The sequence below is a fragment of the Ambystoma mexicanum genome, chromosome 1q, assembly GCF_040938575.1.
Source record: "Ambystoma mexicanum isolate Mex_15411 chromosome 1q, UKY_AmexF1_1, whole genome shotgun sequence".
Classification (NCBI taxonomy): Eukaryota; Metazoa; Chordata; class Amphibia; order Caudata; family Ambystomatidae; genus Ambystoma; species Ambystoma mexicanum.
Genome location: NC_090922.1, coordinates 83,232,226 through 83,520,583, shown reverse-complemented (window position 1 = coordinate 83,520,583; position 288,358 = coordinate 83,232,226). Strand labels below are relative to the sequence as shown.

The window sequence follows — 288,358 nt, the reverse complement described above, 5'->3', positions numbered from 1 at the left end:
ATCATCTCTGTAAGAAAATGCAATCGAAACCCCACCTCTCCCTCGTCCAGCACTGTTTCAAGGCACAAAGCGCAGAATGTGTGGGTCAGTGTGACTGGATTTCTTCCTACCTTCCCCTGGGCACCAAACCACAAGCCTACCGGGTACATTCCATGGTGATGTAGTAGTATGAAAGACCTGACCTTCACTCCATGGAGAGATCAGCCCAGCTGACCCACATGGGAATGGGGACAAACGAGAAACAAACCAATTGTAGCCTGGCATCCCCTATGGAGCAGGATCATGTATACTGTTTTAGCACCTGAGGCAGCCCCTGAGGCAGCCTATCTTCCTTCATGCGAGACAGGTGACATTGCGTGCCCATAATAAATAAAGTTGCATTCATGCTCCGACTTGTGCCAAGCGGCCGTGCTAGTGCATAGGTTAAGGAAGGAGGAGCCTATGGGTGTACAAGTGCTGGAGGAGGGTGTTAAGATGCATTTCTAAACTCTTACCTGAGGTTCCAAAGTTTAGGACGTCACTCTTGCTTGAGTGAAACAGGGGAACTCTTTGGCCAAGTCAGGAGAATGTCGGTAGCTTGGCAGGCGCTCAAGACTAAGTCTCCGGAGGGGTGATGGTGATCGGAAGCCCACAATGAGCACACACACTAAAGAAGCACAAATGACTCTTAGACAAGTGTAGATGAAAGATATCTATACATTTATTGTAAACTTTAGTTATGCGAAAACAAGTTACCCCAAACAATGCTATACAGCATGTATTCAATAAGTTTCATAATGCGACAAATGAGGAAAACGCAGCCACAACCAGTAACATGGTATAATGCTGTACCACCTTGTTAGGCAGAATTCTCAAAAATGTGCTAATTCCCTTCACCTTAGAGACCCCCAGCAACTTTGCTGGATTTTGAGGTCTTGATTTTTTACATGGGAAGAGTGAGCCTTTTTTCCAACTCTTTGTGTTTTGATGTGTGTTTTACACTTGTGTTCTTTACATGTGTGTTACACAGCACCTTCAATGCAGTGACACGGGGATGTCTTTTAGACTCCCCAAATGTTTAAAAACCTTCTCTGGGATAAACTACTGTTTCCCAGAGAATGTAAAGTGAAATTGACTTTAGTAGTCTTTTCAAATTCATAGACCCAGCACACACCATCTTACAATGAAGTGGTGGAGGGGTTGCATAGTATTCCCTGTGTCTAAATACTCATGTAGCAGTCAAATGCTACCCTTTTCTATTGAAAAGGCTGGTGGCAGTGGTTTTACAACGAACTACCATGATTTTTCCCGACAATCGCAAACACCGGTAGCTAAAAATCACAGGATCCATGTTTTTCAAGATGGCGCCTTAAGCCCCTTTTGTTTAAACAGGTCCCAGTCTTCTTTTTTCACTTTCTTTTTCGAAAGGTCCTTCTAGTGTTTCTCTGCGCACCAAATCAGGTTTGGTCCCTTTGTGTGCCTTTGGCGGGCTTCAGGAGTGAAGACTGCCTCTGGCGTCTGAGTGTCTGGGGTGGGTAGGGAGTGAGGGAGGTGACCGAAAACTCCCTGTGCTTAATGTCCTAGGAGATCCAAATGCACTCTGGCGTGATTGGCTGACTGTCCGGCAAGGACAGCCACCCTGCTGGGTGAGTGAAAACTAGGCTGGAAGGAAAGGGAGAGAACTGTTTAAAAGGCGAGTCTCTTGGACTGGAAAGCAGAGTTGACCACTGGAACGAAAGAACCGAAGACCAGCTGGAAGAGGACAGCTGCTGCAACTCCTGGACCATTGGTTTGCCCAGTGAAGCCCTGCTGCAGGTCCAAATTGCCAAAGCTCAATTCGACACAGAAGCTCCTTAAAGGACAGCTTCTTCCTTTGAGTTGGTGGGACCAATCAACTCGTAAGACACCTGGATACCATTCTCAAGGCTGGTTAGGATTAACCAGGGTGAGGGACACCAGCTTGTGTTCTTGAATCTACAGCTACTGGAAACTGAAGTGACTCCCATCTTGTTGCTTTCTTCGATCCTTTGCAGTGCAGGAGTCCTCCGACGTCCTCCCTCTTGTCCCCATGACTGAGGCTCAGGGACAGTGAGATCTGCAGGAACTGCCAGGAAGCCACAACTTCAGCAGCATTGGTTTCTTTATAATAAGGTACTGTGCCCATTCGATTTGAGAAAACCTCTTTGATGGTTAAAGTTTGTGAAACTTTCCCAACTTACAGGCCTAATCAGCTTGTGACCCGACATATGATTCTTTTTTGCCAAAACTACTTCTAAGAACTTTGATACCAGAACTGCTCTTTCCTATCCAGAACACTAGCCCATTGACTTTGGCCTGGCCTATTGATTTGAACTATTCTGGTGAACTGAAACTATTTGCACTATCTGCCAAGTATTTGTGATCTATTCTGCTAATTTATGCCTTTGTATTCCTTTTGAAAGTTACTGAAGTGCCATTTTGCTCCCACGTCAGGGGAGCCTAACTTGTTCAGAAACTTATTGGTTTAGTACTGAAGTATATCTGTGTATATTAAGTTGCGTAACACTAGTGAATGTTTTATACATGATTGTGTAAATAAATTAATAAGTGTTCTACCAAGAAACCTTGAGTAGAAGTGTCTACTTGAGCCACTGTGATTGAAGTCCTCTCTGTAATATCTTGTACTGCTCACATTCACTCTTGAGATTAAGCCTGGTTGCTCAGCCCTGCTACCACTAAACTGTGTAGTACAGACTTATACCAAAGGTTGGTTTTGCTTACACCTGTAGTCCTAATTGTATGTGGTGGTCCCATAGGGTACTGCATGCAATTCTGCCTAACAGACCTGAGTTCAGGGTAGCGTACACTGAGCAGCCAGGCCTGTCTTAGGTGGTAGAGAGGGCTGTAGAATCAGTACAAATGAAATTGTAAAATATAGTCCAAAGAAACACTCAAACACTATGTATTGTCAAAATAAATGGTTTATTTAAATGTGAGTAGGCACAGATAAATCTTGTGGAAAATAAGTACTATCACATTATTTATAACCATATTTATAATAAAACCACCCTGTGCTTGAAGGTAGACCGACCACAGCATCTAACCTTATTTGGGACACCAAAAGGAGTTCTTGGGGGGAAGTCCAAACCAATAGTTACTTTTAGATTACTTTCAGTAATGCCAGGTTAGCAGACCCAGTCAGTTGTACTTTGATGCTCAGCAAGAAATCACATAGTATAATCAAAATCACATGGTCTAATCAACTGGCAGGTGTAACCTAAGATACTTTTTGTATCTGTCTAAAACGGACCAGGGAAAGCAAAACCCAGTGTTACGTTTTATGAATGACCCAAAGTTATTCTAGGTAGGTAAAACCTAAGGCAGACTTCTTCTGAACAGGCAAACAGCAAGACCGGGAAGCATAACCCGGTTGGGGGACACTTGTACAATTATCATAACAGGAACAATAAAGTGAAACCAACAGCCTTACTTGTGTACAAGAGGCACAATTAATTCACTGATGGGTGCAATAACCATATTTCGAGGGGATTGGGTCCTCCGACGTATTCCATATCTATGACATGTAATCACCACAGCTGTGCTGCTTCGGAAACTTTTTCTGCGTCCTGCGTCGATGACCTCGATGCGCCGTCGTCTAGGACCTCCTCCGATGTCCGACGTCATCCGATGTGATAAGTAGGACGCACGACGCCCATAGCCTCAGTTCCGTTTTTTCCGCGAACGTGTTGCTTCGTGTTTCTCGGTTCAAACGCCTCGACTCTTGGAGTTCTGTTCTTCTCGGTTCTTCGAACCTGTTCGTTTGTGTAATTCCTTCTGAAGATGTCTACTTCGTCTTCGACCCCGCGTCCGGGTTTCAAGAAGTGCGGGCAGTGTGGGTCCAAGATGTCGGTGACGGACTCGCACGACGCCTGCCTCTGGTGCCTCGGGGAGGCCCACGACACGGATGACTGTATCGACTGCCAGTCGCTCACGTCCAAAGCCTTACGCGAACGTAAGAAGAAGTTGTCGGTAGGTCGGGTGTCCAAGCCCCGGAAGTCGAAGTCTGCGGGGCTTTCGACGGATGATTCGAGGGGTGAATCTCCGTGTCATCGTCGGAAGTCTCGTGGGTCTCCTTCTAGGAGTCGGTCTCGCCACTCCTCAGCCTCTTCGAGGCATTCTCGGAAGCGCCGACACCGGTCGTCTTCCAGGTCCTCTTCGGAGGGCTCTGCCTGGCACGTCGCTTACCCCTCCAGCCATGCGACGCCGGAGGAATGGGCTTCCTTCGGGAAGAAGATGTTGGCGATTCTTGAGTCGCAGGGTACTCAGCCGTCCGCGCCCCCGAGTGGGGTCGGTCGTGTGAGGTCGTGAGACACCGCTCGCAGGAGTGGTCGGCACGAGTCACGGGAGAGGTCCCGTTCGGACAAGGGGACTCGTTCTCGACATACCCGTTCCAGGTCCCGGTCCTCGACGCGTTAGAGACCGTGTGCACCTGTGAGGTCTTCAAAGAAGGCATCGACGTCTGTGGCGTCGATGGGCTTTCTCGAGGCTCTGGCTCTGAGGAAGTCGTCGATGCCGTCGACGCTCAGGTCGTCGAGGGACACGCTCGGGGCTCCGGCCTCGAGGGCTGTGTCGACGGCGCCGATTCTGGAGGCGCTGCATCTGACGTCGACGCCGATTTCCTCGACGCCGATGCCCTCGACGATTCGCTCGACGCCATCGACGCCTTTTGTGTCGGAGGTACCACAGGGCACGGGTGGACCCCCTAGGAAGGCTCTGGTTAAGAGCAAGCACTCTCGGGTGCCTTCTTTTCGCCTCCTGGACTATATTTCAGAGGCGGATGAGGATTCTGATGGCCTGGTTCCTAGTCAGGTTCCGGATGACATTGTCTCGGGCCATAGTCAGTTTGACGAGTTGAGACAGTCACTGCATGATGCCAGTGGACTGGACACCTCTCCGGAGGTGGAGTTTTGTAGGCCTGAGCCTGGCTCTCATGCTGATTCCTCGTACCGGCGCCTTATGGCTAGGGTTTCTGAGTACTTGGGATGGTCTGCTCCCCCAGGGGAGTTTGTGCAGGATGATCTGACAGACATCCTTGATGTTGGTCCCCCAACTGACCCGGTTCTGCCGTTCCATATGGCTTTACAGAGAAGGGTGGCGGCGGCTTGGACTGCTCCGGAGAGTCTCCCGGCGGTGGGCAGATCCTTGTCGCGAAAATACCGTCCAGCCAGTGGCGACCCCTGCTACTTGACCAGGCACCCCACTCCGGAGAGTTTGGTGGTGCAGGCGGCCACGGCCCCGGCAAAGCAGGCGTCGTACCCTACCATCCCTCCTGATAGGGACGACAAACGTTTTGATGGCTGGGCGAAGAAAGTGTTTTCTTCTGGTGGTATGGCGCTTCAGGCGGCCAACTCCATTTGTGCCTTGTCGCGTTTCACACACACTCTCTGGAACTGTGTTGCGTTAGCGGCTGAACATGTTCCCGAAGGGGATGAACGGGATGGTTTCCTTGCTTTGGTCCAGGATGGTAAGGATGCCATGTGTGAGTCCGTTCAGTCGGGTTTGGACTTAGCTGAATGCGTCAGTAGGTCCATGGCGGCGAGCACCGTGATACGCAGGTTTGCGTGGTTGCGGAAGTCGGGGTTTGCGCCTGATGTGCAGTCCCGGCTCCTCAACATGCCCTTTGATGGTGAACACCTTTTTGGCAGCAAGGCTGACGAGAGCCTTGAGAGGTTGCAGACCTCAAAAGCTGCAGCAAAGTCGTTGGGCGCTGCAGTTCGCCAACCTCCGCCTTTTCGTCCTAGGGGACAGCAGTGGAGGGGTGGTTCCTTTCGTTATTACTCCTCCTTCAGTAAAGCGAGAGGAGCTGGTAGTCAAAGAGGCCATCGCAGGGGTACCAGAGATGGACGACAGGGTACCCGTGGTGCCAAGGCCGCTCGGGCAGTTGCCTCTTTGCCCTCAGGTAACGCCGCAGCTGCTCCCACTCAGTCATGAGGCCATGTCCCATGGTTCGCCGGTTGGGGGAAGGCTGGCGCAGCATCTTGTAGAGTGGCAAGCCATTACTTCAGATGTGTGGGTTCTGGAGATCATAACCCACGGCTACTGTCTTCCTTTTCGGCACAGGCCTCGCGACAATCCACCGGGGAACCTCTCTTTGCAGAGTCCGGATCCGCTCCTTGCGCAGGAAATTCAAGCCCTGCTGGAGAAAGGCGCCATAGAACTGGTGCCTGTAGCGGAGAGGAACAAGGGATGGTATTCCCCTTATTTTTTGGTTTCGAAGAAAGACGGGGGATTGAGACCCATCATGGACTTGCGCGGTTTGAACAAACTCCTCAGGAAGGACAAGTTCAAGATGGTTACTCTCTCTCAAGTCCTCCAGGCCCTTCAGCTTCAGGACTGGTTGGTGTCACTCGACCTCAAGGATGCTTACTTCCATGTGCCGATCCATCCCAAGCACAAGAAGTACCTGAGGTTCGCGGTTGGCGACTCGCACTTTCAGTTTCGGGTCCTGCCGTTCGGATTGACCTCCGCCCCGAGGGTTTTCACCAAGCTCATGGTGGTGGTGGCAGCGCATCTCAGGCAAGGGGGGATTCACGTCTACCCCTACCTGGACGATTGGTTGATCAGGGGGAGCTCTCCCGAGCAAGTCCTGGATCATCTATCGATCACCTGTCGCTCCCTTCACAGGCTGGGCTTCTCCCTCAATTTAAAGAAGTCCCATTTGACGCCAACACAGCGGCTCCAGTACATCGGAGCAGTGCTCGACACTTCCCTGGGGCAGTGTTTTCCTCCCCAGGTGAGGGCTCTTCACATTCAGCAGATGGTGCACAAGTTTCAGCATGCCCAGACGCTCCCAGCGTTCAAGTTCTTGAGGTTGCTCGGCCTCATGGCATCCTGCATTCTTCTGGTGCCAGAGGCTCGCCTGCGGACGAGATCTTTGCAGTGGGCACTCAAGATGCAATGGTCGCAGTCCTCCGGCAGGATGTCGGACTCGATTCAGGTGCCGTCCTCGGTCGCCCGGGACCTTCTGTGGTGGGCCGTCGAAGGCAACTTGATGAAGGGGGCTCCATTTTGGCTTCCCTGGCCGGAGGTGACGATCGTGACGGATGCATCCCTCACGGGATGGGGAGCTCATGCCAACGGGCTGACAGTCAGCGGTCGTTGGTCTCCGTCGGAGTCCAGACTCCATATCAATCTGTTGGAGCTGAGGGCCGTCAGGCTAGCCCTGAAGGCTTTTCTGCCGTCTGTGCGAGGGAAGAATGTCCTGATCCTGACGGACAACACAGTGGCCATGCACTACCTCAACAAAAAGGGGGGGGCAGGGTCACTTCCTCTGTGCAGAGAGGCGATGCAGCTCGAGTTCTGGGCCATCCAGCAGGAAGTTTCGATCTCGGCAGTTCATCTGGCCGGAGCCGAAAACGTGACGGCGGACGCTCTGAGCAGGCAGAGCGCGATCTCTCACGAGTGGGAGTTGGCTCAGGAGATTCTCCTGGAGATCTTCGCCCTTTGGGGGACCCCTCAAGTGGATCTCTTCGCCTCCAGTGTCAACCGGAAGTGCGAAAGGTTTTGCTCGTGGGAATTTCCTCCAGAAGGAGCCTTAGGAGACGCGTTTGTGGTGGAGTGGTCATTCCCGCTGCTGTATGCGTTTCCTCCAGTCCCCGTCATCCCGCAAGTGCTGCGGAGGTTACGGAAGTTCGGTTCCTGGATGATCCTCATTGCCCCGGCGTGGGCTCGGAGGACGTGGTACCCGGACCTTCTCGACTTATCCATCTGCCCTCCACGTCGTCTTCCCTACCGAGACGATCTGCTCTCACGGGAGGGGGGGGTCAGGTTCTCCATCCAGAGGTCAGATCCCTCAACCTTCACGCTTGGCTTCTGAAAGGTTGAGGTATAAGGATTGGGACCTCCCTGAGGACGTGATGGAGGTGTTGCTTTCGGCCCGAAGACCGGCAACAAAGTCTCTGTACCGTTGCCGTTGGCGTAAGTTCTGCGACTGGTGCAGGGTTCAGAATGTGGATCCTTTTGCATGTGACATCCCCATGGTTCTGTCCTTTTTACTTTCTTTGGCCCACAGGGGCTTGCAAGTGGGTACCGTTAAGGGTTACCTGGCGGCGCTGTCCATCTTTAAGCGCTCGTCTGAAGAGTGTTCTTACTTTAAAATCCCTTTGATTTCACAGTTCCTGAAAGGGCTCACTAATGTGTTCCCTCCGTCACCTTTCCTGGTGCCCGGTTGGGATTTAAACCTGGTTCTTAAGTTTCTTATGGGTGCTCCGTTTGAGCCTTTACATTCTTGCCCTTTGAGGCTGTTAACTCTGAAAACTGTGTTTTTAGTTGCGGTTACTTCCGCTCGCAGAGTGAGTGAGTTACAGGCACTTTCAGTTAAGCCTCCCTTCACTGTATTTCACAAGGACAGGGTTGTCCTTAGAGTTCGTCCTTCTTTTCTTCCGAAGGTAGTGACGGAATTTCATTTGGCCCAGAAGGTTGTTCTTCCGCCATTCTATCCTCCTCCGCATCCTGGTAAGGAAGAGGAGAGGCTCCATAGGCTTGATCCTAGGAGAGCTTTAAGCTTTTATGTTTCACGCATGTCCCGGGTCAGAGTGGATGATCAACTCTTTATTGGTTACGCTGGAAAGCGTTTGGGGCAAGCTGTGACGAAACAGACTTTGTCTCGCTGGATTATTTTGGCCATCTCGGAGTGTTACCGTTTGGCGGGTAAGGACCCACCGGCTGGCTTGCGGGCCCATTCTACCAGGGGTATGGCTGCGTCTACTGCCCTGCAGAGGGGTGTTCCTATTCGCAACATCTGTGATGCAGCCACCTGGGCTTCAGTTCATACATTTGTACGTCACTATTCCCTTGATTCCATCCGAGCGCAGGATCTGGCCTTTGGCAAGGCGGTCCTTTGCTCTGCTATTTGATTGGCTATTCTACATTTTGATTCTAAATTCTTTCCCTCCTCCTTGCTTTGGTACTGCTTTGGGAGTCTGTCATAGATATGGAATACGTCGGAGGACCCAATCCCCTCGAAGAACAAGTTACTTTCTTACCTGGTAACGTTCTTTCGATGGGATGGTCCTCCGACGTATTCCATATCGCTCCCGCCCTGCCTTCCCCGCTACAGAATTTCTTTTGCGATTGCAGCTTACGTTCCGCAAGGCTTTGTGTCTGACTGGCAGTTGACTTCTGTCACACGTTCTGGGGGAAAAAACTACAACTGAGGCTATGGGCGTCGTGCGTCCTACTTATCACATCGGATGACGTCGGACGTCGGAGGAGGTCCTCGACGACGGCGCATCGACGCAGGACGCAGACGCCGAGAAAGTTTCCGAAGCAGCACAGCTGTGGTGATTACATGTCATAGATATGGAATACGTCGTCGGACCATCCCATCGAAAGAACGTTACCAGGTAAGAAAGTAACTTGTTCTTCTCCAGCATTTGATCTTTCATGGATTCACATGCTTAGAATATTCCCCGTCGACAGACTGGGAATATTCTAAGCCTGTGAATCCATGAAAGATACCAATGCTGGAGAAATGGAGTTACAGGTGAGAAACTATTCCCATCTACTTTCCAGAAAGGTACAGCATTTCTAAGGTAATCGTGTTCCCTTTCTGCATAACGCGGAACAGTGTACCCTGTAGCAGCAACAGCTACATAGCCTACCAGAATGGCCTGGTTAAACTAGGGTGCACTAGACACCACCCCATCCCCTGCCCCCACGCCGTTCCTACCCTCCGCATCCCCCTTCCCTCCCACTCACCACCACCCTCATACTTCCCATGTCAACCTAGGCCCCCCAGCCAACACAACTCACAGCCACCCCAACCCTATCGCTAAGTCCAACAAAACTAAACTGAATACCAAACATACCGCCTGTTCCAAGCCCCCCGGCCTAACCTCCCCTCCCTCACTCCCGACCCGCAACGACAGACTAGGCACCAGGCTTCCCACTACAACTACTAGGCCCAACTCCAAACCTAACACCAAAACCACTACGAAGCACAATGCGCCAAATAAGCCCATACCTCCCCCACTAAAAGGCGCCATACTCCATGTCGGATCCCTGGCTGCCCACCCCACAGAAATTGCAGACAACATTCTTACCAACGACCTAGAGGTGGAGGTGCAGCAATCATTTCCAAATCCTCCCTAGACCTCAGATTAGCCTCTACAGTCTCAATCACATCCTGCGAGATACTCGCAGCCAAACTGCAAACCTCTCCCACAACCACCCTCCACCTCATATACAGACCCCCCGGGGTCTTTGAAGAAGACATCACATCTATCATCACTGAAAATCCCAAACCATCAGCACAAATCATGATCCTCGGGGACTTCAACCTCAGTTACCAGGACCCGCACAATGCACATGCCGCATCCCTAGCCAATGTCCTAACAGATCATGACTTCACACAACTTGTTGTACTACCCACCCACCCACCTAAAGGACAGAACCCTCGACTGGGTAGCAACTTACAATTGCAATACAACCTGCAAGGACCCCCAACCTTTGGCATGGACTGATCACATGAGCCCTCTTGAGATCAACACTAAGCAGGTACTGCCCAATAAATACTACCCGGCAGCAGCCTGCCCCACTAGGAATAAACATAACATCACTGCTGAAGCCCTACTACCACTGATCCTACCCACCCTCAATGCTCTCCCAGCCAACGCTGATTTAAACCTGCTGATTGACACCTTCAATAATTCCATGGCTAGGGCAATGGATACCGTTGCCCCCCTGAAACTAACCCAAAGCTCATCTGAACTTGTGGTACACCCCTGAGCTCAAATTACTCAGAAAAAAGAAAGCCAAGGCACAACACACCTGGAAAACACTGCGGAAAACAAATACAACCTCTCAAACCTATCCTCACTTTACAAAAGCGAGATAATTCGCACCAAAAAAGATGTATACAACACCAGGATTGCTCAGGCAGGATCCTCCACCAAAGAATTATTTCACATTCTGAAGGAACTAGAAAACCCTATTTCACCTCGAGACACCTGTCTGAAAGACCAATCCCGGTGCACCAGCATCCGAAACGCCCTCAACAACAAAATCTCAGGACTCCAAACCAAAATTGAGGACAAGCGCCGACAACGCTCCAATAACAAGATCACCAACCCCAGCCCACCCACGCCCAACTACACCAATTCGGGCTTCATGTTTAAGGAGGTTACCACTATGGAAATTCAAAAAATCATCACCTCCTGAAAACCTTCAAACTGTAAAGGAGACAGCTGCCCTGCCCAGATCATAAAAGATGCAGCTAGAGAGCTTTCCTCCATCACCAAACCTATTAACCTATCCTTCACCAATAATTCTATACCCAGCAACCTAAAACAATCATGGGTTTTCCCACTCTTGAAAAAACAATCCCTTGATCCAGCCATACCCACCAACTACAGGCCCATCACCACAGTCCCATTCCTCCTAAAAATCCTGGACAGTCGCCTACATCCAAATTCAGGAATACCTGGAATCCAACCAATTGCTAGGAATACGTCTATCTGGCTTCAGACCTCAACACGGAACAGAAACTGCCCTTGTTGATCTCAAAAGCCAGATTGTTGAAATTAAAGAATTCTACTCCTCCTAGACCTCTCAGCGGCCTTTGACCTGGTCAGCCACGAAATCCTCTGTAATCACCTAGCCACCGCAGCCCACTTCTCCTCTTCTGCCATCACATGGATACAATCCTTCCTGGCAAACAGAACCAAACGGGTGTTCTCAACAAAATCTGCAGCAGACCCCATCCCCATCACATGCAGAGTCCCACAGGGACCCTGTGTATCCCCCACTTTGTACAATATATTTACAAAGCCTCTATTTGACCAACTCGACCATCTGGGTGTCACCTACACAAATTACGCAGATGACACCCAGATACTCCTCAACATCACAGGCAATTACCAAGCAGACGTCACCCGGATCAACAAAATATTCTCCATTATTCAGGCATGGATGGCCTTGCATGAACGATGAGAAGACAGAGCTCCTTATCGTCGGCTCCCCTAACTAAACTCAATCCCAGCTACAACATCATCACGATCGATGGTCACACCATCCCTATTGCCAAAAGCGTGAAAACCCTCGGCTTCTATCTGGATGCCAACACCAACCTTTCCAAACAAACCAATATGATCGCCTCAGCCTCTGCCTACACCGGCAAGCTCATTAGGGCCAGCAGACCTTTCCTATCGCCCAACAGCTGCCTCACCCTCGCCAGAGCCCTCATAGAATCCAGACTGGACTACTGCAACAGCCTGTACCTAGGTGCCAACCAATCCGTACTCAACAAATTACAGGTACTACAAAATAACGCTCTGCGCGCAGCCCTCAACATTCCCAGATGAGAGCATATTTCCACTACTAGGAAAGCCTGCAAATGGCTCTCCATATGTCAGAAAATTGATTTAAAAACTATCTGCCTCACGTACAAGTCCCTCAATCACCTAGCACCACCTATCTAGCTAACAAATGTACCATGAAACCTGCTACCAGAACCACCGGATCTTCCAACACTCTTTTTGACAGTGCCCAGATTCCACCTAAAGAGAGCTGGAGGGGCCAGCTTCACAGTACTTGCCTCCCAACTCTGGAACACCCTACCTCTCAACATGAAAACTATCGAGTCCTTCCAGATCTTCAGGAAGCAGGTCATCAGTTGGCTCCTAAACAAAGAGTAGCTCCACTAACACCCTGCTCGGTAACTGGCTCATGTATTGTATATGACTGCACTTTGAAACTGTATATTGATATTTGTATTCTATTCAAACTGTAAACTGTACTCCATTTTATTATATATGTATTATAAGTATGTATGTATGTATGTATGAAGTCTGCAACTCCAAGATACTTCTCAATGTTGTAACCATCTTCTTAAGCGCCCTTCTACCCCTGGGTCTGGAGCGCTATACAAATAAAATAAATAAACAAATAAAACAAAACAATGTTCCCTCTAAGATGTGCGCTCGCCTAGCTCCCTTCTTGGTGCCGCTCAGAAGATTTTTAGCAGCGCACACAGGCAATTCTCACCTATGCAAAAAGATGAGGCACAAGCACGGCAATTACCTGACATTTGCTTTCTCCTAAAATAACTAAATAGTCATGATGTTCTAGTTTAGCTCATTTAAATTACCCTACTATGCAAGCGTGACATTAAAAACCTAAAAACAGAATGCAGCCCCAAGAGGTAAAAACTTAATATGAAAAAGTGGCTCCATGAACAGAAAAATCTAACTAAGATATGCTTGCATACATTAACCAACTACTGTTCTCTCTCTCTACCCATGAATCCTATGATTCAGTCTGTCAACCCCAAAACATAATTAGATATTACCAGATAACTTTGACTCTTCCTCTCTTGGCTCTGCGAAAGGTTATCAGACAAGTACCTACATCCACTTATTTTATGTTTGTTGTAATTTGAATAGCGTTCAAGTACCAGAACTTCTGTTATTCAACGTGCCTTATGAAAAGTTTTTTTGGAAGGCCTTCCAGCGACTACCCTTGCACCCCTGAGATGTGTCCTGCATGCTGCAGCACGACTCTTGAAAGAACTCTGTAAATTCAACCCTGAACCTCCTCTAACTGCACTGGCTCCCGCTGCAAGCCTGTATCATCTTCACATCCTGTTGCATCATCTACAAGGCTGTCACCCTGAAGTCCCCAAGCTTACCTCACTGAGAAACTCAGCATCTCCAGAGGCCTACAATCCACCAGAAGGAAGGAAATGTGTCGGCTTGAACTCTGATGGTGCAGGAAGGAAAAAATTAGAACAGCCTTCTCTGACTATGCTCCAAGACTCTGGAACCTTCTACAATCACCATCAGACTTACCCCATTGCTGCTACAGTTCAGAAAAGAGCTCAAGACCTTACACTTCAAAGAATGACTCCTCCATAACACTTAGGTCCACACACCCTCCTTCCCATCGTACCCGAGACTCTGATCTGCCCCCCACTGTCTCTTCCCCTGGTTGCTTGTAGATCGCTTGCTGTAAATTGGCTGCCGTTGTCCTCCCCTGTTAGCTCCCACTCCCTTGTCTCTGTTTCCCTCAATGTGTTCTTCCCCTCTACGGTTGCAAAGCACTCTGGTGATAGTCGAAGCCAGGGCTGTGCTCAATAAATACACTAATAATATTAATAATAAAAGCATCACCCACACTATGTAACCTAATTTTTCGAATGGATTGTGTCCTCCCACGTATTCCTCATCTTAGATATATCCTTACCTTCAGCTTGCTGATTCGGTTCCGTTGGCTTCAGTTTCGTTTTTCCGTTAGCTTTGCTTCGGATCGTTTCAAACGGTGCTTCAATCTTTTGTGGAAAAAAAGCTATGTCGGATTCTTCGAACCCTTCCCCAACGAAGACAGGATTTAAAAAATGCCTGAAATGTGGAAAGAAAATGTCTTTGACTGATCCACACAAGAATTGTCTTTGGTGCCTCGGTTCCGACCACCTAATTGAAGACGGTGGTTCGTGCCAGTCGATGACCCATAAGGCCTTAAAAGAACGTTGAGGTAAACTGGCGATGGGGGAGGGTTCATTGAAGTCTACTTCGAAGGGGAAAGACTTGGCCGAGTCTTTGAAAAAATACCATAAAAAAATCGATCCTCAACGTCTTCGGAGGAGGTGATAGCATAGCCATCAAAGCATGACTCCCTGAGTATATGGGAAGCCTTTTGAGTATCCATGCTAAAAAAGTTTGAGAACGCGGCTCAGACCCCCTCAAAAAAGGCTATAGAAAAACATGACAGAGGAAGGTCCAAAACAAGAAAAGCTGATAAAAGGTCGCCGAGGAGGTCATTGAAGGACTCTTCTCAATCACCTCGTGAAAAAGACCTTTCGGTGCATAAATCGAAGATAGAAGGAAACAAAATGGTGTCGAAACATCATAAACCATCGAAGTCGACATTGACGCCATCGAAGACGTCGAAGGCCCTGAGTCGACCACTCCTTCGAAGGAAGCTACGTCGAGTGCACGATCGATAACTTCGAAAGCTCCTTTGACAGTTTCCACAACTTCCTCGACGATTACATTGAGGTCTTCGAAGGTTCCCTCGATGACATCGAAGGCTGTGATTACGGCATAGGTTTACGTCGACGCCCAAGCCTTTAATAAGGGGAAAACCCACATCACCAGAAAAGGTTTTTCAACCTAAGTACACATGATTTTTTCAGGACCATGTCATCCATCTATGAGGGAGAATCATCAGAAGAGGAAGAAGTCACCTCTGCTGGTGTTATATTTGGCACAAGATCTGTTCCAGAGGAATTAATCCTCAATCAAAAATTCAAGATCTACAAGAATGTCTACAAACAGCAAGTGGTCTGGACACTTCTCCAGAGTAAGAATTTGACAAGCCAGACCCATCAGAGCAGGCTAATGGGGGGGTTACAGAAAACTCATGAATAGAGTTACAGAATTGATGGGGTGGGGTAGAAGTTCACCAGTCTGTCAGGATGATGACATGACTGATATACTATCAGGAACACCTCAACAAGACCCCATTCTCCCTTTTCACATTGCCTTGCAGAAAAGGGTTAATTCTGCATGGGAACACCCTGAAGCCATACCTGCAGTAAATAAAAAAATGTGTGTGAAAATATAGACCCTGCAATTCTGATCCAGAATACATGAGCAAACATCCAACTCCAGAAAGTCTGGTAGTACAAGCATCTACTTCCACAAGAAATGATGCATACCCTACAATCCCACCAGATAGGGACAATAAAAAGGTGGATGCATGGTTTAAGAAGATTTTTACATCCGGCAGTATGGCTGTGAAGTCTACTAACGTAACCTGTACCTTGGCAAGGTTCACATATACCCTGTGGGACTGCATGTCAGCGGCAGCTGAACACATTCCAGAAGGTGAAGAGCGTGATGGCTTTCTGGCCATTATAAGGGATTGAAAGGAGGCTTCGGGAGAATGCCTTCAATCAGGTTTGGACACAACTGACAGTATCAGAAGGTCCATGGCAACTAGCATGGCGCTATGTAGTTTTGCATGGCTAAGAAAGTCCTGGTTTTTCTCTGGATGTGCAATCCAGGCTTCTTAATATGCCCTTTGATGGCTCAAGGTTGTTTGGCAGCAAGGCGGATGAAAGATGGGAGAAGCTGCAGACCTCCAAAGTGGCGGCAAAGTCTCTCAGTGCCGCTATAAGACAACCTCAGCAACGCCCCTACACAGGCTCATCTTCCTGGAGGGGTTGTCCTTTTCGTTATTATTCTTCAATTGGAAGAGGGCAGGCCAGTCAGAGAGGTCAAAGAAAATGTCCTCGGGGGCGAGGAAAAAGGTGCTAGATCTGCCCCAGCAGCGGCATCTGTCCCTTCAGCCGCTGCTGTTGCTGCCGCAAAACCACTCTGAGGTTTTGATCCACAAGACCCCGGTGGGAGGCAGGATCTCACAGCATTTAGAAGAATGGCGGGGCATTACTTCAGATGCTTGGGCACTGGAAACAGTATCCCAAGGTTACTGCCTTCTTTTTTTAAAGAAACCTCAGAATCACCCCCCGGGATACAACTGTCAAACATCCGGATCCGCTCCTGTTGCAGGAAGTCTTAACCCTGCTACAGAAAGGTGCAATAGAACATGTACCTGTAGCGGAGAGGAACAAGGGTTGGTATTCCCCATATTTCCTCATCCCAAAGACAGACGGAGGGCTGAGACCCATCTTGGACTTGAGAAACTTGAACAAGTTCCTAAGGAAGGACAAGTTCAAGATGGTCACACTTTATCAGATCCTTCAGGCTCTCCAACTCCAGGATTGGTTGCTATCATTGGACCTTAGGATGATTACTTTCATGTGCCAATCCATCTCAAGCACAGAAAGTACCTAAGGTTTGTGATTGGCAATTCTCACCATCAGTTTCGAGTTCTGCCATTCGGGTTACCCTCCGCCCCAAGAGTTTTCACCAAGTTGATGGCGGTGGTGGCAGCGAGTCTCAGGAGAGGGGGAATTCATGTCTACCCCTATCTGGACGATGGGATGATCAGAGCACGTTCCCCAGAACAAGCCCAGGATCATCTGTCCAAGACTTGTCACTTCCTTCACAAACTATGGTTTTCTCTGAATTTTAAAAAAGTCAAACATGATACATCACAGAAACTCCAGTTTATCGGAGCAGTCCTGGCAAAGCCTCGCCTCCCGAAGAGGGAGTTCACCACATTCTGCAGATGGTAACAAGATTCCAGAATGCCCAGTATCTTCCGGCCTTCGATTTTCTCGTGTTGCTCCGTCTGATGGCACCCTGCATTTTTCTGGCAACAGAAGCCAGATTGAGACTGAGATCTCTTCAATGGGCTCTCAGAACTCAATGGTCCCAATTCTCAGGGGAAATGTCAGATCTGTTGCAGGTTCCAGCCAACGCAGCACATGATCTACAATGGTGGCTTGCAGACGACATATCCTCGGAGGAGAATCTTTTTGGCAACCATGGCCGGAGATAACAGTAGTGACGTACGCCTCACTCAGGGATGGGGAGCCCATACCAACGATCTGACAATCAGCGGTCGTTGGTCTCCATCAGAGTCCAAACTACACATCAACCTTTTGGAGTGGAGGGCAATCAGATTAGCGCTGAAGGCCTTCCTGCCCTCTGTACCGGGAAAGAATGTTCCGATAATGACGGACAACACAGTGGCCATGTACTACCTCAACAAGAGAAGAGTGGGGGGGGGGGGTCACTGTTGCTGTGCAGAGAAGCGATGCAACTCTGGTTCTGGGCAATACGAGAAGGGATCTCTCTATCGGCAATTCATCTAGCCGGAGAGCAAAACACAGCAGCAGGCAGAGCACAGTCTCCCACGAGTGAGAGATAGCTCAGGAAGTCATTCAAGAGATCTTCGCCCTTTGGGGAACCCCTCAAGTGTATCTGTTCGTGACCGGTACCAACCGGGAGTGCAAACTGTACTGCTCAAGGGAATTTCCCCGAAAGGGGCTCTAGGGGACGCGTTTGTGGTAGACTGGGAGTTTCCACTCCTGTATGCGTTCCCTCCAGTCCCTGTGATCCCTCAAGTAATCAGGAGGTTGAGAAAGTTCAGGAAAACCATGATCCTAATTGCCTCGGATTGGGCCTTTAGAACGTGGTACCCGGACCTTCTGGATATGTCCATCTGCCCTCCAATATGTCTTCCAAGAAGAGAGGATCTTCTCTCGCGAGAGGAAGGTCATGTTCTCCATCCGGAGGTCAACACACTCAACCTTCACACATGGCTTCTGAGAGGTTGAGAAATAAGGATTGGGATCTTCCGGATGACGTGATGGAAATTTTGCTTTCGGCCAGAAGGCCAGCAACCAAATCTCTGCATCGATGTCGTTGGAACAAGTTCAGTAACTGGTGCAGAGAAAAGAATGTGGATCCGTTTCAATGTAATATCCCCACAATTTTATCTTTTCTGTTACATTTAGCTAATCTGGGACTCCAGGTTGGTACGATAAAGGGATACTTAGTGCTATCTGTTTTTAAGCGCTCTTAAGAAGAAGAATCTTACTTCAAGATACCTTTTTAATAATTCAATTCTTAAAAGGTTTAAATAATGTATTTCAACCAATACCTTTCCAGTTTCCAGTGTGGGATCTGAACTTGGTTCTAAAATTTCTCACATGTATTCCATTTGAGCCTTTACACTCTTGTCCGCTAAGGCTTCTTACTTTGAAAACAATACTCCTTGTAGCTGTGACATCAGCCCGCAGGGTAAGTGAGTTGCAGGCGCTTTCTAGCGGTCCTCCTGTCACCATCATTTATAAGGACAAGAGTTAAACCATCTTTTTTGCCAAAAAATTGTTTCGGATTTTCATCTGTTACAGAAAATAACTTTACCTACTTTTTACCCTCCTCCTCCTGCAAGCAAAGAGGAGCGGCTACATGGACTAGATCCCAGAAGAGCTCTTAGTTTCTACATTTCACGATTGGCAAAAGTACGTCAGTGTGATCAACTTTTTGTGGGGTACACTGGACGCAAACTGGGACTTGCAGTAACTAAACAAACATTTATATGGATAATTTTGGCTATAACAGAATGTTATAGATTGGCTGGGAAAGAACCACCTGATGTACTGAGAGCTCATTCAACCAGGGGCATGGAAACTTCAACAGCAATAAAAAGGGGTGTCCCTGTAGAAGATATTTGTGCATCAGCCACATGGTCATCCATGCATACTTTTATAAAATATTATGCTCTGGACTCGACTTCTTCTCAAGGAAGTCTGTTTGCTAAATCTGTACTCCATTCTGTACACGGTTAGAAAAATTCTGTACTCCCACCTCTGAGACAGAACTGCTTTGCGAGTCTATCTAAGATGAGGAATACGTGGGAGGACACAATCCATTCGAAGAACAAGTTACTTTGCAACTATAACGTTCTTTCGACCCTCCCAACCAACCCCACCGTACAGTTTACGTGAATTACACTCTACATTTTTTTAAGGGTTGGGTCAAAAGAGGCACGCCATTAAATAAAAAATCCACGGGCTACAATATACGAAAAAACAGAATTGAAGCCAACGGGCGCGCTCGAGGTTCTTATACAGTGGATGACGTCGGTGCTCGACGGATGCCGCAGAGGGACATCGACGCCGCAGCCTCAAGAGCGAGCGCCTTCTGGTGGAGAGAAGAACATTTTTTTCCGAAGCAGCAAGCTGAAGGTAAGGATGTATCTAAGATGAAGAATATGTGGGAGGAACATCCAATCGAAAGAACGTTACAGTTGGTAAGTAACTTGTTCATCTCAAATATCAGATACTGACTGTAGGTAAACATGCTACTTGGATGTGTAACCTCATCCCATGCTTCTTATTCTTTGTACATAAGTCACGCAAGCGCTTTGAAGTGGTCCCTTGCATGTTACCACATTATACAACTCAAATATTAATTTGCTCTCCAAGAATTTTGAGTAGACCAATGTCCTGCTCATTGTCTCCTACTTTACCATTGCTAACATTACCCTAGAAGTGGAGAGCAACATTGCAATATCACTTACTTGGCCTGCAAGGGATAATGGTTCTGAGCCATGCCAGGTATACCTCGTATATAGTATTAGGGCAACAGATATTTAGACAGCATTTCACACAATCTGCATCCTTTAAGTGTTCAGAACTGTATTGGGAATAGACCTTAACAAATCATATTGGAACACGATGCTAAACAAAAATGATTTCACTTATCAGTTGTATAAACATACCCAACAATATAAGGGTGGAATAAGTTGCAAATGATCTTGTATGCTCTTCAAAATAATTGTGTACCTGCAGATTCATGACATTTTCTTAAAATGCATATAAGATCATGGTGAGACACTAAATATGTTTTGCTAGCAAAGTAGTATGGGTATGTAAATATCCCAGTGAGTGTTTCACTGCTACATGTTTTAAAGTGCCCTGTCAACTATTATTGGCTGTGAGCACAGGAGCTGGGGAAGGGTAATGGTAGAAAGGCACATGAGAACACTCCTTGCGGGTGATGAACAAATCCGTAACTTTCAAAAACCAAGTCAGTTGTTTTGCCAGTACAGTACAGTGTATAAAATGTTTGTTTTCTGAAGGAAAGGAAACTCTAGTAACAGTCTGGAGGACTGCACTTTCTGTTTCTTTCTATGCTTAGCTGCTGAGGGCATTACAATGTAAACATGTGTTTACAGACTGTAGTATCCACCTGCATCTTGTTAAATTGATGACAATTAAGTACAGAGGGATTCCTAGTTACAGAAGAAGGCTCTCAAGCTGTTGTACCTCTGAGCATTGATACTATTAACCTAGACGGCATATATATGTGATTTACTTCAAAAGGGCTCTATAAGAAACCTCAGTAAGTCTCTTGTTGAATTGTCTAGGCTGTGGTGAGGAATGGTGGGCAAAACTATGGTTATATGTGCGCAGTCATTTTACTTTGTATGTCAGGGTTACAAGCAAGGCTCTGATAAGAATTTGATTCCTACTTGGAGTGAAATTATTTTTCAGGGAGTAAAAAAGTAATTCGCTTTGCCAACACGAATACGTTATGCTTATTAAAAGATTGCCCTTAAAATTCATCTCGAGATCGGTCAAATATTGTTAGAGTTCCTTCCTATGCCACTGCTCTGCTGATCACTGATTCATGGGCAGAAGCCAGGGGTTGGTTCCTATGTGTTTATTGCTTCCCCTTTTTTTGGGCACATTATTCTGTTTTTAGGGATTAAAAATGTATCGTGTATGTCTCTAAGCTGTAAGGCTGTGTTTGAGTAACTCACAGGGCAACATAATGTGAATAGTAAGTAGAAGCTAGGGAATTTTGATAATCATATTCTGTTGTGCAGTTATTCTGATGCAATTATCATCCTTATAAAAATTATGAGGCATGTTCTCATGAGGCCCTTGAATTACTTCATCAAAGTTGCACATGAACTCCTATTGGCATGTTTTCTGACACAATTATTTTAGTTGCCTTGATTCCATCTGCAAATATTGTATCTGGTCTGGTATTTGATAGCCACATCAGATATGAAAAGCAATATTTTTTTTTTTGTAGTACACATGAGGTTTCCAGTGACATAAAGCACACATTTCTCTCTGCAAAGGAGTACTTTTGCTAGCTACTGTGGCACATCTTGAGGTCTTAAACTGGTTGATGAGTTCTCTTTATAATCACATATAAAATACAAAGCATAAAATAAACTATTGCATCGCAGTTTGCGATATAATACTCCCGATTTGCTTTTCATTTCAATAATGTCGCATAAACTGCAACATGATTTCTAGAATAAGTGTTACAGGTTTAGTTTGCCTGGCCTGTGCTTCTGGTGCAGAGCGCACAGGCAAGGCAGAGGGGGAGGCTCCATTATCCATTTTTCATGTGCCCAGCCGGCGCGTCTCAGAAAGAAATGCACACATGTACAGAGGCCAGAGCACGGAAGGGACAGCTTGAGTCACAGCTCGGCTGCCCAGCCATTGTGAATGCCGTGGGTAAGTACTCGTTAATTAACGCATATGCCTGCAGGCTTTGTGATCAGTGCAGGGGGCTTTATAAGCCCCCTCACTGATAAAACTGCCTGCAGGCATATGGTCTTCTTAATGTTCTTTGAAACGGGGACTCCAGTGATTTGCTGCCATCCCGCGCTTCAAAGAACATTTTAGAACGTCTTATCAGGCTGTTTTATCAGTGCAGGGCTCACACAGACCCTGCACTGATGAAACAGCCTGCAGGCATATTGCCTTCTCAATGTTCTTTGGAGCACGGTACTGCAGTCATTTCCTGCTGTGTTGCGTTTCAAAAAACATTTAGAAAGCTTTGGGCTGTGTTATTAGTGCGGGGCTCACCCTGCCACAGCACTGATAACAAGGGGCGCTGAGTATGTGGGTGCTCTGGGGCCTGGGCACCCGCCTGCAGAATGAAGTCGGAGCTGAGCCCACCCCCGTGCCGGAGAGAAGAGACGCAGTATGTATCGCCCTTTGTTCCATCGATACTGTCTCTCTGGCGGCCCGGGTGAAAGCCGGGTCAAAAACGATGTTTAAAAATTGAGGGACGGATGCAAAGCAAGAGGCTCTTGTTTTGCATCTGTCCCTCAATTTCTAAAAATCGTTTTGGTTTGGGTGTACTTCTACATCTGTGCACCCGGTTGCACGGATGTAGAGGTACACCCAACCCGAAACGATTTTTAGAAATTGAGGGCAGATGCAAAGCAAGTCTGTCCCTCAATTTCTAAAAAAACTTTTTTTCTGTGCACCCCTCTTGCATTGCATCAGGGAGAGGGCAAATGAGACTGTTTGCATGTCTCTGAGTGTGTATGTGGTGAGGGTGAATGCTATGGGTGGAGAATGGAGGTGTTGAGGGAGGTAACTCCCCTGGATTCTAAGGAAGGTAACAGCGTGGGAGAAGGGTAGGAGTGTGGGGTGAGGTGGGATCACCTTCTTGGGGTGGGGGGGGGGGTTTATTAGGGTGTGGGGCAGTAGAATGTGATAATTCGGCCTTTTAAAGACCACTCAATTCGGCCGAAATAAATCAGTCTTTTTTTTGTATTTGTTCTTCAAAATGCAGATTTATCTCACAGAACCCAGTATGGACCTTGCCATACTCTTGACCTTGTTCAATGTAATAGCATTCAATGGGACAGTACTTGCAGGGCCTAATGTTGCAGAGCTAATGGGATTCTATATTTTTTAAGAGACACTAACAGCACTTCTCAGCAAGGCTGTGTAATCAATGTTCTACTAGAGCTGCCATATTTGAAATGGGGCAATGCTGGTACTCCTCAGTTAGCTCGCTAAACAAGGCTTCTATAATTGTAATACTATGCTTTTGTTGAGGCGCAAAGCTAGTTCATCTTAGTGGGGCTGCTATACTTTTGATGCGACAACATCAGCACTTCTCAGTTGAGCTGCTACACTCTTATTGACAAGGCCCCAGTACTTCTCAGCAGATTTTTTTATTTTTATTTTAATTGGTCATTTATAATGCACGTAATACCCAGAGAGGTTTCTAAGCGTGGACCGAGGGCTTGAACCTGCATTGCGCAGACCGAGGGATCAAACCTGTGTTGTTCCATGTCGTCTTGCTTTCAAGGCGAGCACGTTGCCCCTGAGCTATCCTCCCGAACTCTGAAGATCTGAAGTACATTTAATGATAAAGAACTATTGCGAAAGACTAACATCATCTTCATCATAAGAATAACTCAACACTGTTGTGGTTATACAAGAGCTGTTATATTTAAAGGGATGGAATTACTCAATGTAGCAGCACTATTCAATAACCCAAGGTGCCTAAGCATAGTTAATGTGAACATACTACACTTCTCACCATTGGGACAGCACTGCCACTTCTCACAGAGGCTTCTACACCTTTTATGGGGCAGCACTGATCCAGTGTACTGGACAGCTTCACTTTTAATGGCACCTCTCAATAGGACTGCTATGCTTCATGACCAACACTACCCCGCAGGGAATTGCATACTCTTGATGCCACCGAAGCAGCACTTCCACCCACCACAGCGGCTTTATTTTTAATGGCACAATGCGTGTACTTCTCAACCACTCTGCTTTACATTTAAACAGACCGAATTGTCATTTCTCAGCAGGACTGCAACACTATACCATTGTGTTCTGTATGTTGATTGCTTCTTCACCACCAATGTAGGTTCATGGCACTCTCCCAGTGTCTAAATAGTAGATCTGGCTACATTCAATTGGCAACAGGCATGTTCCGAGCTGCCTGCTGTACATAAGCTGCCGCTCTGCGATGGGGCAAAGGATAGAAGGCTCAAGCCTGTAGGATAGCAGATAGTCTTAAAACCTGCTCATTCATTCTGGAGTGAGGGGCCATGGGGCAAAATGAGCCTAATCCCACATACAGGGGGTTGTTACCCCTTTATCTCTCCTGAATGAAAGAATGAGCTCTCAGACACAAGTTATCACCCCCTGCACACACAATGAATGAATATGGTATGGATCTATAGATCGAGAAAACTGGGTTGAGCATTCATTGTTTTAACAGAAATATAATGGTCTTCCCAGATGAGAGACTGACTCCATTAATATACATGGGGTCACTGAAATGCCCAAGAGTTAAACTGTATGTTCAGTTGTGAGATTACCAGCAATGGGTATACTATGCTCCAAGGATTAAGATGCCCACTCAATATATCACACTGTTTAAAGGTGTGAGACCCATCCTGAATGCTTGCCCAAAGAGCCTTGGCCAGAGTTTCACACTGAAGAAGTGAGCATGTGGTCTGGGGTCTGCAGCCCACACACACGCATGGGATTCCCATGCACCCACTTGCGAGATTTGCACGAAATTAGTGAGATTGTGCTCCAAGGTAGGAGACACACGCACAGTCTTTGCTCTGAGGTTTGACACACTCACAGGATGGGATGGCATTTCGTTCTCACATCCTAGTTGTGTTGCTCTGCCTTTTGAGGGCTACTACAACCTGGATGATTATAAAGGGGTGGAGTAGGGGCAGTGTTGGCCAACTGGAAGGCTTAAACCTCCTTACGTGACTGTAGTATATGCAGTACATGCTAGCCAATGTTTCCACTGTTCTGCGCCCCCCCAACTCCCTCGCACCAAGTTGGCGACTATGTGCAAATGCGGTCATATAACTGCTGGTGATGTCCCTTCCTATATTTGGGCACCCCCCGGGAAATTCATGAGTCTGCTCCCCTGCTGATAACACTGCCTGTATGCAGGGAAGTATCTAGCATTGTAAGAGTTATGGTAGGAGGGAGAGGGTTTGGGGGGAAGCGAGCAGCGAAAAATGTCCTGCTACTTTCCCCACAAATGCACTGCATGCAATTCCATATAGTCTCATTCGCGCCCACAAACTGCCCACCCCTGCCCCAATCTTCTTTTTTGGTTGGTAACATTAGTGATGGATGCCATTTTAACACACAACCAAAATAAATAGAACTGCAGAATCATTACAGATGCAGGAAACTCATAGATTAGAGCTCTGTCCAGGCGCTCTGGGACAAAATGCATACAAACCTCCTAATTTGCATATGAATTGCACAAACAGAAATGACTTCACAGAAAAGGAAATCGCAAGGAGCATCATCAGTCTTTGATACTTGGAGACACCATGGAAGCGACTTTAGAGTAAGTTGTCATAAGTAAGCCAAGTGGCAAATAACTTTATGGTGCACAATACCTAAATTGCACTACAGTTATTTATGTAGCAACGCTATAGTCGGTCTTTTTTTTTAAATAACAGCAGGATATATTAACATAAGTTCTGAATTGAATCACAGAGCGCCAGATAAGAGACGGTGTGATGAAATGATCTGCCCAGGATCACACACTTTGGTTAAATGTGAAACCGGGATGTGGACAATTTAAGCAACTGAGCACATCGTCACAGGTGTAGTTGATATAGATATTTATTAAGGTATCCCTTTGGATTTCATGTGCTTAAATAATACTTTATTTAAAGCAATGACTTGGAAGCAAAGCACATTACATAAAAAATGTCCCTTTCATAGGTAACTTTACACTATATACATCATTATAGAAATATATTGACATATAAGCGGATGGCTTTGGTTGTAGTCTCCCCATCCTTCATGCAAAGTCACAATAGCATCATGCAGATTAATGTTAGCCTAACAAATCCACCCTGGGTAAAGCTTGCAGTATTATGTACCCTTATCAATGCTGATCACTCGCTCCCGTGCACATTACAAAAGGGACCAAGGTCCCAGCAAATAGCCACCCCTTCCCTCCATCACTGCCTAATGGCTCGCATTAGCTCACAGACCTTGGGATTTTGTCCTCCCAGCAGGACACCTTTCCCGTTGGGCACCCTCATTGAGGTACCGAAAAGGAGAGTTGCCCCAGTGACCACATTCCCAGTCAGGCTGTTGAAAGAGCCTGTGGGGGGCAGCTTGCGCCTTCATCCAAATTTCACGATGGGAGGGGGGCAGAAATTCCCATACTGCAAAGCGAGGGGGCTGGATCCATCCACCTTTTTAAAACCCATTTACCAGCAGGAATTTGGGTGGGGGGGGCACGGCATTTATAGGCAGGTCTAAACCTATAACAACTCGGCAGCAGTCGCCTAAACTGCTGGCTGTCTTTGCAATATTCTGCTTTTGTAATTCCTGCTTCCGCGACAGCTCGGCCACAAACAGTTTGGCCTGTCCATCACCGACCCCCATCAAGGCTGAACACAATACAGCAGTCGTATCCCCTTTGAAGTGAGAAGCACTTGATAATTTTGCAAGATGCACGTTAGCGCTTCACTAAGCAAAAGCCAACCGGAGAGGAGACCAGCCGGAGTGATTCAGATTAGCATGTCAATCAATTGGGATTATTTATGGATGCAAAATGACACTCCTGCCCCCAGCTGGTCTCCTCTCCTGTTGGCTTAAAAGGCAACAAGGTGATAACCCTTCTAGATACCTAGAAAGCCCAAGGAAGGTGACGGCTTGATGGACTCCAGCAAATGCAGCTTGTTATGTGTAATGTGTGCACTGCAAAGTACACATTTAAAGTATGGAATATAAGAAGTATGTTGCAATGTCATAAAATTCCTGACTGCCAACATGGGGACAGTTGCTGGTGGACCCTCCCAGGCTGGGGCCCCTTTCAACTGAAAAGGTTGAAAAGCCCTGACACCTCCCATGGACTGTAGGGATTTGCTGCTGTCCAACACTTAGAAGGCATATACCAGCAGACCGTATTCTCAGTGCGGGGCTGCGTGCTATGAGGATTCTGAGACTAATATGTCTCCTTCCCGATTAGAAGTTGTCCCACACGAACAACAACCTGCATGCATGAGGCCTTCTAAACGTTGTTTGAATATCCATGTGATAAATTTAATTGTGCCTGCGCTGCACGGTTAAAAAAGGCCCAGAGATTACCTCTGTAAAACATTTTATTGTTAGTTGCAACTCCGCCTTATTTAGTCTTTTGCCATGTTGCAATTAACTGCTCATGCCTTTAAAAACAAAGATATAAAAATTGCTAATCATTTAGGTTGGATTGCTATTCAGTTGTTTTTACTTAGCAATTTCAGCTAATCAATTTTGCAAAACTAATTTATGCCTTGAAATATATATTTTTTAACCTATGTGTTTGGGAAAAAGTGTTGTAAGATTCACCTTTTTTATGCAGATTACTAAAGAAATGCAGTGGTTTGGAAGGGGCAGTTCCTTTCCAAACTCTATTCAGAGATGGTAGCTCACTAACTACGCATGCTCACAAAGTGGCTTACTTCGTGAGTCAATTGCGCACATGGAAAATAAAGTGCGCACGAAAGGCAAACAGTTCCGCACTTAGAGAAAAATAATTAGAGGAACATTGTCCAACCCTCTAAAGTATCACTTCGTGCAAGTCGGTAGGGTTCACCGTTGGGATACAAGACCTGTTGGTGGTTTCGTTGCTGGCGAGGGTCTGTGCTTCCATCGGTGTGCTCTACTAAAGGATATGTCAACCAACACATTTCAAAAACATTATGCAATTGATTTATTTATTTCCTTTTTCTTGAGGGCACTGTGGAAGTTTTGGGTCACATTTCACTGATTTATTAGAGGCTCCTGAAAGCAGAGGATAAAGTATACTAAAGTGAAACCTTTTAAAATTCTGGTGAATCGAGTATCTATGGAAACTTGAATAATACAAAATTGCTGGAAATAAACACCAAAAACTCTACAACAATAATGGAGTTACTTTTTCAATACGCTATTTTAAGTAAATTGAGAGATAATAGAGAATACCCATTTATGCAGACCACTGTCCCACATACCAACAAACATAAATTCATCGTCCGCTACTCAACTGAGCCAACGTGTGCCGTAATGGAGTCTGAATTGCATTTGGAAGCAATTGACGAAGAATTCTGGATGAACGCATTTTTTTGTACTTTGATTGTTCGTACATATCGTCGGTAAAGTGCAGGCTGCAGGAGGCGGAATCGATTGGCCCTCATGTCTCGCAAGACAGCCTGGGATATACTTTCAATCTCGTCCACTGGAAAACCGCAATTTGTAATCCATCTTCTTAATAAATGAATATCCTTTGGGAATGTATGCAGGACTGTGCCCTGAGTTTTGGCATGGCTCACAGAAGGGCAACCGATAATGATACATGAAGGCATTCTTGAATAGTCTGTAAGATCTGTATAACACATTTTATTTAATGATTGCAAATAATACAGTATGAATGTGAGTAAATGAATTATAACACAGCTTTGTCTTGAAAATGTGTTTTTAAACTAAAAGAAAACCTGTGTAACCTAGTCAAATGAACACAGCTTTAATTTTCTTACATAATCGATTGATATACCACCAATCGGAACATGTTACTCGTCCGTTGAATGAACTTTCAAGCATCAAAAGAAAACATGCTTGCAAACATGGACCATGAAACATTGCATTCTATTACAATGCACAGTAATGCAATGTGCTATTTATCGAGATCAAAATGCACCAAACATTCCATAATGGTGACATTTTTCAGATAAATGAACTTTAGAATACTTGGTACTTTAGGTGGAAATCGATCTAAACTTTCAGAGCAGCGATCGATTAGCATAGAGAAGCAAATAGGTGACCTACCTTTACGTGGACGAACAAATGAGCCGATTCAGCAAGCAGTGGAACAAGTAACCGTGGAATACGTATATGGGGAACTGGTAGCTCAGTGACGATATACCTTGTAGGGATGTTCTCCTGTTAAATTTCAAGGTGTTTATAAAGTCTCTAGAAAAGTGGATGTGTATGTGAATGTTTGACGTGTTCATTGGACCCAAAAGTCAAAAAGCAAACTCCATTTAAAAACAGATTCACATCCTGTTGGGAGCAGTCTACTCTGATCCAGAGCGTTTCCAGGAAAATGGAACACACCTATCAGTAAGTGGGAAGGAATGAATTCCATGCAGGGATTTTAAACATACCAGCAACAAGTGTGTGTGAATAGGGCTTTAGGAGAGCAAGGTTCTTTTGGGTGAACTCAAGTGGCCTGGGACCCACCGAGGTGTGGCGGCATGTGCCTGGAACGAAGCTACCTGCAAGTGCAAGAGTGCTCACCAGACAAGATGCAAGACACATGGATCTGAGAGCCCACAATGGGGGCAGTCTGTGAGCTAAGGAGGGCCAGTTCCTGTTCAAAGGTCCAAGTGCCCAAAAAGTCCTGAACTATGATAACGCTGCACACCTGGTGAATTGTGACATAAACACAGTAATCTTGTTTGGTTTATTATTGTTATATTCAGTAAAACCCACAGTCTTTTATTGCCAACACAAAAACGAAGAGTCTGCAAGATTTTGTATGAAGCGTAATGTATATTTTCAACGCTACACATAGGCTAGCTATTCTATAGCTTGTGACGCCTTGAACGTCCACCCAGCTGCCTTACGAACGTATGATCTTAGGTGTGAATTGCCATTAATACTTTGGAGGGAGGGAGGGAGGTGGGTGGACGGACATGAAGAGGGGAGTCTCTAGACACTGCGTCTTGGGAGGCCATGTGAACAATGGTCACCGTGCGATGGATCCCTTTTGAAGAGTACATGGTGTTTTGCAAGTTGAGTGACACCCAGCCACCTTTGGCGCGCACGGTCATAGGTGTGAACTGCCATTGATACTGGAGAGGGGCTGGATGGCTGTGAGGCGAGCGCAAATGCCACGAACACTGCAGAAGGGAAACAAACTTCTGTTGATTGCTGGGGTGGGGTCTTGGAAGAGGGGAGTCTGGAGGATCCCTTTGAGGTGTACATGGTATTTTGGCACCTTAAGCATTCCTACCGACCCACTACTGGAGGAGGGAGTGGATGGGGGGACTAGGCGAGCGCAAAAGGGCTCCAACCATTCTTTCATGACCCTCGTAGACGATTGAGCATGTTCTTGACTCACTGAAAAATTCAAGCTGTTCGTATATGCTCCTTTGTATTTTATTTAGTTTGGTGATGTTGATGGCACAAACCAGCTACAAATTGTATACTTGTTGGTGCAGAATATTGTGTGAATCCTCTGTACTGTCTGTTGTCGCTGGGGAATTTGGCACGAATGGCTTGAACGATACAGGTGGGTATTACTCGTCGAACGCGGAAATCCAAATCTCCCATAAAGCTACCATGTAAACGAACGGTAGGACGCCAGCCTGTTCCACCTATGAAAGAGAAACATCCACATTTTAATTGAATGAACCCAATAAATCAACCTGATAAGTGATACCACCTTACTTGAAAATGCATCCAAAATTCTATGGCATAGTTGCCCTTGAAAAACTAACTTTCTGGAAAAATGTAGTTGGGCTTTCCAAGATTGACACATCACAAAAGTGAACACCCATTAAAGCCTGAACGGTTTGGGCCATAGAGAAATATTGTTGAAAGTGAAAAACACGTAAGCGATGAACACTCTGATTTCTAATAAGCCAGAGCAATGTATTCAATTTTCAGACTAAATTAATTTGTCAGTGATCGATCAAAGTTACGACAATGTAGGAGAAAAACATGAAATGTTGTTCGTATCAGTGGTAAAAAATTACATCACGCCTAGAGTATACTTACTCGTTACTTGGATTGCGAGGGTGAAATGTGTGCATAAGCACCATCATAATCCTCAACACAGACTTTGTGAGGCAGGCTGCCCTGAAGTCATGCAGCTCAGTAACGCATAGCGGTGGTGTTTGTTCTTCTGCTATGTAGGCTGAGCATCCCGAGCTCTCACGGCAGCAGCAGTTCGCCACCTAGGTTCGCATGACCTCGCAACAATTGCAGATACACCAGGTGGAAATGTCTTCCATGTGACTAGGCTCATGCTCAGGTGATTCCTCTTCCCAACTATGGTCCGATTTCCCCATCGTTTCTGCTTCTTTCTCTTTCCATTAGTTCCTCCTCGGAATACTCAGGCTGGTACTGGTAGGGCTGTATTGCTGCCATTATATGACAAAAACTTAAATAAAATGCAAGTAACAAGTTAAATCAGGTCTGCTAGTGTGAGTACCTGCTCGCAGGGGCTTCGTACTAGGAAAATAGGTGAACAGAGCAGAAACGAGTCACGGGCGATCTAAACTCAATACAGTGAAACGTTTGAAAAAACAACTGCAATGTTGTCTGCTCAGAAAGGGTTTGTTAACACTTGTCGAAAGAGGCGTCCTGGCATTTCCATGATATATGATATGGCATTTATAACGCGCATATACACAAGTGTATGGAGACTCGTTAATAGCTTGCGCACAGAGAACGGTGGCATAAGACATGCATTGGGGTTGTGAAAAGGGGCGTAAGTGTATAGTAATAAGATTAGCACAAGATGGCCGCTCCCATCCTGTTATTTTCACATGTGTAAAAGTGAGGAAAACGAAGGTAAGATGCATAGGAATTTTTTGAAAGATCTATTACAGTATGCTTAAAAATACATGGCCGAACGATCGGGACAATAACATTTTTGAGCGAACTTCCGCTTTACTAGTTAAGAAGTTCTTCATAGAAATGCAAGTTATATCCTACTAAAACAATTTTCTGATGCTTGTTAATCTACTTAGAATCACATGCTGTGCATATAGTCTGCCATCCAGTGGTAACTGCAGAGTATTGCATCTCGTCTTTCGGGGACCGAAAGGGGATGTTGGCATAGGCATGTCTGTAACACTATCCCTATCGTGACTTGTGTAGTACCCAAAATCCCTTAAGCGCTAAGGTCCCTCAGATTGTTTTTTTCCGCCCAGATAACTGGTTGCCCTATAGCGCAGCTCTTACTGGAGACATTGTTTATCTTTACCGAATTGTCGGTTTATTCCCTGTTAAGTCACTTTGCCCAATAAGAACATCTTCGACAAAGACTACGGGGAATAGTCTACGGCTGTGGATTTCGGCGCCTAAAATCCGGCAGCTGGATTTTGCATGTGGTTGGGCCCTCTGGCCAACCTATACAGTAGGGAGAGTGGGGTCGGGGTGGCCATATTGTTTAGTATGCCTTTCCTCTTTTCCCTGTCGGTCTGGTCATCCTTCCCTTTTGCTATGGAAAGGACTCCTTTTAGATTCTGCCCTAAGTGTAGGGTCAGATATCCTTGGAAGGACGAACACAGGATGTGTAACGCCAGTCTCCCCCTAGAGCATGAGGAGAAGCGGTGTGCGGCGTGCAAACTCCTTCGGCCCAAGACCCTTAAGGAGCACCGTGTAAATTGGTGGGCCGCGTCCGTTATGTCATGCGTGTAGCCCCCCTCCCCACCGCCACGTCAGCTGAAAGTGACGGGGGTACTTCGGATGACCAAACGTCCAATGCAGATGTTTTAGACCTTGAGGCAAACACTTCTAGGTCTGCCACGCCCGTCCCCAAACATTCTAGGCTGGACTCTGGTCTTGCTACAGGGAATGCACCCAGCGACAGGGGCATACAAGTGCATCGCACTAAGCACACAACCCCTACACCAATTTCGACATCGAAAGCGCCAACGGGGCTTCCGAAACCTTCGCCGGTTCCCTTGGATCATTCAGATCCAAAGCCTTCCCTGTATCCGCAGCAGCGCATTGCGACCGGGCAGTTGAAACAGACCAAGGGCGCTACTCCAAAACCTACACGCGTCGAAGCTCGGGAGTTCGACGCTTTGGCGATTTCCAAGGCCTCAGTAGGCCCGAAAACTACAGCTAGGCCTCTACCCGGAAAACAAAGCACTAGGCCTTCTAGTGCCACGGACGGTATCTCTACTGTTGACAAATCATCGGGCCGTTGTATCACGATGATTCGGCGACTATCCAGAGTAGCATCGGAAGAATCGCAGCGGCGGTGGGCCTTACTCCGGTTCCACCTAAGGTTATGGGCCAGGCTGCGGAAAAGATTTCAGCGGATTTGGTTCCTGATTCTGATGAGACTTGCGTAGATAGTCAAGAGCCCCTCTGCGACACCCTGAGAGGTTCCTTTCGATGCCACAGTGCGGAGAACGTCGTTTCTCCTTGCGTAGGCCCATTTGGGTCCTCTAAATGGACTACAGAAAAATTTGAGGGTTGTATGGATCGGCTGGAGCAGATTATCAGTTCTTCTGATCATCCTCCCCCGAAAAGGGCTCGGGTAGACCCTAACCTCCAAATTCAATAAGGAGACCTCTATAATGAAGAAGAAGCTTCTTTTCTAAAACTATGGGGAAGATCAACAGGATACAACGGAGAACTGGGAGGAAACCCAGCAGGAAGTTCAAGACCCTTGGACACAGCAAGATCAGGACTCTGATATTTTGTGCCTAGACTCTCCTCCGTCCACCCCAGCTCGCCAGGCCTCCCCTGTGGATGACCAGATGGCTTTCAACTCCATGTTGAAGAAAGCAGCAGAATACTTCAAAATTGCCACTCAAAAGGCGGTACCCGAGAAGGATTTCATTAAGGAAAAACCTCTGACGAGTCAATCCATCCCCCTCCTTAACTCTGTTAAGAGACTGGTAGCTCCCTCATTGGTCTCACCTGCTCAGACACGGGCAGTGAACCCGAGAGTTGAAAAATTATTTCGACCTTCTCATTCCGACTCTGTATTTCAAAGGGCACGCCATCCCAGACTCACTGGTAGTGACTACCACTCGAAAGAGGGCAGAGGTACCCCTTGCCACGGGAGAATCGCCACCGGACAAGGAGTCAAGTTGTATGCCCTGGGCAAACATGTCACATCAGCAGCTGCATACACCATTCGGGTTGCTAATAATACTACGCTATTAGCAAGCTACGCTGATGCCCAATGGAACTTGCTGCAGGAAGGCCTCCAGGAGGTTCCTGAACCCGCCAGGACAAAGCTTCTCGCCATTGTTTCGGAGGGAAGACTGGTTAACCAGAATCTGGTGAGCACCCTAGACACTGCAGAAACAGCAGGCAGGTCTCTTGCACAAGGGACTCTTCTGAAAAGACACGCATGGCTGCGTACATCAGGATTTAGACCTGAGACTCGAGCCTCCCTCATTAATAAACCCATTGATAAGACTAACCTCTTCGGGAAAGCAGTGGATGAAGCGTTGGAGACAGCCAAGAAGGAGCATGAGACTATTAGGGCCTTGCACCAAATTACACAGAAACCCTCCTCCCAGAGGGGTAATAATTCTCGGCGGTCCTTTCGAGGGCAAGCCCGTACTGGTCAAAACAACTACGGCACGGGTAACTTCACAAATCAAACATCTGGAAGCCCCACTTACTACCCCTCAAGGGGTCAGAAACGCGGCAAAGGTAGAGGCAGAGGCCCCAATCCCAGAGGAGCCACAGCCTCTGGCCAGAAATGACCAAAAAGTCCAGGTCCCCTACCATGTCTCCCCGGTCAGTGGGCGATTACCATCTTTCCTCAAGGCATGGGAGGGGATAACTTCCGACCAGTGGGTCTTAAAGACGATCGCCCACGGTTATTGCGTGGAATTCGCCCGACCTCCACAGTTCAGACTGCCGCGCTCCCGTCGCCTTTCACCGGACCATCTGGAGATCCTAATCCAAGAAGTGGAAGCACTTCTGGGAAAGGATGCCATAGAAGCCGTCCCTGCTCTTCAGGTAAACAAGGGTATTTATTCAGTGTACTTCCTTGTACTCAAAAAGGATCTCACTATGCGCCCTGTTCTAGATCTGCGCCCAGCGAACAAGTTTATAAAACCCAAGAAGTTTTGCATGGTAACACTGCAGGAGGTGATCCCTTTGCTGAAACAGGGGGACTTCATGGCAACATAGGACATGAAAGATGCATACTTTCATATTTCAATGTTGCCAGCGCACAGAAAATACCTAAGGTTCATGATCCAGGACAAACACTACCAATTCAAGGTACTCCCCTTCAACATCTCCTCAGCGCAAAGGGTGTTTACCAAAGTCCTGGCAGTGGCAGCAGTACACCTGCACAGACTATCAGTCCCAGTTTACCCTTAGCCCGACGACTGGCTCATTACGGGGGACTCGTTCGACGCTTGTTTTTCGAACACCCAAAAAACAGTAGATCTCCTCTTCAGCCTGGATTTTTCAATCAACGAAAAGAAATCCAGCTTAGTCCCCAGCCAAGTAAAACAATTTTTGGGAGCGCTAATTCGGACGGAAGACTGTCTTGTCTTCCCCTCCAGCGAGACGGTTCAGAACATGCTCTGTCAGATTCCACAATATGTAGCCAGTCGGGAGGTGACGGTACGCAAGGCCATGCATTTGTTAGGGATGATGGTGTCATGTATATACTTGGTTCCCCACGCGCGGCTGCGCATGTGTCCCATGCAAGAGTGGCTCAACAGCCAGTGATGTCAGGCCAGCGGACAATGGGAAGATCTGTTAGTTGTCTCGCCAGCCCTCATTTTCTCGCTGCAGTGGTGGTCAAGAGAAAACTTCTTGAAGGGGAAGACCTTCACCACCCCTGCAGTGGAAGCCACTCTCACGACAGACCAATCTCTCACGGGGTGGGGGGCTCACCTGCTTCAGCAGATGGCACACGGAGTGTGGTCCCCTCAAGTAGCGTCCAATCATATAAACTTACTGGAGCTATTAGTGGTGTTCAAAGCATTGAAAGCCTTTCCGATGCAGCTGCAAGGACAAGCTGTCCCAAAACATTTAGATATGGGCTCTCAAACACAAGATGTTTTTGTTGTCCCAACATGTTACAGGGGAACTCAATCTTCGGGCAAACATACTCAGCAGAGATTTTCCTCTGCCAGAAGAATACGAATGGCAACTGCACAAAGACATTGTGTCCAACATCTTCGCAGAATGGGGTTTCCCAGAGATCGACCTGTTCGCTACTCAGGAGAACGCTCAATGCCAAGATTACGCCTCCAGGTACCCCCAGAACCGATCCAAGGGGAACAGTCTCTGGATAACTTGGTCGGGGAAATATGTCTACGCTTCCCCCCCCCCGACTCCCCTTCTCAACAAGATGGTGCACAAGATGCACCACAACAAGATAGTGCACAAGATGCACCAGGAACCAGTTACCATGTAACTGATGGCCCCCATGTGGGCCCGCCAACCCTGGTTCGCTCACCAGATGGAAATGTCCCTCTCCCCACCAGTCAAGCTGCCCTGCCCGTACAACATGTTGTCTCAGGACAAGGGGGAGACCCTACACCCATGCCCACAGACTCTGAACTTAGCAGCCTGGCTCCTGAGGTCATAGCGTTTGGACACCTGCAACTCCCTCAGAGGTGCATGGACAGAATCAGGGAAGCGAGGAAACCTAATACACATTATTGCTATGCCAGCAAATGGAAACGTTTTGTCATCTGGTGCAATTCCAATGGCATCAATCCCATCGATTGCTCACCCTCACACATTGTGTTGTATCTAACCCACCTGTTGGACTCTGGGTTAGTCTTCAATTCCCTAAAGGTACATCTGGCTGCTCCGTCAGCCTACACCACATCACAACAAAAGGTATCATGGTGGAAAATACTGTTGATTAAAGCCTTTATGGAAGGGGTTAAGAGGATTTATCCTTCCATCTCTCACCCAGCCCCTGGATGAGATCTGAATGTGGTTTTTACGGCTCATGGGAGCTCCCTTCGAGCCTATGCATAAAGCAAGTCTGAAAGACCTGATTTATAAGACAGCCTTCTTAGTGGCTATCACTTCTATCGGAAGGGTTAGCGAACTACAGGCTCTTTCTGTTTTAGACCCCTTTGTCACAGTCCACAAAGATAAGGTAGTTCTGCGCACACATCTCACATTTGCGCCTAAATTCATCTCGGAGGTTCTATGTGAACAAGTCAGTCGAACTACCCACTTTCTTCCAGAACCCTACTAACATGGCCAAAAGGAGACTTCACAATCTAGATGTGCGCAGGGCAATCATGTGTTACCTGGAAAGAACTAAACCACTAAGGAAGACTAAACGATTCTTTGTTTCAGTGGTTCAGTGGCAGCTGGTAGAGAAGGGGACCCTGTCTCTAAATCGGCTATCTCAAGGTGGATTGTCAAATGCATCACACTGTTTCTCTCTTGCTAAGAGAGAACTGCCCTTCAAGCCTAGAGCACACACTACTCGAGGCACTGGGGCATCCATAGCATTCATTGCAAATGTTCCTCTTGAGTCCATTTGCAAAGCGGCAACCTGGAGTTCTGTACACACCTTTACAAAACACTATTGCCTAGACAAGCATTCTAGGTCTGATTCTCAGATGGGACAAGCAGTACTAAGACATCTTTTCTCTACTGTTACTTCTCACAACCCACCTCCAACTCTGGGTACTGCTCGCTAGTCTATTCACAGCATGTGATTCGAAGCAGATTAACAAGAATCAGAAGACATGCATTACTTACCATAATAGCATTTCCGATGATTGTATCTGCTTAGATTCACATGCGCCCTTCCTACCTCCCCGCTCGGGGTGGAAGGAACATGGACGTCTTACTACTTTCTCTATTTACGTACTCACTCACTATAGCCTTGGGCTCCCTCATGCCAGCAGAAATACAATCGGAGGGACCTCGGCGCGTGATGGATTTTGGGTGCTACACACGTCACGATAGGGATAGTGTTACAGACATGCCTATGCCGACGTCCCCTTTAGGTCCCCGAAAGACCAGATGCAATACTCCACGGTTACCACTGGATGTCGGACCATATGCACAGCATGTGAATCTAAGCAGATACAATCATCAGAAATGCTATCACGGTAAGTAATTCATGTCATGTCAGACTTGCTGTAAAATACTGTGCTGTGATATATTTTATTTGTATCACACTCATACACAGGTGTTTCAGAGCGCAACCAGGCAAAGGGAAGAGGAACAGGTGAGAAAACAATAACAAGCGATCTTACTAGGCCCAGTGATATTGAGAACGGGCAAGTGCATGGGGAAGGGAAAAAGGGATAGTGCATGGGAGGGGGGAGAAGTGGAAAGTGCAGAGCATAGGAGAGAAACAAGATAATAAATTAATAAATAAGGTGATCACAAACAGTGGTAGTGCAGCCTGTGAGTGGCAAAGTGCAAGGTAAGTCAGATAGGGTGTATCTGATCAGTGCAGAGATCTGATCAATGCAGAGGAAGAATGGGGGGAACTGTATTGGTACTGATACAGGCCCCAGTGCAACGGATGGCCAAAAGGCAGTGCGGGAGGTTGGCAGGGTAAGCAGGTACCTGGGCCCGAGGACCGGGGACGGCCAGGTGCGATAGTGCCGAGAGAGAAAACAGATCAGCAGGGGAGAAGAGGGGCATAGGCAGAGGCGAAGAGGAAGGTCTTGAGGAGCTTCTGAAATCGTAGATGGTTCTCCTCAAGTTTCAGGGCGGCAGGGGGGCAGTTCCAGAGGGAGGCCTCAGCCAAAGACCGTGATCTGCCCCTGCTCGTTTCCTTGAGAAGCGACTGACCCTGAGAGGAGGGAGGAGAGGAGTGAAGGGCTCGAGAGGGGAGGTATTTACGGAGGGATAGTTGAAGGTATTTTGGACCCAGACCCCAGAAAGCCTTGTGGACAATGCAAAGGGTTTTAAATGTAATCCTTGCATCCACTGGGAGCCAATGAAATGATTTCGGAGCTGGATAGATACGATCCCAGGGCTTGAGGCCAAGGACAAGTCTTGCACTCCTGTTCTGGATTAGTTGTAAAGGGCGGAGAGTGGAGGCAGGTAGACTTAGAAAGAGGCTGTTAAAGTAGTCCAACCTAGAGAGAATCAGAGCTTGGGAGACAGTGAGCTTCTGAGGAGAGGAAAGGCAGAGTACCTCTAAGGAGGTGGAGTAAGAAGTTAGACTTTTAGAGACGTCGGAGACGTGAGCAGAGGAGGAAAGTGTGGAGTCAAAGATGACCCAGAGGTTCTTAGCTTCGCAGGTTAGGGGCTGGAGGAGGGCCAAGGAGTGCACTTTATTATAGCAGCCCACTCCTGTGCTAATACCCCAAAGTCGCTGAGATTGGTGGCCTGGGAAGTCTCCTTCCTGGTCCCAGCCTTCCGCCCTATCCCAGCACTGGCCTTCGGTCACCACTGGCTTATGTTCTCACAGGCCTGCACTTATTATTGGCAGGTGATCACTCTGTACCATGCGAGCTCTGCCAGGCACACTGTTGCACACAGCGTACTCCTTGCCACTTCCCTCCGTGGAACTCGCAGCACTTAACCCCTTACCTGTCCCTTACCTCTCTGCCATGTTCTGAATTCCCACAAGGCCTAGTAGGACCGCCCCTTTGCTTTTCATCTGTTTATTCTATTTGCTTTTGTTCCCATGTTTTCTCCCTTTTGCCCTGTGGGCGCTTTGAAACACAATTTCTTGATGAATAAGCGCCTAAAAAATGGACAATAAATAAAATAAAATGTTAGATCTGGCCCCACTTAATCTGGAGCAGGTCTGCTGAGAAGTTATGGCACCGTTTAAGGAAATGCATGGCACTTTTGTGGGGAATGTTGGCACTTTACTACTATAAGTATAGTACAGATGCTAAGAACTATTGCCATAAAAATATATGGCAGCCTTGATGAAAACATGGTCTGGCACTGTCATTAAAATATTATTAGCCCTACAGAGAAGTTCTTGTACTGTAGCCATAAAAGTTTACTAGCACCGCCGAATAGTGCCCACCCATATTTTTTCTATATGCAATCAATTTCTGCCCACTATCCTGAGAATACCAAAAATTGCCTGTTTGTTCATACAATACACACACACACAAAACTTTAGACGACATAACATGTTCCTACTCAACACACATACCATTTGCAATATTAAGAAACATAGGTTGGCTTTTGTGAATGATGGTTACATCGAGGCATAATAAGAAAAAATAATATAGCCATGTTATTGCACTCTGCTCCAGGCCTCAAACTGTGTGCCTCTACTAGTAGGGTCAAAAAGCACAATGACCTCACTTTACTGACAGAAGAATCTGCAGGGAAAGAGTTTGGCGCTGTTAGTCCAGTTTTTTAAAATCAAACCAAATCATGTCATACATTTTATTGGACTCACTGGAAATATGATGCTGCAATGCCTTCCAAATTCCCAGAGACTTCTCCATCAGATAATGGTCACACGCTAAACGAGCCACGCGATAATTGAGTAACCAGGAACATCTCACACATACCTGGACATTGCTTTTACGTAGAAATAAATAAGACAAGGGATTCTCCCACTTTAAATTCCATTGACTGCAGGAACAAGTGTGTAAGGAATTCAGTCCTGCATGTGCATGGCCCCTTTGTCTAAAGGGCCATACAATTAGAGTAACACATACTCAAGCACTGAGAAGTTCTCATTGCTCAGAAAAGACATTTCAAGCAGCAGTAAATATGTCCCACAAATATGGCAGAGTGACCAAGCATATCGATGGAAACTGAAACAACAAAGGGGGGTTTGGTGGAGTCCTCTGTCCCTACCACCAAACCCAGCCAACACCCCAACCCTCCTCCACCCCCCCCCCCTCCAACACCCTGATTTTCCCCCCCAAAACATTTTTTTAAATATCGGGTTTAAGATGGTACATTCTACAGCACAATTTCGTTGATTAAAGGCCAGTTTGTTATTCGTTTTGTAGGGCAAGTCCAATCCAAAAATGCAATGGATGCAAGTCACCATCAGTGCACAAGAGCGTTTCCATGTTGCCTTCACCCACAATATATGCCAGTTGATAACATGTTCACACTGGCTGTGCCCAAACATTTCCAATATGGGCCAGAATTCCTATATAGTAACATGCTCCTGTTTGATTTGTACATAATGCCAGTATTACTATAAAAAAAGGTCCATACTGGATCTTCCAATTTTTATAGCAGTATCACCACACAGGGCCTTACTGATGTTGGCTTTGCTTTTAAAAACGCCATGCCACAATAAGAAAACATATCTAAACTGGCTGCACTATGTAATCCAGTATAGAAACATAACACACGTTTGTTTTATCCTTGATGCCCATAACAAAATGCTATTTTACAGTAAGAAATGGCTAGACTGGTAATACCACATATGCTTGGCTTTTCGTAGCTGTCCAGTGAAACACTTCATGCCATAGTTAAAAAGGGCTAGTCTGGCTACCCCAAAAATGCCGGTATAGTCAGGTAATAACACATGCCATGCTTGGTTTATCATATATGCCTAGAAAATAGTCATGCCACTGTAAGATTTGACTAGATGGCGGCCCCAAAACGCCAGTCTAGCCAGATAATAACACTTAACATGCTTGCTTTATCATGGGTATCCTGTAAAAACATGTTTAGAAATTGGTAAGGCAGACGCTCTGTTGCCAGTCGAGTTTAGTTTCTCCTCCAAACGCACGTTTTCATGAATCCATCAATCTTCATGGAGGCTGTGTTACTTTGATTTTTCAGGCGTGTCTTCATTTCCTTTTCAGATGAGGCAGGTTAATTGACTCTAAGGATTCTGGTACTTGTATTTTTTGCACTTTATTCTACTTGCAGGTGACTGGAAACAACTCCCTCCATAGCACAAATCTTCCCCTTGGTGGGGGCAGGGGGAAAGCCATGGTTGTGTCTCTCCGTTGTAAGGCATGATGGCCCTGCTGCTGATGCCACACTTGAAGAAAATGTAGACACGCCTGAAACAGCAAAGAAACTTGGCCTCCCTGAAGATTGATGGAGTCATGAAAACGTGCGTTTGGAGGAGAAGCTAATGACTGGTAACAGAGTGCCTGCCTTACCAATTTTTAAACATTGTTCCAGGGGTCCCGTGCTGAAAGGCAGCAGCAGGGCCATCATGCCTTACAATGGAGAGCCACAACCATAGTTTTCCCCCTCCCTCCCATCAAGGGGAACATTTGTGCTATGGAGGGAGTTGTTTCCAGTCACCTGCCAGTAAAATCAAGTGCAGAAAATACAAGTACCAGAATCCTCAGTCAATTAACTTGCCACACCTGAAAAAGAAATGTAGACACGCCTGAAACAGCAAAGAAACTCAGCCTCCCGGAAGATTGATAGTCATGAAAACATGCGTTTGGAGGAGAAGCTAATGACTGCTAACGGAGCGCCTGCCTTACCAATTTTTAAACCAAATCCTGTAAAAACATGTCATGCCACATGAAGAAATGGCTAGGCTGGCTTCCCCAAAATGCTATTCTAGCCACGTAATAACCCCTCTCTATATATAAAATGGAATATGTGTATGTTTGTCCGGCTATAGTTATCCACACCATTGAACCCACGTCTACCACACTTTACATGGATTCCTCTTTTGTCTGGGGCAAGATCAGTCTGTTTGGATGCAACACTTGCCGACAAGAGCAACATCCTCCAGGGCACATGAGACACCACTTGATCAGGACATGGGCAATGCCGGGTACCCCAGCTAGTCTATTATAGATGCCTAATAAGAAATGCGTTGTTGCCGCGCCCTGAACGCCACCCCAACCGCCCAACATCCCTCCGGACCAACACAAACGTACATACCTGCCTGCGTTCACATAACATACACACACAGCATTCACTCATTCATTTGAAACGCGCACCCGTACATCATACACCCACTCATCCACACATATGTTACATAATAAAAGCAAATCTTATCTGCACTCTGCTCCGGTCTGCATTTGGCTCTGCTGCAGCCTTCTCTCCTGGCCCAGAGCACTGGTGACGTGCTACCCAGCTGTGTTTGTATGTGAAGGCAGGGGCAAGAGCGCCCCCTTGCACATACAAACGTGCAGTACCCCAGCTTGCATTTCCATTGGCCATGCAAGGCTGGGAAACCCAAACATCCAAGCCTTGTATGGTTCATTGCACATGCACGGCTGGGGTGGGATCTGTCATGGGGATATGGCGTTTCCCCTTGACAGTTCAAGCCAGCCCAGGAGCGCACAGTGGGTGAGTGTTTTGATGGGTTGACGCTCCCTCACCCATTATGGGCGAGCCGCCCCTTATTTCAAGCAAAGCTGCGTTATTCATCCAATGCATAATGTTCCAAGTACTTGAGCACGAGTGTGCAACTAGTATGAAAAAGTAGCGATGCTATTGTAGAGGATTTACAAAATATCTGTCAAAGGAACACAATTTGAGAAAGAAAGGGAATGCTTTTTCGCACCTTCCCAGCCTAGTCTAAGGTTTTTCACATGTCCAGGGGTGTTACCTTTCTAACCTTTTAACCAGCCAACCATTTTTCCAACTACAATGTGTACTGGCATCGTACAAGCAGCCACAGACAAATAGTTTCCCGCAGTGATTGTAATGCCCAACAAGACTAAGAGGCACCCTGCACCAGTGTTCAGGACCTAAACATTGTCAGAGGTTAGTGCATGTTTTGTAGCCCCCATGCTGTGCTAGGGTAGCACAGTAGGTCAACCTGAGTTACTTAGGCCTAATTGTATGGGTATGATCGAACCAATACAGAAATATTCCCTAAGCTTGTAAGGTAACGTGTATTCTAGGTGTGCCTCATGTTTGACAGTGCCTTACTAAATCTCATGCAAAGTGGCGAATGCAAAAAATGCGTTACCACTGTTCGAATGGTCAAGTTTCCACTGTTGGCTGGGCATGCCTCTTGTACGATAATGGGTAAAAATCACTTGTGCTCAGACATCCAAAATCACCATAGATGATGGCTGTGTCCTTACTCATTCGAGGTTTTAAAACATTGCGTCCAACAGTCGTATGCAAGAGGGGTAAATGGCAGCTTATCTTCTGGTACTGTTGATGTGGTTACCTTGAAGGTCCCAAGCTCAAAGTAGTCTATTGGTGTGCCATAAGTCATGTGTCTGTGTTCAGACCAGCATTTTTCAGGGTGAGGATCTTCAAGTACTTGAGCTCCTATGTTGTTCTTAGTTTGTTCACTTTTCAAAACCATCACTGATGGGTCCTTTGGTATGTGCAGTCCTGTGTGACGTGCTGATCAACTTGGTTTCTGGGGACATTTCTTGCAATAAATGAGGTATACCACATTGGACAATTTGGAATTGTATGTCCTTTGTATGAGTAATGTTTGGTTCTCTGGAGCTGTTACAGTTGATTTGGTGCAGATATGTTATCAGGTTTTGCATCTCCTACTTGCATGCGGATGTTCCCTGAATTTTCAGTTGTTGTGTGTACTTAAAGGGGTTTCCTTGAAAGTGTCCTTCAGCTCCTTATCTATGTAAACGTGGAGGTCCTTATCAGTTCTATTTAGTTGCTGCTGGATGATACTTGATGACCAAGGGTATGCTTTCTGTGTTTTCACTGTGTCTATATTGAAACAGGTCGTGTTTAGCTATTCTAAATGGCTGATCAAATTCCCTGTCAATTTTTGTGGCTGATTGTACATGGGACAACGTGTGGCAAGTTAGTTAGTTGTCCCTGGTCTTCCTTTTGGAGCATATATGCTTGCATTGGACGGCCTGGATGTAGATAATAGATTGTTTTGTGTGTCTTGGGTGGAAACTTACCCTGTGAAGGTATTTGTCCCCGTGAGTTGGTTTCTTTTCTACAGATGTTTCCAGATGGACATTCTTGCCAATAGAAATGAAGGTGCCAGAAAGTGTATGCTCTCCTTGGAGTATTTCACGATGAGCATAATGCGGTGGTAGAAGCCATTTAGGGATTCATAGAATTGTTTCAGGGAATCCTTGCCTTCTGTCCAAATCAATACAATGGCATCAGTGTGCCACAAATATGTCCATGGTTTCTGGGACTGTTGCTGGTAAAACTGCTGCTTGAGTTCTGCCATGACATGGTTTGCATCCTGGGGTGCCATTTCTGTGCCCATGTCCAGTCTGTAGGAAATGGCTTACAATGAACAGAAATTGTTGGGTGCAAGTATGAACCATATGAGACCTCATATTGCTCTAACTGGGTTTCCCTGCTTTGCTGGTTGGGGTTTGCAGAAAACCCTTGCATGCTGCTATTCCATCTTCATGTGGAATGTTGGAATTAAGTTGGGTGACATCCAGTAGTGCAATCTGGTGGTACATAATGTACCGCTTGAATCTTCCGGAGGAAATTTGTTGTCCTGTACAAAGCTTTTTACTGATACTGTTCGTCGGAGGCGGCTGCCAGTGATTGACGGAGGCAGTGCGGCTTGACGAATCAGACGGAATCCGCAGAGCACGTAGAGCACGCTGACTCTCGCTGATACTCGCGAAAACGATGGGTTCCTTACTCTAATCCTGGCGTGACGAATAATTGAGCAACGAGCGAACGAGAGAGCAAGCAGGGAGTGGGGTCAGGTCCTGTTGGAACCAGTGTCTGGACCAGTGCCCGGAGTTGCCTATATCGAAGCTACCGGCACCACCTCCCGCGAACCCTCACTCCTGGCTGAGCAACACAGGAGAAGCATCGAAGGGGGTTGGAAGAGTGGCATTTGGGTACGAAGAGATTGGGTGCACACCGGGTGAGTTTGAGGCTGGTATTCCTGGGTGGGCTTTGCTTAGCTCAGTGCTGTGTTTGGGCCCTGGAAACATTGAGAATTACGCCTAGTAGCCTTCGGCGCAGAGCTGTGGCAGTAAATAGAGCAGGGGGAGTGTGCAAGCCCGTTTGGGTTAAATCTATTTGCTCGAGTGCTGCACCCAACACTTTTTCCAAATAATGTTGTCCTACTACCTTCCCTCCCCCCATCTTCTCATGGCCTCTTACTCTTTACCGGTAATGCCAGGAAAGGCCTCCAACCGCTGCAAAGCAGCGGGCACCAGGGGGAAAAAACCCTACGCACTGCGTTCATCTAAACAGACTGATGCAACTAGCACTGAGCTGCTGAAAGGTGGCAAGGCCGGGGATACAGGGTCGAAAGTGCCCGAGGAGTTAAACCAAAAAAAAGGCCCCTTGGATGCGTTTTTCCCTGTGAAAACCTTCACCCAGACAACTTTGGCCCAGACAACTTCTCCACCAGCGCCAGATATGATTCCACCCTTGGCTGAGGTGGACAACAGCTATTTACCCTTGGACTTGGGTAATGACTCCTTATTACAGCTATGCTATGCTTTGCAAGACCGCTCCTCCCCTGATACAAGGAGGAGGACTGAAGAGTCTGTAGAAACACGGCCGCAGACCTCCATGTCGGCCCCTCTATCTCCTAAGGAGATTCAAGCAAACCTGCTGTCAAGGGAGGTGATCACACTGGGAACCATGCCCTCTAAGAGTGTGGCAGTGGGTGTTCCAGTGGCTGGGGACACACAGGAGGCCCCTTATCCTCCACGGTCCAACAAAGGGGAGGCAGCCAGGCTATCCGCCAGTCCTAATATGTTTTATGGCACCGCTTTGCCTTCGAGCCCACTTACTGGAGAGGAGTATAGTACCCATGAGACCTCTGCAAACCACAATAACAACATTTTAAATTTTGCGGTAAAAATACTGCTAAAACTTTGTGGTACCATTCATGAAAAGTTGAAATTGCAGGGGGTTGCAATTGCAAGTATATGTGAACGCCTACCAATACAAAGTCATCTTAAAGAAAGGGCAAGTACTGAACCGTGGAAATCTCTACCAAGAATTCCTCTGCAGTGAAGAGCATGACACAAGATTGCGCTATTGTGGAACTGTGTATAGTAAACCTGGATGCTACCCTATCTCCGTCTCTGGCAGACTTAATAAGGGGCGCATCTGATTTGGGGTCTGCTACTAAACATCAGGGGATGCAGACAAAACAGAAAGCCCCAATGATAAAAAAGTTCATTGCTGAGCTGCTGGATAACCAGGATGTGAATCAACCTGTATTAAATTCTACAATAAAGCTTGGTAGTGCCAATATGTCAAAAAAACAACGCAAAAGAGCTGCAAGACGTAAAAGACGATCAGCGCAAACAGTGGGTACTCTCGATCTCACTAGCTGGCTGATAGAGGAAGGTGTGGCATGTGCTACGCCTCACCAGGAGGAGGATATTGCCATAAAACAGGTCCATGTAGATTTTAATCTAGTTGCTCGATCTAATGCTTCCCCTCATGTGACTCAGAACTTACTGACCACTACTAACACGGTACACAGTAATACTGCTATACCTTCCGTTGACCCTTCGGCGGGGCTCTCATTTCTTACTACCCCAGTGACACTACCCCAGAGAAGTTTAACTATTGCACCTAAGACAGTCATAGAGGGGCGGCCGTTGAACCGAGCCGCTCTTTTGTCCCAGTTCAATAAGGTCCCCTCTCTTAGGATACTCAACAGCAGTGACTTTGATTTTGTAGAGCCTTTGAGACCTTTGAACACTATGACCACCAAAGTTCACTGCAGCTTTAATCAGATTACATTCAGTATCCTTGGGATATTTGGGATATGTTTTAGACATACAGCCAAAAACGGACGCACCGGAAGGTTGTACCAAATGCAATTGTCTAAAGCTCCAAACAATAGACACTAAAGTTGAACTGAAGACAACTGCTAAATGTAATGACAAGCAAGGCTGGGAATGGTTAAAGAACATGATTTCCACTAAAAGCCATTTAGATTGAACTTGGTCAGTGGTGAGCTGGAATACTAGGGGGTTTAGTCATTGGCTGACGGGGGGCAGTGCCCAGGAAGTGCTGTTCTCTCATGAAATTTTTGTGTTACAGGAGACCTGGGTCACATTCAAGGTAGAATATGATGGGTACATGACTTTCCAAGCAGAGGCCACTAAGGGGGAAAGTGGTTGACCCAAGGACGGCCTGTTAATAGGTGTAAAGTCGGCATATAGCCCTCGGCTTGTAAACGATCCCAAACTTGGTAGTAATGTGTTAGCTGTAGCAGTGACTATAAAAGAGAAAGAAGGAAAACATCAAGACTTATTAATTATTGACATATATGATCCTCCCGGTACATCGAACACTGAGTCTATTCTCGAGCAATTGGACTCCATTTTAGTGAATTAGGTCGCTGACCATGAAAACAACCCGATCATATTATGTGGTGATCTGAATGCGAGATGTGTGGACTTAGAAGGTTGTGGTGATCATGATAATGTATCTGATTATAGTCAAATGCCACTAGCTACATCTAACAACAAAGGCAAAGTATGGGTCGATTACTTAAATGAATGGAGGTGTATAATCTTGAATGGTCGCTCAAGTGGTGACACACCCGGTCAATATACCTGGAACATGGGTTCAAAGAGGGCAGTCCTGGATTACTTGATGGCCTCTGAAGGTGTTTTGGGAAATGTCATGGGCATCCGCATTGTACCCAACACTTATAGTGACCACACCCCAGTTATTTTGACTCTGAATGGGGGAAAGGCCTAGGGAATGTTTGTAGTGATGTAATCGTAACAAATCAAGGGAAGCGGATCCGCTGGTCCCAAAATTAATATTGAAAGAATGAGGACCCTGATTTTCCCTGAGGGTAGTTGTTTGCAGAGTGCATTAAGCGGGAAATCCCCTGAGGAGATAGAGGTATGGATACAATCCCTCACACTATCCCTGTTTAAGTACACTCGGGTTCCTAAAATCCAATGGAAAGCCGCTGAAAGGGGTAAGTTTGATGCCAAGATTCGGGATCGCAAAAGGCTTATGAGGCAAGAAATTCTAACCTGTAGACTCTCATCTATTAATACCGGGAGCCTGCAGGAGAGGCTGACTGCGATTAAGTACATAAAGCGACAGTACCACATATGGCTCTATCAATATCGCAAGTTCCAAAAACGTGAAAAATGGGAGGGCTTTATACAGACCCTCTTGAGCAGAAATTCCCATAGAATCTGGCAACTATTAGGTGAGGCAGGAGGGGACCAGGGACTAGGAATAGTTAATCCTATTGGTGAGGAACAGTGGGTAGTACATATTAAGCATAAGTATTTTAATGTAAATATACCCACCTCCAATATGGTATTAGATAAATCTCCCTGGCCCTTGCCTTTAAGCCATAAAGTGATAAAGCAGATCATCATAGCACTTAAACCCTCTAAAGCCCCTGGACCAAATGGCTTAGCAAACGTTGTACTAAAAAGTGACCCGGATAACTGGGCTCATGTACTACTATCACTATTTACACGTATTTGTAGGGCGACTGTAATCCCGATTTCATGGAGTAGATCGGTGCTCATTCCAGTGCATAAAAAGGGAGATCGAGGTAATGCTGGTAACTACCGACTTCTCTCCATGCTTGACGTAACTAGTAAAATATTCATGACACTTGTCCTCAAAGAACTTGAAGTTTGGGTCACTAAAAACGACATCTTGAATTATGCACAGACGGGGTTCAGACCTGGCTCTGGGACAGCCCATAATATCAGGGTCTTGGACCTTCTGATCAACAACACCCAGAGTAATAAAAACGCTACCCTGTAGATACTTTTTGTTGATTTTTGCAGTGCATTTGACCAGGTCAAGAGGGAGACCCTGTGGGACAAGTTAAAGAACTCGAAGTGCCCCGGCTGGATTCTACAAGTATTGGTGAGCCTACATAGTAATAACAGCGCCAGGGTCAGACTTAACAACAAGGGAGAGGCCACTGATCCTATTTGTATCAACATGGGAGTAAAACAGGGCTGTGTTGGTGCACCTATGTGTTATAACTTATACATAGCTGATCTGTTACCCCGGATGGCCGCCAAAGCAAATTGCCCACCAAAATTAGGGGTTACCCCTATTGTAGGGATGCTTTATGCGGACGATCTAATTTTGTTTGATCGTACGTTGACAGGGGTAAAGAGCATGTTAGAAGAGCTTTCTCTCTACTCAGCGGAGCTGGGACTCACCATTAATCTTAGGAAAACCAAGATCTTGGTAATAGCCAAAAGCGGCCCTCGTCGGTCAGGAGTTGAGACTAGGTTAGGGAGTGTAAGTATCGATCAATCATATCCATACCTGGGTTTGGACTTTGATACCCAACCCAATTATAATTTGATTATCTCACAAAAAGAGGCGGGCAAAACTCCTCACATTACAGGCCTGTACATTTGCCAAAAGTACAGCAGGGTTTAGTATTGCAGGGGTTATTAAACTATATCAACAGTGTTTCGTCCCCGCTATCTTGTATGGTTTGGAGGCATTAGCTATATAGGATATGAATTGGCTTAATATACTTGAGGGCCAGTATTGGCGAGCAGTTTTTGGCTTGGGCCCGGCCTGTTCTGTCCAGTACATTAGGCTAGAACTGGGTTTAACATCCCTAAAAGGTATGGCACTGAGAGCCCGAGGTGTTTTCTACTTGAAAGCAATCTCCTCCCCTCCTTGTAAATTGTTAAGCCTGGCCGGTATTAATTTTGACACTGAAAGATCACCTCAAGGAAACAGTTATAAACAACTAAATGAATCCCTCTTTGCCGATATAGACTGGTCCCATGACAAGAAGCGGCTTATGCCATTTATTCACCAGAAAAAATCTTTCATACAAAAAATGAATAGATGGGACTGGACTCAGAATTATATACATCTGTCAACTTTGAAGGGGTACGAAGCTGTAACTCATGTAATCCACAGATATAGAAAGCCTCAAAAAATACTTGCTACTGTGTCCAGACCCTGAGGTACGTCAGTTTATGTTAAGACTGCGGACGAATCAGCTTCAGGTCCTAGCGGTCATTGGGCCACGGTTGGGTATTCCACCTAAGGACTGGAACTGTTGTATCTGTGAAAAGGGAGAACATTTAGAAACGTCTAGGCACGTTTTGACCTCTTGCCCTCGTTTGGGCCCATTGTACATGAGCATGTTGGGAAAACTAGTTAACAATTATGAGACCATTAAGGGAGAGTCCTTTTGGGATTATTGTTTAAACTCGGTCTCAATTAGGACTCAACTAGCTTTATACAGGGTTTGGTTTGAAGTCAAAAGTTTACTTCCCACTCTGCCGGCCCTGGCGGACACATGTGGGGATTCTTAGTAATCCCAGGTACTAGTTATTATGCTCGACGCCTGAAACTGAGGCTGGATTATTTGGTTGATACCTGGTTCCTAATTGTCAGTGATCATTTGTGCAAGGTATTTAGTTTCGCAGAGGAACATGACGTCATATACGGAGTGGGCCACACACACACTTTATCTACTGCACTTTACCTATTGCATCCCCGTATCCAATTCCTGCATTGCATTGTAGCATTATCCTTATCTTTGTATTGTATTGCATTCTTGTACTGTATTGTATCTGTTTATATGTATAACTTGATTTAATTTTATATCATTTTTTACTTTTATATAATTTTTATCCATTTGTAATTAAGGTATAACATGTTTGTATTAAGTTTTTTACGTATTTGCATGTTTTGTAAAGTTCAAATTGAACTAAATCACAATAAATTAATAATAATAAGTACAAAGCTGTTTATGCCCATCAGCAGAGGTTTTAGTATTGATTCAATATATCTAGATGGGACATTGGTTAATGTGTTGACCCCAGAGATTATTGTATCACGCGGATTTCTTGGTTTGTGGATCTTTGGAAGCATATAGAATGTCCCAGAGTCGGATAGCTTGGTATCCAATGCTGAAGGTGTTCCTCCACACTGCTTGATGATTTGTTAGAGGGTTTTTTGTACTCTGTGGTCTAGTTATCACTCAGTTCGTGCTAAGACTCTGGGTCAAGAAGTTGTCTGTATTCCTCTGCTTTATATATTCTGACTATCCAGGACAACAGCACCACCCTTTTCTCCAGGTTGTATTATGATTTCATTGTTTGGAGTGTTCTAATTCCCTTTTTTACTTGGGAGGTAAGTTTCTGTTTAGTTGCATGTTGTCAGATCTTGTATGTTTTCAGAGACAGCCCATGTTTGTCTCAGGTTTTGGCTATGGCCATATGAAGGTGTCCAATTTGAGCATTCTTGTGTTCCATCATAGTCTGGGCCAGCCCTTTGTGCAGTGTTCTACCCATAGAAATACCCCTTGAGACCAAAGTCTTGTACAATTTCCCCACAAAGTTGAGTTTTGACTGGTTTCTGCCTGGGGCAGAAGGTCAGTCTCTTGGAAAGTACAGATTGTTCAGCATGTGTACGTGTGTGCCTGGTGAGGTTGATCACTGATAGTTGATTAATGGTAGGATCGATCATTGGGTTTTTAGTGTTGGTTCTGTGTGGCGTGTGGACCACTCTTTCAGCGAGTGCCTTTAAACTTCCCCACCCCATGTCGGGGTTGTCATTAAAATCACTGCAACCAATTATTTGGCTCTGGCCACCATGAAGATGCTAGTACACATTCTAGTTGGAAAAACATGAGGCGAGTTGAAACATTGGGAATTTAAGACCACTTTATACATGAAAAACTGCAGGGAAGATGTGCAAAGCATAACCTTTCTTTCTCAACTGATGTGCTTTTGAAACTAATATTTCGGAATTCCTCTACAATGGCATCACTGTTTGTTCATACTGGGTCCCACTTAGTAGGCTTGTTGTGCTTTGGATGCATTACACATAGCTTGGAAAACATTGGGTAAATATCATTGGTTTACATAAAATGTGATTTCTGAGCAATGAAAACTGCTCTGTGTTCCAGTATGCGTCTGTTTCTTTACAATTTAGATAAAGGACTATGCAGGACTGAATTCCTTGCATATTTCTTCCAGCACCCCATAAAGATTAAAGCGAGAGAAACCCTTGTCTGTTTGTTTCTAATGGATTGTGTCCTCCAACAGATTCTTCATCTTAGATCTTTTCTGCTGCAGCAGCAGCAACATTTCGGAAACTTTTTGTCCACAAGGGCGCACCATGCAGCGTCAGTGTCGAGGGCCCTTGGACATCCTCGACCCTGGGTCCGGACATGATGTTGACATCAATACAAATAGCCATCACTGCACCCACCGTTCCTTTTTTCGCATGCAACTATCATAACTTCACACCTCAGAATAACTATTTCTGAGGTACTACAAAAATTTGGCATCATGTCGACTCCAAAACCTTTAGGCTTTAAGCGTTGTAAAGACTGCGACTATGAAATCTTGATAACCATTCCTCACGGGCTATGTCTGTGGTGGCGTGGTGTTGATCATGAGATGGCGGATTCAGGCTAATCCATGATGCCGAAGACCTTGAAGGAGAGGCGTTCAAAATTGAAACTCTGATGAAACTCCTCAAAGTTGCTCAGCATTATGGGCTTAAAAACACCTCTGTCCGAGAATAAGAGGCTGAGTGAGCGACTTCCAGAAGAGTCTAGGAGGCATAAGAGATCTCACTCCCAAAGTAATTCCCATGACTCTTCTTTGAAGAAAAAGAGAAGGAGACACTCGTCATCTGATTCCTTCCCAGAAAAGGTAAGGTTTCTCATCAAAATCCGAGTGGAGGAGTGGTGACAGTTCAAACTTAAAATGCTGGACATATTTTTAAAAAAGCAGCCTCATCAACTGCTTCTTAGATGTCAAAGGTAAAGAAAGGGTCTGGGCCTGGGCACACCCCGTGAGATAAAGCAGCATGTACTCAAGCAAAGGCTCATCAAGTGTGCCAAAAGGTCCGGGCACAATGCCTCACAGACCTGAGAAAGCCCCGTCGTTGTTGACGGCCATTATTTAAACGTTTTTCAAAGCCAATACGGCCCCCTCATTAAGAGGCCCATCAGCATCGAAATTCAAGGAACCATCGATGCAGCATTATGCAGAAGGTCGAAGAAGGACTTCATGTGCAACTTCGAAAAAATGTGTGACAAGGGTGATGTGGTCGCTTTTGGGTTGGAATTCATAATTCACCCTATCGGCTGTTATCAGAGGAGGCAATGTTAGGGGACCTGGCTGCAGATCTCCAAGGGGCAAGTGGGCTAGACACTTCCCCGTGAGGTTGATTTGTACTACCAGGACCCCCATGCACACCCCAATACAGAAAACGGGATCGGTCATGGGCAAGGTCTCAGAGGCTTTTGGGTGGAGACCCCCATCCAAGGTCATTACAGAATGTCCTAAAGATATTCTGGTAAGGGTCCAGGGTCTGGTGAAAAACCCCATATTACCTTTCCCTGCAGCCGTAAGAGATCCCTTTATGGAGCTTTGGCAGAAGCCCTGCATGCTGTCTGCAGTAAGGGGGTGGGATTTATCCAAGAAATACAGGCCTGCTTCTTCGGACCCTGACTTCCTAACAAAAAACCCTAGCCCGCAGAGCCTAGTGGTCCAGGCTGCCACTTTCAGGGATAAAAGCTTATGCATCCCCATCCTTGCCCCCAGATAGAGACAGCAATAGGGGTAGATGCTCTGGCAAATTAGAACTTTCCCTCGGGAACTATGGCCCTCAAGGCAGTAAACTCCTCCTGTGCTCTAGCCAAGTGCACTCATGCTTTGTCAGTGATGAACAGGCCACTCAGAAAAGGGAGAGCTTCCTTTAATATTATCACAGATGGCAAAGAGGCAGTGTGCCAAGCACTGCAATCTTGCTTGTACCTTTTGGATTGTCTAAGGAGAACAATGGGTACCAGTTTGTTGAGACGTTTCTCAGGGTTGTGAAAATATGGATTTGCACCAGATGTGGAAACAAAACTACTCGAAATGCCCTTCAACAGCCACAACCTCTTTGCAGCTTCTGCAAACTCATCAACTTTCGAGCCAATATTCTAAGGTGGCTGCTAAGTCCCTCAGTACAGCAATTCAACAACAACCATCACAGGCACCCACCTCAACATGGAATAAAGGCCCTTTCGTTACTATGGGTCTTTCAATCAAAGAGGAAGAGTTCCATCCTCTAGACACATATGATTCCCCAAATCTTTGAGAGGAAGAGGTGAGAAGGCAGATCAGTCCTTCTATTGCTTCAGTCCCATCAGGGGCAACAATGGCAACAAAACCCTTCTAATCTAATCCCACACATCACTCCAGTGGGCAGGCTTCGCACCCACTACTACAAAGAATGGCAAGTCATTAATTTGAATGTGTGTGTCAAACAGATTGTCTTGCAATGGTACTGTCTGCCTTTCATCCGACACTCCCTCCCTGTCCCTCGCTTACCCCGATACCAAAATATACAGATTCGCTACTTCAGCAGGAGATTTCTTCCCTGCTAGAGAAATGGGCGTCGGCGGGAGTACCTTTAGCAGAAGGGAATCTGAAGAAAGACTGAGGGCTGCGACCCATCTTGAACCTGGGGCACTTGAAAGTTCCTTAAAAGGGACAAATTCAGGCCTTTCGCAGATCCTGCAGGCTCTAGAACTTCAGGATTGGCTGGTATCATTGGTGCCCCATGATGGAGAAAGTTTCTGAAATTGTGCTGCTGCCACAGAATATATCTAAAATGAGGAATCTGTGGGTGGCACAACAAATCCGTGGGTGGCACAACAATCAGAAACCCAGTTGTAAGTACTGTGGTGGTCTATGTAAAATCCTTGTCCAACTCTTAGTGTGATTTTCTTTGTTGCTCAGTTATCGTGCAACCGTCATCTGAAGAAGAAATCTATGGGGCATAGAGAGCTAATAAAGCTACCATCTCAGCATGATCGTTTTAGTTAGTCCAATAGGTGGTATCAAAACTTGGATTTTGTCTGAGAGAAAAAGAAAACCTAGATTGGTACGGTAAAAAGAATGAAATGTTGTGTCTGGACACCGTCTAGTTCTGCCTGAACATTTATAACCCTGAAGCATGCAGATGTTTCAAGAAAAAACACGTTTGGGACAAGACTGACTCATCTCTCATACTGAACTCCCTACAGGGGTTCTGGGGTTCCTGTAGCATTCCGTGCACTCCCTACTTCCAGAGCCACCGGCCTGGGCCAGCCCAGAAGGATAGTCCAGCACAGAATTGCTAGGCAGTTCTCTTCTGAGCAAGACTACCAACAGCAACCCCAGATACAAGTTTTAGCTTTGTTGGGCATCTGCAGTGCAGTGCCTGTCGAAAGCGGAGTGAACAAGGAGACAACGTCTGGATTACCCTTAGTACCCTAAGGCTTAATCCCAAATTCTTCAAAATATACAAAAATGGCAGAGCCCTCAACTGAGAATGAGATTAGCCAACCTATGCATTGATTCCCACAAATGAGTGTCTACACGTTTCAGGACACTATACCTTTCACAGCTGTGAAATATGCATGTGCATATCATTCTGGTCCCTCCGACAAGGACAGTCGAGCGCCAAAATGCTAGATAATTCTCCTCTGAACAAGAGTATCAACCACAAACCCACACATCTTTCAGCCTTGTTATCGTAAGTGAGGTGAAGCCGTGTCTCTAAGAACAGTGATCAAGGGGTCCGTGTATGGATTGCTATTGGTGACCAAGGGTTAAACCCCAAGTTTTCAAAATATATAAAAATGTTAGTCCCTTGAATGAGAACAAGCACTTCAAATAACCTCTTCTATGGGTTGGGCCCCACTCAGAAAGGTCCCCAACCACGTTTGACTTTGATGTATGTCTATTTATCATGATGCATTTCACCCAGGCACCATAGAAACAATGCCTGCTGTTAATCCTCTGTTAATGACCCTTCTTCAAATTGGGATATTCTGGGGGGTGAGGAGGAGTGGATGGTTTGACCAGCTGCTGGCGTCCCTTGGAGCTCTATGATCTTGGAGTAAGTTGTGGATGAGCACCAACAAAATGAAATGTAGATCCCTTCTCTCAAGCATGACCTCTACCACCAGATCCATTGCTGTTTGGAATGACATGAAAAAGGTGTCCTCCTGAGGTGACATTATGATTTCATCTGGTAGACTAAGCCATAACATATTGATTCTCCCTACCTTGCCCATATAGTGGCCCACACAGGCCTTTTTGACCACTTTACATCGTTGGCGGGTTATTCGAGGGAGTCGTTTGAGGAGGTTCACTTTGTATGATTTTTGCGCACCTTACCATACAAGTCATGCGCTGAGAGTTAATGTGTCATCCTATTCTTTCCAAATCTATGTCCTGAGCCTCTGCTTGATTTTCCCTGGCACCATAAACTTCCTCTCCACTCATATGTCAATGCTTGGTCCACCTCTCTGCATGCCTCATGCAAAACGGGGGGTACTATTCCATGTAGCTTGAGGGTTTCACAAGAATTGTTGGTCTGGATAACTTTCAGTAACACTGAACTAAATAAACCAAATCAAAGATTCTGGCCTTGGCCCTGTCTCCCAGTTCTGACAGGGAAGATTTATAAACTATTCTGTTAACAAGGTGTGTGATTTGGGATGGCTTAACTCTGCAAGGCTCCCCAATTTGGCCTGCACAGGGACTCCTCGTCCCCTTTTATGAAAGATTTGAAAACCTCTTCTGATTATCCCTGTTTTCGGGTCACCCTCTTTGGGCTTGGCTGATAGACTTGGTATTACCCACTTGTAGGAGAAAAAGAAGTCATGGTGTAGTTAGTGGGCTTGGCAGTTTGTCTGGTGTTTTGAAGTGATGCATAAATACTGGACACAACAACAGTGGCACATTCTCTTTGATTTCTAAATCGTTGTCACATTAAGAAGATATAGAAGATGCATTGCTGCCTGCAAAAAGCAGTTTTATGAAGGTTATTGGTTATTTGCAGCTATTACGCTTATCCCGGTGGAGAACTTTTTTTTTCCTTTTTTTTTTAACCAACTGTCTCTTTCAGCTACCTATTTATATGCGCTACTAGTCTAGAGCGACCAGCACAGAGCCCTCAATTCCAATTAACTTGGGGTTAAGGCAATTACTCCGGATTATGCCGCACCTGTTGAATCGTAACACATATACCACCAATCACTCCTTTGCTTAGATCTGGCAAGTTAATTGTGCAGAAAACTCATTCTAACTGGAGATACCGTGCTTTGCCACTGTCTCACAATACATTTTACCAAACTTTGCCATCGACTGTGACTTTCAGTTACACGCCAACAGTTTTGCCTGTGGTATAGGCTGTACAAAGTAGACAGTGTTTTATGTATGCTTTCTTTTCGCTATGTATGTCTAAATCATTCAGTCTTTCCAAACCGAGGGCGCTTCGGGTACAAAAATTCCTATCCAAACATACATAGCGTGCGTATGGTGGGTTGCTTGCGCCTCGCTCTTTAGTTAAAGCAGGAGTTACCACAAGTGCGATTTAAAAGTAGTATTTTTATTGGTTTTAAACCAAAGTGAATTTCAATGGTTTTTGAGGTGCCAGCATACGCCATTTGGAGGCACGTGCAATTGTTTCGCACTTGACCGGGCATTCTCAAGGCACAGTTACAGTATGGTTGTATATGTTACAGTATCGTGCGCGTGACTCAAATAGTACAATCCTGTACCATATACACAATATGCATATATCCAGTAAAATGAACGTTTCATCGCATAGTATTTATGCATACAATTTTTATACATATGTGTGCATGCTAGTCTGAGCAACTGACGTTCAATGTCTAAACTCAATACCTCTATATAAATCAGAGCAGGATATGTACTTTTATAAATCTTAACCCTTTATATTTTTCATATCATATGTAAATCGCACTTGTAGGAACTCCTGCTTTAAATAAAGAGCTAGGTGCCACATACCCGCTCTGTACTTTACTCACCGACTGACTAATGGCTAGCAGTCATTACTGGGGTCTGCGGCCAGGCTAGACCATCTTATCAAAAACAAAAGTGAACACCTTCACAATTATTAAACACTGAGGGGTAAGCTCACTGAATATTGTTCACTCCCATTTTTCAGTTTTTCGTATCCAAACATACTTTAACGATGTAAAAATGTGAATGCTCTCACTGTTATCGAATAAACAATACATTTACTTCTAAAATAGCCCATTTTACTTGGCAGTTCCATTTACTAGCTTATATGCAACTTTGCTTCACGGATTGCTTAGACGTATTGTTCCATGAGAAGAGTCTCCAGGAAGACAGCACGGGTCTCTGCAGCAACAGTGAACAAATCTTATTCTTGGTCCCACTCCAGGCAAAGATGGCGGACGCCTTGCATTTCTTTCTTGAATATCTCGTCGAAACGCGTGGTCTGTTCTGATGTAAAGTGTTCTTTCCAATCTCCAACTATACCTGAAAAGAAGGAACATGTCACCGTGAGATTTAGAGCCCAGACGCCTAGGCTTCAGCCTCTCGAGTCGCCAATTGCAAAAGTTAAAATGATTATTTGTTAGCTTAGACAAGAGCTTAATTGCCCATTTGAAAGTGTCAATTCTTTTAATAAAATGCTAAGGGCGCGTATGCTCAGCTGTTGCGATTAATAAAAGTGTGGGTTTCAGCAAGAGGGGCAACACTTGGCCCAGCCAACCGGGTGGACCAGGTTCTGAACAGCCATGAGTACAACAATGTTCAAATCTTCTATGTCAAACAGTAAAACACAACTTGATTGGATTTTTAATTGAAAAATGTGTGAAATACATCAAGATATCTCCCCAGCAGATTGACAAATGGTTCCATGTAATAAAGTCGCAGTGAAAAGGGTCATTTAAAAATTTATCATGGCAAAAAGGCTGTGGTGTGGCCCCCGCTATCCATGTAATGGATGTGGGGGACACCCGCAACCCCGGACCCATTATACCTCACAAGGCATAGCTCTCAACTCACCCGCTTTTGGTGGGTGTCACCCGCCAAGTCCCTCATACGCCCATTCACTTCTATGGGCCCCTCACCTGCCAAAAAGAAAATCTGGTGTTTTCACCCGCCTTGGTGACAAAAAAGGTTGGGAGCTATGTCACAAGGGGAGCAGGGGACACCCCTGAAATCCCTGCTCCCCTTGTGTGGAATAATGGAAACACTTTTACCAGGTCACACCACCATTTTTTTGCTGCGATTTTTTTTTTTTTTTTTTTTTTTTTTTTTTTTTTTTTTTCAGCGACCATATTACTTGATACCGGACAAGTGAAATTTCACATCTGTTTTCTAAGTGGAAACCTAGCTCCTTAGTGTCAGCACACAAACCTGATTCCATTCTGCTCTTGAAAACCACTAGTGATTTGGGACACAAATGTATTTTTTTTAATATGGTCCTGAAGAGGCGGGGAGGTTACTGAATTCATGTAATTTTTGTCGAGTTCAGTCACTTGAAAAACCTCAGATGCCATTGCGATGCTGGACAGTTGGCCATTTATGGTCGAAAGATCTTTATAAGAGCGTCTCTTGAGATGTTAGTACTCTGGTCTATTTTTTTATTTTGTATTTAAGAAAACTTAATTTCGAAGGGATTGTGTCCTCTGACGTATTCCTTATCTTGATCGGTTACTTCCAGCTTGCTGGCCTCAGAATTTTTTTTCAGTAGAGGGCGCTGCACGTCGACGTCCCTCGAGTTGGTGTCCCTCGACAGCCTCCGTTTCGGCACCGACGTCATCATGCGTATAAATAGACACGCGCAGCGTCCGTTGCTCAGTTCTGTTTTTCCGCGCTTCGTGGGCCTCGGAATCGTGTTGCTCAGTTCGTTCTTCAAGTAGATTCTACTTATTCCTCGAATATATCTTAGTCTTTACGATGGCTTCCTCATCTGAACCGTCGACCCCACGGTCCGGCTTCAGAAAGTGTCGAGATTGTGGAAAGAAAATGTCATTGACGGATCCTCACAGGATCTGTTTGTGGTGCCTGGGATTGGAGCACCATTGTTCAGAATGCGAGGACTGCATGATGGCGAAAGCCATGAAGGAGCGTAAGGGGAAGCTCGAAAGAGGCAAGACTCTTAAAACTTCTACTCCTTCGAAAGTTTCCTCGGCAGAGTCGAGACATTCTTCTCCTCGCCGTCACAGGAAACATTCCCGTTCGAGGTCTCGAAGCGGTTCCCATCATTCTTAGAGATCCAAACACTCGAAAGAGGCATCGTAGATCACCCTCTTCTTCGTCTTCTGATTCCCCGGAAAGGGTCACCTGCCCCACAAAACACAGCTCTCCAGCTAAGTGGGAGGAATTCCGTAAAAAGATGCTTAGCGTCTTCGAGAAAGCGGCCTCGACCCCCTCGGAGACGGCTAAAGGTGATACCCTGGGTGAAAGACCCGAAAAATCGAAACGCTGCGAGTCGTTGCACCCGGCAAAAGAAACTGGCCAAGAGCACCATGAACCCTCGAGCAAAGGCAGTAAAACCGCGTCATCGACGCCATCATTGAAGGTCCCTTCGACTCAAATCTGCGTCATCGATGCCATTATCGAGGGGCCCATCAACACACAGATCGGTCGAATCAACGCCGTCTTAGACGCCGTTGTCGACGCCGATAAAGGACAAACCTACGGCCGTCACTACTTCTCAGTCAGTAGTCATACCGAGGGCTTCCACCATGACCTCGAATGTCTGCGATAACCTCGACGACTCTGAGTAGGATTCCTATCCTCTCGAGTTCTTCGAGGTCTCTTCATACCTTTTCGACACCTTTTTCCGGTTTCTTCGAAGCCTTTGACTTCCGCGTTGACAACTTCAACGTTTTCTCAACCGGTTACTACAAGCTTGGCCCCTTCTGCTTTAGAAATGGGTTTTAAGACATTTCCAAGGTCAGATTATTTCAGAGCCTTGCCCTCTATTTATGAGGAAGGGGAGGATTCTGATCATGAAAGACCTTTTGGGTTGCAGAGGACTACAACACCTGTACCAGAGGAATTTATCTCTGAAGAAAATAGGTTGAAGGATCTTCAAGAATCCTTGCATGATGCAAGTGGGTTAGGTACTTCCCCAGAAGTAGGATTTGCCAAACCAGACCCAGGGGAACATGCTGAAACCCCTTACAGAACTTTAATGGCCAGAATAATAGAATTCATGGGTTGGTCTACACCTTCACCTTCCTTTCAACAAGATGATTTTACAGACATTTTAATAAAATTCCCACAGGAAGATCCTGTGGTTCCATTTCATACTGTATTGCAGAGGAAAATATCAGCCAACTGGGAAACACCTGAGGTTATACAGGCAGTTAACAAAAAACTATCTGCCAAATATAGGGTATCTGCTTCTGACCCTGAGTATTTGGCCAAACATCCAACTCCAGAGAGTCTTGTTGTTCAAGCAGCAACTTCATCGAACAGTAGATCTTCATACCCTACTGTTCCTCAAGACAGGGATGATAAGAGATTTGACGCTATGTCAAAAAGGTCTTTTCTGTGTGTAGCATGACGCTTAAATCCATTAATGCTACTTGTACGCTTGCAAAATTCAGCCATGGCAGACTGCCTCCCAGAAGGAGAAGAAATGGAAGCTTTTCTGAACATCATTAAAGATGGTAAAGAAGCAATGTGCGAATCCCTTCAAACTGGCATTGATTCTGCTGACAGTATCAGCAGGGCCATGGCGGCAAGTACTACAATCCGCAGATTTGCGTGGTTGCGAAAGTCTGGTTTTGCTCCAGATGGTACAGGCCAGACTTTTGAATATGCCCTTTGACGACTCTTCTTTATTTGGTAAGAAGGCTGATGACAGCCTAGAGAAGTTAAAAACATCCAAAGCAGCAGCCCTTGGAACTGCAATCCGTCAAACTCCCTATCGCCCCTCAGGAACCTCTTGGAGAGGTAGGTCCTTTTGTTTTCATTCCGCATTCGGAAAAGGCAGACAGCCGGCTCAAAGAGGCCAAAAAAGATTCACCCGCGGTGGACGGGTTAAAAGTACAAAAGCCACAGCCAGCAGCAGGTGCCTCTTTACCCTCGGCATCTGCATCAGCATCAGCTGCCTCTAAACCACTCTGAGGACTCTCCTCACAAGACACCAGTAGGGGGCAGGTTAACTCAACATCTGACGGAATGGCAGGCTATTACGTCAGATGCTTGGGCATTGGAGACAGTTGCCCAAGGTTACTGCCTGCCTTTTCTACGCACCCCTCAGAGTCATCCACCGGGGAACAACTCTTTGAAGTTTCCAGATCCGCTACTTTTGGCAGAGATTCTAGACCTGCTGGAGAAAGGTGCCATAGAACCGGTACCTGTAGTGGAGAGGAACAAGGGTTGGTACTCCCCCCTACTTCCTGATACCGAAGGAGGAGGCAAGACTGAGACCTATCTTGGACTTACGAGAATTTAACAAGTTCCTCAGGAAGGACAAGTTCAAGATGGTAACTCTCTCTCGGATCCTTCAGGCCCTCCAGCTTCAGGAGTGGCTGTCATCTCTGGACCTTCAGGATGCTTATTTCCATGTGCCAATCCATCTCAAACACAGTAAATACCTGAGGTTCGCAATTGGCAACTCTCATCAATTTCGAGTTCTGCCATTTGGGCTGACCTCCGCCCCGGGGGTCTTCACCAAGCTAATGTCGGTAGTGGCTGCAAGTCTAAGGAGGGAAGGGATTCGCATCTACCCTTACCTAGACGATTGGTTGATCAGAGCTGTATCTTCGGAACAATCTCAGATTCATCTCGATTATGTCTGCCACTTCCTTCACAAACTGGGCTTCTCCCTCAATTTAAAGAAGTCACAGATGATACCATCACAGAGACTCCAGTTCATCGGAGCGGTCCTGGACACTTCCCTGCGGAAAGCCTTGTCACCAGAGGTGAGGGCTCAAGATATTCTGCAGATGGTCACCAAGTTTCAAAATGCCCAACGTCTCCCAGCCTTCGACTTTTTGAGGTTGCTAGGGCTCATGGCATCCTGCATCTTCCTTGTGCCAGAGGCTCGTCTGAGAATGAGATCTCTCCATTGGGCACTAAGAACTCAGTGGTCGCAATTCTCAGGAAGAATGACAGATCTCCTTCAGGTTCCGGACAAAGTGGCTCGAGACCTTCAGTGGTGGGCCTGTCGGGAGAACATTCTGAAAGGAGAACTGTTTTGGCAACCATGGCCGGAGAGAACAGTAGTCACGGATGCCTCACTCACGGGGTGGGGAGCCCATGCCAACGACTTGACCATCAGCGGTCGTTGGTCTCCATCGGAGTCCAGACTACATATCAACCTGTTGGAGCTGAGAGCTATCAGACTAGCACTGAAGGCTTTTCTGCCATCTCTACAAGGGAAAAATGTCCTAATAATGACGGACAATACAGTGGCCATGCACTACCTCAACAAAGGAGGAGGCGTAGGATCACTGCCACTGTGCAGAGAGACAATGCAGCTCTGGTTCTGGGCAATTCAAGAAGGAATCTCTCTATTGGAAGCTCACTTAGCCGGAGAGAAGAACTTGACAGCGGATGCTCTGAGCAGGCAGGGCACAGTCTCTCACGAGTGGGAGATATCTCAGGAAGTCCTTCAAGAGATCTTCGCCCTTTGGGGAATCCCTCAAGTGGATCTGTTCGCCACCAGTATCAACAGGAAGTGCGATCAGTTTTGTTCAAGGGAATTTCCCCCGAGAGGAGCTGTAGGGGACGCGTTCGTAGTAGACTGGGAGTTTCCACTTCTGTACGCGTTTCCTCCAGGCCCGGTCATTCCTCAGATGATCAGGAGGTTGAGAAGATTCCGGAAGATTATGATCCTAATTGCCCCAGACTGGTCCAGGAGAACGTGGTACCCGGACCTTCTGGACATGTCCATCTGCCCTCCGATTCGTCTTCCACACAGGGAGGATCTTCTCTCGCAGAAGGGAGGTCAGGTCCTCCATCCAGACATCAGAACCATCAACCTTCACGGTTTCTGAAAGGTTGAGATACAAGGATTGGGACCTCCCAGATGACGTCATGGAGGTGTTGCTTTCAGCCAGAAGGCCAGCAACAAAGACTTTATACCGCTGCCGTTGGAACACATTTTGCAGCTGGTGTAGAGAAAAGAATATTGAACCCTTTTCATGTGGTACACCAATGGTGTTATTCTTTCTACTCTATTTGGCAAATTCAGGTCTTCAAGTTGGTGCGATCAAGGGCTACCTCGCAGCGCTGTCGATCTTCAAGCACACTGCCGAGGAGCCATCATATTTCAAATTACCCTTAGTAATGCAATTTCTGAAGGGTTTAACTAATGTCTATCCCCTGAGACTGTTCCAAGTTCCCTTATGGGACTTCAATTTAGTCTTAAATTTCCTGATGGCTACTCCTTTTGAACCACTCCACTCTTGTTCGTTAGGATTTCTCACCCTTAAAACTGCCTTATTAGTGGCTTTGACATCTGCCAGGAGGATGAGCGAATTACAAGCCCTATCTTGTAAACCCTCTCATACAATTTTTCACAAAGACAAAGTTGTCCTACAAGTGAAGGCTAATTTCCTCCCAAAGGTGGTTTCTGAATTCCACATCACTCAGAAGATAACCTTACCCTCATTCTATTCTCCTCCCCATCCTGAGAAAGAGGAAGAGAGGCTACATAGGCTGGATCCAAGGCGAGCCTTGAGTTTTTATATCAGCAGACTTGCTAGGATTAGGCAAGCAGACCAACTGTTCATAGCTTACAAAGGGCACAAATTAGGATTGCCAATCACAGAACAGACCATTTCCAGATGGATTATTTTAGCCATTTAGGAATGTTACAAATTGGCAGGGAAAGAGCCTCCTCAAAATCTTAGGGCTCATTCAACCAGGGGTATCGCAGCCTCTTCGGCCCCCCAGAGATGGGTCCCGATTCGAGAAATATGCGCGGCTGCCACATGGTCGTCCGCACATACCTTTACAAAATTCTACAATCTGGATTCCTCCTCTAGCCAAGACTCTATCTTTGGCAAAGCTGTGTTACACTCTGTTCATTCTTAAAGGGGAATATGGCAATTTTACTCCCACCTCCGTTTACACACCACTGCTATGGGAGTCTATCAAGATAAGGAATACGTCGGAGGACACAATCCCTTCGAAGAACAAGTTACTTCTTACCTGGTAACGTTCTTTCGATGGGATGTTCCTCCGACGTATTCCTTATTGCCCCTCCCATCCATCCCATCAGTAAAACTTCCCCTGTGGTTGCAGCTTACGCTCCTTCAAGGTCAATAACCAATTCATACACATTCATACTTAAGCTTCAAAACGGAACTGAGCAATGGACGCTGCGTTTATCTATACGCATGATGACGTCGGGCCCAATACGGAGGCTGTCGAGGGACACCAACTCGAGGGACGCCGACGCGCAGCGCCCTCTACTGAAAAAATTTCCGAGGCCAGCAAGCTGGAAGTAATCTATCAAGATAAGGTATACGTCGGAGGAACATCCCATCGAAAGAACGTTACCAGGTAAGAAGTAACGTGTTCTATGGTTTTGCAGATGCAAAAGAAACTTTCTTGCGTGCAAAACACATTAAATGCAGCAATACTGTTTTTCGATTGTCCCAGGGCCATTTAGGTCAGGGAGTTAGTTGAACACGCGTTTTGCTTATTTTTCTGTAGTCTAATTTCTTTGCTTTTTCTGGAGTGGATCACTCCAATCCTATTTGCTGCATGCAAGCAGACAGGTGGGTACATTGGCGGGTTTGGAATTGAGGGCTGTGAACTGTAAAGTTACTGAAATGACACCCAGCCTTTTTTCTTGTGTGCAACTCGGGTGGCGTGTGAGACAGAGTTCTTTATATGTAGCAAGACTATTTACAGATGGAATTGATTTTAGTATCCGAAGCTTCTGAGGCGGCCGGGGGATGGCATCTCTGCTGAGGCATCTGAGGCTGCCAGGGCATAGGATCTCTACTGAGGCATATGAGACTGCATCGGGTAGTTATGAGGTGCAGCCTGCACCACACTGGGTGGCATGTGGCAGAGTATACCTGGACCTGGCTATTAAAGTACACAGCTTTCCTAGGCGGTATCACCCCATGATTTCCTGCTAAAAAATACAGAATCCCAAAATACTTAATTTCAAATGACCCATTTCACCGGAAATATATGTTGGAGGGTGGAGGGGTGAAGTTAATAAAAAAAATGTGGAGGGTATTGGAGGAGGCTGCGAGGTGTCTCTCCTGAATATATGGGATGAAAACAAAATTGGAAACTAAGAGTGTGTATTTTGAAGTGTATTTGTGTGTTGCTATAATATTGCTCCCTTCTGAGGAAGGCTTATTCAACCGACTGGTAAATAAATTGTTTTATCAAGAAACCTTGATTATCAGTGTGTATATGAATACTTGTCACTGTGAATCTGTGTAACTACCCTAGTGCTCACATTGACCCCTCTTGAGATAAGCATGGCTGCTCATCCCCGATACCAACCTGTGTAGTTCAGACTTATACCAAAGGTTGGGTCCCTATTGCGAGAAGGCTAAGGTTATTGTAGTGCACCCAAAGGGTACTACCCCAAATCTTACCCAACATACTCAGATTGCATTGTTGGGAGTAGGCCTCTTTCCCACTATTCAGGACTCTGAAATCGAGTTGGGTTTAGCCTTCTACTCAAACATCACTGTGTTTAGCCTTCTACTTAAATTGAATTGTTAGAAGTAGGCCTCTCTCCCACTATACAGGGCTCTCAAATCTAGCTGCGTTTAGCCTTGTACATAAATTGCATTGTTAGGAGTAGGCCTCTCTCCCACTATACAGGACTCAAAAATCTAGCTGCGTTTAGCCTTGTACTTAAATTTTATTGTTAGCAGTAGGCCTCTCTCCCGCTATACAGGACTCTCAAATATAGGTGTATTTATTTAGCCTTGTACTCAGACATCACTGTGTTTAGCCTTGTACTCAAATCTCACTGTGTTTAGCATTGTACTTAAATTGCATTGTTAGGAGTAGGCCTCTCTCCCACTATACAGGACTCTCAAATCTAGCTGTGTTTAGCCATGTACTCAAATCTCACTGTGTCATACTGCAGGGTGATTCCTAGGCTTCGCTCCCACTATACAGAATACTCAAATCCAGACATAGCCTCAGTCTGTTTACCATATGCTTAAACCTACAGCACTGTGAAACATAGGCTTTTATTCCCACTAATCTAAGTTTTGGCCCCATCTCTGTTTATATACGCTGAAACATAGGCCCATTGCTACAGGACTCTCTATTCTAGACCCGGACAAATAAGCAATCTTGCAGCCTACGGTACGTATAGCTCACACCACTAGTGTGGGCACAGGCCGCAGACACGGCCAAACATCCATGCATGATAGAACAAGTCTATGGCTAAGCACATCCAGCCTAGTTTCACACATAGTCGTCCAGACTGAAACACCTGACGTACCTCAACACCTCTGTCACTAGCATACAGCGACCACCACCCGAAAGGAACCCGGTATAGCTGGCCTCACATAGACTCTCTCAACAATAGCAATCCACCCACGTGTCTGACCTTTACTGGGCTGCTTAATCAAGGCTTGCCAGTCACTCAAGTCTTAGAACGCCAATGCACACATGCATCTAAGCTGAACTCCCTAGAATCACCAACACATCGACTACGGTCACCAAGGGTGTTCCAACCAAGGAAAAAGCGCATTGAGGCCACACAAGTGTGGAAAGAGTGCTATATAAATAACCAAATACAATAAAATGAGTTTTTGTTTCTCAAAAATATCACCTAGTTCCGTCTTAGGCTTATGAGACTATGCTATGGCAAACGAGGTAGTGACTTCAATATGATCCTTGTACAGGACATATGAAGAGGCAACTCATTTGTGCGCTGCTTGGTATACACCTTTGCACCTGTGCATATGACACTGTGAAACGGAAGCCAAGCCTATGCCTGCTTGTATGATGATTTACCTGTGTACTTTAGGGTGACCAGACCTCCTGTTTTTGCCAGGAATGTCCCAGAATTGGGCCCTCTGTGCCTAGGTCTAGAGTGTTATTTTAAAAATGCCTAAACCCGTCCAGATTTTGGGGAAAGGAAAGATGACAACTGGCAGAATCACAGCTGTGGCTGCATAAATTGCACACATGTTTTTCACCAACAATTACAAATCAAATAAAGGTTATTAGAGTTTGGTCATCTGACATCAAGAGTAAAGCCACCCAGGATTGGGCTGGACCCCGAGCCTTTCATGCAGATGCATTAACTGATTGTGCCACAGAGACTACTTAGGGAAGGACTTGTTAGAAACTGGTAATAGCAATCAGAACATAAGTTCCTTTGTTTTAAACCTGCTTCCAGCCAAATCTGAACAGTTTATATCAAGGGGAATAGCTGCAAGCCCCCATCCACATAATTGCCCCCCCACCCCCCGCTTACCACTATAGAAGGGTAGTCATGAAATTGTAGTGCCTAGTTTTATGTCGATGGCCTGTGCCATTTTTTAAATTTTTAAAATCTAGTCACCCTACATATTATGCCTGTACAAATGCTATGAAGCTGCCCTGTATGTATGATATTGTGACCATTGTAAGATGAGTGCACCTAGGCATATGAGGCTGCATCTAGGCATAAAAAGGTTGTACCTGTACATGGAAATGTGCCCTGGGTATGACATGGCTGCATATTGCCATAAGGTGAACTCATTTGGCATATGTTATTTGGCATTTATATAGCACTCTATATATAATTGGTATGATCTCAAAGCGCTTGTGGGTTGAACGCCCTTGGGGACCATAGTCCAGGTCACTCGAGAGAGTAGGTTAGTATAGGGTGCTTGGGTGAACTCTATATGTGTGCAGCTAGTGTGATTTGCCTGATGATAGCTGCATCCTAACATTAGGTGTGGTGCTAGTGAGAGATCAGTTGAATGTGTGCAGTCAGGTGAATGGTCTCAGACTGCATTCTGGCGGCATTAGGCCTGTGAGGGACGTTTATGTATGCAGCTAGGCCGATTTTATTTTAACTGTATTTGTTTCAGTGGGGTATAACTGCGTTCTAGCAGGATGTTGAGGTGTTCATGGAGTATTGTTTGTATGTGCGCAGCTAGGCCGAAATTGATCGGGGAGTATAGCTGGGCTCTATTGTGTGTTGGTGTAAATTAGATAGTGAGCATAGCGATAGAAGAGGCGAGTGTCTGGAGAGAATGGTTTACTCTTAGGAGCCCACTGTTCTTGGATTACATTCTGGATCTCGATGAGCTGGCAGTGTGGTCATGAATCGGGGGCATCGATGGTCACTATGGTGACGTTGGAGGCACGTTTCATCAGTGTCCATGTTCCAACCCACAATGGCGGCTAGCAGTGTATGCAGCGTTCCAGTCAGCCGGCTGCCTTGCATCCATTGGACTCCGCCCCCTAGCACTGAAAGATTACATACGGAGCTGCCTCGTGCAAGCCGATGCGTAGCTTCTCTCTCTAGCAAGCGCACCGCAAGTTTGCAGCTGTCATTCTGACACTATTAACTTTTGCGCTACATTCTATCCTTTCTAACCTGAGCTTTCTCCCATCAGATCACGTTTGCTAGTGAGATACTGCTCCCGTTCTCCCTACTGAATTCCACAGAGGCCTTAGTTGTGGGTACGTGTATGCGTCTCGGTTCCCTAGGTAACCCGCTCAGCTCCGGCTTCCATGATTCACTCTTCTCTCATTCTCCCCCTAATAGACACCGCTTACACACACGGACATTATTCAGTCAAGTCAGAGTTTATACTCGGCAATCCTTTGAAACTCGAAGCAGCCTCCATTTGTACTGTCAACAACCGCCAAGCTTGCACGTCCGATCCGTCTCCCTGGCAACTGGTAGGCATTACGCATTACTCCTTCCGCCACATACGGCTTTCCCCTCATCCCCCTGAGTCTCAACATAATTTCTGACAACCTGCTTCTCCATAGCATCTCAGAAGCCAAACTCTAGATCTCCCTTGGAGCTCCTGATCTTTCACACTACACATAAAGGAAGCACGGGTAATCACATACTCTACAATTCTCATACTTAGAAGGGGTTTAGGCTATCATTACTAATCCTCTTCCCTATTGTAGTACCCCGACTCCATCAGCCCACTAGAGAACACTTCTGGATAGACGTACACCCTGAATGCCGTAGACCAGACAGACATCGACAGACGCCACAGGGTTTTATTCCCCAGAGGGTTTCCCTGGAAGTCCTGTCCATTCTGTGCCTTATCGGCAGAGGGGGCAAGGTGACCAGGAGGATTCTCCTATCGTCCACTGCTGTATCAGCCCAGGTCAGTGCAATCCCCTGTTACTATTCACTTATGTCCATTTATCACAAGTGGTTGTCCTCTTATTTCGCGGTAGCGGGACTCTGAGGTAGATTGATAGGTAGGACCGGAGAAAGTTCTGTTTTGCTCGGTCAAATGGTCATTCTTGGGCTCAGCACAATGTGTCTTGGGAGCCCATTTTCCGGGTGTCTGGTTGTAGTTTATGGTGCATTGCAGGGTAGACCTAAGCAGGATACTTGGTTATAGGACAGGAGATATCTTGCGCCAGCGTAGTCACACCAAGGCAGTGATGGTAAAGGACAGGCTGGACATTTGTCAGCCGGCTGTTATTACTCTCCAATATAATGTCATTGAAGTCATGATTCCTGATGTTGGTGGGTTTCTACGGCCCTAGATGGTCCTAATCATATGTTGTCTTCCTCATGGCTGCACCTTTGATAGCAGTGCTAAGGTCTAAAATGACAGTATAACAAGCATGTCCTAATTGCACCTCTCATATGGCAGAACTGCACCCTCCTTTTGATAATTAAGTGGGCCTTTATTTGAGTTTATTTATTTTGTGATCATAGTACATATATTGTACTTTTGCCTACTTTATAACCTCATTACCAGTCATGTCAATGGAGTCAAAGATCGTGCAATTTCACTTCCTTGACATTTTAAATCTATAACTGTTACACCATCCACTGGTCACCTTACGCACACGAATACCCGTGCAGTCACTAAGCCCTCCATCTCAGGTCCTGTTGTGCCTTCCCCTTCTGACCTCATGTCCTCACTCCTTCAAGCAGCACGGCAGCGGCGCACACGAGGGCATCTAACGCGCTATGGTCATATTCACCCATTGCAACGTTGGCAGCTGCCCTGGCGTCTTGGAGACAGTCGACGGAGACGCCGGCTTTTTCCTTTGCTTCGTCACGCCCTCAGGAAGACCCGGCAGCGTTTTGAAAACTTGGGTCATGTGACAAGCAAACGTGCTACAACACCGGTCACGTGATGGGTCATGTGACACTCCTAGGCCCTTTTAAAACCGGAGAGGGAACGCTCATTCAGTGCTTCACAGCTGACCCAATTAGGCACTGTTCGGCGTCTTCCTGTCTCCACATCTTGAACCTGGACTACGGACTGTTCTTCTTGGATTCCTCTGTCAAGCCCTTGGATACTGTTTTGCTCTCCTGTTTCAGGACCTTTGAACTGTATTTTTGGATTCCTTTGGATTACCCCCCTGGTTACGACGAACCTGGCTGGCTTTTGACCTTGGAACTCTTAACGGACTGTTTTCGGATTTCCTCTTCTGTTACCTTTTGGAGTACCATTTCCATACAGGTCTTGCAGTGCCTATTTCTACAACAATGTAAGCCTACCCGCTGCCCCTTGCTACATTCTGCAGCCACACGGAAGACCTCCATTCTCATCTTTGTTCTTCCTGTCCCCAGACCATTGGTAAGCCCCTTGATATTTGTTACCTCGCTATTCAGTGTATTGTTTGCCATTGTACTGACCCATTGCTTGCTTTACAGCGGTCGAGGGGTCACCGGTGTTCCTGGTTCCTGGCGTTCTTCGCCACTCAACCTGTGGCCTCAAGGATTGCTCAGGAAGTTATTTGTATCTTTCTGAGTGGAACTTGTGGACAGAGGCCCCATAATCTTCACGACCATCAAGTCATAACAAAAACCCTATGTATCTGCCAAATTTTGGACCCTTATGTGAAAATACAATACTACATTAGAAGGGTCATTTTAAGTGGGATGGAGCAGTAAATTTGGCCCCAAAAGCAAGGCGTAATGCAAGTTCACCTCGCATTACTCCTTTCTTTTACCCGCCGCCTTGTGTATTTTTCAAATTGCATGCAGGGGACCAAACAGCACATACTGCTGGGAACATACAGTTTGATTCTGGTTTCCAGGGATTTGGTGCCTTGTGATTAATATATAGATGCGTAGACTGGCAACCTTATGTTTGAACCCTGCCTGAATATGAAGCCGTGTGGGTGGCACAAGATAGTACTAACATGATATATATTGTAATAATCATTGCCACATTTTTCTACAGTTCTTGTATTTTCTGAATCTGGGACTTTGTGGCTCCCATATAAAGGGTGTTAAGGTACCCCAACTTAGCCCTTACAATTCCTCTGGCTACCATACACAGATGGGACACATCTAAATATGGCCAGATGCACTTAAAAGACGGAAGTAGTAGATCCTTGAGCTCACCAGCGCATTGACTAGGTTGTCATTTGAAGTCTGGAATTTAATGTAACACCCAGGGCCTGATTGACAGAGCGTTTTCCTTTGGGATTGCACCATTATAATTCACTTCTGTGAATCCAGGTCCAAGGTGTCTTAGCTAAGGTTTAGTGCTCAGACTCAATCTTAAAAATAGAGGATGTTGTGGAATTTTAATGGCATTATGTCGAGTGCTAATATTAGCCAACTCTGTTACAATGAAGACTCAGCCACATTTGCTGCAGCCAGCCTTTTATGGTATTGTGGACAGTTTCATATTGCATCCGGTGGATTCTCCAGTCATTTCAAAATAAAACTGACTATCATCTGCATTGCTTTGAAACACTAAAAACTGTGGAGGTCATGAAAGGGCCTAGTGTAGATGTAAATTAATAAGGCAGACAAGGCCAAACCTTGGGACACCCCCACCTGACCACAGTTGGGCGTGTTTCTGCACCTGCTGGACTGACACAATTCACACAATCTATGCCAAATGGCCTAAACCATTTTACAGCCTGATCTGACACTGTGGCCATGGAATCAAGTCTGTAGGGTATGTCCCATAGTCCAAGGTGTTGAAAGCAACTGCCCATCCCACATAATGATGAAAGTGGGCCTCATTAGGAGTATGCCGGTCCGGTAACAACGGTGAGCACAATCTGAGTTCTGTGGGCAAATACCATCTAACCTGGCAGGCGGAACGGCACCCGCCCGCAGTCTTTGAGGGAAGCACCAGTACTGTTGCACACAGTGCATTCCTATGGGACTCAAACGGGAATGGGAGTAACATTTTCTGGCGTCTGGCTTCAGGTACCGCTGGGGCTGTAATTCCCTGGATATTCCCTAAAGCCAGGCCCTGTTAAAAAAAACACAAATCTGGCAGCAGCCTGCCGTTTTTACCTGCACGGCTACTGCCAGAGTCGTAATGAGGCCCAATCTCTTGGTGATTGTCCCTATTCCAAAGAAGCTCTTCTCCGATATCAAGGAGAGCCATCTCAGTCCACCGGCCTGAAACAAATCCATATCGTGTGTCTCATGACGAGGGTTTGCTTTGACAAGGCACTAGATGAACCGTCACAACCGTCTACAAGATTGTGATCCATGAAGGAGTGTTAGCAATGGGTATATACATCTCGGGAGGTCAGGGTCCAACATGGAACTTTTCAAGAAGGGAGTAACCTGCGTTTCTTTAGATTCAGATGTATGCAGCCATGACTTCAGTCATTTACAAAAGCTGGTACGCAAGAGATCAGGTTATCAAAACAGTCTTTTACTACACATGTAGTACACAGATTCCCAGGGCACAATATCATTTTTAAATTATCAATAAGAAATCTAATCTCCTCTGAAGTTACTTCTTTGAAGTATCATAAGATGTATGGGTTTAATATCTGGTCATTATGTTCAAGGTTCAATAGAGGACTACAATTTGCACCAGATATTTGAACATGAATGCCTTGACACGTTTAAAAAATGTCAATTGTCAACAAAATTATCGATTGCCTGTAACTGAGTTGCTAGCACAGGGGGAGAATTGTTTTCGTTTTAATGTTCCAAAATGTGCATGCTGCACTTTGAATTGCGTTAGCTATTAACTAGATCCATGTTAAGGATTTCCAACAATCTAAAAATCATAGTATATTAGCAGGAGTTGTGTGACCAGTACCTCTGGGCCTTCCTCAAGGCAATATACATGGTGCTGAAGCTTTGGGGTATACCATCTTTGAGACGTTGACTTGCCATGTTTTATACTTTTTAATGGGGTGACTATTCAATGTGTTAGTTAAAATGGAATTATACATGTATTGTTGAATAGTTAGAACCGGTTGGCATATCAGTAGATGCATAGCCTTCTCTTATTAGGTGATAAATAAGGAAAGTTGTAGCCGTTTTAGCGGCCATCAAAACTACATTTGGTCTAGGTTAATCTGGTATAATTAAAAGATATTGACTAGATCTGACCAATCCAATTGTGTAATGATAAATCGTTATTAGTAATATCCCTGACTAGAATCCATTCCAATATGTGACTCTTTGCATGCACCGGTTATGTCTCAATCAGGGAGAAACCAGTCGCCTTCAACTGAGGGTAAAGCTCTCTAGTACATGGATCATTCTAGATTGTTTTCTACCCATATAGTTACAATTCCCAGCACCATACATTGGTTCACCAAGGTAGACAAAGATTCTAATATATTGCTTAATTTATTCTGTCCAATCAATTTGCATTCTGGACACAAGTATGTTCTGGCAAGGTGCCCTTCATCTTTTATCTGCTCCCCTGATGATGTAATGTTTAGTTGTTCCTACTAATACATAGCTACATTTGCTTCCTATCAGCATGCCCCTCCCGCTGATGAGCTTCAGCTGTTCCTTACCTTTCCTCATGAATTTTCCTTGGTTCTGGTCCAGGATCTCAGGAGGGACTGTGGTGTAGTTGGCCATAGAGCTCTTGCTCATGGTGGAGAAGTCGCAGTGCCGCTCAATGTCCTCCAACTCTTTGGGATACATCGGGCATCCCAGGAACTTGCACAATCCTTTGATGGCCCCCCGCAGGTCCTGAAAGCATAGAGTGGTAAATTACATCTTTTCTTTTCTTGTTATCAGGATCAGCTTGGAGAGGTTGCTGTGTGGGAGCCACATGCCAGTCCTAACCTTTATAGAGTATGGATCGATGTGGTCTGAAGATCCCATATGCACAGTTGACTGAAATTTGTTACATCGAGGAACCTAATTATTTGGTCAACATGCACATAGTGACAAATCTATATGAAAAATATACTGTTTGTAGAGTGTATAATTTGCCATATTTTTTTTGTGTGTTTGGTTATAATTTGTATATGATAAATTTGGACAACATACAGTTTGTGTATGTTGACCAAATAATGTGGTCACTCCAAAGTGTGTGTTTGTGTACACACACAGGTGTTAAGTGCAAAAGGAGGGGTAACCAGTTTCCCATTAGTTTTACATGTGTTACCCTTGCCACAGTGAAATTGGTCCCCGGTTAACATTTATTGGGAAGAACCCATTGTTCAATATAGATCGAGGGACCTACAGGTATTTCCTTGTGCGGCACAGCAACTAAATGCTGCCCGTAACACATAAATGCTGTACCTTTTTGATATTGATATTTTATTTGTATCGCGCTCGTACACAAGTGTTTCAGAGTGCGACAAGTCAAGGGAGGGGAACAAGAGAGAACAAAACAACCACCTTACTAGGCCCAGTGACATTGGGAAGGCCTTGCACAGATGCGTGATTCCAGTATAGCGTATTTTTTTGTGAAGCATCCCATAGTTTATTTTGACACATGTTTATTTTGTTGCAACGTGTTTACTAACAAGCCTAGAGCACCCATAAACAACCAAATAAATAGTGGCACACATTCAGCATGAAAACACAAACATTCACAAAACCAATAGTTTTGTCTTTCGCTGGTTGCTCACTGTTTGCTAGTTATTGGTATCATATACTCACATCATTGGCCATGTATTGTCTTGACAGCAGATCAACTCCACCCTATGTGCTTCAAAGTCACACACTGCTCTACCCTGCCTCGGGTAGCATGCACGCAGAGCCTTTTTATGTTTGGGAAATCATTGTGCAATGCACTGCTTTGCATGCATAAAGATACACACATAATGGAATGTTTGAAAATAATTACTTAGCCAAGTCAATCTTCTCAGCCCTCGACCACCTACATCAGTGGTAAGCGTAAAATAAAGGTAGAGTGAGCAAGACAGCTCTATTCTTTTCCTGATTATTAGTGCTCTGGAGTTCGAAAATGTTGTGTCCCGCCATGAATTGAAACTCAGGATGGCTACTTGTTTCCCCGGTTGGAGCCCTGACCTGTAATAATGGCGTGCTCTACCTTCTTCATGTTCTCATAGCTCACGCACAAGAGCTTGAGTTCATCCTTGTGGCCAAGCCAGCCCTTCACGTGGTCAAACCAGGAGCCGTAATGCACTGAAACAGCAAAGGAGAAAGGTTATTTTTGAATGTTCTATACCCAGAAGGTGCAGCAAGAGAAGTTTTCAATGAGCAGGTTGCTTAAAAAAAAAGTGGTTTGTAGGATTCTTTAGCAAAAATAGACACAATTAGTACTTAATTGGCATGGAGTGTCGGGCTAGTGTTGCTAAATTAAGCACATGAATCGCACACAACAAATTCAGGAATTATGCATGCGGCTATTGCAGTATCCACACTGTTTTGAGGGCAGTGGCGTTGTACGCGCTGTGCCTCACCTGGCGACGCATACTTTGCAGGCCGTTTCTGTTACTTGCCAATGCAGGCCCACTTTTATGGCTTTTCAAGTGTAGGGGCACGCTGAAAGGAGACACACGGTGGACCATGCAAAGAGCAACATTCCCCCATGCCAGGGGATTGGGAGAGTTCAAGGGCAAATGCAACTAAAATTGTCAAGATCGTTTCTCACACCTGTACCTGATTCCGTTTTACCCCAGGGTGGCTTTGGTCCTCAAAGTACGAGGATGAAGAAAGTTTCCCAAATGTCCTTGAAAATGTGTATTTATTTGAAGAACAAGGGATGTCAATTTCCAAAGGGCGTCTGTACAGTAAAATAAAGGGGAGAACAAGTAGTGAGCCAGTTTGAGGGTGTACAAAATTGGGACATACCAGGGACAAGAAAAAACACCAGAAACAAAACGTATGTAAGAAAGCAGGTGACTTACAATGGTAGCAGTAACCTAGGGCGGCAAGTGCTTGAAACCAAAGAGTAGTACTATTTAAATATTCAAAATTACATTTGTAAACAGTACTGGGGAAGATGGGGAAAGGGCAAGTGGAGCTCCCTCTTTAGCAAGTAAGTGAAGTTTAAGCTAAGATTTGAAGGCGTCACTAGTTGATCTGGCTTTGATTGCTATGGGCAGCGGGTTCCAATGGAGTGGGGTTGAGTAGGGAGCAAGAACATAAACGAGGGGAGGCACAGGGCGGTAAGTGACTGTGAGGTTGTATGCAGAGGATGATCAAAGGGAATAAGATGGTGAGTAAACTGAGATACAATCAGACAGGAACCAAGGAGCAAGACGATTGATAGCTTTGTAGACTTGGAGAAGGAACTTGAAAAGAGAGCATTTCTGCAAGGAGAGACAGCCAGTATGTTGTCGGTAGGTAGAAGTGGCAGAGGACCTGGGTAGCTTGTACAGAGTGCTGGTAGAAAAGGTAAGGACGTTGGCCCTCATTATGAGTTTGATGGTATACCGCCAAATGGAATTACTGTTACTGCCACTTGGTTCGGGGGATTTCTGCTAGATTACAAGTGGTAGTAGAAAGTGTTATTCCCCATTTTTTGAAGCCCATGTGACTCCATTGGGATTTCGGTGGAATTACCACTGGTGGTAATTCGGCTGGTGGTATTTACACTGATTTTGACGATATTTTTCAGCAGATAGTTGGCGGGTTTACCTCCAGCCTCAGGTAATTCCTCCACTCCAAGGCCAAACCTGGAGTTTGGCAGAGCAGGAAAAGTGGCGGTAATTTCATTACCACCACTTTTCTACTGCTCTACCACACTTGGTAATGAGGCCCTTAGTCTAAAGCCAGGAATGAGTAGACAGGAAGGCCAAAGAGTAGGCTTGAGCACAAGTCCAGTTTGCGGAGCACAAAAGTGAAGATTAGAGTTTTGTAGCGTCATTATTAAGAAAAGGATACATTTTCCAAATGTTGAGGCGGTTAATACAAGCAGCAGGGGCAGTGTTTGTGATGAATTGTTGAAGTCATAGGTTGCTATCAAAGAGGACCCCAAGATTGTCAGCAGTGGGTGAGGGAGCAAGAAGGTCAGGTGGGAAGGAAATAGGAGAGGGGAGGGAAGGGATGGTCTAGAGGAGCAACTGTGCACATCCGCAGGTGATCCCGCCCCCTAGCCCCCTACCTCCTGTGTATTGGATACATGAGATTGTACCGTGCCTAACAATGGCCATAATACCAATACTGCAACGAGTGTTTGAAAGAAGATACCCATTGAAACAACCCTACCAAATGTACCCTTGACGTGATGATAACCTACAGGAGGAAAACCCTCAAGAAGTATAAAGAGAAGCTGAAAAGGTGAATTGATGATGTCATAAAGAAGTGTGCACGAGTATGACAAGGTGTGAGTCCTAAATGACAAACTACGTAGGAGATCAAGTGAACTATTGACGTAGACCGGAAAAAGACTTGGAAGTAAATAAGATGTTGCAGAAAACAGAAGTTTAACACGTGTACAGATGCTGTAATGCAAGGTAGATTAAGTCATCATAGATGCCAGCTATGATTAGTAAATAGAATGCAGGCGAAGCCGCCATTGTACAGAAACTGGACATCGGGGTCATGAATTAAGTAAGCCAAAACCTGTGAAGCGGGAAAGGAAAAACTGTTGCAGCAAGAATAATACACTCATGGAGCTGCACGGTGGGGCTGCCTGGCCTGGAGTCAAGATTCAAGAAGTGAGGTCATTTTTCTATTCTGAAGGACAAATGTGCGGAGGGTGAACCTTCTCATGTTAAGATGCAAGAAAGAACACAAAGGATGCAAAGCTGTAATTCATTTAGAACATTTAAAAGCTGCAAAATGGACCAAATTGTGGTCTCCTGTCACGTGAGCCAAGGCTAGAAATAGAGCTTGAACTTGGAGTTCGAGACACGATAGTGAGTGCCCTCACTCCTGTACATTCTAAAAGACAAGGAATACTTTGCAAGGCCAAGTACAAAGACAATTTTGTGGCAGAAGGCATGGGTGATAAGAGATGCAGGGCTGATTGTGTGGTGAGGTAGTATCCTGCACCTGGGTCTGGGCTTACCTGTTGATAAATGAACCGAATGTTCCAGACATGGCACAAGCTTGCCAACCAATTATATTAGTCCCTATAACAAAGGACCTTATAGTTTGTAGGAGCAATGAGAAACTATGTATCTAATGTTTCTGAAATTACACGTTTTTAAAGGTACGCATACGTTGTCCACCTAATAACGGGCAGCAAATAACAATCCTATCTCCTACAGAAATGTATACTTGGATGTTTCCCTTAACCATTCCTGACCCTTTATAGGTTTTCTCACTATTGCCACGTAGTATGATGTTACTTTGACGCATTATCACTATAAAACTTGTTTTTTGTGTGGAGATCATTGAGAGACTGAGCATACGTCTGTTGTTCATTGTAACCTCCCTGTTTTAGATACTTGTTAATAAAACAGTACTTTACCATCTTCCTGAGTTGGTTACCTTATTTGGACTCAAAATTACTCTGGTTTAATCCCATCCATTCCATATGCACGTTCCTAAGGGCCATAAACTCAATGGCATTGGAAGTTGGGAGACTGATGACTTCTCTTTTGAAGAGTTGAGCATGACGCAGCAGACAGCCATCCAGTGATGAACTGCAGTGAGACAGTTCGTTATCTGTTTCGAGATGGCTGGGGTGAAGAAGGGAAAGGAGAAAAATATTTGAGTGTCATCAGCAAAAAGGTGATGGTGAAAGCCAAAGGATGAGATACATCTTCCCAGGGCAGAAGATAAAGAGGGTGAAGAGCAAGGGTCCAAGGACTGTTCCTTGGTAGACACTGACAGGGGAGGAGGAGGGGTGTCAGAGGTTTGAGAGTTTGTAAAGATTTTGAAGGATCCAGGTATGAGGCAATCCAGACAAGAGTAGATTTGTGACCCCAAGTCCAGGCCCAGAAGAGTGAGAAGGAGAGAGGAATGGTCAACAGTGTCAAAAGTGACAGAAGGGTCCAAAAGAATGAACATAGAAGAGACTTTGGAGCTGTGAGTATTTGAATTGAAGTTCAAGACTTACATGAGTGCAGTTTCGGTGGAGTGTTTCGTATGGAAGCCAGAGTGAAGTGGATCTCAAAGGCCATTATCCACAAGGTACTTAGTGATATGGGTGAAGACCACCCACTCAATGTCTTTTGAGTAATGGGGAAGGAGAGAAACTGGGCAATTGCTTACCGGGATGTTTGGGTCAGCAGAGGGTTTCTTCAGTAGGGGTAAGACAGTTGCTGATTTGAAGGAGGAAGGGAAGAGTCCAGAGAACAGGGAGAAGTGAAAGAGCTCAGAGGGATAAGGGCAGCTGATTGAAACTACATCTTTGACCATTTGTGGAGCAAAACGATCAAGAGGAGCACAATATGGGTTGGCACATTGAAGTATGGGTGCTAATTCAAAAAGAAGTTTGGGAGAAGTAGCCTAGAGAAGAATTGGTAGGTGGACAGAAGGAGAGAGAGGAGGGCTGTGAGTGTCTCACGAATTGTTGAGGAAAAGTAGTGCGTAAAGTCATTCACAGAAAGAGAGGAGGCAGTGGATATTATCTTGGGAGGTGTGTGAGAAACCAGAAGGTGTCTCGCCCACTAGTCCCAGAGGATCTGTCATCCAGGTGGCCAGGACACAGCCGTCACTTTTGGATCCCGTTCCTCGTGGTGGACCAATGCGGGAGGATCACCTGGGTGAAGGGGACTTGTGGTCTTTACCCCATCCTACCAGGTACGATATTTAGGTGCTCTACTCCCCCTCCCCTTTTACAACACAAACACTTTCTCACAAAAAGCCCCCTATGAGAGAAAACGGACTAACACCCGAGCAATATACCGGGCGTGTCCCAATACAATGGTCAGGCAATTACTGACCACCACACACACACCTGACTTCCATTAAGCTTCCCCACACGGATAAAAGGCGTAGCACAAGAGCACGCTCTGAGCGAGGCAAAGCACGCAAGGAAACTGCAGTTTTGAGACAGTGGCTGAAAGAGCGAAAAAGACGGCAAAACCCAAGGGGATCGCAAGGAGGGAAGTTCCCTTGACCTTTTCGACAAGGAACCATTACTTATCCATACACCTGGTGAGTAGAAAGTGTAAGGCCAGGAAACCAGGCTGAAGAATCCTGCATTGTGTTGTGATACCCGGGCCCCTCCTGCGTCAATAATCAAGGCAGCGTGAAGCACAAGCTGCCATGGTACCGAACTTGGCTCCAAGAACAAAGCAGCATCAGTGAAATCAACACAGCCGGTGAGTTGGGGAGACCCATAAAATATCGGTCTGTGTTGATGCCATGATTTCAAGCAGAAACATTTTATGGCGAGTGCTTGAACTAACATTGTTAAAACACATGTGATAAGACGCAAGTAAAGTTGAACTGCTGATGAGTGATTGAACTTTCAAAGCAAGATATAATACCTTTGACAGAGTGGTCCGGCACCACGTGGGTGCTCAATCGAAGGTCTCAAAGTGGCAAAAGTGAAAGTGAGAAAGAGGATATATCGAGAATAGAGTGGGTAATTGTGAATCAAAGTTGTCCTGCAACGGGTTGAGCAAAATCCTGCACACAGTTGAAAGTCTTTGATATTTCAAGTAAAGAAAACTTGACAAAGTACACCAAGTTGGTCCGAGCCCAGCAGAGGAAGATCAATTGAAAGCTTTGTGTTAAAGTGGGTCAGAACCCAGTAGAGTGGGACCTGGGGTGAAGCGAAAATTCCCAGCGAAGGTTTTGTGTTAGTGGGTCTGAGCCTGGCGGAGGGGGATCCGGGAGAACAGAAAATCACCTGAGAATTTGTACATGTGAAATCCTAAGAAGAAAGGAACTTTGATGTTTGTCGTGTTGCATCAGGCCCTCTAAATTGAGAGACTTTGAATGGAAAATAGATTTATGTGCAGAAGGCCCTGATGTTGAAGTTTTGAACTGCATCCTCGTGTTTGAAAAGCCAGAGACTGTGCTGAGCTCGAGTGTGCCGTCTTGTCCTATGCTGAAAACTTGGGGAAAGGAAGCCAACGGCTTGAATATCCTGTCATATCATTTCTTGAACACTTTTCTTTTGCATAGCATTGTTTCCCACACTATTTGTATTTAGAAGTAAGGATTGGCAATAGGTTTATTAGTATAGGCCCTTTTATTTTGACATAATCGACTAGAACTGCGTTTTATTATTTGATGGTCTTAGCTGGCTCCAATCTTTAGGATTAGATGGATGTTTTTCAAACACAATTGAAGTTCAATTAACACCCTTGAACTGTGATCACGTGTGGCTGTCTTTGTTTGATATCATGCATTCCTTATAGGTGTGAGCAACGATTTGAGGGTAGAAGAAAGTTTGCGGGGTGATTGCGAAAGGAGGAGATTAGCTATGTGAAATGGCAGAATATGGCAGAGATCAGCTAAGGAGAAAGTGCACTACAGTATCTGCGATGTCACACATTTGATAGATTATAGCTCCAATATGTTTATGGCATGACACGTGTCAGTCAGTTTCACACAGACAGTAGTTGCTCAGTCTGTCAGTGTTAGGTTGGCTGATGCTGGTCCCACTTTCCACATTAGGGAATATTAAGTAGGCATTTGTTAGATTTGCTGGTAACCTATGTTTTAGAGTAACAGAAGTGTTGTTACATTCAAACCAACAACTTCTTTTTGAACATGTATAGTGGCCTGCGGTTGTTGTGGCACCAGTGTGGTAGATTATGCCTACTGTAGTGAAGGTTTTCTTGCCAATAGATATTTGGCTGTCTGTGAAGCTAATAAGCTTACAGTTGTTTTTGGCATTATCTGCATTGTACCTCAAAAGCATTAATAGCAGATATTGGCTATGTGAGTGTAATTGTATGGTGGAACGATTGTCTGAATTGCAAAAAGTGCATAATATGCCATGATTTGCATTTTGCGGAAACTAATGAAATGGATCGGATTCACAATTTAGTATGAATACATACACACATCGTTCATTAGGGATGACCTCTTGTGAAACATGGTTGAAAAGACTGCATGTATGTTTCCATGTGTATGAAATCTGGAAGATTTCATTTATAGGTAGGTTTTTGGTCTCTAGTACTTGTAGTAAGTACATTCGAAATTCTTGTGGCTCTTCCTCTGAATTTCACCATTCCTATACAAAAGTCCAGTTCTTGCCTTATACCCAAGACACTGTAAGTGTTGTCAGGGTTCTTTGTGGCATTTCTATGAAGGACGAGCATTTGTAAACTCAACTGGTCTGAGCTGTTTAAGTAAATGTTTTGAACAATTGGTGGTAATTGGAAGAGAAGATTGCTACATTTGCATAGCAATTTGCTCCAGTTGTGTTGCTACATTTAAATGCACAGGAGAGTTGTGTAGCAGGGTTATTTCATGGACCTGCACTTGTTTTCTGAGAAGAAATATGTATTTTTGTCTTCTGATGGAGTAGCAGTTGTTTTTTGTTTCTTTTGTGGTATTATTGGGAGATCTCTTATATGTTCTGTTTGTATTAGGTTTTGTTTTTTAGGTACATATCTGTGTAGGCGGTGAACAGTCCACGTTGCCTGTTCTATTCTAGGATGCAAGGAATGTTAGCGAGCATTGACTTGGTTTGCATTAAAGTTGACTAGGAATAAGCCTTCAAGTATATGTAGATGTGAAAGTGCTACGTAACTCATACATTCCTTAAAGACTGTGCTGTCAATATCAATCAATACGTGATCTAGGGTTAGACCTTGTGATTTGTGAATAGTGACAGCATATGCAAGAGACAGAGAGAATTGTTCTCTGCATACGTACATTTCCTTGAAAAGAAGGAATTGTAATATTGTGCAGCCCATTTTTTTAACCTCTGCAAGTTTGTCAAAGCAGATGTTGACAAACTGAATGTTTGTCATGTGGATATATTTGGAAGCCAACAACTGTACCAATTGCTCCACTGACTAAACCTTGTTCTACGTCAAGGTTACGTTTTAGAATTACTCTGCAGTTTAGACAATGTTAATATTTTCTCCAATCCAGCTGTGTTGGAGGTAGATTTTTCTATGCTATTTAGTCGTGCTGACACATAAGGAGTGTCGGTCCATGCGCTTCTAATTTGTCTGGAGCCAATATGCAGTATGGGTTGCATTTAATATTGTCTCGTTGAACTGACTGCAGCTTGCTGGGGTTGGCATTAAGGAAATGCATTTTATATTTTGTTGAGTTAATTGTTCTATTACATCAGGAGCAGATGTGTTTTGCCGATACAGCTCATGGATTAGTCTACTATTTAAGATGGATTTTGTATCTTTAGTAAGCATACCAGTTCTAATGCTTTTTAAAATGTTAGCGTAGGTGAGGTCTGCAGACCAACCCTTGTTTTGAGTTAGTTCTCTGTACTGAAAATGTTGCCAGGGGTTTACATTTCCTATGCTGGCTTGTTTGTGTCCTCATGTTTTGAAAATAAGTTGACCTTTCACTGGTGTTCTGTAGGAGGTCTCTGAAAACAATAGCCTGTTTTCCCCCAAACGGTTCTTCACAGTGAGGTTTTAGGACTTCTTGCTTTCTGAGGTGAATTAAAGCCAACTTGAGGTTGGAAACCATGCTTACTTTGAGGAACACTTTCATTTGATTTAGAATTCTGCATACTTCAATAGCTGCTGATAATTTGTAGTATTCTAATTTGCTTTGTTGTTCTACTGGAAGGAGCAGAAGTTGGTGTAAAGGAACACCTCCTATGTTGTAAGCAGCTAAACCTTTGGTGGTGGTTACAACAGCCGAAAAGTTGATGTTTAAGTTTTGTAGAAATGTGCAGATTATTTTTAATGTTTTTCCAGAACCAGCTTTACCACTTACATACAGGAGCAGAGGTTTATCATTTTTAGAGCTACAATGTTTAGTTTCACGTTTAAAACCATGTTCAATTTCTTCAATGACTTCTAGATGAATGGTGAGTTGCTCATCATTTGACTGTGATTGGAGCACGGACAAGTCGTCTTCAGATTGTTTATATTGATAAATGGTGTTTTCTACTTCAGTCATGGCTATTTCTGTTTCAGTTAAAATGAGTGGGTCTCCAAGTGGTTCTTGGCTTCCTTTAAGCAAAAGTTGGCTGCCCTCAGGAGTGTCTTTATCTAGTTGAGCTTCAACTTCTTCCTCTTGTTGGTGTTCCTTGTCCCAACATTTCTTTTCCTTGCTTGAAATTGACATTTGTTTGCTTTCATTTGCATTGAAAGCAGCTTTAAATGAACCATGGTTACCTAATAATTACTCTTCTTTACTCCATGGTTTAAAAATTTGCAGTAGGGCCATGTAATAAAGTTCCCTAAGTTGCAGAGATTTAATCTGCCGCCAACTAACACTGTATCGGGGGCTCCCTTGCCCCCCGGCAGCCCCTCCCGCACTGGCTCCCTTCTGAACCTGGTCTGCAGGCTCTCCCTCTGTCCTAGCTCTTCGCTCGCGCTGGCCACCTTCTATCAGCCACCTGGTCAGCCCTCCCTCTTCCTCGCTCAATGGACTGACCTGGCCTCCTTTCTCCTTTCCTCCTCTTCTCAACTCCTTCTACTGGCTGATCTCAGTTTCCATCTCGACTCACCCGTTTCCTCAGGACGTTTCCGGAATCTTTGCAACTTTCTCTCTTTCCATTTTACCATCTGACCCAATGCACACACCGCTGGCCACACCTTGGGTACTCTCATCTCAACTTTACATTCCTCTATCTATCCCTCCCTCTATCTATCCCTCTCACTACTTATCTCTCCTGGACTGATTACTCTCTCCTCTCACTTGAAGCTCTCTTCTCCTCTTGCATCGGTAAGCCCAGCATTGCGTCCTGTCTACAAGGTCATCTGACAAATGAAAAAAGTATCAGTAGCTGCCTTTGCCTCTGCCTACTCTGCTCCTTCTACTCCTGCAGCTGACTCCCACCCTGACACAGCCCTCTCTAACTTTAACCTCTCAGTTTCCAACTTTCTTGATTTTCTTGCCCCGATCATAAGAGTATTACTGAAGCCTATCAAAAAGGTGAAACTCTTGGTACGACTCAAACTGGCTACCCTTAAATGCAAGTGTAGGGCAGCCGAATGGCAATGGGATTCCTCGGGCGCACCCTCTGACAAACTGGCCTGCCGCCTCCTTCAAAGGCATTATAGACTCTACATTCGCTCCAAGAAAAGAGTCTTTATTCAAGCCTGCATCTCTGCAGCATCCAATAACACAGGCAAACTTTTCAAAGCCTGCAAGGAACTAGCCAATCCTACAACAGCCTCCTCAACCATTGCACCCACCCAGGCCCTGGCTGCACACTTCACCTCAAAAACTCATGATATCCTCTCTCTCTTCCTCACCACATTATGCTCCAACATCTCTTCTACCGCCCTTGGCCAACCCCACCCCTCCCCTTCTCTCTCCCCTGTCACACCTAAGGAGGTCACTAGACAAATCCGATCTATGAAAGCCTGCTCCAACCCGGTGGACCCCTGTCCTTCCAAAACCATCAAGGACAACATTGACTCTCTCGCCCCAGCTTTGCTCGACCTCTGCAACCTCTCCTTCACCACTGGTGTTTTCCCCCACTCCTCTCACACACTCCCTTGTGCACGCTCTCCTAAAATAAAACTTCTACTGACCCTTCCATTCCAGCAAACTATCGCTCGGTCTCGATTGCTCCTTTCCTGGGCAAACTCCTGGAGAAGTTGGCTGTTTCTCAGCTACCCCTCCACACTGAATCTGCTGGTTGCTTCCATGACCACCAGTCTTGCTTTAGAGCATCCAGAGGCACGGAAACTGCTTTCAAATCTTGATTCTAACTCTCCCTCTTTCCTCATTCTACTCGTCCTCTCCTATGCCTTCGATACAGTGAACCACAACACCCTGATCGCACGTCTCTGTGATACTCTGGGCATCACTGACCAGGCCATGGCGAGGCTTACCTCCTTTCTCACTGACCGCCCATCCCAGGTGGAATTGGGTCCTTCCTCTCCCCTATCACTCTCTATGTGCAGGGTCCCCCATGGATCTAACCTATCTCCCTGGTTTTTAAAAGGCTACATGCCCCCCTGGCCAGTATGATAGCAACCTGCACCTCCAACTTTCATTGTTACGTGGATGACATGCAGCTCTCCTTTAGGCTACCCTTGGCCTCTTCCTCACTCATACCTGACTGTATGTTCACAATTCAGTCCTGGTGTGCTGCAAACGGCCTCTGCCTCAATGCCAGTAAGACAGGTTGTCCTCATTGGGACCCCTGCTCCCACCTTCCCTCTTTCTCTCTGGCCAGCCTCCCTTGGCCCTGTGCCTCCACCTACCAAAGAGGCACAAAATTTGGGGGACATCTTTGACTCCACTCTCTTTCTCGTCTCACATTGCGGACATCTCTAAAAAGTTAAACTGCCAACTGCACCTTCTCCGAGGTATTCTACCTTTTCTGACCTTCCCAAAGAGGCACACCATCTCCAGAGCCCTGGTCCTCTCTAAGCTGGACTATTGCAACATCCTCTTTCTCAACCGGTCCTCTTCTGAATGAGTTGAAGAGGACGTAGGGTAGAACAGAACCGCAAGACTTATCCTTGGCCTCAAACCCAGGGACCGCACCTCTCCGGCACTGAAATCCTAAGAAGAAAGGAACTTTGATGTTTGTCGTGTTGCATCAGGCCCTCTAAATTGAGAGACTTTGAATGGAAAATAGATTTATGTGCAGAAGGCCCTGATGTTGAAGTTTTGAACTGCATCCTCGTGTTTGAAAAGCCAGAGACTGTGCTGAGCTCGAGTGTGCCGTCTTGTCCTATGCTGAAAACTTGGGGAAAGGAAGCCAACGGCTTGAATATCCTGTCATATCATTTCTTGAACACTTTTCTTTTGCATAGCATTGTTTCCCACACTATTTGTATTTAGAAGTAAGGATTGGCAATAGGTTTATTAGTATAGGCCCTTTTATTTTGACATAATCGACTAGAACTGCGTTTTATTATTTGATGGTCTTAGCTGGCTCCAATCTTTAGGATTAGATGGATGTTTTTCAAACACAATTGAAGTTCAATTAACACCCTTGAACTGTGATCACGTGTGGCTGTCTTTGTTTGATATCATGCATTCCTTATAGGTGTGAGCAACGATTTGAGGGTAGAAGAAAGTTTGCGGGGTGATTGCGAAAGGAGGAGATTAGCTATGTGAAATGGCAGAATATGGCAGAGATCAGCTAAGGAGAAAGTGCACTACAGTATCTGCGATGTCACACATTTGATAGATTATAGCTCCAATATGTTTATGGCATGACACGTGTCAGTCAGTTTCACACAGACAGTAGTTGCTCAGTCTGTCAGTGTTAGGTTGGCTGATGCTGGTCCCACTTTCCACATTAGGGAATATTAAGTAGGCATTTGTTAGATTTGCTGGTAACCTATGTTTTAGAGTAACAGAAGTGTTGTTACATTCAAACCAACAACTTCTTTTTGAACATGTATAGTGGCCTGCGGTTGTTGTGGCACCAGTGTGGTAGATTATGCCTACTGTAGTGAAGGTTTTCTTGCCAATAGATATTTGGCTGTCTGTGAAGCTAATAAGCTTACAGTTGTTTTTGGCATTATCTGCATTGTACCTCAAAAGCATTAATAGCAGATATTGGCTATGTGAGTGTAATTGTATGGTGGAACGATTGTCTGAATTGCAAAAAGTGCATAATATGCCATGATTTGCATTTTGCGGAAACTAATGAAATGGATCGGATTCACAATTTAGTATGAATACATACACACATCGTTCATTAGGGATGACCTCTTGTGAAACATGGTTGAAAAGACTGCATGTATGTTTCCATGTGTATGAAATCTGGAAGATTTCATTTATAGGTAGGTTTTTGGTCTCTAGTACTTGTAGTAAGTACATTCGAAATTCTTGTGGCTCTTCCTCTGAATTTCACCATTCCTATACAAAAGTCCAGTTCTTGCCTTATACCCAAGACACTGTAAGTGTTGTCAGGGTTCTTTGTGGCATTTCTATGAAGGACGAGCATTTGTAAACTCAACTGGTCTGAGCTGTTTAAGTAAATGTTTTGAACAATTGGTGGTAATTGGAAGAGAAGATTGCTACATTTGCATAGCAATTTGCTCCAGTTGTGTTGCTACATTTAAATGCACAGGAGAGTTGTGTAGCAGGGTTATTTCATGGACCTGCACTTGTTTTCTGAGAAGAAATATGTATTTTTGTCTTCTGATGGAGTAGCAGTTGTTTTTTGTTTCTTTTGTGGTATTATTGGGAGATCTCTTATATGTTCTGTTTGTATTAGGTTTTGTTTTTTAGGTACATGGTACATATCTGTGTAGGCGGTGAACAGTCCACGTTGCCTGTTCTATTCTAGGATGCAAGGAATGTTAGCGAGCATTGACTTGGTTTGCATTAAAGTTGACTAGGAATAAGCCTTCAAGTATATGTAGATGTGAAAGTGCTACGTAACTCATACATTCCTTAAAGACTGTGCTGTCAATATCAATCAATACGTGATCTAGGGTTAGACCTTGTGATTTGTGAATAGTGACAGCATATGCAAGAGACAGAGAGAATTGTTCTCTGCATACGTACATTTCCTTGAAAAGAAGGAATTGTAATATTGTGCAGCCCATTTTTTTAACCTCTGCAAGTTTGTCAAAGCAGATGTTGACAAACTGAATGTTTGTCATGTGGATATATTTGGAAGCCAACAACTGTACCAATTGCTCCACTGACTAAACCTTGTTCTACGTCAAGGTTACGTTTTAGAATTACTCTGCAGTTTAGACAATGTTAATATTTTCTCCAATCCAGCTGTGTTGGAGGTAGATTTTTCTATGCTATTTAGTCGTGCTGACACATAAGGAGTGTCGGTCCATGCGCTTCTAATTTGTCTGGAGCCAATATGCAGTATGGGTTGCATTTAATATTGTCTCGTTGAACTGACTGCAGCTTGCTGGGGTTGGCATTAAGGAAATGCATTTTATATTTTGTTGAGTTAATTGTTCTATTACATTAGGAGCAGATGTGTTTTGCCGATACAGCTCATGGATTAGTCTACTATTTAAGATGGATTTTGTATCTTTAGTAAGCATACCAGTTCTAATGCTTTTTAAAATGTTAGCGTAGGTGAGGTCTGCAGACCAACCCTTGTTTTGAGTTAGTTCTCTGTACTGAAAATGTTGCCAGGGGTTTATATTTCCTATGCTGGCTTGTTTGTGTCCTCATGTTTTGAAAATAAGTTGACCTTTCACTGGTGTTCTGTAGGAGGTCTCTGAAAACAATAGCCTGTTTTCCCCCAAACGGTTCTTCACAGTGAGGTTTTAGGACTTCTTGCTTTCTGAGGTGAATTAAAGCCAACTTGAGGTTGGAAACCATGCTTACTTTGAGGAACACTTTCATTTGATTTAGAATTCTGCATACTTCAATAGCTGCTGATAATTTGTAGTATTCTAATTTGCTTTGTTGTTCTACTGGAAGGAGCAGAAGTTGGTGTAAAGGAACACCTCCTATGTTGTAAGCAGCTAAACCTTTGGTGGTGGTTACAACAGCCGAAAAGTTGATGTTTAAGTTTTGTAGAAATGTGCAGATTATTTTTAATGTTTTTCCAGAACCAGCTTTACCACTTACATACAGGAGCAGAGGTTTATCATTTTTAGAGCTACAATGTTTAGTTTCACGTTTAAAACCATGTTCAATTTCTTCAATGACTTCTAGATGAATGGTGAGTTGCTCATCATTTGACTGTGATTGGAGCACGGACAAGTCGTCTTCAGATTGTTTATATTGATAAATGGTGTTTTCTACTTCAGTCATGGCTATTTCGGTTTCAGTTAAATGAGTGGGTCTCCAAGTGGTTCTTGGCTTCCTTTAAGCAAAAGTTGGCTGCCCTCAGGAGTGTCTTTATCTAGTTGAGCTTCAACTTCTTCCTCTTGTTGGTGTTCCTTGTCCCAACATTTCTTTTCCTTGCTTGAAATTGACATTTGTTTGCTTTCATTTGCATTGAAAGCAGCTTTAAATGAACCATGGTTACCTAATAATTACTCTTCTTTACTCCATGGTTTAAAAATTTGCAGTAGGGCCATGTAATAAAGTTCCCTAAGTTGCAGAGATTTAATCTGCCGCCAACTAACACTGTATCGGGGGCTCCCTTGCCCCCCGGCAGCCCCTCCCGCACTGGCTCCCTTCTGAACCTGGTCTGCAGGCTCTCCCTCTGTCCTAGCTCTTCGCTCGCGCTGGCCACCTTCTATCAGCCACCTGGTCAGCCCTCCCTCTTCCTCGCTCAATGGACTGACCTGGCCTCCTTTCTCCTTTCCTCCTCTTCTCAACTCCTTCTACTGGCTGATCTCAGTTTCCATCTCGACTCACCCGTTTCCTCAGGACGTTTCCGGAATCTTTGCAACTTTCTCTCTTTCCATTTTACCATCTGACCCAATGCACACACCGCTGGCCACACCTTGGGTACTCTCATCTCAACTTTACATTCCTCTATCTATCCCTCCCTCTATCTATCCCTCTCACTACTTATCTCTCCTGGACTGATTACTCTCTCCTCTCACTTGAAGCTCTCTTCTCCTCTTGCATCGGTAAGCCCAGCATTGCGTCCTGTCTACAAGGTCATCTGACAAATGAAAAAAGTATCAGTAGCTGCCTTTGCCTCTGCCTACTCTGCTCCTTCTACTCCTGCAGCTGACTCCCACCCTGACACAGCCCTCTCTAACTTTAACCTCTCAGTTTCCAACTTTCTTGATTTTCTTGCCCCGATCATAAGAGTATTACTGAAGCCTATCAAAAAGGTGAAACTCTTGGTACGACTCAAACTGGCTACCCTTAAATGCAAGTGTAGGGCAGCCGAATGGCAATGGGATTCCTCGGGCGCACCCTCTGACAAACTGGCCTGCCGCCTCCTTCAAAGGCATTATAGACTCTACATTCGCTCCAAGAAAAGAGTCTTTATTCAAGCCTGCATCTCTGCAGCATCCAATAACACAGGCAAACTTTTCAAAGCCTGCAAGGAACTAGCCAATCCTACAACAGCCTCCTCAACCATTGCACCCACCCAGGCCCTGGCTGCACACTTCACCTCAAAAACTCATGATATCCTCTCTCTCTTCCTCACCATATTATGCTCCAACATCTCTTCTACCGCCCTTGGCCACCCCCACCCCTCCCCTTCTCTCTCCCCTGTCACACCTAAGGAGGTCACTAGACAAATCCGATCTATGAAAGCCTGCTCCAACCCGGTGGACCCCTGTCCTTCCAAAACCATCAAGGACAACATTGACTCTCTCGCCCCAGCTTTGCTCGACCTCTGCAACCTCTCCTTCACCACTGGTGTTTTCCCCCACTCCTCTCACACACTCCCTTGTGCACGCTCTCCTAAAATAAAACTTCTACTGACCCTTCCATTCCAGCAAACTATCGCTCGGTCTCGATTGCTCCTTTCCTGGGCAAACTCCTGGAGAAGTTGGCTGTTTCTCAGCTACCCCTCCACACTGAATCTGCTGGTTGCTTCCATGACCACCAGTCTTGCTTTAGAGCATCCAGAGGCACGGAAACTGCTTTCAAATCTTGATTCTAACTCTCCCTCTTTCCTCATTCTACTCGTCCTCTCCTATGCCTTCGATACAGTGAACCACAACACCCTGATCGCACGTCTCTGTGATACTCTGGGCATCACTGACCAGGCCATGGCGTGGCTTACCTCCTTTCTCACTGACCGCCCATCCCAGGTGGAATTGGGTCCTTCCTCTCCCCTATCACTCTCTATGTGCAGGGTCCCCCATGGATCTAACCTATCTCCCTGGTTTTTAAAAGGCTACATGCCCCCCTGGCCAGTATGATAGCAACCTGCACCTCCAACTTTCATTGTTACGTGGATGACATGCAGCTCTCCTTTAGGCTACCCTTGGCCTCTTCCTCACTCATACCTGACTGTATGTTCACAATTCAGTCCTGGTGTGCTGCAAACGGCCTCTGCCTCAATGCCAGTAAGACAGGTTGTCCTCATTGGGACCCCTGCTCCCACCTTCCCTCTTTCTCTCTGGCCAGCCTCCCTTGGCCCTGTGCCTCCACCTACCAAAGAGGCACAAAATTTGGGGGACATCTTTGACTCCACTCTCTTTCTCGTCTCACATTGCGGACATCTCTAAAAAGTTAAACTGCCAACTGCACCTTCTCCGAGGTATTCTACCTTTTCTGACCTTCCCAAAGAGGCACACCATCTCCAGAGCCCTGGTCCTCTCTAAGCTGGACTATTGCAACATCCTCTTTCTCAACCGGTCCTCTTCTGAATGAGTTGAAGAGGACGTAGGGTAGAACAGAACCGCAAGACTTATCCTTGGCCTCAAACCCAGGGACCGCACCTCTCCGGCACTGAAATCCCTTTACTGGCTCCTTGCGGCTGGAAGGATTAAGTTCAAGACCCTTTGCATTGTCCACAAGGCTTTCTGGGGCCTGGTCCCACTCTATCTGCAACACACTCTTCCTAAATACTCTCCTTCCCGGGCCCTCCACTCATCTTCCTCTAACTCTCTGCGGGTGAGCGGATTCTCCAAACAGAGACTTGAAGGGGAGATCTTTATCCTCTGTAGGTGCCTCACTCTGGAACAGTCTCCTTACCTCTCTCCATCTTGAGTCGGATCTCCTTAAGTTCTTGAAACTCCTTAAGACTTTCCTCTTTGCCGCCTCCTTCTCTTTCCCTCTCCCCTGCTAACGACCTCTTTCTGCTCTCTCTCTCTCCTCTACTACTCGGTTTTGCTGACTGGTTGCCTGTTGTACCTTCATAGCCTCACAGGTCTGAAGCTTTCCTCGCCAGTCTCCTGCACCTGCCCCCGGGCTTTGCACTTGCTGCAGCACTTCTACGGTTCAGTTATGACCCATGAGAGTGGCATCTCTCTGCACTTAATCCATGTTCTGACAGGACTGGGTGCACTGGGTCCCTATTACCCCCGCCCCCACACACTTCCTGTTCTGTTCACCTGTATGATCTGAATGCACAATGCCTATTAAGATCGTGTCTTGTCTTCCACTCCCATGCATGGTTGCACTTTGAAACTTTTGTGTATAAGAACATAATAAATAATCAATTTTATATGATTAGGCTGGGTTTGGTAAGTTTGATTAATCTTTCTTTCACAAGTTGAGACTAGATATTTGCCAGTTGTCTCATCTGGTGTGATATTTTTGTAGTAGTAGTTTTGGGCTATGTGGTACAGGCACATGTTTTGTAAAGCAGGTCTTCTGTTTGCGTAGTATGTGTCTATTAAATCATTTTTTTAAATGTCCGGACTGTTGGGATCATTTGTGGCTATAGTTTCTACCTCTTGGTAGGATTTCAGTTCTTTTTTTGGGATGCATCTGGACCAAGGTTTAGCCGGAAAATGTGTTCAGATTTGCTATATAAGGCTGTACCTTTAAACGGTCTGCAGCTTTGTAGCACCCGCATTCTCTATGGGAGAGCATTTTTATACCGAAGCTGTACAATTTTTGTGACAGTGTTTTGTCAGATGATATGTCATCCCAGAGATATTTTAGCTCTGTTTTCTCAGCTTTGGTGAGATAGGCTGTAACATATCTTGCAACAGCAGTGGAATTGTCTGCAATATATTTTATATCTATGTTTGCATTCCATAAGAGTGCAATGATTTCATTGCAATCATTGATGCACTTTTACACTGCGTCTAACAGAAGACCTCAAGCTATTACTTGCCCTTTTGCCACAACTGGTCTAGGGAAGCCAAAGCGACCTTTGGTATAGTATTTACCTTGGTTTTGCTATATCAACATTGGCAGTATTTGCCACACTTATATTTTTGGAAGTGCAAGATTTGTTTACGTAGGTCAGTAGGTGTGGTGTCCGAAGGGATGTTGCAGGTAATGTATTATTTAATAAACTGTAAAACGGTGGAATCCCCATCATGGCCAAATTTGGGAGCATCTTTTATCCACAAAAGCATGAGGATGTGTGGTGCTCCTCCGGATTAATATTTTTTTTCTCCAAAAGAAGTGTTCCACTTCTCAGAGTGGAGGGCTAGTGTTATTGCAGATGATGTTCAGCATGGCAATAAAGTGATGGTGAAAGTACCTTGATACAATCATAGGATCAAGAGAACAGAGTTCTCCTAGTGTTTTCATGTCTATTCCTTCTTTAGTTTGGTTTGCTGTGCGTAAGAAGTCGTGCAAGTCATCCCATGTGTATTATGTACAACTTAAAGTAACAAATCATGTGGGTGGGCTTAGGTTCCTTAGCATACAACGTACATCAGCGTGACATCGGAACCAGTATACATTTGTACCAAGCATGTTTGTCAAGAGATTTGCGATACTTGACTGCAAAACTTAATCTTTGTCTTTTATCTTTTGAAGCAGTTGGGTAGCGGACATGTTTAAAAAATTAGAGCCTGTTTTTAATGTGTGTGTAACTCTGTTATGGAGTTGCTAGTTCACTTTTGAACCGGTGGTGGAAAATGTATTCTCCATTTTTTCTAAATCTGGGGTCTTCAGAATACATTTGTGAAGAGCGATATTCTGATGCAGTTATTTGTGTGGATCTTTAATCATATCTTCCTTCTTTTCCTGTAGGAAAGAGTAGAGGAAAGGAACATGTTTATACATTTTTCTCCCATATGTTCTTGGCTTGTCGCATTTGATATGTTTCTAATGCATTTTCTATGGTGTCTTTGGAGTGTAGTCAGCAAATTATATACTGGTCCAAAATGTTGGCTGCAGTGATAGGATCTATGTGTTCAAATTGGTCAGTTGGTGGTGTATCCTCAATTATTTGGGTGGTTTCTCTTAAGGTCTCCTCTGTTTTTCTTTGAAATATTCATTGTTTTCTTTTAGATATTGTAGGGCTTGTCTAACCTTGTTCAAGTCGACTAGTTGTTGGCAAAATATTTTGGGCCTCATCAGGAGTTGGGCGGTAGCCCTTAAATCTGGCAGAAACGGTATTTGTGCCGCCAATACTGCTCGGCTGGGTCACGACTGTAAATCCTGCCAGCGCTATTACAGCTGACAGTAATACAGCCAGCTGTAATTGCGCTGGCAACCAAATGTGCTATTACAGACCCATCACAAGTACAGCGTTGACGCTCCTAGTGCCGTAAAACCAGAGGTAATACCGCCAAAAATACCCCTGGCCAAATGCTGGAGGTAAAGGAACATGTTCCTTAGTTCAGTTTACAAAACCAAAAATAAACAAAATATAAAAGCCAAAACACACAAAAAAGGTTATTTTAAGAGCCACCATTTTTTTTGGCGTAAAACAAAATTATTTTAATCCTCCCACCCCATGCTTGGAATGTTTTCAGATGTTTGCAGACCACCACGCTGTCCGCACACTATGAACGGTGCACAGGGGCCTGTGAATTATTTGCTCACTTCTATTTTTTAACTGTGAAAGGTGGCTCCCAAAGGAGACATTTTTTTGTGGGTTTTGTTTGGTTGTGTATTTATTTTTGGGTTTTTTGTGGGTTTTTTCCAGGAGAGGTAAGGTAAGATGAGGGCGGGAAGGGGCACCAACTAGAGAGACGAAGGGACAGGTGGACAGAGGAAGATGTTGCGCGTGCCTTAATCAAGGTAGGTGGCAGTGTTTCTCGTGCTCCTTGACAGCGACCTCGAAAGCACTCCAAAACTGCTCCCTTCGACAGATTGGCGCTTCACAGTACAAAAATAGGACTGGGACCCTTGAAAGGTAAGGGTCAACAGTATTTTGTATGGCCTGTGAAGCCGCCACTTGGATCCTCTGCCCCAAAGGTGTATCCTTCGTGGTAACGCGAGCAGCTGAAGATGATTGAGTGGAGGACGTCAACCTACTCTTACCTGAGAAAGGTATCGCCTTCCTCAGAGCATTCGGGTGGCTAGATTTGGTGTGGCGCCTCATTGGGATACAAGCCAGGTTTCCTGTGACTGAGTACACTCATTGCATCGAACCTTGCTTGCGCGAGCCTTTGGGACATTTCCAACGGTTGTAAAAAAATGGCCACACCCAGCACTCACTCCGAGTACTGAAGATAGGGGGTTCCTCCACCTCATCCTCTTCTTCCTCTTGATCATCATCTTCTGTATGTCTGCACCTGTTCCCCTGTCCAGGCCCTCCAGGTTGTTGAGGTGGTGGTGGGGGTGGTTGGGAAGCAGAGATGGCCAAAGCAGATGCCATCTAAGCAGGTTTTCAAAAATCTGCATAGCAGGTGTTTCCCAAATGCTCTATCCTGGACAGCCAGATTGAGAATGAGGAAAACTAATCGGTCGGTCCCCCCAGTGGAGCTGGAATGCGTGACTGTCTGCAGACTACCAAGTCAAAGGTAGGCCTTGAAAAAGTTGCCAGATCAATGAAGAATGGGTCTGGGGCTATGGAAGGGTAAGGTTTCTGATTGAAACACACTAGATTGGCTGAAAATGCACTTTTAATCTGTCCACGGCCGCAGAGACTGTTGGCGAACAGGCCGTCACGCGGCGTGTGTGCGATCACATGACAACGTCCACGGCGTTCCGTGGGCATTCCGCTGACTAATTAAAAGTGCATCATGCGAAACGGGACATGTCCGGAGACTGCACCTGTCTGGGGGCACCTTCATTTAAGTGCTGACATCCTCCATCACCCGGCACCGCATGCATCCTGGAATACCATAACCTGGAAAGCGGAGAAAGAAAAACCGCATTAGTAAGCGTTTACTCACGTTTCCTCCCGAATGAAGAAAGCACACAATTCTTACCTGGGTAGTCATCTCCTGGTCAGTATCATCGCTGGAACATTACGGCGCTGGGCAAGGAACAACGCAACCTGCAAGGAGAGAAAAGACATAGGTTAGCAATATAAAGGCGAAACAGCGCCGCACACCATTCATTAATCACTGTACAGCATCGCGCACACCACGCTTTCGCCTACCGGCTCATGCTCCTCTTCAAACTGCATGACAACACCAAAATACCTTTCCATATCTACAAGGAAAGAAGCAAGACAACATTATTCGAACTAAGAGGAACATCAGAACTGCATCTAAAGGCTGTAAAGCAGCAAACCTACGGAGTCGCAGCAGGCCTGAATTCCCAGAGGGGGGCTTGCACCAGTGAAGTAACTTGGTCGCTGCTCGCCCCCCACATCTATGCGCCCCTGCCACGAGGAGCAGGACGGAGAATCCACCTTTTACAATATTAAGGTCAGGAGAAGGCCCAAGGAGGCCAAGGGAGGTGGGAAAACATAAAGACAATCTGGTATTGAATCCAGCTCTCCTATATTGCAGACCCATCTTTAACCAGAGGCCTTACCAAGGGACCGGGAGAGGGTTCGAGAGTGCAAATCATCCAAACAGGGCTGGGTGGTGTCCCCGTGGATACCAGGTGAGCGTAACAGGAAACCGACAGACTCCAACATAATACTCGATGCCATGAGTAGTCATCCTAAGAACTTGGTATGGAGTATCCCATATGGGGAATTGATCACCCTTGGATGAATTTGATAAAGTGAGCAGGGTCACTGCATGGGGTTTTCAACAACAAGCTTATCCCAAAAGCATGATCGAATGACCATATGTCAAAGCCTGTATGAGCAATAGAGACTTATTCTTGTTGGATGACAATGCTGAAAAACATGGCAACTTTGAGGATAATGCCACTAGACTCATTCTTATTTCCGGGAGCCATGCTAAGTGTAATAGGGACATTTTACAATGCTATTGGAAAATTCTCAAACTTGACAAGCATCTGAATTCCATCTTTGGTATGAGGCCTAATATTAGCTTTTGCAGATCAATTTCCTTTAAAGGTACTCTGGTTATGAGCTTCATGGAGTGGCAAGATATGACTTCTAGGGTGTGACTCATGAAATGTGGAAAGTTCTTCTATAAGTTCACCAGATGCAAGGTTTGTACATTTGCTATAAATTGTACCAAATACTGACATCCGATATTTGGTCATTCCATTAAGATAACCACAAGGATTACCTGAGACACTGAGGGTCATTACGACCCTGGCGGTAGAGGTTTAACAGGGCCAGTAGAGCTGCCGGCCCTGTTAACCCTCTACCGCCTCATTATGAGGTCTCCTCGTGGGACCCACTAAGGATGTCTGGTAAAACCAGGCGTCCTTAGCGGGTCCTGCGAGCAAACCAGGATGCAAACAACTGGCCCATCATTAACGGGCCTGTTTGCATCCTCCCCATTCCCATTGAGCCCTATGGGGGCTCGAATGGGAATGGGGATGTAACAGGTCCGGGTTCCCGGACCGTGGAATTACTGGGCCCCCCAAGGTAGGAATGCCCCGGTACTTCCCCATTCCGGGAACCCGGTCCTGGTAACCGGTATGGGTGTAGCCATGCCACTACTAGCTGCATGACTACCTCCATACTTGTAATGAGGCCCAAGTTCGTGGGATATGCTCTCACATGCCCATGTGATAAGTGGTACGTGAAGCATGATATGCAAACTGAAGTTGCAGCTCTTTCAACATTTGAGAGCCATAAAAAACCACGATGAAGCACAACTATTGCAAAACTCTTCCGCAAGGTAGATGGAGAAGAATTGGAAGGTTTGGGATTTTTTGATCTCCAAAGAATAGAAAGTGGACCAAGAGGTGGTAACAGAGAGCTGTTACTTTGTCAACAAGAGACCAGATATATCCTTGATTTTGAAACAAACCCCAGTGGGACATAATGTTGACAAAGAGGTTTATACCTTTTTGGGCACATAGCTTATTTTGTATTCTTCTGGTATGATTAATGTTTGATTTCTGCTTCATTTGTATTATGTATAATTTCGGTTTAGATTAGTGCCAACGATTGTTTCACAGCAACTTAGCTCATTCACATTTTTTATTTTGATTATTGTTTTTAATGTCTGATATTTCATTTTACTTTATGTGATGGTCTTCGTGCAGGACATGTTTTCTTTGTATTTCCTTTTTTTTTCTTCTTGGGTGTTTTCTGACTAGATTCAATTTTTTATTATTTTTTGAAGAAATTATTTATTCTTGCTTTCTCTTTTTTTGTTTATTACATATGGGCTTGATATAAGCTAAGTATTTTGGATTGTGATTGTTGTCTCTTCACTGATTTGAGTTGGCCCAATAGGGTGTTTAGTGTGGCTTTTTTTGCTGTGGTTGCATATCATTTTTGATGTTGCATCATCCATATTGATGAAGGATGAGTAAAACAAATATATTTTAGTGAGGTCTATACAAATTACATTATTTGTTTACGGATGAGTAAAAAAAATATATTTTAGTGAGGTCTATACAAATTACATTATTTGTTTACATTAAACATGTATTGTATACCATTAGAGATGTTATCATCACTCATTTCTGCTTTTGAAAGTTCTCCTCCAACCATTCAAGTTTGTATTCCATTTCTGTCAAAATTAAAAAATAGTGCTTTTTGTTTGTAATAATAATAATAATAATACTTTAATGTGATATAGATTGAAAATTCAAACTTTACACATATTACTTTTACATAATCAAAATACAAAAATTAAATTATACAATTTATACAATTATATAAGTATAAAAAGATAAGAAAAATCAGGTATATACAAAAGGGAACTTCATAATAAAAATAAAAACATTTTAAATCATTTCAGTCATTTAAATCAGGATGTCCATCACTTTTTCAATCTGGAGCCATACATTATATAATGCAATAAAAAGATGCATGTTTGCTGTATTGGTACAGTATAACCAAAATTGATTTTCCGGTATGGATTCCAGATTATGGGCAAATTCTCCTAAGTATTTAACAATTGTGGGTCTCATTATAGTGCATTCAGTTAATAGATGCTTGGCTGTCTCCAGACTTTCAGGTAGGTTACATATACGACATATTCGTTCAACAATTGAGATCTTTTCCCTAGGTCCCACATTACACAGGGTCGGAAGTTGCTCCAGACGGAAGAGAATAATAAACCGTCTTAGCCTTGTGGAAGGGCATAGGTACAAATATGCCTGAGGTTTCATAAAGTTGTAGAGTCGATACTTTACAAAGGCACAAGACTTTAGACACCCTAGATGAGAAAAGTTCTCTAACCAATCCCAGAGATCTATCTTTTTCCCCAGTGCTGTCATGACCTCTTGGGAAATAGATGTCCCTCTGTCTGTCCAGCCAATATCTCTCAGGAATTGAGTCATACTTTTCTGAAGAGGAGAGGTAGTATCTTTTTTACTTATTTCTATCTGCATGGTAACCAATATAGGGTTCAGATAACTATTCTTCATCTTGAGATAAAGGCCCGCCCTCTTTTTCAGTACCATTGCTTTAAGTGAGGGTAAACCCAACTCCAGCCTTATGAGGGCCATAGGAACACTAGGGGATAACCCCAGAATGCGTCGCCAAAATTTTCCCTCCACCACTTGCAGCCAGGCTAAATCAGAAGAGGTTAGTGCTTCCAGGCCATACGTAATCATAGGCGCAAACACCTGTATATACAGGTGTCTCGTCCCCCATAATGTAAAACCAGCTTGCCTCCTGGTAAATGACGCAATTAATGCTGTAACTTGCTGCACCCTAGTTCTCCTATTTTGTCTACACAGAGAGTAATCACCCCATGGTTCAATTTCAACTCCTAAATATCGATAGGAAGGGGAATAGAGTATATTATTATTCTGCACCCAAAGCTCAACACGAGAGACTTTTTTCTTCGTGAATCTAATCACTTTGGTCTTGTCTAAGTTAACAGCTAACCCATTGATCTTTGCGTACTCCCATAGTGCTACCGCTGAGCACCTAATACCAGCAATAGTGTTGTCGAAAATGACCAGATCATCTGCATATGCCAGTACTGCACATGTTGTATCTCCTACTTTAGGTGGGCAGTTATTCACTTCGGCCAGCACTATTGGGATATCGTATACGTACAGATTGTATACCAGTGGAGCAGTTACACATCCCTGTTTTACCCCCCTATCTTGTCTCACTTGTCTAGTCAAGGATCCTTCTTGATTTAGTCTGAGGCACACCATGGTGTTATAGTGCAGCTGTCTTAAGTAGTACAGCAGACTAGGCGGGCAGCCCATAACTTCCAGCTTTTTCCACAGCCTGGCTCTAGGTATAGAATCGAATGCTGCCTTAAAGTCAATATATAGGGCGTATAACGGGGGCCATCCTTCGGTAAGTGCCCGAGTTCGTAATGTGTCCATCACCCACAGATTATGCGTGGTAGAGAATCCACGCCGGAATCCACATTGGAACCTACTAAGAATATTAGTCTGTTCAGCCCAATTCTGTAATTCCGTGAGCAATAAAGCCGCAAAAAGTTTTCCCGTGGTGTCCAGCATGGAAAGAAGCCTGTAATTATTTGGATCCATACGGCATCCCTTCTTAAACACCGGCACCAATATCGCCTTTTGCCATGAAAGTGGAATCATCCCCTGAGCTAATACCTTTTTAAAAAGTGTTGACATGAGAGAAGCCCAAAACGCCGGGTGGTTCTTAATGACTATATTGGCTAGTCCATTCGGGCCAGGAGCTCTAGAGGCTTTCAAGGATGCTATTTTATTCAGTATGGCCTCTTCCGAGGTCTCAAAAGGCGGAGGGAAGGGATTCTTCCCTCTAGATATTATGGGTACATCTGCCTCTCCAGAGTTACGGTCCAGAAGAAATCTTACCCAAGTTTCCTCTCCTATAGGATTATCCAGCTGACCCTTGGCCTTCTCTCTGTTATCTTTCAGAAGCTGCCATATATTACGCGAATTTCCAGCGCAGATAGTGTAAACCAACCTCTGATTTCTAATATTCCTCTCTGTATTTCTGATGGTTCTTATACTGGCTCTATATTTGTTTTTAGCTTTTCTAACTTTGTCATAGTAAAAGGAACCCGCTATATTCAGTCTCCTATACCCCCGCAATTCTGCTCTTAACCTTCTCTTAGCATCACGAATATCCTTATTATACGGCTGAATAGTACCTCCGGGATTTGTCATAACGTTTTTCCTTGAGGTCGCATGTAGTCCTGAGAATTCCAGGATCCATTCCTCTATTTCATTTACGGTCAGCTGTTCAAAATGGGGTAGGGGAACCTGGGCCTGAGATGAGAGTGCTTCCGTAGCCTTTTTAATATTTCTCTCTGACCAAATAATTCTAGTGCCTGTGCAATTGGTTTGTATATTGCCTATATTACACTTAGTTACAGGAGAGAGAGAAAGTTGAAGGGAGCACTCGAGAGCCGCATGGTCACTCCATTCATTGGGTATGATTCTCATATCATTTACTATAGGCAACATTTCAGGACACATAAATATGTAGTCTAGGGTGCTGTATGATGTGCCATTGGACCATGTCTGTTTCCCCGGCCTGTCACCCATTGTTCTACCGTTAATCATATATAAATCCCATGTCTCAAAGAATTGCAGCCATCCCAACCCTTCACTCTCTCTTTTGTCATGAATCATAAGACATTTTTCACTCAGGGCAGGGTATTTGGCAACCAATTGATCATCCTTCATATGGCAATTAAAATCACCCATCACCACCACCGCTAAATTGCCAGATCTTTGAGTCCATAACGTCAATAACTCATGAATGGCTTCTTGTAGCGATTCCCTTATTAATGCTCCCGGGGGATTATAGAGGTTAATCAGTAAGAATCTACTGTGCCCATTGTCCTTGGGATAGTCAACCTCAACTGCCAGATGGTAATCAGTGGCGTTGTCCAGGATCTTCCGCGAGTTGACCGTATTAACCACCCCTATAATAAGTCCCCCGTATGGGCGACCCTTATCCCCTCTTTTGGCAAATGTCTGATGTACTACAAAACCGTCCAATAATAGAGAGTTCAATGCCCATGTTTCCTGGAGACATATACAACTATGCTTCAGCAATAAATCCATAGACCCTTCTGATCTCAGGAGATGGGCAAAACACCGACAGTTCCAAGAAACAAAGGAAAAGCTTCAGCGGTTCTGTATCATTCGCGGTAGAGCTTCCAACAATGTTTTAAGGGCTTGTTGTATTTCAGACATCGCCATATTTTCTGATGCCTCTTGATTGACCACATTATCTGGCACCACTCGCTTGTCCGATGAAGTTTGTAGCTCCTTGATCATATAATCCTTAGTTTCATCAGTAAGATCTCTCTCCTGTGGATCTACATCAATAGCAATATCTACTGTTATTAGTTCGTTTTTAAATTTTCTGATCAGCTGCGCTGAGGCTAGGAAGGTCCAATGGATGGCGGAAACATGTGGATTAGGGACCTGCAAGGGTTCGATGAAAAAGAAGTCGTCAGATTTCATGACTCTCAACTGCGGAATATAATGTAGTCGGGTTAGAAATTCTGATCTTGCCAGCCAGGGATTTTTACCACTAGGGTAAAGGTTCTTAATGTAGCAAATACGACTCACATTACATTCCTCATCCGTGCTAATTTGCACGGGCCGTACCGGCTCTGGTGTTTCATCTGTACCAGCTGAGCTGATTCGGTCCTCCAGTTCGACTGTGGCACTCTCATCTTGGACATTGTCTTCATCAGAGAGGCCATCTAGATCTGCCTCCTTAAATTTTTCTCCTGGTACTAACCAATCGGCCAATGACCCCTTAGCTTCTGCGGCTCGAGCTACTGCTCTCGCCTTTCTTTTTCTAGCTTTTTTGGAACGTGTTTCCATGGCTGCTTTAGATCTCACACTGGGGGATATAGGATTCGCTGCTACTTTCTTACTTTTTAGAGCCCTTTTGGCCAATCTTCGTTGTTTCGTCGTAAGAAAAATCCCAGGGCTGTGCACGATTTCTAGATCCTCTACAGTTATTTTCGAAAGATCTTCTGCAGGGGGATTGCCCTCCAAGTCCTTATCCAGGATCGTCTCTTCCGCCCCTTCTTCCATTCTCTCCTCTGCTGCTTTCATCTCCTCCATGGTATGAATAACATCCGAGAGGTTCGCTTCTATCCCACCCTGCTGGTAGTCCTTCTGTTCTAGTGCCCTCGTAATATTATTCATGTTTGTCAGTATACTCCCCGTCATTTGCAACAGTATTTTGAGTGCAAATTGTACTGACGCTACAGATGATTGGAGCTCCATAATGGCCGTGTTGTTAATGTGCAGATTTGAATCTTCGTTATCCTCCTTCTCCGGATCATCTTCAATGGAAGCCATCACTAAATTAGGAGATGCCGAGAGACGTCCACAGCTAGACACAGGATTGGCTTCCTGTGTTATATCATTACTTTCTTTATGGTGAATAGCATTATTAGATAGCTTTGCTGAATTCTGCGTTCCCATCCCTCTCTGAATACTCAAGCAGAGGTCAAGTAGTGAGTTGTTATCAATATCCTCATAATTTGAGGAATTTAGCAAGATACTCTCCTTATTCCCTGGCTCAGCCATTGCCTCATTTATTGTTGAGTTAATCTCTGGAGGTGGATTTACTCCAAAAAAGTCTGTAATGGCTCCTTGTGCCACAGGCGTTGTGTTAAGTTTCTTTTTACTTTTACTGCCTTTCTTTCTATTTTCCTTGCTATCATTCAATGGCATAGTCTTGCCTTTCCGCAGATTGTAGTTTGACTGTGGTGCTTTTTCCCCTTGCTGCATTTCCTCAGCGTAACACTTCAATCCGTGGGAAAATACTGAATTGGAATCCCACTATTTATTTTATCCTATAATAGTCACCACAATTCTGGGCCTGAGAAGACCAGCCACCTCAATAAGTCACGGGCCCCAGGCAACCTAGTGGTTAGTGGGTAGCTCACGGAGGAATATAAATGATGATGGCAGGGAGAAAGGGCAGGGGGGGAGAGAGGGGGGACAAAGGTGTGTGTGTGTGTGTGTGTATACTGCAAAGTTCCCAGTGGGCCCGTTAATCTGGGGCCTACACAAGGCACACCACACCTTAGCAGTTGTCCAGGTCTAACTGTATTCCCCTACTCCAACCCCAATCTCCCCCGCCAAAGCACAGCCCACACCACTGCCACTCCCGTGGGGGACAATCACGTATGCCAGCGCACTGGGGGTACTCGGGTCAGGTCAGGTAACCGGCTATACAAGCAAAACCGTTCCTGTCACCCAGTACTCACCCAGTACTCTACCACCTACTTGTGAGGTGTCGCCACGTCTCGGTACACAGCAGGCTCTTGTGTGGGCTGCCTCCGTCCTGCTTCTGAGCTTCTGAGCCCGTGCCTCCTGTGCTTCCCGCACTGCCAGCGCCGTCACCGACCCGCAGCACACAGCACACAACAGCGCCGTCACCGACCCGCAGCACACAGCACACAACAGCCCGTAGCCGCCCGCCGCCGCAACCGCAGCCGCCGTCGCAGTGATGGCGGGATAGAAAAAAGGACCTTCCAACCACAGAGTCAAGCCGCACTGTCGTACTGCCTCAAACCGAGACGCAGCCGCTTCCGACTCTCCTCAATCAATGTTTGTAATACATGTTTACATAATGAATGCTAAATAATATTGAAATAAATAGTGTGCTTATTTTGTTGAGAGATTATTTTAGAATAAAAGCTTGGTGTATGTCAGTCAAGGTGGCTTTGCATACCATCATATGGACTTCATGTGATGTTTTGGCCTCCATAAGATTCACCATTGGGTTACATATGATAGTATCAGGTAATTCTTCAATTGCGTCAGGTATTTCGTGTTTTGCTTGTGGCCTACTTAATGAGTTTAGCCTGTTACTAGGATTGCATGATACACTAAGCACTTTACATCTCATACTGCAGGATGTCAGGAATAAACATGCAGCAAGTGTTATAACAACCCCAACACGAAGAGTACGTCATGGCAGAAGCCATAGCTGCATTAACTGCAGACGTGGCAGCACATCAGCAGCAACTAATATCCAAAAACTGCAAAACCTACAAAGAACTACTTTTGTGGCATCACGAGCTCTAATATATGCCCAGGACACATCCAAGTCATTGTGCATGCGTGCAGCTGCCGGGAGGCTCCGCTTGTGCTACTGAACAGTAAACAGGTTGGACATGTTTCTTCGAAGCTCCAGCAGGCAAGCCTTAGCAGGGCCCAGCCCACGCCTGTATCTGCCCAGTCCCCTCTTCACAGAAAAATAAGTGTAATGTGGTCAGCCGCTCCAACTGCTTCTTTATTTTTCTCGTTTTGCTAACGCCTTCCATTTGGCAGCCCTGGTCCACACCACATGTCCTTCCAGCTCCGCATTGCCATCCTGGAGCTTACGAACTCCAGACAACCTCTAGCATGTTTACAAGCTAACGGCAAAGATTACCGCACTAGTCCTATTTACCAGACAGCTCCGCTCACATTTCCGATTGCAATACTGAGATTAGCTTTTGTTTCTGTAGTTCTCTTAACACAGACTTCAGCAAGAACGCTTAACAGGACAGCCAGACGAAGCCAGAGCGAAGTAGCTTTATTTTCTTGTTATCTTTGTTCAGTTTCACAACAGAGTGTTTCTGTTGTACAAGGTGCACAAGCTTTTCTCAGCACACAATGTCCCTTACATGAAGTAATGCAAGGCTTCTCCGACTTGGGCCATAAGAATCTCGTAACACACCAATATACCTTTGCATGAGGTAATGCAAGATTATTGTCCTACACGCCAATGTATCTTTGGGTTCTAGCACACCGATGTATCTTTGCATGGGGTAATGCAAAGTTCTTTTTCTAGCACAATGTACTGAGGTAATGCAAAATTCTTGTCCTACACGACAATGTATCTTTGCATGTGGTATCTTGTTCTAGCACGCCAATGTACCTTTGCATGAGGTAATGCAAAATTCTTTTTCTAGCACAACAATGTATCTTTGCATGAGGTAATGCAAAATTCTTGTCATACACGCCAATGTATCTTTGCATGGGGTATCTTGTTCTAGCACAAAAATGTATCTTTGCATGGTGCAATGCAAAGTTCTTATTCCAGCACACTAATGTATCTTTGCATGGAGTAATTCAAGGTTCTATTCATGTATATGCCATCCAGTAATGCGAGTGTGAAATAGCAGTGTGTGGAAAAGTGCACATCAGGACGAATGAGGGTGTGCATGCAAAGTGTTCTGCAATCTTGGAGGCACTGATGGAGGCGAGAAGCATTTACCCCAACATCCCCATACCCATCCATCACCTCTCCCTAAACCTCTTTCCGGTTATCCTAACTCCCCGTACCCATCCAATCCAGTTGACCCTAACCCTCTTTCCCTGGTGGGCTGTACTATTGAGGTGCAGACCCCAAGACCTTATGGGGAGGCAGGAGTTCATGCTACTTCCACGCAGGAACATCAGGAACCATGACACAGAATGTGAAGGCATGACATTTGTATCCAGACTTATTCAATCATGTTTAGGAGCCAATACTCTAGTCGCATTAGATTTTTATTGTATGCTGCATTAGACCGTTCATCTTTTATACGACCTTATGGTCTAGGTCTGCATGCCATGATTACACATAGCTCTTTGTACTTTATATTGGGTGATTTGGAATGCACAGCCACCATGCATATACTGATACCCATGTATTTGGCATCTGTAATGTTCAAGTATGACATGATGAGCTCAGCCCGTGTTGTATGATTCCACCATGCATTAGGCAGCAGATTTTTTAAATTCCGAAATGGGGAGTCTATATATTAGCACCCATTTATGTCTGACCAGAGACTATATTGCATGAGGTACTTTATTGTACATTGCACTAGGTATTCCATCTCTTATGTACTGTATTAGGGACGAAGTCCTCATGCCATGTTTGCACATTGCAGTGTGCACTTTAGGTTTGGTATTCTAGAATGTTAAGTTATCGTATTTATTTTTCTGATCAGAAAATATACTGCATCAGGCACTTTACTGTACATTGTACTGGGCATTCCATCTTGCAGGTACCGGATTATGGCTCCAGTGCTCATGTCATGATCACGTATAGCGCTGTGCACTTTAGTTTTGATATCCCAGAATGGGCATTTACGATATGCATTTTGTAAGTTAATACATCATGTGCAATAGTGGATGGGGATCATATGGAGTAGGCATCCCAACGATTTCAGTGGTTTATATAAGATTCAGACCTTCTTTGGCTGGCGTGCATTATAGATATTTTCACTATTTGGAAATTGCAGCTGAGAGAAAGAAATTTGAGCTATTACTTACATACACCTCCAGGTAAACAGGTTACTAATATCCCTTCTAAGATGGCCGCTGGCAAAGCATTAACCAGTCCCTATATTAGCTGATGATGACTTCAGTGTTAACCCTAAGCTAGGACGATAGAATCACTGTGAACTTGTTTCCTTTTAAAATCTGCGCTATCTCACTGTAGATCTTATGTAAACAAGCAACGCGTTCGTTTGCAAAATTTGTCATGCTGCCCATCCTTATAGTCCCGGGATGAGGATTTGGAAAATAAAGAATGTTTTGATCGTTTACGAACTCCAGAGCAATTTACTGGAAGACTTCACTGGGGTGTTTGAGTGACTCAGGGCTACTTCGGTACCTTTCTTTGGATGTTTTTGATCGTGTGTATATATATATCTATATATATATATATATATATATATTTCTGATGTTTGTTAATCTGCTTAGAATCACGTGCTGCACATAGTCTGACATCCAGTGGTCACTGCGGAGTATTGCAACTTGTTTTTCGAAAGTCGAAAAGGGGACGTCGACATAGATGTGTCTGTAATACTATCCCTATAGTGACGTGTAGTGTACCCAAAATCCCTCACGCGTCGAGGTCCCTCAGATTGTTTTTTTCCGCCCAGAATACTGGTCGCACTTATGTGGATCTCGTAAGAGACATTGTCATTACCATTTATTCGATCCTTGGACATTTTTTGTCAATTATAGTTAATCCAAACGCCTCCAGCCCTCTTTCGATGGCTAGCAACTTCCACGGCGAGTCAAGATCTTCGGCGTCGATGGTTTCGACGGAGGCAATCCTATCGGCGCTGCCGAACACGTGGCCAGGCCTTGCCGGCCTACACAGTAGGGAGAGTGGGGGTTGTTGTGGACATTTCTGTTTTCTTCTAGAATGCCTTGCTGTCACGACCCTCGCCCAAAACCCCCTCTGGCAAACTCATTGGTCAGGTAGAGTCAGGACTCGGGCCTCTAGAGCCTGGCATCCTCTTCAAAAGCCCTCATGGGGCCAGTCCTGGCGCCTATGGCACCAGGCTCATACACCATGAAAAACAATGCTTGGGAACTACTTTATTGTATTGTCAGCCAACGTGGAGGCATCCACATAGCTTGGTTCCTAAGAACCAAGCTATGCGGTCTAGTGTTTTGGGTGTGGTAGCCTAGGGACTACTTTACCTGGACTATTTTGTTGGGGCTATTTAAACCACACCCGAGCAAGACAACACGGTTCGCGTTACTTTGCAGCTTGCAACGTGACGCTCACCGTATCCAGCTATTCCCTCGAACCTCGGAGAAGCAGAACCTGCAAGGAGACAAAAGGAACATCATTAGCAGCAGCATTTTACCTGCAGTCTTCATCTTCAAACACTCGCAGCAACTGAGAACAGCTTTCTCGAATCTCCACGCCTCCTGGACAGAACGACCTGAAAGAGGAAGATCGAGGCAACATTAAAGAAAGCAGTAGACATATTTACAAATTACGAACTGCTCAAAAGGCTTACCTGGCTGGTCGCTTCTCGGCTGGTACCACTCCGGACATTCCACTCCCGCTGAAGAACACCGCGACCTACAAGGAAGGAAAACACAGGTTAGCAAAGGCAAGACTTTGCAGCGCTGCGCATAGCACTTACTTACCGCATCATAGCGCTCTTAATGCGCCATCATTTACCATCTGGGTTCAACCAAGCCAGTTCGCTGTGCTGAAGCTCTGCATACCTAAGGGAGAAAAAAGACATTTTAAACAAAGAAAGGCATGCAGGATAGCAACAAAACTAAAGAACAGCAATAAGACCTACCTGAACAATATCAAACGGGCCGGTGTCAGTGAAGTAACTGGACCGCACTCGCCCATGAAAGACAACGCGCCCCTACAAAGAAGGCAGGACGGAGAGCACGCCTAATTCTACCACAAGGTGAGGAGAGGGCGCCAGAGGGACTGAAATCATACGGGGGTGAGGAGGATACTTACCCCAGTCGGTCAGTCTTGAACACAGTCCTGTATTTTCAGACAGAACCTTCCCCGCAGACCACATCAGGGCAAAGCTGAGAAGCATACCAGCGAGTAACCCAGCTCGGTGGCGTCCCTGTGGATACCAGGTGAGCGTAACACTTTCTCCTCCCTCCCCCTTTCCTTCTGGGTCGTTATCACTTATTATTACATCCTCAGCTATGGAGAGGACTACTTTTAGATTTTGCCCTTGTTGTAATGGCAAATTCACGTGGAAAGATAAGCATAAGCGGTGTAACTGCTGCTTACCCCTCGACCAAACGAGGCCGGCTGTGCGGCCTGTAAACTCCTTCGTCCAAAAACTTTGAAGGACTACAGGGTCAAAAGGTGGGCAGCCTGCGCTATGTCGAAGGCTGATTCCTCACCCGCCGCCACCGAATGTGATGAGGGGGACCGTGATAACGCTACCTCCGTATCGGAGGTTGTCGACCTCTCTAAGGAGCGCTCCTGCTCCTCCGCGTCTGTCCCCGGCCCCGAAAAGTTCAGCTCACGCCCTACTTATGGGGATTTACACCCTGGCGGCGCCGACACACATCAAAAAGTTAAAACTAAACACAACCCACGGCCCTTCTTCGACTAAGTCGAAGGCGGCCACGGCGCCAATGGAGACGCTGAATCTACCGGCAGCCTCCGCTGACCTTGAGGGTCGCCAGCCCTCCCCGCAGCTGCATGTGCGACTAGCGACTGGGCCGTCTGCAACTAAGGGCACTACCACCAAAATGTCAGACGAAACGCCTCATAAGAGAGCGACCGTCGATGAAAAGGTTCACAAGGCCAGAGACGCCGAAACCTACGGAAGGTACGCCGGAACCTCCTCCCCCGTTGAAGGGAACACCTTAAGATAAATCCCCAGTGTCGGGCCCTCAAGGTTTCTCAGAGGGCGAAGGGGGCATATCCTCCACGCTATGGGAGAGATCTCGACACCTAGAGGCGGAGGAGCACACCTTTCCGCCACTAGACCATTCAGGGTTATCCCAATGGACTATGGAAAGATTTCAATCGTGTATGGACAAACTAGATAGGTTTATGTCCACCCCTGAACACGTTACAGCCAAAAGGCCTAGAGCGATACTCCATGAAGACCCTAGGGCCAAATATTCAAGACTCTTTGACCCAGTTGAAGAGGAAATTAATACATATGACCTCACTGAAGAGGACCCACATTTTCACGAAGATGAAGAGTTCCTAAATACTGAGGATCTACAAGACCCTGTAGGGGGCTTTGAAGAAGACCCAGACATAGGTGGATCACAGCCCTAGCAGTCTCCAGAGGCGTCAACAGACCCTGACATTTTAGATCTGTCCTCTCCTCAAACCACACCGGTCAGAAACCCGTCACCTGTGGATGACTAGCCCACTTTCAATGCAGTGCTACGCAAGGCGGCAGCACATTTTGAAATTGACACAGGGGAAATTACTCCAGAAGTAGACTTTGTAGAGAAAATATTTAAGGAAAGACCACTTACTAGTCAGGCCATACCCCTTCTTGCCTCCGTCAAGAGACGCCTCGTTCCATCTTTATCCAAACCAGTATTGGTTATAGGTGTCAACCCAAGAATTGAGAAGCTTTTTAGCCCTTCACCGTCAGACCCCCTATATATTAGGGGTCACTCCATACCTGATTCCTTGGTAGTAACCACCACGAGGAAGAGTGTGGGGGTTCCGCGATCTACTAGCGAAGCACCCCAGACAAGGAGGGGAAGAAGCTTTATGCCTTGGGAAAAAGGATTGCATCCTCAGCAACTTTCTCCACAAGGATTGCCAACAACAATACTTTGCTGGCAAGCTATGCTGATGCCCAATGGGGAATGTTACGCGAAGGCCTACAAGAAGCTCCTGAGCCCTTACAAACTCGTTTGTTAGCCATTGTGACAGAAGGTACTCAGGTAAACCAGAGCATCATCAAGAACACGCTAGATGCTGCGGAGACGGCTGGCTGGTCACTAGTCCAGGGAGTACTTCTTAAGCATCATGTTTGGCTCAGGAACTCAGGTTTCAAGCCAGAAACCTAGGCGTCCCTCATCAACAAACCCCTTGAAGACTCAAACTTGTTTGGTAAGGCAGTTGACGACGCACTGGAGACAGCTGAGAAGGAATTTGAGACCCTAAAAACTCTGGACCAAAACACAAGACCTCCTAATAAGCATGTTTACAGCAACAGGCGCTTTTTTTTTTGTGGCCAATGACAAAACCAACTACAACAACAGCAAAACTCCTCAGCAGGCAACTGGTCCTCCACTCAGGGAACCAGTGGACAATATGCTCAGAGAGAACAATGTTGTGGCAAGGGAAGAGGTCGGGGCCCCACTCCCAGAGGCTTCCCGGCTGCCAATACCAAATGACCCAAAGGTTCGGGTCCCCTCCCATGCATCTCCGGTCAGGGGCCGGTTAACATCATTACTACAAGCATGGGAGGGAATTACCACGGACCGCTGGGTATTGTCAACTATAGCCCGCAGTTACTGCATCGAATTTAGTCAGTCCCCTACATTCAGAACCCAAGGGGAAGACGCCTATCACCGGAACACCTCGCCATCCTTCTTCAGGAAGTCAAACTGCTCCTGGAAAAAGGAGCAATAGAGGTTGTGCCTCTATCAGAGGTAAAGGAGGGTATTTATTCAGAGTAATTCCTTGTACCCAAAAAGGATTTAACCATGCGCCCTGTACTAGATCTTCGCCCAGTGCACAAATTTGTAAAACCTCAAATTTCGTATGGTGACTTTTCAGGAGGTAATTCCCCTGCTCACACAGGGGGATTACATGGCAACCGTGGACATGAAAGATGCATACTTTCATATTTCAATGTTGCCAGCGCACAGAAAATACCTCAGGTTCATGATAGAGGGCAAACACTATCAGTTCAAGGTGTTACCCTTCGGCATAGCTTCAGCGCCAAGGGTATTCATGAAGGTACTGGCAGTGGCAGCGGCCCACCTGCGCAGGTTGTCCATCCCGGTCTACCCTTACCTCGACTGGCTTATAACAGGGGATTCTTACGAAGCATGCTTCTCAAATACCCAAAAGACTGTAGACCTTTTGTTCCGCTTGGGCTTCTCCATCAACGAGAAGAAGTCCAGTCTAGACCCCAGCCAAGTCAAGCAATTCCTAGGGGCTCTAATTCGAACAAAGGACGGCCTTGTCTTCCCCTTCAACAAGAGGGTCCAAAATATGCTGTTTCAGATCCCTCAATATGTTTCAGATCCCTCAATATGTAGCCGGTCGAGAGGTGACGGTACGCAAAGCCATGTGATTGCTAGGAATTATGGCGTCATGTATTTATTTGGTAACTTACGCGCGCCTGCGCATGCGTCCAATGCAAGAGTGGCTCAACAGCCGATGGTGTCAGGCCAGTGGACAATGGGATGATCTAGTGGTGGTCTCGCAGGCCTTGGTTCTCTCGCTGCGATGGTGGTCGAAGGAAATCCTTGTGTTGGGCAAACCATTCGCCACCCCCGCAGTGGAAGCCACTCTAACCAGGCGCATCTCTCACAGGATGGGGGGCTCACCTATCCCATCAGACTGCACATGGAGTTTGGACTCAGAGTGTGGCGTCCAAACACATAAACTTGCCGGGACTACTGGCGGTCTTCAAGGCACTGAAGGCTTTCCAGACACACCTACAAGGGAAAACAGTGCTGGTCCTCACAGACAGCACCACATCCATGTACTACCTGAACAAGCAAGGGGCACTCACTCTCCAGGACTGTCCAAGCTGTCCCAGAACATCTGGAAGTGGGCTCTCAAACACAACATGTTCCTGTTATCTCAACATGTACCAGGGGAACTCGATCTTCTGGCAGACAAACTCAGCAGAGACTTCCCTCTGCCCGCAGAGTGCGAATGGCGATTACAAGAAGACATTGTCTACAACGTTTTCGCAGAATGGGGCTTCCCAGAGATAGATCTGGAGAACACACAATGCCAAGATTACGCATCCAGGTACCCCCAGAACAGCTCCAAAGGGAACAGTCTCGGGATTACATGGTCAGGGAAATGTATCTACGCTCCCCCCAACCCCCGACCCCCTTTCTCAACAAGATAGTGCACAAAATGCACCAGGAACCAGTTACCATGATACTGGTGGTCCCCATGTGGGCCCGGCAACCCTGGTTCACTCACCTGATGGAGATGTCACTGTCTCCTCCGGTGAAACTACCCTGCCCGTACAACATGCTGTCACAGGACAGGGGCCGAACGCTGCACCCATGTCCACAGACCCTGAACTTGGCAGTCTGGCTCTTGAGATCGTAGAATTTGGACATTTGCAGCTCGCACAGAGCTGCATGGACATTCTCAGAGAGGCAAGGAAACCGAACACTCGTTACTGCTACTCTAGCAAGTGGAAACGGTTTGTCATCTGGTGTAGGGTTAAGAGCATCAACCCCGTTGACTGCTCTCCCACACAAATTGTTCCATATCGGACTCACTTGTTGGACTCCAGATTAGTCTTTAATTCTATTAAAGTTCACCTAGCTGCACTCTCCGCATACACTACGTCTCAACATAAGGTGTCATGGTCATAAGGTATAATGTGTCAAAGTTCCAGTTATTAAAGCCTTCATGGAGGGAGTGAAAAGAATTCATCCTCTTATATCTAACCCAGCTCCCGGTTGGGACCTGAATGTTGTACTAACCAGGCTAATGGGCCCATTCTAACCCATGCACAAAGCAACCCTTAAGAATCTCACTTTTAAAACTGCTTTCTTAATAGCCATCGCCTCCATTAGGAGAGTGAGTGAACTAAAAGTGCTCTCTATACTAGATCCCTTTGTAATAGTTCACAAAGATAAGGTGGTTCTACGCACGCACTCTAGGTTTGCACCAAAATTAATTTCAAAATTCTATGTCAACCAGTCAATAGAACTAACAACGTTCTTTCAAAACCCATCAAACTTGGGAGAAAAAATCCTGCACACACTTGATGTGCGTGGGGCGGTCATGTTTTATATGGAAAGAGCTAGTCCACTGAGAAAGACTAATCAGTTCTTCGTCTCGGTGGCGGCAGGAAGAGAAGGAGATGCAGTTTCCAAAGCCGAGAGCACATTCTACTCGAGGCACTGGGGCATACATAGCATTCTTTGCAAATGTTCCTCTTGAGTCCATTTGCAAGGCGGCAACCTGGAGTTCTGTACACGCCTTTACAAAACACTATTGTCTAGATGCCCATTCTAGATCTGATTCACAGGTGGGACAAGCAGTACTAAGACATTTTTTCTCTACTGGTCCTTTTCACAACCAACCTCCAACTCCGGGTACTGCTTGCTAGTCTATGCACAGCATGGGATTCTAAGCAGATTAACAAACATCAGAAGATATGCATTACTTACCGTAAAAGCATTTCTGATGGTTGTATCTGCTTAGATTGACATGTGCCCACCCTTCCTCCCCACTTGGATGGAAGGAACATAGACGTCTTATTGCTTTCTTTCTGTACTCACTCACGTAGTCATAAGGCTCCCTCATGGCAGAAAAAATACAGAGGGACCTCGACGCGTGAGGGATTTTGGGTACACTACACGTCACTATAGGGATATTATTACAGACATGCCTAGGTCGACGTCCCCTTTTTGACTTTCGAAAAACAAGATGCAATACTCTGCAATGACCACTGAATGTCGGACTATGCACATCATGTGAATCTAAGCAGATACAACCATCAGAAATGCTTTTACGGTAAGTAATGCATATATGTATGTTTATAGCTCGATAACGGTATTGTCTCATTCCATATCGATTTTGGAAAATAATGATATATCTCCAAAAACTCGATATATTGCCCAGAGCTACAAGCACAGCACCCCCACCAAACCCCTGCAAGATAACTCTTTCTCTCTGGTCACCCAGCTAAAAGCACTGCCTGATGTGGTTCTTGCAAATTCACACCACCTGGCAGTGCGCCTTTCACCTAGAGAGAGATTGACTGAGACACAGATTGGTGCATAGAGTGTGTGAGAGAGAGAACGAGAAAGAGAGAAAGGGAGAGCGAGAGAACACTAGCTTGGGATATCCACCAAATTGGACTAGAATCCACAAACCAATCCTGGCTTTTGTAGTTCCAGATATACAGAAGATACTGACCTGTGCCCTCCAAAAATGTTGTCAGAAACTCCTCAAAGGTTCCGGGATCAGGGAGGAATTTTGCAATCTTGTGAAAATGGTAAAAAGACACAGCCACGTCTTTCGGGTTCCTTGTCACATAAATTACCTAAGCCAGAAAGCATAAAAATGTACAATGTTATCTGACTGATGAACTATGAGTGATTCACACGATTCTACTTATGCTCATTTTCCAGGAATATTTTATAGGGTTCACACTGTTGGTCAGCACCACCCATATAGACTAAATAACCAGTTTAAACGAGACATGATCAAATCCACCTTTTGTCAGTTAAAACGTGAGCAAATTGGAAATTGTAATGATTTAGAATGAGAAATGAGCTAGAAGTTATATATTGGTAAAAAAAAAATCATTTTCCTATTAGAAATTCCACCAGGGTTGTTGGAAACGCAGAACAATTGATTTCCAGATAGAACCCTGACTAAGCAATGTTAATGCATTTGTAGTTATACTTTTTGCTGCAAATAAGATGAATATAATGTCACATTTAACTATCAATGTCTATGATTTTAGGCAAGCACCTCATGGCCTCCCACAAGCCCTTACCCTCAGACTTGGATCACCCCTATAATTTGCAACCTCAAGACCACCATGCGACGCAATTTATGATGTAGGAAAAAAGACTAATTTGCCTGTCCTGCAAGGACGTCCTCTGTTCTGTATACTGCCCTGGATAAAGCCATGTTGGCCTATTTCACAAACCTTATCACCTTCCTCGATTAACACCCCATAAACTCTCCTCTCCCCTTGAAAGCATGTTAGAGATTTTGGAAGAGAAATATAGAGCATATTGACTGGCTGAACTAAGATTCAAGCAACCTTAACCAGACATCTCCCTCTTCCTTCCCTTACCGGTTTCTCTGCTCTCCTTCACTCTTCCAACAATTCTGCGTTCAATTCCTTTTCCTCTACCTTACACACTTTTGCACAATCCCTAGAAAACCAACCCATCCTGTGCCCCATTGGCATGTTTGCTTCTTAGACCAAGAAGCCCCTAGGGCTTACTTTACCTTCCTCTTGATTACAGCACATGTCATGCATGATTCAAAACATCAACTCTTCTACCCACTCTAAGAATTCCCTCTGTTGACTTGAATAAACTGACTACCATCATTTCTACCTTCTACCCCACTACTGCAAGTCTGGAGTGAGATATCTGCAATCGTATCACCAGCAAGCTTGAGACCAACCACCTATCTGATGCCCTCCAATCTGGGATCTGCTACTGTCATTCCAGTGAAAAAGAACAGACTTGTATCTCTAACTTTGTCATGTTTGTTCACCACTTTAAAGTCGCCTCTATACTGCTCCTACTTAAATCTATGGCCTTTGATATAGTCAATCAACCCACAAACACCTCTGACGGCACTCATCTTCCTGTTGGAGTCCCCCAGGCTCTCTAAACCCCCTCTTTTGGGTTCTCTTGACTCAATTTGTTGATCATACATAAATATTCTTCTCATTTAACACTTTTACCCTTCATTTCCCAGAGTGCATCTTGAGCTGACTTTCGGCCCTCCGTCACTGAATTGCACTTTGCTGCCTTATGGTGTACTCTGCCAAATACAAAGTTATCTCCCTCGCAGCCATAAAGGGGTTTATCGGCCACTTTTACTCCCTACAAATAGGCAAATGCAACCAAAAAATGAAAATATTCACAAAAGACACTATTACAGCCTGATTGGAAGAAGTAAACGTGTATCGTTTTAAATGTGTATGAATAACTAGGCACAAAGGAATCACTATTACAAAAACATTTGCCTTTTCCAGTTAAAGCATTTTTACTCCCTAAAAAATAATTCTACTCCCAAATTTAAAGAATAGGGAGTAAAATACTCCCACTGCATACTTTTTTTTTCTTTTTTCTTTGTCATTTGGTTAATAAATAACCTTTAACATTTAATTGCAAAAATAGCAGAGTTCAAAACATCAATTCACAATAGCAAAGATGAAATCCAAGAATTTAGTCAAATCGTAAAAATTCAGTATGATACATCAACATTGACAGTTACCACCACATAAAATATCATCCAATTTAAATAGTCACTGTAGAGATTTAAAAAGAATCATTGCGTAAAAAAAGATAGAAACAAGACGATACATTGACGAATATTGATAAAAATAGAGCACTGTTTTAATAAATAAATTCATTTTTCTCTAATTGCAGTGATAATAAAAAACCGGAGACTGCTAACGTCGTGGAGGTGGTCCATCCAGCAAGACAGTAGCACAAGATTAAATCTTCATTGCCCGAACTTCATGGAATTACATTTTTATTTTTTTTTAGATATGTAGATCTTTTCACTTCGAGTACACTACAAGACATGACCCGATGTTATGTTTCTGGCTGATTCTTCAACTTACAGAAACAACACAAAGCAGAATCGGAATTAATCAGGCCACATCTTAATAAAACGTCATGTGTGGGAAGAATGTTAAATCTGAAGCGCAATAAGCTATTTCTATTTATCTTGCCTGGAGAAATGGCTAAATAATGGGGCAAGAACACCCGCGTTTTTATAATCGTACTGCAAATGGCACAAAGATGCGTATGAGTGCATGCCTGACATAATTTCAGTCCAATCAAATCTAAGAACAACTTGTTTAACTCTTGCTGGGTTATTAATTGGATAATTTTTTGAAAGTCCAATTTTGTCTAATAGAGTAACGCAAAATTTACTATACTCATTCGCAAAACTGTCGCCCCTTAGATTCATCGATTGAATTCAAGTCCTGGAATAAAGAATTGTTCACATGACATAGAATGTTATAAGAATTAGACAGGATTTCATAATCTTATCTGGTGCACTGCTCCATCCCTACTCACAATCCTCCACCCCGTCTTCCCTCCCGTATTTCTTACCCTGTGATCACCTCACATCACCCTCAATGGCCCACAATCTAGGCATTGTTTTTGGCAGAAGTCTTAAGGTTGCAAATTCTTCTAACTCACAATCTGCTGCAACTGGCTCATTCTGCTCGACAGTAGAAATATCTGCCCTTTCTTGCAGAACACACCAGCAAATCACTCCTTTCCAAATGTACACTCCACCAGCCTCCTCCTGAGCCTCACGCTTTACCCCTTGTAATGAAATTCTAAATGTTCCTACACATGCTCTTTATAACCTCCCAAGCTCCTCCATCCATGCTCACCTGCCTCCATACTGGATGGCTCACCGTGTAACACTTATCCTTGGTCAATCTCCTTAGTCTGTTTTTTTAAGTCAATTTGTGGCCTAGCCACCTACCTTCCTGGCAAACCCCATCATCTGTTACTCCCAACCTCGGACACTTCGCTCTAATGTCCTCTTGGTCTCTCTCACTTCCTCCTTCCCTCTGTGTTGTCTCCCTTTTTTTTGCACTTTCTCTCTACAAGTCCACATCACTGCTGACTTATAATGTAACCGCAATGCCAGCTTTGTATTCAGTCGTTAAGATGTACACTTTATAGTACACATTTATATTGTATATATTTGTATCTACACGTCTACATGGAACAATTGTTACCAGAACACCGCTCAGTTTTATTCCGGACCAATTCCTTCGCTGCAAGGAATGAGTATGTTTTGATCATTATTTGTTATTTTTCTAGTGGAAATCTGCTTCTGGCAATGGTATGTGCCCGATCGTTCACTTGCTTGTAGGTTGTTGAGTGTGGTTCTCCAAAATGTTCAGTTTCCCAACTTTTTTTTTTAAACTCTTTTTATTAGTGGTCACAAAGATACATAACACCGTTACATCTTCATATTTCAGGCAAAAATAAACAAAAGAAAGGGGAAAAACAATTCACATGGTATATAAATCTCCTCGAGGTGGTATGTTTACATATTTTCATCGTCATCAGAAATCATGTCACACAAGTACATTCTGAATGGTCCCCAAATATCTTTATGTCTGCACACCACTGGGCGGGTGAGGACAAACTGTTCTTCGGCCTCATTGACATACGTCAATTCCTGAAGGAAATGTTTTACGGTGGGTGGCGCCGTGCTCTTCCATTGTTGTAAGATGCATTTTTTGGCCACTGCACATGAAACGTTAAATAATCTCCTGATCCTTTCGGAGCACTTGCCTATGTCCCCAAATAAATATTTCTGCGGGGTTAATGTAGGAGGGATTTGTGTAATTTCTTCCAGGATATCCGCCACCTCCCTCCAGAACCTAGCCACCATCAGGCATCCCCAGTACATGTGGAACGAACCAGCCAGATCCATCTTGCATTTGGGACATTCACCGGGACTATTCGGTACAAACTTGGCTATTTTGGCCAGGGTGTAGTGTAATCTGTTTAGAATTTTAAACTGAATCAGGCGTAATTCAGCGTTCAGGGAAACCCTCTTGGTTAGGTAACAGTATCTATCCCAGGTCTTGGCATCAATGGGGATTTGAAGATCCTTTTCCCATTTATTTTTGACTAGGTTAGTCGTGGGGGAATGTGTTTGTACTGCAGTGTACAGACTGGAAATCCTCCAGACGGTCTCCAGACGTTATCATCTGTATACAAGGGTGTGTAGGGGGTTCATCGGGAAAGGACGCCCAGTGTTTCTGGAAGGCAGATCTCATGCGATAGTATTGCAGTATCCTAAGTGGGCCCCTACCGAATGCCCCCGTGATCACCTGAAGGGTCGCAAATTTCCCGACAACAAAAATGTCGCCCAGTTTCATCTCTTCATTGGGATCCCAGGCCTCGCGTAAGCTGCTGTCATGTGTTGGTGGCATGTCAGGGTAATTCCAGAGGGGAACTTCTGAGTTTTAGGGGGACAGCACTTCCAGTCTTCTAAATATAGCTCTCTATGCACCAACCGTGCAGCTCACCGGGTTAAAGTCACACGTGTCTCAGTAGTGTGCGTCAAAAATTACGGACTGTATATTCGTGGGGGAAGTGGTAAGTTCTATCGCCACATGGGGGGTGGGCTCGTCTTTACAGTACCAGTATTTCGAGAATTGGGCTTGTGCAGTATAATAGTATAGTTCAAAGTCAGGTGCCGCTATGCCGCCTGAGGAGTATGGTTCAGTCATTTTCCCCATCCTATTCTTGGAGTCTTCCCATTCCAAAGAAAGGTTGTCACCATTGACCTAAGTTTATTAAAGAAGGGTCGTCCCGGCCATATTGCGATATTCACAAATAGATATAATAGTTTGGGCAGGACTATCATTTTTAGAACCGCTATCCTACCATGTAATGATATTGGCAGGCGGTCCCATAGTAGTAGCTTAGTAGTCAAGGCTTGTAGTGTGTTATCGTAATTATCTGTGTACAGCATGTGTTTTTCTCGTGAGACAAGTATCCCCAGATATCGAATGGTCTTTTCAGACCACTTCAGACCACATATAGAACCGGGGCATCTGGTTGCCGATGTAAGGGTGAAGATTTCCAATTTGGCTGTATTTATGGAGTATCCTGAGTGTGCAGTGAATTCCTGGATCTCTGCCATAATAGGTGCTATGTTGTTTTCCGGTTTGCGGACATATAAAAGCGTGTCGTCTGCATATAGGGAGATTAGCTGAGTAGCGCCCTTCAGATTAATACCCCTGTTTGAGTGTCTAAGCCTAATTGCAATCGCCATTGGCTCTATTGTCAAGGCAAACAATATGGGCGAGAAAGGGCAACCCTGTCTGGTACCCCTACCCAATAGGAACAGATCAGATATGGATTGATTGGTTAATACTCAAGCCCCAGGTTCCGTGTACAGTAGTTCCACATATCTAATGAAATTAGGGCCAACACCAAATGCCTCCAATACCGCTAGCAAGTAAGCCCATGACAGAATCGAAGGCCTTCTCAGCATCTAATGATATGGCAACTGCGTTCCTACCCGGGTCTATTTGGGCCATGATACCGAAAAGTCTACGAAGATTGAGGGCCGTGGATCTAGTGGGGATAAACCCATTCTGGTCAGGGTGAACAAGTGTAGGGACTGCCGGCAAAAGCCTATTGGCCAACACTTTGGCAAATATCTTAGCATCTGTGTTGATAAGAGAAAGTGGCCTGTAGGACGACATGTCCGTTTAGGGAGCACAGTTATCAAAGCCTCTCTCATTGATGGGGACAGTATTTTACACTGGAGGGCTTCCTCCCAAACCCGTAACAGTGGGACTAGTTCTTCGCGGAACTCCTTGTAGAATTCCGCGCCTAATCCGTCTGACCCTGGGGCTTTATTAGATGCTAAGTCCTTAATTGCTTCAGTAATTTCCTCAGCAGTGACAGGCTGGTCCATTGCCAGCCGGGACGCCTCAGAGAGTTTCGGCATCGTCAGCGTGTCTAGGTACGCCTTAATTTCAGTGACTGACTTAGTGTCCCTGTTACTATATAGCTGTTGGTAGAATTTGGCAAATTCATCATTGATCTCTTGTTCACTCAGCAGAATCTCACCACTCGATGATTGTATACTAGTAATGCGGTTGGGGTGCCTGTCTTGTTTCAGTAAGTTGGATAGTGTCCTACCCGCCTTGCTGCCTTCGCCATATCTACAGGCGCGGACAGGGGCCGCCATATACTGAATTTCCCTTGCAGCAAACCTGCCGAATTCTTGGAGATGAACCTGTATCCCAGGTACGAGTATAAGCCTCCCCAAGCTTCCTTAGTTCATCTTAAGTATGGGTTAGTTCAGCTCTGACCCCTTTCAGAAGCCCCACAGATTTAGATAGCAGAGTCCCCCTAGCCCAAACTTTAAGGGGTTCCCAGACCGTGGAACATCTATCAACTGAGCCCATGTTATTGTCAAGGAGCTCTGCAATTTCCACGTGTAAGCCTTCCACCACTCCAGAATCGCCCAGCAACCCCCCGAGCATTCTCCATCTTCTAAGCGGTCTGGGGCAATTATGAAACGTAGCTTCAAGTATTACCGGGGAATGGTCGGACACTGTGCGGGATAGTATTTCACACAACTTCATTGCAGTAATCATAGCGGGGGATGCAAACCAATAATCAATTCTGGATTCGGAATTGTGAACCGAGGAATGGTATGTGTAGCCCTTTTCATTCGGGTGCAGCATCCGCCAGACATCCTCTAGAGAGAGCTGAGGTAGGATGTGTTTCAAGGTAAGAACAGCCCTGCTAGGTGCCCTAGTGATTGTACTGGATCTGTCTAATCTAGGATCCATAGCAACATTGAAATCCCCACCCCACAATATATTAGGGACATCAATGGCAGTAATTAGTTGGCATATATTTGCATAGAAGGCTGGGTCATCAATGTTCGGGCCATACGTGTTAACCAGCAGGATCTGTTGTCCTGCGATCGAGCCCCACACCGGAACATATCTACCAAGGGGTCAGTTTTGTGGCCTTCAGGCAGGAATCCCAAACTGAGGTGTATAAGTGTAATGACCCCCCTAGACTGAGAGGAATACGTTGTGTAAAACCTTGACCTGTAGCATAACAATTTGAGCACCGTGTCTGACAATGTAGTTTCCCACCTTCTTAGTTTTCAACCGATTGTTCAAGCCCCTTACATTCCACAATAGCAGTTTAACCATCAATGCGTGAGCAAAGTCTTACATTGAAATGTTCGAATATCACCAACCGCTTCGATGCATCTTGCATATACCATAGATCATGTCAGAATCTCCAAGACCACTTGTTTAACCAGTAACCAATAACCAATTCCCCCCACAACTACCTCAGGGCAACGTGGCATAAGGTGTGGGCCTTGTCCCACTTCAAACCACAAGTTGTTATAACAGCAACAACCCATTCCATACCCCTTAACCAGCCCACCTCCCTCACCCCCAACTTGACGATGTCTGTCCCTTAACTTGTGGAGTATTCCAGGGGTAGTCATGTTGCCTCACATGACCGCCACCCCCGGCTCCTAGCAACCACCAAATCCCAAATAATGTCAGTCTGCAGTATCAGCCATCCACAGACCATAAAACAAGGCCCTCGATCACTTCAAACAATTTGCAAAGATTGTATATTTCAGTCTGCCGGACGGGGTCTGTTGTTAGGCGCCGGCCTGTCCCCTCTAGGAGGAAGGGGTATAGAGGACTCAATATAAGATAAGGCTTCAGCCGGATTTTCAAAAAAGTGAGCCCTCCCTGCATGTTGAATCCTCATTTTGGGCAGGACCATCAGGGCATACGTGATCTGCCGCGCTCTAAGGAGCTTCTTAACCGGTTCATAAGAGAGTCTACTTGCTTGGACAGAGGCGGAGAAATCCGGATATATGTGTATTCGATTACCCTCATAGTGCAGTGTACCAGCCTCCCTTGCCAAACAAAGGATTGTGTCTGTCCCTATAGTTCAGGAGGCGAGCAATAATTGTATGTGGCGGGCTCCTGGCTTCAGTGCCGGTGCCAGGGTGCGGCGTGCTCTTTCTACAAGGAAATGTTCAGAGAGCGATTCCGGTCCAAATAAGGATCTGAACAGCTCCTCCACACGTTTTTCCATTTGGCCCTTTCCAAAGGACTCCGCCACTCCGACCACGCGGATGTTGTTTCTTCTCGATCTGGATTCGAGATCCTCACACTTGCTCTGTAGTTTGCTCATCGTGTCCTTTATGCAGGAGATGTCCCGGCTGTGGTGGGCAATAGTATCCTCGGTCACGCTTATCCTGTTCTCAGTCTCAGTGACACATGCACTTTCTTTGTCTATTCTGGCCCTCAAGGAGCCGATGATGGCGACTATTTCGTCCAGCTTGGTGTTTACAGCCAGGAACCCATTTTGGACTAGCGCAGCCAGTTTCTTCTCAGGCACATTTGCCTCTGGATGTGTGTCCACCGTCACAGTATGATTTGCTGTGTTGGTAAATGTGTCCATAGGGCTCTTCTTCTTACCACCAGGGGTTTTGGATGCCCTGCTTGCCTGGCCTGGTTCGCCCATGCTGCCGCTGAATCGCGTGTGTATTGAGTGTGTTTCAGAGGTTCCTTATGGTCGTAGCCTCAAGTGGTGGGTAGGGCCAGGTGACCGCAGCCCCAACGTAGTAGGCCACCAGTGCGAGTCCGCAACACACGAATGGACCGTGCCCTCCCACGTGCACAGTGTTCAGCGAGTCACAAAGCACTCCCAGGCGCTCCTTCTAATTTTGCAGCGTAACCAGGTGTATCTGAGTATGTAGGGCGCCTAGAGAGAGGCAGCAGGCAGCCGCATGGTGGCCGGGCTACACCCACAGTCGACACAGAGTGCAATCCGGCAGGTTATAGGATGTCTAACTTGATCATACGCATTGTTTTGCAGGCTTCAAACGGTGGCAAAGAGCCCAGGAAATCCGCAGCCACAAAGCAGCAGGTCACCAGTGTACGTCCGTATTACACGAATGCACTGTGTCCTCCCAAGTGTACAGCGTCAAGTGAGCCCCACAGCATTCCCAGGCGTCCCGCCTAGCACGCAGTGTCACTGGGTTTATCTGAGCATGCAGGGCGCTCAGAGCAAGGCCACGGGGAAGCCGTATGGTGGTTATGCAACACACCCACAGACAACATAGGGTGTAATCCGTCGGGCCATTAGGCATGTCTCACTCGATCACACAAATTATTTATAGGTGTGGCAGAAGACGTGCGCAATACACGGGAAAAACAATCCCACACAGTCAACACAATGTGTAACGCATCGGATGTGGATCGTGAACCAGCTGAACACCGCTAGGGTAAGCGCGTATCCTATATAATGAATTGCAGCATTTAGTCCATGTGCATTTGAATGATGTGCCCGCCGGGGCATCCAGAGCGTAGAAGCGCCTCAAATAATGGGGCGCAGCAAGGCGCCATCAGGAGCCGACTCTGCGGTCGATCAACACACCTCTCCCCCTGTCCCCGAGCTCAATGGCCGCTTACTCGATTCTTGGCACGTCGTCTTCAGGCTTATGAGTGGCAGGAGATCTGCCACGCCGCGCTCGGGGCGTGGAGGCCTGTGCGCACTCAGCCGGTCGGCGCCCAGGGGCTCGGGCAGAGCCAGGCACCCGAAGAAGGCCCCAGGCACCTCCACACACCACCTCACAAAGCGAGTAGGTCGCGCAGCAGAGCAAGGCATGGACCATCAGCGCAGGCCCCGCCCAGTCGCGGGCTGCAGATCACTGAATCCACGGCTCCCGGGTGAATCCTCCTCGTGCTGCGGGTCGGCCCGACACAGCAATGCGTTTCGACAAATCTTTGCACGACTAGATCTCTGCGTTCCGATGAGCCGGAGGTCCAGACTTCCGCCAGCCGTGGGCGGACCAACAGGCAGCCGTTCCCGCAGGTTTGTAGTTTTCCAGACGGCCTGAGAGCGGATCTTTGGCACAGGATATTGTGGTGGTGCAGGAGCGTCGGGACTCGGCAGCATTTTCTTTGTGCGCAACAGCGCCCCCCAGTTTCCCAACTCTAAGTTGTAGGATTGTGCCTGTTCTGGGTGATATCTGAACAATAATGGTACCATTTGCGTGGTTCTGCCTTCTTGTATTGCAGTAGGTTGTCTGTGTACACAGTACAATTACAATACTACTGCCAGTTTGTCTGGCAGTGTCATGACGTCTTCCGGCCCCAACATTGCAATTATTGCTTCTCTTTGCATGAAATAAATGTGCTGTAGGTGTGCTGAACAGTTTCTTCAATGCAATCTACAGAAGATGCCCGAGAAGGCTGAGTGACTTTGAAAGCGTATGCATTGGGTCCAGGGCTTTAAATGGCCGGTGGCTTTGCCCTCACTGGCTAGAGCTGGGCTGATTTGCCCCATGCAGGCATGCCCATTGTACCACCCTATCTCCTGGGTGAAGACGGAAGACAGGCCGAGAAAATGATCACTGCCGCATTTATATGCCTGCTGCAAAACTAAGTGACGCCAGTGCCCTCCTCTCCAGCTGAGCTCTGTGCTTTTATTAGGACTCAGTAGCCGCGGCCAAAGATAAAGGAGAGCGAGGAAGCGGTTTGAGGGGGAGAAAATAGGGAATGGAGATGGGAAACTGTAGAGACAGTCTCTCGAGAGCGGCTCCTGCTGTCCTCTCGCGAGACTTACAGCAGGCAGGAGGCAGAGTACGTGCGAGAGACGGAGGTGCAGGAAGAAGTCGCACCCTTGCGCACCTCCTGAGCAGGGGTAGACTGGCCTATAGGGAACTATAGAGAATTCCCGGTAGGCCTCTGCACCATGGGCCTTTTTTATGTGGTAACCTATTTTCGTTCCACATTTTCTCATAGGAAAACGGTTGGGCTTGCTCAAAACGTGTACTATGGGGCCACTTTGAAAATTATTTCCAGGGCGTATTTTGGTTCGCAGTCCACCCCTGCTCCTGAGAAGATGGAATGACAATCGCAGGGCGGCGCAAAGAGCAGAAGTGGACGAAGGAGATGTGGTGAAAATGTGCTTGCCGCATAAGGACAGATTCGAAGTATAGCCAACCCATCCAGGTAGTGGGAAAGGGCATGAATCGTGTTTGCACGTAAGATGGGAAGCAATGGAACTTAGTGAGAGTGGCAGTGTTTGAAAGGAGACTCACCCCAGAAAAGGGGCCATCAACACGCAGACAAGCAGCACAAGAAAAAGGTGCAGATAACGAAGAAGGAACTGTCAGGGAGGAGAGTGAACGAGGAATGACCAGGGAGGCATGAGAAGAGGAAGTGGTGAGTGTAAAGCAAGATCTGCAGAATGAATGGGAAGCCATTTCATAGACAGGAAGCATGGAAGAAGAAATAGAGAGTCGCCCAAGGTGAGGAGCGAGCCAGGGCGGCCACAGCGAGAGAGAAGAATGCTTGTGAGGTACCAAGACGTTGTGATGGAGTAGGAACATGCTGCTCAAGAAAAGGAGTTATGTAGAGACCCCTGTCTCGCGAGAGAGGCTCCCGCCGTCATCTCGCAAGACTTCCAACAGGCGCGAGGCTGAGCACCTGCGAGAGACGGCACACAGAGGTGCAGAAAGAAGTTGCAGCTGGGGCTGCTCCCGAGAAGAGACTCAGTGACTACCAGCACGGCACCCCAGCCTAGGAGGCAATGATCGAGAGAGCAGGCTAACATTTCCAGGGGTTTTGGGGGGGTCTTAGCGGCCGCAGTGCCCTAGGCAGGCCCCGCTCTCATCAAGTGCACCCCTGGTCATGTGGGGGGGTGCCAAATTGTTCAATAGGCGATAATCAGCTGCCTATTGCCATTGAATGCGCCTTTTCCCAAGAGCGGAGCGCATTTAATTTCAATAGGGCATCTGCCATGACTTCTCCCCCAATGCCAGCTATGGCAGACCTTGAATGACTTCCCCGAACTGGCGTGGTGGGGGGATAATGGCAGGGCGCCGCATGCAGGTGCCTGGGCAGCCCACCACTAAGGCTGGTTCTGGTCTGCTAACCCTTCAAATGTTAGGAGAGGTGCTAACTTCAGAGACTGGGGGTAGGGGCAATCTTACTTGTGTGGGGGCTTCTAACTTCTTTACACGCTGCAGAAATGTTACTTTTCACAATGCTGGCCCAGTACCACTGGGATTGCTCTGCATTTCTTGTGTGAAAGCTTGACTTTGAGTTTGATCTTTTTCGAGGTGAGGTTTTTCAGGTATGGTGAGTCTTTCACTAGAGTACATCCCAAGTTACCCCACTGACTTTAGGGTCTGCCTAAGCCAGCCTTTTAGTAGGAGCAGCGTTTCCAGCATCACTGCAAATGTGGAAGGCCATTACAAATCGAGACCCACTGACACACCACTCGACAACTGAAAAGGATCAACGAAGCACACCTAGGATATGTAAGCACTGTCACTATAACAAATACAGCCCCAACAAGATGCAGCTGTCATTCATCATCAGTTTCGATGATGCATCAATAGCCGGAACCATGATCTTGTTGGGAAGGAACTAGCGCCTTCCTTCACCCCCAAGCACTTTAGAATTAGGCAAGACTTCTTTTGACTGCTTCTAGGCACTACAAGAGACCAGGGGGGAGGAGGGACACTGAGAAAGCTTTTTCATTCAAAAATAATCACACACACAGACATGGGCAGGCACTAAAACAAGGCAGTTATTATTTAAATATAAGGTGCAAATAACTATTAGCTGAGTACATTTGTATATGTTAAATCCTATTTAGTTCTAAAATCTCAAAGCTACCCTTGCAATCTCATAGCAATTGAAGCAATTGGCTGCAAAGTGTGACCTGAATAAAAGGGGCCCACTCTTTATTCTCAGATTCTGTACACAAGTAACAGCGCCACGTTTCACAAAACATAAGAGAGCTCGAGGTGAGACTGAATTCATATCTAAAAGGGCCCCATCAGGTGGATCACTTTTTATTGTTTTAAAGGCAACCATCTATTAACGTGAATGTTGGTGGAATCATGTAAAATGACAGTTATGACCTCAGAGTGTGCCATTCAAAGGGTGGACAGGGGAGCCAGATGGTGCTTTCCTCTAATGCAGTGGTATACAACCTTTCTTATGCTGAGCCTCCCTTTGAGTATAAATATAGGCAATGCAACCCCTTGCCTCTCCCCACCCCCCAAATGCCAGAACTGCTTTTATTTTCTATTAAAATAAGTGACCTTGCTCCTTTCTTCAAGAACTTTGACCCTGGACACCCTCCAGGACCCCATTGTCAGGCCAGCCTCCTGTTTTGAAGACTACTGCTCTACGTAACATACCGAAAAATAAGACTGGGCAGAGGCAGGGAGACTGTTCGTCAATTAATACTAAAGAGGTTTTATTGCCAACTGCACTACATCAGCAATGCCCAGCACTTTTTAGGCCACATGCCATTTGACAGAGCCCTCCCACCGCAATTTCCATCCTACTTATATCACTGATTACCTTACCATATAATTTCCAGTGACCCAGTTGATTGTTGGACTGGGCAAACACAACGACAGGCAGATCTTTTGCAAAAAAATACTTTTTATTTAAAATACCTCTTCAAGCCTTCATTGTGGGTATGTTAATTTAACATCAGCATAATTTTCCCTAAACATTCTGTTTCTTTCAAAGAGGCACATGGACAACAGATAAGGTTAAGTTATAGTAGTCCTTTACTATACTACTAAGAAGCCACTATTCCTCAGCATATTTGTTTCTAAAGTGTTATTAGGCCTCAGGCGAAGGGACAACAAAACACTGTGATACGCACAATAACCCATGGGGTTTCAGAGCGACCTATTTCATACCCGAGAGATGAAAATGTGATTAAATTGAGCCATGCCAGACTGCATTTGTGTTGGGGCTGTGTGCTCTCACCATCCATTTAGTGCTCAATAGAAGTGCGCTGCTAGGAGACTGAAAGAGGTGTTGCCTCCAATGTAATGCTTCATTGTGGAGGGTGCCTTTTCATCCTCGTCGCGCTGACTTGATATGTTATGGTATAGTGCATTTGTATAGCGCCTTATGCACCGTTGGAATGATCTCAAAGCCCTGTGGGTTGAACGCCCTCGGGGACCGTGGTCCGTATCAGTTGAGCGAGTAGTGAAGCATATAGTGCTTGGGTGCACTTGGTATGTGTGTAGCCACAGTGGTTTGTGTGTGTTGGCTGCATTCCAATGCTAAGTGTGGTGCAGGGATGTGAAAGATCAGTGCAATGTGCACAGCAAAGAGGGTGGTCTCGAAGTTTGCATTCTGGCTGCGGGGGGCATGTATTAGAGATTGTGTGCTGCTAGGCTGATTTTTTTTTCCATGGGGTATAACTGTGTTCTACCAGGCTTTTGAGGTGTTCTATAAGCAAATGTAGTCATGAGTGTAGCTAGGCCAAATTGATAGAGGGGTGTGTTCTATTGTTTGTTGATGCAAATTATGCTTGTAAATGCTTGTATGGTTTAGCTCCGAATTATCTCCGAAACAGTATTCAACTGAAGCATTCTATGAGGACTACTAGGTCAAGCAATACAATGCTTCTTTATTTCCCCCCACTAAAAAGCTTGGGGCAATGGTCGCTCTTTTCCAGCTCTTGCCGCAGCTACATGGATCAAACTGCCAGTGGAACTGAGAATGATTGCAGATCTGACCACCTTTAGGAAGCGTCTGAAGCTGATTCTGTTTAAATAAATCTGTCCCCTTTCTATGATCCATTTGCCTTAGCAAATCTTTTCGTGCCGCGATGCCTGTGGGCTCCGCCGCATTAGAAATAAATTGGAGAGTGACATATTGGTAGGAATGAGTGTCTGCGGATATCGGATGGGTGGTCTTTTTACTTGGGGTGTATTCGAAGCTCAGGGCTCTGGCTGTGTCTGCCCTGGTGGTTCGTGGTAGTGTATTCCAGAGAGGTACCCAGGTCGGTGGGCTAAGTAGTGTTGTCTCAGTCGATCTGCTCTTTTCCAGGTGCTCTGTAGTCGGATTCGGAGGGCCCATTTTTCGGGTCCGTGGAGGAATTATAAGCTGACGTGCTGGGTGCTTCTTGGGTTATTGTATGATTCTCTGGAGAGTTTAGCCAAGCATAGTTACTTCTATATCACTTGTGCCCTGTTGTTGTTTTTTGTGTGCCTTTTAAAACAAAAATGTTTTGCTATGCTATGAATGTGAAATACCAGAGTCTCAACCTGTGGCTCATCGAACATCAACATCACTTGGATCGCCCGTCCCAGCATTTGCAGAATTTGCGAATGTCTGTCTTGGCAATCTTCTTTCTTCAGGAGAAAATCTGTGTCATTTAGGTAATATCTGCTCAAACATAGCAGAAGATTGGATATGTCCACTGAGCTGATGCAATGTTTGGCCGGTTCCACTGTGTCTGGAGATGGTGTATTCCAAAAAAGCCAAACTTTCAATATGTCTGGAAAAAAACAGTTCTGACCTGCTCAACTTTGCAGTATTTTGTTTGCTCACCTCTATAAGAGGTTTTACATGTAGACGTGTAGGTGGATACCCAAAACAATTTCCAGAAGCATGAAAAGCATGTACAGGAAGGAGAACCTACAGACCTCAAGTTGATCAGAGAACTCTTGCCTCCAGGAAAGGCCCACTGCATGGCTCCACGAAAGAAAACAGAAAAGCAAGCCAGTAGGCCATCAACCACAGCAAGGAAAAGGGGATACCAACATCAATACCGAAACCAATAAGAAAGGCTTTCCTCAAAGCTGCAGAATGAAGCTTGAGAGACCTGCAAGAAGGGCGTATAAAGCGGGCCACAGAATGACACCTCGATGACACCTCGGAGTATGGGTCACTCTGAATGAGAGGCCGTGAGGAGCAGCAAAGACAGATCCAGAAACTGAAACCCTCTATCTGCAAAAGGTAAACCCTCTCGTATCGCTGTCCAGAAAAATAGAAAAATGTCGACTAGCTCCCAAAGGGGAGGGCGAGATTAAGTGCACATATATTGGCTCACACCCTGTGGGTGGGTTGTGATATTCGTGCACCTTTAAGCTAGAGGCCCAAACTGAAATCTTCACCACCTCCATGATCATGGTCCACTTTTTGAGGATGCCATTTTGCGCCCCTGGGATCTCTGTCCAAGAGACTCAACGTGCTTCCTGGAGATATTGTGGCACCATCCAAAAGAGATTTTCACCTGCACTGCTTTGGCTGGACACGCGCCAGTTTTGAAGATTAACCAACAAGACTCTGAAACTGTCAGACTGTAATCGCCAAGTGATTGCCTTTTGTGAATCACGCTTCCAAAGTGGAGAGTAGTCAAAAACCCCAGGGACCGTCACAGAGAGCCTGGCTGCGAAGAGACAGTGATTCCGTCGAGAGACACCCTTCAGCCCAGGAAACGCCAGGGTTGAGAGCTGGCACTAACGTGAGCTAGAGATTCTGTGGCGGAAACGCTGCATTGAGACACAGATTCTTATGCAGTGCTAATTCGACTAACCTGCTAGAAAAGAGGTTTGAGGCTGAGCAGAAGCACCACTGGCAAGAAAAGAAACAATAGATTTTGAAGAAGCTCAAGTGGAGCACAGAATCTAGCTCAAGACGGTATCCAGTCATTTTACCTAATAAAAAACAGAATTAAATTTTAACAAATAGAAAATACAGATAAAATACCGAATTGTTTGAAAAAAAGACATGTGGCGGTAGGGTAACGGGTTAAATCTGGTGGGGAGCGGTTGAGGTGGGGTACTAAACATGGGGAAACAGTGGGATTAAGGGATGACCCCCGCAAACTCCCTGCCCCCCAAAACTGTATTTTTGGGGGTATTTTGGGTTTGTTAAACTTTCATTCTCTATGTTTGGGTTTGATAAAATGACAGATCGTTGTTCTCTGCTGAATGAACCGTATCAATCACACGTTGCCCACATTTCATTGTTCACTAATGTCTACTTTATTTGGCATTGTTTTCTCGCTTTATCGCACACTGAAGCTGTGCTACGCTTGCCTATTCCCTTATTCACTGGGTTGGTAACCTGCACTTCTCGAACCCTTTGCCCCACATCTCCAGCGCACTTATCCATGCTGCTCCTCCAGCCGACCTAACCCATTGCTATTGAGGGAAATGTGTGGGCCAGTGATTCACCTTGTTGCGAGGTGGCTACAGGCGGGTGTATCGTTAGAGTTCATGGCTGGGCAATGTTCAGAAAGTACTACTTCGTGTGCATTTTTTGACTGATTTATTTTTGGACAATCTTTTCAAATGTATATGCCAGTTTTTCTGGATTGACAGCGCTCATGTATGCTTGTTCCCCGCCCCCGACTATTGTTGGCCTATTGAGTAGGAGGGCGTGCATCTCGTTGCTCCACGTCAGGTCGCCGGGGAACTCTGGGACCGTATCCCTTACTGGGTGCTAGTAAAGTTGCAGCCTGGACAAGGAGCAACACCTGGCACTCATTCCCTATGAACGCCGGTGGGAGGGTTAAGGAAGTGGATGCAATTGTACAAATTAAAAGCACGAAAAGACATCAATAATACTCTGATACACCCTGGTGAACGGGCCGTACCTGGGATGCGTTCCCCGTGCAAGTTGTCGGGAGGGGTAAAGTGAAAGGAGGCCACTGTGCACATTAAAGCCACAAAAACACATGAACTATCCCCAGAAAACAGTGCTGTGTAGGAAAGTGCAAGGGGAAGGGATGGACCTTGCTGAGCGCCATGTTCCTCCATCCGAGATGAACCAGGATTCAAAGACCGTCTCTGGGCTGTTAGAGAAAGATGAAAATCCAGGAGTCATCGGCAATACTCCTGGCAGTCCTGGTCATGCCGCCAGATTGTTTTGCCCGCCCAGCAGCTGGATACATGCAACGTCCATCGGACAGTTCAGGGGCAATGATGATGGCTCGCCGCCACAAATGTACTTCTGGGAAAAGTGATAAATGGGTTACCTAAGATCCCCACCACAATCTCTTGACAAAATGTGATAAGGCAGCCTGGTATAGACGGACAGGAAATGGGGAAGCAAATGGTGAATAGCAAGAGCACTGGTCAGAATAGACATTCCAGGGATCAGAGTGAGCACAACAATGAATACTGGACTCCATAATATCAATCATGACACTTGAATAAGAATTAATACTAAAACAGAATGTGTAGATTTGCATTTTGTATACGCAGGAGGGATACACTAAAGCAGTAAATGGGGTTTCACATGTGTTTATCATTGCCCCCACTCTTTGCTTCCCCCCCAGGTCTCCACTCGATGCGTTCTCTCTGGCCGTTCTCTATCTCGTCCAACCTTGGGCGTCCTCCCTGCTACTCAGCATATTGCTACCGTCTCGCTCCTCCTCCAACCTCCACAATCTCCCTGGGACCAACACGATAGCTGGAATCTTCCTATATTTGCTGCCTTCATCTTTCTAACAATATTTTCCCCTGCCCTCTCTGAATCAAAATCGACTTCCTCCAAAAAACGAACAATCTCATCTACCATCACCTTCTGGATAAAATCTACATTCTGCACAATCTTCCTCTCCTCCTCTTTACAGTTGGTACCCCTTGCTTTCCTCTCGCACCTGCTACCGATTTTTCTCGATTCCATTAATCTCTCTTTGCCTCCAATAAGCAAGAACCGACTTTCGGATCCATACTGCCACTATTCCCCTCTTCTAATGCCAGATCTCCTCCAACCTAGATCTCTCGCTTGCTCTCCTCTCTAATTCACGTTTCTCCCGCCTTACCAAACACCAGTGTCTCCTCCTCCCTGGTCTCCGCCATCATGCTCTCTTCTCTTGGGGTCTCCAAGATAGGGGCCTTCCATGATCTGCTGCTCTCCTCCTGTCAGCTCTCCCAAGGATTAACTGTGACTAGGTTGGCTGCTTTTTAAAGCTTGATCCATCTGTCTGTGTGCTGTAAACTGGGCTCCTCTTTAATTGGGTGATTGGATAATGGGGTCAGAGTCAAATGGACGGTATGGTGGTTGGCCTGAGTTTACATTAGGCTGTAAGCTATTTAGGTTTTCAGAGCTCCCTGGATGTATATGCGGCCTCCTTCGCTTTCCCCTTAAGCCTTGCTCTAGGCAAGTCCCTCTACCTCCACAGCTCGTGAATTCAGAGTTACAAAACCATCTGATAAGCTTGTGACTCCGTGTTTAAAATGTCATCCTTTGCTGAGGGTAATTTGCAACTTTGTTCTTCTCATAGTATTCACAGGAATGACAGAATGGCATTTGTTTACTGTTTCAGCTCTGGCTCCCAGCAAGAGATCTGTTCTCATTGTTTAGTTGGAAATGTGGTATTCACTGGGCTCCCTTCATATGAGTGAGTATGACTCATAATATCGAAGGTTTCTCTCTGCCCTGTCACTGGGGAAAGAAAGATTATTTGCTGATCGCATCAGCCTTTGACCCTCTATGGCAGCTGTCAGAATGGAGAACAGAAACTTGGCACACTGAAGACATTCACACTAGCGTTATTGCAGCCACAGCACATGTTTAGTAACCTTGCATACTCTGCCAGAAGTGTATCTATGAACTAACTGTAACTGCTTCAATCGATTAGCGATAAGAACGTTTGAGCCTTAATTGAATTATGAATACACATTGGTTTTGTTATCTCTTGAAGGAAGCCAGAGTGACCTTGGAAGAAAAGGCTTGCCCATCTCCTCATAGAACACTATTCTACTAGTTGGAAGGAGTGACATACTCTGTAGTGAAGTCATACCTTCTTCACTTCACGGCAATACGAGTTTAGGTATATAGGTTGTTGTGCAAAGTGCAGGGGTAACAGAGCAACAGGATTGCTTGCAGGTTCTACGTTGTCAGTTTTGGTATTCACCCTGCAGTGCTGCTGTTAACGATTTATGGAACTAACCTCATCCAAGATATTGATTTCTACTACATTTCTTCCATCACTTGTTTTGATCAATTTGGAGACAGTTTTCTGCTGCTTTCTTATAATGGGGGTTTCGAGGAGATTGGGTCCTCCGACGTATTCCATATCTATGACAGGTAATGTCCACAGCTGTGCTGCTTCAGAAAATCTTTGGCGTCTGCGTCCTGCGTCAATGACGTCCTTCCTCTCCCTGTAGTCCTAGGGCTCTTGGGAACACGATACAGCCCAAATTAGACCTTTGGTGCCATCCATTAACTCTCCATTTTACAGTGGCTGGAACGTTTTCACAATTCATTTTGATGCCAGTGCCAACAGACAGCAAACCACCAAATCCTGCCAGTGTGTGGTGAATTCCTCCTCAGACTGTGTTGAGCCAGTTAAGACCACTTGCCGCCCATCTCTGCATCTGAGGCCGCTGAGTCTTCCAGTGCTGGTGACCCAACACTGTCTGCCATTTACTAGCATCTTCAACCCTTAAGCTATCGCCACTGCCAAACCGCAATGCATCATTGGGTCCCATCGACATTGCTTCCCAACTCAACCCTGGATCCGCTTCAAAAGTGCCCAGCCTCTTGGTTTGACCCTGAAAAGCATGTAAAGCAGCAATGCATGTACGGAATGGTTCTGTCCCCCTGGCCTGCTTTAAATGGTCGTAGTCACACTTAAGAAACCACTCCTTACCATTGACACAATACCTTGAACAGGAACATTTGCTACAGAAGCTGTTTGCACGGCTACCCCAGCCTTCAATCCCAGAGTGCTCCTTTAACCCAAAGTCTGCATTCTCTGTATTTTCCCTTACAGGTGTGGGTCATTCGAGTTTTTATTAGTGTGTCTTATTAGCTAATTAAAGATTCCTATTTGTGTAGAACTGTGATTGGACACTCCTTTTTTATGTTGGTACAACATTCCTATTGTTGCTTGGACTGCTTCTGCACTAGCTCTCCTCCCGCCCCACAACCCTCCCTACCAAAGACTGTAGTCTGCCCTCTGCCATGCAACATTAAACGGGTGAAGGAGGTATACCTTTTCGGGCTGTGCCTGCTTCACCTTTGTGATTGGGATCACTGCTAGTTTAGTAGTAGTGTGGGGCTAGCAGTTTTACCCATTACTCAACCCTGTACTCCTGTACTCCTGCAGAGCAGTAGTCATTTCGTCACCATGGCACTTACCGCAGCGTGACCACAGTGAATGTGCATGGAGTCTACTTATTTGTGTATTTATTATTTTGAGCACTGACAAAGGACAATAAATGTTTCAGATGGTTTCAAAAGTTCAGTGATGCAGAGAAAAGGCTTCTGAATACATTTAAACATTTTAAAATATGATAACTGGAGAACACAAAGTGAAAGAACAATGGCCATCAATTTGTGTAATAGAGAATTAAGTAATAACAGCTGTTACAACAGCGCTTAGAAGCATGAGAAATCTGGCATCAAGTTCTATATTCAAACATGATACTATCACTGGGGGCGGTGAAGGAATTTGCATCAAGATTTCTTTTTTCAAAAACAGGGGCCACTGAGTTGTCCCCATGCAATCTGATAGTAAGGGCTGACAAGTGACCCCTCTCAAACAAAAATGGGTGGGCGGAAAAAGGGGCAACATTATCATGACCTGCAAAAGAATTACCCCAATCCATTATCACCTCCATTCAATCTGGTGCTGCAGCTGCTTGAAGAAGATTTCTTATCTGAGTTAAGTGGTCCTCGTTTGTAATTAACTTACTGTAGGTGCCGGTGTATGTCTTGCGAGTCCTGGGACTTCGTAAATTTGCATTCTGGAAGGGGCGACCTACTCTGCTTCTTCTGAGATCGATACATGGAATGCCATTTTATTATGTGATGATGAGAATTATCATTAGTGCTTAGAAGAGGGGGAAACCTGGCATGAAGAGCAATATATAAAGAACTGAGTTGCCCAAGTATGATTTCTTGCAAATTGAAATATCAATTTCTCGCCCTGGGTACCAGCAGCTGGAATATACGTGTCTTCACATAAACTCCACCCACTCTAAGTCGCGCCTCTGTTACTCTTAGCTTAGAGACCCCTTGACTTCAACCCTCCATTGTGGTCTTAGGGGGAATTTTGGAGATCGGGTGGTGGTTACCCGAACATCCACATGCAAGCCTGTGTTTTTAGGGCTGCGTCGAAACAGCACCTCCTCGTGAATGCTGAGCTTTCTGCGGGACTTGTTCACAACATGGTAGATCTAGTATGTTACGGAGCATGTCTACTAGAACTGATCTGCACGCTTACACTTTGGGAATCGGGTAAGTAAGATCAGGGATGAATAAGGGATTAAAGGAAATTAATATAATTTGGATGACCAGTAAAATTCGCCATAACATGACAATTCCTTTTTTGGAGGATTAGGGCCCCATTGTGAGTTTTGTGGTAAATCTGTGATAAATCCGCCAAATTTACAGGCAGATTAATTGAGCGTTACTGTCAGTCGGTCATGTGGATTTACTAAGGGATTACGAATGGCAGTACAGTTGTGTCCATCCCCATTTTTGGAGTCCATATGACTCCATGGGGAATTTTAGGATTTGGGTCTATTTGACCTAAAGCATTTGACTTAATCACATTTGATCAACTTTATTTGACCTTTTTTTCAGTCTAAAATGTGGGGGAAAACCCCTGCAACACCCCTCCACTTACTCTCAATCTAATCTATACCCTTACCCACCCCATATATATATTTAATTAAATTTGACCAAGGAAATGTCAAAATAACTCGATCAGAGGGGGCGTGGCCAAGCGGCAACGAAGATGGCTGCATAGATGCTGAGCTCCAAGAGCTGAGGAAAACTTCCCTTCCAAATGAACACGATGGTCAACGTATTTCTGCTTCTAACTACTACTTGTTAATAGCTTTGGCAGCGGAACATGATTTCTTTGTTCAGCGTGCAACTGCAACTTTAAACAACCACCTTTTGCAAGTGCCGATATCTCTGATGCTGCTGTCATGGCGCCCGTTCACCTCAAAGGAGCTTTTCACTCCGGCTTCTAACTTCCTTGCCTGTACTTCTTTGATGAATATTGATGCGGCGCTCTCTCATATTAAGGCTAACCTCGTCGATGCCTGCTGTGGAGCTCTTGTGACTCTGCCGGTGAATAGTGGGCTGACTGCTCGGCTGGAATGTTGGCGAGGCCTGCAGCAGCGGACTCGCGTCATCTGCCTTGCCGACGTGTTTAGTGAGCTGTGGCGGCATACGCGAACGGAATGTTCTGCTTGTATTAGGATAAGCGCTTTAGCTACAACAAAGTCTGTAAGTGATTTATAACGTCCACAGGAGGATTCTACTTTTAATCACACCAGCAGCAACAATTAATGTTTTTACTGTCCTTTCAACATTATTGATGCTTTTTTACAACCAACCCTCCTGAATTTCCTAACTAAGCAGAACTATTTGCATTCTTACGAACTGCTGTTCATAAGCATAACTACCTTACAAAACACAGATGTGCAGCATTATTTAGTAACTTTCTGCCTTAGCTACATTCACTCATCTTAAATTGCTGTATTATACGATTTGGAGCTACCTGATACTCTAATCTCTTAACCATAAGGAGCTTTGACTGCCAAAGAATACCTGATTGTATAAGAGGAATTATTTTAATTCTTGGATTCTTAAACGCTTACATTCCACAATGAGTCTTAACTGCGTCCTGGCTGGATATCTCAAGGCATGTTTTCATGCACACCTGCACATCAATTGACGTAACGTTCTTGGGTCAACTTGCTCTTCCTGTTACAAGTTACTGGTGATGCCTTGCTTTGCCACAAGTCATAGTGGCGCACCATCCTCTTATCCCCTGACCCACTACAACATCTTATAGTTGTGAACTTTATATGTCTCCTTTGATATGAAGCACCCATTACTTTGACTGGCTTTTCATCCACGTCATTTCCAGACTCCTTCACTCCATCTCAATCTAATTCAACATGACTTACTCACTATCGATATTCAGCAGCTGAATTGCAAAATTGTACATCCTATTTTATTTAAAGTTTCTCCATCTCCGCTCTCTTAGCTAATATCTCACATCTCATACCTTTAAACATGTCTGATATCACTAAAACTAAGACTCTGCCTAATAATGCACCTTTTAATGCTTGTATGGAAAAAATTCTAGAAGAACGTGGGAATAGAGGACCAAATATTGCCACGTTCTTCTAGAATTTTGGATTCTCCCTCCTCTACCATACAAGAAGAGCTTAAAGGCTTTAAAAATGATATCAAAACATTCTCTGACAGACTTGACGAAACCGAAGAAAGAGTCTGCATCGTGGAGGATACAGTGGAGGGCATTGAGAACATGCAAGTAAGAATTGTGCAACTGGACAATGAAGTCACAGAATTAGAAGACAGGAATCGAAGGGAAAACCTTCGCTTCTACGGGATCCCTGAAAATATTGAAGGTAATGACACTATCAGCTTTCTTATTAATTGGAACCCCTCAACTCTAGCTATCACCTTCTCACCTCCATTGAAACTGCAACGTGCTCACAGGATCACACCCTGTTTTCCCCATAACACCACCTCGCCTAGACCCTTTATTGCTTGTTTCCTATGGCATTAGCAAGCACATAAAATCCTTCTAACTGCCAGGAAAAATTCCCCCATCCTTTTCCAAAACAACTGAATCTTTATCTCCCCAGACTTTTCAAGGATTACCCAAGCCAAAAGAAAGAGATTCCTAGATGAGACCTCTTTTGAAATCCCTCAACAGCAGATATGGCATGCTGGATCCCACAAGAATGCTTATTACCATTCCAGACAGCCCTATTAAAGAATTCACAGACCCAAATGATCTTCATAATCTACTTCAAGATCTTCAGACATCACAGATGGATATATCCTCCTTGAACCCTTTGGTCAACACATCCAAACCGGATCCTCCTACTCAATCGCCAACATATCAAATTTACACCTACACGCAGCAGATCGACTTCCTTAATAACTTTTGATTCACCATCCACCTCTACTCATCTAAGGGACAAATCTAGATCTCCCATTAAATCCATTGATCCTTCTCTCTCAACACTACAAACTTGATTAACTAAACCTGGATTATACTTCACCATTACCCTGTTCGTCTTGTAATTCATTGCTTATTTAGTCATCTTATTCCACTTCTTTGTAGTTCTATTGCATGTTCTTTTTGTTCATGCTTATACAACTCTAGTTATCCTCTTCTCTCGCTCTTGCTTCTCTTCGTCTGTGCTTATTCCTTATTCGTGCTCTGGTATCCCCTGTGATACTCTTGCTCACTCCATTTTCTGCTAATCTCGCCTCTTCCCTTTTGCCATTACGTATTCGTATATATCCCTCGCCATCCAACTTATGCATTCATATATGTTCTTCCCTCTATTGTCGTCTCCCCTTCCTTTTGTTTTCCCCCCTGTGCTCCTATGTTACCATTGGATTTAGTAACTATTATTCCATTGATGTTTCAAAATTTTTAAATTCTTATGTATGGCAATATGTAAATGTTGTATTAGTTTCTGCTCCCCAATCTACTTCAGTTTTCATCTTTCCTATCTCTACGAACGTCTATTACATTTACTACATGGAATGTTAAAGGGTTGGGTCATCCAATCAAACATAGCAAGATTATCTCTTAACTTGCCAAGCAGAAACTTGACATTGTTTGCCTCCAAGAGACTCATCTGAGTTCAGATGGTGAAAACCTCAAGATTAAAACCCTGAGGGTCAGTCATATACTTTTTTCGAATGCTCTACATAAAAAAGGTGGAGTTACTAAATTAATTAATAAGCATCTGAATTTTTCATTACTTAATGAAGAAAAATACCCTGAAGGTCGTTGGATCATTGTGGACAGAATCATTAACAATTTACCTGCTACCATCATTAACATTTAGGGCCCCAATGCTCTCAACCCCCTATTTGGTCCAATTTTATCACAAAGCTCTCACAGCAGAGCTCAGAGAAGCTCATTTTTTGTGGTGACATGAACCAGATTCTGGACTATGCTCTTGACCGTAAATCCTCCTCGAATTTTACCAATTCCAAATCTCAGAACAGTTTCTTTACAAAATCTAAATCTAATTGATTCCTGGTGCTTTTGTCATCCTGACACTAAAGATTATACATTATATTCCCCTCCCCACCAATCATTTTCCAGATTAGATTAGATTTTTGTTTATTCCTCACTAGGAAGTAGTGAGTAACGAAGCCCCTCCTGGAGCGGGTTAAATTTGGTAATTTGTGGAGGCCCCGAGGCCTTTTTTGACTCCCCATGCAGCCTGCTCCCCCGTGCACCCTCTTCCTGTTTTCCCCTTCCCTCCCCCCTCCCGACCCGCCCAGGCCTGTTCTAATTGGTCCTTTGGACCAGCTGGTGTAAACCCAGCAAAGCGCAGCTCTCACCGGCTCCATTTGCAGAGGTGCCCGGTGAGTAACGAAGCCCCTCCAGGAGCGCCTTAAATTTGGTAATTTGAGGAGGCCCCGAGGCCTTTTTGACTCCCCCTGCAGCCCGCTCCCCCGCGCACCCCCTTCCTGTTTTCCCCTTCCCTCCCGCCTCCCGACCCGCCCAGGCCTGTTCTAATTGGTCCTTTGGACCAGCTGGTGTAAACCCAGCAACGCGCAGCTCTCACCGGCTCCATTTGCAGAGGAGCCCGGTGAGTAACGAAGCTCCTCCTGGGGCGCCTTAAATTTGTTAATTTGTGGAGGCCCCAAGGCCTTTTTGACTCCCCCTGCAGCCCACTCCCCCGCGCACCCTCTTCCTGTTTTCCCCTTCCCTCCCGCCTCCCAACCCGCCCAGGCCCGTTCTCATTGGTCCTTTGGACCAGCTGGTGTAAACCCAGCAAAGAGCAGCTCTCACCGGCTCCATTTGCAGAGAAGCCCGGTGAGTAACGAAGCCCCTCTAGGAGCCGGCTTAAATTTGGTAATTTGTGGAGGCCGCGAGGCCTTTTTACTCTCCCTGCAGCCCGCTCCCCCGCGCACCCTCTTCCTGTTTTCCCCTTCCCTCCCGCCTCCCGACCCGCCCAGGCCCGCTCTCATTGGTCCTTTGGACCAGCTGGTGTAAACCCAGCAACGTGCAGCTCTCACCGGCTCCATTTGCAGAGGAGCCCGCTGAGTAACGAAGCCCCTCCTGGAGCGGCTTAAATTTGGTAATTTGTGGAGGCCCCTTGGCCTTTTTGACTCCCCCTGCAGCCCGCTCCCCCGTGCACCCTCTTCCTGTTTTCCACTTCCCTCCCGCCTCCCGACCCGCCCAGGCCCGCTCTCATTGGTCCTTTGGACCAGCTGGTGTAAACCCAGCAACGCGCAGCTCTCAACAGCTCCATTTGCAGAGGAGCCCAGTGAGTAACGAAGCCCCTCCAGGAGCGCCTTAAATTTGGTAATTTGCGGAGGCCCGAGGCCTTTTTGACTCCCCCTGCAGCCCGCTCCCCCGCGCACCCTCTTCCTGTTTTACCCTTCCCTCCCGCCTCCCGACCCGCCCAGGCCCGCTCTCATTGGCCTACCCACACTTCATCACTGGTCCTCCCAGGGCAGCCCTACGGCTAAGGGCCCCAAGGCTAAGGGCGGCTCCAGGAAGTGTCAGCAGGTGTCTGCAGGGGAAGCCAAGCCAGTGGCCAGCTGTCAACCAGCAACTACAAGGACCTGTAAGGTAGGGTGGCTTGGGTTGGGGAGAGGTATAACTCTACCCCAGATACCTAGCCACTAGGCTAAGCCAATGTTTACCAATGTGATCACCCCTGTCACCCCAAACTGCATTGCTAGCAGGGCCTCAGTGCCCAAATTGCATTGTGACCCCTAAATTGCATTGTCTGCTCTCCAAACTGCATTGATGGGCCTCTCTCCCACTATGCAGGTGTCTCAAGCTTAGCAGGGCCTCTGTGCCCAAATTACATTGTGTGATCTCCAGACTGCATCGATAGGCCTCTCTCCCACCATACAGGTGTCTCAAACTCAGCAGGGCCTCTGTGCCCAAATTGCATTGTCTGCTCTCCAAACTGCATTGATAGGCCTCTCTCCCACCGTACAGGTGTCTCAAACTCAGCAGGGCGTCTGTGCCCAAATTGCATTGTCTGCTCTCCAAACTGCATTGATAGGCCTCTCTCCCACTGTACAGGTGTCTCAAACTTAGCAGGGGCCCTGTGCCCAAATTGCACTGTGTGCTCCCCAAACTGCATTGTCTGCTCTCCAAACTCCATTGATAGGCCTCTCTCCCACCATACAGGTGTCTCAAACTCAGCAGGGCCCCTGTGCCCAAATTGCATTGTGTGATCTCCAAACAGCATAGATAGGCCTCTCTCCCACTATACAGGTGTGTCAAACTTAGCAGGGCCTCTGTGCCCAAATTACACTGAGGATCTCCAAACCGCATCGATAGGCCTCTCTCCCACTCTACAGATATCTCAAATCTACCTCTCTCGCAAATTTAGCTAACTCTCAAGTCACCAGAGGATTACGGTGGGGGGCCACTCTGACCAGGGCCTCTCGCCTCACAAGGCGAAATTCCAAGCTGCGCCTGTCTAAGCCACCCCCAACCAGCAGATACCCTTCCCAACCCACACACCCTGCTCACCACAGTGAACCACGCTCAGGGAGACGGACAGTAAAGAGAGCCACAGATAACACCCAACTTAATAACCCTTCCCACCCCCATTCCCCTCCCAGGACAGCGACTGAACAAGTCGCCAACTCCAGCCGGAATATCACCTACAGACGGAGCCCAAACTAGTAGCGGACACCCCTTCACCCACCACTACACCACAAGACAACCAGACCAAAGCAGGACCAACTAGACGTAACCAAACAAAGACTAAACAACTCTCAATCTTACAATGCTGCGCAAACGAACCATTCCAAGGAAAAGACGAAAAGATGAAAGAACAAACACTCCAGAACAGCAACTTTGAACAACAACAGTAGACTGGACCCCCACTGACAGGAACACAAACCGAAGCAACTCTGAGAGAAGAGAAAAATCCCTCTACCTAACTCCATACCTCGCTGACAACTGGCCACCAAGGCAATCCAATCCCACGCCAGAAGCAGCAACACCAAACACAAGCAAGTAGAAGAAGGAAGACCAACACAAACAACAAACAGACGACCGACGCAATAACCCCCTACATCACCAAAGCAAGAGGAACATCCAATCAACAAACACAACTCCCGGAAGACGAACGCGATGAAAACACAAAAAACCCAAGACAAAACCTAGAAGAACTCTTCAAAGACGCTGACACCCCGAATCCCACAGCCCAACAAGTGATCAACCAGGAAGGAAACCTCAACACCGAACAGAAGACTACCCCGACAAAGCCCAAACCAAACAACTCCTCCAAACTTCACTGCAATCTAATAAACGCAAGATCCATGTCAAAACACTCAACTGAGATCTTCGACCTACTCTAAAACTGCATTGACATCCTGTTCATCACAGAAACATGTCTTGATGACAACTACAAAATCACACTACAAAGCTGCCTCCCGACCGACTTCAAATGCCTACAAATAAACAGAAAAAACAAAAAAGGAGGCATCGCTATAGCATTCAAAGAACACCTGAAAATAAAGACTGACGAACCACTCAACATCCTCAACTGCGAAACCATGGTAATACACCTAACAGCAAGCCCAAAAACCAACATCACATTCATCCTTGTATACAGACCGCCAACATATGATGCAACATTCGTCGATAACTTCATAGAAGCCATCACCAACTTAGCCATCAACCACGAACACCTAATCATCCTGGGGGACGTCAACATCTGGTTTGAAGACAGCCACGCCAACTCCCAAAATTCACTAATTGAACAACTCAGCACCATGAAACTACGACAACTAGTCAAAGGAGCAACGCACTCAGCAGGACAAACCCTAGACGCAATTTTCACCAAAGAAAAACTCATCACCACGGCACCTCTGATACAAATACTGTGGAGCGACTATCTCATCATCCCATTCGTGATCACTCTGCCTACCCAAGCCTACATCCAACATCTGAAACTCACAACCACCACCAAAAGAAACTGGAAACACGTCAAAGAAAGCATCCTGTTTGAACAACTGGAATTAATGAAACCCTCAACTACAGAACTGGACCTAGCGGACCTAGACGGGAAAGCGGAGATACTGCACAAATGGATCACGGATACAATAGACAAGATCGCACCAGAAAAACCGTTCACCCCATCAAAAAAAAGAGCAATGGCAAAATGGTTCATCCCACTATTAAATGACATGAAAAAGGAAAGCAAAAAGATGGAACTGGAATGGAGGAAAGAATACAACCCACGGAAAAAAACACTGTACCAGAAACAAATCCGCGCATACAAGAAGGAAATCCAAAAGGCAAAGAGAAGACACTACGATGACAGAATCAACAATGCCACCAACACCCAAAAAGAAATGTTCAGCATCATTGAAGAAATGAGAAACCCACCAGGCTGCGACAATACCCCAACCCCCTCAGAGAAACTATGCAACGACCTGGCAGACCACTTAAAAAAAAAAATCAATGACATCCGGCAAACTATACAAAAGCGACCAACCAACCACAACACACAACCCAACAAACTTAACATGGAACCACAGCACAAACTAAACTTCCCTGAAATATCAGCAGAGGCATTCGCAATGCTGGTTAAACGGAGCAAGAAAGCGGGATCACCCATGGACCCATGTCCCCCAGACATCTACAAATCAATCCTCACGCAAGGATTGCCAGCAGAACACTACAGAAACCTTCTAAATCTATCACTATCAACAGGGACTGTACCAAAGATCTTCAAATCAGCATACATCAAGCCACTCTTGAAAAACACAAGTGGTGACGTAGACGACCTTTCCAACTACAGGCCGATCTCTACCATCCCCTACCCAGCAAAACTTCTAGAAACCTACGTATATAAACTAACCCAAGAACACGTAGAAAACATCACCTACTGGACCAAGCTCAAATCGGTTTCAGACCATTGAGAGGAATGGAGACAGCACTACTATCCATCTGGGACGACCTCAAAACGAATGCAGACTTAAACACTACCTCAGCCCTTATTCTGCTCGACCTCTCCGCAGCCTTTGACACATTTAGCCACGACACCCTGACCAAAAGACTAGAAGACATAGGCATAACGGACGCAGCACTACGCTGGACCAAATCATTCCTAGCAGACAGAACAGAAACCGTATGGATAAAACCTTTCAAATCCACTCCACGAGTTAACGACTGTGGAGTGCCACAAGGATCCTCACTATCTCCACTATATTTCAACATCTATCAGACTCCGGTCATCAGAATCTTCAAAAAATACAACATTACATGTTACAACTACGCTGATGACACCCAGATCATCTACAAAATCAAAGAGACCGATGCTGACCACTCAACCCTAACTGACTGTCTAAAAGAAGTCTTCAACTGGACGGATGCCAACAACCTGAAAATCAACCCAGGAAAGACAGAAATCATGATCGTATCCAAAGACCAAGAGAACGAAACCACCATCCCATGGCCTACGGAAATGGGAAGCGCACCAACACCATCGAAGGTAGTAAAAAATCTAGAGTCCTAATGGACAACACCCTAACCCTGGAACCACAAATAAATGCAACAGTGAAGAAATGCTTTTTCCTCCTCCACACAGCAAGAAGAATTCTACCTTTCCTCTCCTTCACGCACAAAACACTCACTATCGTCGCCCTAATCATGTCAAAAATCGACTATGCAAAAAGCCTCTACTTCAGAATATCAGAGTACCTCCTGAAGAAACTGCAACGGATCCAAAATGCAGCAGCAAGACTACTCCTCAAACTATCCAGAAGAGACCACATCACTCCAGCCCTAAAAACACTACACTGGCTCCCAGTAAAACACTGCATCCCCTTCAAAACAATGTGCATAACGCACAGGACAAGGAGCAGAATTCCTACAAAAGAAAATAACAATCTACAAACCAACAAGACCCCTCTGATCAAGCAATGAAATCCATCTGGAACTCAAACCATACCTTAAGAAAAAACTTGGAGGCACCTCCTTCTACCACCTAGCCGCAAAAAGCTGGAACAACATCCCAAAAGAAACAAGAAACACTGAAGATCACCTAAATTCAGGAAATCACTAAAAACCTGGCTCTTCAACACCACAGATTAAACCTGGAAAACAAAAACCGGAAAAAGGATGACTAAAAAGGACACAGACCTTCCCAACCCGAGAGGGCAACCCCCACGGCAACTGGACAGGTGACACCGGATAGACTAAAACACAGACGGCACGCACGGAAACTGAGTCAACTACCCCAGACAATCGCACCAACATTTTCGCCCGCCCCTTAGTTACCACCAGGCACCACAGTGATGTGGAATTGTCGAGATATCGGCAATCACCACACACTACCTGAGAGGTTGCCATTGGCAGGTGCAATGGCCGCAAGAGTATGAAGGGAGGATAAGGGGACCCATGAGAGAGCGTGGTAGAGGTGGGGGCCAGAGGAGTAAGGAACCTATATCCCAGTCGGACCCAGATCAGAACAGAGCCTCATCAGGGGAGACCACGCAAGCCGAGTGCCTCAACTCAGGATAGAGATGCAAACTAACCAACCCTACTAACAATTTCCCTTTCTGCATACACCTCTCAAACTCCAAACCAAACACAACCAAAACCTACAGCACAACAAACTGCACAAACTTCACTACATTGCAACAACAAAACAATAACACACACAGTCTTGCACAATAGTACACGACGACTTCCGGGAGCAAACACCCCAGGCCCAGCCAACGGACCCACCGGGCTGAGGCCGCCAACAGCACATCACTGCTCTCTTGCACTTTTCCTGCTTCCTCCCACTAACTCAACTTCCCCTCCTCTTTCAGAGCCGCCAGAGCGCCAGGGGACCACTCCGGTGGTGATAGTGTGCGGTACAAATGTCCTTTAACATTAACACTAGCTCCTTTCATTTAAAACACTGAAATTGGTCTCATTACTATTTCAGTCCATGCTCCAGTTTCCACCACCCTTGATTGGATACCCGTTAATAAACTTTCCCCAAGATGGAGATTCAATTCGTTTCTGCTTAAAGACAAATCTTATTATCGATGAAACAAATTCCTTCATCAAAGAACTCTTCCTTAATAACCGTCCCGAGCACACCTCCATAAAGAACAATTGGGTTGCATTTAAAGCAACCCTCCTGGCGGTTTCATAATTCAATTTGTTGCCATTAAAAAAAGGCAATCTGAACACACTTAGAACTCCCTCTTAGCCTCAATCAAACATCTTGGACAATCATACTACAGAAACCCAGATTCTAACACTTTGTAAGCCCTTATGACTGAGCGTATCGAATTCAACAAAATTTGCACTGATAAAGCTGCTAACTCTGTACTTGGGTCTAGAACTAAACTTCACACTGGATCCGATAAAGCCGGCAAAATGCTAGCCTCTTATCTAAAAAGAAAAAAGAAAAATCCCTTATTACCAATATTATTTCTCCTGATGGTAACAGATTAACTAAACCTAATGATATAAACAATGCCTTTCTTGATTTTTACTCTCACCTATATGCCTCTGATCCTTCTATTACTACCTCTGAAATCTCCTCATTCTTTGAAAGAAATAAAAAGGCTTATCCTCCAAACCTAATTGACCTATCTCCCTTTGATACTCTATTTCCCTTGCTGAAGTCAAACAAGCTATATTCAACCTTAAACCCAATAAATCCCCTGGTCCGGATGGATTTTCCACAGATTTTTACAAAACGTTCATTGACTCCATTGCACCAAAACCTTTAGAATTGTATTCCCGTTTGTTGAAATTGGCCAAAGTCCTGGCTCCTTTGGTGAGGCTCTTCTAGTACTTTTTTCCAAACCTGATAAGAACTATAGGCCCATCTCCCTTATCAATTCTGATTCTAACATTTTTGCTAAAATCCTTGCAAAACGCCTAGAACTTTACCTTCACAAACTTATACATCCTGATCAATCGTGTTTTATCAAAGATCGCCACGCTTCATCAAATTCCAGACTCTTATTTAACACGATTTCACACTCTCGAAATTCTCATGGCCCTTTAGCTCTTCTTGCCCTTGACACTGAAAAAGCTTTTGATCGTGTCTCTTGGCCTTTCATGTTCCATTCTTTAACTTAGCACGGCCTCCCTCCATACTTTATCCATCTAATCAAATCAAAGTTGTTTACTTTTCTCCTACAACTCGTATTCTCATCAATAACTCTTTCCTCCTCCTTTCATATTGAAAGAGGAAATCGCTAAGTCTGTGCCCTTTCTCCCTTACTATTCAATCTCACTTTAGAGCCCCTTCTTCAAAATATTAGAACAAACGTTAACATTTTTTTGTAAAAAATATAGGGCCTCATTACGACCCTGGCGGAAATCGCGGTGCAAAATGCACCATGGAGCACGGCGGAAAGCTGCCGATAGCGCCATGGGGGTTGGCGGATTTTCCGCCCCATTCCGACCTTGGCGGGGCGGTAAATCCCCAATCCCCATTTTACCCTTCCCCATTCCCATTTTTGCCCCATAGGGTATAATGGGAGTGGGGAAGGCGTTAATTACGCCACCGTAAAATACGGTGGCGTAATTAACAACAAGGTCCCGTAGCGCCATGGATTTCTCCGCCCGGAAAAACCAGGCGGAAAACGCTCCATGGCGCTACGGGAACTCGTAGTAGGGCGGACGGGTCCGCAGCGAATAACGCTGGCGTAAACCCACTCCGCCAGGGTCGTAATGAGGGCCATAGAAATCAAACTTTCTGCTTATGCGGATGACATCCTACTCTACCTCTCTTACCCAGCCTCCTCCATACAAAATTTAATAAATACCATTGATGACTTTTCCATCGTCTCTGAATACAAATTGAACTTGGATAAATCCGAGGTCATGCCTATCACTAATGCATGTAACCCTTCTAATAATCCCTTAGCTGGCCTATCTTTGCAACCCTTGCATATGAAATATTTAGAGCTTCTCATCGCTAAAGATATCCATACTACTATTACTCTCAACACTAACCTCCTACTTGAAAAAGTTACAGAATTGATCTCAAGATGGTCCCCTCTTTTCCTATCATGGTGGAGGTTCCTTGATACTATTAAAATGATGATCAGTCCATTATCCTCAAGTCATTATCAATGATCCCCATGATGATTCACACCTCTTTTTACAAAAAACTTGACTCTCTTCTTAAATTCCTTTGGAACCATAAAATGCTGCGCATTGCCATCAATAGATTAAGACTTCCCAAGTCCTCGGGAGGAGTCAAATTCCCTAATTTTCAATTATATCACAAAGCAGTCATCCTAAAACAATAATTTGTAAACATTATGAACCCCACCTTGATACTACTTCCTTATCGATTAATATTGAAGCTAGTTATATTTCCCCGCTTTCCCGCTCCCATTTTTTGATGACCTCTTCCTAGCCCAACATCACTACTTTCCCTTCACTTCATCTTTTTAAAACTTACTGGAACAAACTCCCTCTCAACTCCTTTTCTAATACTAATCCTATTGATTTTCTTATCTGGTTCAATAAACAAAATTCTACCAAATATAATCTCGTCACTATTTACAGATGGTACTCTTCAGGCATCACATTTGTCAAACAACTCTTCCACAACTCAGAAGAAATTCCCTTTCCACAGATTTGTTCGCTATACAATATCCCTGCCTCAGATCTCCCCTTTTATACAATTCTCATTAAATCTATTACTAAATCCCTCACTGCTTTCAATCAAAAATCCCCTTCACCCTTTTTACATTTCTTAACTAGTAACCCCTCTACTAATGCTGCCTAACTTTATACATTCTTAAATGATCCCCCTTCTCCCAACTCACTTAATCTTAGTACTATCAGACAATGAAAAATTGATTGGGATCTCCAACCTGCCCCGGATCTTTGGACTCATATTTGTAAAATGTCATTCAGCATCCTCTCCCGCCAATCCTACCCAAACCTACTTTCTCCTCTTTCACAGGGAATTTCTTACTCCTCTACGTACTGCTAAAGCTGTAAATAGTTTATCCAACAACTGTTGGTCATGTCTTGAACCTAATGCAGACTTGACTCATTTAATTTTTAATTGTAAACATGTTTATGCTTATTGGTCTAAGATATGGTCACACATGCAATTAATCTTTCATTTTGCAGAAACTCTTACGCTTGCTAACCTTATGATTGGTTCTGTTGTTAATCATAAAGCAGACTGATTCTTCTGCTCTTTTTAATCTGTTCATAAGCATTACTTTTCAAAATATTACATATAATTGGAAAAATGCAGCTAATTTACCATATTTTACCTGGTGGAGTTCTATTTGCTCCACCCATAGAATAGAAAAATGTCATGCTTTATCTTTCAACTGTTTGCATAAGTTTAATAGAAAATTGAATGCGTTCATACAATATCTCAATTCTCATGATTAAATGTTATCTACCTGTTACTCATAGTACCCCTGCCCTTTCCTCACCTATTGTTTTATGTCCTGTATTTGTGTTTGTGTTCCCCCTTGTCTTAACTATGATTCAACTTTAATACGTTGATTGATCCCATCATACCTAACTGGTTCTTCATCAACTGTATCAGTTTTAATACTTGTGACCTTGCTATCGTTTAAAAATGATTTATCTACACTTGTTCTATTTACTTCTATGTTCATCTAATAATAAAAATCTTTAAACATAAATGTTTCGATCAAATGTTTTTAGGTCAATTATGCTAATACAATTTTTAGTGGATTTACCGCAGGTGGTAATTCTACGTAGTAAATCCAATGATGACTGTAGGTAAATCTTCCACCTTACCATCAAACTAGCCGTACATTGATGTTGTAATCCAGCACGAATGTGGCAGACAGTAATAGAATTAATGCCACTTTTTAACTGTGCTGCCATACTCTTAATTATGCCCTTGAAGGTAGGGCGGAGTTACAGCATGTTGGAATCTGATAAATGTAACATTGCTCAGGGATTAAGGAGGGTGACAACAGTACCAAAATAGTAATCTTTTTATTGTGCACCTGTTTTTATATTTGGCAATTGTATATGTATGATATATACATATAAACACAATAAATAAAATAAATAAAAAGAACTTGTGTGATGTGTGGTTGTTGTCACATATTGGATGTAAATGCTGGTCTCCAAAAATGATGGATGACTGAATGTAGGCGGAAGTTGAAGGAAAGCATTAGCTCTGTGCAGAAGCCTCTATCGAAACATATTAATGGCACAATAACTTGTGTATACATTTTCTAACCTGACTTAATGCCAACTCCTCCACAAAGAAACTGCACATTCCACTTTATATTAGAATAAGTGCAATACACATCACAAAATATTCACATTTCAAAATATAATTGTTGGTAATAGCACTCAACTCCAACTTTTAAGTAACAGTACTATCAGGTTTTTATATAGCGCTTAATGATATGATATGATATGGCATTTGTAACGCGCCTATACACAAGTGTTTCAAGGCGCGACGAGGCAGGGAGGGGGGAACAAGGGGAAGACAGACAACGATCCTACTAGGCCAGGTGTCATTTAGATCGCGCAAGTGCAGGGGTAGGGGGAAGAGAAAAAGTGCAAGGGGAAGGGGAGGGGGGGAAGTGCAGTACAGGGTAAGTAGAATAAAAAATAAATAAATAGGGCCAGATGGTGGCAAGTGCAAGGTAAGTGCAGACAAGTGCTGGGAAGGGGGGGCTGTAGGGATACAGAGACAGTCCCGCAGTGCAGGGGTTGCCAGGGAGGCAGTGCAGGTGGAGAGTGGCTGGGCCAAGGACCGAGGTCGGTGAGAGTGGCCCAGGTGCAGGTTCAGTGCAGTTTCAGTGAAGAATTTAGCAGGGGAGAGGGAGAGAGAAAGCAGAAGCAAAGAGGAAGGTTTTGAGGTGCTTCCGGAACCGGAGATGGTTCTCCTCAAGTTTCAGGGAGGCAGGAAGGCTGTTCCAGAGGGAGGCCCCTGCCGCAGAGAGAGATCTACCCCCGACTCGTTGCTTCGAGAAGCGGCTGACCCTGAGGGAGTTGGAGACAGATGAGCGAAGGGCTCGGGAAGGAAGATATTTAGGAAGAGAGAGTTGAAGGTATTTAGGCCCCAGGCCCCAGAAGGCCTTGTGGACAATACAGAGGGTTTTGAACTTAATCCTCGCAGCCACTGGGAGCCAGTGTAGGGATTTCAGTCCTGGAGAGATACAGTCCCTGGGCTTGAGGCCAAGGACAAGTCTCGCAGTCCTGTTCAGGATGAGTTGGAGAGGGCGGAGAGTGGAGGCAGGCAGATTAAGATAGAGGCTGTTACAGTAGTCCAGCTTCGAGAGAACCAGGGCTCGGGAGACAGTGAGCTTCCGGGGGAAGGAGAGGAAGGGAAGAATACCTCTGAGGAGGTGCAGCTGGTAGTGTGACTTCTTAGAGACGTCAGATATATGAGTAGAGAAGGAGAGTGTGGAGTCGAAGATGACCCAAGGTTTTTTGCCTTGCAGGTAGGAGCAGGAAGCGGGCCAAGAGAGGCTGGCCAGAGAGCTGCAGGGAAGGAGGGAGTGGGTGTGCCGATGAGTAGAATCTCAGTCTTACTGGCATTAAGGCAGAGGTCATTGGCGGCACACCATTCCTGGATAGCAGACAGACAGTCAGAGATGAGGGAAGGAGAGGAGGAGGCCGAGGGTAGCCTGAAAATGAGCTGGGTATCGTCCGCTTAGCACTGAAAGTTGGGGCAGAGAGCACTGAAAGTTGGGGCAGAGAGCGGCGATGCGGTGGGCAAGGAGTGCCAGATACTGGTTGAACAGCCAGGGAGAGAGATTAGATCCCTGGGGGACACCACAGGTAGAGAAAAAGATGTCAGAGAGGAAGGACCCCAGTTGGACCTGGGAGGGTCGATTGGAAAGGAAAAAGGTCAATGCCCTGTTCCTCCCACTTCCAAGCGCTGTAAAAATAAACATTATTTTCCAATTTGGTGGACATAATTTATTGACCTCGGAAGAATGAAGGGCTACGTTTTATAGTCACTGACTGGCAACCTATTGGTGGATTCTCCGCAGTCATCCGTGAGTGGCCAACACTTGTGCATAATACTAGCATTCCATCTATCGTTGAATGCCTGTGGGTATTTTAAAGAGTGAGTACTTGTGCCTTTACATTACTGGCATTGAAGGACAGTCAGCACCAACTGACTGACAGACATGATCTGAATTGGCTTAAATGTGAAGGCTTCTTGTCTTTGCACAATAGTGTAAGTGCTTCTTTCGGTTAAGCGTCACCTGATTGGCTCCCAACTTATAGCTGGGTCAATCCGGTCATCATGAACTGGTCAACAGGCTAGACTGGTTGACTGATTAAGGTGATCAACCTGTTAGGCTGGTCGACCAGATTATGATGAGGGGGGAAATGATGAAGGTTCATTTGGGGGTGATGTGGAGGCATGGAGCTAGGTGGTATAGGGTGGTATTTGGATGAGAGATAAAGGAGATGGGCTTACACAGGGCTGAGGCGGCGCATGGAGCCGTGTGGGAGAGATGGTGGAAGCCCGGGGTCGGGTGCAGAGGAGTTCAGGTTGAACGGAAGGCGACAAGAAAGGGGAGTTGTATGGGATGCAGATATAAAGGGTTTGGGGCGCCCGCTGACCAGGATGGGCAGGGCTTTAAGCGGGCCAGCGCTAGCCAGGGCTCTGCCCTGGCAGGTATCAAATATTGCCATTGAGCCAGGGTTCTGCGAACTGTCTTCCCTTACCGAATGTCCTTAACAATATGAGTGGCAATACTGCTCTTTGCCAGTAGATGTCACCTTCAGTAATATTTAGTATCACAACCTCAGTTAAAAACATTTGAAATTGGGTACTTTTAAAACAGGAAGGGGAAATTATCATTAGATTCACTATAATTAGTATGTATGAATAATGCATTTCTTTCAGAAGAACTGTGGGATTGCATGGTGTGCTGGCCCCTTTTGATTTGATGTTCTGTTTCATATTTGATATTCTGTTTCATATTTTGGTCAACATTTTTACACACATTAACCATATTTAAATACATCTTTTAAACCAGAGTGTTTGCCCTTCTATTGCACATATGTAAACTCGATTAACTCTGTTAGGTCACTCCTTTAATTATACAGGCCACTCCTCTTTTAAAGCTTTATTAGCTACTTGGGATTTGAGGCTGCACAAGGCCCTTTCTAGGCCCCGCCCCCAAATATTGCATCACGATGCATTAGAGCCCCCTCAATTTCGTATCCCACTTAAAGCACTGGGGATGATGTTTGGGAACTGGTGGGAGTGGGTTAGGAATGCTGGGGCCGGGGCAGTTGAGGAAAAAGGTGTAAGGCTAGGGGGATGGAAAGACCAGTACAGAGGGGGAGCTGGAAAGATGGTACAAAGCTAAGCCCCCTGAGAATGACAGAAAAAGGAAGAAAGGTAGAAAGCATGTAAGGAAGGGTGGCAGCAATGAAGGAAGGAGGCAATGGAATGAATGGGAATGAAAGAAGATAGAAAAGAATCAAAGAAAAAGGAAGGGCATGGAAAGAAAAAAGGAGGGCAGAAAGATAGGCTAGATACAATATCAAGGAAACGAAAGAAGCAAAGAAATAGCTATACATATTTTTGTCAGGCTTTAAACATTTCAATCTGCAAACGAACAATATATCCTTATGACCAGCAGATGGCGATGAGTCGCCACATTTCCATGAGGATTATCCATGTTCTTCACGCATAACGATATCATTGCAGATACAAGATTAATTGACAGGTACAAGCCTAGCTGATCACTGAGCACAAAACCTAAGTAAGTTAGAGTGATATCTGAGAAGGCGCTCAGCCTGCTAACCTACATACTAAGGAAGTTGAAATGGGTGCATGGGGTCTTCACATCCGAGGCAGCCGTTCCTCTGAAACAAAAGTGCTTACCTCCCATTACTCTTCGAACCTAGTTTATGATAATGAGTATTGACTCCAGACTTCCCTGTCTTCATCTGTGAAATGCATAACAGAGAAAGATGTCTTCTTTATGTTTCGCAATGCCTTGTGATGACATTCTTGTTTTTTCATGCCATGCTATGCCATGTTATCTGCTATACATGGCTTCAGGTGTGTCCGCCCATCAGCATGTCTGACTGCTCCCCTCACTAACATTTTCAAATTCCATCTTCCAACATACACTGCACCCTTTGGACACAAATGCCTCAATGTTCATGACACAGCAACTAGGAACTGACCTGCATGCATAACTAAAGGTGCTTCTGGTCTGCACACATCAACACAACATCAGAGTTATCTTGTATTTCCCTTCTCTCCCCACTAATATCATTCACCCCCTCTCTTGTTATCAGAATTGCCACAGAGCTTGGAGACCATGCAAATGACAGCGGAGTTCAGTATCCGTCCCAGAAACATGACATATCAAGTCCATGCAAAAGATCTGCAGTGCCATGTTACATGCTTTTTGTGTGTTGGCGTGATCCCTATTAGTAGAGCAATGTAACTCAGTGAAGTACAGCGTCTGTGAATGGGGTTCTGGGTCATCAGTCCCTACACCTATATCAATCGGTATGCTTGCCTTGATATGATATGATAGGTTATTTATAAGGCCCAGAGGTTTCTGAGCGTTGACCCGGGATCGAACCTCTGGTGCTCCATGTCGTCTTGCTTCCAAGGTGAGCAGGTTGCCCCTGAGCTATCCTCCCGAGACTTTGAGTCTAATATCGCAAAAGCGAGGGCCACTAATTAAGCAGTACATTTTGGCCTAAGAGCAACAAGGGCGTTGACGAAGCTCATCGAGACATTTTAATCAAGTAGTATTGCTTTTAGCAAAGTAGTGTGCTAAGGTCAATCATTTTGCATTAAATAAAGGGCCATGGTGAGCATGTGAGTAAACGTAAAAATGTATACACCTAAGATGGCCGCCATGGAAATGGTGGTTGCACTCCATGCAGAGCGGCTCTTCAATTTCCATAAGAGGTCATGGCTAGTGCCGAGCCGGGGCAAGCTGGTTAGGCAGTGTAAGGAAGAGAAAGTGAGGTGTCCTCATCCAGGCCAGGTAAGTGAGGGCCGTTGTAGAGCAAAAGAAGGAGGCTTTAAGACCGGGAGAGCAACAGTGCGGCCCAGCCAGATATGGATTGGGCGCAGGTGCAAGCGGAGCTGCGCAGACCCCAGGAGTGGATTGTATATTCTACAAGTTTACTATTGTGTGGCAAAATATGGGCATATTAATGAAGGTGTTCCCGGCTTGTATGGCGGTACAGGAATGTGGGAAATTAATAAATGAGAGTACTTACAGTGAAGAGAACGTCATGCTGTTGCTTGTGTACACTGCCTGGGAGCATTGCGTGATCACTGGGAATGGCTTTGAAGGTTGCTTCTAAAAAAGGGACAGCTGGCTTTGCCCCCTGTAAGTAGGCGTTTATCCCTTCGATTGCTATATTGAAATGCCTTTCATTTCCTTAATGTTGCCTACTCACAAAAGTGTTATCACCGTTTTTTTTCTTCCTTGCATTTGACAGTGTACTGTGTAAAACAGCAACACACATGCACATTTCATGCAAGTCGTATGTCTGCTGAATTGCATTTCACAGAGAGGATTTTTCTGCTGTTAACATTCCTACTTTATAAGTGAATCGTACTTGTTTTGCCTGGCAGGTTTCTATTAATATTTCTGTTTATTTCGAATGTTGCTTCATTATGTGCTTTGTAAGGACACTAATTAATTACGAGTATTCCTATTTACCTCTTGAAAGACAACTATGCCAAAAGCATTCTAAGGTGGTGTAAAATTGAAGGTGGATGAGAGAAGATGCAGTCTACTGATACATTTGACATTCTTGAACAAGAAAATCTGGGCTCAAATTCCAATGTCTTCACTTCACCAAATTATGTGATCCGGGGCAAATGACTAAACATGACTGTTCCTTTTTCTGGTAACTGCTAAAATTGAGAGAGTACTCACATAGGAATTGTTATGTTAAGTGTGCACTATACAAACAGCCTCACTCCTGCCTGGTTTAATAGGCTACAATGTTGGCCCATATATAATTAAGACAATTTATGGCAGTAAGCACAACACAGGCTGAATTGTCACTTTGCACACTTATGGCAACGCCACATGTGACCCGTGGCTCTTTCTCTGAAAGGACAAGCACATGATAGACTGCAACGTCTGGAGGGTATGGTACGATTCCCGAGGTCCGGGTCTCTAAGAGACAACAAACATACTTTAGTTAGGAGACCTAGGATCCAATCTCGGCTCAACCACATCATCAAAATGGTGTGATCCTGTTCAAAACACCTTTTTGAGTGGATTGTGTCCTCCGACGTATTCCACATCTATGACAGGTAATGTCCACAGCTGTGCTGCTTTGGAAATCTTTTCGGCAGAGGGCGTCCTGCATCGAGGGTCGATGTCACCGGATGTTATATATAGGATGCCCGGCACCCGTAGCCTTAGTTCCGTTTTTTCCACAACGTGTTTGCTTCAGAATCTCGGCGCGCTCTATTCTTCTCTGCGAATATGTCTTCGTCGGCTTCTACTACCCCGAAGTCGGGCTTTAAGAAGTGTCGGGACTGCAGGTCGAAGATGTCCATCACGGACCCGCACGACAGCTGCCTTTGGTGCCTCGGCGAAAGCCACGCCACCGACGACTGCGAGGAGTGTCAATCCCTGACGTCTAAGGCCTTGCGGGAACGTAAGAACAAATTGAAGGTAGGTAGGGTGACTAAGCCCCATAAGTCGAAGTCCGCTGGGCTTTTGACCGATGACTCGAGGGGCGACTCTCTGCGTCGGTGAACATCCAGGGGGTCTCGGTCTTGGAGGGGTTCCCGCCATTCCTCTGCCTCATTGAGGCATTCTAGGAAGCGCCGTCACTTGTCTTCTTCCCAGTCTTCGTCGGAGGAGGACTCCGCTAGACGGTTGACTTGTTCCACCAAGACTTCGTCGCCGGCCGAATGGGATTAATTTCGCCGGTAGATGTTGGCGATTTTCGAGTCGTAAGGCACAGTTCCGTCCGCGCCTTCGAAAGAAGCCGGAAAGGAACAGGCTCGGTCCACCAGGCGGTCGGCGCGATCATCGGGAGCCATCGAGGTCACGATCAGACAAGGGAGATCGCCATAGCCGTGCCAGGTCCAGGTCCCGGTCCTCGACACCTTCGAGACCGTCGGAACCTGTGAAGCCTTCGAGGAAGGCGTTGACGCCATCGGCGCTGTGTCCGTCGAGGTACACTCTCGGGGCTCTCAACATCGACGCCGATTCCCTTGGCGCCCTCAATGCCGTTTGTGGAGGATTTGCCTGAGGTGGAACCTCTGAGGAAGGCTCTCAGTAAGTCTGTTTTTGAGCCTTATTCGGTTCCTACTCCTAGATTGGAGTTTTTCTGACCTTTGCAAGATATTTTAGAGGTTGAGGAATTGTCTGATGAGGAGGTGGGTGTGCCTCCTGATGTCCCTGATGATCTTTTGTCTGGGCATAGTCAGATGGAGGAACTCCGTCAGTCATTGCATGGCGCTAGTGGTCTTGACACCTCTCCGGGGGTGGAGTTTGGTCGCCCTGAGCGTGGGGCACACGCAGATTCCTCCTATCAGCGTCTCATGTCAAGGGTGACTGAATGCTTGGGGTGATCTGCTCCACCGGTTGATTTTACTCGGGATGATTTGACCGACATCCTGGTTCAAGGTCCACCAACTGACCCGGTGTTGTCGTTTCACATGGCTTTACAAAGGAGGGTGGCGGCGGCTTGGACTGCTCCGGAGAGTCTACCGGCAGTTAGTAATTCACTTCTGAAAAAATACCGCCCATCCAGTGGTGACCCCTGCTACTGATCGACGCACCCTACTCTGGAGAGTTTGGTGGTGCAGGTGGCTACGGCCTCCTCAAAGCAGGCTGCGTACCCTACCATCCCTCCTGATAGGGACGATGAGCGCTTTGATGGTTGGGCAAAGAAGGTATTTTCGGCTGGGGGTATGGCACTGAAGGCTGTCAACTCCACTTGTGCCTTGGCGAGATTCACTCACACTCTGTGGAACTGTGTGTCTTTGGCGGCTGAGCATATTCCCGAAGGGGAGGAACGGAATGGTTTCCTAGCCCTTGTGCAAGATGGCAAGGATGCCATGTGCAAGGCCATTCAGTCGGGTTTGGACACGACAGACTGTGTCAGCTGGTCCATGGCTGCGAGCGCCGTGATACGCAGGTTTGCGTGGTTGCGGAAGTCGGGGTTTGCTCCTCATGTGCAATCCCGTCTTCTGAACATGCCCTTTGATGGTGTTCATCTGTTTGGCAGCAAGGCTGACGAGAGCCTTGAGACGTTGCAGACCTCCAAAGCTGCAGCAAAGTCTTTGAGCGCTGCAGTTCGTCAACCTCCGCCTTTTTTGTCCTAGGGGACAGCAATTGAGGGGAGGTTCCTTCCGGTGCTACTCTTTCTTTGGTAGATCGAGAGGAGCTGCCAGTCAAAAAGGCCACCGTAGGAGATCCAAAGGTGGAAAGCAAGGTACTCAGGGTGCCAAAGCTGCTTGGGCAGTTTCTTCTTTGCCCTTAGTCACTGCCGCGTCCGCTCAGTCATGAGGCCATGTCCCATGGTTTGCCGGTTGGGGGCAGACTTGCGCAGCATCTTGGAGAATAGTGGGCCATTGCTTCGGATGTGTGGGTTCTGGAGATCATAACTCACGGCTACTGCCTTCCCTTCCAGCAAAGGCCTGACGACAATCCACCGGGGAAGCTCTCTTTGAAGCATCCAGATCCGCTCCTTAAACAGGAAATCCTGTCCCTGATGGAGAAAGGCGTCATAGAACTGGTGCCTGTAGCGGAGAGGAAGAAGGGATGGTATTCCCCTTATTTTTTGATCCCGAAAAAAGACGGGGGATTGAGACCCATCATGGACTTGCGGTGATTGAACAAGCTCCTCAGGAAGGACAAGTTCAAGATGTTAACTCTTTCTCAAGTCCTCCAGGCCCTTCAACTTCAAGATTGGTTGGTGTCTCTAGACCTCAAGGATGCTTACTTTCATGTGCCGATACAGCCCAAGCATAGGAAGTACCTGGGGTTCGTGGTTGGCGACTCTCATTTTCAGTTCTGGGTCCTGCCGTTCGGATTGACCTCCGCCCGCGGGTCTTCACCAAGCTGATGGTGGTGGCAGCGTATCTCATGAAAGGGGGGGATTCACGTCTACCCCTACCTGGATGATTGGTTCATCAGGGCGCGCTCTCCCAAGCAAGCCCTGGATCATCTGTCTGTCTCCTGCAACTCTCTTCACAAGCTGGGCCTCTCCCTCAATTTAAACAAGTCGCATTTGACACCTACCCAGTGGCTCCAATACATTGGAGCAGTGCTCGACACATCCCTGGGGCCTCCCCAGGTGATGGCGCATCACATTCTGCAGATGGTGAACAAGTTCCAACATGCCCAGAGTCTCCCAGCGTTTGAATTCATGAGGTTGCTCGGCCTCATGGCTTCCTGCATTCTCCTGTTGCCAGAGCCCAGGCTGCGGATGAGATCCCTGCAGTGGGCTCTCAAGATGCAGTGGTCACAGTTCTCCCGCAGGATGTCGGATCCCGTTCAGATTACAATCTCGGTCGCCCAGGATCTTCTATGGTGGGCTGACGAAGACAATCTGATGAAGGGAGCACCATTTTGGCACCATGGCCGGAGGTGACGATCGTGACGGACGAATCCCTCATAGGTTGGGGCTCTCATGCCAACGAGTTGACAGCCAGTGGTCGTTGGTCTCCGTCGGAGTCCAGACTCCACAGCAATCTGTTAGAGCTGAAGGCCGTCAGGCTAGCCCTGAAGATTTTTCTGCCGTCTGTGCACGGGAAGAATGTCCTGATTATGATGGACAATACAGTGGCCATACACTACCTCAACAAAAAAGGGGGGGCAGGGTCACTCCCGTTGTGCAGGGAGCGATGGAGCTCTGGTTCTGGACCATCCAGCAGGAAGTTTTGATCTTGGCAGTTCATCTGGCCGGAGAGGAAAACGCGCCGGCGGACGCTCTGAGCAGGCAGAGCACGGTCTCTCACAAGTCGGAGCTGGCTCAGGAAGTTCTTTTGGAGATCTTCGCCCTTTTGGGAACCCCGCAAGTGGATCACTTCGCCACCAGTGTCAACCGGAAGTGCGAAAGATTCTGCTTGCGGGAGTTTCCTCCAAGAGGAGCCTTAGGGGACGAGTTCGTAGTGGAGTGGTCCTTCCCACTGCTGTACGCGTTTCCTCCAGTCCCCGTTATTCCACAAGTGTTGCGGAGGTTACGGAGGTTCGGTTCCCGGATGATCCTCATTACTCCGGCTTGAGCCAGGAGAGTGTGGTACCCGGACCTTCTAGACATGTCCATCTGCCCTCCGTGCCGTCTTCCCTACCGAGACGATCTGCTCTCACGGGAGGGGGTCAGGTTCTCCATCCAGAGGTCAAGTCTCTCAGCCTTCATGCTTGGTATCTGAAAGGTTCAGGTATAAGGATTGGGACCTCCCTGAAGACGTGATGGAGGTGTTGCTTTCGGCCAGAAAGCCAGCAACGAAATCCCTGTAGCGTTCCCATTGGAGAAAGTTCTGCAACTGGTGCAGGGTACAGAATGTGGATCATTTCCAATGTTTAATTCTTTTGGTTTTGTCTTTTTTGCTTTCTTTAGCCCACAAGGGCCTGCAAGTGGGTACCATTAAGGGTTACCAGGTGGCGCTGTCCATATTTAAGCGCTTGTCTGAGGAATGTTCTTATTTTAAGATCCCTTTGATTTCTCAGTTTCTAAAAGGGCTAGCTAATGTGTTTCCACCGTCGCCTTTCCAGGTGCCGGGATGGGATTTATGTTTGATTTTAAAGTTCCTAATGGGAGCTCCGTTTGAGCCGTTACATTCTTGTCCGTTGAGACTGTTGTCCTTTAAAACTGTGTTTTTAGTTGCGGTTACTTCCGCACGCAGAGTGAGTGAGTTGCAGGCACTTTCTGCCAAGCCACCCTTTACTGTTTTCCATGACGACAGAGTTGTCCTGCGGGTGCGGCCTTCTTTTCTTCCGACGGTTGTGTTGGAATTCCATATGAGCCAGAAGGTGATTCTTTCGGCGTTTTATCCTCCTCCACATCCTGGTAAGGAAGAGGAGAGGCTCCATAGGTTAGATCCTAGAAGAGCTTTGAGTTTCTAGCTCTCGCGGATGTCCCGGGGCAGAGTAGATGATCAGCTCTTTGTTGGTTATGCTGGAAGGCGTTTGGGTCAGGCTGTTTCCAAGCAGACCTAGTCCAGATGGATCATTTTGACCATCTCTGAGTGTTACCGTTTGGCGGGAAAGGACCCTCCAGTAGGATAATGGGCTCACTCTACTAGGGGTGTGGCTTCCTCCACTGCTCTACAGAGGGGCGTTCCTATTCGCAATAATTGCGAAGCAGCCACATGGGCCTCTGTCCATACCTTTGTGAGACACTATTCCTTGGACTACATCCATGGGCAGGATTTGGCCTTTGGTAAGGCAGTCCTTTATTCAGCCATTTGATTGAGCATTCTAAAATTCTATATTGTAAATTCTTTTCCCACCTCCATAAGTTGGTACTGCTTTGGGAGTCTGTCGTAGATGTGGAATACGTCGGAGGACACAATCCCCTCGAAGAACAAGTTACTTACCATGTCTGGTAACGTTCTTTCGATGGGATGTTCCTCCGATGTATTCCACATCGCCCTCCCAGCTTGCCCCTCTACTAGCTTACATTTCCGTAAGACTTTCTACAGTCATACTGGCAGGAGATTGGCGCCACACGCCAAACTATAACTGAGGCTACGGACGCCGTGTGTCCTATATATAACATACGGACGCCCTCTGCCGAAAAAATTTCCAGAGCAGCACAGCTGTGAACATTACCTGTCATAGATGTGGAATACATCGGAGGAACATCCCATCGAAAGAAGGTTACCAGACATGGTAAGTAACTTGTTCTCGCTGTGCCGAAGTCCAATTATTTGGTAAATTTAGCAGTGTATATAAGATGGATTACATTAGGAAGCAATTAATTAGGCCAACTCTGTACACCACAAACCTTTCACAATGCTTTTAAATACAACCACCCACATGTTTCACCCCTACTTAAAACACTGTCTGACCACCCTCCTCCCAACGTGCATGCAGTGGTGGTCTGGCCTACGTGGAATTCTGGAGATTTTCCCGAGGGCCTCTACCCCATGGGCCTCTTATGTGGGTCTCTGGCTTTCTGTTCCTCTTACCCTCTCTACCATGCACCCCACACCCTCCCTCCCATCATCCTCCAAATCTCTTTGAAGTAAAGAGTTGGTTATACAGGTTCAAGTATGTTATTCTTCACTGTTAGCAAATGTTCTATGCCAGTTTTTTGTTATATTTAACTACTTTTTTTATCCCTATGTAGGAACAAATGTGGTTTAAAATTGACATTTTGGTTCAATTTTTCGAAAAATATTTATCGGAGACCCCACCCCCCCACACCCTCCTCGAGCCCTACTTAACAGGGTTGGGCTTGCTCTCACATTGTAATATGGTGCCACTTTGAAAGGTCTTTCCAGGGCCATCTTTGGTTCCCAGTCCACCCCTGCCTACATGGTCTTTGTGGATCATGTTGCCGAGAAACAGGGCAGAAGGGCTGTTGGGTATTTTTGGAGGGGCCGGTTTTAGCTAAGTGACTATTTTTCTACAGATACTTTTATCTTTGTTACAAGAATCAAAAGGAATTTTACCCCAAGCTTTATCCGATTTTATTTATTATGTGTTTCCACAAATCTTTGCATGCAATACCCATAAATGTCTATGGGCCTCATCACGAGTTGGGTGGTAGCCCTTAAATGCGGCGGCAATGCTAATACCACTGCATTTAAGGGTTGGCCCAATCACGAGTTTGGCCCTGCCAGGATGCAGTCACCTCCAGCTAGGAGCCGGAGGTGAATACGCCGGTTGAGAGGGCTTTTTTCGGCACTATTAGCGCCAGCTCAATTTGCGCCGGGGTTGATAGCGCCCCTGAACCCCGTTGGATCCAATGGGGAATGGGGATTTACCACCTTACCGCTACACATGATCTGGCGATTACTGATTAGCGGTAACGCTATTTGCGTTGGCGGTATCCCAGCGCAATTACAGCCAGGTGTGTATGCCTATCCCTTGCACGTCCCAAAAAAAAAAAAAAATTGCTGCAACAAATCCCAAAAGACACGCTTTAAGAAGTGGTACACTTTCTTTTGGTGCCTGTGTCTGGTTTTTTATCTAAAGACCCTGTGTAGCATCCGTAGAAACGTACAACAAGGGTGTAGGTGGTCCATGGCTGAATACCTTATCAATTATTTGAGCTTCATTCTGCTTGAAAGATACTTTAAGTTCTGTGGAACAACACTGCCCCATTACAAGTTTGGAGGTAGCCAGGCCTGCAATACAGGCAGGCTACCTCCAAACTTGCGAAAAAATCTGGCACCCGCAAATGGGCAATTACCGGGTCATGCTGAGTTTGGCGGATCCGGTAATTGCCCATTTGCGGGTGCCGGTAATAAGGGACTCCCCCTAAGCCCCCCCATTCGGCCCCATAGGGCTGAATGGGAATGGGGAGCAAGGAGGCACCGTTCATAACGGTGCCGGTGCATCCACGAGTTGTACTTGCTGGTGCCGCATTGCCCGCCAGGTGTGACCTGGCGGGCAGAGCGAGACCCACGAACAGAACTCGTAGTATGGTGGTACGGTAGCAACGGTGCGGTAGGACTACCGGCGCCATTGTTGCTTTACCGCCATACTTATAATGAGGCCCCTTGACTAGCAGCATTTTGGTGCCACAGTGGTCCTGTAAATCCAAGCATTCTATAAAGAGAAGAAAAAGTAGCAAGTATCATTAGTGCCAGTTGTCTGTCAGTTGTAGAGCTCTGCGAGATCACCCCTGGACCTAGCAAGAGTCATTAAGAATGTGTTACACACCTTAGCTTGAGAGTTCTTCAAAGCTGGCTTCAAGATGTCATACTGGAGGTGAGTGGTGAGGAAGCGGGGTCCTCCACCGTCCCTCTGTATGTCCCGTAAATAAATCTGTTCCAGCCAGGGGGCCCGTTCCCAGTTTGGGATAGTCTTGGCCAGCAGATCGTCGCCTTTACTGTAGATCAGGGTCAGTATCTCCTGCATCCACGTGGTGCCTACAGGACAGAGCAGGAAGTGGCAGTAAGTATGTGACACCGTGAACATTTCTAACAGTCGCAGAGAAAGATTGGTTAGAATATATGGTTACAGTGGGAGATATAATGTGTGCAAGCAAATGTCCATCCATTATAGGGCTATGAGATGGTGCAGTGCACCATGTTGGAGGGTTACTTTAGGGCAGTTCGTTGTTGGCCAATGGGGCAAAATGACCTCAGCTCTGCAGGAGTTCAGGGTTGAGTCCTGGCTAAGCAGTCTGCTCAGCGCCACACTACTATTGAGCCAGCCATAAAAGTGAAACACACACAGCCCGACAAGTATACCGTCTTCGTTTATGTGGCAATGTGGGCCAAGGCCAGGCTATACTCCTCAGGAGGGGTGTGAGGTTATAGCGATAGCACCCAAACAACTTCAGAATGACGGTCCAAAATAACAGAATGTCCAATGAAGGTTCTAAAAGAATATAGACTTTCATTCAAACAAAATGCAAACAACTAATCATTAACCATCAATACAACTCACCCCTTTGAAAGAACATAGAGAATGCAGCAGACGTTTGTGAAAGGGCACCCTGGGTAGATGTGCAAGGGTGCTCTAGCACAATGTCACTATTCAAAGGACTTGTTTTGAAGAACAAGGTAGAGAACAGGGGCTTAAAAGTCACCATGGTCTCAAAAAGTGGACCGGGGGACAATGCCTCTTCAGAGTACCTTAAGGACTTGTCTTCGGATCTAAGCAGTACTGAGCAAGGTTTTTTGGTGTTGAGCCGGGAGTCTAGGAGCTTTCAGGATCAGGCTGGTGTTGAGTCTGGGAGCAGTGGCACCAGGTCCAATGATACAGGGCTTTTCGTCAATGCTGTGCATTTGCAGGTCAAAGCTGCTGGGGATCTCAGGCGATGTAAGGTCAGCGATGTTGGAAGCCTCAGTGGCTGCAGGTGCAGAGAAGCAGAGACTAGCAATTGGCATTGAGTGGGCTCAGCTGGCATAACACAGCATTGGGGTACTGCAGCTGTGTCAGCTAGAAGCTCAAAGAAGCGGTTGACCATGCACTGGTTTTGAATTGGGATGCTAGAAGACTCGGTGGGTCTCAGATGCAGAAATGGTGGAGCTTTGGCATTAAATGAACTTCGAGATGCGCAGGTGGTTGAGCATCAATGTTAAGGATGATTATAGTGGTTCTCTTACAGCAGCTTGGATGGCATCAAAGGTGCCCAACCAGAGTCAAGACTGTTCAGAGATGCAGGGAGAGCTAGGGGGGACTCCAGGACAAGGTGAGTCCATTGACCTGCACTCCCACTCTAGGGAGGTGGCTGGCACCTACAGGGAATGCTTCACCACCAGTGAACGGTGTTCTAGTTCCAGTGCAGCCAGCAGAGAGGTCTTGGGCCACAACCGTTCACCCCCAGAGTTCTCTGGGGATGATTAGGGAAGAGTGCGCTCCTCAGCCTTGGATGCCCTGTGTCTTCACCTCCCTGGCAGAGGACTTTGGGATAGACTGTATCCTTAAGAGAGTGAAATCGTCTTTTACTCGTGGACGTCCATTGATGAATCAATTAACAACTCTTTCTTATTAAGGGAAAATGGCAGGGGATTAGTCCAAAGCAAGCCTGCTGTAAGGGATCCAAACAGGGCTGTTATAACACGTGTTCCTTGCCTTCTTACATCACACCCACCAGAGTGCATTCCCTTTAGAAAATGCGGGTGGGGATAGGAAATAGTAGAGTGTGCTAAAATAACCCAAGGTGGCTACTCAATCTCTGCCCTTTTCCCAGGCCTGTTGACTTGAAAGGGACTGCAGTGGTCAGCATCCTGGCATGAGTGTGGCTTATCTATATCACTGCTGCCTTTTAAGCACAGGTTCCTTGGAGAACTCCTGGTGGAGGCTGTGTCCTGGAGGACGTGATTGCCCTTTCTGCATGTGGACCAAAGAGGAAGCATCCTGGCCGTTGCTCCACAGAGCAGCTGTGGCGCCAGTCAGACCACACACCAATACACCTCAGTCCTGTTATAGCTGGGCCCTGCTCTCAGAGCTGTATAATTGTGCTCTTAGTAGTCACCATGCCACAACCAGGCCTGGTCTATATTTACAGACTACTGTGCCACCAAACAAACTAATGCATACAATTATTAGATCTAGAAAAAGAGGTACAGAAGAGTAATACAAAACCTATGCCTACAAGAACATTGTGTTCCATCAGCAGTCAGGAATAGGCATGTGACCTGAAGCGTTCTTATTCCACCACAGGGCTGGTGCTGAGGGTGCCAGAGGGCTGGCTTAACAAAAGCACCTGTTTGCACTATAATTTATAGAGGGGGGTCTGATTATCACACCTGCTTTCAGAAACTGAATTTCCAGCATCATTCTATATCAATACAAATCAAAAAGGCTAGAATGTTCACACTTTTGCAGATGGTAATCTGTCACAGCCAACCAAGCTCAGGGGCTTTGTAATACTGCATAATTGCTGAGACGATAGAGTATCAATGCTGCATCAGTACTCAATTTATGGGCCAACATAGGTTTTGGACTGCATCTACCATGAAACTTCACTACAGACTACACTGGGAATGGCTAATGGGAGATGAAGTCTAAAACATCTGGAAGGCCAAAAGAAGTACCTTTATTGTTGGTGTGCTAAAAGCTGACATTTGGAGACACAAAGCCTAAATGAAAGGGGCGCAGAGAATGTGCCCATTTTATTTGTGCTATTTTTAGAAATGCACAGGTCACCTTATTCTCGGGTGACCTGCGCATTTCAGGAGGGGGTGGACAGTGGCTTAAAGATGCGGTGTTCAGCCCCTTCGCATACATTAGTGTCAGCTTCCAACACTAACATAGGACAGGCTCCCATCAACCACGTGGTTGCTGGGAGAGCATTTCATTGAGATAGGATGTTAAGGAGCATGTCTCGGTGGAATGGCGTTTGGGGGTTGGAAATGGTAGTGTATCACTTTTTACACCATGGCTGTCATACTTCAAAAACAAAAAAACAAATCATGGCAGGGTCATGCCACGATTTGCGCCTCGCACTGTGCCTCTTTTAAAAGGTGCAGGGGGATGACCGTCATTTATGCTCATTTTAAAGCGCATTCCATTTCTTTTACGTCTCTTGTCCCGGACCTTTGAACCGATGGCCAATTATCACCCGACAAACGTTGATGGGCAACACTAGTGATCTACTCAAGGAAACTGGAGCAGATTTCCTCAAAGCCCTCTCGGTGATGCTTGCTTCTATTGTAGATTCTTTGGACGTTTGCCAAGGCGATCATTTCCGTAGGCCATTGGTCTGATATGAGGAATGATTTCCTTCGATGCAGGCTCATTCGTTTCCCAACCAGCGCAGCCTTTCACAGCACCAGTGCCTCATGATATTTCAAGCTGGTGGTGTTAAAGCCATTATTTATGATGATTCTGGGGACCAAAGGAATATGTTTCTTTAGGATCAAGGCAACTTGATGACATTTGTCATCTGCCTGTAGGCCCTGTCTGGCCATCTTCACTGGGGTCCAGTACAGTGCCCTCAAAACCTGTTGCTGTATTAGAATCAAACGCAAATCTGAATCTTTTTGATTAGATTTTCAAGTTTATTTGCAACCATCATCCTGCGACATTGCTAGGTTGCATTCCCTCTCTTAGGCGTACCTGTTTTTTTTAACTTTTTCGGATAGTCCTCAGCAGCCATGCGCTTGTACATCAATACTGCACAGATCATTTCCTTTGCTCCAACTCTCAACTTACTCAGGAGGACTACTGGGGTCTCTCGCTCCATCTTCCTGGGGTGTCACAAATGAGGCCCCTAATCTTCACATTTCAGGAAATGACAGATTACGTATTATCGTAACTCAAGACGCCTCCTACACTCTGTAAATTGTAAATGTCACTTTCTTTTCAAACTTGTTTTGTTCTGAGGATTCCCTTTCATCGCCAAAATCCCCACTTTTATCGTTTTGCCATCCATTAGAAGATTCGGGCTGTTCCATATGAGTATGTCTGGCAGCCTGGGAAGATCAATCCACATTGTTTGAACTCTTCGCCTCAGCTGACACTTTGTGCATGCAACACAGCTCAGCTGCCTAACTATAGATCTCAAGTGATTCTGGATCAGGTGTGTGAAAAAGTTGTTCTAGCTTACTTTAAAGGAAGTATTTGGTCAATTGGACAGTAGAGACTCATAGGATACTGTGTAAAAAGTTTAACATTGAGTCCTCTATCTTGTGTTTTTATCATGCGTTTTTATGATCGTCTATTGAAGATAAGGGGGGTTACACCCTTGTGAGATATGAAATAATGAAATTTTGCCTGGTCTGTTTGTCATGCAATAATTTGATTTTAGTAAAAGATTTAATTTACTAAACCACCACTAATAAAAAATAAATTTTCTTCAACCCTGGCTCCTCAATTTTCACCCAGTTGGAAAGCATTCTCCCTCTTCTGTGAAGCAAACCTCAATTTGTTGAAGTATACATGGCATGTGCTGCATCCTGGCATTGGGAAAGCTGGAACTTCGCCTTCAGTTCAGTATTTGCAGTCTTAGCATTGGTCTCATGGTCCCTCCAAAAAAGATGTTTAAACGTTTCTACAGTTGTGCAAGTCATTGCATACTGTTAAGTTCCCACACACAAAAACACATATTGTGAGAGTCAATTTTATTGAGTGCATTTCCCACTAGAGTGACAAATGTAGAGAAACTGTCGCCTCTTAATGTGTCTTCTCAAGCAGCAGGTCTCAGTTCTGCAGCAGGATCTTATGTGTCTATGATGAAGACAATGCCCAAGTGTCTTACCCTCTTCCCATTTTAAGTTCCATTATTCAATGTCTTTGTGGCAGGGCATTCTCAACAAAAGTGATAGGCTAGATGTGCTTTGGCTTATCTTACAAGCAGACCTTTGTCCAAACATCCTAATGAAGCGAGGTGTGCAGGTATAGATTAGCTCGGAGAGCATAATATGAGCAGGAGGTCCCTTGCAGGCACCATAGATTTTGTATTCTTGACCATCCAACCGGATGCCATTTATGCACTCTTTAGTTTGTATTGCAATTAGTAGTTCCAGAGCTACAGTGATGGAGGAAGCTGACATTTCTGAAAGGATCTGTTTTTAAGCAGAATAAAGGGTCATGGGGGAATAGGCCCTTGGTCATTACTTACGTTGTTCAGCCATTGCCAAAGGAAGCCAAAATCGCACCAAAGGTCTTTGCATAGTTCATACTCAATAAGTCTGCCTGTTGTCAAATGCCCTCTCTGTGCACGAATGGAAAACTGCACACGTATCCTTGCAATACATCATTGCTTTGCGTGATGCCCAGCATTTGACATGTATTATTGTTGCTGTACCTGCCCCGGCTGAAGCTGTTTCGGACTCTGTGAACAAATGCCTTTATTACAATTGTTACTCTTGAGGGTCAGATCTTGGTCAGCATTTTGTAATCCATATTCAGCAGGTGTGCAACTGCCACATTGTGTTCTGGCTCTACAGTCTTTGGAAGAAGGGTGCTGATTGCCCTCATGAATTAAGTAGAGAATGTGTTGACTGGTGAGAAATCGAAATGTCGCACAGACGGTTCAACAACTCAACTTGGGAAGGCATGTAGAATTCATTGACGAAACTGTCGTGGCTTGGTGCCTTCTCTAGACGCATTGAACAGACGGCCTTATTAACGTCCGACAGAGAAATAGGTTGTTGCATAATCCCTTTATTTTCAGATGAAAGTTTTGTGGTGTCAAGGCCTACCAGGAACATTCCGATCTCTCAATTTCTTCTGTATGAGGATTTGTCATTTTAAATGAAGCTCCTTATAAGTGAAGTGGAGTCAAAGGGCTCTACTTGGCTTTAATTTCTCACCCAGTAGATGATTTTACTGTTAGCTGTTGTTGTGGAATATGGGAGTTTCCTACCTGTTCCTCCTCTCTCCCAAAGGTTTGGCAAACTCTGAAGAGGGTAGTCTCTGCCTTCTGGTCTTGAAATGGGAAGAGTTCAGTTGGTTTTTGGCCCTGATTACTTTTGAATTCAGAACCACATTCTTTGCATCTCTTTTCAGTTCCACTTGGAGAACTCTCATTTGAATTCCGAGGGCCACAAGTTCCTTTTCATTCTGTTTCCTTTTGTGACTAGAAAGGCTTGTGAGTGTAACTCTGATTGTTACTTTGATTCTTTTCCACATAGACCTGGTGCCCAGAAAACAGCCTACGATCTGTTTCCGGAAAATGACTGAATCAATTCTCACATATTCCACTAACTTGAAGTCCTTTAAGCAGAATTGACCTAACCTTCAGTGGTGATTTTTCTTCATATCAACTCCCAACAGAATGACTGTTTCTGTGTGTTACTGATTCAAGGGTCCATAGAGGACTTGAGACTTCAATGTGATTTTAGGAGAAAGGGTTTAACCAGTCCAAAACATAGAGGTTGGAGTAATGAGACCAAATGTGGATGTTTCTCCTCGTTAAAAGAGAGTGAGGTGCAAGAAGAAAAAAGCAGTGAAAGCCATGTTGTTCATAGAAATCAGTATTACTCTGTTAGGACCAGGGTCCTAAGTCCAATACCTGATCTATCTAGGTTCTTAGTCAGAGTGTACCTTTCCTGAAAGATTGTATGTAAAGTCGCACACCATTCTCTGTGGTCTGGGTGTCCAGAAAGTCTGTTACCTTTGCTTGCACACATTGGAACTCATGGACAATGGCTGCTTGACTTTTAGATGACAGTTGATTTCTTCCCCTTATGTCTGGGGTTGATGGTCAGGCTACATAATTATATGACCCCCAGCCAAGGGCCATATCAGGGGTCCACCACAGACTCCCCGCCTAGCTGATAGAGCGAGTGAGTCCTCAGAGTGGATTCCTAGGCCCCTCATTGGTTTAGGGTTCACTGCCAGTTCTCTCAGCCCCGCTTTCTCCTGTTGAGTGAGATGGGAACTCATGTGGATGCCTGGGTCTCTGGAAAACCCTGAGCACTCTCTTTGTCACTGATTCACACCAAAGCAAATGTAGCTACTGGTTCTTAAGTTGGACTTGACTCGCCCACCCGACTCTGGAATACAGCTCCTGGATAGCTATAAGTCTTCTTTCTCCCTATTGGTTCCTTTTTGCCAGTCTTATCTATTACCTTTGAGAGCGTGCAAGGCCCACCAGAATCCGGACTATGGCTCCTGGCTAGCCTGTCTCTCTCTTTCTAGTTTTCAGTATTAACTGCATCTTTAAACTCTGTCCATACCAGTCTGTTGGTACAGGTTCACGGTGCCTTTATCTTTTCTTGCCATTTTCCTTCACAGTTGTTGTGCTTTGGCACACTTCTTGGTCTCTGCTCCAGTGAGTTTGACCTGAGAGATGTCAACAGACTGGAGTTTGTATCTGTCTGTTGCTGTTTCCTTCAATCAGAGGTCTCACCCTTGGATCACTTCTCATAACCATGTGTTTGGTCCAGAGGCATCACAGTGGCTTCAGGGAAGGATCCACTATATGTACAAAGAAGGGCAGAGCCGTGGGCAGGGCCCTTCTTCCTACAAGGAGTGCCCCCGCCCCCGTAAAATCTTTCAACAGATCGAGCAGGTGATCTCCACCCTTTATCATGGAACTCAAAGTAACATTTTAACCTACCACCCATCAATGCCCACACACAAACCTCTCCCAGCTGCTGCACCTCCCATATTATACAAAATGCCCTTGAAGCCATAACAGCTGCATCCCGGCACCAAAAAAACTCCTCCATAGGAGCATTCATTCACTGTGAAAAACGCAATTGATAACCCATGCTCTGGGCATAGACACCTTCCCATACCTGTTGGCCATTTCTGAGACATGGTCAAACAACTCACCAGCGACTAATATTGGTAACTGTGAGAAAGGCATGGTGCTCAGAGTTAGACACAGACACAAGGATACACGGTTTGAAAACATTTATTAAAAATAATGGGGTTTGAAAAATGCCTAATTTGCCCTATTCCTCAATAGGTGTCGTCTCGACCATAAAAATAAATAAAGAAAGAATAGTCCAAAAGTCTGTCAAAATTAAAGAAACTGTCTGTGTCAAACCTTTGCTTGCCCTCACTCTCTTACTTAACAATGTGTGGGGTTTCCAATAAAGTATGTGTCTCAAAAGAATATTGGGATGACCAAGGAACTTCTTCTTAACTCCCCTCCCCAAGTTTAAGTCACTGGGGATCTTCAAAAGTTCAGTTCATCCCAAACAGTTCACAGAAAGGCAGTTCATTAGTTTTCTTATCCAGCACACTGTATGTACCTCTCTCAGGCTTCCCTCACTGGATAAATCAGTTACGTTTTAACACTGTTCTCCTACCTAGGCTTCCCTTGCCTGTTTCACTGCTCCTCAATGTAACACAGTTCTGTTTTAACAATGTTCTCTTTCTCAGGCGTCCCTTGCCTGTTCCCATGCTCTCTAGCACAACACAGTTCTGTTTTAACAACATTCTTGGGTCGATCTTTCAGGCCCTACTCACCAGAACTTAAATCCTCTTTATTTGTTACTTTCACTTCTTTAGCAATTCATATTACAACATAGCATCATCTTCATATACAGGGTTCTCTTCCCCAGTCTTCCTCCTTTCACCATGCGACTCATGTCGAAGACTTTCGAAACAACATAGACGTACTCATTCCTATGCCTGGCCACTGTGACACTGTTACATTCTGGATATTGTATTTCGTTTTCTTTATCAATCTGAACTGAAGCATGCTTCTGCACCACAACAGGTTGCACTTGCTTGTCAGTTCAATTACACATTCAATTCTACTTCATCTGATGCCGCCTCCCTCAATATTCTTTTCAGTAGCCGTTCCCGCCAGCTTTCACTTCCATTAATTTTGCTTAACTTGCTTTTCAGTGATAGTTTGGTTAGCTTTTACATATCACAGAGACTTTCGACAGTGCAGTATTTCACGTGACCACTCTGTTACTTTGTTTCATCACAGTTCAAACAATCGCAGCTTTCTTTAACGTGTCTTGCTTCTTACGCGTACTGCTGCTTGCAACTTAGTAATCACTTGCGTCTTTACAAACCGGGCTCTCATCACTTTGAACTGACCTGGTAATACTTTCTTCAACACGTCCTTCATGGTTCTTGAATCCAAGGTTAGGGTCTCTCCCACCTGCCCCTCATACCTTCCTGGGTGTCCGTGCTGTGCCAGGGAAATTAGCAATCTCTTGGCGCATACTTTGGAGTGCATTAACAGCTTCACGGCTTCCTTTGATGAACCTTTTCAGCTTCTTGGAGACACGGCTCCCTCGCCACGGTTTCTCCTGCTTCGCCTGCAGCCTTGTAGCATCTTGGCATCCCGGTATCACAAGCCTGGTTCTTAATAGCCTCTGAAAATTTGGTAGAGGAGGTGCACTCTGAGTTTATATTTTCTTTGTGTTAGTCTAAGTCTCTGTGAGAATTAATTTGAATACTTAGGTGCAATCTGTTAAGCCTGTGCTACCAGACTAAAAAACTGAGTGAATTGTATATGGTCAACCGTTGTATCGGAAAACATAACAGATGCACACTTTTGTGCTGCACTACGACAGCCAAATATTGTTCAATAAACTTCACGTGTATGACAACTTGCTTATGTAAAAAACACAAACTTGTATGTGTGTTTATTTCTTTCGTAACAAGGATTTTCTGTTATCTCATTCAGTATATAATAGGCACATTGCATATTATATTGTCATATACAAACTTGTTCGTGTATGCCTGTTTCAATAATAATTTTTTTTTCAATTACAGTTTTAATCACATCATGATTCTTCAACAAACAATACTTCATTCATTTGTAGTCAAATTGTCCCAAAATGTCTTGATATCCTTGGTTTATTGTCCCAGTTTTACACAAGCCCTCTTGCAGGCTTTTAGGATTCTAACCTATGGGTTCCACCACGCATTTCGGGCAATGTGTTCGCCCTTCTTCAGGTGGGATATCAATTTTTTCTCTCTTTTTTCTGCAAAATCAATGTGTACAGATATCTGCATTAGTTTCTATTACTTTCTACAATCATTCTATGTATACGTCTGACAGTTAACACTTGACTAACCTTGGTCCCGGTGAACCGGTATGTGGCAATACTCTGCACACTTCTGTGTGGTGACTGTGTGTCTCTTAATTTCTCTTTTGTACAACTTCTTATTTTCAGAGTTCCACCACTATAGGAGATAAAGTTAAAAGCCTGGATTCAGTCATGTATTCTGTGGGGAATCATACTAACATTACTTCTTTCATTTGCGCTTTGGGTGAAAAGTAGTCCGATCACAAGTGGGATCAGTCGCTAAAATCAGCGCTGAGTCCCACTATGTGATCCGTATTACAGATATTGCTTCTTTCATTCATTTTTTATTTGGTGAAAAGTAGTAAGATCACGAGTGGGATCAGTCGCTAAATTCAGCGCTGAGACCCACTCTGTGATCAATATTGCAAACAAGTAAGACCTTTGCTGTTTAAAAGACTCACCGTTAGGTGTGGGGCCCGTCTCATGTATATGCGGTTGCGGTGTTCTGTGTCGAAAGTACTCCGTACCGCGAGGGACTCCTTTTGCCCTCGCACATTCATCCACAGTAGGACGCTCCGCGTCCACCGTGTATGACAAGTGTCCTTTAACCCACGAGCCCCATGAACAGAGCGAAGGAATCCCCGGAGGGATCTTAACCCAGGAACGCTTATGACATTGGACACAGAACACCGCTACCGCATATACATGAGACGGGCCCCACACCTAACGGTGAGTCTTTTAAACAGCAAAGGTCTTACTTGTTTGCAATATTGATCACAGAGTGGGACTCAGCGCTGAATTTAGCGACTGATCCCACTCGTGATCTTACTACTTTTCACCAAATAAAGAATGAATGAAAGAAGCAATGTCTGTAATACGGATCACATAGTGAGACTCAGCGCTGATTTTAGCGACTGATCCCACTTGTGATCTGACTACTTTTCACCCAAAGCGCAAATGAAAGAAGCAATGTTAGTATGATTCCCCACAGAATACATGATTGAATCCAGGCTTTTAACTTTATCTCCTATAGTGGTGGAACTCTGAAAATAAGAAGTTGTACAAAAGAGAAATTAAGAGACACACAGTCACCACACAGAAGTGTGCAGAGTATTGCCACATACCGGTTCACCGGGACCAAGGTTAGTCAAGTGTTAACTGTCAGACGTATACATAGAATGATTGTAGAAAGTAATAGAAACTAATAGATATCTGTGCACATTGATTTTGCAGAAAAAAGACAGAGACAATTGATATCCCCACCTGAAGAAGGGCGAACACATTGGCCGAAACGCGTAGTGGAACCCATAGGTTAGAATCCTAAAAGCCTGCAAGAGGGCTTGTGTAAAACTGGGACAATAAACCAAGGATATCAAGACATTTTGGAACAATTTGACTACAAATGAATGAAGTATTGTTTGTTGAAGAATCATGATGTGATTAAAAGTGTAATTGAAAAAAAAATATTATTGAAACAGGCATACACGAACAAGTTTGTATATGACAATATAATATGCAATGTGCCTATGATATACTGAATGAGATAACAAAAAATCCTTGTTACGAAAGAAATAAACACACATACAAGTTTGTGTTTTTTACATAAGAAGTTGTCATACACGTGAAGTTTATTGAACAATATTTGGCTGTCGTAGTGCAGAACAAAAGTGTGCATCTGTTATGTTTTCCGATACAACGGTTGACCATATACAATTCACTCTTAATAGCCTCTGCTCAGCAGCTCACCATCTAGCTCTGTCTCGGACTCGCTCTTGCTTTCCTGGCTTCTCATTCTCGCACTCCTACTCATTCATCTTAATCGAGTCTGGGTTCCACCTTTTATACTTAGTTTGGTTCTCAATTGGATTCAGGTGCACCTAAACGCCTGACCCTGCCTGGCCTTATTAGAGGGACATTCATAGAAATGATAAAGTTGCCTTGAGTGTAGTTGTTCCGATCGGGATATCATGCCGTCGGGAGGAGCATTGGGGAAACCAGATGTCAGGTTTACAGTAGGCTGAGGAAAGGTTGGTTAGGGGGGTCATCTGAAAGGGGGGAATAGCATGTCTCACCCTCAGGTAATGCTTCCCCAATCTCAAGGGACCCTCCCCCCAGGTTATTCTCACTCGCTTGTCCGCCCCCAGGGTCGTGTTCCAAAAGCAATGGCCCTCCCCTGGCCACCTCTTTCGAATATCCCCCGGGAGTGAGAACGGAAAATCCCTCAGGTTTTTCACACAACCTTATCAGCAAAAACTACAGAATTGTCTCCACTAACGGGAAATGGGGTGTAGGTAGAGACCTGGTTATCATATGATATCACTCAATCTCATTTAAGGAAAAATATAATTGCTTTGAGCATTTGTTATTAAAATTTAACACCAGTCCAAAACCGGTCATCCCCTATGCTCAAGGATGTTACCCAACAAAAGGCACCAAACAGCCTTTCAGCTGACATTTTGAATCTCACACTGGATATTCTTACCATCTCAAACTTGCCTTTATCTTAAGTGATTTAAACATTTGGGATGACAATGCCTCAAATGCCTATACCTAAATCATCAGTGAGGATATAGCTAACACAGTTTTTCCTCAACTAGTTGAGAAACCAAGTCACTCTGGCAGGAACACCTTGTGCTATCCAGGTGTGATGAAATGACTACTGCTGCACAGGAGTACAGGGATGAGTATTGAATAAGACTCACTTAGCGCCACACTGCTGCTAAATCAGCAGTGACCCCTATCACAAAGGTTCAACAGGCCCAACCTGAGAGGTATACCTACTTTTGCCTCTTGTGGAGGCAGGTTGTACTCTTTGGGAGGGATGGGAGCTAGCCCAGAAGCAGTCCAAACAGCAGTAGTACTGCTGTACTAAAATAAGATAATGTCCAACCAAGGTTCAGTAAATATAGGAAAATTTAACGAAACAAAAAATGCAAACACGCTAATCAAAAACGCCACAACCCACTCCGGTAAGAGAAAACACAGTATATGCAGACTTTGTATTAAAAGGGGGCACTCTAGCTCTGAAGACAGGGGGGAGGGGCACAGGCAATAATTTCAGCAACAAAGTTAAGATCAATGAAAAAGGTCTTCCACAGGTAAGCAGTAGGCTCTTAAAATGTCCCTGTAGAGGAACACATTCTTCAATACGTTTTAGGCTTGTGCTTGGGTCTCAAAAGCATAAAAACAGTCTTCTAAGGGCTTTACAATGGTTGGGTCAGTGTGCAGACATTTCAAGTCAGTTGTTTCCAATGGATTGCGTGCGTCAAGACAGTTGAGTCAGTTTAGGATGGTCCATTGATCCAATACTGTCATGAAGCCACAGTCGGCTCACACCGGGTGAAGAGCAGGCAGGTACTGGTCGAGTATGTGTCTCCAAATAATTTTAGTTGGCTAGAAGCAGTTCAGTGTTGTAATGTGGGACTTCAGTGGCAATTGGCTATCAAATTGCTGGAGTGGATGCAAGTGATCTCGAGTCAAAAGCCCAATGGTCAAAATTGATTTGAAAAAAGCAGTGAGTGCCAGGGCAGCTTTACGTGCTTGAAGTGGCTTGAAAAGCACCTTGAAGTGATTGAAAACCGATTGAAATGGGCAAACCGTCCCAGAGCTGGCTCCTCAATTCTGGTTGTTGGTGTCCTGCCAAGTGTCTCTAGGGGTAAGGTGAATCCTTGTCCTGCACTTCCCAGCCAGGAAGGTTGTCAGAGAGCACTTGCAGGGGATGCCATCTCCAGTGAGCAGGATCCTGGGTACTAGTGGTCTAGCTTACAGCAAGCCTTGTCCAGTAAACCGGTGGTATGGTTGGGGGAAAGTACTTGCTCCTTTTTTGGTGGTCTTCATCTTCACGTCTATGGAATTGAACTTTGGGGCAGACTGCACCCAATAAAGCTCCAGGTGAAATCCTCCTTTTTTCATCCAAAGATGATTCAACACAGGGGCTGGTCTCACTGCCTTAAATAGGCAATCGGCAACAGCAGATTGGTTCCCCTTCTAGCCTTCTGCAAGGGCTCCAATTCTGGCCAGTGGGTTCGGTTATTTTACCTGGTGATGTCAGGCTTAGAGTGCTTTGTCTGCAAAATCTGTGGTGGAGCCCCAGGATGTCTGGGAGCCCTGGGAAAATCCAAGATGGTGGGACATTAATGTGGACTAGTAGCCCTTTCCTCACTATCCTAACTCTGCCCTCTCTCCTGTCTGCCCTACAACAAGTCTCTAGTAATTACCACCCTGGTGTGAGATTTCCATTGTCCTGGCAGCTCAGTGAAATGAGTCACTATCAACCAAGCTGATAATAAAATTACACTATATTTTTTGGGCAAGTATAATTGTAGATTTCCAGGGGCCACCAAATGAAAACTAGACATTACTTATATTTAGATTTAATCTGCCACCAGGCACTAGAGCACAGAATGACATACTTTTGGATCTGAGCTACGCACAGTTAAAGGCAGTCCCTGGCTGTTGTAACTTTGGGTTGCTGCTGGGTGGTGGCAGGAATGCACACGTTTCTCTGTAACTTCCATGCTGACACACTACATGGCTGCTGCTGAGAGGTGTCAATAGACATGCTCTGCGCTGTATTCCCCCTTTTTTCGACTTACCAATTGGCTGAATGACATTTTGCCACATTCATTGCCACTTATTTTACAACAACATAAATGTGGGCTCGGGTTATGTATATAGAAAGGGTGTGAGGAGAGAGGCGAGGTGGGTATGAGGTAGTTTTGCAGTTAAAAACGTTTTAAAAATAAAATCGACAAAATGTAATTTGGGCAAACAAAGTCAAGGAAACATCATAGATATCCTCAGCAGAGCGAAATTTGGACGCTTCATGAAGCAAGACACAGACAACAGATTCAAAGTTCCAACAAAAACCTTTTATTAACTGAAATGTCAGGATGGTGTTAGGTCTAACTTGCCCTGTGCTAAGGTGGGATTTCCCTACCTAAAGAAACTAAGGATGTCCAAGTTCAACTTAAAATTCTGTCTCTGTCCAAAACCTATACTTGCCCTCACAACTACAGCTAAGGTGGGTGTGGCCCATTGGGGGAAGTGGCCTGGACACCTCCATCAGTGCAGGGGTCGCTGGGATCACGCCAGGGTTACCAAATGAAGGCACGCACGTGTATGCTCACACCAGAAGAAATACAGCCAGCTAGGGAAAAATGCCCAAGACACTCTTACAAGGATAACAAGGATTATTTCTACAAGAATAGGAATGCACCAGTAAAGAACTCTTCTGCCGCAGAACGATCGGAGGCCCGTTGGCATGTGCAGTACATTACAAGCGCAAACAGCGTCACTAATGACATCATATATAGTACAAATCTGCAATACCTTATTCCATAATATTCACTCTGTCTTTCAATATTTATTATGTGTGCTTCACACATTCTTGTATTCCCTTCGCAGACTTAGCAATGCTTTCTTTTGTTGGGTATTCAATAATGCATAAGTTACTTTCTTTCACTTATAGTTCAACTTGCTCGTATTGTTCAAAACAATCCCTCACTTTGAGTTCACTTTTAATTGCACATCTATTTCCTTTCATCCGGCAATATTTGCCCTGCAGTAGCCCCAGAAGCACCCCAAGACGTGTGTGCCCTCTGTTTCACCCACCAGCCCTTGGCGGCTCCTCCAGGTGTCTTCTCTTCACATTCTCTGCTCCACGCACACGTCTCTGTAGCGTTGCGAATCTTGGTTGCATTTCAGACATCTTTGTGGGTTGCCAGCAGCTCCGCTCGTCACTCGCGTACACTGTTGGTAGCTTGCAGCACTGGGGTCTTTTCTGTGCCCGTCAGCGGGCACCCAACTAAGGAGGCTCTAACAGTGTTGACCCTCTCATGGCCCACGCAGGTCTCAGCGATAAAGTCTCTCCTGGATAATTGCTCGCATCCTGGCCTCCAGGCAGGACCCTCCTCGGCAGACTTCTTCTTTACAGGATTTCTCGTCTCGCAGGCCGGCACCTCCCGGCCCAGCTTCTCTCCTGCTGGTCTCCCCTTCCTGACCATCAGCTCCCCCTTTTAAGCACCTGTAACCTATCAACAGGTTGCAGGTATGAACCCTTAACTCAATTTCCCTGACCATAATTATTGGTGTTTCCTGGACATGCCTAACCCTCACAACAGTCTTTAAGTCTCTTCTTCGTCTCAGTTCCAGAGTGGTGTATGTGCATGATAGCGTGTTCCACTCCTAGTAGCCTCTTCCTCGTCCCAGTACTACAGTGATATTACTGATGGGAAATGAAAGGAAGTGATTGGCAACAACCTATAGAGTCTGGGAGGGAGGGTAAGGTTGGTTATCACAAGGAAAAAGGAGATACCATGTCTTGCATGTGGACATTATCTCCCCAATCCCCAAGGACCCTCCACCCAGGTGATCCTACCTCACATTTCCACCCCCGGTGTCAGCATCCAAAAGCCTGGCCACCTGAGAAGAGGATCCAAGGGGAGTAGGTGTGAGAATGCCCTCGGGTTTCTCATATACCCTTCAACTATGTGGGTTGGAACGAGATGCTTCACATGGAAACCAGTAGAGAAAGTCCACGTTACCTTGCTCTCGGCCCTTCTGATGTTTCACTGTGAAGCAATAGGGTTGAAGGTTCAGGAACCACCTCATGACCCCAGGATTGGATTCCTTCCTCTGATTAATCACCAACAAAGAGGAGTGGTGCATAATTAGTCCAAACCAGTGACCCAAGAGGTAGTATTTGAGATGTATCACTGCCCATTTGATTGCCAGTACTACTAATTTGATGGCTGAGTAGTTCTTCTCACTATGAAACAGCTTGCTACTGATGTATAATATCGGGTGTTCCAATCCGTCATGGTTTTGAGATAAGACAGCTCCCAGTCCCATTAACGACGCATCAGTCTGGAGGATGAACTCCTTAGAGAAATCTGCTACTTTCAGTATGGGTCTCTGGCATAGGATTGCTTTAAGGTCGTGTAAGAAATCTAGTCTTCCTCATCCCGTCTGATCTTTTGGGGCTTTGCATTTTTCAGTTTGTCAGTTAATCGGGAGGTTTTACTTGAAAAGTTTGGAATGAACCAGCAGTAGTAGCCTATTAAACCCAAAAAGCCTCTCCGATTGTTCCTGGATTTTGGTGTGGGGATATCGAGAACAGCTCTAACTTTCTCTTGTTGGGGTTGGACATTACCATTAACCACAAAACACCCTAGATATTTAACTGCAGATTGGGCCAGTTTACATTTTCTAGGGTTGGCGGTTAGCCCAGCTTTTCTAAGCACTCACATTGCTGTGTAAAGGTGGTACAAATGGTTTCCCATGTTTTGTTATGTATCACAATGTTGTCTATATAGGCTCCACAAATATTTGTGTAAAGTTGTAAGATTGTATCCATTAATCTCTGAAATGGTGCGGGAGCTCCTTTAGGCCGAATGGCAAAACTTTCAACTGAAACAGTCCTATGGGGGTAGCAAAGGCAGTTTTCTCTTTGTCAGGTCCATACTGCGGAACATGTCAATAGCCTTTCGTGAGATCTATTATAAAAAGGTAACAGCATTACCCAGCTGGTTGATGAGATCATCAATATGTGGCATTGGGTAAGCATCAAAGGCAGAGATGACATTCACCTTTCTAATGTCTATACAAAACTTCCAGATTTCATCAGGTTTTGCCACTAACACGATAGTGAAGGACCATAGTTATTAGAAGGTTCAATGATGTTGACCTCAAGCATTTGCTTAACTTCCTGGATGATTTTTGGCACCTGGGTAATCGGCAATGTATTAAATGTACTACTTTGCTTCTGCAGTGCAGATGTGATGGTAAATATCCTTCACCCTTCCGGGCTTTTCTCTAAACACATCAGTAAACTGTCTTATGGGATCATACAGGTCTTGCTTTTCGTTATTATTAAGATCAGGGGAAACTAAGGTATCATCATCCATATCCTCTGGCAACAGACAAGATAATATGATGGCATTGGACTCTGAAGGATTTTCTCTCCATTACTTTAACAGATTTATATGGTAGACATGGGTTGTTAGGCAATGCTGAGGTTGTCAAATGTTATGGTTACACAGACCCATTTGTTCCAACACCTCATATGGTCCACACCACTTGGATATAAGTTTATTTTCATAAGTGGGCAATAACACCAGTAATTTTTGACCTATGGAAAAGGACCTCGGAAAGACCTTTTTGTCATAAGAGGTTTTCTGTTGTTCTTGTGCTTTGACCATATGGGTTGGTACCAAAGATCTAACAGCTGTTATGTGTTCTTTAAGCCTAGTTGCAGTTTGAGAGAGCGGTATTGGGGCTTCCTCTCTCTCCCGCCAAGTTTCCCTCACATATCCAGGACATCCCGGGGGTTTCCGCCCATAAAGTAATTCAAATGGGGGAAAATCCTGTGTAAGCCAGGGGAGTCTTTCTAACTGCAAACAAAGCCCATGGAATCATTTGATCCCAGTTTCTACCATCCTGTTCCATCAACTTCTGTAGTATGGTCTCTACGGTTTTATTCTTTCTACAAGGCCATCTGTCTGGGGATGATATACTGATGTTCGTAGTATGGTGATACGTAACATTTGTTTAACGCTCCCCCATGAGTTTGCTCATGAAAGTAGAGCCCTGGACGGTTATTATTCATTTGGAAACTCTACTCGGGAAAAGAAAGGGAGCAGATGCTTCAAAATTTGTTGTGTGGTGTTTGGTCTCAGGGGAAAGGCTTCTGGGGACCGTGTTGCATGGTTCACAATTACCAGAATGTGTTTATTTCAAAGTTTAGAAGTTTCTAGGCATCTCACAATGTCCATATTAATCCTTGAAAATGGGATTTCAATAATTAGTCATGGATTTAAGGGAATTGGCAGTGGAATAGGAGTTCTAGTCTGGCAAATTTTACAACCCTGAATAAAGTTCTTAATATCAGCATGTATTCCGGCCCAGTATAATGTATTAATTATTTGGGCCTGTTTCTTGGACTATCCTAGATGGCCTCCCGTCAGATGTGATTGGGATATCGCTAGGATAACCTGTTTATGGCTTTTAGGCACAACCAACTCTCTTTTTACCTAGCCCTCTGAAGTGGTGTCTCCTCTATACAAAGGTTCATGTTTCAAGAAGTAAAAGGGCCCCCCATTCTCATGACCATCTGGCTCAGATAGAACTTGTAAATATGCTTCAGCCAATGAGGGGTGCTTTGTTGGGCAAAAGTGTAGGTCTGGAAGTGTTTCAGGTTCTTCCTCTTTAACTTTTCTGCGTTCAGAGTTGGGAGGGGCATCAGGTGTTTCATCAGCCGCTCTGAAAACACGAGTACCTCCATCTGTTCTTTCCTTCCCAGATTCCTCTTTCACCCTAGGGAACATCGCCATCAATAGCACCCCTTGAGGAATTGTATCCTCTTGTTGGATTTGAAAGGGATCATTCCTGTGATTTTGTAACAACACTTTAACATCACTTCTAAAGTCTGGGTCTATAACCCCAGCTAACACATCAATTCCAAACCTCCATGCTAGCCTGGATTTGGGTGCTAGTCCAATATTCGGATCCGAGGGTGGACTTAGAATCAAATCAGTGGGTATCAGTCTTCTTTCTCTGGGGGGAATAATATCCTCCCTACTGTGAGAAACCTGAAGGTGTCTCACTTACTAGTCCCAGGGGAATCTGTCATTCAGGTGGCCAGGACACGGCCATCACTATTGGATCCAGTTCCTGTGTGTGGACCACTGAGGGAGGATCACCTGAATGGGGGTCTTCGGGGAGTGCAAGTGAGATACTGACGGGTGAGATGTGGTATCCCCTTCTTCCGACACCTTTTCCCCATCCCATCCCATCCTATCGTGTAGGATACTCAGAAACTCTACCCCCTAAACTCCTTTCAGACGGGAACACTTTCGCACACCACAAAAGACAACGGACTAACACTAGACCTGTTTACCGGACATGTACCAACACAAGGGTCAGGCAATTGACCAAAATCACGCACATCTGATGGCCCTTTCCCTTCCCCAAAGGGATAAAAGGTGGAGCATGAGAGCACACAAGAAACAAAGGAGACTGCACAATGAGATAGCTATCCAAATACGGCAGTTCAAGAGTAAGAGAAAGGCAGAGAGAACCAAAGGGGCAACAAGGAGAGAAGCGACCTTGCCCTTTCCGACCCAAACCCGCAAAGCCTCTGTGAAAGGAATCGTAAGAACGCAAACAATAGCCAGCATGTGTTGCAGCAGATGTCAATGGTATATCGAGCATGCCTACACTGAACCAGAGCAGGAGGAGACGCTTGCTATCGTGGTTCTAGCCTTGACTCCAGAGACAAGGAAAGCAAAGCGGTTCATCACAGCCTGTGAGTCGAGGGGAGAGCCGATAGGAAACCGAACTGTGTTGAACAAAAGTTGCAAATGGCAAATGAAGGAAAGTTCAAAGAACTGTTAACAAATTAGGGGCAAACCAGCTGCAGAGGGGTCCGGCACCACGTGATTGCTTACTCGAGAGACTCTAGTTGATCTCCCATTATGATGACGCTACTGATACCAGAAGGCCTTAGGAGAGCCGCAAGGAAATGGTCAACGTGGTCATACAGGGGTCTAGCAAAATCCTCTGTACAGTCGAAAGTCTTTGACCGCCATTTAATTGGAAAGCTAATGGAGACTGATCCAGCATCATGAGAAAAGAGAAAGAACTGTGTGATTACAAAAAGTTGGCAAGAGTTAACCCGACGGAGGGATGCCGATGGAAAGGGGAGAAGCATATAGTCCCTATGAACAGTGTGTTGACAAGAGTGAACCAGACAGAGGGATGTCCACATTGAACTGTTTAAAAAGACATTAAGACTTGTGAATGCCACAGGTGAAGTTGTTGTGAGGAAAAGCCATATTGAACCCGGCGGTGGGAGGCAAACATTTGAAAAGGGTCTGACCCCGGAATAGGGGGATCCAGAATTGAAAAGCAATCCCCCACCAACAAAAGCCGTAGTGAACCCGATGAAGGGAAGCAAACATTCAATTTGGGTCTGAGCTCGGAAGAGGAGGTCCAGGGGTGAAAAGCCAACACCCACCAGCACGTGACTGCAACAGAGAGAATCTTTTGAATACAAGCCAGATTGAACCCGATGGAGGGGGGCTGATATTCAAGAGGAGTCTGAGGCCGGAAGAGTGGGACCCAGGGGTGAAGAATCATCACCCAAGTACAACCAGAAAGGAACTTTTGTATATGGTTTTGAATATACCAGGCCCTTGGAAGCAAGAGATCTAACCACCGAAGTTCCTGATATCGCTAGTAACTTTTTGTGGATCTGAGCCTGGAAGAAGGGGATCCATGGGTGGAAAGTCATCACCCAACATACATACGGAAATAACTTTTTGTTTGTTATTTTGAACACATCAGGTCCTTGGAGGCAAGAGACTTTTTGTAGAAAAGAGACTTATGCACCGAAGGTCCTGATACCTGAGAAAGGAACTGTCGTCTCGTGCTCGGAAAGCTCGAGAGTGTGCTGTGCTCAGGAGTCCCGCCTTGTCCCGTCCTCAAAACGTGGGGAAGGGAGAACCCCGCCTACCACATCCTGACATATAATTAGTGAACGCTTCTTTCTTTCTTGTGAACACTATCCCACGCACTTTTTGTATTTAGCAATAAGGATTGGCAACAGTTTTTTTATTATAGGCCCTTTTATTTGTCAAGATGCCACTAGGACTGCCTTATTATTGATGGTCGTAGCTTGCTCCCATCTTAGATTTAAGTTTAGATTGGGTGTTTTTCCAACCTACCTATACAGTTTAATAAATACCCTTGAACTGTGATCACTTGTGTCTGTCTTTACTGTTGCCACCGTGAGTTCCTTACACTACTGCTACAAATATCAAACCTGTTAGAGGCCTTTGTGGCTACTGATGGGTCTGATGCTCTAGCACTTAACTTCTAAAATTTTAGAGTTCCCCAACTTGTATCGGTTGAGCCACATCCCACTTGACATAATTTGTGAAGGCATTATAAAGCAAGAAACAGACAGCAGATTCAAAGTTCCAACCAAAGACTTTTATTAACTTAAATGTCAGCATGGCGTAAAGGCCTAACTTGCCCTATGCTAAGGTGGGATTTCCCTGCCTAAAGAAACTAAGGATAGTCCAAATCAGTAAGTTCAATTTAAAAATCTGTGTCCGAAACCTAAACTTGCCCTCACAGCTACAGCTAAACAATGGGCCTCATTACGGGTCCAGCAGTAACCTTGCCGGTGCTACCGGCGGGTTGCCGCCAGACTCGTAATATTTTACCAGTGCCTGACTTCCCGGTGTCACTGGTAGATTACAACTCCGGCGGCCCGTGAAATCAGGCGACGGCAAATTGTAAGTCCCCATTCCCATAGAGTTCCATAGGACACAGCGTCTCCCCTTCCTGACTGTTGGCTCCACCTTTTCAGCACCTGTAACATATTAACAGGTTGCATGTGTGAGCCCTTAATTCTATTTGCCTGACCATAATTGCTGGTATTTCCTGGACATGCCTGACCCTCAAAACATTCTTCAAGCCTCTTCCTCGTCTCAGTACCAGAGTTGTGCATTTGCATGATAGTATGTACCACTGCTAGTCGCCTCTTCCTCGTCCCAGTGCTAGAGTGGTCTGACAGAGGGGAAATTAAAGTAAGTGATTGGCAACAACCTATAAAGGCATGCAGAGAGTAAGGTTGGTTATCACAAGGAAAAGGGGGATACCATATCTCGCCCGTGGACATCCTGTCCCCAATCCCCAAGGACCCTACAGAAAGGTGATCCTCGCTCACTTCTCCACCCCCCGGGTCAGGATCCAAAAGCGATGGCCTTTCCCTGGCCACCTGAGAAGATGATCCAAAGGAAGTAGGTGTCAGAATGACCTTTGATTTCTCACAACAATGCTGGCTTTACTTTTCCATACAGAGCATTGTGGATGTGGGATCTGATTAGCAGATCTCACTTCCAGAGACAGATTTACCAAAATCATTTTTATATTAAAAATCCAAGGATATTCTGCTCTCACAGGTGGCATTCTGTCATACCAGGATTACTGAAATGAATGCAACCAGCTTCTCCTGGCAGGATGAATTCACATAAAGTGCCCTTCAAATGCAAAATGGATATGGAGACCATTTCACCCAGAGGTTAAAAATCTGTTGATTTCAACCATAAATCACAACAAAATTGCCCCAGACATATTCACTCAAGTACGACTTTGCTACTGCAAATCCAACCCTGGCAACCTCATCAGGAATCCTCCACTATATGGAACTCCTATTAAAGGCAACCCTTGATATTGTGGCACCCTTAAAATCTTTGAAACCCAAAAAAAACTGCAAAATGTTAGTGAATGTTTCAACAGCAACCCACATTCAAATAAATGCAATATAAAGGGACATGAAACATACAGGATAGAATACGGATGATAAAGCATGCAGAAGATGCAAACATGAAAAGAAGCCAGTCCCTGGCTATATTATAGCTGAAAAAAGAAAGCAAGGGGAATAAGGCACTCTCAACCTACCCTCCAAGGCTCTGGAACCTCTTATCTGTCTACATTGAACTTGGACTCAGCCTCATGCAATTCAGAAAGAAGTTCAATACCCTCCTCTTTACGGAACACCTTCTCCATGCATCATAGACGCTGCCTTCTCACCTGCCGGCCAACCCCACCTGCCCCACAATTACTGCTCCTGTTGCTTAATTTGTATGCATACGAATAGGGAGGTGTGCCCCTAAACCTTCATCCCAAGGGCACATACTGACATAAGCACAAGGGTGTGAGTGAAGGTAGCTTTCCATAAAATAACCTACATTATTTGTTTAAATTAACTTAAGAAGCTGCATGTGCTGGCTGGCTTTGTCACCATAGATCACCTGTTCCACAATACCAAACATATAAATCCCAACATTGGTTGGGATTTTGTAAAACGTACACAACAGTCAATACATACAAATACTAAAAACAATACAATACATCATAATACAAACATTTTCCTTATTAATAGTGCAAGTTAATCTAGACAATACATAAAAAATAACCCTCTTGTTCATTAGCAGAACATAGTGCAAAATGCAATATGGCTGTGTGTAACACATCTAATAGACTGCTACCTATTCAGAGTTATCTAATCAATCATGACAAAGTACAAAATGCAAAATTCATACATATGATGCATAATCTAATCTTGTGCCCCATTAGTCACCCAGAATCCAAAATCATCAGTCTACTAGTTGAGACAGCTTCATTCATGTCTTGTCTTCATAGTTAAGCTCTCGAAGGGGCGCTAGCTTAGTCTCCTCTTCCCTAGATAACCTAGTTTCAACAACTCTGGTATCCCTACTGGTAACCCTACTGGGGAAGTGTTTTCATCAGGACTGACTTGAGATATCTACAAACGAAATGACAAATCTCTGCACTGTTTGGTCTTGGAGCAGACGACTAAAGTAACCTCATAAAGCTCCAAATTGAGCAAGCACTTAATTATCTAACTTTCATGAATACGCCCAGAGCTGTCTTGGCCGCTTCTACTCAAGATAATCTACAGGACATAGAATGGAAAGGTTTGGAATAATCTACCATTCCCGGTTATACACTTTATGAAGTCGTAATAGACTCACTTTTTATCCAGCGCCTTCTCACATAATCATATGGATATAGCTTATGTTCCCTGATATTCAGGAACTCTACTCTGTGGAGGACAGCGGCCGGGCTGTTGCATGGTCCAGTTATCAGCTGCTGGCTGGGACTTTAGGCATCTTCCTGAACAGGGTCGTTATCTCGTCCTGTACATGGTTGACGTTAGTCCAGCTCCTGACTTCTTCCATCCTGTCAAGCCCACTGCTGACTTTCCTTGCCTTTTGCCCCATAACCTCCCCTTTCATTCATGTGGGGCTGGGTTATACCAGGGCGAGGACTTCTCATACTTTTCACACACACTCCTTTTGACAGATCTTTTTACTTTTTCTCTATTGCTCGGTTTTTTTCACTCTGCTCAGGCCGAGATGCCTGAAACTATCCCTGTTCATATCTTCTCCCGTACTGTGTCCTTCTCGGACCCGTGACACTTTGAATTTTTCTTTTCTGCCTATAGCCAACAGCTGTAATCCTTCTATTTCCATGCTTTACTCAATTCTCTTTCTGTAACAAGCCACATTGGGCCTCATTACAAGGCTGGCGATAACCCCGTAACACCGAATCAGGCGCCCGACTTCCCGGTGCCACCAGGATATTACAAGACCTGGGGGCACGGGAAGTCATGCGCTGGATTATGTAAGTTCCCATTCTCGTAGAGTCCGATAGGACTCCATGGGAGTGGGGAGATGGAAACACTGGCACCGTTACTAACAATGCTGGTGCTTCTGTGACAACTCTGTCTACCGGGGCCGATGTGCACGGCAGGGTCAGACCTGCCTGGCGCAGCGGCCCGGCAGGCAGACTCATAGTGTGGCGGTCCGGACCGCCACACTTGTAATGAGGCCCATTCTGTACGAGGCTGCTTTCTTCCGTCTCAATTTACAGTTCCCGTATCCAACTGAAACATGGCTCTCCTCCTTTAATACTGCTTCAGTCGCTGCATTTCGGATTTACCATCCTTCCTCTCCTTTGAATATCATTTTTGTTCCTTTCATTCTCCTCATTCTTTAAATGTCCTTGTAGTTTACTGCCCTCCTGTGCCCCTTCTTCTTTTGTGATGATATTGATGCATTACTCCACCACCTTTTACCTACCGACGCCCCTTTTATTTTCATTCTCCTCATTCTTTAAATGTCCTTGTAGTTTACTGCCCTCCTGTGCCCCTTCTTCTTTTGTGATGATATTGATGCATTACTCCACCACCTTCTACCTACCGACGCCCCTTTTATTTTGCTTGCTGACTTTAATCCACATCTTTTGTCTGTTCACAAATCTGCTTTCCTCTCAATAATGGATTCTAATCATTCGTCCCAAGTCCCAATTCCTCCTTCCTATAGCTCGGGCTCCCACTTTTTTCTTCCCATCTTTCCTTTTCTTCAGTAGAGTCTGCCATCTTCACTTTTCTGATCATTTTCTTCTTTCCTGTACTGTTTCTCTCCCCTCTCCTAGGCCCCTCCTTTAATATCAATATCCTATCAGCCCTGTGATCTTCGTTCATTAAATTCCTCGGTCTTATGTCATCACTTAATTCTAGACTACCTTCTACTACCAAGGTTTCTTCTCTCTCCGTTGACACTGCTGTTTCTTCTCCCGCTTCTGCTCTTCTGAATACCCTAGACAGTCTGTATCCTCGTTAAGCTTGTCCCTCCTCCCCCACCCATAGACCTCTTCAACCATTGTAGACTCCAACACTTCGGCTCTGCGGCACACACTTCGATGCATCGAGTGTTGTTGGCACAACACAGTCTCCTTACGACCTCTCATCTTTATCATATGTCCACTCTATCCACGACAGTTTGCTCCTCCAAGCTAAACTGCATTATTTTTCAGAACTACTCACGATGTACTCTACCCATCCATGCCAACTTTCAGTAATGTTCCCATCTTCTTACGCCTCCCGCCTCTGATCCATCTGAATCCTCTCTTCTCTTGAGCTCAGATTTTGCTTCCTATTTCACTTCCAAGGTGGCTACTCTTTGTAAATCCTGCCGCCAACCATCATTAGACTCTTTGGTTCCATCAAATTTCCACCTGGTCTCTCTTCTGCCTTTTATTTATAAGATCCTTGAATTGGTAGTCTATGCTCAGATCTCCTCCTTCTTAAACTCTCGCTCTTCTCCTACTCCAGTCTGCCCCCCTTCCATTTGACGGAAAGAGTATTGCTTTCTGTCACAGATTCTCTTCTATCCGTTTGCTATAATAAACAAAAATCTCTGTTGCTTTTACTTGACCTATCTGTGGCATTTGACACAGCGGATCATTCTATTCTTTCTCATAGGCTTTATTCCTTGGACATCTTTGGTTCTGTTCACGATTGCTTTCTTTCTTATCTTTCCGGATGTCCCTACTCTGTCAAATGGGCTGGCTGCTTCAGGGTTCTGTACTTAGTCCTTTTCTCTTTACTCTATACATCATTCCTCTTTCTGATATTATCTCTTCCTTCAATTTCTCTTACCACGTCTAAGCAGATGACTAGCACATTTTCTTTTTCTTTTCTACCTTTTCAGAATCTCTGCATCTCCGCCTCTCAGCCTGCATTACTGCCATTGAATCTTGTATGACAGCCAATTTCTTTCCATTTAAATGTGGCAAAAACAGAAAACGTGTTTTACCCCTCCTCTCACAAAAACCCCACCTCATCTGGCCATCTATTTTCTTTCCCCCATCTCATCTCCCTCTTTCAACATCAGCCGGCAACCTTGGCATTATTTTTCGATTCATCTTTACCATTTTCTTGTCCCATCTCGGCAGTTGCTAGGGCTTGTCGTTTCGACCTGTTAAACATACATAAAAGCTGCTCTTTCCTTACTTTTAATGAAACTAAACATATTGTCTCCAGTTTTATTTTTTCCTTCTTTGGATTATTAGCTAGTCTCTCATTCTTTGACTACCTGCCTTTTTCATTTTTGTTCCTCTTCAACCAATTTTCAATTCTTCTATCTGCCTTCTTTGTTCTCTCTCCCAGTGTGAATCCATTACCGGTGCGCTCCAGGACCTGCAATGGCTATCTTTCGTCTACCACCTCAAATTTCATTTTCTGCCTTGTTTTTAAATCTTGATATGCTAAGGACTCTTCCTATTTATCCGCATTGGTCCTTTGGTATCATCCTACTCGATCCTTGAGCTCTGAATCTCAATTCTTGCTGACAGTCTCCTCTCCCCTTTGTGCCCAGTCATGCTTCTGCACGTTCCCACTCTTGGCCCCTAAACTATGGAATTCTCTTCCTCTTTCTATTCAGGCTATTACTTCCTTTACCTCTTTTTGTGTCCAGCTAAAATCTCATTTACTTTCTTCTTCATAATGAACATTGCTTGCAACAGCTTTTTTGCCTTTAGCGCAAGAATATTTTTTCTAAAAGCACTTAGGCGTTAGGCGCTATATATTTGTAAATAAAATACAAACATAAATACAAATACAACCATTGCTATTTTATTTCCAATTGAGATCAATACTATTTTTTTTTTATCTCAACTCGCGCCACATCAAGGTCTCCTCACGCGTGATGCAGGACTGGCAAACAAGGCCTATTCCTAAAGCTCCAGACGAAGATAGCAGTGTACCATCCCTTCCTTTAAGGTTCTGAGGAAGAGAACAGTCTGCAAGGTCAATTACAAAGAAGGAGCCTTGGCTTAGGGCCTAACTAATGAGGGATGGTAAGCTAATTAGCTTAGGATGTCAGTTGTCTAACGTTGTCCCCCTGCATCTGCGTTTCGTTGCTTATGTGCTGCTAACTAGCCGAATGTCCAAGGTTGGGTGAGGGTGCCAACCAATTATGAGGGCCTATGTGATGGTAGGCTATACATTGTTGCAGAGCCTATCCGCTGCTGTTGTTATGCTATTATTAGTATTTTACATAGTTAAAAGGTGCTTAAGGTCGTGCCTACCAGATAAGGTGCAGCCAATGATAACACTTATATGAACTATAGGTATATATGTTCCCTTAACCAATACCTCCGCCCGATAGGTTTTTACTGTTTGCCATGTAGAATGATGTCATAGCTGATGCACATCAAGTATAAAGCCGTTTGAGAAATGCATTGAGAGTGTGTGAGCCAGGTTTCCCTACTTTATTGAAATGATAATATAGTAGTATTTTGCCATATTCTTTGAGTCTGCCTGGTTATTTGAGCCTGAGATCATTTATTTGGTAATCCCATTCAGCACTTGTAACGCTCCAGGTGCTACGGCACAATAACCAAGAATTGGCATGGTCAGTGTCTGAGGAACATTTCCGATTAACAGATGCATTCCATATTTGGAGGAACTGCCAGGTAAACAAGTCTACATTTGGTGGATATGTTTAAGGGCAGCCCACGATTTCATAGGGCAAAAATAGTGCTGTACAAAAAAGGTGGAGAACACAGTAAGAGGGTACAGGAAGAGACCAATGGGTTGAAGAGGGAAAAAGTGCCATCCGGGCATCATCAGGTAATGAGGTGTTGTTTGAAGGTCAGGAAAGATTGGGGCCACTCGGTTGTGCATTCGTATATATCACTCCTTAGTCCGAATGCATAGGAGAAGTACTGTTTTCTGGTTGTTGCATTTCTTAGATATTAATCTGATGATATTTTGGATTCTGGTGCTACGGAACCCTCCAGAGATGGTGGTGAATTTTTAAGCCAGGTTTGATGAAGCCTTGTCTATAATAGGCTTGTATATGATTCGGCCCATTTTAAAGGTGATGCAGGCTCGGAGGTGTAACCAATGTAGCTCTCTAGGGGTTGTCAGTGTAATCCTGTGGTGAGACAAACTGCGGAATGCAGGACAGCTTTCATTGAAACAATGGGAGGAGGTTGGCTAATAGCGCCATGGCTACCTCCACAGTCGTAATGAGGCCCTTTGTCTCTCCAAAGTAAAATGAATTCCTCCTTGGAAAGGGTTGCACTCACACAAAACCCTTGATGTCCGATTTATTTTAGTGTGCACAAACACTAACTGGGTCCTCTGATGCTTCACAAGGTCTGACAGAATGTCAGCACCCTCCACGCATCCTATCTGAGACCCCTCACCTCTGGCCATGTAGAGAATGTGCTCTCAGTGTGAAGGCGACATTCCTGCATGACACATATGATGAAAATCCAGGGCTTCAACTACCAGCCTGCGTCCAGCGCAGTGAAAGCCTCTGTTGCTGCAGCACTGCAATGGTAACCATAGAAACACAGCACCATCTACCCTTTTCAAGATGCATACCCTGTCTGCTCCCCTAAGGTCACGCTGCTGTGAGCAATGCTTGAGGTGGGGTGGGGGAAGGAGAGAGCGAGAGAGAGAGAGAGAAAGAGAAAGAGAGAGAGAGAGAGAGAAAGAGAAAGAGAGAGAGAGAACGAACAGAGCACAACTATTTATCACACAATAAACTTTCTACCAAATACTTGCTGCATCAGGGGCACCATTTATCTTACATAAAGCACTCAAATGCTCAAGATGTCTAAACATTAAAAAAACAGCATTATATTAATTTTTTTGGCACAAACAAAAAGCTGCTGTTTTCGATTTACCTCAGTTATTTTAGCTTCTTGTTTAAACAGGCATTTCATTAATATAGAAACATGAAATGAAGTTGCGTAATTCACATAAACCAAATCTACGCTTGGCATTGAGAAACTAGGAAAGAAAACACGGCTGCTGTAGTATGACTGTTACTCATCCAGTACCAGGCTTTACTTTAGCACACTGAGGCTTGCTGAGAGGTGTAGTCTTGGTTCACATCAATTGGAGGGTGTCGCTTTCCTTTTGGCTGAAGTCCACCAGAGCAGATGTTGCTGTGGGGTTTTCCATGCTTTTCCCAATACCTGATTCCGGTGAGACTTCCTGCGATGCCCTTGCTTTTAAAAGTGATGCAATATGTCAGAAATCACTGGATCACATAGAAATGTTGCATCACCTCGCTTTCAGTGAAAGTCTCAGTCCTGTAAGGGTGCAGAAGTACGAGTCTGACCCAGTGGTGGCATGCTTTTTGGCAAAGACTTGCATTAGTGACTCTTTAAACACAGTTCCCAAGTATTAAGGGGGGGTCTCTTCCCCATGTTATTCTCTTTAATTCATAAAGCATACAGTTAATTCAGGTTCACTATCCTACCAGACTTAACTATAGACCTTCTCATCAAACCTATTTCCTAAGTATGAAGTGGGTATGATCCTTCCCCCTGTTCTTTCTCCAGCTCAAATATTGTAAAATCAAGTCTGGTGCACAATCCTGCCAGACTTGACTATATATATTGGAGTTCCAAAAATGTCGCTCTGTTGTAGTGGGTCCTCAAACCTTTTGTTCAGCTTCTTACACCATCATCTCCTTTATGACATGGTTCAAATGTATGTGAATAATATGTTATCAAAATATATGTCTTTGAAATATCTTTGTTGCAGAACACACTTGAGACACATGCTCGAATGATGCCTGCCTGTTTATAAATGTACCAGGATGTTCTACCTTGATTGTTGTTGATTCGGTACTAGAAGCTTTATGAAATACATTTATAACAAAAAAAGCTTTTGCTTGACAATACTGCGTATACATGTACAAATTGATGTGCCTGTAGTCTTCACACCAAAGGGTTCCTTTGATTATACCACAAGGATGGACCACTGGTGATTCTTAGGACACCACAATTATCCTGTTTTAAATAGCAACATACAAAATCAATAGTATGTTCTAACTTTGTTTGGCGGCTGCCCCTCTTTGTGATATATTGTATACTTCAGCCTCAGGTTCTGCCTCTAGGGCTGCCCCTTCAGTTACTATACCTCCGTGTCTCACCAGCCAGTCCAATCTTTTCTCTCCCTTGGGGAAATGTTGTTGCAGTCTCCAGTGCGGCTTGGAAGTGGAGCAGGGCTTGTGCACTGCTTCGGCGTTTGGTGTCCTGCTATCTGCGGTTCTGCCGCAAAACGCTCTCTCTCGCATCCTCAGCTGCGCATATTTCGCATGCTTTGGCTTCGCCGGTCGGGTTTCCTCTCTCCCTGTCACTAGACAGATTCCTGCTCCACGGAACCTCTTGAGACACTCATCCCTTCTTGGCAGTGTCTCATTCTCTTTGCCCCGGGTGTCTCAGCACAGAACCGGCGTCTGGTTCCTCGCTCCTCCTGGGCTGGATTGACAAACTACAATGTCCTTTCTTTTTTTTAATGACTGTTGTGGATATTAGCAGACTTTACCGCATATGTTGGTTCTGTGGTGGTGTTGTGCTCACCTGGGTTCCACAGGGGCGCCGAGCGAAGCTGGACTGCAACGGTCTCCACCAATGCGACTCGTAGTGTAGTGATGAGTGATTGTGCTTGCCCACTGAGTTTTGTCTGTCTGGCATGTAGGAGGATTTTCCTAGAGTGGTAAAAATGGCAAATTAGTTGACCGCTGGAAGGAGGTTTTGACTTCTGCTTCCGTAACCACCTGGTGTTCCCCCTTATATGTCTCACCTTATTGTTAAGAAGGATGGGCTCTCCATCCTGCGTTGGAATGCAGGAGTGCGTTGAACTTGGAGATACAGTTAACTTCACTGCTCCTGTAATCTTATGTCAAAGTTCCGGACAACAATGACTCAAAGGTAGGTCTTATGGTAGTCCAAGGTAGCATGTAATGCTTTAGAGTTCAAGTTGTCTTATTGTTCACTCTTGTGCCTTTTCTTTGTTTCTTCCTCTTGTAGCTTGCCCAAGACAGATGTCTCTTCTTTGAAAGAAACGAGGTAGCGCCAAGGTAAGATTCGGTATGTGCAATAAACAATCTTAGTATGTGATGTTGTTCATTAATGTGATTAATCTATTGTCCTCTCTTTATTCTGCAGGTGCGGCGTTCCCTTGGAGCGAAGAACGTATGGTGGAAACTCGCCGGACCTCGAGTGAGTATTACCTCGATAAGTATCTGGTGATGCGAGGTTTAAATGTCTTTTAGCGAGGCGCAGCTCACCTATTAACTTTTCTTATCTTTTTGCAGATGCGGATGTTCCGGACGGCGATCCCGTCAGAGTGCCTCACTGGATCGCATGGATGAAATGAGCATCGGTGAGTATGCCACGGCGCTGATGCTGGCTGTATAGAGCGGTAACTGATATTCCTTTTCTTGCAGGTGCGGCGACTTCCGAATGCTTGCAATGACAAATGGAAGGCTCCTGTTCTAATCTGCTTTCTTTTTCCCCTTTGCACGTTCGGAACGCGAAGAACAAGACAGGCGTGGCTGACGACTGGATACTGGAGCTGCAGGCACGGTGAGTGTTACGCTGCAGAAGTGTAGAATAACGTGAAGCATGTTCTGTTCTCCGGGCGTGGTTTAAATAGCCACTCAAAAGTAGTCCCCAGGTAAAGTAGTCCCAGAACCGCACCCAAAGAAATAGTCCCTTAAATAAAGTAATCCCTTCAAAAAAGGCCTCAAGGTGGCCTGTACATGTTTTCTCCACAAGATGACTTGGTTTGCCTGAATGAGGCAGCATGAGCCTGGCGCCAACCGCACCAGGACTGTGTCCACGAAGCCCTTAAACAATCCCTTGGGGCCTTACAGGTCCCCATGGGTGCTAATACTCTGGGCAGACTGGTCCTCTCCTGATGTCTGGGGGCAGGCATCATGACAGGTGGGCTTTTTCCTCCTTGCCTGATCTTCTTCGTGTCAGTGATGGTATATACAACACATGGGTACACCTCCCTCTGCCTCGTGCCAGTATTATCTGTGTGAATGGCATCCTCTACTCTACAGAGACACATAGAGGTGTGGGGTACCACAGGGAACCGAGTGAGGTGAAAGGATAGAGTGGACAGAGATCAAGGCAGTAAATACAGCATTCTCCCAGGGCTATCATCACTGGTTTCATGGAGGGTTTCCCCTGCCCATGAGATCCACCTGCAGCGGGTAGCAGCCTCCACTCCCTGGCCCCATTGGAAGGGACTTTGGCCATGAAGTAGTGAAAATACCCTAGGATAAGTCACAGTCCCAGTACCGTTGTGGCGTTTCCAAGCTTTTTCACAGAACTCTGATTCACTGGAACACCTTAGAAATGTAACATAGCCAATAACTTCCATGCCAAGCTTTTCATAGGAAGTCCTCACATTTCCAATCTCATTCTTACAGGGGTGACTGAGCTAAGAGGAGTCAGGTGATTGAAGATATGGGTCATGCCAAGCCTTTGACATAGGGCATCCTTTTTATAGAGAGCATGCCCTCTTTGCTCTACTAGAGCAGGAAGGCACCAACACACATGCCACGAAAAGACAGTGAATAATGGCACGGACCTGATCCTGTCTAAGGAGCCACTAGAGAGAAAGACAGCCAGGAGTAGCCCCAAGTGAGAATTTTTAGGGACTCTGGCCCCAAGGCAGTGTGGGGACTAAAACTGCATTCATGAAAATGTGTTGGAGTAAAATCAACCCATCTCTTCCTTTTCAAGAGACACCCACCTCTCCCTTGACCCTCCTAATGTCACACTGCTGTGAGCAATGCTTGAGGTGGCTCTACGAATGTGGAAGAGAGAAACTCAGTGATGCGCAAATCATATCCAAAGGTGGGTGTATGTAACTACTTCAGTGTTCCTTATAGTAGGTGTAGTCCGTGGTTTTAAAAAATACCTGTAAATATGTTTCGAGGGGATTGGGTCCTCCGACGTATTCCATATCTATGACAGTAATCACCACAGCTCTGCTTCTTCGGAAAATCTTTCAGAGTCTGTGTCCTGCGTCGATGACGTCGATATGCTGTCCTCGAGGGCCTCTGAAGAGCCGACGTCACCGGATGTTATAAGTAGGACGCACGACGCCCGTAGCCTCAGTTCCATTTTTTCCACGAACGTGTTCGCTTCGGAGATCTCGGCGTGCCTCGACTCTTCTGAGTTCTGTTCTTTCGGTTCCTCGAACCTGTTAGTTTGTGAATATCTATGATGTCCTCGTCTTCTACCCTGCGGCTGGGTTTTAAGAAGTGTCGGGAATGCGGGTCCATGATGTCATTGATGGATTCGCACGTCGCTTGCCTCTGGTGCCTCGGTGGGGACCACGACACGGATGACTGTGTGGACTTCCAGTCGCTTACTTCGAAGGCCTTGCGGGAGCATAAGAAGAAGCTTTCTGTATGTAAGGTGGCTAAGCCCCGGAAGTCGAGGTCCACCGGCCTTTCGACTGACGATTCGAGGGGCGACTCTCTGCATCGTCGTCGTCGGTCCGGGGGGGTCTCAGTCCTGGAGTAGATCCAGCCATTCCTCTGCCTCTTCGAGACACTCACAGAAGCGCTGTCACCGGTCGCCTTCCCCGTCCTCGTCCGAGGACTCTGCCTGTCGGCGGGTTGCTTGTCCCAACAAGCATTCCAATCCTGTCGAATGGGATTCCTTTCGGCAGGAGATGATGGCGATTTTTCAGTCGCAGGGCTCCGGTCTGTCCGCGCCGTCGAAAGATGCCGGCCGTGACCGTGCTAGAGACACCACTCACACGCCTTCGGGCTCGAGTGGTCGTTGCGATCACCGGGCGCCTTCGAGGTCCCGGTCGGACAAGGTTGGTCGCTCTAGACATGTCGTTCCAGGTCCTGGTCCTCGACGCTCTTGAGACCGTTGGAGCCTGTGAAGTCTTCGAAGAAGACATCGAGGCCTGCGGCGCAGAGGTCGTCGAGGGACTCTCTCAAGGCTCTGCCTCCGAGGAAGCCGTCGATGCCATCGGCGCCCAGGCTGTCGAGGACACGCTCGGAGCTCCGCCCTCGAGGACTGTGTCGAATCTGTCGGCGCCACGCTCGACATCGACGCCGATTCCATCGACACCCTCGACGCCTTTCGAGGCTGTTTTGTCGGAGGTACCCCTTGGCACGGTGGAACCCCCTAGAAAGGCTTTGGCTAAGGCTAAAAATATCTTTGTCCCTTTTTCTGTGCCCTCATTCCAGCCTCTGGATTATATTTCTAAGGTGGATGAAGGGTTTGAGGAAGGTATGGTTCCTGAGGAGGTACCTGATGAGATTTTGTCTGGGCATAGCCAGATTGAAGACCTGCTGCAGTCATTGCACGATGCCAGTGGTCTGGACACCTCTCCGGAGGTGGAGTTCTGTAGGCCTGAGCCTGGCACCCATGCCGAGTCCTCGTACCGGCGCCTTATGTCGAGCGTAACTAAATACTTGGGGTGGTCTGTGCCACCAGTGGATTATCTGCAGGATGACCTGACGGATATCCTCGACCAAGGTCCACCAACTGACCCGGTACTGCCATTCCATATGGCCCTGCAAAGAAGGGTGGCAGCGGCTTGGACTGCCCCGGAGAGTCTCCCGGCAGTGTGCAAGTCTTTGCCGCGAAAATACCGTCCAACCAGTAGCGACTTCTGCTACTTGACCATGCACCCCACTCCGGAGAGTTTGGCGGTGCAGGTGGCTACGGCCCCAGCAAAGCAGGCATCGTACCCTACCATCCCTCCTGAAAGGGACGACAAGCGTTTTGATGGCTGGGCGACGAAAGTGTTTTCTTCAGGGGGTATAGATTTGCAGGCAGCCAACTCCATGTGTGCCTTGTCACTTTTCACACACACTATGTGGAACTGTATTTCGTTAGCGGCTGATCATATTCCCAAAGGGGAGGATCAGGATGGTTTTCTTGCCATGGTGCAGGATGGCAAGGATGCCATGTGTGAGTCCGTTCAGTCGGGTCTGGACATGGCAGATTGTGTCAGCTGGTCCATGGCGGCGAGCACCGTAATACGCAGGTCTGCATGGTTTCGGAAGTCGGGGTTTGCTCCTGATGTGCAAGTCCGGCTCCTCAACATGCCCTTTGATGGTGAACATCTTTTTGGCAGCAAGGCTGACGAGAGCCTTGAGAGGTTGCAGACGTCCAAAGCTGCAGAGAAGTCGTTGAGCGCTGCAGTTCGCCAACCTTCGCCTTTTCGTCCTAGGGGACAGCAATGGAAGGGGGGTTCCTTTCGATATTACTCATCCTTTAGTAGATCGAGAGTAGCTGCAAGGCAAAGGGGCCACTGTAGGAGTGCCAGAGGTGGTAAACACGGTACTCGAGGTGCCAAGCCCGCTCGGGCAGTTGCCTCTTTACTCTCAGGCAATGCCGCAGCCGCTTCAGCTCAGTCATGAGGCCATGTCCCATGGTTCACCGGTTGGGGGAAGGCTGGCGCAGCATCTTGTAGAATGGCGTGCCATTACTTCAGATGTGTGGGTTCTGGCGATCATAGCCCACGGCGACTGTCTTCCTTTCCGGCAGAGGCCTCACGACAATCCACTAGGGAATCTCTCTTTGAAGAGTCCGGATCCGCTCCTTGCGCAGGAAATTCAGTCCCTGCTGCAGAAAGGCACCATAGAAATGGTGCCTGTAGCGGAGAGGAACAAGGGATGGTATTCCCCTTATTTTTTGATTTTGAAGAAAGACTGGGGACTGAGTCCCATCATGGACTTGCGCGGTTCGAACAAGCTCCTCAGGAAGGACAAGTTCAAGATGGTTACTCTCTCTCAAGTCCTCCAGGCCCTTCAACTTCAGGACTGTTTGGTGTCTCTCGACCTCAAGGACGCTTACTTTCATGTGCCGATCATCCCAAGCACAAGAAGTATCTGAGGTTCACGGTTGGCGACTCGCACTTTCAGTTTCGGGTCCTGCCGTTAGGATTGACCTCCGCCCGAGGGTTTTCACCAAGCTCATGGTGGTGGTGGCAGCGTATCTCAGGAAAGGGGGGATTCACGTCTACCCCTACCTGAACGATTGGTTGATCAGGGCGCGCTCTCCCGAGCAAGTCTTGGATCATCTGTCCGTCACCTGCCACTCCCTTCACAAGCTGTGCTTCTCCCTCAACTTAAAGAAGTCCCAATTGACGCCAACTCAGCAGCTCCAGTACATCGGAGCAGTGCTCGACACATCCCTGGGGCAGTGTTTTCCTCCCCAGGTGAAGGCTCTTCACAATCAGCAGATGGTACACAAGTTTCAATGTGCCCAGAGTCTCTTGGCGTTTGAGTTCTTGAGGTTGCTCGGCCTCATGGCATCCTGCATTCTTCTGGTGCCAGAGGCTCGGTTGCGGATGAGATTGCTGCAATGGGCTCTCAAGATGCAGTGGTCACAGTCCTCCGGCAGGATGTCGGACCCCGTTCAGGTGCCAGCCTCGGTCGCTCAGGACCTTCTGTGGTCGGCCGACGAAGGCACTCTGATGAGGGGGGCTCCATTTTGGCTACCCTGACCAGAGGTGACGATCGTGATGGACGCATCCCTCACGGGTTGGGGAGCTCATGCCAACGAGTTGACAGTCAGCGGTCGTTAGTCTCTGTCGCAGTCCAAACTCCATATCAATCTGTTGGAGCTGAGGGCGGTCAGGCTTGCCCTGAAGGCTTTTCTGCCGACTGTGCGAGATAAGAATGTCCTGATCCTGACGGACAACACGGTGGCCATGCACTACCTCAACAAAAGGTGGGGGCAGGGTCACTTCCTCTGTGCAGGGGGCGATGCAGCTCTGGTTCTGGGCCATCCAGCAGGGAATTCCGATCTCGGCAGTTCATCTGGCCGGAGACGAAAACGAGACGGCAGACGCTCTGAGCAGGCAGAGCGCGATCTCTCACGAGTGGGAGTTGGCTCAGGAGATTCTCCTGGAGATCTTCGCCCTTTGGGGGACCCCTCAAGTGGATCTCTTCGCCTCCAGTGTCAACCGGAAGTGCGAAAGGTTCTGCTCGCAGGAATTTCCTCCAAGAGGAGCCTTAGGAGACGCGTTCGTGGTGGAGTGGTCATTCCCAATGCTGTATGCGTTTTCTCCAGTCTCCATCATCCCGCAAATGCTGCAGAGATTACGGAGGTTTGGTTCCCAAATGATCTTCATTGCTCCGGCATGGGCCCGGAGGACGTGGTACCCAGACCTTCTCGACTTGTCCATCTGCCCTCCACATCATCTTCCCTACCGAGACGATCTGCTCTCATGGGAGAGGGGTCAGGTTCTCCATCCAGAGGTCAGATCCCTCAACCTTCATGCTTGGCTTCTGAAAGGTTGAGGTATAAGGATTGGGACCTCCCTGAAGACGTGATGGAGGTGTTGCTTTCGTCCAGATGACCGGCAACAAAGTCCCTGTACCGTTGCCATTGGAGAAAGTTCTGCGACTGGTGCAGGGTTAAGAATGTGGATCCTTTTTCATGTGAAATTCCTGTGGTTCTGTCTTTTTTGCTTTCTTTAGCCCACAAGGGCCTGCAAGTGGGTACCATTAAAGGTTACCTTGCGGTGCTGTCCATATTTAAGCGCTTGTCTGAGGAGTGTTATTTAAAAATTCCTTTAATTTCTCAGTTTTTGAAAGGGCTCACTAATGTGTTCCCACCGTCACCTTTCCAGGTGCCCGGTTGGGATTTGACCCTTGTTCTAAAGTTCCTAATGGGTGCTCCATTTGAGCCTTTACATTCTTGTCCTTTGAGACTGTTAACCCTTAAAACTGTATTTTTAGTTGCAGTCACTTCCGCTCGCAAGGCCCAATGCCTTCACATTCTTGTCCTTTGAGACTGTTAACCCTTAAAACTGTATTTTTAGTTGCGGTCACTTCCGCTCGCAGAGTGAGTTACAGGCACTTTCAGTTAAGCCAACCTTCACTGTGTTTCATAAGGACAGGGTTGTCCTTAGAGTTTGTCCGTCCTTTCTTCCGAAAGTGGTGTCGGAATTTCATTTAAGCCAGAAGGTCATTCTTCCGGCATTTTATCCTCCTCCACATCCTGGTAAGGAAGAGGAGAGGCTCCATAGGTTGGATCCTAGGAGAGCTTTAAGTTTCTACATTTCTTGCATGTCCCGGGTCAGAGTGGATGATCAGCTCTTTATAGGTTACGCTGGAAGGCGTTTGGGACAAGCTGTTACTAAGCAGACTTTAGATGGATTATCTTGGCAATTTCTGAATGTTACCGCTTGGCGGGTAAGGACCCTCCGGTAGGCTTATGGGTCCATTCTATTAGGGGTATGGCTGCCTCTACTGCCCTGCAGAGGGGTGTTCCTATTCGTTACATCTGTGAAGCAGCCACTTGGGCTTCGGTCCATACTTTTGTACAACACTACTCCCTAGATTCTATCCATGGGCAGGATCTGGCCTTTGGCAAGGCGGTCCTTTACTCTGCAACTTGATTGGGCATTCTAAATTTCTATATTCTAAATTATTTTTCCCTCATCGATACGTTGGTACTGCTTTGGGAGTCTGTCATAGATATGGAATACATCAGAGGACCCAATCCCCTTGAAGAAAAAGTTACTCTCTTACCTGGTAACGTTCTTTCAATGGGATGGCCCAACAACATATTCCATATCGCTCCCACCCTGCCTACCCCGCTGCAGAATTTCTTATGCGATTGCAGCTTAGGTTTCCGCAAGTCTTTCTGTGGTCATGCTGGCAGAAGATTGGTGCCACACATTCTGGGGCAAAAAACTACAACTAAGGCTACGGGCGTCGTGGGTCCTACTTATAACATCCAGTGACGTTGGCTCGATGGAGCCCCTCGAGGACAGCGTATCGATGTCATTTACGCAGGACGCAGATGCCAAAAGATTTTCTGAACCAGCACAGCTGTGGTGATTACTGTCATAGTTCTGGAATATGTCGTCGGACCATCCCATCTAAAGAACGTTACCAGGTAAGAGTAACTAGTTCACCTGTGCATAGACATGGGTACCTAACCACCTAGGCGCAGGGTCATTGTCCGCCCACAGGGACAGAGGGGTGTATGGTAGAGCTGTCCATCATTCATGAGATTAGAACCTTCCACCAGGTGGGATACCAGAGGGTCATGCAAAAATATTGACAGGTGTCAAAAGCCAAACAGAATCAATCACAGATGAACACAGAAGGTTTCCCAATTAATAAAACATTTTCTATTTATAATGTAGCCATAAATATGGCTTTTTATAGATATAGTTACATAAACCACAATGAAGTATACAACCATCAAAGTCAGAATCTGCCATCAATCCCTCGCATAAAATTATACTGCCACACTGGTCCCTGATGAATTACAATTAATAGCCTCATAATGTATCTATATATATATGTATATATATATATAACTTAAGCTCAAGGCATTCTCTTTTCAATATGCATTCATTCTACTTTGGAGATCATCAACCCACCTTTACCCTCTATTGTCACAATCTAGAGTCATATCCCCCAGACTTACTTTAATCTCACTCCATAGTTTAGTTACATGATAAATGAGTGGTATGCATTCTCCCTTCATATATTCTTCCCAAATTTCATCTCCCTGGTACCTCTGATTAAGAAACAAAAGAAGAGGCAAGGGCACTGCTATCATACCTTTTGGTGCCCCGCCTCTCCTTTTTTTCTAATCAGAAGTGCCGACCTCCATGACAGTCCCTTAAATCTCCCAATAATTCCCCACCTTTCCCCCAATGGGTCAGGAAGGACACTTTGTCACTTCTCCCACCAACCGCACAACTTGAATCCAAACTCTCCCCTGTGTTTTCTCATCGGTGCCTGCTCAGAAAGGCCACACTGACTTGTGAGAGTGGGGTAGACTGGCCTATAGGGAACGCTGGAGATTTCCTGTAGGCCTCTGCACCCTGGGTCTCTTTTAAGTGGTATTTCTAAATGTACCCGTAGGATGCTCAAAATGTGTGATATGGGTCTACTTTGGAACATTATTTTCAGGGCCTCTTTTGGTTCGCAGTCCACCCCCTGCAGTGGAATTCTGAGAACTGTTATGGCTGTAAGACTAGGACGCCATGAAGAACGTGGGAATGTGGAGCCTTGTTGAGAGCAAGCCAGGTGATGGCACATGAACTGTAATCAGGGTACATTTAGTAATGCATGACATTGCAAGGGAATTGCAAGGGACGTAGGTCCCTCTCAGCACTGCTTGGTATGTTAAATTGGATGTATGTGATTTCACCGAATTTACTTCACCTAAAGGTGAAATCTTCGGGAAATAATTATTCGCTTTTTTATAATTATGCGGGGGGAGATCTCCCTCCCTCCCCCCACATAATTTATCATATCCCCTTATCCCCTCCCCATCCATGTATTAAAATAAAATGTGCACACTTACCCAACCAAATTCGGAGACATTTTCTTTCGAAGTTTTCTCATTAGGAGAAAGTGGATTCGGTGATATGCACTGATGCGTGTTAAATTCAGTGTTTTTCGGGCCATTATGGTACAGTAAGCATTACATCTGAGAATGGGTACAATTAAGGCAGCCCCGCTATTTCCCAATATCCAGGGGGGCTTGCTTGTGTTTATCGCACAAAAGTATGTGTATTATTGTATTGCAGTGTAGCTATTCCTACTTGCTGTTTAAGGAGCATGCAGTATCTACACACCTTCTATTCAAGACAAGAGCATTGGGTGGGTACGGTGGCCGTGCTTGACCTCGTCTGCGATTCATTAGCTGGGACAGTGCTGCCGTCTGTCTGCAGGATTTCCGCGCTTTGAAGTGGACACGGTCTCGTGAGATGCGTGCTCTGCTGCTGCAGGTGTTTTGCGTGTTCCTTGTGTTTGGGGGGACGCTCGCGCGGCTGTTGCCTTGCCTGTGCTGTAACTGTAGCGTGAATGAACCTTGCAACGCTGCTGCAGTTTTTAGTGGCTTCTTTGTGTGTGAGGGGACCTTACACGGCGTGTCTGTTGCGCCTGTTCTGCATGTACACACTGCGCACCTGCTGCTTGAGAGTGGGCTGTGACTATTATGCGACTTCAAAGGAATCTCTGCACACAGTCAAAAGGAAGTTAGCGCTGTTTCCAACTTTGCTGTGCCTTTTCTCTGTGGGTGGTTTGCGGTGGAGAGCAGGTGTTTCCGCTGCTGCTGCATCGTCTGTACCTGTTCTTTGTAAGTTGGAGGCACGCTTTTACCACTGATGCCCATGCTGCACCGTCTGCCTTTGTGCGGAAAGCCTGCACTTTCTCTGTGTTAGGCAAGATTTTATGTAGTAACCCTGTGGGAGACTACAACAGACGTGTCCTCTTGGCAATAGTTAACCCAACCTTTGGTATAGGCCTGTACTGCACACGTTGGTAGAGTGACTGAGCAGTCAGGCTTATCTTAAAATAGGTCAATGTGAGCTGTAGGGTTGTAACATAGAGATTCACAGTGACATGTATCCAAATAACACGTATACTCAAGGTTTTTTGATTAAATAATTATTTATTAAATTAACAGGCAGTTGGATAACCCTTCTTTAGAGGGGTGTTTGGCTGAATGTTGGCTTGCCTTACTGTTTTGCTGTGATTTTTGCCGTGATTCTGCCCGTGCTGTCTACACAGCTAGCGGCAAGGAGGAGGAGAAGAAGCTGCTGCTGCTGCTACAAAACACCTGCCTGTTGCGGAGCGTAGGCCGAGTGTTTGGCTAAGTGTTCGGCTGGAGAGTGCAGCGGCTGACACCCCGTAAGGACGGAAACATACACGCATTATGTATCCTGGACAACCACGCACTGTGAGCCCTCAATGCGAAGGGATGAGCAAGGACTATCCCCAGAAGCTCGCGAAAAGTTGAAAGGGAGCTTTGAGCCAGCAAGTGGCCTAAATTCAGTGTCACGCTTTTGGGCAGTAAGGATGCTGCAGGGGGGCTGCCCTTTGATCGTTATTATCTCATTAGGGGTGGCTGGGAGCTGCAGTTTGTGCGAGTGGAGCGGACTGAGATTGAGACCGTTTTCTAAATACCTATTCATCATGGAGGAAGACCGTGCACCGGAGAACGTGGAGCGGTGTGAGCAATATGGAGAGTTCACACAGACACAGTGCAAGGCGATCCGCCAGGACCCCCGAAAGTCTTTTCCTGTTACAGGCCAGGAGGGCGTGAAATGCATCGAAGGGGGGGCTTAGAGTCTAGAGCAGCCATCTAATTTGGAACCCAGTGACACGCCCAGTGACACGTTTGTGCCAGCAGAGGAAGCAGATGAGGCAACGGACGCAAGAGCGGAGGCAAGAACATCAACGAGAGCGAGGGTGAGTGAAACGTCTGAAGGGGATGGAGGAGTAACACTGCAGATGTTAGATCAAGAGGGTCGCGCTGACTGCCCATTTAACGTCAAGGTGGCCATTTCTGCGAGCACTGCATGGTGATGGGTGGCTTAATGGCTGAGCCCCATAAGACGGCCGCTTTGTCGGCCCGCTAGTATGTGAACGTAAACATACCTCCCCCCAGCCCTATGATGATATTGCATTCTGTGAAGATGAGGGAGAATCTAGGACCTCAAACATTGCTACTGGGGTGCCTTCACTCCAGCTCGCCTGGGGGAAAGGGTATGGACCCTCTAGTACTCCCGCAACAAATGGAACGGCAGCACCTACGCGACAGCCAATTCTGAAACAATGTGAAAAAGACCCGCTTGAAGCCAATACCAAGGGCAAGGTGATAAATAAAGTGTTTGGACCAGGGTAGTCAGGGCGAAATTCCAAGGGGACTCATGGCATAACGACCACATGACAAACTTGCACATTAGGGTCAGACAAGAATATTTGAAAAGCAAGAGGAGTTAGGCCAGCTGATTATTTTTCAGCAAGATTTTTCGATCACGATCCCGTCGAAGCAGCTGAAAAGGAGTATATAACAAATAAGACCAGACCGCAAGCAAAATCCTCAACTTAGTCCGAGATATCAGATCAACTACTATTGGAAACATCCATGGAAATGGAAAAGGGGAGTATGAGCCCGCTATCAATGAAGGATCAAATCAGACCATACAAACAATTCCAGCCAAAGGCTGCTCCAAACCCCTACATATTTGGAGAAACGCAGATCCCAACTAACAGATCCGAAACATTAGAAGAGAGTCGCAGGAGTTATACGATAGGAGCTGGTATATTCCAATGGAAGCAGCCACTATCTTGACAAAATACGACCCATCAGGGGAGAGGGTCCCGATTTGGCAACCAAACAAGTTGGGACCAAACAGACAAGGTAATGGGAAACACGATTCCTAGATTGACCATACCTGATGTAGATTCTAGACAGATCACTCGGGTAGGATGAAAAATAAGACCAATTAATATTTCCACTGCAACGCAAACGGAAAAGGAAACCAGAGAGGAAGCACCTTTGATTCAGCAGAAGGAAAACTCTATGGAAAAAGACTTTTGGTTGACCTCCACGTTAACTGCAACCATGGCATCATTTATGAAATTGTACGTAAATGTGGCTGAGCAATTAAAAGATCAGAAAACCATTCTAGCCATGCTGCATTCGAAAATGGTGTTCGTGGAGGGGTTTGCCAGAGCTATACAAAACAATATGGATAAGAGTACAGCGAGGGAGTCCAAATTATTACATAACATTCTGGAACCCATAATTAAGGAGAAAGAACTGAGGAGAGCATCAAGAGCCTTCGAGCCAACAGACTTTGCAAGATCTAACCTATCAATACCAAGTACGGAACCCCGAACTCCAGCGATAAGTAATACTGAAAGGAACCTAGAGAAGGAAACTGCATTGTCTCAAGATCTGGGGGTGGAAATTGTCATAATTGAACAAAGTGCGCCAACTCCAGTGAAAGATATCACAGACGAGACACCATTGGATACCCACTGTTCAGACAAGGAGAAAAATAACAAACCTGAGCAAATTACGGTAACCTTGGACAAAGAAGTTCCAACTACAAGCAACATCCAACCACAGGAGAAGAAGGTTGAAGACAAAAGTAAAATAAAATCTGCCATGAAACAGGGTCCAAGGACAAAACAAATTTGTACAATTTTTATGAAACTACAGGTGGAATTAGGAAAATCAACCTCACTAAATTTGGTGAGGCAAAGCCAAAGATTGGACCCGCTGGGCGATAAAGGAAAACAGCTGGAAAAATCAAACAGGAGCGCAGAAGAGCAAATCTAATAGCTGCAGATCTTTCATACAAAACATAATGCTACCCATGGAGATAAGACAAACAGAAACAAACACGATAAAGAAAAAGGACAAGACCCTAGACAGCCCGAGAGTGCTGCCTGAGTCCGAAGGGTTGGTGTACGAAGAGCAGGACGCCGAAACTGCGATGACAAACCTGCTGGACTTATCCACCTATACAGTCTCAGAAAGGGATAGCCAGGAGGACACGGAGAGTGAAGATTCTGATGAAAGCCTAAATGGAAGGCACCATGATGAAAGTGAGGCAGAAGGGTTTGAAGAGAGCCACCCACCAGGACCGAGAGCTCTGGTGGGGCCCAAGGTCTTACAATCGAGAGGTATACTGGATACACCCACCGTAAAGATCAGACTGGAAGAGAATGAGGACTCAACCCAGAGAAATATAAGAGTGGAAGATGTCGAACTGAGGGAGAAGATGGCAATTGGAGATCACAGAAATCCAAGGGTAATAAGAGCGAACAAGGCGCTCACCACTGAAACAGAAAGGCCTCCGCAAGATGGAAAGGTGAGCTATGTTGTCATAGAGAAGGGAAGGAAAAAAGATTATGATCTGGGTTCAAGAATAGGCCACCACTACTCACCACCACCACTACAAATATTCAAAGAACCTAAACAAGCTAAAATCACACAATACAAAAGCAAGGATGTCGAAAGGAACAGTGGTCCAAAAGAGCAGAGACCAGAAAAGAGCAGGAAGCATGACGGTCTACTACTAGAAAGAATGTTTCCCATGAATGATGGCCTGATTAGGAATAGATTGAATGTTATCAGACTCTTACACCATGTACCAAATCTAAGATTACTATCATCTAACGACGTGACAATTATTATTATAATTCACTGATGAAAAAAAGGACGGACAGGGTGATCCTCTACTCAGCCACTCCCCTTATAATACAATTGTTGATGGAAGAAGCCCACGCCTGAGACCTCTGGGTTTTGACCTAATTGAAGAAAAAAGAGACCTGGGCAGAGCATGCAGAGAGAATGGAAAGAGATAAAGACCGGGGAGCAAACAGCCGAGAAGGGAATCACTATGGCCGACAACTCAGCAATTAATAGAAGCAACACGAACATGCTTGAACGCGATACAAAAGAATCTTGCACCACAGATCAGATTGTGGTTATGGGGAGCAGTAATGGCTCAGAAGAGCACTAGAAATGGGTGATGCGCATGCTGGCGGACAAGATAGGTAAACCATAAAGCCAGATACGAGAAGTGGAGGGGGAACGTAACCTCATAAATTGGAACACAAGGGGATTTGGCCACCTCTTCGTAAAAGGGGACTTCTGCGTAAACAATCAAGATATAATATGTCTCCAAGAGATTTTGATGAGAGAACAACCACTCTTGGATGGGTATTCAGTGCACTTGAATCCTGCTAGAAAAGGAATTGGAGGTAGACCAGTGTCTGGCCTCTTTATAGTGATTAACAACAAATTGCACTTTAATATTGTGGAAGAAGTAAACCCGACTCCATATATACAAATGCTGGTGGGCACATTTGCTGTGAATCCATTCTGTAAGGGAAAAACCCTGATTCTGATACATTTGTATTGGAATCCAGCAACTTTCACTAGTGACCAATTCCCAAGTCAAGTCACAGCATTAATTGACAAACAAAGATTAATATGGAAATACCCTTGGATCATCCTGTGCGGAGATTGAAACTATACATGACTAAACGAACATGGTTTGGAAACAACAACCAAAGAACTGTCGGGGGCTTCGTAGACAGATAAAAGGGGCTCCATTTGGAGAAAATCAGTGGAGTCAAGAGACATTACCATCTTGAACGGAATTACACCTGGAGACATCCCTGGGCAAATTACAATAAAAGGAAAGATAGGGGGTCAAGTATTGTACTACACCTGTACATCAAAAAATATGGCTATGGTAGTACGATCATTGACAGTGATTGAAATAACTAGAAGTGATCATAACATTCTGAATGCAGTATGGTCTTTTACTGGGAAGAGGAATGGTGACACCTATATCTGTGATAAAGGAGTAGTACCAGGATGTAACCGATTAAGGATTAACAATACACAAATTGATGGAATACACAAAGGCCTGCAAAGTGTGATAGAATATTTAGAGATTAACCCAGACGAGCAAACCCTTGACTACTTGCTATTGTTCAAACAATTTGAGATTAAAAAGGGAAGTGGCAACGAAAACGATAATTAAGCATATACATAAGTATGATAAAACATTGTGGGAAAGAAAATAGGATTTAATCTGAAGATTAAGGAAAAAAACCTCACATCAGAACAAGGCAACAATACACACTCTGAAGCTGAAGTATCGAAATTGGACCCGATCATATAAGAAAATATTGCTGCAACAGGATGCGCAATTGATGCTTCCGAAAATTAGAGGCAAGAACACGGCTGTCATGGCCACTCGGGCAGGGACACCGTTGTTGCCCATCCACCCTCGTATAGGGCACTAGAGAGACCCTCATGGGGCACAACATGGAACCACGTGGGTTTTGTCCTGGTGCTTCTGGGCGCCAGGCTCATGAATAAGACAAGACCATTGGGAACGTTCCAGGCCCACTCCGCACGTGCATCTAGTATTAGGTGTGGCAGGGCGTGCCCAGCCAGGCTGCTCGAGGGCGTGGCTAAACAGCCCAGGGCTATATAAGCCCTGCCCTCACACTGATCCATCCTTCGCGTTACTTTGCATCTTCATGCAACATGATGCTCACCGCCGCTTCGAACAGCTTAATTACCTTCTGGAAGCCAGCGTTAACCATCTCACCGCATCTGCATACTCACCTTCTGGAAGCCAGCGATCACCATCTCATCGCATCTGCATACTCACCTTCTGGAGGCTAGCGATCACCATCTCATCGCATCTATACTCACCTTCTGGAAGCCAGCGTTCATCATCGCATCACATTAACATTCTCACCTTCAGGAAACCAGCAACCCTGATTCCAGAGCCGAGCTCATCATCCAACGGCGTGCCCATCGTCCACGGAGTCGGGCCCTGTAATGAAGCAGAAAGACAAGGTTAGACAATTGAAACTCACCAACTGGGGGTCGCGCCGCATTGGGACCACGCGCGCAACCTCAGAAGTCACTCACCTGTTGCCGTACCATCGTGAACTCGTTGCCTGTTCGCTCCGGCTGCCAACTTCATCTTCGCAGCTGCTGGGTCGTGACATCACCTACACGGGGAAAGAGCAACAGAGAGACATTAAGGAAAGAACGAACAACATTGCTGGAACAGACGAAACAAACACTGTAAAGCAGGTTGAAAGTAAAACGGACTATACAAACAAAAAACACTCACCTGGAGAGAAGTGGATTAGTCGCAGCTGGACTGGACAGCCACACAGAGGGACCAGTGAAAGAACTCTGTCCTAGTTAAGCAAGTGCCCCTGCCGGAAGTAGCAGGACGGAGAGCTCATCATTCAAAATAAGAAAGTGAGCCTTCTATGGGCAGCGCAACCTACGGGAACTACACCCTGGGAGGAAGGGGTCCGCAAGGGAACTCGGGTCACAGACTGGCATACTTTACACCTCCTTTACATTTACATAGGAGCAGTCTTGCGCAGCATTACCGCAGTAACTGTGGAAGTGCAGAGGTAGAAGCCAGATGAGGATGAACAAATCCCTGGGAGGGCTACAACCGTGCCCCAACGCCCCCGCAGAGACCAGGTGAGCGTAAAAACGGCCGAGATTTGGTCCTTAATTAACAACATCCATGGGCCACAGGACACTATTCTGGCAAATCCAATTTCAGCTATTAGCTGGGTGAACTACTTCTTAAAATTCTTTGACAAACCTCAAATGGAGCCAGTCTCATCAAGCCGACAAAATGAAATTTAGAAGATCGCTGATATCGGTGAAGGAAATCATATTGAGAAATAGCAACTCAAAGGCCCCGGGCCCTCATGGGACGTCAAACGAGACGCTTAAACAAGATCCAGATAAATGGTCAGCAATCCTAGCCGCGATGTACCATTAAATATTAAGATCCCAAAAGATACCATCATCTTGGAAAACAGCCATCACTATCCCAATATACAAGAAAGGGATGAGGTCATATCCCGCAAACTACCGACCAATTATGTTAATAGATGTCCCAGGGAAAATCTTTGCACATTTTGCACTGAAGAGCCTAACAATATGGTCTATTGACATGGGGCATTGGGACGAGTGGCAAGCAGGCTTTTGTGAAAAATCTTGGAACTAACCTTAATATCTTTATTATAAACACATTGAAGGCTCAGGTGGAACGCAATAAAAATCGAAAACTGTATATCGCCTTCATAGACCTTTCACAGGCCTTCGATACGATCCAACAACTGAAACTATGGCACAAGTTGGAAAAATGGGGCTGCCCAACAGATGTCCTACAAATAATAAAGGAATTGTATTCAGGAACCAGCATGAGGATCAGGCTGGACAAATCAGGCCATTTATCGCCCGGAATAACTACTAACAATGGACTTAAACAGGGTTTCCCAATGGCACCAGAATTGTTTAATATGTTTATTTCAGACATGAAAGAAGATTTTTTGGGGATTTGATGTTTTCCACCGAAGATAGCTGGAATACCCATCAACAGACTTTTATACACAGATGATGTGGTATTGATGGACCATACCCATATTGGCCTCCGACAGTTGGAGGCCCTACACAAGTATGTGAAACAAAATGATCTCTGTCAATCCACAAAAATCAAGAATAATGATCATGAGCGAACCTACAAGGGGCACGAGAAGGAAAACCAACACATGGTACTTAGCGGGTGATAAAATTCTGCAGGTTAATAGCTTCACATATTTAGGAGTCTGCCTAAACAGCAGCAAAATAGACACACCAAGAGTAGACGCCCTGAGACTGAAAGCGATCAATCTTGCGAGCCAAAGAAGAATCTCCTGAAACAATATGGAACCTTTTCACTGATTGCATTAGTTTCATTTTACAGGATGACGGTGGTTCCTATTTTAACATATGGGGTGGAAACCTCATTTACGTTTGAAGCAAAAAACGGGCCAATTTTAGGTGGTCTTTTTTTGGAAGAGTCCTGAGACTGCCAAAAATGACCCCTATACAGGCAGCATGCATGGAACTTGTCTTGACCTCAATCAAAGCGATTGTGACTTGGAAATCGCTATCATTATATAGAAAATGTATTGAAGTCTGCCCAAAGGGAGGATTTACGGCATCGAAAAAGGCTTGTGAAGAGTCCTCAGAATGAACTCTCCATGAATGGAGTAACATATGTAAAGCCATTCTAACGGATCTGGGTGAATCTGAGGATCCCTTGATCAGTAACCAGGACAATATTTTTAAAAAATGATACACCGGAGACTGGATAAGAACGCAAGAGGAATGACAACTCCTCAAGTCATATGGGAAACCTCTACTAGAAAAGAGATGTCATAATTCACTCCCAAAATACTTGCGTTTGTTTCTGCAGGGATCGATTCCTGAGGCTGAGATTAAACCTGTTTGCAACCAGGGACAATTTACACAACAGAAAAGGGGCGATGGACGAATAACATGTAGACTATGTAAAGAGGAGAATTCAGTGGAATCACTCAAATCCTTGTTAGTAGTCTGCACGGCAACGAAAGGAAATAGAAGAACTTTATTGGCAAAGGAGTTCAGCTTGTACCCAACAAGATGTGTGGACGATTGGTGGACAGAACTGGTACTTGGAGAACTGATTTTGCGGAGTCGTGCATGGATTAAGCTTTTGAAACTAACAATGAAGAGTCCTCAAGAACTGAGAGTGAAAATGTGACACCTCTGTACACTTTATGCCCCACAAACACTTCCTACACTCTCAGGTGTCTTCAATAGCTAGGACACTGTGGACATTGATATATCACTGGTGCATTTAGAGCAATACTGAGTTTGGGGTCAAAAAGGAAAAGGTTAGGGAAGGAAGCAATTGTTAGTACATTTTCAAACAGGTAAGCACTTTTGAACCCCCCAATGCAATGTAGATTAACCCTTTCCCAGCTACACAAGCAAAGATTATATGACTTTTTGGTAGGACAGATTAAGCACAAAATCAGAGGTGAGAAGTGTCTGCAGGGAGCCAGGACAGCCAATGTTACTTGAGCAAATTCTAGAAGACCTGAGGCACTTCTTGAAGGTAACTAAAAAGTCTTGCACAATGTTGAAGATAGTTTGTTGAAAAAGAAATCGCTTGATAGGCCACAAGCTGTGTTGGGGAAAAGCTGCAAGCAACTCTGCAAAAGGCAGCCAATGTAAGTCTCAACTGAGAGCAAGCAAGCTACACATCAAGAGGTAAGTACCCCTTAGTTCACAGTACTTTAGGTCTAAAGAAATTGGTTCCAGCTGGCTTCTGTTCCTGTTGTAGTATGGCATATCCTGTTGTTCCAGGGCCTCAGTTGTGGGAACAAGAGGGAGGACATCTGGGGACTCCTGCACTATAGTTCGAATGTCAGCGGCAGCAATAGACAAAGCTCAGATAAGCAGCACTTTGCGGTTTCAGCTGCTAGCAAATAGCACCACTGCGGTTCTCGGATACCTTGTGCACTTTCTTCGCTTCTGGGGTCCAGCACTCTGTTTAGGTGGCTCATGCTTGGTTAGTCCTGCTTCCAGGGAGTCCGGAGCATCTCCCTGGAGCTCGGGTCCGACTTTAAAACGATGCACTTAATTCTGGTGTTCCTGTCCCACGGCACCTGGTTCCTGCAGCAGCAATGGAAGTTCAGCCAGCAGAGAGAAGGGTTCCAGTTCAGTTCGTCTTGGGGCTGATTGGTCCCACCAACCCAAGGGGAGAAGTCGTCCTTGCAGGGCTTTTCTTGTCGGTCAGAATTCTGAGCTTCAGCAAGGCAGCAGGGCTTCACCTGGCAAACCTAACGGTCCAGAAGTTAAAGGAAGCTTCTCTTCCAAGTTCTTCTTCGGATTCCTTCGTCCAGTGGTCGACTCTGCCTTCCAAGCAAAAGACCTTGCCTTTTATGCAAGTTTCTACCATTCATCCGCAGCCTAGCTGTCACTCCCACAGCAGGATGGCTGTCCTGGAGGACAGCCAGCTGGCCAATCACATTTGGGTGCATTCCTGTAACCAAGGAGACTAAGCACAGGGAGATTTGGGAACCTCCCTCGCTTTCTTCTCTGTCAGACACGCTGGAGCCAGAGGCGGGCTTCAGCAGTGAACCTCGCAAAAGACTAAATTAAGAAAGGGACCAAACCTGGTTTGGCGCGCACAGTAAATCTCAAGAAGGACCTTTACAACAAGAAATGGAAAAAAAAAGAAGACTGGGGTAATTTGGCAAAATGGGCACCCATTGGTGCAAAACTGCAGTGGAGGATTCAGCCTACGGTAAAAACACACAATGGTAGGAAAAAGTAAACTACTGCCACCAGCCATTAATCGTAGAAAGGGTAACATAAAAAAGTTACATGAGAAAGTACGCAAAGAGGATACTAAGTAACCCCTCCAGCACTCTATGTAAAATAGTGTGTGCTGGGTCTACAAAGTTACCAAAAAGGTAAGTAAAATCAATTTCACTTTACTGCTCTTGGAAACAGTAGTTTATCCAAGAGAATGTATTTAAACCATTGAGAAATCCAAAGGACTTCTCTGTGGCACTGCACTGAAGGTGCTGTGTGTCGCAATGTAAAAAGATGATGCCTATGGAGTTTGTCAGACTCCAAAACCAAAAGAAACAGAGTGCAAATCACAGAAGAATACATGAGAGAGTGGGAACAAGGTTCACTCTCTCCACTGTAAAAATGAAAAGTCCAGCAAAAGAGCTGGGGATCTCTAAGGTAGAAGGGAATTAGCACATTTCTGAGAATTCGCCCTAACACACTGCCTGGCATACTTTAGTTCTCTGCAAAGAACGACTGCACTACTGCTGTATGTGCTCTGTCCGCAAACTGTACCACTCTTTTGGCGCGCCGTTTTGGCACGGCCAGTTCTCCGCCGCTGCTGATTTGGCACGCCCATTTTGGCACAGGAGCCTTTCTGGAGCGGCCGATTTGGCGCGAGGGACGTTTGGAAGTGGCTGACATTGCAGACACGTCTAAACTCCCTCACGCCAAATCAAAAGCATAATTCTTTGCAAATGAAGCATGTTGAGGTACTGTGCCTGTTAACGTGTTGCATTTGCAAAGAATGATTTTTATGAAGAATTGTGGAATGGAAGATGAACTGCCTGCATGGTCGACATGTGAATATGCACCTCCGAAGCCCACAGCGAGATGGTGCAGCAGTTTCTGGTTCAGAAATAGGCTGTACTTCTCCTGCAGAGCAGAGGGGCCACCCTCTGAAGCAGAGAAGGTCCTCCCAGGCCTTCATGGTTGTGCTGATTTTAGCAACCACTGAAGGATGAATGTCAGAGTAACATGTGACTCCAGCATCCGCACATCTGTAAAAGAACGTCTGCAACTCGCTAGGCTATTTTCGACTTGTGTGTGTCAGGGCACGTGGCTGTGTTTCGTTGGCATACACTGATACAGTTAAGACACAGCACCTATAGGTGACAATAAGCTCCTGCAACACACTTAAGTTTCATAGCAAATGGCACCCACTTCGGGCGGCCGAGAGGTGCGCCCCCCCTGAAGAAGAGGATTCGGCAGTTTTTGGGTGGGTCATGGCATGGGGTAACATACATTGGCATTCCAACTCTGACTCCGTTGTTGACGCGAATGCAACCCATTCTACAGCCCAGAGACCAAGAACGTTAAGGGGGTGAGGGGGGGCGCACAGGCCAGGGGACGAAACACACGACACTCGGTCAGAGGGGGATGCACGTTCTCCTCGTCTCAGGGTCAGGTGTCCCCTGGCTACAGCCCAGTGAGGAAGCGAGGGAGATGAACACCCGCCGCCCCACCTGCCAGCAATCAGTGGTGTGCACGCGCGCAGTAATACAGGCCCTGGGCCGCCTGCATCGCAGGAGAGTGTGGCAGTGGAGGATTGCTTAGCAGGCCTCGCATGCAGACACCGAGGTCGTTGAACGTCCCTGCCGCCTGTGCTGCCGCCTGTGCTGCCGCAGTACGGTGCCGTGTGGCGTGTCTTACATTCAAGTTGATCAAAGTGATGTGAGGTGTGTTGCATACCTGCTGCCGCGCAGTGATAGGTGGCCAGTGTGTACTGTGTGTGCGACAGGTGGTTGGGGACGGGGCTAGGAGCCTGGCTAGCAGACCTCTCCTGCTAATGGCCCGTTCTTCAGTTCCTCTGAAATCTGCCCCTCAGCTTCCAAAACTCCCGAGGGGCATTCGCTTCATATACACAGATCAATCCGTGTCAACAGTGGGGGAGTCGATTCCCCCAGGGGCATGGGGCTGTGGGAGGGGAGAATCGGTCTGTTGTGCCATTCCCAGGCAGAGCTGTCGGGCACACTTTTGGCTTAAATGTACACAGCAACTCGTTGCTCATAATGCGGCAAATACCCGCGCCAAAACATCATGGTGTCAGAACAACCCAGCGGTGAACTGGTCGCGCGTAAACGGGTGTGCCAAACGGGCTCTGCGGCCAATTGTTCGCGTCAAATCGTCCTGCTCTGGTCCACAAACGAAGCTTTCGCTGCTGTCTACACTAGAGCTCCCCCTTGTGGCGTGCGCTGTAAATGCCTGGGGTCCGAATATATCAGCACAGCAGTGCAGACGGCGACAACAGCTTGACACCTGATTTGCGCTCACCACGGCGTCCACTCCTCAAGGGCAAGGTAGGGGAGGCCCCTTGTCAGCTACTATTTAAAAAATATATATGCTTTAGCACTAGTATGGATTGTTAGGTAGGGATGTAGGGTTTGCCTTTTGACATGATGAATGTTTGTTTATACACACGTGGGGCCTAATTTACAATTTACATGGGCTCAATCCCATTGGTCCGTAGTGTCATTTGTTTAACCACACCCAAGGTACATCCATAAAAGTTGGCGGCATATGATGACTTTTACTTAAGAAAAAAGTTCCCTGTTTGTGGCCCAAGGCCTTATGGAGAGCAACTGATCAGACACATACGGCCAATATACAAAGACACAGCAGTGCCAATGTAAACGATTTGTGGTAAGTCTGAGTGACACTTCCTGTTACTTTGTAAAGCTTCCTGCAAGCCTACTTTGTGTGAACTGCACGTTCTCACATGCCTGTTTATTTCTGAGCATTAGTCCCCGAAGTGCAAGAAAAGAAGCAGTGGAACTATATTCCCTGCTGGCCTGCCCCAGGTCCCCACAACCCCCATCGCTGCGCCCCCTCCCACGTGCTATCCAAACCCTCAAACAAATGCACCTGCTGTTTAAGGGAAGGTTCAGTGTAGTGCACTGACGTACAAGTTTCAACTCCTTCCTTCACTTTCCAGAATGGTGTATTTTTAAAATAAAAGTACAGGAACAGTAAAACGCAATAAAAAAAAGTAGAGGAGCACCGCTCCCGCCCATTGTGCACACTGGTGAGCATGTGAATCGCCTGATCTATGCAATCTGACGCCAGGAGAAGCTTTGCTACTTGGCACCGGGCTCACTTTACAGGGAGCGTCTTTCTACTTTTGCCAGTGTTAGCTGTGCCAATACTGCAGAATTGAATGACCGTTACTGCATGCAGCAGCAGAAATATACCGCCTCGTGTGGAGGTTGGGGTTTTCCCCAATTCACCAGTATGGTGGCCCATTGGACTTCATTGCGGAATGATAAAATTACCGCAGGTGGCAATTCCACTTTGCCCATTACCGCCATTGTAAGTGGAGGTGATACTCCCACTCACTAGCTGGCTTTTTTGGTATGTGAGCGTTGAAACTCATAACTATGACCGGGGCGCGGCAAAACAGGCCCCATTCTAAAATACCATCTGCTTTACAGTTCTAGCACTACTTGTAATGAGGCCGGATTCGCCACCCGTTCAAACCATGCACCAAAAATGCAATTTTTGAAATATTGGAAAAAATGAAACACCTGGGCACATCTTTGCTTGTTCACATATGGGTGATATTGGACAAGACCAAAATCATTGCGGCTTGGATTGAACTCCCCTTCAGAGAAGAAATCCCATTTGCCCCTTCTCCTACTAACTTCCGGATTGGTCGCCTCTTGCCTGCAAATGAACTCTGCACCTTGCACTCCTAATGTATTGTTAGTCTTATGTGGGATCTGTCTTATAAAACCAATTTGAATGGTTTAGGTGCAGGGGAGAAGAAATGAACCCTGGCATATGGGCTGTGAGATACATTGAAACACAATAGTTTGCCTTGTATATTCAGCCATTGGAAGTGTGCAGGGGGCGGGAGTTCCCTAATTGGGAGCTATTTCTGTTTCACCCTTTGCCTGCAGCCAGACCTGTGTTGGGTCACTACCGAGCAGGGGAGTTGCTAGGTCTGGAAAAGACCCGGGGCTAAGCTGATGTCGGAACTGTCGGGACTGGGGGAGAGCTGGTCTTTTGGCTGTAGCTCCTGAGATTCTATCCGGGGCTAGAACCAAAAGATCAGGGGCCATATATAGCCCCCTTAGCCCCCCCCTAGCAACGCCCCTGCTAACGAGGACACGCATGTGAACATTTCGTTGATGTTGCACTGCTAGATCATGCTTTTGTTTCCATTCTTAATCATGCTAAAATACGTTTTGTATTGTTTTGTGTTTCAACAACCTTTGTGTCTCCATTACAGTGCACACGAGTACCGCTTGTGGGGCAATCTGCGGTACTTACATAATGCACTGTCTAAAATTGTTGCACTTTGATTCTGTGTGCTTTTGTAAGTATATTTAGTAGATGATTTTTTCTCTTTTGCCATCAAAAATAGTAATAAAGTCTATGGCACAGCCATTTGAAAAGGGTGCTTCGACTAGCATATGTTGTAGTTTACGTCACTCATTTGTTCTATACTTACATACACCCAGTGTTAGGCTGCGGATGGGTCTTATAGGCAGATTGGCTTCAGCCAACACTCTGGACTAGGAGTACATACACAACCCATGCTACGTGAAATTGACAAGTGGCAGGACCTCCTTGTTTGTTAGTTTTCTAATGTTTGACCACAGTCCTGCCACATAGGGCCACCCCTCCAGTTACGCCTTCTCCCGCTAACAGCTGGGGCTGAGCGCATGACCCGCTAGCCACAAAGTACCGTAGAATAACAGCATGCCGGTCCGTTTCACGGCCCTCCTGCCCCCACACCTGCCAGTGCATTCAGCCCCATCAGAGCAAGTCACCATTCTATTCCTGCATAGTTGGAAAACGGTCTAGCAGCATGGATTGGACAGAAACTGGCAGCTGTCTGGCCAATGAGGTGGCCGGAAACCGTGGGACCACACTTGATGATTTGCATCACTGCTTGGCCAGAATGTGCGGAATGCTGTGAATTGCATTCCAGTGGGGGAAGCAGGATTAGGCGCCCCACACCCCCACATTCCCTCTACCCTTAGGCCCCCAGGGACAGGACATTCCACTCACCCCAACAGAATCGTAGCCCCTCAAAGCGGAGACCGAGAGACGCCGCACTCAGCATCAGCGGCACCCATCCTTGTTAAAAGACCAAAGCTAGCGCAGTTGGGATCCACTCACACACAAAGTAATCCAGTGCAGATCTCCCAGTGGATTTATGAGGGTGGCTCACCATACATCTCGAAGCCTGGGAATGAGAGCTAATTCAGGTGCAGTCTAAGCAATGTCAGCTGCTCTGGACGCAGGGCTCATATAAAATGCATTGTATTATATCATATCCCTATACGATATTAGTGTAGAATGGCCTTAGTTAAGTGACTTAAGGGAGCAGCATTTGCAAAGGTTTACCTTCTCATGCAAAACCAAAATAAAAACTGTTCTGGAATCACATGAGGATTGCAAACCAAATGTCCCCAACCTTTGCTGTCCTTTATCGAGGAAGTGCTGTGACTTTGAAAATGTGTTCATTTTCTGGTTAAGTTCGACAGGATGAATTGCGTGTATATTGGATTTTTTGCAATTGCAATTTTTTATAGGAAATAGAACAATGTTAAATGATGATTTTACTGTACTAGATTACATGAAATACCTCTGGGTTGTATGGATTGTTTTACTCTTATGAATGCGTAAGGTTTAATTGTAACTTTTTCACAATACAAAAAAATACATTGTCATTCATACTTGCGCTGTTTAGCAAAGTAGCCATTACAGCACTCAACAGTTGGGCGTATAATGAAACATTCCTTACATAAAAGTACAATCCATATGATGAATTTAAAATACCAGTTCAACCACCCCTAAAATCCTAAAGTCGTCCCCAGGCCTACAATATCAAATCAATAGATGTTAAAACAGCAGTTAAAATGGCGGCTTCCAAAAGATAGGGGAAGAGTACTGACATACTGCCCACAGTCCCCTATGCACATCACTACCGCGAGCTAGTGTTGGCTAATTTTAACCCCCAACTGTCAAAGCTCTCCAAATCCAATAAATGATTGGAAAAGTAACTGTTGGGAAGTCGAGGCTAAGAGTTCATCACAGTGCTTTTCTGACACACATTTTCCTCTGTTACCAAAGTAGGAGCCTGACCCCTCTATACCCAAGAGTTTTGTAATAAGGACATATAAAAAGAAAATAGATGATCGCCTCAAGGGATGTCCTGTCACGGTTGCCGGAGCACCCCCACCCAGTAATTCCCACCCTGAATTTTCACATATAGTGTTCTCCTTTCAGAACTAAATATTGCTCTGCTCACTTGATATTTTAAGGGGAAAGTAGAAGGGCAGTCTAGGGCTGGTGTAAGACCTGACAAGGATGGTATCTCCTACTCGTTCTTAGTAGAACTACTGAAGTTTCTTCATGTTCTGCTCCTGTGTGTGGTATGATATGGCATTCATAACGCGCCTGTACACAAGTTCTTCTAGGCGCGATCCGGGTCTGGATATTCCCAGAGGTTCCACCAGCACAATCAATAATAGTCCTCTCACATATTTCTGCCATCGCCAAGTATTAGACCCTGTTAACACTTTCCTCTCAGTCAGATATGACCCTGGCCCAGATCCTAAGACATTGCAGAAACACCTTCACTCTTGCCTGTGACTCAAAGCTTAATTTCTTCTGGACCTTATTTTTAACAACTTCCATAAGCCCAAGGTTAGACCATCCCCAGAGTTCATTCCCATAAAGAGCAGCCTCGGCAGCTTTAGTTTATTGTGCAGAGAGGGTTGCCTTCCGTAATCTAGACCCAATCTTTACAACACGAGGAGCAATGACCCTTTAGACCAACCCCTTCCCCTCCGCCCCCCCAAGGTAGTGGAATAATAAGACCTCCAGGATTCTCTTCCCAACCAAAGGATATCCTGTTGGTAAAAAGCTACCTGGAGAGCCAATTTATCAACTTGGTCAAAGGATCCCAAAGATTTACTGGGTCCATTCTCAGCCCTGAACAGCCAGACGCATCATCTACAAATAATAGCACTGGAATATCAAAGGTGCCCATTTATGGGCCATCACCCTCACAGCTTTCAAGATCTCCACAACCTAGTTGATGAGAATGCTGAAGAGACGTTGGACTAAAACAAACACCTGCCTAACCCCAGTGTTACTTAGGACCTTATCTGTCACCTCTCCTGTACCCCCAAACCTCACCCTTATTTTGGGCCAAACGTTGATTGTCTGGATCAACTTGACCAACATGGGTTCTACTATGGTCCTTCTTAAGGATTCCAAAAGGAGGCCTCTATCTGCAGTGTTCAAGGCTTCTTTAAGGCAGTCAGAGCCAACAAAGGAAAAGTGCACTCTCCTGAGTGACGATATATCTCTGCCATATTGCGACAATGGTTTAGGAAGTAACCAAGACCCAGGAATTATGTTTAAACTGGACTTTATTTGGGGTTTGGTACAGGATGGGCTAAAATAATAAATGCAAGATATGAAAGCAAACTCAAATGCCGGGCTCATTACCACCCGGGTTACCATTTTAAGGGGTTCAGCTCTTGTACCCAGTCTCTTGGCTCCCCCTTTCTCTCAAGAAAGGTTCACTGTCTCTCCTTATTGCAGGTATGAGGTGTTCCGAACACCTTTTGGGTCCCAATGTACCCTTCCAGGATTCTGACTTCTATTTCTCTTTCTCAAGACAGTCTCGGTGATTATTCCTTGCAGGTTTATGGGTTTGTCGAACATTTCTCAGATCAATGTTCATTTTAGGCTTTCTGGGGCCTTGAACCCGTCCCCATGTTCATTTTTGCTAGGTGATTTCTTCTTCTCCTTTTCTGTTCTTCGACGCCTTCTACAGTAGGTCTCCAGGTGTTTGCGAAGGGTGAGTATCTTGCAACAGGAAGAGCCATAGAGGAGGGTCCCTCACCTCCCTGGATCTGTAGTGGGGACATCTACCGCTTTTCCTCACTGATACTGCCAAAGGCTTCCTGTCGGGTACGCATTCCTCCTCCCGCCTCTAGCAGCTGTCTTGGGCCAATCAGACCTCCTTGATCCCCCCTGTTCTGACTTTCTACTAAGTGCCAAGGTTCTTCTTTCTTGGGTGGATCCAAAACAATCTCTGGATCTCTTTCCCAAGTCTCCTCTCTCTCATCAACCTCCCCCATTTGATGTTTTCTTCCACCAAACTCCTTTATTCCAAACTGCCTCCTGATATTCTCCACCAGCCTCCTTTCTTTTTCCCACTCCCTCCTTCTGATGCTCCCCATCACCAACCTTTCTCTTTCCAAACTCATCTTTCTGATGATCTCTTCCAATAACCACCACTCTTTCCATCTACCTTCACATGATGTTCTCTTCCAGCAGCCTTCTCTTGCTTCCCCTCCTCGTCCTTTAAATGTTCTCCTCTAATAACCTCTTTCCACTTTCGAATCTGCTTCCTCTGATGTATATCTCTACTAACCTCCTTTCACTTTCCAACCTCCTCCCCCTGCTGTTCATCATTACCAACCCACTTTTTCTTTTCCAACCGTCTTCTTTTATTGTTCACCTAAACAAACCTGATTTCTCTTTCCAACGTCCACCTCCTTCTTCCGATGTTCTCTCCCACCAATCTCCAACTGTCCTCCTAGCTTTTTCTCCCCCTCAGGTCTCCAACATTCTGCACTTTCTCCTTTTCCTCCTTTAACCCCTCTGTTCTTCAAGCTATCCTTCAAACTCCTCCTTATGCTCTTAGCGTTTTCAAATCTTCTTTCACCTTCCTTCTCCAAATCTGCTCCCCAACCACCTTCCTCCAAAGTCCCATTACAACTGACTAGGAGCCCGACTTTACATAGGAAGGTGACTCTCCACCCTCTCCCCCCTCAACCCTCAGCTGAACTTTGGGTGAGGGTCCACTCCAGTGACACTAAATTAGGGTTGTCTTTCAATTGTTGCTTTTTCTGAATTCACCTGAGATTAACTGCTTGAGTGGGGGCCTGACAAACCCCTTATTAGACCTATACGCCATCTTGGATTGCACTCCCAATGTCTGGTTAGTCTTAAAGGGTGTGCATAAAGGGTGCAGCTCATTTGGTTCCCCAGCAGGTATTTTTGTTGCTGTAGTGAGTGTGTTTTAACAGTGTGTTAAAGCTGGATCCTAAAAAGGACTCTCACAGCAGACCTGCAACTCTGCATCCCTCGCTGTGAAATCTGGGGCTGATAAAACTACATTTGATAAGTGTATTTTAGTGACATTTAGTGACACGAGGTTCACAGACTGTGCATGGGAACCCTGTGAGTGGTTTGCAGGTGTGGTGTGTTAGCGAGAATTCTCTGTTTAGGCTGAATTTCCTAACCTAGTGAGTCCCCCAGCAGCTTTGCTGGATTTTTGGGGTTTATTTTTTTCTCCTGCCAAGAGTGAGACACTTTTACCCTCACTCTTGGACATGATTTGAGTGTGTTCCTTTGACTCTAGATGTGTTTAATGGGTTATGGGGTCTTTTACTCCATAGGGCTTCATGTGTTTTTGTGATGTGTGTTACACAGCACCCTCAGTGCAGTAACACAGGGGTGTCATAGTGACCCCCCCAGTATAGACTCCATACCCTGGGACTGACTACTGTCCCCCAGGGCATGTAGAGTCACCATTGACTTTACTCGTCTTGAATTCTGAACAGAACCAGTACAAACCATCATATTGTGGACGTACTGGCCGGGGCAATTCGATTGCCCCGGAGTCTGTTAGTCGAGGGGGCACGTCTCTGTCCCCCCTGATCGAGTTTTGGCTGGTGGCAGTGGATACTACTTTTTATATTCAACCGCAAATATTTCTCTATGGGATTTTCCCATTGTTCGAGGCTACTATCTTTATTTATTTAATTACGATAGCTTCGAACATACCGCCGGTTTATTTATTTATTATTAATTCTCCGGTTGGTATTTTTTGCCAAAACTCGGTTCTAAAATGGCGTGTTTGTTCTCTTCTGTGACTCCAACCCAAGTTGAGCCCTTTGTTCCACTTTTTGGCGGGCTTCTCCACAGAAGCCCTCCAAAGTGGTGCCACTCTGTCTGGGGATCTTAGGAGGGGAGGAGGGGGATTTAGGCACCCTGGACCGAGTTGCCTAGGCAACTCAAGTCGCACTCCGTCCTGAATGACCCAAGTGATAAGCCGGCCGGCTCACCACTTAGCATGTTTGAGTGACAGCTAGGCTGAGTGAATGGGGGTGTTCTGCATAAAAGCAGGGCTTTGGGGACTGGAACTTCAGAAGTCGCCACAGGACCTAAGAATCCGATGAGGGAGAAGCTGAGCCGACCTGCTACAATGACACCACCGGTGGAGCCCTGCCGAACCGTCTCACCACTTTTCCCAACGACAGAGGAGATCTCCCGCCGGAGAGTCTTCTTCCTTTGACTGGTGGGGATAACCAGTTTCACCATCTTTTCGCTTTCCCGACACATCTCGTGGCCGCCTTGCCTGTGCCAAGCACCCCGGCAACCGGAATACCACGTTTTACCGCGACCGCGAAATAAAGGGTAATACCTTTAACCGGAAAACTCTGCGGCTGGTTTCTTCCCTGGCAGTGCAACGACCTTCATCTTTCCTCCAAGTCGAGATCTTCTCTTCCTCTGGACGATGCCGAGACTTGCACCCACTGCCAAGAACAACTGCCACCGCTGGAGGATCCTTCCCACTTAAGGTACTGTGTTCCGCCTGCTGGCTTCCCTTGCCACCGACTGTACGGGTTAGATTTAGCCCCCGGCTTTCGAACCTGGGTTAGCCTGGGACACCGTGGCTAAACTTTTCTGAGCCTCTCTAAACTCTTTTCGAACTCTCTGCAAGACTTTCAAAGCCTAGTGTAACTGTGTGATCTTGGGCACATTTGTGCTCTGCTCTCTCTAAGAGTGGGCCCAGCCTATGGACTTTGGCTCACAAGTGACTTTTGCTCTTCTGCCTTGCCAAAATGTGTTCCTAAGTCTTAGAGTGGTGTGTCTTCACATATTCTGCCTTTTTCCCTCCCTTTTTCATGAACTTATTGGAGTACCATCTATAGTTAAGCGCTCACCTCTGTCTGGAAATAAGTGGTGTTAACTAAGACTTGTCTGATAAGGAATAAGGGTTGGATATATCATAATAGTAACTGTGTTTAGAGTGTTTTACAATAAGAGTGCTGGGGTGTTTCAAACAGTGTGTTTTTAAATAAATAATTATATACTTTGATACTAAAGCTCTGGTCAGTGTTTGCTTGTGCTATTGTGTCTGAGTGCCTATTGTGTATACTTTGCATACTGCCTAACTCTTCTTGAGGGAAGTCTGACTGCTCAGCCACAGCTACCAGGTAAATCTGGGTGGTACAGACTGCTACCAAGTGGGTTTACGGCTAACACCTGTAGTCCTAAATCTTTTGCAGTGTTCCCAAAGGGAACTGCACAGGTTTCTGCCGAACATGGTGTTAGCTGATCTCTAGGGGACTCTTTTTTTTATTCGACAAATCTTGAACCTGCTCTGGTATATGGGGTTTGCAGTATTCATCTGCCAAAATTGCAAACACGTCCAACTCTTTTGCGAAATCTTAGGCCAGCAGAACTGCAGACTTTTGATTAGTCTTTGAATTGCACACAACTTTGGGTATTGTTTTCCCGACTCAGGGACTTTGGGTCTGGCTATGCTGAAAATTAAGCTCCCTGTGATGAAGTCTTGTTCCTTGTTCTGGGAACCTCTGAGGCAGTGACTAAGGGGCTTGGGTGCCACCACAATCCAGTCGATGTTGGGCCACGGCGAGGCTTGGAGATGATCCCCCAGTCACTTGCCGGTCAGCCACATTGCCCAACTGCAGGCCAGTACTAGGTCTCCCTCCCTCCACATAAGGTTATCAGGGCAGAGCAGCCCTGGAAATCTGTGTCCATTGTTAAATACATTAATAATAGTCTGCAGACTAGTGTAAAAGGTGCTCCTTCCCAATAAACAGTTTAAATCTGAACCTAGCCAGACCCAAATCTCAATACTGAAATGGAAGGCTTCCCTTTAAAGGAAACACTTTCTCTCTGACTGGCAAAGGTAGCATGTTGTAGTGTCTGGTGTCATATTGTAGCCAGGTAATTAGGAGACCCGCAGACACTAGTATATATAACTATGAAGACTCTTTATTGTTACAGGCTTAAGTTATAGAAATGGGAGTAGGGAGCTAGTATAAATGCATCCATCTCAGTTGCTCTCTCAACCTGTCTGTCCCCAACTGCCACTGCTGGAACCTTATCACACCACAAGATTCCAGCCCAGGGAAACATTCCTAAACTTGAATTCATACACCAATGCAAGTGTGTATCACACACGTATAATGCTACTGTCACCAGCTTGCAGACACTTCAAATGAATTATGGTTGGAAGTCCACAGAACCGGCAGTGAATGCAAGGAAAGAGATTCAGAAACAGCATCTCAACTTCAGTATTCCACTGGACCTCACAATAGAGAACGTACGTAGCACTTCCTCTGCTCACCCAGTTTTTACACTAAAGCTGAGAGTATTGAAAACCTACCTTACATGTACCAGCCAATTCACATGCTTAAAATACCACAGCCGTTAACGCAGTGCAGGCAGCCTCAGCGTAGTCAGGAGGTACACATACAGAATCCAACATGGTGGAAACCACAGATATAGCCGGAGAAGGAGCTGGTGGCAGTAGAAGAAATCAAGGAGGAAATGCTAACAATGGGAGACGATAGTTGACAGAAAGAGCTAGTGGTAGTTCAGGAGCTGGTAACCTCGGACGGCGAAATGTGGCAAAAATAAGTGACAGGAATGAAGAGTTTAGTGGGAAAAATAACTGTATAGAAGGAGAGAGGAGAAGTGGAGATGGTGCCATCAGAAGCATAACAGGTTCCTGAGGATGAGGAGATAACATCAGAATTAAAAGATAGAGAGGGGGTGGTGGACCCCAGTGGCCAGCAAGAAGTGCAGACATCAGAAGACAGGAGTGACATAGAACCAATCATATCCGGTAAAGAGAATGGTACAGCATTGTTAGGGGGCACAAAGAAGATCAAAGAAGGAAGGAAGGGGCAGGAACTCAGATAGAGAAAATAGGAAGGTTCCATTGGGCCAAACCAACCCTAGACAGGACCAGATGATGGGCTGAGGAAAAATACAGGGTCAGGACAGTTACAGACCGTTCTGAGAGGTGGAAGGGGAAAAGTCCAGGCTTCTAGCCAGGCCCAGTGACGCCTTTCTACTTCTCCCTGCCAACCATGACCACAGATGCTTCTACTTGCAGAACTTGGCACCAGAGACAAACTGTGGAGTAGTGGACCCTAGAAAGCTAACAACTAATCTATGCAAATTAAGAGAGCTTGGGACACCAGCAAGTCTGCAAGGCAAGAAGAAGGGAGGTGAAGGATTCACCTAGGAACTCAGAAGAATCGGACATTGGCCCAAAAGAGCTTAAAGGCCTCATTAACTGCCTGGCAAGCAAGACATCCTGATTATTGTTATTTGATCTTGTGGTGGAATCCCAGTTTTGCAATTCAGTTGGCCCCTTCTTGAATATACTCTATACAAAAAAATAGTGAACCGACAAGCTAACTTACTAGAGACACTGATGCCAATGATTGCCGTAGCGCTGAAGCCTGCACCCACCCAAACTAAGGCAAATAAAAACGTTCTTCCTTGCCTATCTGGCTCTGTAAACCTCACCGGTCAGGATGATCGCTTACCCACCCAATATACTCAGACCAGGAAAGGGTTTACAGTTGATTTCCAGTAATTTCCTGTGGTTCGGCACCTAGAGCATAATGGTGGGTACCCAAGCATCCACCATGGCCCAATCATTGGGGGTCTCCTTCATATCTCAGCGAATGGATCCTCAGAATGATCTGCTTACTCAGGATGAGGACTAAAACAATCTCCAAGATCCGGAGGAACGATAGAGAATTGGAGGAGGAGCTACGAGGTGCCAAAACACCTTCTGGATGTCAAAGGTTTCCCATGGGTGAGGATCAACCATTACCATGTTCTCTGGACATCTGTCTAGCTGTGCTTCCTGACACCATGCTGTAAAGAGGCCAAAAGGAACTAAGGAAGGTGATCATTGTCCAAATCATCTAAACCTTGGGACAGTGGCCACCATCCTTCCTCAAAACACAGACCAGGACAAGGGATACAACTGCAGGAGGTGCAAAAGTAGAAGGGTGGACATCAACATTGGTCAGCATCTTTGACAAATTGTTAAACAGGCAGTTACCCTCTTCATAAACTCGCAAAAAAGAGTTCCAGTATCACCAGTCTCAATACTGGAAAATATATGCCGAAGGAGAGGATTTTGAGGCTTTCTTCCAGAATTTAATTTCTAAAGGATAGATGAGGTTGCCCCATCAGAGAAGACATGCTGATGCCATCATATAGACCCTCTCCACGTGATACAATCCTAAGTAGTGTATCGAGTTCTCAATGCTGACGTGTGAATTGACAGACACTTTGAAAGGTGTCATTATGGAGAGATTGGGAAATTACTTAGTGCCACCGTCAAAATCTGGAAAATGTCCACCTGCAACAGGAGAGTGCCTGCAGGTTTAAGCCATGTAGGATTAAGTTCCTGTTTGAGAAAGTGATGGAGTGGAAGACACAGAAGAGATGAAAAATGCACTGGTCCTAGAGAAGCTCATTGTCTACTTGCCATCCTTTCTCCAGAAAGCGCCACAAGCAAACTCTGAATCTGGCCATGCAAACCACAACTGATGTGGGCACAGCAGTGGAGATGAAATGGCCAGATGTGCCTCCCTGCAAGCCAGGACCAGCACCCAGCAGTAGACATGCCAGACCTGGTAGCTGACCATGACCCACACTGGATAGACTCTGAAAGGTTGCTCCATTGCCATTCTAGTGCAATCCAGTAATGCCAAGGGCACTAGAAAACAGCCCTGGTGAATGTGCCTGGAACTTCAGGAGGCGGCGGAGAACCATGGACAGTAAATAACACGATATCGGAGCATGCCCCTATCTGGTGTTAAGCCCGCAGACAATTGGGGCACATTACTCATGCCTATTCCTCATTGCCAATACCCAAGACGATGGACACAAGCTATTGTATCCAAGACAATACGGATGTCCCTGAGAAGAAATTTGTTGCAGTCTGAGGAGCAGGCATCCACAGAAGAAGCAGACATCTTGGCTAAGGGCTGACTGGGGACAACGTATTACTTTTCAATTATGTTAGAGGATTAGGCTATCCAGGACATAGTGAACTCTGAAAGCAGAGAAACCATGGTCTGGGCAGAATTGGTATTGCCTGAACAAGTGAATCCCCTGCGTCTCATCCCAACCAGGTACACTGATTGTACGTAACAACAATTGGAAGATCCTTTACATTAAATCCAGCAAGAGGCAAGGTATTAATAGGGATTCCAGTGTGTGGCTATGCAGTACGCCTTGAAACACTTGTGTATAGGCGCGTTATAAATTCCATATCATATCATATCATATCATTATTGTGAGTAAAATATCCCCTACTGTATCTTAAAAGGACTTTGCAAGTCACCTTAGAGTTCTGTGACCTTATAAAACTTGTTCTTTGGCTTAATTCCTCTATTTGGTCATGGATCTCCTCTCTAACTTGCAATATCCTAGTGGGTACGGTAGGGGGCACTTTATCCATATATGAATTTTATTTTTACAAACCCTTTCAACACTTGACTTTAGCCATACATAATCATATCAATTTGAGAAAGACATGCTTCGGCAATGCAAATATTTCACTATGTACAGATAGGCATTATTTTTGCAGCAATTTTGGATTTAATTCCCCACGTAAAGAACACGTACAGCACAGAAGGTCGAAGCAATGTTAAGTTGTAAGGGTTTCATATTGCACCAAATGACCACCGTAGTGGTCTGAGTGCCACGCTTGTCTGAAGATTGGCGTATTGGGCCTCTACCCAGGGTATCCAGATCTTAGCCAGCACAGGAAAAGGAGTGTGGAGAAGGTAAGAGAATCGGAAGGGAAGCGAAATGCCACAGATGAGGGGCTGCTGTGATGTAGAAGGGAAAAGGGATGTTTTGTGATGGCTTGGCTGAGCGGGCTTCCATTAAGGTGGACCGTAGATCAGGATTGCAGAAAGGAAGGTATGATCTAAACGTGTTTGTCATCAAAAGGATTGTCGATGTGAAGCAGTTTAGAGGGTAATTGGGTAGTTAATAGCACGTGGTATGTGTCTTTGTGAAGGGCCCAAGATGATTATCATAACACACATTTGTTTGAAATATGAGCTGACATATACATGATTTAAACTGCACCCTTCTGCTCAATTTTTCATGTAATACTTAATGTCTTTCGCAGAATATGTCTACAATCATGTACAGTTGACACTGGATTACTTCAGAGGCTCTTAGAAGCTTCTATTTTCTTTCTTCTTTTTAAAACATTTGGTAGCAAATGTGAAATTCCCCCAAACAAGTCACAGCATAGGTCCTATGAATTAAAATCTATTTTGATCAGACCCAATGTGCATTACATTTGTAGCTTTTCCGGATCAGTGCCTTTTATAAATGCTTCTTTGCGGAGAACACAAAACATTTGTGTTCAATTGTGTCTCTAAATTATGATCTGTTTTGCCCATCGGTGAAGCCAGATGCCTTTGAATTGAGTGTTTGTTCAATTTTTATAAAAGGGTCATAGATCGAAATGTAAATAACTTGGCTTGTAATATTGTCTATAAAACGATATGGCATACGAAAGTTATCATTCTTTTTTTTTTAAAGTTGGAAAGTCACTCTAAGTGAGAGCCGAGTTGTTGATTTAATCTTTTATCTACTGGTGGCCATACAGCTTTCTTATCATTATGCATAAAGACAGGAAACACAATCTGCTATGGACTTGAAAGCATCCCTGTTTTGTAGGCCCCCTCTAGTATCCGAACAAATGTTCCTCAAGTGCCCCCTGCCCACCACTGATTGGGCCCTATATTGAAGGGGCATTATTGTTGAGGGCCTTGTATATCAAAGAAACCAGATGATCTCAGAGGACCTAAAGCTCTGCACCACTTTCTGATCTCTCTTTGAATTATCCTGATCTCGCTTTGAGTTATCCTGATTCCGCTTTGAGTTATCCTGATCCCGCTTTGAGTCATCTTGATCTCGCTTTGAGTTATCTTGATCTCGCTTTGAGTTATCTTGATCTCGCTTTAAGTTATCCTCATCTCGCTCTGAGTTATCCCGATCTCACACTGAGTTATCCCGATCTCGCTCTGAGTTATCCCGATCTCACTTTGGTTTATCCCGATCTCGCTATGAGTTATCCTGATATCGCTTTGAGTTATCCTGATCCCGCTTTGAGTCATCTTGATCTCGCTTTGAGTTATCTTGATCTCGCTTTGAGTTATCTTGATCTCGCTTTAAGTAATCCTCATCTCGCTCTGAGTTATCCCGATCTCACTTTGGTTTATCCCGATCTCGCTTTGAGTTATCCTGATATCGCTTTGAGTTATCCTCTATCACAATTGCTCATAAAGAATCCTATCCACTTCTATAAAACCGAATACTGCTCTACACATTTCAAAATCAAATGGTGCATCTTTCCGAAATAATTGACCACAGCTATTCAGATCCCCTCTCTGCCAATGTAAATAAAAGCATGTTATGCTACTTACTCTGCTAACACCCCGGCACTTCCCTCTTGGTACACCCAGCACTTATTCCCCACTCGTTCATCCCTTCTCTCTCTCTGCACTTGCACGTTCTGAATGCTCACAAGGGCTAGTACGTGCGTCCTATCTTTCATTGTTTTATTTGCCTTTCCTTCCCATGTTTCCTCCCTGCTGCCCTGTGGGTGCTTCGAAACACAATTTACTTGATGTATAAGCACCTTACAAGTGCACAATAAAATCCTAAGCTCTGGAGTAATAAGAGAAATTAGTGGTGCGATCTTATAATGTGTAATGGCCCTTCTGTAACCCTAAAGCAAGCTGACTCGGAAGGAAGGACCAGCTGGTTATAATCATTTTCTTACCATGCTCCAAAGGAGGTCTGGCCCTAGTCTCTTTTTTCTAAATTAATCCAAAATATGTCTGTGGGATCTGAGTGCCACTTCAAAAATGTTTTCAACTGAGCTGCGAAAATTTATCTATGTGTGAGGAGGAAAACATTCTACCCATACCTAACAAATTAGTGGGTACCTACCTCTGTCGCATCAGGTGCAACTGCCAAGTCCAGGAAACCCCCAGGGCAGGATTGGGAGCTATGCACCTGCCATTGACAGGCCCCAGAGGACACCAGGGATCCAAGGACCACCAGAGGCCATCTACCATCCCAGGAAGCGTGCATCAAAGACCAGATTCCAAACTACGGCAAGGGTCTCAGAGGACCAGATCCCGCCACAGAAAAAGGAGCGTACAGGGGCCGTTTAACTCCCTGAGAGTGTGACTGACGTTATTGGACCCTATTTTAATGGGAGACCTCAGGAACCTCGCTTTCTTTAGAACAGGGTCTTGATTTTGGATTCAGGATTATTGTCCCAGCCGAACCACGGGATGCACTGTTTGAACACGTCCGACACTTAATGATCTTAGGGCATGGCTATTTTTTTCTTGTACCTTCACTGATAGCCATTCCTTCACTTCCGTAACTTTAGTAAAACAATGTACCTTTTAGTACGTGTCTATCCGTTCGCAGGATAAGAAACCTTCAGCAAGACCTTATTATTTCTTCATTTAAACACAGTAGAAAGATCGAGAGCAATGACACAAAATGGGGTTTAACCTTTTAACATGGTTTTATTAAGTATTTGTAATTCGTGGATTCAGGTTAAAAAGAAAATGCCTACAGGGAATTAAGCTAGACATCATAAGGAAAACTGTTTCAATGAAGGGATAACGCACAGTGAGGTTCCCTAAGTCTTCCCAGCACCTCACGTTGTTGAGGTCTCCCCACTTAAAACATTATCAAACCTAATCTTACAGGTCTCTGTCCCTCCAGAGACACCCTACTCTATTGAGGAAAATCAAAAGGTGATGGGCAACATAAATGTCCATACCTACTCTTAACAAGTCATTTAGCCTCTAGGCTAGCCCTTCGCTCCAAAGAAATGCTTTCAACTCTGGCAAAAAAATTAATTTTCGCAATCCTCTTCTTCTAACAATGTTAAATCCTAGCCCTCAGCAACAACATAAGAAATACATGGCTGGGCAGTCACTTCCAGGGACTACTCACGATTTTCCCCTCTCCATGTTCTGTTTCCCGACTCAGCACAAGATTATCACAGACCTCTCTGTTTTCTGCCACTATAGGATTATATAAGATCCCCACGGTCTCTTCATCTTTTCACCACACAAGTCTCTCTGATCTGCCCATGGTCTCTTGGTTTCTTCCCAAAACAGGATTCCCTCACTCTTCTTGACAGCCTTGTCTCATAACACAACTTTGGCATAGACCACTCAATGTTTTGGTCTCTTAAAACAATACTCCTTGTTTCTGTAAAGAGTGTTTCACCCTCCCAGTCTGGGTCCTTTTCTGGCATACGCTATTGCAACCCTGCAGTCAAAGGTCTAGCGTTCTCTGGATTCTTTCAGCTTGGGGCTCTCGGGGAAGAACCCAATGTTCAGGCCCTCGTCTCCCTTCATGTGTCCGTGTTGACCTGTTACTCTAGCTTCATCTCCCTGTCTGCCACTGGTCCTTGCGACGTGGCCTCTGCCATACATATCAAAGCGCTTTGGCAGCAACAGTAGCAGGAAGTTGGCTACTTCAGTCCAGCTAGCGTTCTGCCTGTTTATCCATGGAGAAATGGTGTATTATGTCCGCTTCCCCCTGGCTCCTGACCCCAGCCCTCATTACACAACTGGGGCCATGAGTGCATTTGTAAGCTAGCTGAGGATTGGTCTTTTCCTCAGCTGACCCATCTCAGGTCATCTGATTGGCCATTTTTCCATGGGTTCATTAAGTGGTCATTCTACCATTATTGTCACCTGCTTAATATTGGGTTACGGGTAGATTGATTCTTCTATCTCCAATTAATTGTTCTGTGGCTTTAAATATGCTCTATCTATCCTCATTGCCATCTTGGAATCTGTTGCACACGTGAGCATTGCCCCATGGTTTTTCTTTATTTTGTTTCCTTTTCATTATTTATAATGCGCAACCTTGGGCCCTGAGGCATTAGGGCGTGGATGGGAAAAGACAGAACATGAACCAAAAAGAAGATACCCGCCAACAACTAGCTATGGTACTTAAAATAACTCCAGATTACTGAATCAGGGGAATAGAAGAGTTTTCCGTCCTTTCTTGAAGGCCGTCAAGGAGGACTGTCCTCTTAACGATGATGGTAATAAGTTACAAAGCTTAGGTACGGCAAAGGAGAAAGAGCCATGTTCTGCTTTCTTCGTTCTGCACTGAGGAAGGAAAAAATTGTTCTGACCACTAAATCTAAGCGTTCTACCATTAGCTTTGTCAAAAATATGGTCTTGCAAATATGCAGGCATTTGGCCCAGTCTAGATTTAAACATGATGACCAATATTCTGAACTTGGCTAGTGCAACCATCGGCAGCCAATGTAGGGAGTGTCTGCCCTCTGAAACATGATCGCGATGGGATAGGCCGACTACTGCTCTAACAGCTCCATTTTGGAGAACTTGGAGTCTGCTAGAATGAACTTTGCTTAGCCTGACCAGCAGACGGCTGCAATAATCGATCTTTGCTCCTATGATGGCTTGGACTATAGCTTCTGTATTGGGATATATAGCCTGAGATGCGACAATAGTTTGACGTGGTGTACCGATGATGAAACAATACTACTCATCTGGGCCTTCATGAACAGTGTCTGGTCCAGTACTACCCCAGGATTTTTAACTTGTGTAGAGGAATGATATTATCATCACCCAGCCTGAAAGATGTATAAGCCGGGTCCAATTTAGCCAAAGCCGCTGAACTGCCCACAATCCTCAGCTCTGTTTTCCCCTGTGTTAAGGGGTGATTATTATCAATCATCCAATTCTCGATGATGGAAAAAAACCCTATTAAGTTCCTGTTCATCCTGCAAATGAACACCTCTGAGTAGGATGACACACTGGGTGTTGTCTGCATAGTTGGAGAACATGACTCCTTCCTGCTGCAAAAGTGAGAAGAAAGGAGTCATGAAGATATTATATAGGCAGGGGGAGGTGCTTGCCCCCTGTGGGTCCCCAAAAAGAACATTAATAGGTGTCGATTCTGCCTCCTCAGAGCAAGCTCTGCTGCGCTTATGTTAAAAAAAAAAGAGGTGATCCAGCGCACTGCAGCAGGGGCGAAATTAGCCTTCTCGGTCAATCTGGACACCAAGGTGGAATGTTCAACCAAATCAAACGTGGCTGAAAGGTCCAAGGAAATTAGGAGGGAAGAGAAGGCTTTAGCCATATGTCCCAGAAGTCTAGACTTCAAGTCAAGAAAGGAGGTTTCGGTACCGAAACCTTTTCTGAAACCAGACTGATATGTATTCAAAATAGGGAACTGGTTCAAGTGCTGCAAAATCTGAAAATATGCTATCCGATCTAATATTTTTAACAAAAACAGGGTATTCGTTATCGGACGAGAATGAAGAGGGTTATCTGCCACCAGCCCTGGGTTTTTTAAGAAGGGGGTAACCCAAGCTTGTTTAAGCTCCTCCGGTACATTACCCTTCGCGCGGTGAGGCATTGATGAATGTACAGATGGACTTCACCAGAGCCGGTGGACATGACTTAATGATCAACGAGGAGCATGGATCGCCCTTACATTTTGTTGCCTTCATTTGCTCCACGACTATCTTCAACGCGTCTTCTGTTATAGGGTGAAAATTAAATTGGGGTATAGGTGGGCTTCGAACATAGGCATTAAAATGGCTGCTATCCAAAGAAGAAGTGAGAGCCTCTTTTTTTAAGAACAATGTCCTTTCTGATGGCCAGAAGTTTGTTATACAATCCGGTTTGGATTTTCTGACACCAATTAGCATCTTTAGTTGATAGTTGCGCAGATGGCTGAAAGGTGGTCTCCTCTTGCTTTAGGATTTTAAATAGATCTTTAACATCTGAAGAGGCATTTTGGATTCTGGTATTATGAAAAAAATGTTTGCTTCTACATAGCCTGTTTATAAAGTTTAGCTGCTGTTTTATAAACTGCCAGGGAAGTTGGGTTCGGGTTACCTTTCCACTGGTAAAACGTTTTCAGTGAAGAGGATTTATATTTTTGGAGCTTGGCCGAAAACTAAGGTTTATTTTTGTTTCCTTCTGCCGATCTTTTTGGCTTCAGAGGGGCAAGTGAATGGCAATATGGGCCATGTTGGTAGATAAACAACTGGACATCACTTGCACGGAGGTTGCGTCAGAAAAATGACTGCGCTGTCAATTAAGGGTTCGATATTATTGAGAATAAGATGTTTCAAGTTGCGTGACAAGATGGTGTTGGTCATCCTGTTCTCTCTTTTCAGGGGAAAGGGCACAGAGATGGTAAAGTGCATGCATACATGATCCAACAATGGACATGGTGATGTCCGGACATCTTGACAAATAACATTAACAATTGAGAGCCAATCCATGGTGTTGACTAGATGATGAGTGGGGACATGTACTTGTTGTTCGAACCTTAATCCGATAGGGATTGTTCTAATTCTGCCGTGCACATCCAGGCTTGCGGGGTGCGCTGAAGCAGCATTGCTGCCTAACTGCATGGTTGGCTGCAAGGTTGAGATGTTCCTGCCTGCTAGACACACAGGGACCTGGGATCTCCTGAATGTTTGTGCCTTGAGTGTAACTTTACTCTAAGATCGGTCCCAGCCGGGGCCTACAGTGCTGGGAGTTGCAGTCCCCTTTCAGTGTTTGAGGTTTCAGTGTTCATAAAGGGGAATTGTTTATACATTGCTTCGGAGTGCCAACGAGCCCAGGGATTACCATGCTATCCACCCTGTGGAAGGCACATATGGTAGAGGACAGACCATTGCAATCCCCCTGTGGCTTGGCCCCCTCAAAACAGAGGATGGGGTGTGCCTCAAACTCACTACACCACATAGCTCCATGATGAGAAGGGGTGGAGATGAGATGGGACAAAAAGATTACAAGATTCCTCTGAGAAGAGAATGCAAAATAGTAACAACCATTTCCAGGGTGGCTGTCGGGTGACCAGTGCGAGTAAAGGGGTTCCTTAGGGCCATTTGTCATTTTAATTGAATTTAAAAAGAGTGTATCCTCATTACGAGTCCGGCGGTAACTGTGCCGGTATTACCGGCGGGTTGCCACCGGACCCGTAAATATTTACTGGCAGCAGACTTGCTGGAAACACTGGGGTATTGCAACCCCGGCATTCCGGAAAGTCAGGCACCAGTAAATTGTAAGACCCCATTCCCATGGCGTCTCAAGGACCCCATGGGAATGGGGACCATGGAAGCACCGGCACCGTTATTAACGTGGCGGTCTGACTACCGTAGCCGCTGTGTCCGGCAGGGTCAGACCTGCCAGGCACAGAGACTCCTGCACGCAGACTCGTAGTTTGCCGGTCCAGAAACAATGTTGACAGTAAGCTTACCGGCACTGTTGTTTCCGGACCGGCAAACTTGTAATGAGGACCCATATCTTTTGAGACATTTGGTCTGCATTGACAAGAATTCTAGGGTGTACAGAAACAGAAATTCAGCTGCAAAAAATGTGTGCTTGCACTCCTACGAGTAGCCATGGGTTAGAATCCACAGAAACAAGCTTTCTGTGTGTTTTCTACTCTTATCTTCATCATTTTGAATCTCTTTCTTTGTATGAAGCATAGCAGGCAGTTCACTTTGTGAATGTATGTGCACCATGCGGGCAACCTGACCACGTCCCCACCCGCATCAGCATTTTGATGTGGACCGAGAGGTAGGGATCACTATAGACTCCGTGAGTATTTATTATTACAGACTTTACCTGTTTTTAGCATGTGCCAAGTGCAGGCGGAGATCAAGGATCCTTTGTAGTGTCGGCTGCCAAATATTTTCATGGTGACTGTTGTGGTTCCCCGTGCCTCGGGGAACCGTCATGCACGCATACACCCATGTACACGCACACCGCACAGGAAGACACGGGACGCGCTGGTGATCTGTACGCGTCCCGGCGCGAACTGCCGCACGGGCGCGGTTTATTGCAAATGCGCATGCGTGGCCGAGAACGAGGCCCACGCATGCGCGATAGTGGCGCTGGGACGTCACATCCCTTCTTTTTTTTGACAACAGAACAAAAACAAAACTTTGGTGTATGGAACCCTTATAGTGGAACAGAACAGTACTAAAACCATAATAACCGGTGGCCACAAGTGTAATTCACCCCTCGCTCAGTCCCCTGAGTCCATGACATAGTCTTTCAGATGAGCCGGAGGTCTCTGGCTCCCACGCACAGGATATCTCGATGTGACCGTAGGCAAAAGGCGGTCCGCCTCTGGTGCGGGTCCAGGATCCGATGAGGGGACGCCCTCCTGGGCCTCCGATGTTCCTTCCTGGCCCGAAGGGTCATTCAAGACCTGAGGTTCCGCCGGGACATCCACTTTCTTGAAAAAGGATCGATTGCGGGTAACGGTACCCCGTTCACTGGCTGCGGTCACCATCGTGCCCTTCACATGAGTCACTGTCCATGGGCGTGGTTCAAACGGTAAGGACAACTTTCCTTCCGGATGTCTATTCTTTACTAGTACGGAGTCTCCAATTCTCACTTCCTTTTCTTGTAATCCTCTGCGTTCACTCTCCTTCCGGTTGCGCACCGCTCGGTCTTCACGAACTTTATCGTTGTCTATGACCCCCGGCCTCCTGTCCTCCATTTCTGGTAACATCCCCCTCGGGCACCGCCCGAAGAGCGCCTCAGCTGGGGCAACCCCTGTGGATTGATGGGGAGTTGAGCGATACACTCGAAGAAACTCCACAACTCTTTGGACAAGATCCTCACCTCTGCTGGCCGAGATCCGCATTACCTTGTTGGGCGTTCTCATCATCCTTTCGGCTTCGCCATTGGCTCGCGGCCATAGCGGGGAGACTCTTCTGTGTTTTATCCCCCTTTCTCGTAGATACTGCGCAAACTGGCTGCCAGTGAACGGTGGCCCATTGTCTGAGCAGATGATCTCCAGGAATCCATGCGCTGCAAACATTTTGTCCAACGCCGCCGTGGTGAACTCAGTCGCGGTCGACTCAACCACCTCTACTTCCGGGTACCGTGACCATTGATCGACGGCCACCAAAATGTACCGTCCCCGACCTGTCGACCCAAAGTCCACATGGACCGTACCCCACGGCTTCTCACTGCGCTCCATCGAGCTAATGGGTGGCGATTTGTCACCTGGTGTCGCCGCCTGGCAGACCAGACATCTCTTCACAAAGCTTTCAACTCGCGCCTCCAGATCAGGAAACCAGACTTTTGGCCTTAACCTGGCCTTCGTCTTGACGACACCCTGGTGTCCAATGTGTGCCAGCTCCACCACCCGCATCCTTAGCTCCCTCGGGATGACGATCTGCTGGCCCCTGAGAAGCAGTCCATCCTCGGAAATCGACAACTCATCTCTCACCCTCCAGAGCGCTTGTAAGTCCTTCTGTGCTTCCTCCTGGCGCCTTGAGTTGTTCCGTAACACTTCTCTCCAGTCCCCGCTCCTCACTGCTGCCTTGATGATGCCGAAGACTTCATCATTGGCGGACTCCGTCGCTACGGTGAGCCTCGATAGCGCCATGGGAAGCGCACCTTCTACCACTTGACATAGCAGACCCTTACAGTCCACTTCCCCATTTTCCACTTCTGCGTTCTCTTTGTTAGGGTGACCCGACAAATAGTCTGCAGGGTTGTTGGTCCCCGGCCTGTATACAAGCTTTACCCCATATTCCATTAAGGCCAGCATCCACCTGTCGATTCGGGTCGGCGGCTTCGATGATGCGCCCGCCAGTATCGGCAGCAACGGCTTGTGGTCGGTGACCACCACAACCGGCTTGCCCAAAATGTACAGGCGGAAGTGCCGACAGCCCCATAGGATGGCCAGTGCTTCCCTTTCTATCTGTGAGTATCTCATCTCTGTACTAGAAAGTGCTTTGCTGGCATAGGCAATGGGTCTCATCTCGCCGCGCTCATCCGGTTGCAGCAACACTGCACCTACACCAACGGGGCTGGCATCTACTACCACTTCTGACTCCACGGCCGGGTTGAAGTACGCCATGGTGTCTGCATCTGACAGAGCATTCTTGAGGGCCTGAAATGCCTCTTGTTCTCGGGACTCCCATTTCCACACCGCGTTGTTTCTTGTCAGAGCCCAGAGAGGCTCCGCCATCGAAGCTAGTCCCCTAATAAAACGCCCGCAATAAGTCACCATCCCCAAGAAGCTCCTTACCTCCGTGGGGGATTGTGGTGCCGCTGCCTCCTTTATGTCTCTGACCTTTGCCGGGTCTGGTGACACTCCTGCAGCCTGAAAGATGAAGCCGAAGAACCCTATCCGGTCTTTAAAAAATTCGCATTTTTGGCGATGTAAAGTGAGACCCAGTTCTTTCAACCTCCTTAGAGTGCCTTCCAACCTTCTCAGGTGTTCCGCCTCAGAGTCCGTGAACTCTAAGATGTCATCACTCATGTTTATAACGCCTTGAAGGCCGGCTAGTGCCCCCCTAATAGTGTTCTGGAAAACTTCAGCCGCCGACGAGATGCCAAAACTCAGGCGCTTAAATTGGTAGAGGCCTTCGTGTGTTGTGAAGGTTGTAATAAATCTGGAGTCCGGGTGGAGTTCCAATTGGTGATAGCCGGCCGGTAGATCCAGCTTTGAGAACACACGTGCCCCTTGAAGTTCCCCCACAATGTCATCCAGTGTTGGCGTTAAATGTCTCTCCCTCTTAATCGCGGCATTGGGAAGGCGCATATCAACGCAGATCCTTACCGCTCCTGGCTGCTTAGGTTTGGGAGCGACCACTATAGGTGAAACCCAGGGTGTGGGTCCATCCACCCTTTCAATAATATCCATGCTGATGAGCGACCTCAGCTCTTCCTCGACCTTCTCCCTGAGATGAAACGGGATCCTCCTATGCTTGAGGGCAACTGGTCTGATGGTGTCGTCAATGTGTAGCCTTATCGGGGGCGCCTTCAACTTCCCGACCCCTTCAAAGATGTCCGCATACTTGTCGAGCAAACTCACAATGTCCACTTGATACACCTCCAATGCAAAATGCACCAAGTCGAGGGCTTCTGACGCGGCACAGCTGAGCAACGAATGTGGACTGACGTCCGTGACAAAGAATCGCGCTCTAATGATTCGGTCTCCCTTGGCGACTGGCGTGGTAAACACCCCTTTGATAGGCAGTGGGGCATCCCCTCCAAAGGTGAATATCTTTGCTGTCGAACAGTCTAGTGGGGGAGGACCTGGCAACCTCTGATAATGGTCCTCGGCCAACACACATACTGAGGCGCCTGTATCAATCAAGACCTGTGTCGGCACACCTTGAATGTCCACCATGCATTTGGGCTGTCTCTTCTTTCTAGCCCCAGAGGCCAGGTTTGAGATGAAGAATACCTCTTCCTCGTCCTCCTCCTCCTCTTCGGCCAGCTGCAGCCGCTGTATTTCTTGTTCAAGTGCCGCAATACTCCTTTGCCTTCTGGGTCCACTACTACTACTCCTTGCTGGGCCTCTCGGCACTGAAATGGGAGCTGGAGCACGACACATCCGGGCGTAGTGCCCCGGCTTGCCGCACCGGCCGCACAACCTCGACACGGCTGGGCATTCTTCTGCGTGGGGTAGGTCGTACCCGCAGGATGGACACATCGACCCCGACTCATGAGGAAGACGAGTCTCTTGCCTTCTTTGCCCCCACTTGTCCTTTATTCCGGGTCGTTTACTTATGGCAAATGCATCTTCGGACGTGCCAGGATGCCTTGCAGCATCCATTTTGGCTCCTCTCACCTCCGCCAGCTCATATATTCTGCCACTGTCCAGGATTTGCAGCAGAGTCCACCCCGGTTCCCTTGGCACTTGCCTTCTTAACTTTCCTGAGTTACAGCCTTGGATGATTTGGTTCCGTATCATTAACTCATCATTGTCCCACCGACACGTGGTGGCCATCGACCTCAACCTGGCGCAGAACTGATCAAGGGATTCTCCTTCTCTCTGCTTCTCGCCACAAAACAGAAACCTCTCGTAGTCAACATTTGAGAGAGGAATGAAATGGTTCTCCAGCGCAGTCTTGACAGTGCTGTACGTCACCACCTGTAGGTTGCATGATTCGAAAATCCGTAAGACGTCTAGCCCCGCAGAGTATAGCAGCGTGGCTCTCTTCGCATTATCATCGGTGATGCCAGTTGCTGTAAAGTACATCTCGACTTTCTTAATCCACAGCAACCACCTAGGCCCCAATTTGGATGGGGGACCAGACACATCAAACTCTTGCATTGGTAGCAGAGACCCTTGTTGTGGTCTCACTGTACCTGTCGCAGTTCCTTCCTCCCCATCGCTGTCCGCCATGATTTCAGGCCGCACAGGCACCTCCTGGTGTTATAGAGGCCGCAAACCTTACTTGGGGCTCTCGTGGGTTGTTGAAGCTGCTGCCAGACGGTTGCCCACTGTGTCTTGTCTTGGGTTCCTTTCCTGGAAGCGTCAGTCGTCCAGGGAAAAGAAGAGTCGTCCCCGGGTTCTGGGGGACAACCAAAGGTCCAAAAATTGAATGTATTATCTGTGCAGCGGCGCACGAGCACCTATTCAGGCCGCTACCGCTGCACAAGCATCACAGGATCATTCGCGTCGGGTCCGTGTCTCGCTACGACACGTAGCACTGCCGATTTTTGTTTCCTCGCCTGCCGTGCGTTCGTGCCAACGTTGCCGTGGCAATCGTTCCCCTCGTCGCCAGTTGTTGTGGAGTTCCCCGTGCCTCGGGGAACCGTCATGCACGCATACACCCATGCACACGCACACCGCACAGGAAGACACTGGACGCGCTGGTGATCTGTACGCATCCCGGCGCGAACTGCCGCACGGGCGCGGTTTATTGCAACTGCGCATGCGTGGCCGAGAACGAGGCCCACGCATGCGCGATAGTGGCGCTGGGACGTCACAGTGACCACCATTACTAAACCACGCAGAGCAGAATTCCACAAGGATTAACTCCATGAAACAGTTTTTAGCACGAGACCAGGAAGCCATCAGAATTATGGAAGGGTGTCCAAAAAGGAAGGTGACAGAAAGGTGGCATGGTTTTGATTATAAACTTTTATTTCTCGTATCGAAAAAAGGTCCTCACTATCCCTATTTTCTAAGAGGGTTTTCTCTGCCTCAAAAATAATACTGAAGGGTCTGTTAGAATATCTGTTAAATAAATCTCCACTGTCCTGTGCGACAACCTACTTCCATCCCTCACACTATAACTAAAAGATAAAATAACAGAAAGTTCCTTCTTCAGGAGAATGGCTCCCTTCTCCTGCGGATTGGGGTTGTTTTACCGTGGCGGAAAGGTCTGTGACGGAAATGACTGCATGGGAATGTACGTTATACATAAATGTTTGTTAAATAATGTCCATAATAAATGTCCATTCCTTGTAAAACAAACCCAAAACCTAACCCCTGCCCACACCCCCTCCCCCAACAAACCACCACCCCCTACTTACCTTTCACCTCGACGCGCTGTATCCCTGCAACACTGGTTCCCTTTCACTTTGGTTATTGGGAACCGGTGCCGCAGGGACCTTTTCTTTTCTTTTTTCTTTTTTGTGTTGGGCAGCTGCAGGGGTGTCCCCCGCACCCCCTACTCACTATACTGTATAGTATGATGAGCGGGGTGTTGCGAGGGACACCTCCGCAGCCTTTTCTTTTTTCTTTTTTTTTTCTTTTTTTTTTTTTTTACCTACCCCACCAAAATATACATGCCACAAAAGGTTCAAACTTTTTGTAGTACAAACTTTTGATGGTATGCATTTTAGGTCTTTTGGTGGGGTAGGTAAATCTGATTCGGTCATTTCGGCTGATTCCTCTCCTGCTTCTTAAACATTGTCAAAAGAATATTCTCTTACAACAGAAATGCCAGGGGGAATGACTCCTTTCCCCTGGCTTACAGGTTTCAGTCAGTCTTTATGCAAGTTCACATCCAGGTGTACATTTACAAGGTAATTCATAGAATTTCGCACAAAAGTGGTGCACGCAGCTGGGGCACAGTGTGCGCGTGCGAATGTCTGCGCCAGCCCCGTGCGCTAAAATCGATTTCCGTGCACAGCGTATTCATGGATTTTAGCCTCCAAAACCAGCCTTGGTGCAGAGTGGCGCAGCGACCCTGCAGCAGCGCCAGTTACGCCCCCAAGAACACCTCTAGTGCAAGGAAAAGCCATCAAAATCCCCAATCCAGCGCAAAGGGCTGCGCTAACCCTGGACCAGTTTACAGGGCTGCCAAACAGCAAACGGCAAGCGGGGAACGTGTATAACAGGCCCCCACTCATGTCCCCAGCACCCCCAGCACCCCACCCCCCCATCAGTGAAATGCTGATCTCATGACACAAAACAAAATTCAACTATGTACATCAACACATGTCTGTCACACACATACACTGGTTGGCATTGCTTGTGTAAACCCACATTTTCACATGCATCAACCCAATGAGCGAATCACACACATGGAACAAAAAAATGAAAATGTATTCTGTACATGGAATCAAAAATGAAATGAAATCATACCAAAATATGAAACATGAAATGAAAAGCATGTGAAAAAGATGATTGACTGAAAATGATAACCAATCCAAAAAGATTTGAAAGAAAAACAGTCCAAAGTCACCCTCCAACAACGCAAATCCAAAGGTAATTAAAAAAAAAAACACCATTGCTTCATGTTCATGATACAGAAAATAAGAGAATCAATCCATAGTCCGGAAAAAAAAAATCCATTGCTCCATGTCCATAATGCTAAACAAAAAAATAAAAAGGAATACATGATGAAACTATATACAATCCATTGTCCAAGGATGTAAAGTTTCCATGATCCCAACCAAAGAAATGAAACCTACCTACCTACCTACCTAAAAATATAACTATATATAAGTTTGTGTGGCATTGTCCATTGACCACAAATAAAAGGAAAACGAAAAGGAAACCTAACTCTAAAAACTATTTACAAGGGCAGCGGGCTAGTCCGACGGCTCACTTTTGGATGTCCCGGGCTAGGGCATCATCGAACTCCTGCTCAATGTCCATGAGGCGATCCTCTTCCATGGCCCCGAGGGTTCGCAGGGACGACGACATGTTCTCCTCCAACTCCCTGCAAATTGCCTCGAGGCACTCGGCCCGCCTCAGGGCCCTCCGCATGGAGTTCTCCACCCTGACCTTCGTGAGCCATGCCTCTTCTGCCCGCTGCCGCTCCGCATCTATAGCATGGCCTAACCGCTGCCACACGGAAGGCACTTCCAGTCCTGGGTCCTCCTGCCCTCTGGCCGATGCCTGCCCCTCCGATGTCGAAGGCCCCGAGCCATGATGGCTCCCACCTTGTTGCTGCTGTGCCTCTGACTGTGCCCTGGCTCTTGGTGCCTGCACATCCTCCTCCGGCTGGGGTGCAGTTGTTGAGGTGGCCACCCCTGCTGGATGTCCGACTCCCGACTGTGGCAGGGATGTGTCCTCCACCAGCCTGGCCGCAGGGTCAGAGGCAGCTCCACAGGGTACCCAGGTAATACATGGGTGGAAGATGGCATGGAGGACGACTGGGGCATAGGGGGTTCAGTTGAGGAGGGGGTCGGAACAAGGTCCAGAAAACAGAGGAATCCGGCCCTGGTGAGCTGTCCCAGTAGGTCTACGCGGTCAACGAGCCATCCGAGAGGATGTGCAGTCTCTTCATGGAAAGACTGCAGGTCAGCTTGCATGGCCCGTTGACGCAACGCCACCCCACCAGGACAGGCTCAACCCGGTCCCGGATAGCCACGTCCGCAGGGAGAGGAAGGCCAGTTGTTGTAAGCGGATCCCCTCCCTGAAAACAGGTCTGGACGTAGGCATCCCTGCTGGTGCTGGATGATGCAGTCACAGGATCGGGAACAGGATTACACACAGGCACCTCTGCGGTGGCCTGTGCTGCCTCCTGTCCCTGCCCCTGCAGTGCACCACTGGCACCAGTGGAATCCCCACCTCCAGACCCCATCTGTCACTTGCACGGCCTCCTCCTCCACCAAACCCCCCACCAACCTGGATGACTCCGTGCCATCTTTCTCCGTCGGACCTTGTGGGGTCTCGGCTGCCCCTTCTGCTGCCCAGGAGTCCAACTCCGACCTCCGCCTCTTGGACCTTACCTCGGCAGCTGCGGCCTGGGATGCGGCACCGGACTCCTCACTCCCCGACAAGATGACAACCTGGGAGGGGAGCCGGGCCTTGCGTCTCCGGCGGGCGGGATGATCCCTGCTGCTGTGCTCCACAGCACCCTCTCCGCCCTCTTCTTCAGTTGACGCTGCAGACAGGGAGAGATAAAACACAGTCATCAGGGCACTGTACAATGGACTGAAACACACATGACAGTTGCACGTGACTGGCATTGTTTAACTACAGACACGGCATCACACTCCACGACACACATGTCATTTTAACTCACACACATGAACATTTCAACAGCAACATTGCACCAGGCAGCACCATCCTTAAACATACAACAGCATGAACAGGCAAAGGTGAGCCTACCATTACATGAAAGACAAGGCGTGCACTAGACATGCACACACGCCACCACACTTACATGCATGTCTACATCTCCTCCAACTGTTGCAGTGATGAGATCGCCATACATGTCACATCTGCCATTCATCCTTCTACATATCAGTGTTCCGTGCATCCTTGTTGCATCACATTTGCACACTTGTCAGATACACATACATGCACATGTACACAGTGCAGATACATGCATTATGAACCACCATCCATGCCACAACCATGCCAATGTACATACACAGAAATTCAAACATGTGTGCTCCCACACATGCATTTGCCCAGCATGCTTACCAATACATACACCATCAACGTGTCTCACAACTGAGAGGACTCACATGTTGCTGCCTCACGCCCATGTTCATACACATCCCTACATGCAACCTGCACACTACTGGCACACCACGACACGTACAGCGTACTATCACCATGCATGTACACTTACCACTCGACTCCAGACGGGTCTGCCTCTCAAGGATCTGGACGTAGAGCGCTGGGCATATGCGTTCCAGGACCCTCATTTGATTGTTCGACAGCTGGCCCCGGCGCCCCTTGGCATCCGCTGCCTTAGCGAGGCGCCGGGCCTTGTTGAGGGTCCTGGACCTGAAGTCCTCCCAGCGCTTCTTGACATGATGTAAGTCGCAGACTGCCACCCCCTCCGCGTTGATGGCAGAGTCGATGTCCATCCAGATCCTGGTCCGTCCTTCATTGTCGGCGCGCAAACTTCCAAAGAGGGCATCATATTGCCCCAGGACTTGCTCCACCAGGACACCAACTTCGGTGGCAGTGAAGCTGGTGGCCCTCTGCCTCTCTGGCTGGGAGTTGCCAGTGCTGCCAGATGGTGTAGTGCTGGACATGGCAACCCCAGAGGCAGGTGTGGGTGGATAACTGGGTTTTGGGGCTGGTCTGTGGAGCGATGGAATCCCAGTCGGGAGTGTTTGGTTCCAGCAGGGGTGGTCACAGCAACTACACCCCTGGCTGATGTGCAGGCAGCAAATGTCAATGCACGTGGGCAGCAGGCAGTCAGGCAGCAGCAGATGGCAGGTGGGAGTATGCTTGGGGCTCTGGGGGGCAGTAATTCGTCCTTCTGGGCAGGAGCGTGGTCTTCCGTGTGTTTTCACGTGGCCAGCTTGATACAGAGTGATTTGGCACGTGAAAAAATTGCACGTCAGCGTGTAATTCGAGGAAAGGGCCTAGCGCATAAGTCCGTCAGCACACGCACGCGATTCCATTGGACCAAAGGCCCTTAGCACGTAAGCGCATAAGTTACATTACGCGTGCGGGCGTTTCCCTCATAGCACTTGACAGAGCACACGTGGAAAAACTGCACGTCCGAGTGTCATTGCGTGTAATTGGAGGAAAGCGCCCGTGTACACGCCTATCTGACGTGTACGTGTGGACCGGTTTAAAAGCTACGTGTAGGACGCCATTTCCTTGTACGTGCTTTTCGTGGAGAGCGAGTGGATGAAATCTGTACTGCTTGTCGGTTCACACGCGATTACTTCACAGCGTTTCTAGTTCGTACTCCCTGTTACCTCTGACAGCTCTTTCCTGAATTTTTTTTGGGCCTGTTTCCTCTAACAGAGTTCACTTCTCCTTTTGTCCTGTCTCCTCATACAGCGTACAATTCTTATTTTGGCGGGGGTGTTGCCAACGTGCACACGCGCGTATTTTTCACGTTCTTTTTCCAGGCAGACAGTGAGTTCCGCACATACTTAGCAACTGTGCTTGCCCCGTGTGTCGCGTTCCCTTTCAGAGGTCATTGTAGGTTGTGTGTATTATGCGTATGCTTATTTTTGTGTTTCTGGGTGCCACAGCATATTGCGGGTTCATTTTTTCACGCACGTGGTCTACGAGGGGTTGCGTGCACGTTAATTTTTGATTTTGGGCTGATTGTGCATTGCGTGACCCGTCATCTTCCACCAGGGGTCACAGACAGCCTTGTTAGGGCACTAGGGTATTAATTCCATCTAGTATCCTACCCCTTTGACCCCCAATTGCCCAGGACAATAGTTTACTGCAACTCCCATACGCACAACAACATCAGTGCCATGGCTGGTAGGCGACCAAGCGGTAAGGAAGGCAAAGGTGGCCGACCCTCAAAAGGTGGGCGTGGTAGGGGACGTGGCCGGGATTTGCAGGGTGCCCCTATACCCCCATGTGTGGAGGAACAATCGGGGACACCCATGCCCCCCCATGGTTGAGAGAAACATGGCTGACACCATCCAAGCTCAGCCCCTGTTGGACCAGCCCATTGTGGCACCTGACCTGGCACAGGATGACTCCCTGGCTGACTTTCAGGTCAGCAAGTCTAGGCCACGTGTGGCGGTGCAAGTTGTTGTCACCAATCCACGTGGATCTGGGGCAGCTATGTCATCTGCTGCCCCAAGTATGCAGGGTGGGGAGGCTGCAGGGGTAGGTGCAGCTCCATCCGCCCCAGCTCTGACTCTCCCAGCCAGGACAGTGTCAGTCCCGGTCCATCAAACTGATGTTCCCCCTGCCCTGCAATCAATGCCTGCATCAAGACCTATGGTCATTGTGCATTCCCACACTCCTACTACCCAGTCCACCTGTGATTCTGCCCCTATTGACCAGAGCGGCGTATGCCACTCTGGCTCTGCTCCGCCTTTAAAGAAGAGGAAGAAGGGTGGTCTGGCAAGACAGGCTGAGACCCCAGACACGGCTACACACTCCAGTACCTCAAGGAAGCCTTGCTTTAATGAACCGGAACTTGATGCACTTGTGGGCTATGTGTCGGCACACAGCTACAAAATGCTGGTGACTGCAGGGTGCAAGACCACACCTGGTCAACGTAAGGCACACTGGCAGACCATCACTGACCGCATAAGTGCCCTTGGATTTGTGAGGCGCTCAGCTGATGATTGCTACAAGCGGTGGAATGACCTAAAACGCAGAGCAAAGAATAAGCTGGCCTCAAATCATGCTGCTACTCTGGTGACTGGCGGTGGGTCTCCACAAGAGGACAACAAACTCACTGAACATGAGTCTGTTGCTGGGGCCTTCGTCACAGAGGAACAGATCCAAGGTGTGGGAGGTCTACCTGATTATGATGCATTGTCCAGTGAGTGCCCATGCATGTGTTTGTAATGCATGTGTATGTTGTTTGGGTGACTGGTTCTGATTGAGTGCCAGGTGAGGGTGTGTGTGCCTGAGTGGTATGGGTCACCCATGTGCTTCATTCAAAACATTCAGCGGCCTTGGATTTGGGTGTGACAGTATCCCTTCTGCCCACATTAGTAATTTGGCTCAACATTACGGCAGTTGCCCTTGAAGTGGCATCTTGCAACAACATTGTTTGTATTTTTCAGTGTTCGTTCAGGCTGATTGTTTCAATTCTACCACTTTTGCTACAAATTCCTCAGCCCTATAGTCACATTTGTGACATGCTTCTGTCTTTGATGAACCCCACATTGGCCCACATGTGTTACCTTGTTAGATGAATTATTTGACCATTCAGGCTAATTGAGTATTGGCCTGATCACAGGAATTTTTGGGGCATGTTTGAATGTGGAACATGATAGTTCTTTCCTGTCATGTTGAAGTGACCAACCATTGATGTGTACATCAGCCTGCAATCACTGTATTTTTGTACACTGGATGTGTTGCAGTGTGTGGCACATGCCTATTTTGTCACACTATGTAGCATTTCTGATCTCATCATGTCCATATCACATGGATGGCTGACAGTTTTCATTCACTGACATATGGATGTACTTGTGGAATGTACCATGGCTATGGTACATGCCATCTGTGTGATGGCATGTGTCATGTATGTGTTTTGGACATGCCACTCACAGGCCAATGTGTGATGGCAGTGCTACCCAGCATGCAGCAAATGTGTTGCTCTTCCATGTTGGTGTCATCAGTGTCTTCCTTTTGCCTCCCCTTCCAACTCAGTGACAGTGCATGCATGGGGGGGTTATAGTCATGTGGGACATGTGTAAATCATGTACTGGTTCTGTAGCTTGTCAGGCCTATTTGTGTGCTATGGTGCTAATGCCTGTTTCCATTTTCTGTCTCATGTTTTTGCAGGGGATGACGCACTTGATGCTGTTGAGGTTGAGGAGATGGTGCAGACCCAGGAGGAATCTCAGGCACGACCGGGCACCAGTGAGGGACGTGGTGTGGTGGTGGGTGAGAACCCAATCTTGCTGCAGAACATTCTGTCGAGGGGTGCCTCTGGGTGCACCTCCACAGACCTCTATTCAGGTGCTGATTCGGATGATGAGACCTATGTGGCGTCACAGGTAAGTGTTTCTGGCAGGGATTCTGTTCTGTCCAACCCACTGGTACCAGGGGTAGAACCCTCTATGGGGATGTCAGTGTTGGTAAGTCCGCCTTTGGCGGTTATGGGTGCAGGGTCACAATCCACAACATCTGATCATGTTCCTGGGCCAGCAGATCAGATGGGGAATGCAGTCCTGCAGCCTCAGGCAGTGCCGGCACAGCAAGGTGCAGATCGCCTTGCCCCAAACAGGTGTGGTGCCCGACGACGCGGTGGCCATACGCCACCAGGCAATACAGCATGGGACCAATCCATGTACGGTATGGCAACCCAACAGGCAGCATCAGTTGAGATGATGGCTCAAGCAATGGAGAGGGTGGCCACTTCCATTGTCCCCCCTGAAAGGCAGATGGAGCAACTACAGCAGGCAATAGACTCCATTTGCCAATCACACAGGGAGGACATGTTGGCGTCCAACAGGGACAGACGGGCGGCACTGGAGACTCTACGCCAATCGATATCAATAGAGTCTCTGGGCCACAGGGAAGCCCTGAGGGTAGAACTCCATCACCTCAGGGAGACTCTTGTTGACCTTGAGGCTTCCACTAACTTGAGGACAGAACAGCAGCTGGAGCGGCTCATACGTTCGCTCTCAGCTGAGATGCAGGCAACTCTGGAGGAGATCCGGGCATCACGTCAGGTGCTGCATGGGGATCTCCGCACAATAATCCTCCAGAATGAGACCTTCCACACCCGCATGCTTGCTGCCATGGAGGACCATACCAGGGCTTTGCGCGGGCTGCCTCCCATAGCACCACCACCTCCTGTGGTAGCACCACCTCCTGTGGCAGCAGCAGAGGGTGATGGAAGCGCCACAGCAGTTCTCCCACATTGGGATAGCCGTGCAGGCCATGAGCCCATTGAGGTGTTTCTTTTTCCCCAACATCCACACAGGTGGGTGTTGGTTACGCAGCCTGTCCTCGGACCTCCTGGGTGGCCTACCCCCCTCCCCGCCCCCCACATGGCCATTTTTGATTTTTGATTTGTTTTGTTTTTTTTGTTTTTTACAGTGTGTTGCCTTGTGTGGCTCCCGTGGGCATCCATGTATTCCGGCTGGGCACATGCAGGCTTGTCCTGAGTTTGGGTTAGATGCTTGGGTTTGTGAGACACACGCCCCTTCTGCTTCCCGTTTCCATGGGCTTGCAAAGGGTGTGCCCAAGTGACAGTGACTTACACAGTGACGTTGGACTCCCATGAGCTGTGTGGGCAGTCTGTAGTCAATACTGTGTATACATTCCTAGTGGATATTGTTGTTGAATTGTACACTGCATGGTGTATTGCTATGTGCTTGTGCATCCATGTCTTTCGCCTAATTTGCAGGTTAATTCCTCATGTCTTCACAAGGCCGTCTGCTTTGGAGATGGAGTTCATGTTGTAAGCAGTGCACTTAGAAATTTGCGTGGCAGCAGCACTGTACAGTTGGAAGTGGCCAATGTGCTGGCATGATCACGTTGTAAGACTACCACTACTTTAACTTACAGTTTCCATTAGGGACACTGTACTTTGACACTTGTGTCATGTTTTGGGGATTGCTTTGTTTGCTCTCACATAGCATGACATGCCATGGTGTGTTGGGTGGCGGTGCTGGGGAGGGGTTGGGTGACATGGCACTGTCGTCATGTTGTATTTTGCAAGGGGGTAATGATTTTAGCAGCATAGAAGTGTCTTTTGATGACACCGCATTGGTGGTGTTTGTGTAGGTAGGGATGCACACAATGTAACACTTCCAGGTGACCAATCTCAGGCTGGTATGGTTGTGACAGTTGACTGTCCCTTATGTCATCATCATTGATTGTCAGATGGTATGTGCGAGGGCTGTGTGCACTCCACAGGGGTGTGATTTTAGGTGAAGTAATTAGCCACCAGCTGCGTACGGCTGCCTCACCCCGTGCCCTTTCCCTTCCCATGCGCAGCGGGCGTGAATGTGGTTGGGGATGTGGGGGCACCACCATGTCCACGGGCAGGCCCCGGCGTGTTGCAACGTTGTGTGGGACACTTGCTGCCACTATGATCCTGCACACTACTGGCGGAGCATATATCAGCTGCCCGCCAGAACGGTCAAGGGAGCGAAAGCGTGACTTGAGCACTCCGAATGTGCGCTCCACTATGCCCCGGGTTGCAATGTGGGCTGTGTTGTATCTTACCTCGGGTGGCGTGGTGGGGTTCCGAATCGGCGTCATCATGTGGGTACTCAGAGGATAGGCTCTGTCCCCTGGGGAGGTGGTGATGGGTATCATTAGTGGGGTTGTGACATTGCTCAGTATCTGACATGCATGCATGTGCTGTGGCATTTATACTCACTGAGCACCCATGTATCGCCATGCCGCCCAGCTTCTAGGTCCCGGTTTAGGGTTGACATTCTGTAAATGAAACTGTCGTGGGTGGACCCTGGATAGTTGGCATATACTGAGGTGATGATTCCCTTGACATCACATACTACCTGGACGTTGATGGAATGCCAGTGCTTGTGGTTTCTATAGATGTGCTCTGATGCCCTGGGGGGACGTAGAGCCACATGGGTGCAGTCAATGGCACCTAGCACTTTGGGGAAGTATGCCACCCCGTACAAATCCTGGACGACAGCCTGCCTTTCTGCAGGTGTTCTGGGCAGGTATATGTGCCTGCGGACTGATAGGCGTGCAGTCATGATAGCCAAGACCAGGTGTTGGCAGCGTGACTGCGTGGCCTGTGACACCCCCCCACTATAGCAGTTGTCCGCTGAAATGATCCAGTGGCCAAGAAGTGCAGTACATTGAGGACATTATGCAGGGGGCTGAGTGCTTGGGAGCACAGGGTGGGTGATGTGAGGTCATCCTCCCACTCACTGACCAGGTCGAGTATTATGTGAGGTGGAAACCTGTACCTCCCATACACCTGGTCATCAGGCATCCCAAAAAGGCTGGTTCTGGGTGTAAATATTCCTGCCCTGACGATCCTCCTCCTCCTCCTGCGGTATCCCATGACCACTGCTGCTAGGAACGGTATATTCATCCTGGCGTCTGTGCTTGTTTGTTGTTTGCGCGCACTTTTATGCTGCGCTGGTCCACGTACGCCTGCTTCCTGCTGGCTTACACGTTTCCTGATTAGTGCGTCTTTTTTGGCACACGCCTTAGCCCGGTTCGATTCCATGAATACGTGTTTTGAACGTGTGTGTGGGCGTTCCGCGCACTTGCCTCCTGTACTTCCCCCGTGACACCCACATTTTCACGAGTTGTTCCCCATTCCACGTGTCACGCCCCCTGTTCCTCCTACTTTTGTTGTGTGCGTCGCGCAATGTGCGATTTCGCTGTGCGCTTAGCGAACGCTGTTTGGAGACGTGTGGGCCAGCGTGCGCCACGCAGAATTTTGGCGCACATCCTGGGATCTACACGCACACGGACTTCCATGAATCGCTGTGCACGGGTTTCGCTGCGATTTTCACACTGGCACTGCGATTCGCACGCTTGCGCTGAAAATTTCAGCGCACATTAATTCCATGAATCGGCCTCTTACAGTTTCCAGTAAAACAAATGGGAATGTTTTCCTTCCCCTGGTGTCTCCAGTACAACTCTCAGCCCAGTACCAAGAGAATACATCACTTCACCTTGTATTACTTAGTGCAGTTCACCACAAGGCCAGGGGGAATTACTCCCTTCCCCTGGTGTCTTTAAAGCAACTCATGAACTTGTACCAGAAGAATGACTTCCTTCTCCTGGTGTTGCTTGGTTCAGTTCACTACAAGGCCAGGGGGAATGACTCCCTTCCCCTGGCATCTTCATCACAACTCTTAGTTTAGGGTCAGGAGAATGGCTCCCATCTTGACACAGTTCTTTCTCACTGTTGTGGTCCCAGACACTTCTCTGGTGGCCTGTGGTTTCCTCATTAGCCATGTGCCGAGGAAGATTTCCTCTGATACCTGCCTTCTCTTTATTGGGGTCCAGGATCCTTCTCTGAATGTCAGTGGGGTTTGTCTCTCCACTTTGATGAGGAAGATTTCCTCTAATTCCCAGGTTATTCTCTTCGGGGTCCGAGACCTTTTTCTGGTTAAGCCCATTAACGTATCCACTAGTGTTGGCCGATGAAAAGCTATCTTGGCCTCTGTGTCAACCCCTGGTTCCCCTCCGGTTCTCTTGTACCTCCACTTACCTTTTCCGAGGCTCTGGTATGTTACTGGGACTAGGACACACTTCTCCAGCTCTGTGGGGTTCTCTCCTCTGCACTCGTGGCTTCGCGGCATCTTCCTGGCTCCAGCTTCGGTCCGCCTCCACTTGGCGGGTGAAGAATTTCTTAACCACTGTTTTGCGCTCTTAGCTTCTCCCCAGTTGCTGGTCTGCATTTGAATCTACAGCGCTGGAGAATTCGGACACTGGCTGTTTTCCCCGACAGGACTGGATACCGCTGTGCCTGCCACTGCTCTGCTTTTTCTTACGGCTGCATTCGGCTCCGTGGCCCGGCTTACCACATCTGATGTTTGAGGGGATTGGGCCCTCCGACGTATTCCATATCTATTCCATATCTATGACAGTAATCACCACAGCTGTGCTGCTTCGGAAAATCTTTCGGCAACTGCGTCCTGCGTCAAATATGTCGATACGCCGTCCTCGAGGATCTCTTCCGACGGCCGCCGTCACTGGATGTTATAAGTAGGACGCACGACGCCCATAGCCTCAGTTCAGTTTTTTCCGCGAACGTGTTCGCTTCGGAGATCTCGGCGCGCCTCGACTCTTTGGAGTTCTGTTCTTTATCGGTTCTTCGAACCTGTTAGTTTGTGAAGTTATCCTTCGTGATGTCTACCTCTTCTTCCACCCCTCGTCCATGCTTCAAGAAGTGCAGGGACTGCGGGTCCAAGATGTCGGTGACGGACTTGCACGACGCCTGCCTCTGGTGCCTCGGGGAGGCCCATGACACGGATGATTGTGTCGACTGGCAGTCGCTCACGTCCAAAGCCTTGCGGGAGCTCAAGAAGAAACTGTCGGTCGGTAAGGTGTCCAAGCCCCGGGCTTTCGACGGACGATTCGAGGGGTGACTCTCTGCATCGTCGTCGGAGTCCAGTGGGTCTCGGTCCTGGAGTGGTCCCGCCACTCCTGCCTCTTCGAGCACTCCCAGAAGCGCCGTCATCGGTCCCCTTCCCCGTCCTCATACGAGGACTCCACCTGTCGGTGGGTCGCTTATCCCACCAAGCATGCGATGCCGGAGGAATGGGCTTCCTTCGGGCTCGGGTGGTCGGCACGATTCACGGGAGCAGTCCCGCTCGGACAAGGGGAATTGTTCTAGTCACGCCCGTTCCAGGTCCCGGTCCTCGACGTGCTTGAGACCGTGTGAGCCTGTGATGTCCTTGAGGAAGACATCGATGCCTGTGGCGCCGAGGTCATCGAGGGACTCTCTCGGGGCTCCGCCTCTGAAGAAGTCGTCGACGCCATCGGCGCCCAGAATGTTGAGGGACACGCTCGGGGCTCCGCCCTCGAGGCCTGTGTCGACGCCGTCGATGCTGTCGGCGCCACATTCGGCGTCGACGCCGATTCACTCGACGCCTTTCGAGGCTGTTTCGAAGGGAGTACCCCGGGGCACGGTGGAACCCCCTAGAAAGGATCTGGCCAAGGTCAAGCATGGCTTTGTTCCCCATTCTGTGCCCTCTTTTCGCCATCTTGAGTACATTTGGGAGGTGGATGAGGGCTCTGATGATGGCATGGTTCCTGATACGGTGCCAGATGAGATTCTCTCGGGCCATAGCCAGATTGAGGACCTGCGTCAGTCCCTGCACGACGCCAGTGGTCTGGACACCTCTCCGGAGGTGGAGTTTTGTAGGCCTGAGCCTGGCACCCATGCCGACTCCTCGTAACGGCGCCTTATGTCTAGGGTCACTGAGTACTTGGGGTGGTCTGCTCCCTCAGGGGATTTTCTTCAGGATGACCTGACGGATATCCTCGACCAATGTCCACCAACTGACCAGGTACTGCCATTCCATATGGCTCTACAGAGGAGGGTGGCGGCGGCTTAACTGCTCCGGAGAGTCTCCCGGCAGTGGGCAAGTCTTTGTCGCGAAAATACCGCCCAGCCAGTAGCGACCCCTGCTACTTGACCAAGCACCCACTCCGGAGAGTTTGGTGGTGTAGGCGGCTACGGCCCAAGCAAAGCAGGCATCGTATCCTACCATCCCTCCTGATGGGGACGACAAGCGTTTTGATGGTTGGGTGAAGAAAGTGTTTTCTTCAGGGGGTATGGCTCTTCAGGCGGCCAACTCCGTATGTGCCTTGTCACATTTCACGCACACTCTGTGGAACTGTGTTTCCTTAGCGGCTGAACATATTCCCAAAGGGGACGAACGGGATGGTTTTCTTGCTATGGTCCAGGATGGCAAGGATGTCATGTGTGAGGCCGTTCAGTCGGGTTTGGACATGGCAGATTGCGTCAGCTGGTCCATGGCAGCGAGCACCGTAATATGCAGGTTTGCGTGGTTGCGGAAGTCGGGGTTTGCTCCTGATGTGCAGGCCCGGCCCCTCAACATGCCCTAACATCTTTTTGGCAGCAATGCTGACGAGAGTCTTGAGAGGTTGCAGACCTCCAAAGATGCAGCGAAGTCGTTGGGCGCTGCAGTTCGCCAACCTCTGCCTTTTCGTCCTAGGGGACAGCAATGGAGGGGAGGTTCCTTTCGTTATTACTCATCCCTTGGTAAAGCGAGAGGAGCTGCCAGTCAAAGGGGCCACAGTAGGAGTGCCAGAGGTGGAAAACACGATTCTCGAGGTGCCAAGGCCGCTCAGGCAGTTGCCTCTTTGCCCTCAGGCAACGCCGCAACTGCTTCAGTTCAGTCATGAGGCCATGTCCCATGGTACGCCAGTTGGGGAAGGCTGGCGCAGCATCTTGTAGAGTGGTGTGCCATAACTTCAGATGTGTGGGTTCTGGAGATCATAGCCCACAGCTACAGTCTTCCTTTCTGGCAGAGGCCTCACGACAATCCACCAGGGAACCTCTCTTTGAAGAGTCCGGATCCGCTCCTTGCGTCGGAAATTCAATCCCTGCTGGAGAAAGGCGCCATAGAACTGGTGCCTGCAGCGGAGAGGAACAAGGGATGGTTTTCCCCTTATTTTTTTATTTCGAAGAAAGACGGAGGATTGAGACCCATCATGGACTTGCGCAGTTTGAACAAACTCCTCAGGAAGGACAAGTTCAAGATGGTTACTCTCAAGTCCTCCACGCCCTTCAACTTCAGGACTGGTTGGTGTCTCTCGACCTCAAGGACGCTTATTTTCATGTGCCGATCCATCCAAAGCATAAGAAGTACCTGAGGTTCGCAGTTGGCGACTCGCACCTTCAGTTTCGGGCCCTGCCATTCGGATTGACCTCCGCCCCGAGGGTCTTCACCAAGCTCATCGTAGCGGTGGCAGCGCATCTCAGGAAAGGGGGGATTCACGTCGACACCTACCTGGACGATTGGTTTATCAGGGCGTGCTCTCCCGAGCAAGTCCTGGATCATCTGTCCGTCACCAGCCACTCCCTCCACAAGCTGGGCTTCTCCCTCAATTTAAAGAAGTCCCATTTGACGGCAACTCAGAGGCTCCAGTACATCGGAGCAGTGCTCGACACGTCCCTGGGGCTGTGTTTTCCTCTGCAGGTGAGTGCTCATCACATTCAGCAGATGGTGCACAAGTTTCAGCTTGCCCAGAGTCTCCCAGCGTTCGAGTTCTTGAGATTGCTCGGCCTCATGGCATCCTGCATTCTTCTGTTGCCAGAGGCCAGGTTGCGGATGAGATCTTTGCAATGGGCACTCAAGCTCCAGTGCTCTCAATCCTCCGGCAGGATGTCGGACCCTGTTCAGGTGCCGTCTTCGGTCGCCCGGGACCTTCTGTGGTGCGCCGACGAAGGCAATCTGATGAGGGGGGCTCCATTTTGGCTGCCCTGGCCGGAGGTGATGATCGTGACGGACGCATCCCTCACGGGATGGGGAGCTCATGCCAAGGAGTTGACAGTCAGCGGTCGTTGGTCTCCATCGGAATCCAGACTCCATATCAATCTGTTGGAGCTGAGGGCCGTCAGGCTAGCCCTGAAGGCTTTTCTGCCGACTGTGCGAGGAAAGAATGTCCTGATCCTGACAGACAACACAGTGGCCATGCACTACTTCAACAAAAAGGGGGGGCCAGGGTCACTTCCTCTGTGCAGGGAGGCAATGCAGCTCTGGTTCTTGGCAATCCAGCAGGAAGTTTTGATCTCGGCAGTTCATCTGGCCGGAGACGAAAACGAGACAGCGGACGCTCTGAGCAGGAAGAGCGCGATCTCTCACGAGTGGGAGTTGGCTCAGGAGATTCTCCTGGAGATCTTCGCCCTTTGGGGGACCCCTCAAGTGGATCTCTTCGCCTCCAGTGTCAACTGGAAGTGCGAAAGGTTCTGCTTGCGGGAATTTCCTCCAAGAGGAGCCTTAGGAGATAAGGATTGGGACCTCCCTGAAGACATGATGGAGGTGTTGCTTTCGGCCAGAAGGCCCGCAACAAAGTCCCTGTACCGTTGCCATTGGAGAAAGTTCTGCGACTGGTGCAGGGTTAAGAATGTGGATCCGTTTGCATGCGACATTCCTGTGGTTCTGTCTTTTTTGCTTTCTTTAGCCCACATGGGCTTGCAAGTGGGTACCGTTAAAGGTTACCTGGTGGCACAGTCCATATTTAAGCGCTCATCTGAAGAGTGTTCTTATTTTAAAATCCCTTTAATTTCTCAGTTTCTAAAAGGGCTCACTAATGTGTTCCCTCCGTCACCTTTCCAGGTGCCCGGTTGGGATTTGAACTTTGTCCACAAGTTTCTGATGGGTGCTACCTTTGAGCTGTTGCATTCATGCCCTTTGAGACTGTTAACTCTTAAAACTGTATTCTTGGTTGCGGTCACTTCTGCTCGCAGAGTGAGTGAGTTAAAGGCACTTTCAGTTAAGCACCCTTCACTGTATTTCATAAGGACAGGGTTGTCCTTAGAGTTCGTCCTTCCATTCTTCCGAAGGTGGTGTCGGAATTTCATTTAGGCCAGAAGGTTGTTCTTCCGGCATTTTATCCTCCTCCACATCCTGGTAAGGAAGCGGAGAGGCTCCATAGGCTCGATCCTAGGAGAGCTTTAAGCTTTTATGTTTCACGCATGTCCCGGGTCAGAGTGGACGATCAACTCTTCATTGGTTACGCTGGAAAGCGTTTGGGACAAGCTGTGACTAAGCAGACTTTGTCTCGCTGGATTATTCTGGCTATTTCTGAATGTTACCGCTTGGCGGGTAAGGACCCACCGATTGGCTTGCGGGCCCATTCTACCAGGGGTATGGCTGCCTCTACTGCCCTACAGAGGGGTGTTCCTATTCGTAACATCTGTGATGCAGCCACCTGGGCTTCGGTCCATACTTTTGTACGTCACTACTCCCTCGATTCCATCCGTGGGCAGGATCTGGCCTTTGGCAAGGCGGTCCTTTGCTCCACAATTTGATTTGGCATTCTAAATTTCTGTATTCTAAATTCTTTTCCCACCTCCTTGCATTGGTACTGCTTTGGGAGTCTGTCATAGATATGGAATACGTCAGAGGACCCAATCCCCTTGAAGAACAAGTTACGCTCTTACCTGGTAACATTCTTTAGATGGGGTGGTCTGACGACGTATTCCATATCGCTCCCTCCCTGCCTTCCCCACTACAGAATTTCTTATGCGATTGCAGCTTACGTTTCCGCAAGGCTTTGTGTGGTCAGACTGGCAGAAGACTGGTGCAACACGTTCTGGAGAAAAAACTACAACTCAGGCTATGGGCGTTGTGCGTCCTACTTATAACATTCAGTGACGTCGGCCGTCGGAGGAGGTCCTCGAGGGGGGCGTATTGACGACATCGATGCAGGACGCAGACGCCGAAAGATTTTCCGAAGCAGCACAGCTGTGGTGATTACTGTCATAGATATGGAATACGTTGTCGGACCATCCCATCGAAAGAACGTTACCAGGTAAGAGAGTAAATTGTTATTTTTCATACATTGTACCCAATTCCTCTCATGCAAATTGCACAAGTCTTTCTTCTTTATTACTGACTCAATCCTCATGCCTCCTGAGGGCGACCTTGTACCAGTGTTATCACAGTCAATGATCTTTATGTCTCCTGTGCTCTTCCTCGTCCTAGTACTTTCAGCATTAGATTCTATGTTATAATAATAAATAGGTTGGCTTTCAAAGTAGTGACTCTGGATATTAGGGAGGGCTAGGGAATGTCGGGGAGTGACAGCATTCAATGGGTTTTACCCTACGTTATTGTCCTTATCCCTACAGGGTTATCCCTCCCCATGAGGTCCTCCCACATTAAACCACCCCTAAAATCGGTAGTGGGCGCACCTCCATAGGCTCATGGAAAAGGGCTCAACCTTCGGGTGAAGTGATGACACCTTGTGAATAGTCACAATTCCCATGCCTGAAACTCATTGATACAATTCCTTATTAGATCTGGCAGGAACAGCATGATCCTTGGTAACAGTCATGCGGTCCCCGGCATAAACTGTACATGGATCAGAATGAGACTTTTGGTGTTACTTTTTTGGGAGAATTTTTATTTTTGTTAACCTTAATTTTGTTGCCTGCTATGTTTTGCAAAAACTAAACAGCAAAATTGAGGAGCCGTGTACATGGAGCAATGACATTCTTTTGACAGCTTACTTTGACACAATCAAGGATGGCCATGTATCGCAATGGTAAAATGTAGGCCTCGGTCTCTGTATGACTCTGTTACCTGAACAATGGATGCTCAAAAAAAAGCTTGGAATCCATCAACATCCCGCTGAGATCAGTGCGGAAAAAGCTACTTGCGGATATTGCACAGATAGTGAATGCCACCAGTGGAAGGCAATGTCAAAGAGAACAAGGTGCATGAAAAAGCACAAATTAATGTTTTTAAAAGTTCATGAAAGAAATAAGATATTAAAAAAAATGTGTTAAAGTACCAATAGAGGGATGTCAGACCGTGGTGGAGAATGTTTTGTTTTCCAGAGCAAAGTGCTACATTCCCCCCCACTCACCCGAGAAAATGTGGGAACATGTTTACATAATAGTGCACCACAAAGGGAATCCCTTTGAATGATGAGAAAGGGAACAGGAACACAGGGCTAGAGAGATTGGGCCTCATTCCGAGTTGGGCGGTAAGGGTTAACGGTCACCGGTAATGAGACCACACGTCCTTTGCGGGTCCCTGTAAGGGACCAGGGCGCTAATAACGGGCCCGCTTTTTGCGGGCCCGTAATTAGCGCCTTCCCCATTCCCATTGAACCCTATGGGGGCTCAAATTGGAATGGGGAATGGTGTACTGAATGGGGAGTTACCGGGTCCTCCAAGGTCGGAATGACCCGGTAAGCCCCCATTAAGCCACAACGGACCCGGGCTTGGAGGCAGCCATGGCTGCCTCCAAACTTGGAATGAGGCCCATTGTCTTATTGGAGATATATAAGCCTCAGTGGGTCTTGGAAGGAAATCTAGTAGTCCTGGAGAATCTCCTAAGGGAGCGAAACATAATCATGTTGGGCTTAGTTTCAGGAATACAATCACCTAAAACTATAGAGTACTTGAAATGACTATTTAGGGTAGATAGGAGATATTAGAAAGAACGTTCTCACATGCCTGTAGTGTGTAGAGGATGCACAGCACCTTGACTAAAAGAACATGTAGGAACTGTGTGGGAGTGAGGGGTTGTTTGGGCCCCGCGCCATAAATTCAGTACAGCTTGGACCATGTGCTCTTCTAATGGTGGGGGACGCCTCCATCGCTCTTATGTTAATATCAGCCTTATGCTGGCATTGGCATAGATGCCTGTTGGTGGGACACATGGCATCCATTTTGTGCACCCTCGACTCCATCTTTTTAACTAGGCCTCACTGCGATAATACGAAAGGCTACTCTCCCCTCAGCAGCGCCGTGCACAGGGCCCCCACCCTTTCTCACTGTGTCTGAAAGTTTCGCAGCTCCATTCTCACGCTCGAGCCGGAGGCAATTGCAACAAAAACAAATGTAACATCTCGCTCTTCCTCTGAGATCATTGTCCCGTGTGTGAACCGGCCTGAGCCAGGCCTTGTAGCTCATCCATCTCCACAAACCTGCCCGTGCCCACTCACCCTCGCTGTTGGAAAATTACTGCCAGTGTAACCCTGTGTCTCGGCAGGGTATTCTCTTGATGTACCAGATATGTGACCCTGCTGAGAAGCCCACCCCAGCATGCCCTTAGCTAAAATCAGACCTCTGTCACAGTATATTACCTCCTGCAACTAACAAACGTCAACTTACTTTCCCCCCAGCCTCTTTGATAAGTCCACACCCACCTGCAATTGATGTTATGCTCACCCTCCCGCCAACCCAGCAGCACCACAGAGGAGCAGCACCTACATGCACCTATACAACACAAGCTTGTGTCCAACCACGATGAACTCTGTAACATTCATGCATGACATCACTTATGACGCTTTCTGCCCTTATAATCAATTGTAAGTGTATTGTTTGCCAGAGCGCTCTCGGGCAGCAGAGTTCTCTAGATGCCAATTCTTTATAAAGACTAACTCACGCAACTTGTTCTCTTAGTCTCATTCCCCGTTGGGGTGTGTCTATTTATTTGTATTGCACGTGCTAAAACGGGGATGGGGCTTTACAGAACTAAGGATGTTTCACACAAAAAATATATGTATTTAATGTGTTCCAGCTCATTCAGTATTTCACATTTAAAATGATCACAATACATAATATCAACGAACTTTAATTAGAATAAAAACACACCATCTAAAATCAAAAATGTCTCAACACCAAAATGTTATACGCTTTTAAAGAGAAGTAAACAATAATATATTTTGATACATTAATACTGTACAACATAAATGCAAATATGTCACAGTTATAGAGTTTGGATTAATAGAACCGTCCTATAATACACCTCTAATAATATATTGCATCATTATTGCAAACACACCATTTCCCTGCGCTTCCAATCCCACACCGAAGCCCCCACACCTTTTAACCCTTTACCCCATCCCCAATATATATATTTTTTCTACATTTTTTCGTTCTGATTGCATCCGTTATTTTTTTGGCCGTTAAAACCACTGGATAGCATGAAAGGATGGACGATCGAAGAACGTGTCGTGAACACATTTCCCGTCCAATCTTTCGTCCACAGGAAGTGGTTTGCATTGACGACATTCTATGTGTGTGCATTGACTGCGTGTTTTCTTTTGCTGTTGTGTAGAATTGTATATAGTGCACCGTTTGCAGGTTAGGCCTGGTGGATGGCCTCTTCCTGCATTATTAGGGATACGTGGAGGCGCAACGCATCACTCATTTTGTCAGGTTAACCCATTTGGTGGAATGGGCGGCCCCTTTCCTGTTGCATTGCTGGGTAGCGCCTTTACCTTGGACACCTCACCTACACACTGTGGGGGCGGGGGGATAAACAGTCTGCTGCTCATGTAATTGCCTTTGGAGACTCCCATTCACAGCGCATACCGGCAGCCATCGTTTTTCTATGTTATCAACCGTTCTATTTTAGAAATTCAGAGTGACTAGTTCTAGGATCGTCTCCGTTATATAAAAAGTTCAGGTTGGAAAATAACCCAATGGGGCTCGTTGTTCTCCGGGCGTAATGTGATTTCAATGGTAGTAAGTCATGCGTAAGACTTCTACACATTGAAGTTACTTTACACCTCATGCTCATTTATTTGTATGGCAGAGAGGAGGCACGGGTCTTTATTAAATTACGATTCCCCCCTCGCCCTGTTGCCTAGGGATCTAGGCCCAATGAAAGACGCACACACGGAGAGATAGGAGGAACTTCTTTATTCTTTTACAACCAAGTCGGAACTGGCGCTTGCTGCGCACGTGCCCCATAACTCCCTTGCCCAGTCAAAACTCCGCCTTTCCAACGGAGGGGGCTCATGAGCATTAACCCCTTGAGCCCCGGGTAACACTACCCCCGGTCAATATGTCCAAACATCAACTTGACACTCTGTGTCCAAACAATAACTTAGCACTCTTCAACAAGTCTCATCGGCTTCTTTATGAGTCGTCTCGGCCTCTCACCTTGAGTCCCCAGATCTGGCTCCTCTTCAGTCGCTCCACTCTGGCCCATGTCCCCGGGATCTCCTTCCGGGGGAAACCACTCATCATCCCTCTGCATCCTTGGTTCTGGTGAGAGTGCCCTCTGGGGTCCTTCTGTGTTTTCTCTCCTTACGTATTGCCTGAACTGCTGACAGTTTCTGGTGACGGCCCTATTCTGGTCTTCAGCCGTCACCATCGTACCTTTCACTGCAACAATCCTCATGGGGCTTGGAGCAAACCGCGGGTCTGTCTTTCTATTGATCGGCTGTTGCACCAGAACTTCATCTCCTACCTGGAACTCCGGTGGCACCGCTCCTCTCCGTGCATCGGTACAGAGCCTCGCGTTTTCCTTTGCCGCCGCGTCTCTCTGGAGCAGATCATGGTCGGCCGGCTCTGCCTGTGCCGTACTTCTCGGGATGCGGGTTCGCACCTCATATCGGAACATGAGCTCGGCGGGCGTCTTATTTGTGACCTCATGAGGAGTGTTCCTGTAGTCTCTTAATAGGCGGCATAGCGCTTGGTGTGTATCGACTGCGTCAAGCCGTGCCCTCTGTATAGTCTTCTTGATCGACGCCATGAAGCGCTCCACCATTCCATTTGCCTGGGGGTGGCGCGGTGTGATCTTCATGTGCTTGAACCCCAGGTGCTCTGCCAGTGTCCCAAACTCGTGTCCACAGAATGGTGGTCCGTTGTCGGACTTGACCCACTTGGGGATCCCCCACTCGCTAAAGACCTCTTCTATCGTCGCCGCCACTTGAGTGAACACGGTGGAATTGACCACCTTGGCAATCGGGAACCTTGAGTGCTCATCTATGAAGAGTAAGATGTAGTCACCCGCTTCGGTCGGCCCGTAGAAATCCATGGCTACTCGTTCCCATGGGTGATCAGGTATTTGAGTATGCTGGAGTGGGGGCGGACGTTCTGCAGGGGCTGTGCACCGACAGGCGTGGCAGTTCCTTACCCACTCGTCAACGGCTGCATCCAGGAGAGGGAACCACACGTGGCACCTGAGCTGCTTCTTCGTGTTCTCGGCTCCTCTGTGACCTTCGTGCGCTATGCTGACCACCTCGCTCCTGAGTGTGGCGGGGATGACGATCCTGCACCCTCTGAGCAGGATATTATGGTCCTTCACCGCAAGTTCACCATGTACACGGGCTAGCCGTTCGATTTCTTGTTTGTTCACCCCCGGGTGAGCTAGGATGGCTCTGTGGTGATCTTTCCATTTGCTGGCCGTCGTGAGGCTGATCGCCAGGGCTGTCGTCGGGTCGGCTGCCGATGCGGCCGCTACCCTTTCAAGGGACAGCGCCAGAGGCAGCGCCTGGGCTGCCACATACTGCACATACGCGACGTCACCCTTCCGTGCGAGCGGGGCCCCTACGGGGTGTCGGGAGAGGTAGTCTGCGGGGTTGAGGTCTCCCCCCGGGCGGTGTACAATGTCATAATCATATTCCTGGAGGCGGATGCCCCACCTCTCAATCCTCGGTGGCATCTTGGTGTGCGGGTTCCCGAACAGTGATAGAAGTGCCTGGTGGTCGGTGATCAGCGTGAACCTTTTGCCGATTATGAAGTTGTGGAAGTGCTCACACGCCCAGACCGCTGCCAAGCTCTCCTTCTCGGCCTGGGAGTAGGCTAGTTCAGGCGTCGACAGCGCTCGGCTTGCGTATGCAACCACGTGTCTGGGGTTAACATCCGCGCCACTGGTTTGGGCCAGGATGGCACCGAGGCCTACAGGGCTGGCATCCACTACCACCTCGGTGTGCCACAGTGGGTTGAAATATGCGAGACGGTGAGCCTCCGCAAGGGCTTGCTTGATGTCCGCAAAGGCCTGTTGGCAGGCCAGTGTCCATTCGAATGACGACTCCTTCTGCAGCAGTTTCCTCAGCGGGTCTGTGATGGAGGCGTAGTGGGGGATGTACCTCGCACAGTATCCTGCCATGCCGAGGAACGAGCGGACGTCCGCCACCTGCCGGGGCTCGCCGAGGTTGGTGATCGTCTCGACCTTCTCGGGGTCAGGCATCATGCCATCCTTGGAGAAGATGTGTCCAAAGAACTTGAGTTTCGTTTTACTGAACCGGCACTTCGAGATGTTAAGCGTGAGGCCGGCTCTCTGAAGGGCTTCGCAAGTGTCGTGTAGTGCCCTGTCATGGGCTTCCTTGGACGATCCAAAGACGAGAATGTCGTCGCTGTAGTTGAGAGCCCCTTTTATAGGTCGGATGATTTGGCGTATTGCTTCCTGGAAAATCTCAGCGGCCGATGAGATTCCAAAGTTCAGTCTCCGGTATCTGAAGAGCCCATCGTGTGTCGCAAATGTGGTTATGGGCCGGGAATCAGGGTGGAGCTCCAACTGATGGTATCCCTGATTTAGGTCCAGTTTGGAGAACATTTGGGCACTGTTCAGCAGCACAATCATGTCCTCGATACATGGTCCCGGGTGTCTCTCCCGTTGAATCGCCGTGTTGGCCACCCTCATGTCCACACACAACCGGATCTTTCCCCCTTCCTTGGGTACCACCACTAGAGGGGACACCCACGGCGTTGGCCCCGTCGCCGGTTCGATGATGCCGTCGCGGAGCAGTTGCTGGAGTGCCTCCGAAACTGTCTCCCGAAGATGGAAACCAACCCTTCTGGGATGTTGCGGCACTGGTCGGACGTCGGGGTCGATGTGGAGCCTGATGGGGGGTCCCCGGAGCTTTCCTAGCCCCTCGCATAGCTTGGGGAAGGCACCCACGATGTCTTCTTGTGAGACGAGCGATTGAGTCTGATGAGAAGCTATCGATCCCACAGCGTTCCCCGGGCTGGGGTTGGCCGCTGCGGCAGTGATTACGTCTCCCACATTCACGTGGATCTCGATCAGCCCCAGATGCGACGCCGTGTGGTAGCTGAGGAGGCATCGACTCCTGGCGAGAGACCTTATCATGTGAATGGTCGCATCCACTTGCCGCCCATTCAGGAGAAGGCATTGGGTGAATTGGCCCACCGTCTGTAACGGGGTGGCAGCTCCCCACTGGAAAATTCTGGAACGGGGCGGATTAAGCTGTGGTGGGCACGGTATACGGTCATAGTCTTGTTCACCCATGATGTTCACAGTGGCCCCGGAGTCAATCATAAATTGAAATTGGCAGTTCCCCATCTTGAGCGGGATTTGCGGGGCCTCCCTGGCCTCTTTGTTGTCGAGTATAAGGTTCACAAACTCGTCGTGGTCGTATTGATCCTGCGGTGCGTAGTAGGCCATCGCCTGGTCCTCTTGGTAGAGGGTCTCAGGCCTGTAGTCTGCAGGAGGGTTGTCGTATTCGTCCGTGAAGTGTCTAGGCTGTTCAGCCTGGTCATACGGTGGGGGATATCCTGCCGCTTGGTATTCATCCATCGCTCGAACGTAGCACCTCTGCCCAAGGCCCTGTTGGTATGGTCTTGGCTGACTGTACTGCAGGGGCTGCGGCCGGAAGAGCATCCTGGGGGCCGCCTGGGGTCGCATCGGGGGAAAAGGTACGCCCTCCCTGCAGACGGAGTGAAAGTGTCCCTCTCTCCCGCAGTTGGTACAACGCTGGGACAGGGCTGGGCAGGACCCAGAATGGGGGAAGGACATCCCGCAGCGGTAGCACTGTCTTTGTAGACGCGGGGTGGACGTCGAAGAGGTTGTCGGGGGTCTGTATGGCTGCGGGCCCCTGTCGCCTTGACGGGGGGGCAGTATGGCGGCCACAAGTTCCCCCGTGTCAGCTTTAGGGTTGTTGGAGTGTCCCATGGCTGAGGCCTGTGCATCCACTCTCTCATGGATGCGGGCAAGTTCGCTGACCTCGGGCATGGTGAGCGGTTTTTTGAGTAGCTGTTTTTTGAGTGCGGGGGAGAGGCACCCTTCGATCACCCTCAGCCGAATGGCTTCCTCTAGTGAGAACGCATCAAATTGGCAGTTCGCCCCTTTCACTCGTAGACGTGTGATGAATTCGTCGACAGTCTCTTGCGGGAGTTGGGTGCACTGGTTGAACAAATATCTTTCATAGTCCCGGTTGACCTCAATGATCAGCAGTTTGTCCAAAGCACCAATCAACTTGGGAAACGTATCTTGGTCTGTGGCCGGAATGGCCTTGACAACCGTTTTGATTTCCCCCCTACCAGGTTGAGGAAAATGTCTCTCATGTTGGGGGAGTCCCCGTCGCCGGATCCTCTCACGAAATGACGAAAATCATCCATCCAGTCGGTCCACCTGGGGCCTTTGGTGGCTTGAGGAGTCATGGTGAACGGCGGGGGCAGACGTAGTTGTATCGACTTCGCCACCCGCGGCAGTTGAGGAGAGCCCTGGCTGGACCCAGGGTTGGAGGTGCTCATGGCGCCTGGGAGACGAGGCCCGCACGTGCGTAGGTGACGCGTGGGGCGAGGTAGTCGGGCCTAGGACGAGCCTACGTGCACCCGGCGCCCGGCAGAGGGGTCCGCCGCTTTCGCCGATTCAGGCCTCTTCTACGGCCAGGCGTCGACGGGCAGGGTACAGGATGGAGGCGCGGGCGGGATCGCTTCCGCGGAGCTTCGGAGGAGGAGGTCCGGCGAGGCGGATCCGGCGGAGTGCCGTGTTGCGCGGAGGTGGAGCAGGAGGAGGAGGTTCGCTGGGTTGCCCACCACGAGCGGACTGCTGCAGGAGGAGGACTCCAGTGTGTGGGAGAAATCCTCGTCGCCAAATGTTGCCTAGGGATCTAGGCTCAATGAAAGACGCACACACGGAGAGATAGGAGGAACTTCTTTATTCTTTTACAACCAAGTCGGAACTGGCGCTTGCTGCGCACGTGCCCCATAACTCCCTTGCCCAGTCAAAACTCCGCCTTTCCAACGGAGGGGGCTCATGAGCATTAACCCCTTGAGCCCCGGGTAACACGCCCTTCCTTTCTGGCATACAAATACTCCAGCATTTGCGTCAGCATGGCTGTTCATGTTGGGGCAAATGCTATAGATTACTATGGAATCTGCCTGCTTTATACACTAGCAAACAGTGAGAGGATTCCATAGGCCTCCGTTGTAAACGCTGCCTGCCATGCATAGATGGCAGGCAGCGTTTACTCTATTTACATGACGTATTACTAAAGTACGCCACTGTTTTCCGCTCCCCTTTTGCAGTCCACAGTGTGTAAAAATTACACAGAGGGTCTGCGCACCCCAAAGTGTAAACGTAACAGGTCATCTCTGTTTAAATTACTTGGAACTCGAACATGAGCTACCATGAAGTGTGGGGTAGTTTTGATTAATAAAATGTTGAATATTGGAGGGGAAAAAAACAATTCTTTAGGATATGATTAAAACAAATTTTGCAAAAAATAACCCACCCACAAATAATCAAGTTGTTCCTTAGCAGTTGAAGTGGCAAGACCAAATGGGCTGAGCTTTGGCACTCTCATTCCTGCCCGCTCTGCCACCCATTGCACGGGTAGCCTCTTGCCCATGCACATCATTCACTTTTCCTCACTCTTGCCCCTTCTCCACCATCCTTCTGTCTTGTTGCCCTGCAAAGCCTTCCCTACACCAATCTTTATTCCTCACCCACTCTCCGCAGTTCCCTGCTCAGCATCTGTGGGACACTCATCAGCTTTCTCTGTTCTCTTCGTGGCGCCCCTCTCCTTGCCCAACTCTGTTGCAGCCCTACTTCCCTTCCCCCTTACTCCCTACTTACACAGCCCTTCCTATTCCACTCCCTCCCCCCTCAGGCTCGCTCCATCCCACCCATCTATGAAACTACCATCCCTTCCGCCCAGTGATCCCGTTATCACATCCTCCTCCTCACCCACACCCCATTCACATCACCTCAAATCACGATGGAACCGTGCCCCTCCTTCCCTCCTCACCCTCAGTCTAGCCAAACCCCTGGTCCATCTCCATCTGGGGACCCCTTCCTCCAACCCGCTTTATCATTCTCTCCCAGAAGCATCTGCCACTTTTGACCAGTCCTTCTGTTGGAGGCCCCCCCCCTCCCTGACCCCAACCACCCCATAGTCCATCCACAGCCCTTCAATTGTGCTGTTGAATGCACAGTGTGTTCTGGGAAGGCCCTCCCAACCAGTATGGGGGTGGTGTGAGTTTAAAGTACAGCAGCCATCACCCCCACTCTACTGATACGTCTTGAAGGGGCGTGGTTTCAGGAAGGCTATATGGGGTGGGCCACCCATTCCATGTGTACTCAGTTGTTGGATTTAGAGAGTGCAGTCGGTCCGAAGGTATGAATTGGGACCGGCGCTGTCATGAGTGAGCTTCCTGTCCAGTCATCAATGCCAGTACTACTCCATGGAGATGTACTTTGCAGCCCTGTTATCAGAGAAAGGTTTCCAAGCAAAAATCATGTAATGGCCAATAGGTCAGGGGGGCAAGTTCATCCTCTGTGACCCTGTCATGTGCAACATCCCAATGCCTCAGGGATATTCCTGGTGTTGGGTTTGTTATCAGGGATGGGCCACATGCATTGTAAAACCAAGCCTCCGTGGCCACTCCCAGTAGTTGATTGGTTCATTTATGAAAGACAAGGTACATTGAATACTTTTTTAAAATGTACAAAGCTGCCTGCTTGTTTGAGAAGCAAAATGCTGTGAATTCCTACGGAACCCACCTGCTTTATACATCAGCAAAAAGCAGGTGAATTCCATAGGCATTACTTCATTTGCAACATTGCATTTTTTCTCCACACTATGTAAAACATGTATGTTGCCTGTCTGTTCCAAATAATGAAGAAGCATTGGCAATGCCAACAGTTTGGGCTTTTGTGTAGGCTTGGGTAAGGCACTTGGCAGGTACAGCCATAGTTGTATTAACTGCCCATTGATGGTAGCAGGTGCAAATGGGGCGAGTACCTGGGCATCTGATAGCAGTGCCTGGATAATGTCGAATACTTAGCCAATGCTTGGTTTTAACAGGACTTCGATGAAGGACACGCATAGTGCTTATGAATCGAGTGGCTGAATGCAGAGCTGGTTAAGACATGTTTTTGTTACAGCAGTTTCGGGCTTACAGCTCCAGTCAAGTCACAACTCTCGGAAGACTGCTTTAAAAAACTGTCAGACACTGCCGGGGCACAGTTTGATGGTAAGGCTTGATTAAATAGAGCTTAAAGAGATCCCACGAGCAGTTGTTTTGGTAGTGGAGGGAAAGACCTGGGTGGGAATGGCCATATAGGGATTAGAATGGCCGTGGGCATTCAATGAGTGGGCCAATATATAACCAAACAACACCTACAGGCGGTGTATCCCTCCGCATATCCCATTCCTTCCTCTCTGTCCTCTAATGCAATAGTTTTGGCTTATAGGTGTCGCAAGCGACATTTAATAGCCCAAACTAAAGAGCTCGCAAGTGTTGCTGATAATATCACCAACTCACAGCAGGCTTTACTGTCATCTCAAGTTGTCCTGGTGTCACATGTAAGTGGGACATCCGGTCCGCCCCACCCCTTTCTTGCCTTCTGTGACTTGCAGCTTTGCATGTATAACTGAAAACCAAAACTGCAAGCCCCACGATGCAGATAAACACGCAGCAGAGGATGCGCCGCACACGTGCAGCATGGAAGATAGTCAGATCGCTGCTTTAGATCTCTAGGAAGAACAGAGCAATTGTTACATATAGCGCCTTGCAAATAAAACAAAATAACTACAACTGCTACACACACACCATCATTTACATTTTTACTCTGCACCTTGTCCAAATAGTACAAACAGCTCAACATGTCCAATGTCACGTGATGGGTGGAGTGCAGATTGTGTGTTGTCTTTGCATTCTTGGCTAGATTTCTGGACTTATAGTGGGCAAAGCCTGCTGTACGGGCCGAACCATGCAGATCAATAAAGAAGGCATGGGCGTGGCGTGGAGACATGGGGCGGGTAGCGGTGGGAAAGTTACTGCAAGTCTGAGAATGCAAACTGCTGCTGCCTGAAGAGTCAGTGATGGGCGGCAGTGGCAGAAATGCCATGGGGCCACTCGGCAATACTTAAAGCTTTACTGCTCTCGAAATCTCGAACCTCTCAACCTATTAAGACCCCAAGGCATGTGGAATACATTGGACTTTGGGGGGGGGGGTCCCATTGAAGTCTATTGGGGAGTATTGGTATTGCTGTGAGTTTGACCTGAGACCACAGTGGGTGACTGATACCTGCAAAATGGCGGTGAGTTGAGAGGTAAGAACTGTCCAATGGCAGCTTTAGATACACCACCAGTCCCGGCCTCCAGGCCTGTTGCACCCTGGACCTGTAAGCCTGCTACTTAAAGATCAGAATTTATATTTAGAAATGAAACTTCAGCATTGTGCAAGGCAGCGAAATGTCATGAGATTTTTTAAAAAAACAAGAACAGCAGAAAATCTCATATCTTCTCACAAAAGAGTAGCTCTGTTTCTGCTTGCATTTCTGAAATTAGTGTAAATGAAGGAATTCAGTTTTAAGACAGAGGTGGCTATCAGTTTGTCAACATTACTGGCCTCTAAAACGCTCTTACTCAGAAGTTACTGTTCATGTAGAACACTAGGGCGCAGTATAAATATTGGATAGCATAATGTGTAGACCCCTATGTTCCGCTCCAGAAGCCAAATTATACCACTACCCCACACTGCTAGTGGAGGATATCATCATAATTACCCCCTTAAAGTGTCTGGGCAAAATGTGCCCCTGGCAGTAGTTTATAACCCAGTCGACAGCATCTGCCCTTCTTGGTTTTCCAGTGAGCAAAGGGGATTGCGTCTAGTGGATGGCAGCTTGGGGAGAGAAAGCCTTTCCCGTGGTCTCAGTGGCAAAATGTGCATATTAGAAACAGGCTCAGCGTTTGTATTCTCTCTGCATATCACCAATATGTGCCATAATTACTTTGACTGACCTCAGAAGAATGAAACGCCATATCCTTCCTTCCAGAATTTGAATCTGCGATTTAGAGATATCACACACCTCTGCAGCAGGCCCTCAACCCACTGAGCTACTTTGCAACTATAGTCTTGCATGTGAAGGTGTTTGCTGTTGTATGCATCGAAACACACCCCACAAACCAATCACTAAATTATATGTGAACGTATATGTTTTACAGAAAATTTGCCAAATTCTCACATGGTTCCTGGTAGTAAATCGTGTAGGTTGCTGATTTTAATACATACACAGCTCTTGCCCTGCATTCCATTCCAGTGTGTACAGACTGACACATACATCTTTACTCCAGGTTCTTTTCAGGATAGCTGTGTAATCGTTTTGCATATGCACATTCCCCTTTGTGGCATTTGCTCTTTTAGAGTGGATCAGATATGTTTATTATCTGGTTGCTTTACCATGTGCTTTGGTGCTTTGCATGTGAGCTTTATTGAACTCATAGTATTAGGTGTAGCTTTTGAAAGCGAACTATGCACGAAAAGCATTGAAGGGTGATGTAAAACTAATGGTTTGATGGGAAGAGGCATTGGGGACTTGGAAGAATTGTAGCGGGTGGTAATTCCATTGGCAATAACTCCTCCAGTTTTTGGTTGCAAAGTGGAGCAAGTAAACCCAGCCAAGTGCTTCCTCTACTTGACCTCCAAACTAGTGGTATGGCAGTGTGGTAAAAGTGGCAGTAGTTCCATTACCACCACTTTGTTACTATACCACCATATTTGTAATAACCCCATATTCTGCTGTCTCAATTACAAACTATAGAACCAGGAATCCTTGCCTGAAATCCCAGCTTCTCCACTTGACCAAAGTCCCGTAGCTCACAACATGGTAATTGCCTGGAAGTGATTATTTTAGGTATACACTACACAGCGACTCCCTCGCACACGCAGCATATTCATATGTGTAATAATGTTGACCTTTTATATGGTGCATTCCACGGGCTGAAGTGTCTCTCGTGTCACTCATAGGCAACATCAGTTATGGGCCTGGATCTCTCCAGATAGATTCACTGAAAGAAAGGTAGTGATGTGGGGGTGGGAAGGTTGGGGGGTGATTTGAGCTGGCAGGCAAATTAGATGTTTGTGTAGGATAGGTGAAAGGGTGTGATTAAGACTAAGATACAGCCACTACAACAAGAGATCCCCAAGACCCAGCAGTCACAGTAACATACAGCTCATAGGTACATCATTTATTTATTTATTTGTAACGCACTGGCAGCCCGCATGCATCTTAGCGCGAATAATAATAAAGGGCCAGTTACCAACTCACTGCGCCCTCCTTTTCAGATGAGTGTACGCATGTGCGGCGCCAGGCATGAGCTTGGGAGGGCTGAAGCCCTCCCACTTTGCGGCAATAGGCATCACTCGGAAGTGCCGCTCAGCCCCATTATTAGCGTGACCGCATGGCAGCAGCAAACAGAGTGGCAGGGGACAGAGGCCTGCTGAGGCAATATCAATAGACCCCCCATGGACATATATATATATATATATACATATATATATATATATATGCAACTGGGGTGGAGGGCAAGAGTTGGCCTAGTTATTGCATTGATATTCCTGTATTTTGTCACTTCCTGTGGCAAGGCATGAATACATTGTTTGTTTGTTTATTTTGTTTATATAGATGTCTTGCGATTGTATGTAAACTCTTTATACATGCCATTAAACTCAAAATAAGTGTAAAGAATGCAAGAGGGAATATGGGAACGGAAAAGAGAGTGAGTAAGAGAACAGGCAAGACATCTGAAGGAGGGAGAGACAGAAGGGTGACAGCAGGCTTGGACTGGGGCATAATATTGTCTCGAGCACCAATGAAAAAGTGGCCCACCGTTGCAAATGGCAATGTATTCCTTTTGTGACAAACTGTTTGAGTAGTACCCAAGGGGGAGGTTTTTGATAAAATGTGATGCAAATTGTGCATTTTAAAGATTATTTATTCAGTAACGCTGTTGAACTATTAGCTGCGTGGTTATGTAACTTATCAAACTGTCCCACATGGGCCAAAAAGTAGCCCACTTTCACCAAAGAAAGTGCCTACACTAGGATTTTGTGTTTTTGGTTTGGACATTGTCCTATTGCCCTATAGGCTAGTCCAATCCTGGTGACAGGACAGGGGAGGGACAAGGACAGAGGAGGGAGTGTGAAGAATTTAGAGATAGTGGAGGGAGGCCAGCGTTGATGGAGACTGGAAGGCAGTGTAAATTTAGAATCCAAAACAAAAAACACATGTGTTCTAAGCCAGCCTGTTCCAGGCTGTATAAATGCCATCTTCAGTGATCAGGCTTTGGGTCTTTTACTTTGGAAACATATGCCCCTCACCTCCACCTGCAATGAGAGACGTCCTCTTCAAGCCCCCTGCCGCAGAAGTATACTATTCCATTCTCCTGGCGTCCTCATTGGTATGCAATTTCACCCTCCTAGCAAAGCAAATGTCATCTTGACCTCAATAGAATACCCCTCAAAGACATCCAGGCTTGTCCTCCAGAGACGTAGCCAGGATTGTCTAACAAGTGGGGCCTTAAGCTAATGTAGTTGGCCCCCGCCGCAGTCACATCAACATCTCTAAAAGCCCACATAGAGAGGGCATTTACAGATTTTGGGTGGGTCTTGCCCACTCAGGCCATACCCTGTCTATGCCTCTGTTGTCCTCCCCTTCAAGGCTAAACAGATTCAGTGGTATGCCTTAGAGAGGATGAAGGTGGCAACTTGGCATGCCGCCACCCAATGCCAACCACTTTGTAAGGTATCAGCTGTCCCCATGACCAGGATGTGATGGGTGGAGGTCGGAGGGGGCACCTGTAAAAATGTGTCTTCAAAGAGGCGTTTGGCATTTAAAAAAGTGTGAAGACCACTGCCCTATGATGAAGCTAAAGGTTGAACTGATGGGCTCAACATTTAGATGGCCCGCGCCTCCCATGATTAGCATCTTTGTTAAACTAAATAGCTCCAGAATTGGGGTGAAAGATGCACCTAATGGGCTAAAGGAAGTTGAAAGAACTATTCAGTCTCCTGGCCTGAAAGGAAGGGGCGGGGACAAAGTGCAATGGGTTTAATGGTCCGCACTCACTACTAGCTTTCACAACTGTCGTCCAGCCTCGCCCCCCAAATTCTGAAGCTGGTTCCGCCCCAGAGTATATGCCACTTAGCCATGCCCTGGGCGCCGTGTACACCCTTGCCTGTGCCACATGCACATGGTTTTGGTTTGAAATGATTTCAGACAACATGCTCACTTCAGGGAAACATTGACGCTCCGGAGTCCAAATGTACACTTGTGCCTTTAATAAGAGTGAGCGCTATTTGAGTAACCAGCAATTCACAAATTAACAGGGTTTACCCATACCACCAGCACTAAAAGGACTTCCTCATTTACAGAAATGCTTTTTCTGAACTTTCACCCGATAAATGTCTTTCTTTTTTGCGTAACACTTTTTTGGACAACGTTCTTTATAATCCAGGGCCTAGAATCCCATACGTGAATACAATGCGTCTGATTCACAGTGCGTTTGTCTGTGGGATTGCGCCATTATAAAATGCTTCTGTGGATTCGGCCCATAGGCCTAAAGACAGGAGAGCAGCGAATCTTAGAGAAGCGGCGCATCCCTGGAGCAAGGGGAGCTGGGCTTCCTTCTCAGGACCCGCCATCAGGCGCAGTTTGCGTGACGCAAGGCAGCGCAACACTCAACTCTATTTCCGCACTGGAAATGAAGTGTCGGGATCGTATCAGGGTTCGTGGACACTTACCTGACTTGGGATAAGTGGCGATGACAATGTCGTTGTTCTGGAAGCCGAAGTACTGGGCGGAATGCAGCGACTCCTGTGTGTGGAGATGGCCCGGGAAGTTGATGCCGCAGAAGATTTCTGTGACCTCTAAGCGCGCCATGCTCTCCTCTTTGCTCCAGGGGTGTTGCTAGATTTGTAAAAGATGCTGGGCTATGCTAATGTTGGCACTGTCGGGGCTAGCTCGCCTACTGGTTGTAGCCACAGAGCATCTATCAAGGCTACACCCAAAATGCCCACGGCTATAGGCCACCCTAACCCCCTCCCCCACCTTGCAACGCCTCTGCTTTGCACAAAGGAAGGCAGAAGATGTCGCCACAGCAATCGAGAGCTGCCGCGCAGGCCGCAAAGGAAATCACCAGCCCAGTGTCTTTACCTTCCGCGACGGCTGTGCTTTGTTTGTTTTTTGTTTTTTTTGTTTTAGATGTTTGCCTTTTTAACCTCGAATAACCTTTTAAACGTAAGCTATACACATGCAAACTTCCCCTGCAAAAGGTAACTCCTGCTTTCTAGAGCATTCCGTGCTGTGTCGATCCTAACTGCACCTTCCACATATTTTTGCTAGGTTGGCTCGTCTTAAATTGCGACAATGAGTGTGTGTAAACAATACACAAATAAAAAAAGTGTGTTTTTCTGCATATGTTTTTTCAAAGACGTCTTTTTTAAACTGTGCACTTTGTTCATGCACTTTTTGATATCCATATTGATATTCTATTTCTATCGCGCACGTATACAAGTGTTTCAGAGCGCGACAGGGGAGGGGAACAGGGGAGAACAAAACGATCTTACTAGGCATAGTGACATTGAGAATGCGCAAGTGCATGGGAGAGGGGAAGGGAAAAGTGCATGGAAGGGGGAGAATTGGAAAGTGCAGAGCAAAAGGAGAAACAGATAAATAATAATAAATAAATAACAAAGGCAACAAACAGCGGTAGTGCAGCCAGCAAGTGGCAACTGCTTTGTTTAAGGCAGCCGACAGGGTAGGTCTGATAAGTGGAGGAAGAAAAGGGGGGGGGACTGTGTGGGTTCAGATACAGACCTCAGTGCAAGGGGTGGCCCAGAGGACGTGCAGGGGGGTGGCAGGGTGAGCAGGTACCTGGGTCCGGAGGACAGAGGGTGGCCCTGTTCTCAGTGCCAAGAAAGAACAGATCAGCAGGGGAGAGGGGGAGCGAAGACAGAAGCAAAGAGGAAGGTCTTGAGGTGCTTCCGGAACCAGAGATGCTTCTCCTCAAGTTTTAGAGTGGCAGAGAGACTGTTCCAGAGGGAGGCCCCAGCCGAAGACAGAGATCTACCCCAGCTCGTTTCTTTGAAAAACGACTGACCCTGAGGGAGTTGGAGGTAGAGGAGCGAAGAGCTCGAGAGGGGACGTATTTGCAGAGGGATAGCTGAAGGTATTTTGGACCCAGGACCCTGAAAGCCTTGTCGACAATGCAGAGGGTTTTGAATTTAATCCTTGCATCCACTGGGAGCCAATGGAGAGATTTCAGAGCTGGAGAGATACAATCCCAGGGCTTGAGGCAAAGGACAAGTCTCGCAGTCCTGTTCTGGATGAGTTGAAGAGGGCGGAGAGTAGAAGCAGGCAGATTTAGAAATAAGCTGTTACAATAGTCCAACCTAGAGAGAACCAGAGCTCTATAGAAAGTGAGCTTCTGAGGGAAGGAGAGGAAATGGTGGGTGGAATGTCTCCGTCTTTGCTTCTTTGAATCTAAATCGTGCAGTCCTGTCAGGATAATCTGCAGATCAGGGGCTAAGCTAATGTCGGGACTGGCGGGATTCGGAGCTAGATATAGCCTTTTGGTTATAGTCCGTGAGCTTCTATCCAGGTCTAAAGACCCACGTCTATAGCCCCCTCAGCTTCCCCCTAGCAACGCCTCTGCCTGCAGACTTTGCTTAATTCGACATTTTAACATGTAAACATAAATGACAGTCTATGAACTGGGGCGGCTCTGGACATTTGATATATGCAGGGATCCCAACAAACTTTTCGGTGGAAAAGATCTTTGAGTAACTCATCAATGTCTGGTCATCACCCATAAGCAGGAGCGACCTCGTGGGAACAAGAAACTAGTACAGTGTGTTCTGCAAACCGAACTCCCACGTTAGGTGCACACTGTCACTTTTTTTGTCGATTCTGTTGTACATGAAAATGTATTCCGGCTTTGCCCTAATGGGCCTTTATCCACATTCCCCAAAACGCAGCGTTAAAGGGGCGTGCAGTTTTTCCAATTGGCTCGGTAGGGGGGCACATGAAAACCAGGGTGTGCTAGGTCGCCACATCAACATTGCTCTGGAGAATTTTGCAACACGTGTTCACGCTCGTTCTGTCCAAAGAAAAAGCAGGGAGTTAATGTTATACCTTACCAATGGGCAGGCGCTTCGATTTTAGCAAGCCTGCAACAACTCTGTCACTCAGATGCTACTGGGTCAGACATGCCCTCTGCAATATGAGCTGGCATACCCAACCTCACAACTGCAGCATTCATGCTCTGCATGCAGTGTTATAAGTAATGCCCATTAGAAAACCATCAATATGCACCAAATGTGATCAGTCTTACTCTGTGCCACTCATTGTGCAACAATTTAGTGCCACGTGTCATCCATCATCATCTCCAGCCCCTCTACCCTACCAAAAGGTCCCCCTGACTCCACTTACACGCTAGCACAAACCTTTAAAGAGCCGCCCCTCCCTACAGGTACCAATTCTCCATATATGACACAGCCAGAGGGCAACTCGCAGAGGCATGCACACATCGCCTCCTCAAACCTGGCGGTGATCAGGGCTGTGAAGTCTCCAGACTCCTATAAGAACCAACCCACCATCTCACTAACCTGGACTTGGAAGTGATGGCTGGAGCATCTAGTTTTCTGACCCTCTGCCAGGACCATAACCTCATATATCATACCTCGAAGCTGATAGCACAGCCGGAGTGTGCGGAACGGACGAGTGCACGCAGTGGATAGCATGGACGGAGTGTGCGGAATGGACGAGTGCATGGAGTAGATAGAAGGGATGGAGTGAATATAACTCTGTATATCTCTACATCTCCTATTTATGCTATGTATATGCTAAGTACCTGTGTCCCCATGTTATCTGTACCACATGTTTACCCCATCCATCCTGCCGCTTTATATACGTATGTCGCTATGTACGCCCCCTGTCCTGCTCTTGTGCCTGGTCACAGGCGCATTACTGATAACCACCAA

At 46.5% G+C, this 288,358-nt stretch overlaps 1 protein-coding gene across 1 annotated transcript; it reads right to left on the bottom strand.

Moving 5' to 3' along the window:
- Window positions 1–58,713: 58,713 nt before the first annotated feature.
- On the bottom strand, window positions 58,714–285,411 carry LOC138525384 (sulfotransferase 2B1-like). Its single transcript, XM_069635580.1, has 6 exons — window positions 285,119–285,411; window positions 168,763–168,971; window positions 117,804–117,930; window positions 76,878–76,972; window positions 75,382–75,562; window positions 58,714–58,998 (listed from the first exon to the last, which is right to left on the bottom strand). Exons 1-6 carry the CDS (start codon window positions 285,255–285,257, stop codon window positions 58,880–58,882), a joined length of 870 nt encoding a protein of 289 aa, XP_069491681.1. The 5' UTR covers window positions 285,258–285,411; the 3' UTR covers window positions 58,714–58,879.
- Between the last annotated feature and the right edge of the window lie 2,947 nt (window positions 285,412–288,358).

What these genes read in the sequence shown, in the direction of transcription:
- LOC138525384 (XM_069635580.1), bottom strand. Translation starts at nt 285,257, where the DNA reads ATGGCGCGCTTAGAGGTCACAGAAATCTTCTGCGGCATCAACTTCCCG. An exon ending in CGCCACTTATCCCAAGTCAG is followed by an intron (nt 168,972 to 285,118) that starts GTAAGTGTCCAC and finishes TCTGTCCTGTAG; the next exon opens with GCACCACGTGGATGCAGGAG. An exon ending in AGGAAAATTCATGAGGAAAG is followed by an intron (nt 58,999 to 75,381) that starts GTAAGGAACAGC and finishes CCTTCTTTTCAG; the next exon opens with GTATAGTTGGAGATTGGAAA.